Source organism: Monodelphis domestica, chromosome 1 (assembly GCF_027887165.1).
Source record: "Monodelphis domestica isolate mMonDom1 chromosome 1, mMonDom1.pri, whole genome shotgun sequence".
In the NCBI taxonomy this organism is placed as follows: Eukaryota; Metazoa; Chordata; class Mammalia; order Didelphimorphia; family Didelphidae; genus Monodelphis; species Monodelphis domestica.
Genome location: NC_077227.1, coordinates 303,392,750 through 303,659,787, shown reverse-complemented (window position 1 = coordinate 303,659,787; position 267,038 = coordinate 303,392,750). Strand labels below are relative to the sequence as shown.

The 267,038-nt window shown below is 37.1% G+C and overlaps 2 protein-coding genes and 1 long non-coding RNA gene across 13 annotated transcripts; 1 reads left to right on the top strand and 2 right to left on the bottom strand.

The window, feature by feature from the left end:
- Positions 1 to 9,752: 9,752 nt before the first annotated feature.
- CRIP2 (cysteine rich protein 2) lies at positions 9,753 to 22,445 on the bottom strand. Of its 3 annotated transcripts, none has more exons than XM_001364055.5 (8): positions 22,164 to 22,445; positions 13,574 to 13,668; positions 13,090 to 13,147; positions 12,046 to 12,183; positions 11,888 to 11,956; positions 11,506 to 11,600; positions 10,696 to 10,753; positions 9,753 to 10,496 (listed from the first exon to the last, which is right to left on the bottom strand). In XM_001364055.5, the coding sequence occupies exons 1-8, from the start codon at positions 22,204 to 22,206 to the stop codon at positions 10,429 to 10,431; spliced, it is 624 nt and encodes a 207-aa protein (XP_001364092.1). In that variant the 5' UTR covers positions 22,207 to 22,445; the 3' UTR covers positions 9,753 to 10,428. The 3 variants fall into 3 exon arrangements, with proteins under 3 accessions (XP_001364092.1, XP_056677284.1, XP_007473395.1); XM_056821306.1 differs by lacking the exon at positions 22,164 to 22,445 and adding an exon at positions 19,865 to 19,998; XM_007473333.3 differs by lacking the exons at positions 13,090 to 13,147; positions 22,164 to 22,445 and adding an exon at positions 19,865 to 19,998.
- On the top strand, positions 22,399 to 56,209 carry LOC103101570 (uncharacterized). 4 transcript variants are annotated; one of them, XR_008917259.1, is made up of 4 exons: positions 22,399 to 23,451; positions 53,907 to 54,251; positions 55,449 to 55,574; positions 56,025 to 56,209. It is a non-coding gene; the product is annotated as an uncharacterized LOC103101570 (long non-coding RNA). The 4 variants fall into 4 exon arrangements; XR_457522.2 differs by lacking the exon at positions 53,907 to 54,251 and adding an exon at positions 29,219 to 29,284; XR_008917258.1 differs by having other exon boundaries at positions 53,907 to 55,574.
- A 5,052-nt stretch (positions 56,210 to 61,261) lies between these two features.
- MTA1 (metastasis associated 1) lies at positions 61,262 to 253,706 on the bottom strand. 6 transcript variants are annotated; one of them, XM_007473327.3, is made up of 21 exons: positions 253,327 to 253,704; positions 204,806 to 204,873; positions 197,137 to 197,230; positions 165,377 to 165,427; positions 163,613 to 163,739; positions 163,424 to 163,487; positions 160,562 to 160,679; positions 154,744 to 154,846; positions 132,541 to 132,640; positions 117,091 to 117,279; positions 114,409 to 114,483; positions 112,621 to 112,679; positions 109,254 to 109,369; positions 108,475 to 108,626; positions 107,922 to 108,111; positions 104,702 to 104,791; positions 88,822 to 88,974; positions 87,285 to 87,320; positions 66,260 to 66,291; positions 64,277 to 64,428; positions 61,262 to 63,139 (listed from the first exon to the last, which is right to left on the bottom strand). In XM_007473327.3, the coding sequence occupies exons 1-21, from the start codon at positions 253,352 to 253,354 to the stop codon at positions 62,992 to 62,994; spliced, it is 2,145 nt and encodes a 714-aa protein (XP_007473389.1). In that variant the 5' UTR covers positions 253,355 to 253,704; the 3' UTR covers positions 61,262 to 62,991. The 6 variants fall into 6 exon arrangements, with proteins under 6 accessions (XP_007473389.1, XP_007473393.1, XP_007473391.1 ...); XM_007473331.3 differs by lacking the exon at positions 165,377 to 165,427; XM_007473329.3 differs by lacking the exon at positions 87,285 to 87,320 and having other exon boundaries at positions 253,327 to 253,703.
- Positions 253,707 to 267,038: the final 13,332 nt, after the last annotated feature.

Here is a 267,038-nt window from a genome sequence, read left to right as displayed (position 1 = left end):
CCTGTATTGTGCCTTAATGTTTCACTGCATTAATATACAATTAGGTGGTCTACCCTCCTATCAAAGAGTATTTCCAATATATTCCTATTTTTTTAAAGCAATTATAAATATTTTGGTATTGTTAGGCCCTATTTCCCCCCCCCCCCCTTTTCATTACCTCTAGGATAAAATTTTAGCAATGGAATGGCTTAATCAAAAGTGTTGTTTTTCCCAGCTAGAAGACTGGAGAGAAGCATTATGAGAGATGGGCTCTCCATGGGCCTGGGGAGTTCAAGTAAGTTTAAGTAAGAGAGAGAGCAAAAATGGCACTCTGGCTTATTTTTACCCAAGGGAAAGGAAAAGAAAACTTTGAATCCAATTTAGTTTTGCCTTTTGGGAATCCTTAAACATTTTTAAAATTACTAATAAGTCAAAGCCATTAGATTATTTGTTTCATTTCCCACTCCACCCAATCAGGAGAAAGCCTGGAATTTTTGAACCAGAGACCAGTTCTTTTTGTGTCTCTGGATACCAACCCAAACACTGTTCCTCCCTTCTGATGTTCTCTCTTTGCAAATAAAGCAACACACAAGCCAACAGCAGTTAGTTTGATTGGATTTAGCTGGTAGACAAAAGAAATTCAAGTTATTGAAAAAGAAATTAGAAGAATTAACTCTGCAGGAAAAAAAAAAATAAGCTTTGTTATCCATTTGCCCTACTCTGACCAGAAAGGAGAAGGAAAGAAGTGGAGACCATGCTTCAAATTCTAGTGCCTATTGTCCCAAGAGAAAATCAGCACCACTGTCCCTGGCCACAGGATGAGAAGAAAGTCATATAACTGCACATCCAAGGATGAGGAAGCACCCATTCCCTAATCCCAAATTTCCTGCTCGAGGGGCCATTTCTATTTCTTTGTTAAGACAAAATATGAACATCACCACTAACTCTGCTGTCATAGCCAATCTCTCCTTCTGTTGTTTCAGTTTTTGGTTAAAAAAACCAAACCAAACCAAAAACAAAAACAAAAACAACCCTCAGTCTGGAATAAGTTCATTCCACAACACTCTTGCAGTTTGTACCCACGTCAGAGCTAATAAGAATCTGATGGGCTGGGGGTGGGGGGTGGGGGGTAGGAGTGGGTGGGGTGGGGGTGCATGAGTTAAACAGGGTAAGGAGATTACACTGCCTCTCCCAGAAACCCACACATCCGGGCTCATTGCCCAACTCTCCCTGCCCACAGGAGTCTGTCTCAAAATCCACTTACATAAACAGTCATCAAAAAAAACACAAATATTCGACTCATAAACAAGAAGTATAAGATTATTTGCAAAACCATAAACTGCTATTTACAGTTTGCTTTTTTAAAATGTGTATGTCAACTTTAACAAAGTGACTCTGACCTTTACTTGCCATTTTTACATAGTTTTCTAGATTTTTCTGCATATTATTATGAATGTAGTAAAGACCATAACATTTCTTCCTCCCAGTGAAGTAAGCAGAGAGGAATGCTACATTTTCCCTGCCCATAACACTCCACCCCACGTTATTTCCCGAACCCAGATATCCAGCAATGGTAGGGGAAGGAATGATTTTTTTTTTGCTTTTTTTTCTTGCCAGGTTTATAATCCTGGGAGGTTGCTTGGAGCAGGAGGAGAAGGAGGAGGAGAGAAGAGGAAGAAAAAGCGAAGTGAATAGGTCCAAAAGGGGGAGCATTAGAGAATAAAAGTGGGATGTCCCACATGGCCAGGGTGAAGTGAGAGGTTTGCAAGAGTCATGTTGGACACTTGGATTGCACACAAATCAGTTCCAGGGTGAGCATCTGGGAATGCTGGAGCTAGGAATGGTAGCAAAGGGCAGGGAAGGGGCTCCCCATCAGCTTTTCTTTTCTACATAGAGAATTTGGGAGCTTACTTCAGGGAAAATTATGCAGAGCCTAAGAGAGACTATAGAGCCTCCTTGGCAAACTCCAGTGGCTCCCTATTGCCTCCAGGATCAAACACAAAACTTCCGTTTGCCATTCAAGCTTCACAACTAACCTCCTGTTATCTTTCCAATGCTATTCCATTAACAAGACACTATATTTCAGCATAGGCATTTTCTCTAGCTGTCCCCCATGCCGGGAATACTCTCACTCCTCAGATCCATCTGGCTTCCTTTAAGCCAGCCCTGACTAAAAACTCAGAAAACCTTTCTTTACCCTTCTTAATTCTAGTGCCTTCCCTCTGTTATCATTTCCTGTTCATCTTGCATATAATTTGATTTGTTTATATTTATATATTGTCTTCCCTATTAGATTATAAACTCCTTCAGGAAGAGACTGTCTTTTGCCTCGTTTTCTATCCTCAGTTCTTAGCAGAGTATGTGGCACATAGCGGGCACACAATAAATGTTTATTGATACCTTGATTGATCAACTGGTGCCCAGAGTTGAACATAGTATATAGTATAGTAGCACTATAACCTCAAAATTTCTGCAAATTGCATTCGTTTTTTGGCTGCCACAGCACAATGCTAATTCATACTGAGCTTGCAATCCACTGAAATCCCAAATCTTTTTCAAAATAACTGCTATATAACCATAGCTTCCCCATCTTATACTTGTAAATTAGGTTTAATTTTGATTTTACTACTTCACATTTCTTGCTACTGTATTTTTTCTTGTTAGATTCAATTAATGCTTTAACTTCCTGAAATCATTTTAGATCCTGCTTCTTCTGTCACAGTGTTTGCTATCCCTCTCAAGTTTGTGACATCTATAAATTTGATGAGTGTACCATTTATGCACTTATCAAAGCCATTGATAAAAGCATTGTATTTTATGTGCATTACCTCTTGGGCAGGTGATAGATGACAGGTTTCACCTTCACTCTTTTGGACTCATGGTTTATCATTGAGTTGATGAGAATTCTAGAGCCTTTCAAAGCTATTTTTTTCTATAATGTTAATATCATTTGTATAAGTAGTTCTCTTAGTTCTTTTCACTTTGCTCTGCATTAGTTCATAGAGTTTTCTCCAGTTTCCTGTTTCATCATTTTATGGCAAAATAAAAATCTATTATTACATTCATTATATCATAATTTATTTCATTAACTGAATGGTCCTTGACTCCCTTGATACAGCTTCCTGGTCACTTAATGGCATAAAAAATTCCACTCAGATGAAATAGGATCCTCTCCAACTTGGTGGATGTCTAAAGATCACTAGCATCCATATACCAGACATATTTCAATGAGGCATTTATGGGAGGAAGGAGGGGAACATGTCTATAGAAGCGAAATGTTATTTCCTTGTTGTACATTTTCTATATGTTATGACAAGATAACCTTCTTTTGTTAACTCTTCAATGACTTACAAATGTCTCATTTCATTTCAAAACAGACCTGAACTAACAAGATGCTCCTATTAGGCCCATCCCTAACATACTGGCATAATCAGTAATTGGGATGCAATGAGATGGCCTTATGGCTCACACACTGGTTGAATTGAGGGGAATAGAAAAACAAAAGGAGGGTGGGGTAACAGGTTACAAGGCACCAGGTCATAAGGACCCTTTTGATTATGTATAGGGAGCCTTCAGTGAGTCAGGGAGTAGGATCCTCTTCCAGCAGAAAATAAACTCAACTTAAGCTGGAGGAGACTACCCAGGAAAGTTAAGAAAATTCCAGGTCACCATTTCACGTTTGTTGCTGACCATCCTGCAGAAGTTGGTCTGCTAACATAAAAATGAAAGTTAATGAAGTCAACACATTTAAACACCAGAAAGATTTCAGTCTTTCAGAGGCTCTGCAATGAAAGCTTGTGATTTAGCAAGTGAAGGAATCTCTCCTGGATTCTGCATCTGAATTTAGGGAATATTTGGCTTGGAAAACTCTGAGAATTTGCTGTTATAGAGTCAGCTAAATTTATCAGAATCTCTAGACAGGAACCATTCTTTATTCCTTTTTAGGTGACTGACATGGGGAGTTATTTGCATCTGAAGGAGTCACAGAGCCCACCTCTCTGATAGATGGGTAATGGCTAGGGCTAGTATTATTTTTTTTTTTTAAGAAATAAACCTTTACTTTCTTTCCTAGTGATAACTCTAGGACAAAAGGGCAAGAAGAGGGAATTAAGTGACTTGCCAGGGTTACACATCTAGAAAGTGTCTGAGGCCAGATTTGAACCCAGGTCCTTGCAACTCCAGACCTGGCACTCTCTCCACTGTGCTTCTAAGTTGCCCCTATACCCAGTAGTTAGTTGGGGTACTAGTAAAACTGTAGCATGCCAGTTATACTACCGCAAACTGTTTTTCAAGACATGGGTTAACTTAGTTTGATTATGTTTTCTGAATGTCCCTGCCACTATCAATTTGGTTAGGATTATTAGGCCCTACCCTCAGTCCTAGGCTTCATTGTCAGTGTACTAGTGGTTCACTGCCATCCACTCTCTCTTCTTCTCTTTGCATAATAGTGGAAGTTTGTTCCATTGCATGGTGTGTTCCATCACTTGGCAGACTCTCAGTGGGACACTGGAGATCATACCAGCCCCAGGATGTCTTGCAAATACTGATCTGGTGCTGGTCGATTAGTTCCACTTCCTACTATGGTTTTCAGCAGGCTAAGAAATGCATAGTTTCCCAGCATATCTCATCTATGAAGGTCAATTCTGTTGCTACTTATGTTGGGAGAAATCAAGCTCAGGATTTGGCTTCAAGGCTCTGGTTACTAGATCTCATAATAGTTTGAAACCTTCACTGTTCAAATCACTGACTGGCTTCGGGTTCATTTGTGGAAGCTCATGTTGGCTTCTCTCCTCAGCACCACTTATTTACAGTCTATTTACCTGTATTCTCTCTGCTTCCCTGGTATGGCTCCTACCACCAATTCTCCCAGATTTCAGCTGGTTTACCAGTTTTCACTAGCTTCCATTAGGGAACCCTTACCTCACCCAAATTATCTTCCAGCTTTCCTTCGGACACCCCACCATCTGCCTCAGCCAGCTTCTGGGTGTATTTTTGTTTAGTTCGGAATTGAAAACATCCTGCATACAATTCCCAATTTTCATCTCAAATTCCATTTGCATGTTTCCAGGGATGTGCTGGATCCAACAAGAGCCAATTGTTAAATTTTCCGGGTCAGCATTAAATGCTATAAATCAGAGTTTGATTTATGTTTTATTGATTGTCTAGACTTAAGAAAGTGATGAAGAAACTATTAGTAATGCAGACGGGGAGCAAGGAATAATGAGTGAAGATGCAACTAGTGCTGAAAAGGATAGCCAGAGAAGGAGGGAACCAGGTCTCAGTGAATATAAGATGGAAAAACAAAGACAAGAAAAAGGTTATATATGTTATAAGTGGGACAGGAATTCTAGAGAGCTTTAGAGTAGGAGGGATTGGTTTGAGAATGCAATAAGGAAATGGACAATGGGGGATGGAAAAAATGGGGGTTGAATAATGACAACCAAAGAAAGGTCAGAATCCCTGGGATGAGAGGGTATGATGGAGCAGGAATATGTTAATCATTGACAAACGATCTCATTGTCATTATTATTGTTCTTGGGTGTTCTGCCAGAAGTAGAGTGTTCCCAGGGGATCTGGGATCTGGAAAGCCGAGTGTGGGGTTAGGTAGGGGAGGAAAGGAGGTTCAGAGAAGTTAATTACTCTCTGCCCAAGGATAGAAGCCATAGATGATTGCTAAAATTGCCACTCCTTCTAACACCCCCTTCTTTTATAACTCTATCCTAGAGCAGCGATGGTGAACCTTTTAGAGACAGAATTCTGGGGTGCCCCCACTCCCCCAGACTAAATGCTGTGCCCCTCTCCCCCAAGTGCTGGGTGCACCCTGACCCCCCTTTACCCCACACAAGGGAGGGAGAAAGCACTCCCATTAGGCTGCTGGGTGGAGGGGCAGGTCACGTGAAAAAATGTCATTAAGGGAACAGCTCCACCAGAGTCCCTCTGCATTTCTAGTAACAAAGGGGGGTGGGCAGCCATGTGCCCTCTGTCACTCTGTGTTTCATCTTTAGCACCTATGTCATAGGTTCGCCATCACTGTCCTTGTACCTATAAGGAAGTGGCGAAAGTTTTCTAAAAACCAAAATGACAGGGTGACACCTACACATTAAAAAGATGCTTCAGACAATAAGTGAGGAGGGATGAAGACAGAGAAACTGGAGATAGGGAGATAATAATCTAGGCTGGAGGAACTGAGGGCATAGATGTCAAAAATACACAATAGTAGCTCTCTCTCTGGTTTCCATGACAACTCCTTGGTAACAAACATTTATCTGAGGGCAGCCTTCAAAGCAGGAAATGAAGGAGGGTGGAAATTAAAGGAGGGGCAGACCTCAGCCAAGTCTTTAGCCTAGTTTAGGGAGGTTGGAGACAGGAGAATGTAAAATCCTACTCCTCCCAAGGTTCAGACCTCCGGAGAGGGAGATTCTCCCTATAAGGAGATTCTCCCCTTCAAGGAAAGTAGCTTCTCTCTAACACTGAAAACTTAGGGACGATATAAACTGAGCCATTAGACACCCTCTCTTTGTGTACTAATCCCTGCCCTAACACCCCCACACATGTCCTTCTCCCAGGGCTTCCTTACCATAGTCTCATATGATCCCCTCCCATCCAGTCCCTTCCAAGTCTCCTCAAACCCACCCTTAGTCCCTTAGAGCTCTCCTTCACAAGAGATATTTCCAAATCCCTCTTAATGCTAGTGACTTCCCTCAGCTGATTATCTCCAATTTAGCTTGTAAATATATTTTGCAAATCCTCTTTTCCACTTAATATGTAAGCTCCTTGACCAACTGGACTGTCTTTTACTTTTCCTTGTATCCCCAGTGGCTGGCATATAGCAGGTATATTAATCAATATTAATCAGTGCTTACTTTTGACTGGCTCCTCCAATCTACTCCATGTCCAACCCCATTGTTGTCCCAGACCCTGCTCCCCTACTTCTCTCATCAGCAGAGCCCCCTTATGTTGCCCTTTCCCTTCACTCCAGAAGCAGTCCCCAGGCTAGCTTTTCAGGAAGGGTCTACCTGCCATCCTACCTCATCCCTCTGCACACATTTTTCACTGGTAGCTGCCCAGAGAAAGAGAAGATGGCCTCTGATTCTTGCTCAAAAGCAGCAATCCCACCTCCTAACCCCACACAGGCCCAAAGAAAGATTTCTGGAGTTTTCAGATAGACTGATTCAGAATAGGGCAAGAAGGCAGATGAGAAGAATGGAGGAAGGGATCTTCCTAAACTCTAAAACCAGTGTGTGTCCAAAGGGAACTTTTTGCCCCAGAGCAGATTATCACCAAGAGAATGAGCCCAAGCCCTGGTCTGGTCTGTTTTAACAGACCACTTAGAACTGGACAGAATCCTTTGGACAGTCAAAATGTGAGACGAAATGTAAATGTCCTACTATGCAGTCCTACTAGCAAAGGCTTCCCGTTTTGGTGGCTTCTGAGAATATGTAATAGCAGCTTATTATGCTTGTTATTAAATCTGCTAACTTGAGTTTGTGAAAGCCTTGTGTTACGATTTCTTTTCTGTATAGAAAATCGCTATGTCATCATTTCTAATAAGATTTTCACTCGACTTTTACTCCCTTTCTTAAGGTTTCTCTTAGACATGAGATGAATCTAAACTATAAATGCTTTTTCCCTGGAGAGGTAGGAGATTGTAGCAAAACAGTGTGAGAAAAGGAGCTTAACTCTTCTCATTAGAAGCCAAGCTTCTCCAGGATTGAACCTGAAAACCAACTGCAGGCATCCTTCACAGAGGGGTCCCTTAGTAGAGGAGAGATCAGTTATTGTCAAATAAGGAAAGTTGAAAAATTAGAGATGTTGAAAGTGGAATTACTGTCTTAATAGAGCGTGAGTTCCCTTTCACTAGACATGTTCAAGAAGAGACTGAATGGGGGTAGGTAGGTGGCTCAATGAATAGAGAGCCAGACCTGGAGATAGGAAGTCCTGGGTTCAAATCTAATCTCAAACACTTCCTGTATGACCCTGGGCAAGTCACAACCCCTCATTGTCTAGCTCTTACTCCTCTTCTGCCTTGAGACCAATACATAGTATTGACTCCAAGACAGAAGGAAAGAGGGTAAAAAAAGGGGGGGGGGAGACTGAATTATTAATTGCCAGGACTTTTTTTGTAAAAGTGATTTCTGTTCAGTCATGGATTGAATTAGGGGTCCTCTAAACTCTGGGAGAGCCCTTGCAGTTCTGGGATTCTAGGATTCTGTTATCATTGGTGAGTAAAACCTGCTTCTAGCAGAAAGTCTCAACAGGGATGACAGCCCAAGAAAGCCTGTAAAAAAAAAATTAAAAAAAAAAAAAGGTTCCTTGATCCCTGGTAGTTCCAAAAGTGACAGGGGATAATGTAAAGCAAGAAAACCATAGGCTACTTTAATTGCCAATTCAGCTGGATTTAGGTCTCAGTTATCAACTATGACACCATGGAAGTCCATGAACCACCCTTCTAAGACCTCCCTCGTCCTAATTCACACTGCTGCTTCCTCCAGTACCAATGTGACTAAAAGAAATACTCAAGCTTCTCATTCCCCTTTTCCACAAAGATGCTACTGCATATATTCAAACTCTCCTCCTAGCAGCACCTTCCACTGTGTTCCAAATTTGCCTTCTTAAACCCTCCTAACTTCCTATCACTAGCTGAAACCTGGCTTTCTTTTGCCTTTCCAATGCAGGCCACTCCTTGCATGTTTCTGGCTAGCTCTGCACTCTCACTTCCAGACTTTCCCCTTGCCACTCAACAATCTTTCTTTCCTTTGAGGTTTATCCCATGAGATTATAGTCAATCTTTATAGTTGTCATCTATCCTCAATAACCAGGGGCTTTCCCCAGCTCTATTCCCTGCCATCATCTATGGTAACGTCAATATCCATGTGCTTTACCTTATAGATATGCCAGTCTCCTCAGCTATTTATACATACCTCATCCTACTCTGCATTATCATGAAAAATTATTCCATGTTCACCATGCTAAACTCGTGAAATTTCTCCCCATTAAGGAGTCCTTGCCTTTCCAACTTTTCTACTATCTTACTTTTAAACCTTCTTTTCATTCTCATAGAAACCTCCCGTCATTAGCTTGTCTTCCACTCCATCACCTAGGATCTGGCCTCACTCCACCTCAGTCTCAATCCTAGAATGAAAACAATTCAATAGGGCTCCCTTATGTCCTTTGTCCTCCCATTGTTATTACCTAGCCAATCCAAACCCCCAGATCATTCATTCCCCTCTGCCTCCCCAAGTCTTATTCCTCAGTTTAGGAAGGTCATTTCCAAACAGAATATTAGCATATAGGAGTTTAAGAAGGGTAGTCTAAACTGTCCATTGATCTCCCCACTCCAGTTCATTTGTGAAAATCCTCATGCCTGTTATCTCTGCCTGCTAAAATACTTTTTGTCAAATCACGGCCAGAGTAAGCTGCCTTCTCTTACATGAAGCCTTCCAAGATGCCAATAGCTATAAAGAATTCATTCCATTATTTATCTCTGATGCATGTATCAGAATTTCCCTTACATTGTATTTGTATATATGTTGTATCCTCCCTACTAAACTGCGAAGTCCCTGAGGTCTAGAACTGGCTTTGCATCTCTAGTGCTAAGCACAATACCCTACATCTGAAGAATTGTTTACTGGATGGATGGATAGGTGAATGAATTTGCTATCTTCCTTTCATAGAAAGTTGACCTAGTTTGTACATAAAAGGCATCATCTCACTCCTAAAGCCAACGTCAAGCATGCATAGCCTACAGATGAACACAGAAAACCAGACAGATCTTTGATTCTCAAAACCTTTATTGACAGCAAAAATCAAAGCAGCCTTAGTGTCTTTGTTTGGTTAAATGTGACAGTTTAAGTGGCCAGGGCATAGGGTCAGTGGTGCGTTAAGGGGGAATTAGGGCAGAAGGGCTCCTTACTAGAGGAGACACTGCCCCAGGCTGCTCAGTGACATTGTGGGACACAGGGTTTGTTGTAAGCAAAGCAGGACCCATATCCTTTCATAAATAAACATGGGGTACAGGGTACTGGAGGTTGGGGGTGAGAGGAGAGATAAGACAGTAGGACTCAGACTCTTAGAGACGAAAGGAAAGGAAGTCAGTGAGAGAGCAGAGGAAAAAGAAGGGGCTCAGAAAGATACCTAGGGAAAGATGGTCAGGGTAAGGAGGAAGTAAATTGAAAAAAGACTGAAAAGGAGAGAGACACAGTAAGAGGAGGAGGAGGAGGAGACACAGTAGGAAGGGATTCAGGGGATATCCAGGCAGATCTCAACAATTCTGGTGGATTCTCACACTCACTCTCACCCTCACCCTCATATTCAAAGTTGAGCCAATTATTCCCACCCCCTCAGAACTAAGCTTCTTGTGCAAGCAATACTGGAGAGTAGAGAGCGCTTACTCTCCTAGAGGAACCGGAAATAGCAGGTGAGGCATTAATGCGGAAGACTCAGGACCTCCTAGGGCTGGTCCTTAACTTCAGGGTCTTTGTCATAGATGTAGCTCCCCACTGCCCCAGTGTTCACTCCTATTAAAGCAGAAGAAAATGGGGTCAGGAGATAAGGGCAGGCCAGAGTCCAAAGAGGAAATATAGTTGGGGATGTCTCCATCCCTTCTGAGGGACAATCCAACTGCCCCCCAGAACCACTTAAAAGTTACTAGGGACTCCCCCCCACCTCCCCACTTCCCCCTCCTATTCAACCAAGAAGGTTCTATGCCCAGCTCACCTTTAGGTCCAAAGAGAATTCCATAGCAAGGTTTATGGCAATATGGTTGCCCATCATGCTAGGGAGGGATGAAGGGGACAATGTCACTTCACAGGCTGGGAATCCCCTCCATGGAGATTCTTCCATATACCCTCCACATAGAAACAACTTCTCTTACACCCAGGAACAACCCAAATTCCCACTGCCCTGAAAGAATGAGGTACAGGTAATCTGAGGTTAAACAGATAGATTCATAATGTTCTTCTCCTGTCCTCTGCTGTGGCAGTATGTACACATGAGCCTGGGGGGGTGGGGGATGTTAGTCCAACGTGGGAATCCTGGGCAAATGAGTCAAGAAATTTGGGTTCTGGTTGGCTCTGCCAGGGACCTACTCTCTGATCTTTGGTCTCAGTTTCCTCTACTGTAGATCAGAGATAATAACTCCTTGCGTGTCTCCATGTCAGGCCTTTTTTGATGGTCAGATGAGACAACGGATAGGGAAGTCCTTCATAAACTATGAAGAGCAGTTGCACATATCAAGTATGATTTAAGCAATGTTTGCTGCGCTATATTTGTCTGAATTCATGCTCAGGCCACCAGAGGGCAGCATATATGAAGAGAAGAACAAGTGTGTGCCAAGGGAAAATTTCCTTCAGATAGGTCCTTGCCTCCATCACCACCACCATGTGGCCCTGGGCTGTACAAGTCCCCCTGCCCCTCACTTAGCTCTCCTGGTCTCCTTAGACCCTGGCGTGCCTCTCACAACAGGCGTATCCCCCCTCCTCCTGCACCTTGACCTTTCTCTTCCCTAGTCCCTTTGCCTCTACTCACCTCCGCATGTCCACCAGGTGTCAGTGTCTTTCCACAACGCTCACAGCGCAGGCAAGGCCGGTGCCAATCCTTCCCCAGGGATGTCACCTTCTCCGCTGGATGAGAGTGGGGAGGATCAGACATTCCCTCCCCAGACACAAACACCCGGGGCCCTAAGCCACATGACACTTGCACATATATGACCTCGGGATCCTCGGCACACACACACACATCCAGTACCTGGACCCTGGAGACACAAAGTGCTTGGAGACAGCCTCCTACACATGTCCACAAGGGCTTTGAGAAACACTTACTATATACACACATATGACCTCAAGACAGAACACACTTTCCTGAGCTAAGGTGGGAGGGGACAATGTGCAGCTGGGTGGAAAACACTTACCAAAATAGACCCTCTTGTTACATCGAGGACACATGTTGGGCTCCCCAGTGAAGGTGGTGACACTGGAAGCTAAAACAAGATAGAAGGGAAATGGGGCTAAGCTGCGGGAACCCCATGCCTGGGAACCCTACATCCGTCCTTCCTCAACGAGGACTCACCTTTGCTGGGCCCCCGGGGAGGGCCGCTGGCTTTCCGATCCTCTACCCGCACAGGGTGCTCGATAGGGCCGGTGACAGGAGTCTCCTCTGCCTGTGGTTTCTCATAGATGTAAGAGCCTGCGCCCCCAATGTTTACACCTGCACAAAAGCTCGGGTCACACATAAACATAGGATCATAGCATCAAAGATGTAGAGCTAGAAGGGACTTCAAGTCCATCTAGTCCTACTGTCTCAGTTTAGAGATGAGGAAACTGAGATGCAGAAGAGTTAAGTGACTTACTCCAGGTCACACAAAAGAGGCAGGATGTGCAGGTCACATACACACAAAGACATAGCTCTCTCTCATACATGTACAAACATAAAGATTGTGGCAGGTCCTGGTGTATAGCAGGTACTTAATAAATGCTTATTGATTTGATGGACGTGACATGACAGTTTACATGGTTTTCCCCACTATCCATCTCCTCTGTACAACTTGTACCTAAGTGAAACATCACCAATGAAGTGATTGAGCGTCCAAATAGGATGACCCAAAACCTCCTCTCTCCAAGCAGAGCATCAGTAAGATAGGAAGCTAGTCCAAACCTTGTACCCAAACATTGGGTAAAAAAAAGGGTAAACCTCTCCCCTCCCAATTGTGGCCAAAGATCATGGGTTAGCCAAAGGAGATAAGCATTCATGCTACGACTATGGGGTTTTCTAGGGTCAAGGATTACAGTTTGAGTCATAAGAGGTAACTGCAAATAAGAGGTTACAGTTTGGGGGTTATTAGGTGTGGAGTCAAAGGTTATGGTTCACGTTATAGGGTAGAGGAATCCCTGGATAGGCCATGGGGTCGGGGTCAGGAAATCATAGTTTTGAGCTTTAAGGTTTGTGGGTCATACTTTAGGTCATGGGTTTGAGGGCTAAATTACATTTTAGGTGATGGGGTTTGGGAGTAGAACTCTTTCACACAGAATTGGAGGGTTCAGGGGTAGTAGGATGGGTGTGCATGTTAGGGGTTGGGGGTCACAGAGTAGGCCACAGAAAGTTGGTGGTTCCTACCTTTAGGCCCAAACAACGTGGCGTAGCAGGGCTTGTGGCAAAACGGCTTCCCATCGTGCTGGGGGAAGGGAGTCTGTCAGTGCACCCTGAGGGACCAGAACCCCTTCACTCCCAAGGGGAACCTGGGTCCAGCTTGCTCATTCAACTTCTTTCCCTTCAGTTTCCTGTTCCCCAAAACTCTCCCCCAATCAAATAATTGGTTTCTCACACTTCTGTGACATATGTGTTGCAGCCTCCTCCAAAATCTATACCCATCAGAGAGGGCAGTCAGAGGAGGAAATATGGGAATGATGGGGATCAGAGTCTTTGTCAGAAGTCACTAGGGAAATAGTCAGTAATTATCAGGAATATATGAAGTCATTAGGGGCTCAGGGTCACATTACTTAAAAGGAAGGGGTCAAGGCTTTGGGGAATTGGGAAGTTCCTGAAAGCTAGAGTTAGGGGTGACCCCAGGAGAATGAGTTTGGAAGTGGACAGGGCTCACCTCTGCATGCCCTCCAGGTGTCAGTGTCTTGCTGCAACGTTCACACTTGAGACAAAATTTATGCCAGTCCTTGCCCAGGGAGCTCACCTTCTCGGCTGTTTAGACATGCAAGTAGAGACAAGGAAAATGAGAGTTCATCCTGTGCTCGGCTGCTTCCCCTTTCTTTGCTTTTCCCCTTCCAGGTCTTAACCCTGAATAATTATGGGTTTGGGGTCAGAGAGCTCCCACTCCCACAGCTAACCATAGAAGTACAGAACCAGAGACTCCTGCTTTCACCAAACATTCCATATCCCATCTGAAAAAGAATACCTCTACAGCTAAAATCATCAAGTCTTTTTCATACAAGTGTTAAGTAGCCACACCTTGAACATACCATGATTTTGGATTGTTTTTCTAAACCCAAGTGGAGGTTTTACATTTATTTTCATCTCATTAAAATTGGCCCTTTGCTATTTTAGGCAATATGGCAGAATAAAGGTACAGTCTTTAAACCAGAAAAATATGTGTTTAAATCCCATCTATGGCATATACTATATGACTCTAGGTAAGTCATGTAGTCTTCCATTGTCCTAAGCAACTATCTAAGACTGTAAATTGTAGGAAAAGTGTTGCCATACCATACATTGGTAAAAGGAATCTCTTCATCTAGGAGTTCCCTATACGAGTGAAATAACAGCTTATTTGCCCCATCATTTTGCCCTGTTAAAATCTTGTTAGATGATCAAATAAAGGCTCTAAAAGGAAGGCCATTCCTTTTAACTTGGTGTCATCTGCAAACCTAATAAGCATGACTAAGTTATTAGTAAAAATGTTAAATAGCACAGGCCTGAGGGAGAAATACCTGGGCCACTTACTCTACTAGAGATCTTCTCCCAGGTTGACCATTTTATGATCTTTTAACCATTTGGGGTTAAGGGGATGGAGAACAGACAGTTTCCTAGTAATTCAATCATTTCTAGTTTCATCAAACTGTACTGTTCTCAGCCTAGATTTCTATACTGTTCATAAGATTATTTTGAGAGCTTTGTCGAATACTTTTTCAGGACAGCTAGGTGGTTCAGCAGATAGAGAGAGAGCCAGGTCAAGAGACCAGGAGGACCTACGTTCACATGTGGCCTCACTTCCTAGATGTGTTACCCTGGACAAGTCACTTAACTCTAATTGCCTATCCATTACTATACTTCTGCCTTGGAATATCAAATGGTCTCTTAATGATCACCACTTTTCTTTCTAAATGACAAATCATCAACTTAACAACATTTAAAATTTTTCTATACATTATTTCAAAGTCATAAGTCAAGTGAATTTGAAACTGTGAGAAAAGTCAATAAAGTATTCATAATATGACTCAGCAATTTTATGTTTTAATATATTTACCCCAAGGTGACCAACACAAAGGACCATAGAATAACATCAGGTGATAGCAAAACAAAGCACAACAAAAGAAGATATGCATCATTTGGGAACAAATTATAGTAGATAAATAAGACATATTACTTTATTATAAGAAAAAATAAATTTGAAAAATTCAATAATTTGAGAAGACTATGAACTGATACAAAGTAAACAGAACCAAGAGAAATACATAATGATCTAATCATGTGAAAGAAAAACACTGTATCCCAACAGATCAATACAATGATTAATTTTGACTCCAGAGAACTGGGGATGAAAAACAACATCTTGTTGATAGAAAAGGAGATGGTTTTACCATGTCTGATAAGCCGATCTTTATCAGTAAAAATGCTAAGTAGTACAGGGAGATGGCTCATGGAATAGAAAGCTGGGCCTAGAGATGGGAGGTCCTGGGTTTAAATCTGGTCACAGGCACTTCCTAGCTATATGACCCCGAGCAAGACACTAACCCAAATTACCTCTCCCTTAACACTCTTCTGCCTTGGAACCAATATTAGGTATCAATTCTAAGAAGGAAGGTAAGGGTATTTTTTTTTAAAATAGCACAGGGCCAAGGAGAGATACCTAAGCTACTCTACTAGAGATCTTCCTCCAGGTTGACAGCTATCCTTTAAAGCCCTTTTTTTTTGGGGGGGGGGGAAGGGAGGAGTTTCTAGTAATTCAACCATCTCTGGTTTCATTGAACTGTGCTATTCCCCAGTCTATAAGGTATACTGTCCATAAGACTATTTTGTTCACTTCTCAGACATGGTAAATTTTTTTTCTTGTTTACCTAAACTTTTTTTTTTTAAAGAGGATTTTCTTGTAGGGCTAATATTGGGAAATAATAGCACTATTTTTAAAAAGTATTTTAAGTACTTTTTTAAAGTATTAGTATTTTTTAAAGAACAAGAAGTTAATGTGAAAAAGATTTGGATGTTATAGTAGATTGCAAACACAACAAGAGTCAATGACAGGACATAGCATTCCAAAAAAGTCTAAGGCAAGAGATAAGATGGTTCCTATTCATCTGGTATAGTGTTCAATTCTGGATATATCTCAAAGAAGCAGAATGAATGAAAAACATGTCAAAAGTCATAAATAGGTCTAGGGAATGGCAAGAGACTATTCTATAAGACATGTTGATGTAACTAGGAATGATTAGTCTGAAAAGGAAAAGTCCTAGAGGGTACCCTCATTGCAGAACTTTAAATAAAAGCTAGATGGCCACTGGTTGGGTATATTGTTGCAAGATATTCTTATTCAGGTATGGGTTGGACTGAATAGTCTCTTAGTTCTCAGATTCTATGTATAAGCCATGTCTAAGGAACAAAGAATCGGAGTATCCTAGTCTGGTTGGACTGAAGAACCACATGGATAAATTGAGAAAGGCAGAATGATATTCAATTGTGAGGGGATGGTAGGCAAAAGGAGGAGGGAACAGTGAGCCAGGGGAGAAATTTAAACAGAGGAATAATGTAACCATATTTATACATTACAGAAATAATTCTGATAGTGACATGAAGGGCAATTTAAAGGAGGGTAGCAATAGAAAGAGGAAAATATATTTATTACTGCAATGATTCATTGCTCTCTGCTCTTGCTTCCTCTAGAGAATTTTTCTTGCCTTCTCTAATTTACCAGTGATCACAGATCTCTTACAGTTCTCTGGTTCCTTTAGCACTTATAGCCACCAGGGCCCTTCCTCTGGCCATCATCCCAGCCTATCTTGTGTTCTCTAGAGCCCAAGTGAACCCAGTCTTCCAAATCAGAAAAAAAAAAAGTCTGAAGGATTCCCTCCAGGGATGGGGACCGAGTTGATTCCACCCACATGCTAACTCCCCAGACACTATAAAGGTTGTAATAAATCTCTAGAGCTGACCTAGGTAAACTGAAACAGAGTGAAATAAGCAGAACCAGGAAAACATTGTACAGAGTAACATCAATATTGTGGAACAATCAAGTGTGACAGACTTAGCTACTCTCAGCAATACAATCTAGGTCAATTCTGAGTGACATGATAAAAATGCTGTACACCTCCAGAGAAAGAACTACTGGTGTAGGAATGCAGATGAAAGAAAGCATATGATTTTTCACTTCTTTATTTGTGTTTGGGGGTTTTGGTTTTACAAGATTAGTAACTCACAAAAATGAACAAAATAGAAATATATTTTGTATGATAATACGTGTATAATCCAGAATGAATCGCTTGCCAGTCCTGGGAGGTGGGGAGGAAAGAAGGGAGAGACAATCTGGATCATATAACTTCTGAAAACTGATGTGGAAATGTACATGTAATTGGTAAAAAACAAAAATAAAATAAAAGAGAGCTAAAGAAAACACAAGGCTATCCTGGAGAGGAGACAGAGAATGTGAGTAGTGGCTTTGGGAGGATGGAGGGCAACAAAGGCATGTGGCTATTGGACAAATTAGCTGCAAACATCTGGACCATCAGGCCATTGATGCCCCTAGGCCAGCAGCCAGTGATGGCAAGCAGACTGGGAGTCAGTGGCTCTTTCCTTGGAGTTTCCGCAAATTTTGGATAAAGAAGAAATACAGATGAATGTCCCCTTCTCTCCAAACTCCCCCTACACATTTTTTGCCATATGAACAACTGTCTGGGAGAGGAATTCCAACCTCCCTTCCTTCCAGTTGGGCTGGACTGAAGATTGCCATTCCTGTCCTTAGTGGCTTGTGGATGAGGAGAGAAAGAAGAGTCCATGCCCAGCAGGGTCTATATTTAGTCCCGGATTTCCTGTTGGACAATAGACACTGCTCCCTCGGCCAGGGAGGAAGGGAAGGAAGAAGGGAGGGGCTCCTTCCCTCTCCTATTCTCTGGTTCAGGTGGTGAGAGAGGCCAGGGGTGGAGCAGGACAGCAGCACTCTTCCAGCCCAGTAGGCAGGGAGCTGCCACATTCTTCCTCCTACCCCCACCCCAGGAATAACTCCAGGATAGGGGCTGAAGCTAGGCACCTCCCCCAGGCAGAGCCAGTAACAGTGAATCAGGGCTTTGTTTGAGGGCTGGCAGAGAAGGGAGGGAAGGCGGGGAGATTGATGAGTGGACTAGGGAGCAGTCTGGGACCAGTTCCTTATCCAGTGATATTTGGCCAATTCTAGGGGTGATAAGAGAAGTTTCTGGATTCTCTCTTTTAAAGGGATTCATGCCACCATTGTTCAGTCTCTTAGCCAAGTTTCTTTCCCCCTTCTCACAGGTTCCTAATATTTATGACTTCTGTTGTCCTAAAATTCCAAGGTCTTCATTGAATACAGGGAGGGAATGAGGTATCTCAGGGACGGTCCATAAAGGGGACCCTTCAGAGATAGTATGCAAGAGAGAGAGAGGGAAGTCTGACATCCAGAAAGAGTCCAAGGCTTCTGATACAATGGGTCAATTCCCAAAAATGCTGATTGGCTGACTGTTCATCTTCCTTCCTCCTCCCACCAGGGAACAGCTGTTCGGATTTCTCCTCCCCCCAAAAAGAGTCCCTTAAAGGTTCCTTTGTGTAGGGGCTGGGGGAGAGGGAGTATATTTCGGTAAGGAAACAAGGAAACTGAGTGAATGTTGGAGAGTGAAAGAACAAGATCAGGTTCAAGAAGGAAGAGGGCAGGAATTCAGACGGGAAGCAGGGGAAGAACATTCCATAATTGGTGTTAGAAAAGGATTGTTTTGTACTGCTGACCCAGAATGGGTAAAAGGTAAGGAAGGGTGGTGGCCAGTAAAACACAATCCTCATTTATGTGTATTCAAAAAGACTCAAGCCCTTAGAATTGTCCTTCACATTTCCATAGTTATTTAAAGTTGACTATAGCTCCAAGGAGGTTGATAATGCAGGTATTATCCCCTTGGGCTAAAATCCAAGTATACGGGTCTCCTTATCCCTGTTCTTTCCACTCCCGAGGTAAGAGGCAGCAGCCTGGCCTCACTTCTGTCCAGTGAAGTCTGTGGGCAATATGCCATGTGCCAGTCTGTCTGCATTGGAATAGAAGATGGGGAGAGAGAAGGGCTCCAGTCCAGAGAAAGGGTCCAAGGTGAGCTCAGCTTTAGCTAATGGCAGCTTCCTAAGGAACAAGAAACTGGTATCTGGGGTGAATATTCCAACCCTTGATATCACCCTTTGGAGATAGATAATGAGACAAGAACCTCAGTTTCATTGTGCCAATTAACTAGAGATCTGACTAACTTCCAAGTAATAGGGAAAGGCCCTCTGTGTTCATCTAGTACCATGATGTGAAAGGAACCTATGCACAGGCAGAAGTAAGTTCAGGAGGAATTACTGGAAAAGGGAACCAGCAAAGGGAATCCTAAATGAATCTAGAACAGAGGGAGAAAGACTCCTTAGTCAGCAGGGGTAGAGAATGGAATGAAACTCAGTCTAGGAAGGGAAAAAGGGGTTGAGAGAACTCAATCTGTTTGGTTGGGTGATCAAGAGAATCCAGACTTCACATAAGATGTCTGGTGTAGAAGCTAGACAGGGAGAGGACATAGGTGGGGAGGGACGTCACTTCACATACAGTCAAGCAGAATAGGAGATAACAAGTAAGCAGCTTAGGCTGAGGTATTTTTATGTGAAGGAATCAGAGTCATTTGGGTCTAGCTCCATAAGGTCCAGACAGCAGAGATATATGGAATGGAGCTAAGAATCTAGTATCAGAATAGGTAGCTGTATGGCTTGACAAAACAGTGCAGGTAACATGTGAGTGAACGCTTTATAAGCCACATTTCATGAAGAGGCCTAAGCATAACTTGGGTATGAACATATGTGAACAGGTATGAGCTAGTCAGTCAGTGGGAGCGTGGGACTCCAGAGTGCAGAGATTTGGCCATCTTCAGGGAGGGAAGGAAACCTCCCTCAAAGTGCAGAGGACAAAACTAAGGCATAGGTGAATCATCCACACCTGATTTTGAAAAACTCCCTAGCAATCTGAAGTGGAGGTGGTTGTGAAGGGTGAAGAGTGCAAATCCTCAGACTGAAGTGGAGGTGGTTGTGAAGGGTGAAGAGTGCAAATCCTCAGACTGAGTGGGGCCCCAGACTAAGCAGGGGACAGAAACTCCAGGGAAGCCGAGCCTGCAAAAGAAAAGGGTCTTGGTCCCACTAGTCTGATAGAGGCAAAGACTTTTCAATCTTGGGACAGAACAGTATGGGAATGAAGACAAAAGTACACTACACTTGTCTGGGCCGTGTCTGTACATTGAGAGATCCAGCCTATAAACTGAGGAAATCTTTTAATGTGGGTCTGGGGATAGGATCAGTTTCTCAGATTCAGGCAAAGGCTAGTGAACTAAGAACATGAATAAGCTTTCTTTCCTTCACCTCTTTTGTTTCTGGCTAGGCTCCTAAGGTCTAGGCTGATGATCCAGGCAGTGTTTGGATGAGACCCAGAAAGGATGGAACCAGTCACAAAGGAAAGAACCAAAAGCCTGGAGGCAGACACTGAATAGCACATAAATCTACACCAATCCTCCCCCCCACCCGCTTTCTGCCCCCCATGGTGTGGTTGTCACTATCACCATTAGCCCATTAACCCTTCCCCACAAACACACACACTCCACTACCACCTGGAACCATTCTCTTTCTCTCTCAGCAGACATACAGGGTCAGGCCTTAATTTTGTCAGGAATCTAGAAGATGCAACTTTTGGCAGTTGCTGCCCTCTCTCCTCAGGTGCAGCCCTCTTCACTCTCTGGCTTCTACCCACTCCCATGCTCACATAAAGGATCATCTCTCACCAAAGGGATAGGTTTGCCCTCTTCATCACTCCACTTGTGGCATGACCCACAGTCTTGATGACTACCAACTCTTCCTCAAGGTCCTCTTGCTTCAGAGCCAGAGTCCCTTAGCCCAGAACAAACAATGTTTCAGAGTCCTCTGAAGGCCTCTTCTCCCACCCCCTCTCCTGCCCAAGCAACCCTGCCACCCAGGTGGTGTGCCTTTAAACAGAGAAGGCTGAAAACCTGACCCAACTGGTTGGAGGAGGGAGGAGAGAGCCCAGTCAAGTACCCTCTCCAAGCTTTCCAGGGGATGGGGGAGGGAAAGATGAAACGTTCCTATTAATCAGGTATGCCTCTCTGGAGCATATTCTTGCCATGGCTAAGAGTATGTGTCTGTATCCACTGAGGAGGAGTGTTATACTCCCTTTGTCTAGTAGGAATTTGATTATATTTGTGGGAGTGAATACTAGTGCTGAATAGGAGTATATGAACCATTATGTGTACAAGTACAGATATCAGGAAAGAAGTAAATGGCTTCCAATGAAGATTCCCATGTATAGTTTCAGGTGTGTTCCACTGATACCTGTGGGACATGCTGACTGACCCACATCTCTCTCCATGAGTAGTTTCCTTCTCCACTCTCAACTGAGTGAAATTCTGGGGAAGTAGAAGGGAAAAAGAAAGTGCTGGGCTGTGGCTGTTGTGCTAAGGTGAACAACAAGGTCGGAGACTAGACTCTGGCAGGACCTGGACTGAGAGGAAAGCCCTAAGGGAGGGGGTTTGGATAATCGAAGAGCTGTTAGGAGCTACAGGAATCTAGCAAAATCGATGGGTGGGGCTAGGTCTGGGATTAAAGGCCTCCCCCAGGTTCTCAAAAACAGGTCCCCACCCTCAGGCTCTGGAACTAAAGAAGCAGACAGCGATTCGGTGGAAAAGAAAGCCATCCAGTCGGAGGCTGTACAGATCTGGACCATCACTCCTTAGTTTCCAACTGCTGCGGGGGTGAGGATGGGAGAGGTCAAGACCCAGGAATGCCGGCCCTCACAAACACCCAGTTGACCCTGACCCCGATTTCCTGAGACAAATCTACAGAGATCTCACAACTCGGCTAGCGATAGGGGTTACGGAGGTTGGAGGTCTAGGAGAGAAGAATTCCGTTAAATGTGCTGCCGCGGAGGTGGAGGCCCCCCCTCACGAGAAATTTATCCTGGGAAACCACACCTGGACTGGACAAGTGTGTGATGGGTAGGGGTAAGCAACGACCCTTCTAGACCCTCCGCAAAGAAGCAAAGGCGATGCTTACACCTATCAAGAATGGGGACGCAGGGACCCCTGCCCGGAATGGGATACACTGCCCCCAGTCCCCGCCTGCAGGGCTGTGTCCCCGCCCGCGGGGCTTGGGAACCGTGAAGTAGGGACGCGAGCGCGTGGGTTCCCAGGGCCTTTCAGCGGCTGCCCTAGGGGAAGGGGGCGGGATGAACTTACCGAAGTACACGGTCTTGTCACACTTGGGGCACTTGGAAGCCATGGTCCCGGCTTGAGCCCGTCTGTTCGCCGGCTGCCCAAGCTCCCCACGTTCCCACCCCAGGCTGGTCCCGCCCCGCGCGCCGGCCCGCCCCTTCCCTAGACGACTGGAGGCGGGCGGGTCTTTTTCTCAGCTCCCCCATCCTGGTCCACGGTGGGGGGCTCCGAGTGAAATGGCCGGGGTGGGATGACGCAGAGACACGTTTGGATTCTACTCCCAACCCCCCCCCCCCCCTCCAGCCCAGCCCTAGACCACACGAATCGAGAATGACGCGATATGGAATACTAGGGAGGGGCAGAGCCTCACCCAACCTGAGGCTGATGGAAACTCAGCAGCCTCCGCCAAAGGAAGCAGAAGGCGGGGGAGCAGCCGGATTCCTATCCCTGCGAATGGGAGGGCGGGCGGGGGACTCTCTCCCTCCTCGCCCCAAGGGTACGTGGAGTGTAAATGGTAGAACTGTTGGGGTCTGAGCCCATCGAATCTCTGCGCAGAACAGGTGAACAGAGACAAGCACACAGAAACTCAATTGTACACACGCGGACCTGGGAAGGAATCGATCTTAGCCACTCTTCTTTTGGCTCGACTCTGAAGTCGCCCCAGGCCCCCACACCCTGGCTCCGTTTTCTTTTGTTGCTCAGGGTTTCCATGGAGACGGAGCTGTGAAGTCGAGCCGCCCCAGACGCGTTTGGGCGGCGTCTCTCCCTCTCTCCTTCCCCCTCCTCTCTCTCTCTCCCTCTACCTCCTCTCTCCTCTCCTCTCCTCTCTCCCTCTCTCTCCCTTTCTCCCCTCTGTCCCTCCCCTTCTCTCTCCCTCCCCTCCCTCTCCCTCTCTCCGTTTCTCTCCCGCTCTCTCTATTTCCACCTTCCCCTCCCTTTTCGGTCTCTGGGGCTCAACCAACCCCACCCTCCTGGCTAGTCTGGACTGTAGTGCGATAGGAATGAGAGGAAGAGCTTGTAAAGGTTAGGGGACAAAGAATGGGCAGGGAGCGCCTAGCAGAATCTAAGCACTAAGCAAGGGTGGGAAGAGGAAAACTGAGACAACTGGATCCAGGATAAGGTGCCTCAAATTCTAAATAGAATTTGGTTTGAGTGTCAATCAGAGGCATCTGAACTTATAATTCGGCAACAATAAGACAATGAAACGGCTACAGTTTATCACTGGAATGATGTCCGGCACCGGAGTAGGGGCTCCAGAGTAGGAGTTTGGCCAGGGTCAGGTGGCAGGAAACAGGAAACACTGGCAAGAAAGGTTAGAGTGGAATATTTTTAAGATTGTGAGTACTGTGTGTAAAAAGTCAAGTAAGATCTTGGCAAGACAACAGGATAGACCAGGCTTTGATATGGAGGGGGAGGAGGCCTTCCTTAGAACTAAAGCCAAGCGGGCAGTGGGGTGGCTCAGTGGATTGAGAGACAGTCCTAGAGAGGGGCGGTCCTACTTTTAAATGACCCTGGGCAAGTCGCTTAACCCCCATTGCCTGGCCCTTGCCACTCTTCTGCCTTGGAACCAATACACAGTATTGATTCTAAGCCAGAAAGTAAGGGTTTAAAAAACAAACAAACAAAAAGAACTAAAGTCAAGAACTTGCTAGGGACTCACTCCTGAGGCCGTTTTAGCCATAGCCGATTGACATTCTTTGGGATATATAACCTGTATTAGAGTAATACATATTTGTCCTTCACAGATAAGATCATCTTAAAATTTAGAGATCATCTCATCGATACCTTACATTTTGTATGAGGGGAGGCACAAAGAGTTCAAGTGATTTACCCATGGTCAAATATTAAGTGGCAAGAGAGATTTAAACTTAGTTCTTTGGATTCTATATCTTTTCCTACAGTCAGGTTTTCCTATTCTTTGATGTTTCTCTTGGTACACAGGGTGAGAGGGTGTTATAACAGATGGGACAGGTTCATAGAAATAAGTAACTAGAATTCTGTTTTCTATCCCCAGTTCTCCCAGAGATTTGGTGATGGCTCTAGAATAGACAGTACAGAATTCCTAGGAGGAGGGCCTGGGAAGACTGGGATCAAGTCTCACCCCACAAACATACCCAACAGGAAGGTGGAGAGTGGCATGCTTTACTTTTATCCCTCCTAGTGAATAAGAAAAAAAGCTTCTGGGTGTTCATTTTTGTTTGTGACTCAAGGACCTTCCCCTTACTCCATAAGTCATCTACTAAGAGAGGATCCACAGTTTAGATAGCCCTTCATATCATAGAAAACAAAAACTGAGGGATGTTCAACAGGCCCTGAGAAAAGATATGAATAACTGAGCTTTTTGGTTTTGAGACAGCTTCAAGCTCTGCCTTTGGATCTCACTGGGATCTATATTTTTGTCTCAGACAAGGGCAAGGTATATTTACCCTCCTTGATCAGAGGTCTCTTGAGGCCAGAGGCAAATCTTCTTCTTAGTCTAGGATTCCCTGATAGCAGAGCAACCAACACTTGTTCCCTGCAAACAGGCTCCTGGGTAGCAGGTCTGTGTCTCCTTTCCTCTTTTACTTAGTTCTCTCTCTGCAGTCCCTGGTCTCCTATAAAGATGCTGCCCTCCCCTTTGACCATGGTCTCTTAAGAAACTTGCTTTGGCCACATTTTCATTCATGTGTTGCCCCTTCCTTGGTGTCATGATCACAGAGGAGCAATACTCCTCTCCCTATCACTATCACTCAGGAACTTCTTTTTTGGGGGTTCATTCAAGTCCTCTTTATAGTGCTATTAAGATTATGGTAGGTGCTATCTCTTTTTTTTACTTTTTAAAATTCAAAGATATTTTATTTTCCCAATTATATGTAATCATAATTTTCACCATACTCTTTCCAAAATTATAAGATCCAACCCATCTCCATCCCTTCTTTGTCTCCCCTGACTTGGAGATGATAAGCAATTTGATCATGTGTTGTCATACAAAGCATACTTCCATATTGATCCAAACTCAAAACCCAAAATAAAACCATAAATACCCTGATGTGAAAGATAGTATGCTTTGACCCATATCATATGACTCAACAGTTTTCTCTAGAGGCTTTCCTTTCATAAGTCTTTCAAAATAGACCCAGATCATTGCATTGCTGAGAGTAGCCAAGTTTTCACAGATAATCATCGTATAATAATGTTGTTATTGTGTACAATGCTCTCCCAGTTCTGCTTATTTTGCTGTGCATCATTTCCTACAGGTCTTTCGGGTAGCTGTTATCTCTTGATCTCTAGGAAACTTTCTTCTTTTCATTGAGTTCAATGCCTCACTCAGTCTTTCTCCCTTTTCCAATTCCATCCTCATACCAGGGGACTTCAAAATACATATTAATGTTCCCTCAAATTCTTAAATTCCCAAACTGAATTCTCACTAACTCACTTCCCGTGACTTACTTCTTCCCTCATCTAGACTACACTCTAAGATGGTGATACCTTTGATCTTGTATTCTACTTCCATGCACATAAATTCTGAAATTCCTTTATCTGATTACCATCTGTTGTCATTCAACCTGACACCTCTAACTCTGTTTTTTCCTTCTCATCCTGACCTTCAATTCTTCTACCCTGAATTTCTATTCCAGGCTATCTCCCTTTCACTAATTTTACTCTTCTCTTTCCCCCATCTTGATCCTTGGTGAACCAGCTCAACTCTACACTATCCTCTTCTCAAGTCCCTTACTTCTTTATTCTATTATCAATCTTGCCCTACCAAGCCCCAGTCTTAGATTACTCCTATCACCTCCTGAAATGGGAATCTCCTATTACCTTGCTGTTGAATGAAGTAGAAAATCACAAAATCATGCTGACTTGGTTCACTACAAATTTGTTACATAATTTCCATTGAGTCCTTACAGCAGCAAACCAATTCAAGATCTCTCAGTGGATGTCTAAAACTATGGACAGTTCTCACTTTTAACTTTGTTTTTAAACCTTTACTATGTATTGGTTCCAAAGCAGTGGTAAGGGCTAGGTAATTGGAGTTCAGTGACTTGCTCTAAGTCACACAGCTAGGAAGTATCTGAGAGCACATTTGAATCTAAGATTTCCCATCTCTAGGCCTGGCTCTAAATCCACTGAGCCTCTTCACTTTAACTTTTAACATGTATGTTAACTTTGCTGTATAGTACTACACTCTCTTTCTCTGTGTTCCTGTATTCTGAAGCTTCCCCTCTCCCTGTTCCCCCTCCCCCCCAAAACCCTTTCCAAATGAAACCAGAAGAACCACTGCCAGGCAGAGGACTATGGGTAACTGAAATGGAGAGTAAACTGAAAGCACAGAAAGTGAAACTTTGGATAGGGGGTTTCTGTATTTTCACTGTACGATTCTATTCAAGTTAACCTATCAATTATCATTTGTATATCGTCATTATGACTTCATGAGTTCCTGGAGGGCAGAGGATGTTTTTATCCTTTTTTTTCATTCTCAAAATCTAGTACAGGTTCTGGCAAATAGTAAATACTTAATAAATACCTGTGGGCCTGACTTCTCATTATCTTGGTCAGTATTTAGGTATTTCTAATTCTGATATTTAATTTTGGTCCCTATGCTATCAGGAAGGTAAAAACTACTTTGCCTCTGGCTCCAGGACCAGATTCTTCATAAAGACCATTAGTGTTGCATCAGTTTTCCTATGGCGGACTCAGTTTGCTGGCTCCCAAAACAAACTCACTCCCTCACACACGTATACATAGCCACACAATTATCTATACTTTCACACAAAGTGCACACATACATTTATATACACAAATATAAGTATTTTTTCTCCCTTCAGGATTATTCAGATCAGAACAAATAGTCACCTTTTCCTTTCCTGGAAGGTCATGGATTTCTCTGGCAGAGCAGGGAGTCAGTCAACAAAGTAGAACAGCAGGAAAAAGAAATTTTGCTAGAATGCTTTAAAATATTTTTTCTATTAAATTTTTTTCAGTTATATGTAGAAACAATTTTTGACAATTTCTTTTTACATTTTAAAATTAAAAATTTTCTCCCACCTTCCCTCCCTAAGGCAGTGAAAAGTCTAATACAGATTATACCCATACTTTCATTGAATACATATTAACATTTTGCTCATGTCATGATAGAAGATACATATCACACATACACACACTAGAAATAAAGGAAATATAGTGGAAGATGCCATGCTTTGATCTGCAATCATTGTCCAAGTTTCCTTTTTGGGAACATTTTCATCATGAGTCCCTTGTGATTAAATTATAGACTTGCCTTGTTGGTAATGGTTTAGTTTTCCACAGTTGATCATCATATGATATTTCTGTTATTATATACATTGTTCTCCTGGTTCTTACTCACTTCATTTTGCATCAGTTCATATGTCTTGCCAGGTTTTTCAGAATTCATCCTGTTTATCATTATTTATGGCATAGTAGTATTCCATTACAACCACATACCAATAACATGTTCATCCATTCCCCAAGTGATGGACAAACATTGTTTCCAGTTTTTTGCCACTACAAAAAGAACTTCTAAAAATATTTTGGTACAGTAAGTCCTTTTCTTTTATCTCTGATCTTTTTGGAAAACAGATGCAGGAGCAATACTGTTGGGTCAAAGGGTATGCATATTTTTGTGGTCCTTTCGGCTTGGTTCTAGGTTGTATCAGTTCACAGTTCCACAATAGTGTAGTAGTATCCCAATTTTTCCACATCTCCTCCAACATTTACTATTTTCCTTTTTGGACATGTTAATCAATCTGGTAGTGTGAAGTGGTAGCTCAGAGTTGTATTAGTTTGCATTTCTCTAGTCAATAGTGATTTGAAGCATTTTTTCATGTAACTATGGATAATTTAAATTTCTTCTTCTGAGAACTGCCTTTTGACCATTTTTCAATTGCAAAATGCTTTATATTTTTTATAAATTTGACTTAGTTCTCTATATATTTGAGATATAAGCCTTTTGTTGGAGATACTTGCTATAAGATTTTTTCCAAATTTGGTATTTCCTTTCTAATCTTGGTTGCATTGGTTTTATTTGTATAAACCCTTTTTAACTTGATGTAATCAAAATTATCCATTTCATTTTTAACAACATTAATTTCTCTATGTTTTGTTTGGTCATAAATTCTTCCCTTATTCAGAAGTTTAACAGGTCAGTTTTTCCATGTTCCCTTATTTTGCTTATGGTGTCATTTCTAGATCAAGTATCCATTTTGACTTTATCCTGGTTATGGTATGAAATGTTGGTCCCTGCCTAGTCACTGGAAACTGCTTTCTAGTTTACCCAGCAATTTTCTTCAAATAATGAATTCTTTCTCCCAAAGCTTAGATCTTTGGATTTATAGAATACTAAGTTGTTATAAACATTAACTGCCACATGTTGAGTGCCTAATCTATTCCATTGATCCACCATTTTATTTCTTAGCCAGTACAAGATTGTTTTGAAGATTATTATTTTATAGTATAGTCTGAGATTTATTACAGTCAGGTCTCCTTCCTTCATATTTTTTTCCTATTAATTTGCTTAATATTCTTGGCCTTTTGTTCTTCCAGATGAAATTTGTTGTTATTTTTCTAGTTCCATGAAATAATTTTTCAATAATTTGGTTGGTATGGCACTGAATTAATTTAGTTAAGATTGTGATTTTTCACTCTAATGGCTCACTCTATTCCTGAGGAATGAATGTTTTCCAGTTGTTTAGGTCTGACTTTATTTGTTTGGAATGTTTTACAGTTGGATTCATTCATATACTTTCTGGGTTTGTTTTAGTAAGTACATCCCCAGGAATTTTATATTATCTAGAGTTATTTTGAATGGAATTTCCAGTTCTATCTTTTGCTTGTTGATGGTAAATAGAATTGCATTTGATTTATGTGACTTTGATGAAGTTGTTAAATATTTCTATTAGTTTTTTGGTTCTTTAGGATTCTTTAGATATATATCCAATGCTTTTTTTAATATAAAACAGGAATTTGTTGGAATGTGACTGATATATTAGGGAATATTTTGAACATAATATGAACTACAAGTTATGTATGTGCTATTTATTACACACAAAATAATGAGAATGTAGTCTGCTCTATTTCAGAATAACTCACAAGCTACACCCTTCTCATGCTCACTTCTACAAGTAAACTTCAGGACTTTGTGAAAGGTAAATTGCCATATATGTTATGTGTCTTCTGATACAGAAGTTGTGAGTGGAGGAGGGCTGGTCCATATTGCACCCGTTTGTACCAAGGACTGTTAAGGGTAAAAATTAGGGTTATTGACTGAACATATATTAGTGGTCCCCAAGAATTAAAATTCAATCCCAACAAAAAACTCAAGTCAGTTTGGGATTTTTAAGGTGGTTTAATTACAATAGTAAGAAGAAATTAAGAAGAAGAGAGAGGAAAGGGTATAAGATTTTCTCTGGTCTGGATTAAGTCAAAGGGAGTTCAGAGGCCTCAGTCAAGGGGCCTTCTCAGAAGATTAAATCTAGCTTGGCTTTCAGCCACAAGGTCTCCTCTGAGATGAGGGGCTTCCTCAGAGGAGAGTGCCTTTTCAGGAGGTCAAGGAGGAATCAGCCTAACCATTTACCATGGTCGCTCAGGGAAGACGCCTCACCAAAACCATGCTACAGAACCCAAAACCCACAAGTACCCCAAAATGCCTCCCAGAGATCCCAATGTCACCGAGCGAGCCCAATGTTGCCAAGAGAGAGCCCAACATCATCCAGAGAGAGAGAGAGAGCCAGAGAGAGGAAGTAACGCGAAATAAATATGTACCAATGGTAGCTTAAGCTTGGCTTAGGGCAGCCTGGGGGGTCTGTCAGTTGCTTCTGATTTGTCACTTGCTAGCACATGTTGGTCATAGGCCATCCTCCTCACAGTTAATCCTTAAGTGGGGGTGTATACATTCCTGGTTGCTAGAATTCTAAAGACTAAGCAGAATGGAGTAAATTTAAAATTCACAGGCCTCTGGCCTACAATTGCTGCTTACTCAGTAGCCAAGCAGTACAAGGCCATGGACATGGTTACTATTTATTGGATATATTGATAATCTATATACTATGTATTGGATATATTCTTAGCCATTTAGCAAGTCTAACATTGTGCTACTGTTTTAAAAATACATTCTTATCTTTGTTTAATGTATTATTGACAGTTTTTGAGTGTTGGGATCCTAACCTAATTTTCCCTATAAGCTTTGTGGTTTTATTGCTAGTTTTGCATAGTGCTTTGGGGGAATGGACATTTTTCTAGCTGAAGAAAACTTAGGAGGTTGGCAAGAGAAGTTTATGATACTGGGGTGGAGTCTACTGGGACATTGTCTGGAGCCTACACATATGGTGGCAGCAACAGCTGTGATAACAGGAGAAGCAGCAGCAGCAGATTCAGGAACTCTTAGCCCTGAGACAGTAAGGGGGCTTGTGAATCTTAAAATTTCTCAGACTCTACTTCAGAAGATTTGATTAAGTTATTCTTTATTTTAAACAATGGAGGTACTTGATTGTAGGAATGTATTGGGAACTTTAAAATTACTCCACCCATACTTAGGCATACCTTAAGGGAAGATAAAGTTGTAAAACTCCTTACTGAACAATGAGAAAGTACTTAAGCCATACTTATAGTGACGCAAAAGCCCTTAAGCTAGGTCTATTTTTAGATCTAAAACAAAAGGGTGCTAAGTACCTATGAAGGTCAAATTAATCACTGAAAGGTCAAGCAAACAAAAGGCAAGTTTAACAAAAGAGGTGTGAAGTTTTAGTCTACCCAGAGAAGGTGATTAACAAAAGAAGATGTTAATTAAGAATGGTGAGTCTTGTTAAAAATGTCTACTGTGATTGGTAGATGTGAAAATTTAGGGGAGGTGACATAAGAGAAAATTCTCTTTAAAAGGAGGTCAGAAACTGAGAGCTGGGCTCTCTCGGTGAGGTCTCTTGGTGGCTGAACTTAGTTGAACTGAACTGGAGGGTCTCTCTGAACACTAAAGTTTTGCTTGGGACAATCTTGTGGTGAGTGATTAAAGACTGACTTAGTTTCTCTCTTAAATGGCCTAGGCCCTAGCCTTTTTCTATTTCCTCTAACTCTGTCTCTTTCCCTTTCCTTAATTCCTTCATTTATATTAATTAAAATCTCCATGAAACCCAGCTGACTTGGGTATTTCATATTTGGGAATTTTTTCCCATGGCGACCACTTATTTTTTATTTAACTCAAGACACTATCTTGAAACCATATTTTCGCGGTCACAGTTTATGGCAACCACTCTTTTGTCTGTAACAGGCTGGACAACTGGTCAGAAAGAGATTACAGGAAATACTTTGCTGGCACTGCATACAGCTAGCACTGATTGGCAACTCTATTGTGCATACATAGTCCTTGTTCAAAGTTCCATCGCAAAGAGGAGGGACAGTTTTTGTAGCCACAGAGGACCTGGGGTCGTTCCTGGGTAAAGTTCCAGAGTGAACATTGCTCTCCAAGGATCACATCACATTGGAAGCACCAAAAACTTGCAGGCTGAAAACAGCAGCACAAAAAAGCCTAAAGCTTAGGACAGTGCCTCCCTGAAAGGTGAGCAGATCCCAACATTAAAATAAAGTTCAAAGTAAAGAAATAAGTTGGGAAAATGAGCAAATGACAACAAAAAGAATATGACCACAAAAAACTATTGCAATGGCAGAGAAGACAAAGAGATAAACTTAGAAGGATGCAGCAACTGAAAACAGATACAAACAAAACCTCAAAGAAAAATCCTAATTATACCCAAACCAAACAAGAATTCCTAGAATAATTAAAGAAAGATATAAGAATGGTAGAGAAAAAATTGAGATAAGAAATGAGAGTGATGCAAGAAAATTATGAAAAGATAAATAACAGTTTGGTAAAAGAGACATAAAGAATGCTGAAGAAAATTAACAACTTAAAAAACAGAATTGGCTTAATGATAAAAGAGGAAAAAAAATTCACCAAAGAAAGGAACCTCTTAAAAAGTATAATGGGCCAAATGGAAAAGGAAGAACAAAAAAAATCACCAAAGGAAACATTTTCCTAAAAAACAGAATTGGCAAAATTAAAAGAGATGTAAAAATCACTGAAAAATTGTTCTTGAAAATTAGAATTGGGCAGGTAGAAGCTAATAACTCTATGAGCCATCATAAAAGAATAAAACAAAGTCAAAAGAATGAAAAATAGAAGAAAATGTGAACTATTTCATTGGATAAACAACTGACATGGAAAATAGATTGAGAAGAGATAGTTTAAGAGCTATGGGGCTAGGAGCAACTATGTAGAACAGTGGATAGAGCACCAGACCTCAGACACTTCCTAGTTGAGTGATCCTAGGCAAGGCACTTAACCCTGATTGCCTTTCCACTCTTCTGTTTTAAAACTGATACTAAGACAGAAAGTAAGGTTTTTAAAAACGAATTATTGTACTATCTGAAAGCCATGATAAAAGAAAGCTCCTAGACATACTATTTTAAGAAATTGTCAAGGGAAACTGCTCTAATAACTTAGATCCAGACGATAAAATAGAAATCAAAAGAATCTACCAACCACCTCCTAAAACACAAAATAAAAACTCCTTTAGATATTATAGCCAAATCCCAGAGCTCCCAGGTCAAAGAGAAAATCCTTGCAACAGACAGGAACAATCCAAATATTGTAACAGAGCCACAGTCAAAATCACATAAGATTTATCAGCTATGTTAAAGGATCAGAGGACTTGGAATATGATATTCTGGAAGGCAGAGGATCTAGGATTACAATCAAGAACCCAGCAAAACTGAGTATTATCCTTCAGAGGGAAAAATGGATATTTAATGAAATAAAGGACTTTGTAGCATTCCTGATGGAAAACACTAGACAATTTGACATTCAAACAGAAAACTCAAGAAAAATATAAAAGGATAAATTTGAAAGAGTATTAATAAGATAAGAGAAAGTATTATGAATATAATATCATAAGTAAATATAATGAAGTTAAACTTTATATGTCTGTTTGGGAAGATGATACTTGTAACTCCATAGAACTTTATCATTATTAGAGCATTTAAAAGTAGTTTACATTCACAGAGGGCAAGTCAATTATTTGGAATGATTTCCCCCAAAAAATGAAGAGGTAAGAAAGAAGGGTGCACTAGTAATTAGAATAGGGCAATTTTCTCACACAGAAGAGGCATACAAGGAAGAGTGGAGGGGAAAATAGGGGAGTACTTATACCTTACTCTCTTTGGAAGTGATTCAAAGACTGGAGAATATATATATATATATATATATATATATATATATATATATATATACATACATATGTGTGTGTGTGTATACACCCAGTTATGTGTAAAAATATTACTTACCCAATACAGAAAAAGCTTCCTCATAAAATAAGAGAAAGGGGTGTAATAAAAACTGGGATATACTCTGGCTGTTGCTAGAGAGATACTAGGGGAACCTTCAGGAAGCCTAATTATAATGGAGATAGATATATTTCTGAGAGATAGAGAGATGATGCTAGAGGGAGATACTCTGGGGTTGCCTATTGATCATTATTGATGGCTAATAGATCAAGATATTTCCTACCCTCCTCCTCCCTTCACCTCCCAGTTTCCACTGATGCCCTTCTGCCTCCCTTTCCCCTCCCTCAGTCTTAGTCAGCCACCTTCTAAGTATCTCAGGGGAACTATGAGATTTCAGAGAAATATTCTTTACTCTTCTTTTCTCAGGTAAGGGGGTTTATTGGGAACAACAGGATGGAGAACTGAGGTAAGATGAGGTGAGAGGGATGAGGGTTTCCCTTATCTATAATGAGGGATAGGAGGATTTTGGGAAATGTCAGTCCTGTCACAACTGTGACACAAAAGTCTGTCAGGGAGATGGAGGACAACTGTTATATCTTCTTTCTTCTTCCAATTACACAAAACCACCATCAAAAGTTCATTTCTTCTCAGCCTAACTTCAGAAGCCCTTCAATGGTCCTTCAGCCTGGGACAGAAGCTAACAGGGATCAGTTCTCAGCTTCTTTCCCCTTCAGCCAGAAGCCAAGGAAATCTCTCTCCAAAACCAAGAGAAATAGTTCAAAGCTAGAAGTCCCAGCTTCTTCTCCACCACTCTGTCAGAGCCACCCCAGTCTCTCAGTTCATCATCTCCTGACCAGGCTCCAACTGTCTTTCCTGGGAACATTCTATTTGGAATTTTCACCTTGATTGACAGATGAGGTCCCTCACTTTGTTTTGCAAGCATGAAGTTCGTTCTCTCTTTCTTCATGCCTCTTCCACATTCCCCCCTTATCTTCTTCAAAAAAATGCATCTTGCATTTTTAATGAAACTTACCTTTATTATAATTCTATCTATCTATTCTTAACTCTGTACCATCTTAAATATTCCCTTCCCCCCCCCAATAACAAAATCCTAACTTATATCAGCTATTCTGTCTACCTAGTGCTAAGTTAAGAACGGATTATAGGGAAATGGTAAGGGAGTTACATGGACATAGTTTTTACATAACAAATTCTGTAACAATTTTTCAAATCATTCCAACAATTACACTCATTCAGAATATGCAATCGTCCTATTTCCTAATATCTATAAATTCACTAAGTAAATTTCCTATCACTAACAAATGCTAACCTACAATTATGATGCAATCTACTTCTATACTTCAGTCTCTACTTTCCTAAGACTTGAACAAATTCACTAGGCTGTCACTATTGTTATTCATTAGAATATATTAATGAACTATTTTAATAAAGTTAGATTGTTAGTCAATTAGTAATTTACATGTGTACTGAATTCTAGATTTCTGTGCAAACTCATGCAGAAAAGAAATATCTTATTCTGTTTGAATTTTCCATAAAAATTTTTATCAGTGTGTCTTTTTGTCATGCAACTGTGCATGTGGTCTACTTACCCATTCCATGAGATATCTTCCTAAAGTATAATTCTATGTAGCATGTACATGCATATATGTGATGTTAACATGTAAGATGCATTCTTACATATCTTCATGATCAAAAGTTCCACAATTTCAAAGTCCTTTCATGTCCTTTTATGTTGCTTGTCATCTGGTCAACATGCCAGTCGTCTTCTTCCAGTCTTGATTGAAGACGTGTTCTTCGAAGCAGAGTCCACTAGAATAATCAGGAACCAGGAACACATGAACATGTGTGCATGTAAGATCTTTACATGTGCATGCATGTGAGGGTGAAATTTGCATGTGCATGGAAGTTGAAATCTTCATGAATGTTAGTTAGAATGTATCAATCTTCATATCTGAAAGTAAATCTTACATGTGTTCTCTTCATGCATGGGGGTAAGATTTGTATGTGTTTATCTTCATGCATAGGAGTAAGATTTGCATATATACATCTTCATGACTGCAAGTAAGCTGTACATGTGTCTTTCATGAGTGGGTATGAGCATTATGCATAGGTTCTCAAGATTTTGTTGAGAATAGTGATTTGAAGTTGTTTCTAATCTTTTGCTATGTGGATTATTACAAGGAGATTTATTATATGGTTACTGTACTTATTTCTTGGAGATAGAATTTAAAGAATTATGTATTCATTTGAAAGTGGAAACAAGACTGTTTAGGACTGTTTGTTTTTTTCTTCTTGGGCTATTCATGTTGCAGTTCATGACTAGAACTTTTTTTTTCTTTTTCAGATGTCATCTGTATGTATGTTCACTGCTGACATGATCACATTGTTGTGTCTAGTGAGGTTACTGAAACTCTGAAGTAATATTTTTATGGTATACCCTCTCTCTCTTCCTTCCCCCAGTAGATACTGTTTTAAGGGTGAAGGTTGAAAGATATGTATAACAGACGTCCAGCAACTGTTATAAAAAGAATTTTCCTTAGTGGGTTTGGGCTCGAGAAGGAGCAAGGAGTCTGAGAAAATGTGTGACAAATAAGAGACACAGACAAGTCAATTTTTAGTAAAGGATGGCGTGAATCCCTGATGACATTCTCCTTAGAAAGATAATTAAAGAAATATGTGAGAAATATGCTGACATGTGGAAGTAAAAATTCTGAGATAGAAAGCAGGTGGCCAAGAGTAGCGTTAGGAAAGATAAAGAGAGACACAGCAGGGAGAACTTCAAGGTTGCAGGAAACAAGTGGAAGAACCACGAGCTCACCCCAGGCTTTGTTGTAGATAATGAGGATGAATGAATACTTAACAAAGCATAGTTGATTCTCATTGGTAGCATAGATAATGACAAGATCAGAGTAGATGGGGATTCACCTGACATGCCTTTTCAGAGGAATGAGGTTTGACAAGGTGAGGGCTAAGTCTTTGCAGCTTAGGTCCAGGAATTCTCTTGCCCTTAGAACTGCCTATACATTGATCATTAACTGCTCTAATCAAGCATTTAATACATCAACCATACTTCCATGCCTAGTATGCTAAAATATGGATAACCTTTTCTTTCAGTTCTCAACTACAACTTGATGTTAAAGTCGAATATAACAAATCCAATGTGGATCTATGCATCTCTGGCATTCTAGATATTTGTATCTGTCCTAGTTATGAAGATGGAGTTTTATGCTACAAGTTTAGGAGTATTCTTGTTGTTGAATTACTTGTTCTTTTTTTTGCTGGAATAATTTATTTTCTATGCTACCTAAGACTAGTCTTCATTCTCATAAGGTTTTGTGTAGTATGTTACCCTATGGAACTCCAACTAATCTTGGTTTCACTGTCACAGCATGAATGGTAATTGTCATGTTTTTGAATTTAGCGAATAGAAGTGAAATTGTGTATCTATCTCTCCTTCTCCAGTTCTTAATGTTTCTTGATAGTCTCCTTCCCATTAAAAATCTGTATCTGCATAAGCCATGTAATTCAACTTCTCTATAAAATCATCTTCATTATCAACCCCTAAGCTTGCATAAATTTCTTTTAATGGTGTACAACTTCTTCTGTGTCCAAAGAACAACTCCTCGTCATAGTCTTGGTAAGATTTTGTTTGCACTGGTTCCAGGTATTCTATCTTCTCACTTGCGTCCCACACATCCCCTATAAAATTAGTAAGGCATTTGTTCTAAATCATCTTCATCCACTATTATTACACCTTCTGGTATCGATTCTGATTCAGAATCACTGAATCCAATCATTATGTTCTTCAGATTTTGCTCAATGTCCTATAAACCTTTGTCAGACTTAGCTAATAACTCTGGTTTTGTGTTTTGATCTAAGCCTATGTCACCAGCTTTTGTCTTTCCCAAATCACTTTCTGGATGTGTCACTAAGCTTAAGATTTTCATTTAGAATTGGTAAACTTGATGCAGATTTGCTATCTATTAATAATCATAGATCCTACTCTACCACTAGTTTGAGGTTTATATTTATCTTCATTCTCATTTGACTGTGTAGAGATAGGAATCTTTCCCTCTATTCTATTATTTTCTTTTGGGAATAAGTTGGCATGTCCCCCTGCACCATCAGTAGGATGTGTGCTTTCTGTCTGCCCCACAGCACAACATATATCTGTTTCTGGCTTTGTAGCTAAGGTGTTCATAATCACTGAATCAGTGTCCATGTCTTTGCATATGTATACAGCTCAGCTAATTATTTTTGATTTAATTCATTTCCTATGAGGAAATACAATTTGAGGTTGTATTCTCTACTACATTGGACATGAACTAAATCACAGCTGTAGCTTTGGCCAGATTCCCCTCTGCCATTTAGAATAGTGGTACCAACTGAATCATCGGTTGTTACTAAGACTGCCATTCCATCCTGCTTTTCAAATTTAGCTGTTATGTCACCTCCATTACTTAGAATAGGATTATTGTGTCTCTTACTTTATTGCAATGGCTATCACTCACAGATTCACGTTCTTGCACAGAATTTTCACCATTTCCCAACTTTTTTCTATTATTTTTAACTTCAGCCTCATTCTCACTATTTCTTCTATCTCCATTTGTCACACTATATATCATATGGGCCTGGCTTCATAACTCTTTCCTAACCATATCAGAGTACTTGGGCTTGACTCCAGAGTTAATTGCATTTTGCATCTCATGCAAGTCCGGAACTTGCTATGAGGACTTCAATTTGCAATGTGAACAACAAGTGGACTTCTTGTACCTAGTTTGTGCATTTTGTGTGTTCTTGTTATTACTAATCTCATGTTTCTTCTTTAAAAAACAATTTCTAATCAAGTGGCCTTTTTTGTGGCAAAAGAAACATTCCCTAGTCTCTCTCTGCACTGGTTTTTCCTTGTAACTAGGTTTCTTGTAGCTAGATGTTGTGAAAGTCCTAACTGTGTTCAGTCTCTTGATTTCTTCAAACTCCTTTTTGTTTAAGATTATTCTCTGTCACTTCTAACTTTTCTTTCAGATTCTGGACTTGTTTACTTTGTTCTGAATTACTATCATGTAAGTAAGTTGCAGTCTCACGCGGTTCAATCAGAGTGACCGAATCATACATGGGGAAATAGTGTTTGAAAAAAGTTTTCAAATTAGGTATGCAAACTCTCAAAAATTGCCTATGGACATGGCTAGCAGACTCTTCACTATCAACTTCCAGACCTAAGATTGAGTCTGCCATCTCTGACTGTTTGTGGCAGGATATTCCCCTTTATTCTGCAAGATCTTGTCAAACCTAGCCCATGCATTAGGTTTTGAATCGCATTATTTTATGGCCTGAAGCAAATACTCCCTGCATTTTCTAAGGTAGGACATGCAAGTAGGGTTAGCGAAGTTCATATCTATCCTTTGTTCCACAGTTGGTCAGCTAGTTAAATTGCTATCAGATCTTGTCTTCTCCTAGAATTTTCTCTGTTCATGGGGGCTGAACAGTTCTGATAGTAGGAACTCGACATCTTCAAAATCAGGATCAAAGATCCTGAAAGCTCGTTTCAACTCCTTTTGAGATTTGAAAGGATTTTCTATAAATTTTGGGAAACAGCTCCTTATGGATTCAAGTTCCTGTGGGGAGAATTGTCTATGGGCTTTGGAGTGTAATACACCGGCCTTACAGGATATCTTACTGACCTCTTTTAGTGGACAGATTTTCTCAAGTTTACCAGCAGACTTGTTCTCATTGTCACCTTCATTTTCATGAGGCACACTCTCTGTTTGCCCATTGTCCTTGCCCACAACCTGATCTAGCCCTTTTCCCTTAATCAATTGCTCAAACACAGCCTTAATCATACTTTCCAGGTTGTTATCAATAGCCAATATCTTTTCTGCCTTAAGGGGAATCACAAATCTAAAGATCTTCTTAAGTTGGGTTAGAGTCTGCAAGACAGCTATAAAGATCACGTACACTTGAACCAGGACCTGTCAGAGTATTGGGTCTGTTTGGAATGGCAACTGAAAAACAGACATTGTAATATTGCCTATATAATCAATAGTTTCCACAATCATATGGGTTATTCTGCTATACAATATATAGTAAACCCAGAAGCAAGCAATGATAGCAATTACTACAGCTCCACAAGTAACTTGTTTAAACATTGTTTCTTCTCATTCTACTCTGCCTTTCACAGGATTGTGGGGTTTAGTCAGACTTTGAGATGCCAATTGTAATAGAAATAATAATCTGTGGAACTATTTCTAGGTGCTATAAAGGGATACTCTGATTTGTGTCTAGAGAGATATTAGGGAAACCTGTGGGTGCCTAGTAATAATGGAGATAGAAATACTTTTGAGAGATAGATACTACTAGAGGGAGATATTCTGGGGTTGCCTATTGATTACTATTGATGGCTAATAGATCAAGATATTTCCTACCTTCCTCCTCCCTTCACCTCCCAGTTTCCACTGATGCCCTTCTGCCTCCCTTTCCCCTCCCTCAGTCTTAGTCAGCCACCTTCTAAGTATTTCAAGGGAACTATGAGATTTCAGAGAAATACTCTTTACTCTTCTTTTCTCAGGTAAGGGGGTTTATTGGGAACAACAGGATGGAGAACTGAGGTAAGATGAGGTGAGAGGGATGAGGGTTACCCTAATCTATAATGAGGGACAGGAGGATTATGGAAAATGTCAGTCCTGTCACAGCTGTGACTCAGGGACAGTCAGAGAGTTTGGAGGACAAGTATTTTTCTTCTTTTGTTCTTTTAACCAGCCATATAATTTCTGCTTGAGTAATTCAAGTCCAGACTCTGTCAGCAACCACAAAGGTCTCTCTCTGCCTAGGTCAGGAAAAAGCCAGTCTCTCAGTTCCTCTCCTGGCCAGGCTCCAACTGCCTTTCCTGGGAACATTCTATTTGGAATCTTCACCTTGATTGGCAGATCAGGTCCCTCACTTTCTGTCTTGCATGCATAAAATTCTCTCTTCCTTCATGCCTCTTCCACATTTTGGGAAGGTGAAGGTATATTTCAGATAGTACAGAGTTGAGAATAGATAGATAGAATTATATTAAAGGTAAGTATCATTAAGTATTATTACAGGGGGCAGCTGGTGGCTCAGTGGATTGAGAAGGGTGGCCCTAGGTTCATATCTGGCCTCAGATACTTCCTAGTTGTATCACCCTGGGCAAGTCACTTAACCCTTATTGCCTAGCCCTTGTCATTCTTCTGCCTTGTAACCAATACACAGTATTGATTCTAAGACAGAAGGTAAAGGTTCAAAAAATAATAAAATAAATAAGAGAAAGGGCAGCATGGGGAGGACAGATTAAGGGAGGCAGTGGTAGAGAGCAAAATAGACTTAAGGAGAGATAGGATAAAAAGAGAAGAAATAGAGGAAAACAGGATGAAAACAGTAATCATAACTGTGAATGTAATGAACTGGCCAAAAAATATAAGGAGAACAGAAAGGATTAGAAACTGGAGTCCAACACTTGAAACAGAATTACACATACAGAATTAAAATAAAGGGGAGGAGCAGAATCTAATAAGCTTCAGCTAAGCTTTAAAAAGGCAGGGGTTACAATGATCTCAGACAAAGCAAAAGCAAAAATATGCCTAACCAAAAGGGATTATAAGGGAAACTATAATTTGCTAAAAGGTACCATAGGCAGCAAGTTTCTCTAGTAAAAGCCTCATTTCTCAAATATACATTGAGTATAGAATTGAGTCAAATTTATAAAAATAAGCCATTCCTCAATTGAAAAATGGTCAAAGGAGGCATTTCTGGAAGAAATCAAAGCTATTTATAGTCATATTAAAAAAATCCCTAAATCATTATTGATTAAAGAAAAGCAAATTAAAACAATGCTAAGGTATAAATGATTTTACACCTATCAGAAATGACAGATATTGATTAGGAGGAGAGAAAAATAGGCACAGTAATGAACTTCTAGTGGAATAGTGACCTTTTCCAACTAACTATTCTGGAGAACAATTTGGAACTAAACCCAAAACACTATAAAACTGTATGTGTCCTTTGACCCAATAATACCATTACTAGGATTGTATCCCAAAGAAATCAAAGGAAAAGGATCTATTATATACAGAAATATGGCGGCTCTTTTTTGCAGTGGCAAAGAATTGGAAATCAAGGAAATCTTCATCAATTTGAAAATGGTTGAACAAGTTTGATATGATTACGATGGCATACTATTATGCCATAAGAAATGATGAGGGAAGTAGTTTTAGAAAAACATGGTAAGACCTTTATGAAATGCTGTAAAGTGAAGGGAGAAGAACCAGGACATCATTGTACACAGTAACAGCAATGTTGTAGTGAGGATCAATTGTATAAGACTTGTATACTCTGATCAATATATTGATCCAAGACAGTTCCAAAGGACTCCTGATAAAAAAAAAAATTCTCGCTATCTAGACAGAGAACTGATGAACTCTGAATACAAATTGAAGTATAATTTTCTCATTTATTTTTCTTGCTTCTGAAAAAGACATAGAAATTTGTTTCCCATGATTTCACATGTATAATTCTTTTGCTTGCCTTCTCAGTAAGTATTGGAAAATGTGGGAGGGAGGGAGAGAATTTGGAGTTTGAAATTTAAAAAAGAGAAGGATGCTAAAAATAGATTAGTAATACATTAGGGGGAAAAAAAGAAAAAACAAGTTAACAAAGTTTTTATTGGGAAATCCAAGGGGAAAATCATAATGAGTTATTTTTTTTCCAGGCCTGGTCATGTTAGGCAGACAGAAAAGTCTGCAAACATTGGGCATAGGGTCTAGCCAGGAACAACTAAATAAGGACCTACCAATTTTGGCACAAGAAGACCTTGCACAAGAAGCAGGTCCAGGTGACAGCTATGACACAACAGATTCAATATAGATCGAGGAGGGAATTTTTAAATAGAGATGGAAGTGCAGGACAAGAAGTTTTTGCAGGTTTAAAACTTTGCACTGAGTTAAGACCAAGAGCAGAAGCTAGCAGCAGCTGTGACTCTGACTACAGGAGTTGTCTAAAGTCTGGACCCTAGCCCAGACTAAAATCCCTAATGAAATAAATATCTAGGGCAGGAAGTTCAAATTAGAGAGTACGGGCAGTTTGACCACCCAGAATGTTTAATGTTTTCCTACTGTCTGACAGTGGCTGAATCTAGCAGTGGTTTACTAGGGTTCCTACCAGGGACAAGCCCCAAATTGTGTTGATCAGACACAAATCCAAGTCAGGAACTTGCAGACGTTAAAGGAAGGGGACAATGCTCATCAGTCTGAACACTAGATCAGAACACTTCGTGTATACTGAATGAGCTATCAGTAGGATAAAACGGAACTCAATATCTGGACAAAGTAGAAGCAGAACTTAAGAGAATGACATCAGCTCATCCCAGACATTCCTCCAAGAAGTATGCAGATCCTAGACCTCTTAGAAAGTCCAAAGTTAGGAAGCAGGCAGGGAAAATGAGCAAACAAAAAAAGAATTCCACCATAAAAAGCTATAATGGTGACAGAAATGATCAGGACACAAAACCAGAAGAAAATTACTCCAAAACATTTATAAACAAAGCCTTGAAAATAGAACTTATGCTAATAAGTTCAACTAGAAGAGTTTTAAAAGCTTTGAAAGTTATTTTACAAATGAAATAAAATTGGAAAGTAAGTGAAAGCATGAGGAAATCAAAACTATCAATAAGCACATGAAAAAATGCTCTAAATTCCTCCCGATTAGAGAAATGCAAATTAAAACAACTCTGAAGTACCACCTTACACTTAGCAGACTGGCCAATATGGTAGCAAAGGAAAGTGATAAATGTTGGAGAGGATGTGGCAAAATTGGGACACTAATACACTACTGGTGGAATTGTGAATTGGTCCAACAATTCTGGAGGGCAATTTGGAACTATGTGCAAAAAAGGCTTTAAAAGAATGCCTGTCCTTTGATCCAGCCATAGCACTGTTGGATTTGTACCCAAAAGAGACAATAAGGGAAAAAGATTTGTACAAAAATATTTATAGCCATGCTCTTTGTGGTAGCAAAAAAATGGAAAATGGGGGGGGGTGTCCATCAATCAGAGAATGGCTCAATAAATTGTGGTATGTGTTGGTGATGGAATATTATTGATCTGAAAGAAATAAAGAACTGGAAGCATTCCATGTGAACTGGAATGACCTCTAGGAATTGATGCACAGCGAAAGGAGCAGAACCAGAACACTGTACAGAGACTGATACCTTGTGGCATAATCAAACCTAATAGACTTTTCTACTAGCAGGAATGCAATGACCCAGAACAATCTAGAGGAACTTGGGAGAAAGAATGCTGTCCACAGATCCATACTCTCTTCAGCCTATCACTCTTCCCAGAGTATAGACCCTCTCTCACAGGATATGATTGGGGTTTTGATGTTAAAGGATCTTTCTACTACAGATATGAATAACATGGAAATAGGTTTTGAACAATGATACATGTATAACCCAGTGGAACTGCTTGTTGGATTCAGGATTGGGGATCATGAATCATGTAACTATAGAAAAATATTCTAAATTTAAAAAGGAAAAAAAAAGTAAGTGAAAGGTTTAGAAGAAAGATTTGGAAAGAGAATTAACATCTTGGCAAAAGAGACATCTTGGCAAAGCAAAATCAAAGTTAATAACTATAAAACAATAACAAATATTAAGTTAAAGGACAAAAAAAATCTCACATAGCTAAAACAACTGACTTGGAAAACAGATTGAAAAGAGATGAGATGAATATCTCAATGATTATTGGACTGTCTGAAATCCCTGAATAAAAAGGGAGGACAGGATGGTAGGGAACAGACATTTAGCACCTACTATGTGCCAGCCACTGAGCTAAGTATTTTACAGATATTATCTCATTTGATCCTCACAACAACCATTGGGAGGTAGGTACTATTGTTATCTCCATTTTATGGATAAAGAAACTGAGGCAAGGTCATGCAAGTAGTAGTATGTCTTGGAGGCCAAAATTGTACTCGTGTCTTTCTAACTCCAGGCTAAGAACTCTATCCACAGCACCATTTAGCTGCCTGAACCCAGTATATAGCTGCTGAGAATCCAGGAATCCCAGGGCAGGAATCCAGGAATCCAAGAACCACGGTAGGAATCCCAGATCAAAGTGTAGTCTTCAGTTCTATCACTCTGAAGTAGCAAAGATTTCCATTTGGCTGATAGTACTATTGCTCAAACTCAAATCCAAATCAGGAACTTGTGGAGTCTAGGCCAAGGGAGCAGCAGTCATTCTTTGCACATCAATTTGGGAGGACTAAAATCTGGTAGGACCCTAACCCGAGCAGAACTTCAGAGAATAGCACAATACTCAATACCCCCCAAGAAATCAGCATCAGAATCAGCCCAGATCTTTCCTCCAGAAATGCATGGAACCCAGCCCTAAAATTCAAGTTCCAAGTCAGGAAGTAGACTGGAAGAATGAACAAACAAAAAAATCCAACCATAAAAGCTATTATGGTGAAAGGGATGCTCAAGACATAAACACTGAAGAGAATGATGAGCAAAGTCTCAGAGTAAAAACATAGTTTGGGCACAAATTTGCCTAGAATTCCTAGAAAACATTGGAAAAGAAATAAGAATTATAGAAAAAAATTGGAAAGGAATTTTACAGCTTGGCATAAGAGGTACAAAGCAAGCAACAAATTCTATGAAAATTAGGCTGAACCAAACAGAAACCAGTGATTTTAGTAGATGACAAAAAATATTAGAAGAGTTAAAAGACTGAAAAAAATAGAACACCACATGCAAATGGGTACAAAAATACATTCCATTCAGGAGGGAAATAAGGGTGAAAGGGGAAAAGTAAGAATTAGAGGTAGGGTTAAATTAAAGGAAGGATTAGCAAACCCACCCCCAAATTTACAAAAATGCTTATAACTAAATGCCTCAATAAGTTATGGTATATAAATGTAATGGAATTCTATTGGACTCTAAGAAATAATTAAAGGTTTCAGAGGAAATTGGGAAATTTTACTTAGCCCAATGCTTGGCACATAGTAGGCACTTAGAGTGACAGAATTACTCCTCTTTTCCTAATTATCCTGCTGGTGAAAATGTCCTCCATCCCTGACTTTTGTCATGATCTACCCTTGGAATGGGTATTGCCTTCTACCCCAACCCAATGAAATATTTGAGGTTGCTATAGAATGCATAGAGGTGATTGGGAAATGATTTTGAAACATGGTTTTTGAAAAGAGATGAAAAGAAGAGAACCAGACGAGAAGGAAAAAATGGTAACAGGCCTGGAGCTTCTCCAGGGCTGTCTCACTCCTATTAAAGCTCCCCTTCCTTCCCTCCTATGGTCTCCCTTTGTATAGTTATAACACTTACAGGTTTTGCATGGCAACACTTTGTATGTCTTTGGTTACTGGATACTTTAGTTGCAGCCCATTGGGTGGTACAGAAAAACTCTGTGAAGTTTCTAATTCCCTTCTAACAGAAAAGAGGAACAGTTTCTAGGTTTGTGCTAAGGCTGGAGGAGCTGCTGCAGAAGGCCATGAATTGATGCCTGTAGAGCTCATTGACCACACTAGCTTGACTCAAGTGTTCAGTACATGATGTCTTAATATTAACATACTTAGTGAGTGAAAAGAACACTCTTACCCCCTCTCCCCACCCCAGCTGCTCAGATGAATTCCTAGGTAGAAGAGGAATGTACAGGTAAGGGACAATATGTTGAAGCAACAAAAAGTAAACTCTCAGGTTTTCAAGATGGTTCCTCCAGGGCATAGTTCCTGGAAACCAAAAGAGACCAAGACAGTAGGCTGGAAATTGGAACCATGCACAGACCCAGTCTTTCCAGTGGGCCCAGAGGTCAAGACAACCTGCTATAGAAGCAGCATCAAAGCAGCAAAATCTGAGTTGCCTTCTGCTACAAATATGAACTAGACAGTCACACTCATGCTGAAGGGACTAAGAGAAAAGAGTCCAGCTTTGGTTTGTCAGAAGTTGAACTTTACTGAATTGGCATTTGGAAACAGAGTTAGTGAGCTAGGTGGCACAGTGAATAGAGTCCAAGGCCTGGATTTGGAAGGATCAGGGTTCAAATTTGACCTTAGGTTCTTTCTAGCTATGTGACCCTAGGCAAGTCACTTCACCACTCAGTTTGCCTAAGTCCTTGTCTTTCTGCCTTAAAATTGTTACTGAGACAGAAAGTAAAGCTTTGGGAAAAAATAAAAGGAAACAGAGATGGGATCTAGGATAGTAGGCATCACAAGATTCAGAAAGCTTGATCCAAGCCCCAATAATAATGACTGATTTCTTTTCACCTGCACTCAAAGGATCCTAAGCTGTGCTGTCTAGGACTGAATAGAATAATCCAGATACAGGATGCCCTCTCATCCCTAGAAGAGTACAAATGAACTCTCACCACTTTTTTTCTGGAATAAGATTCTCTTTACACGGACAAGATAAATTTGCTATTTACAATGATCACACCACACTGCTCATTTATATGTGTATGTGTATTTGGTTTATATTTAAATCATATTTAATTTGTATTGGACTAGACATGGATTTCAATGATCTCAAATGAAATAATATTTGTAATGCTTATTCCATTCCTTTCCCAAGGGAAGAAATAGGAATCACCAAAAGGTTAGATACAGTATCTCTGATATATAGAGACCCAGCAAACATCTCCTGAATATTAGTATTGATTGGAACTAACTTTACTCAACTTAACCAAAGTATTAACAGAGTACTTAAAGATTCATTTCCTGGATACTCTCATGATCCAAGTCCCCTTAGAAGATTAGCCACTTATGGCTTCGTCATAGAAGCATAGCACCTACCATCCCCAGGAGAGTGGTTCCAGAGAATGTAATTTCTGAGGAAGCTGTTAGGGTCTAAGGAATGAGAAGTCTGTGTGTGGGAAAGATTCACTTTATCCCAGCTGATGTGGCCTTACCACATGAGTGGGTTATAAGGTCTGTCCACCACAGAGAAGTGCTCATAAGAGCATTTAGAATACCAGAGGAGTTTAGGGAGATTTCCTTTTCCAAGACTGAGGACCTTCAAAACTGTCTGAAAGAACTGCAGCCATCATTGGAAGTCCACTGCCCTCCCTAATCTGCCTTTGATAAAGTTGACAAAGTTATATTTCTTAAAGCACATGACTGACCATACCACTTCAATAGTTTCCAGTGGTATGTTTTTACCTCTAGGATTAAACATGAACTCCTCTGTTTGGGAAAGAAAGAGAGAAAAAGAAAGAGAAAGAGAAACCTTCTCATCAAAAAAGTATAATCAGGCAAAAAATGTATTATTTTGTATATCTGTTAGGAAGTAGGAAGAAGTCTTTTGGAATCAAGGTTGATCCTTTGATAAATGTTTCTAAGTCTTTCAAAGTTTTTGCAATATTAACATAATAATATAAATTGTTCTTCAGGTTTTGCTTATCCATTCTGCATTAATTCATGTCTTTTTTTGTCTCTTTGAAACTCTTCCCCCTCATTTTTTATATCACAACAGAATTTTATATATGACAGTTTATTCAACTCATTCTTCAAAATAATCAAACTGTCCATGTCACTCCCAATTCTCTATTTCTGGAATGCACTCTGTTCTTTTAGTACACCCAACTTTCTTCAAAACTCAGTTCAAGTGCCATATAAATGAAACTTTTTCTGATCCCCCCAGCTGCTAATGTCCCCACTCCCATTATCTTATATTTATTTTGTATTTTAGAACTCCCATTCACATCTGAGATCTTCAGAATGATTAGCACAAGAGGAAGGTTCTTTTTGATCTCACAGCCATTCAGTATGATAGTTCATAAGCCCACATCGATGTGTACTTTTACCCTAAAAGCAAGAGGAAGCAATTAGTTTAAAGCAGAAGTATTTAATGAATTAGCACCAGTAACAAAGGCAACACCCCACAAATTATGTACCATTAGGGGTAAGAATAAGGTATAGGGATCGTGTATGAACATGTTGGGTTTACATGGGGAAGGGCAACTCATCACTCCAGATGATATAATGCTCTGAGTTTCAGTTGGCCTGCTCCTACTCAGTAGGCATGGCAGCATCTCTTCATAGCTTATTATTTTCTGAGTGTATGGAGGTTCTGACTTGCTGCATCTAGAGTGGTTATGCTTTTTTTTTTTTAACTTTTCCTACTATCTTAGTATCAGTTCTAAGACAGAAGGCAATCAGTGTTAAATGACTTGCAGTGAGAAAGTGTTTGAGACCAGATATGAACACAAGTTCTCTCATCTCCAGGCCTGGCACTCTATCTCATCAGTTTTTCAATCATCTTTACTACACCATAGTTACCCTTATGTTAAAATTAAGTCTCTTTCTTTTTTTTCCCATTTGAATTAATTTATTTAGTCAATTTAGAACATTATTCTTTGGTTACAATAATCACATTATTTCCCTCCCTCCCCTCTACCCACTCTTCCCGCAGCCAATGCGCAATTTCATTGGATATTACTTGTGTCCTTGATCAGAACCTATTTCCATGTTGTTGTTTGCACTAGGATGTTCATTTAGAGTCTACATCCCCAACCATATCCCTTCGACCCATGTATTCAAGCAGTTGTTTTTCTTTGGGGTTTTTACTCCCACTGTGTTTCCTCTGGATATGGATAGTGGTTTTCCTTGTAGGTTCTTCCAAGTTGTTCAGGGCATTGCCACTAATGGAGAAGTCCATTACATTCGATTGTACTACAGTGTGTCAGTCTCTATGTACAGTGTTTTCCTGGTTCTGCTCCTCTCACTCTGCATCAGTTCCTGGAGGTTGTTCCAGTCCCCATGGAATTTGTCCACTTTATTATTCCTTTGAGCACAATAGTATTCCATCACCAACATATACCACAATTTGTTCAGCCATTCCCCAATTGAAGGACATTCCCTCATTTTCCAATTTATGGCCACCACAAAGAGCGCAGCTATGAATATTCTTGTACAAGTCTTTTCCCTTATTATCTCTTTGGGGTACAAACCCAGCAGTGCTATGGCTGGATCAAAGGGCAGACAGTCTTTTAGTGCCCTTTGGGCATAGTTCCAAATTGCCCTCCAGAATAGTTGGATCAATTCACAACTCCACCAGCAATGAATTAATGTCCCAACTTTGCCACATCCCCTCAAGCATTCATTACTTTCCTTTGCTGTCATGTTAGCCAATCTGCTAGGTGTGAGGTGATACCTCAGTTGTTTTGATTTGCATCTCTGTGATTATAAGAGATTTAGAACACTTTTTCATGTGCTTATTAAGAGTTTTGATTTCTTTATCTGAAAATTACCTATTCATGTCCCTTGCCCATTTATCAGTTGGAGAATGGCTTGATTTTTTGTACAATTGACTAAGCTCTTTATAAATCTGAGTAATTAGACCTTTGTCAGAGATTTTTGTTATGAAGATTGTTTCCCAATTTGTTGCTTTCCTTCTAATTTTGGTTGCATTGGTTTTGTTTGCACAAAACCTTCTTAATTTGATGTATTCAAAATTATTTACTTTACATTTTGTGATTTTTTTTCTAACTCTTGCTTGGTCTTAAAATCTTTCCTTTCCCAAAGATCTGACATGTATACTATTCTGTGTTCACCTAATTTACTTATAGTATCCTTCTTTATATTCAAGTCATTAACCTATTCCAAGTTTTTCTTGGTGTAGGGTGTGAGACGTTGATGCAAACCTAATCCCATACTGTCTTCTAATTTGAAGAGGAAAAATTATGATGAGCTTTGAGTGCCAAACAGAAGATTTCATATTTGATCCAGGAGGTTTTGGGAAGTCACTAAATTTCATTGAGTAGGGTGTGAGGTACCTTAGGAAGATCATTTGACAGCTGAGTAGAGAATGGACTAGAATAAGTGATGACTTTTGGCAGGAGTCCATTATTACAAACAGTCCAGATGAGAGGTAATGAAAGCCTGTACCAGGGCGGTGGCAGAGTTAGAAAAGAAAAGAGGGATATGAGAGATTGTAAAGTTAAAATCAACAGGTCTTGGAAACATATTGGATGGTGAGAGTGAGGAGTTGAAATTTCATCTAGGTTTCAAGTCTGGGTGACTGTGAGGTTGCTTGCTGTACCTTAGACTGTAATAAAACATGGGAATGGAGGGTTTTTGTCCAATAAGTAGTTAGAGTTAGGAGATTGGAGATCTGGTAAGAGATTAGGATTGGATAAATGGATCTGAGAATCAGTGATATAAAATGATAGTTAAATTCACAGGAACTGATGAATCACCAAAGGAATATATTCCTCTATACAAATAGAGGATCTAATAGATAGGAGAGGAAAGCAGTGTCATGAAAACCTAGAGAGAAGAGATTTTTAAAGAAAATGATCAAGAGGCAAAGCCTGCAGGAGAATGATCGAGAAAAAGCTATTAGATTTGGCAATTAAGAGGTCATTGATAGGGGCAGGTAGGTAGTAGATTGGATTGAGTGCCAGGCCTGGACTTAGAAGGATCTGGGTTCAAATGTGGCCTCAGTGAGTACCTGGCCAATTAACCCCAGTTCCCTAGCTCCTTTTTTTAGGATTTTTAGGATCTAGTGAAGTTTTTTTGAGGGGAGAAAGGCATATTTGTAGACGATAAGGAAGTAGCCATTTAGATGAGAGACTGCAGAATAAATGAGTAGAAATGAAGAGATAATCTGCTGGAGAAGATGGGATGGAATGGAAAAATACTTTTCCCTTAAATGTAGATAATTTCTGTTCTGAGATGGGTAAGCTTGTGAGCAACTGTCACAACGAATATATGACTCATATTTTTACTATCTCCTTCCAGAGATAGAGCACCACAGAGCCAAGTTCCGAAAACTTGCTCATATTCTCTAAGTAAGCAGCATGAGTTGGTAATGTTTTCTTCATAGATATGTGGCATGTTCTCCTTTGTAACATCTAAAGTCATCTTTAGTAAAGGCTAGTAAAGTCTTCCTCTTACCAGGTTTAAGAGTCCTTTCTTGACCATATATTCAAAGTTATCATGGAAGACATTCATGCCTATTGGATGCTTTCAGTAGTCAACAAAAAGTCAGTCAATTTTGTTAAACATGTACTATGCATGAGACACTGTATTATCACATACTGGGAATGTAAATCCAAACAGAAAGACAGTCCTTGACTTGAGAGAACACATAAAAAGAATCTGAATAGGGGATGGGTATAGGGCTGGGGATGATGGTGAATTCCACAGCTGGAGTGAAGTTTCAGGATGAAGAGGTTCCAGGGCATAACATATAATGTCTGGAGTATAGCCTGGAGAGGAATGAACAGACAGCTGGGTAGCACCAGCTGCTTCTTGGTTCCGTGTGGGGGATCAGTCACTGTCCAATACAGTAGTCCATTGCACAGCTTCAATTTCTGCCACTGCTCCAACAGTAAGATGCTTTCAGCTGTCAGTAACTTAAGATGTGATGGATCATTATCATGCCTTTTGGCTTCTATTGCCTTTATTATTGTATCATTACATCTATCATCTGTTCTTGCTGCCAGTCATCCAAAAACTACTGTGTTAAGGAAGATTGATTCAGTCAAGGTTCACAAGCATGTTGTCTGGTGAAAGTCTCAAGCTTTTAGCTATGATTTTACTCTGACATAGCTGCGATCTCGCCTTCTGGTCTCCTCACAGCCCTACTGTTTTGTGACATTCTGAACAAAGCATCTGCATCCACAATAGTCTTACCAGTTCTATATTGTGTGCTGAAATAATTGATCAATGCTGCTATCCATCTCTGGTGAGCAGCTTCCAATCTGTCACTCATCAAGATATGTTGATGGGTTATTATGATCCTTGGAGTTTTGCGCCTTCTGGATAATCTTAGAACTTTTCAGTATGGTCCAATTCAAAGCCCAAAACTCAAGCTTATGGACAGGGCTAGCAAAACTCATGATCAGAACAGAAATTGTTCTCTAGAACAAAAGCTGACACACTTAACAGTTTGTCACCCAGAGAAAGTTCAGGAATTATTGTCATTGCCTTCATAGTCCCATTCCCACCCAGCAACCCTTAAAGCTGGAAGAGGCCTCCCAAGGGGATTATAAGAGTTGCACATTCCAGCTCAGGTGCATCCTGTACCCTTTTCTAGGACCAAGCCTGCTAAGAAGCACACAATCCACTTGCACAAAGGTTTATGGTGGCCCCCTTGGAGCCAGAGTTGGCTCTGGTTGAAGGCTCCTGAAAGATAAGATAGGTGGAGATTATAGAATGCTCTGGGCCTGTTTCTATTCTAAATCAAGAATGCATTCCAGAGTCAGCTGTGATCAAACAGAAAATTCAGAGCTTGGTGAGAAAGCAAAGCCAAAGCGTCAGTATGAGCATGGCCAGATCCTTTAACTGCTCAGAATCTTAGATTTATCTGTACAATGAGGATGATAATACTTGTACTACTTACCTCAGAGGATTATCGAAATCTTGTATAAATATGAGTTATTACTGTCATTGAGTTATTACTGTTATTGTCCTGGCCAAGGTTGGACTCTGAGAGAAGTCAGGCCTCAGAGTGGGACACCTTGAAGGGACCCTGTGCACCACCTTGCAAACAAGGGCACCCATTTTGTTGGAAACTTGTGCGATACAATAGAGCCAGAAAGCCAAGAAACTCCACATTTTGTTCAAGAAAGAAAAAAATAGGCTGTACCCTGCTTCACCCCACCAAGAATCACATCTCAAGTTGGAAAGCTCAGAGGGCATATAGTCTGACTCCTAAATAAGTAGGAATACCAACAACAGTGTGCCCCAAACTGTAAAATTTTCCTCCAAAAGTAGCTACCTTTCTTTACTTGAAAGAACTTTTCCTCCAAGTCCTCTCTCCCTCCTTTTCCTTCCCCCTTCCTTATCAGTTTGGAATAAAAGTGGAAAAACCCATTTATTGAGAGGCCTTTCATGTCAGGAGGTGACCTTTTTAGGGAGTTTAGGAGTGGTTTGAATCCTGACAGGATATGCTTTGCTTTTTCTTTCATGATTCTCCATTGCCTCATCAGCACATTTTTTTTAAAGGAATTATCAAGAGTTTTCTGTTTTTCAGTATTTGTATACTTGGTGAGGGTGGGTGGAGATGAGGCAAGTTTAGCTCTTTTTTTTTTTTTTAAACCCTTACCTTCCGTCTTGGAATCAATACTGTGTATCCGTTCCAAGGCAGAAGAGTGGTAAGGGTGAGGCAATTGGGGTCAAGTGACTTGCCCAGGGTCACACAGATGGGAAATGTCTGAGGCCAGATTTGAACCTAGGACCTCCCATCTCTAGGCCTGACTCTCAATCCACTGAGCTACCCAGCTGCCCCCGCAAGTTTAGTTCTTAAAGACAATGTTAGAAGTTCTTCAAATTGTTTGAATTTGATATTCAGAAAACCGATTACAGAAAAACAGATTACAAATAAACTGGTCAAAAGTGAAAAAAAAAATCTGTAAAGTAGCCCTTTCTATTTTTGAATTTTCTTCATTGTTCAGTAATTTTTCTTTGTAGAAAATTTGAAATCTACTTCTCTTTATTTCCTTTCTAGTGCTCCTGGTTCTGTCCTCTGGCTAAGCAAAACAAAAATTAATCTCTCCTTCAGATGACAGCCCTACAAATATTGGAAGATGAATTTTATATACTCTCCAGTATTTTATGTTCTTCAAGTTACACATCTAAAGTTCCTTCATGTGATTATTGTATGATTCATTTCCATTTCCTTCACAACCTTGGTAAATTCTACTCTTCAATTTTTTCACTGTCCTTCCTAAAAGATGGCTCTTAGAATTGCACACAGTGATTGGACAAGAACAGAATACAGTGGAATTATTGTTTCCTCAGCACAGATATTACACTTCTATCAATGGAGTTGAAGATATCTTCAGTTTTTACAGTAATAATGATTTTGGTATATTGTAGCTTTTTTTTTTTTGGATGCGATTTCATTGGTGTAGGGAACTTCTGGTATGGAAACTCCCTGTCTCAATGTAGATTGATCCCTTCTTTGTAACTTGGGACAGCAAGAGGCTAAATTATTTGAGCAAGGTCATATAACTGTCATTTGCCAGAAGTGGGACTTGAACTCAGGTTTTCCTGACTCAGAGGCTACCTCTCATATTTATATACAATACATAGTTATAAACAGAAAGAAGTTAAATCACAGTACAGTTTTGGACTTGGGAAAACTTGAGTTCAAATCTTGCCTCAGACACAGCATTTATGTTACTGAGCAAGTCATTTATCTTCTCTTTGTCTCAGTTGTCTTTTTTGTAAAATGGGTATAATGGCCCCTTACCTTAAGAGAATTTTTATGAGGATCAAATGAGAACATATTTTGCAAAGTTTAGAGGCAGAATTAAAACCCATGTTTTCTGATTTCAATCTAGTGTTTTCTCTTATATAAATGTTATTTATTTTGATTATTTAAACTATAGTTCAAAGTCCATTTGCATAAGAATCTCCTTATTGTTGGAGATTGTTAATTCAGTGTCCCATACTTGTATGAAGGGTGGAGTTGGTAAGAAGACATATCTTTCTGCTCTCCCTTTAGATCCTTGATGGGAAAGCCTGGGAGGGAGAATGTAGAGGCACTGGAACCAAGTCCTTATCTTTGACTTATGAGACTTGGGGAATTTCCCTTTGGATGAGATCTAGTACTTTTATGGTTGAGTGTCAAGTGGGAGAGCTCATATGGCTGGCTCCATTTACTTTCTATTTTTTGGTATATTCTCATCTGCATACCTTCTGTTTTCTATTTGCCATCTGTTTATATAAATGAGTTTATTTGCCATCTGTGTTTATTGTAGAACTGACATTTGTTGGGAATTTGTCAAGCCTTGGTGGGAAGATTGGATTTAGCAATTTCCTAATTGTAACAATGAAGTTATTTAGTTTGACAAAATCAGGAATGTCTATACCCATACTTAAGGATTAAGTATTCAGGAGGATGGCCTTTGATAGACATGTGCAGAAAACAGCTGACAGACCCCTGGGCTGTCCTAAATCAAGCTGAAGCTACCATTGGTACAGATGAGACGTAGGAGAGTGATATAAAACCGTCTATATAGGGTGTGTCACTTCCTTTCTTCAGTGTCTTTCCCTGGAGAGGTGGCTCTGGCTGATCATTTCCCGTGAGCAGGCCTGGGCGCGCCAGTTCGATCCTGGAACTCAAGCCTGGAGGAGCTCCCTCAGACAGCTTCCTTGAGATGGTCACGTGGTGAGTTTTAAGACTGATTCCCTTTTTCCCTTGGCTCTAAGGGGAGGCTCCTTGGCCAAGGCCTTGAACTCCTGCCTGGCTCATCCTGAGCAGAAGCAGTTGAAATGAACTCTTCTCTCTCTCTCTCTCTTAAATTCTTTCCTCTATATTAATTAAAATCACCATAAATTTCGAGCTGACTTGGGTATTTTATTTGGGATATCCCATGGCGACCAATAACTAAATTTAGTTTAGGTCACAATGCTAAAATTATCCTTACATTGGGTAGATAGGTGGTGGGAGTGGAGGCATTTCTCCATTACAGGATTGAAATGAGGAATTCAGCTTGAACCTAAAAATTATTTCCCCATGCTAAAAATACTTAATGAAGGGCAAGATATAATTCTAGCCCTTTCTCTAAAATATGAGTAGCCAGCTTTTGTCCTCAACTTCCTGCTTCCCCTCCTGTAGGCATCAATCTCCCTTGGAGAAAGGTGATTGGAGAAGACTTTAAGAGATATTTATTCCTGCCTCCCTGTGGGCCACATTCTAGGCACACCCACGTGGACACACATATCTACATGAGCAACAGAAAACAAGGGGGTACCCTTGGCCCCTTACTATTACTGTAGTTGAATCATTAAACTTATAATGCACTAAAATCTTAAGTTGTTTTTTTTTCTCTCCATGGGCTCTATTATAGTCCATTTTCTCAATGGGCTGTATGTAGTTTATTCACATCTCCATCAGAAATGGTGATGGAAAGGGGAGGATTGGGAGTGGAAGAGTTATATTTCTAGACCAAGACTGACCAAAAAAAGCCCAGTATGTTTGACATACTTTCCTTAAGACAATCTTTCTTTCCTGTTGGGCCTGAAAATTGCTAGACCTGTGTGCCCCTCATTTTCTAAGGCATTTGCAACTATTTTGAGTGAGGATAGCTGCAGAACACTTCTCAAAGCATTGAAATCTGAGTAATTTAACTTCTGCTAAGGAAACAGCATACCTGCTGAGGAGTAAACAAAGGAGTTAAAACAGGCAAGACACAAAGTAGGCTGATTTCAGGTTGAAAGCTTAAGGAGGAAGTATTTAGACTGCTGGGAATAATGAACAATTTCACCACTATTCAAGTATGGGAGAAAACATGCCTTACAACCATAGTCTGGGAAGGCTGTAAACTCCAAGAAGGGAAGGGTGTAAGCTGAAGATTAATTCAAAGGAGAAGGTAGCTACTGAATCCTCCCAAAACCCATCTGTCCAATTAAAGTGTGTGAGGACCCATTTCCACTCATCTCCCTCTCCTGGGAAAGCAAAAGACACAGCCTGGCTAAGACCTCACCTGTAGGAAGTTGATGTTATTCCTTTCCTTGAAGGACAGAACCCAGAGCTGCCTCTTCAATATTCTTCCTTAGTCTCAAAGACTCTTGTCAGAAAGCTTCCTCTGGAGGTCCTAGAGCTGCTGGGAAAACTGTTAGCCTCTGTTACTCTCTATCCCCAAACCCATTCCTGAGTCATTCAATAGATGGGAAAACAGGCAGCAGAGGAACTGCTTTCTAGCCTAACTGGAATCTGTTGGTATGGAGAGAGGGAGAGAGGGATGCTCAAACACATCCCAGAGTTCAGGGTCACTGAGGAAGATGGTGCACAAGAGGGAGAAGAGTTGTCTATGCTGTTGTTTTATTCCAAATGAAATGGTATTGACATTATGTTCTTCAGGCATCATTTAGCTCCAGGGACAGGGACCATATACTACTTCTTTATTAAGTGGCTCAAGTAGACAAGTCTAAGGAAGACAAGATTGGCACATGGGATACTAGAAGAAATTGAAGATATAAAGATAGGTCCCTCTGTACACATCATAACAATTTAGTAATTGCTAAACAACAAAGGAACATAGTTTTTCCTCTTTTTAGTGTTTCTTGATCAGAGTTCCTGAACTATCAGAACCAGATTCTTCCTGGATTTTGGGGTATTTCTATCCCACACCAACCTGTGTGTCACAGCATCATAAAATGGGAGCATAGACAGTTGGAGGGGGGACTTCAAGGGAAGTACTCCCTAAATCCACATGAGCCTGGCCAAGACTTGAGCAAGTCCACTGGAGGTTTATGATCTTTTATTATCAAAGATTCAAAGTAGAACAGGGCCTTTGCCCATTACAATACCTTTTCTGTAATAGAAAAACAACAGTTAAAACTGTAGGCATGTGATTGATAACCATTATTTCTAGTACTTTATGGTTTACAAAGCATTTTGTTCATGATAGTCCTTAGCCACATGTAGAACAATTACTGTTAACCTAATTTTATAGATAGGGATCTGAGCCTTAAGAGATGAAACTTGTCCACTTGTATAATAAAATGTTGGAACTGAGACTCCATACACCCATATTTCCTGACTTTGAGTCTTGAATTCTTTCTTACTATTATGACAGGATCCAGCAGTCTTGGACCTCAATGAACCATACCAACTTCCTTGAGCTCCCTCTCAAAATTGCCTTTTGCCCAAGAACTTATTACTCATTTTTAAAGTTCATTAATCTCTGAACCTTAACTGGTCCCAAGATCACAACAGCCTTTCTAGAACAGAGGTCTCCCTTGATGATGTGCAACTGATGGCACCTCTAGCCCAGTAAAATTTATGATCCAAAGACAGCACCAGTTTCCCCTATCTTGGAGTCTGTGGTGGTTCTTCAAGCACCACAAATAGTTCCTCTATCAGGGAGTTTGAAGTTTTTGAGAGGGAAGTGCAGGGAGAGAGGAAGAGTGAGGGAGTGAGCCTTCTGCCATCTATGATATTAAGAATCTAGGAACCTTCAGGAGGCTGAGGTTGGACCATTGGTCTCTTTTCCATCTTGCTCAGCCATCTGCTTCAGCTCAGCTCTGGGTTCTGAACACAAGGCCAATTTTCTAATCCTGGCAGAACCTCACTTAGGGACACTACCAAGGTTCACTAGGATTAGACTTTGTATTCATATTTAAAGGCCAGAGTTCTTTCTGGGCCAACCTGTAGGTCCTCTGCATTGCTCAATTTCTTTCGCTTGTTTCACAAGCATGGTGTGCATATTGCTTGACTTTCCCTGGGTTTCCAGGGCTGCTTTCTCATAGAATTTCAGAGATGGGATTTTTAAGATCCATTTCAAACACCTTAATAAATAAGGATAGGCTTAGAGAAGGGAAGGACTTTGCTAGTCAGACATTTTAGTCTTAGCTTAGACTAGACTCAAGCTCTCCTATAAGTACCATGTCATCCTACAGAAGGATTCTATTCTAAGCTGTCAACTGAATCTCTCCAATGACGAAAAAGCCCATTCATTTTTATAGCTATTCAGAATTTTATTCTCTGTAACTCACTATTCTCTCCCCAAATGGCTCCCTTTGGTATAAGAGTTCTAGAATATTGGAAAGCCAGCATAACATATACCCAAGACTTCTCTTCTCTTCTCTAAAAACCTTCATGTCCTAATATAGCTAGACTTCTGGACTTGCTCTAACTCAGCAGTTCTCAACCTGTGGGTCCCGACCCTGGTGGGGGTCCAATGACCAAAACACAGGGGTTGCCTAAAGCCATCGGAAAATACATATTTCCGCTGAGAAATCGCGCTACTTTACAGCAAGATCTCAGAAAGAACAGGGATCCTGTTGCCCGCACATTGTACTAATATTAGTTACCTATCAGCAGCCCTCCCCCTATGAGGGGCGATGGATTTACCCTGTTGCCTGGAGACCGGACTCAAACAGAGACTCTGAGAGAGCACCTGGGCGCTGGCTCCGGAGGGGGTTAAGAATGAGTCCTGGAGCGGATAACCTCCTGGAGTAGATAATGGAGCCGAGTAACCCCAGAAAAGTGAAGCCTCAGCTTGAGCCAGAGGGAGATGACAGAAGAAGGCAGCATCTGCGGACCCCCTCCCCAGGCAGGACTTACCTCCCACCCCAGCGCTCAGGCTGCCTCCTGCTGGATTAATATTTCTCAACATATAATTAAATATTGTTTTTGTGATTAATCACTATGTTTAAATTATGTTTGATTTATAGCAATGAGAATACATAATGCATATCAGGTATTTACATTCCAAATCATAACTGTAGCAAAATTACAGTTTTGAAGTAGCCACCAAAATAATTTTTTGGTTTGGGGTCAATGCCACATGAGGAATTGTATTGCAGTCACGGCATTAGAAAGATTGAGAACCACTGCTCTAACTTGTCAAAGGTGAAGTTGTTGCCACCTAGTGGTCACTGGGCAAAGCTGTGAGTACAGATGCAGCTGTTCCAAGTTGGTAACCAGAAGCCATCTAATGCCAGGACAGCGTCACAGCAAAGGTAGCCAGGAGGAACTGACTGTATTTCTGATCTGGCAAGGGGTCTGAATCCAACAGTCCACTATGACAGGTGAGGGCATCCTCGAATGTAGGCAGAGTAGAGTACAAAGGATGGGTGAGTAAGTCAGCAAAAGTAGTTCCAAAGACTTGATGGGTCTGCCTTAGAAAAATGCTAATTTCCTTATGGATCTTACTCATAAGGCAAACAGGGAGAGAAGTGGGGAATCAACTGGGAGTGCCTTTAGTCTGGGACATGGCCAGATGGTGTGTATCCCTCACTCCAAAGGCCTATGGATAGAATGTCACTGTCAAAGCAAAGGATTACAATTACATTTCTTGTTTTTCTTTATTTTCCTCTAACTCATTCTCTACCCAAGAGGCACAGTCTCCTTAGTTACTCCCTTGGGGCTAGAAGATAAGTGGTTTCCCAGATGCATCCAAACAGATGGTAACCTCTCTGAGAGGATGCATCCCCAATGGTGGGGGGGGCACCTTACATTTAGGTATTTAGGAAGTTTGTTGAATTGAATTGAAAAGCTGGACTAGGTCATGATCTCTTCTAGCTCTAAGGTTCTATAAGGTCAAGCTGTAACATCATTCATGCCCTTTTTCCAAACACCTTTCCACTGTTATCATCTGTAGAACTTCTCTGTGTGGGCAATTTCCTTTTTTCCTTTCCCATCCCATTCTTTCTTTATGATTCTAGTCTTATCTTTTGGAGGCTGTGTTGTGTGCTCCTAAATATGTCTTGTAGTACATATAGATGGGAAGGCCTTAATCCTTAACTCTGGCCCTATCAATGACATCACCTAATCAGACAAACTTGCTTGTATCATTTGACTTTCTGTACTGGATTTATGGGGTGGGTAAATTACTTTCTCTCTCTATCTGGCCAGGAACTCCAAATTCCAACTTATTTTCTATTTTTTGCCAAGTTGGTAACAATTTATATTTATAAAGCACTCTAAAGATACTTTTCTTATAACCATCCTGTGAAGTAGATATTATCTGCCACACAAGTGGCCGAGTTGGGGACTTGAATTAGGTTATCAACTCCAGAGCCAATGTTCATGCTGCCTTCATTTAATACACATTTTATACATTATGGAAATGTCTATGTTTCATTCCTTTGTTCCCATTCTCTAGTGAACACTGTTTACTTGGATGATCCATTTTACTTGGATGATCTCTCCTAGGTCTATGCTATTGTGGGCTTGATCTGGAACTTTACCCAAATTTGAACTCAGTCAGACCCTGGCACCCCACTCCATGACCTCCTCCCCTCCCGCACCCTCCCATGACTCTCATCAGTACCAAAGGGAAGGCAGGAGATTTAATTTCTTCTTTTTCTTTGTATCTTAACATTGTCAAAGAGAGACAACAAGAGTTTCACAAAAGCTCCATTAGTGGATTTATTTGCACTGTAAGGAAGGGAACGGAAATGTCTTGTCTTTAGCCGCAGGGTTTCCACGTGCCTGACGCAGCCAGCGGACAACAAACCTTATCACCTGGAGTGGGTCCAACACAGCGATGCCCTGGCCTGTCACATGGCCACACAGTAGGCAGGAATGATTAAGGGCTTTATTCCATGCGTTGTCTGTCAGAGGCAGGGGCATGTACAAGTCAACACACGTTGCAAATGAGAGTTTACATCTGATCAAACACAGTAGAGATTTCTTTTGTTCAGAAATGCCCCACATGGAGGAGACATAAGAGAAAAACCAGGCAGGCCTTCAAATACAGAACAAGGCCAGAAGATATGAAAACCTGAAACACAAACAGGTCTGGTGAAAAGATACTTGACTTTGGGAGACAAGCTGTGTTCAAATTAAAATCCAATTGAACATTAAATTCCCTCCAAATTGGAAGTGTTCAGTAATGTAGCTTAACAAGCCAAGGTCCTCTAATCTAAGGACATTGTATCCAAAACACTGATGCTGAGAGTCAAGTCCAAAGTCCTGTAATGTTTGGGCTTGGGTGGTAGTGGTGGTGACGGGGAGCTGGGAAAAGGGGCTAAGTAATCTGACCTTTTCTGCTGTTCCTTTGCCCTTGGCTTCTGCTAGGTGATCTCAGTGGTGACTGTAGGTAAGAGACAACAGCATCTATTCCTGGCATTGTCAGAGAGACCTAGGGCCTAGTTTCCAGGCCCTATCTGTAGGAGAAGTAAACAATTAAACATTGCTTTTTGGAGTTCTCCACTACCAACCCACAAAGGCCAAGAACATGCACTACTGCCAAGATTTTTGAGTTTGCAACAGGTGTTCTGGGGGCCAAGGAGAGGGGATAGTTTTGGTGCTAAAGAGATGAGAGAGGATTTTGACTTTTTTTGTTTTGTTTTGAATATAAAAATTATTGTAAAGACAAGGGACAGACCCAAGACAACTAGCTGAACTTGCTGCTGGCTTTTCTGATTCTAATATTCCAAATATAAGAGTTACAGGTCTCAAGTTCATCTACAAAAAAGGTAATAAAAATAAAACAAAATGGCACCTTCAACAGAATAGAACAAAATCTTACAACACAGCCTCGTGGAAGCAGAGGCCCAACAGTGCTAGCTCCAAGAGAGACACAAAAGAAGATTCCAAGTCTTCACTCCACCCAAAAAGTAAACAAAAAGCTAAACATGACTGTTCTGCATTCTCTGAATAAGTTAAACTTCAATTCTTCTCCAATGTGTCCACACAAGGAACGGGGTCCTCTGCCAGTGGAAGGGAAAGGGAGGGAGGGGAGGCTACCCAAACTAAAAATAGAAGGAAAGAAAAATAAAGGAAGAGAATGAGAGTGCACAAGCTAAAAAGGAAGAGGAAGGAGGGAATGAGAGGACGGAGAAGAGGGAGAGGAAAAGGGGAAAAGAGAAGGGAAGGGTAGAGAGCAGAGAGGTAAAGGAGGGAGAGGGATAGAAGAGATAAAAGAATGAGAGTGCACAGGCAAAAGCAGTTTATGGTCACAGAAGTCATCAAGTTCCTTAAAGGGGTTAAAATATGCAAATCAGTGCTTTGCTAATTCTCCCCTCTTCAGTGCCTCAGCAGGGCAGTGGAAAAAAAGTCTTTTGGACAAATCCAGAAGTTCCAGAGGGTCAGTCAGGGTGGGAAGCTGGTCTGAAGGGCCCAAGGGCTGCTAGTCCTCAATGATGATGGGCTCCTCATTCACTGGCAGGGGCTGCTGCCTGAGCTGTAGTGACTGGCTTGGTCGAAGTATGATAGGCTTGTAAGGGCGACGGGCAGCTCGCTTTGTTTCAGAAGATGAAAGCAACTTTCGGATTTTCCTACAAATGCAGAAGAAAAATCAGTCAAAACATTTATCAAATAGATTCTCCCACAAAAGAAAGGTTGGTTTTTGTGGTGGGCCCTTAACCTACACTGGTCCTTCCTGATCCAAACTATTTTTTGAACCTGTAAAATGTTTTAATCTTCTACCACAGTGTTCAACCATCTTAGCTTCAGTGCTCCAGATCAAAGGTTAAACTTGGACCTGAAGAAGTAAGAGGGAATTTAAGGAGTAGGAGGAATAGGATGAAGAAAAGAAGAAAATTGAGTCAGTCTTTTAAAGACAGTAACTTTAAAAATAATGGCAGTCACTCCCACTTGTATAATGTTTCAAGGCTTACAAAGAATTTTCCTAACAACTATTCTGTGTGTGTGTGTGTGTGTGTGTGTGTGTGTGTGTGTGTGTGTGTGTGTGTGAGAGAGAGAGAGAGAGAGAGAGAGAGAGAGAGAGAGAGAGAGAGAGAGAGAGAGAGAGAGAGTGAGAGGGAGAGGGAGAGGGAGAGAGAGAGAGAGAGAAAGACAGAGACAGAGACAGAGACAGGGATAGACAGAGAGTGTGATATAATTCATATAGATGAAGCATTGAAGGTTTAGAACGGTAAAGGGTAATAGTATGTATGAGAGAACAGAATTCTTCTAACTCTAAGTGTTTTTTCCATTACACATGGCTTCCTCTTCGAATAAAAAAATCTTTGGTGGTCAAATTGATCAGAGTAGATCAATAACAATCTGTTTTACACAGACCAGCAGCAGGTTAGGAAATGCTAGTCTCAAACTCCAATTGAAATCTTGGAGACCAAGTCTATTGTCCAATCTTTATTTTCAGCTAATTTTATTTATCTCTATAGGGCACTCATACATTCCTCCTACTTAGGGTCCCAGAGGAAAGGCCCAGGGTAAGGGAGTGGAGAAGGATGAGGAATTTCACAAGGTTTTTCCTTGGTCTATAAATTGGAGCCTTTTGTATCTAAGGACTTCATTCAGCAGACATGCAGAAAGGATCATTTCTCCCATAAATACTATTTTCAATGATGGTCTACAGTCTAAGCTACCAGAGAATCACCCACTCCAATCATGAATTCTAAATAACGGGGATGGAGGGCCCCATTTAGAGCTGAGGGAAACCCCTGTCCTACCTGGTTTCCTCTGTGGCCATGTAAAACACATCATCTGGAGCATCAATCCAATTCATCCTCCTCCTTTTCACTGGAGGCAGGGATCCACCACGAATTAATCTGACTTTTGTTGGATAGGATTTCCCATTGAGCAGCAAGTTTCGGCTTGGTCCCTAACACAATACATAAGAGGTAATAACTACATGGTCAATGACCAGTCCAAACTTGGAGATGACATATATAAGGAAGGGTTGAAAAAGAGTGACTATTCTTGATAAAATTTTACCCATGGCTAAATGAAATTAGAAGGGCCTCAGAGAATAAGGCTAGAGTAGGAAAAGAATCATCTCAGAAGTTGAGGGAGGAAATAAAGCATTTGTAAGCCTTACTTCTTCACCCCATCTTTATGGGAAAAGCTTCTCCCCCTTTCCTCACACATGAAAGATTTTATGTGGTTTCCAGGATCTCTGTATAACAAATAATTCTTCTTCAAACTCTCCTAGTTAGGCCTGACCCAAGGAAATCAGAAACTGATCCGTATAATTTCAGGGAGGACTGGAGTTCTCTGGGAATAGGTATTTCTCTTGCTATAATGTAGTCACTGAGGAAAGGGAATGCACACTGAAGGCAGGGGAAATAGATGTACTTTCAAAGAACTAACTTCAAGTCCTGTTGCCTCACAGCATCTTACTGTGCATTATATGAATGCTGTTGGCAACTAACTCTGAGCTACACTACCTTTTCCCAGGACATTTTCTTAGCAAATAGTTACCAAATTGCCACATTCTGATTCTCTAAGGAGATCGCATGAGATTTTTTTTTATACCATCTCAGCAGCACAACTCATTTTCCCTTTAATCAAGCAAATAAAAGCACTTTCCCCAAACCCAACAGATTTTCAGACTCTTGGAGAACAATGTTTAACTGGGAAACACAGATGTGGTGAGGAGAAAATTTTTAGGCTGTATCAGGGAAGAATAGCTTTTATTTCCCGATTCCTGATTAAATTCCCGAGGAAGACTGGGTTGAATGGTCAGTCCTACCCAGTCCTATTTGGCTTGGCTTACCCATGTTTGCTGTTCCCATGGCATGCCCTACTCTGAGTTTTGGTTGGCATCTCAAGAATGTTCCCCAAACCAAAGAAGCAGGAAAACTATTTCTAACCCTGCCAAGAGTAAGGGTGTGGCTCCCTTTCACCCAAAAGACTTGAGTTGCTTTAGTCATCAAATACAAAAAAAGTAGCCAGTCTCTTCTAGAAGAAGAGGTGGTAAAACGGTCTTCAATGAAGGTTTCATGTCATCATTTCCCTTTCCATCATCCCACAGTGGTTTCATGTCTAGCACCTTATCAATTAATGCCTGGCATCTAGCACACTTGGCTCTTTGGCTCTGAAATAATATACCCAATAGGAAGAGGTAGGGAGAGAATGTAGTCCACTAGATGATTATTCTAAGCCATTAGTCACAGATCATGGAAAATCAGACCATGACATGGGTTGTTGGGGGTCTGGGCATCTAATTTCAGAGTCCCCAAGACCAAACCAACAAGTACCAAAGCACAATGGTAACAGACAGAGTCAAGGTCAGACCAGCATCCCTAGGATTACTTCAAAGTGCCTCAGACTGGTTATTTAATTCTGTTCTCTGCTTATACTCTTGGTTTAATGAAGATCTATTCTCAGCAGACACCTTCCCACATCAATTACTTTCAAGCCTGCTTTGTATCCTAGCCCTCTCCGAATTATACTTCACTATCCACAGGCTCACTATTAATAGCTCCTTGTCTTATCATCCTCTTTCTATCCATGGAAACACAAACTGTTCCAGCCAAAGCAAAATGCCCTGAATAAACTTTAGAGAGTGATATCTATGTGCCTGTGACAGGCAGATAAACAGTAAAGTTCTCCAGGCCTCTCTGAAAAGGAGACAATAAGGAGGTATGTGTGATGAAGAAGGCTTTCACAGAAGCTCTATCTAGACACAGGTAGAGTTTACTCTCTCTTACCATTTGTCTGGTTGGTCCATGGTTAGCCAGTCCTAACAAACAGGAAAGAGAATAGAACTTGTAAGACACCAAATTTCTTCCATGACAGAAATCATAAAGAATAAAAAACAAAAAGCAATGTTTTAAATTTCTGTTTCCTCCTCAACTAGTATTTTTGGCTTAGCAAACCCCTTCCTTGGGGCACCATGAATTAAGGAAGTCAGACATTATTTTCATTCTATAGCCAAATATTTAAAACAAACTGGTTTGGTTTAGGTCTTAGATGGAGGAGAAAGCAGTGATCCTATCCAGTTAGAGGCAAAATGGACTTTGATTTTTTATTTATTTATTTTTTAAAAATCAAGCCAGCCTCCCTCCTTCAGGCTGACACAACTTCTCTCCATTATCAGGTAGAAGAGTTACCTGAGGGCCTGGCTTTTGAATCACTCAGAAAAAAATAAAAAGTCTGACAGTCACAGTTCTTTGCTTCCTAAAAGTAATAGCTGCCTTTCAATTCCTTTCTTTCCAGAGTGCACTGAACTTTACTGAGCAAAGTGAGGAGTTTACAAAGTAACCAAGCAACTATAAGCAAAGAAATAAATAGTAGAGAATGAGTAGATGAGACTTTTTGAATTGGTTTACAATGACTTAGATACCTCCCAAAGGTCCAGGCAAAATAGCCCATAATAAAACTTTACTAATCATCTTTTGAAATGTAAAATTCTTGAAGGCAGAGGAGTCCCAATTCATAGATGGGGAATTCTGAACTGTACCCATACACTTTTTGCTATGTGTACTTTGTTACTCAAGTACTGGCAAGACATCCTATGGAACTGCTAATTCCATTATTTTTAATTAGAGGCAGACCCTTGAGTAAGCAGTAAGTCCAGGGTGATCCCCACAGCTGCTGCCCAAAGATGCATCTTTCTTCCTTTGCTATGAAATGAAGAGGGGGGACGGGAATGAGGAATGGTCAGGGTAAGCTATTATCTATGGTTTTGGTTCAGAATACCCTTTCCCCTACTAACTTCCCAGGATTATATAGGCTTGAGCATTGGAAGCCAAGACCAAACAAGACCAAACAAGAAGAAATTGGTTTCCTTATCACTACTCATGATTGCTCCAAATGGTACCCAGATCTCTTTCTTCTCTACCTGCTGGACAGAAAACAAGAGCACCTAAGGAAATGATGCCTAATATTTTCCAGGCTGCCTACAGTTATGGAAGAACAAAAGGGCATCAAGAAATAGGAAGAAAATTTCCAAATAATATGTAATTGCTATCTACATATCTAGATGAACTCAAGCATTGGAAGTCTACCTTCTAGGAAGTCTAGAAGCTTCCCTACAAGGGATTTTCACTGATCCTAAGCTAATTTGGAACAAAATTCTAGCAATTAATAATCTCTTGCTGCATATAAACAAGGCATCCCTCTTTCTCCCTTGCATTTTTGAATGACTATTGACCAATTCTACCTACTTCTTAAAAGAAACTCATCTGTAGTTCAACAGCTTAAATCTCATGAAAACAGATAACTTCCTGGTCCATTAGGTTGAGAAACTCTGTTCTGTTGTTCCCACTATTGATAATTCAAAACTCTATCCTTCAGTGCCAGAGGGCCACTTTCTACTCCAGGCCCTATATCTACTGTTCCCATTATAAGACTACTTCTGGGATTTGGCAACCTATAGTTATGACCGATATCTACACATATACTGATGCATACACTGAATATTAGTAATCTACTTCATCAAATCAAATCTGTTTCCTTTACCGAACAGTCTCACCCCATCATTTGTGCATTATCACATTAAGGACCCACCTACCTTTGGGTCCAGTCTCCAAAAACAAATGTTACTGCTGAGTTGTAAAAGAGCAAATACACATACACATATCTGTGGGCCAAACTAAGAGATAATTTGTCATTCTAAGTATCTCTATTTCCTGTTCTGGTTGGTCTCCAAAAAGTATCCTGCCCATAATAACATGAGTTTCATTTATGACAGTTTTAGACAGCTAAGCAAGAAAAAGAAGGGAAAAATGATTGAGAAATAACCAAATGATAGTGATAGACTCAATGGTCAGTACTGTCCAAATACATTTTTTTCAGGTTGTTTTTTGCCTTTTCCTGGAAGGTATTCCCTTTAATAACTTTGGGAAAAGGTCACTGAAATACTGGAACCCATCTTTCATCATTATCTAATGAGAACAACCACAGTTACATGCTGAAAAATATATGTGGTAGCTAGTGAAAACACTACAGCATACGGGACTCTGGGGGTGGGTGGAATAAGTGGTGAAGTAATAGTCAAAATCTCTTTTCTTTTAATAACTCTTTATGGGAAATGTCTTTATTTTAGAACCATGATTTGAGAACTCTTTTTACACTGTTCTGCTAGGCTTAGGGCTTAAAACCCATCAAACAAACAACCCTAGATATATGATTTCATTGATATAGAGGAACTCCTAATCAAAGACCACCTTCTATTGATATAGGATGGTAACCTGCTTTGAAAACTCAAAGTATTAGAGAATAGTCAGGGGAGTCAAGTGTTCTTTACAGCAAGGCTAGATCTCTATTTATTATGCAACATGACCTCTCTATTTTCTCTTCAAAATACAATCTATTCTTATTTTACCTTAAAAAAAATCACAGGTCACTGAAACGTTGAATTAAATGAAGAAAAAGTGAAGACTTCAATGTACGATACTAAACTCGCTGAATACCACAGACAATCCCTATGGATTGTCAACAGTTGGATGAGAAAAGAACATAGGGTTCTGTTGATGCTAAGTCTTCCCCAGGGCCTCAGATACCCAAAGTTACACTACAATGAACCTGTGGGGTCATATCCATTGAGATTCAAGCATTCTCTTCCCCTTAGTGATCTGCTGTATTTTGTTTTCCTCCATAAATCTTATAGGCTCATAACATTTAGAGTTGGAAAGGATCATTACAAATCTCTAAATTCATAAGTAAGGAAACCGAAGCCCTAGAACAGGAAAGCACCTTATTTTAAGTCACTTAATAAATAGTGGTGTGGGATTTGAACTCTAAATCTACTCTAACTAGTGTCTAAGTACATGAAGACTTTAGGAAATGAAAATAAGTTCTCTCCTGGGAAAGGATAGGGTCCTATCATGATCAGAGTCACTTTAGACCAGGTCCTTAGAAAAGAACCTGGGCTTTTCCAATGGCTCTTTGGGCAGCTTAATGGAAAAGGCTAAATACAAAACAAACACAATAACATTCCAAGTTACTTACCTAAGTATGTTCCTATCAAATTGGCAGATTGGCAAAGGCAAAGGAAAAAAAAATAGCTCAGTGTTACACAAAGGAGCTGTGACTAGCAGGGAGCATATTCCCACCCTCCAGATAGAGTAAAATGCAGAGAAGCAGATGAGAGGCCACTTGCACTCCATGGGAAGGGAGATGATGATATGTGAATATTACACTAGTAGCTTACCTGAGAAAGAATAGATTTATTTATTGACTTATTTCAGAATAAAATATGTCAATCAGGACAAAACAAAAACTAGGCATGGACAATGATGAAACAGTTGCCAAAGAAGAAAGTTTGCATCAGGCAAGTCAAAAAATTAAATATTTTAAGGGGTGTGAGAAATACTAGCACTCTTGAGAAAAAAAAAATCCATATGACTGACTTCAGTCATATGGATTCTTGTAGTAAGAGAGAATTCATCCATAAAGGATTCCCAGATTTTAACCCTTACAGACACTAGAGAAAATATCTTCCTTAAACCCCCAAATAACAAACATTCAGTTGTTTTAACTAGGGTCAGGTCCCAACCATATGCAAAAGACAATTGGTTCTCTTAGTCTAGCAAGAACCTCAGGCTTTACAACTCTGGCATTTCAAAGAGACCCAGAGATTTGAATACAATGGCAGGGCGCTGAGGAGTGGGAAGAAGAAAGGGTGGGATTTATCTCTTTCATCTTCATTAACTAATCAGTCTGAAGCTCAGAGGACTAGTATGTTTGGTGATGCTCACTTCCATATAGGAAGTTCATCTGGGAGAAGCTATGCAGGGACAAGTTTTAAAAGCAGGTGAGTTAACAACATGTACTGGATTCTTCTTGAACTGAAAGCTAACTTTAATAAGAGAAGGTGAGCAGAACTATATACTAGGTCACATTTCTTATTGAGTTAATATGCTGATCTTCCTAGGTATGTTCACTTCCAAAGTCAGCTATGCAAACCTAACAATATGCAAGGGTCAGGTTAAGGGAAATAAAATCTAGTGAATTTAGAAGTTGGATTGAAAAAATTTTAACTAAGTTCAATTCTTTTGATTCATACATTTTGTAAAATGAAATAATTAACAATCTTTCATAGAGATAATTATAATAAGGCATAAAAGTTCAAAGAGATCATCACAGGAAAGAAAAATAATCACTACCAATCATGAGATAACATATTTACATTACCTTCAAAAAAGTTTTATAAACATATTATTGTAGGCTATCAATTGCATTAGGGATTTAATCCTATACAATCGTATGGCGTATCTGAAAGTACCTCAATAGATTATTTTAAAACATGAGAGAACCACTCTCCACCAATGGGATCAGGCTCAGTCTAACAGAACATTTTAAGACAAGTCATACAAATTAAAATTTCTCAAACTGTGGGTTTGAGTTGCCTATAAACAAATTGGTGTTTCATGGAGAGAGCAAGCCATAAGTTTGTTTAGATCTACTGTCTCTCAGCAAGGCTGTGTTTATAGAATTGGGTCCTTTCTGTTTTTTAAGTGCAGGACAGTTCTCAGGTTAGCAGATTGTTGAAGTTACAGAAACTCCAATCTTGGAGAGAAATGTTGAAAGGGAAAGGGAGTAAAACTAATTCCAGGCCCTAACCGGAACCCATCTGGAATTATAATCCAGGGTCTAGAATCTGAGCCAGGACAGTGTGAAGAAAACAGATTACACTGCTTTATCAAAAATGCCTACAAGAAAGGAAATAGGTTCTGAACAAGGACACATGTAATACCCAGGGGAATTGCCCCGTCGGCTATGGGAGGGGAGGGAGGAATAGAAAATGATTTTTGTAACCAAAGAGTAATGTTTGAAATTGACCAAATAAAAAATAATGTTCAAAAAAATGCCTACAAGAACATTCCCTTGGGACCAGATAGACAAAAGACAAATTCCAGGTCATATGCAGAGCTTCCCCTCTGATGGGAAGAGTTTCCAGTATCCTCTTCTCATATTAAAAGGGAGAGACTAAAGATGACATTCTAGGAATGACCAAGAGGCATCTAGCCCAGTCTCTTTTCTATTATCTACTGGCCACCATGGCTGTTCTCTGCAGAAAGCTCCATGAAGGTCTCTCTTTCCACTATGGTCATTTCACAGCTTTAGTATAAAGCAGCACATGAGTAACTTTTGGGTGATTTCAACTTATGCAGATTCCCTTTGTTTACCAATTTCCAGGCAAGACTCCAGGAGGTTGAATTCTACCCTTGGTTAAATAAACTTTAGACATATCCACTAAGAAAGTTTACTGTGTTGCTTTGTTGGGAAATATCCTATCAAATCCAAACTCTTCTGAGAACTTTAAGAAACCTGAAATTCTACCCCGGAAACCAAGTGCTGGACCTGACTGATTCCACAATGGTTCTTCCTCTCAATGTGGCCATAGTTTCCCCAAGGCTTCCAGGAAGTTCACTATAGCCTCTGTCCTTCTATAGATTGTTCTCAGAGGTTTCCTTCTGCAAACAGGCACAAACGATCAAGAAAAGAACCAGACACATGATTATTCCTGAATCACTAGTAAGGAAGAATTATTAGTATCCTTTAATTGGAAAGATTGTAAAGGAAACTCAGAGTAGATTCGAATTGTGTCAGTGGGGTAAATAATGGGCCAAACACGTGCTCTCTATACCTGTAAGGGACATGGGTTCCATTGGTTCAGTAGCCAGGGAAGCAAGCTTCAATTTTAGTTTAAGACAAGATATTTGTTTTTTTTCCAAATAATTGACTGAGTTTATATGAGATTAGACTCATGTAGGCCTTCCCTCTTCCCCAGAATCATATTCAAGGATAAAATCAAGTTAATGTATAACTTTTTTGGTAGAGGCTGTGTGCAAAATCATTCATGGGGAAAAGCATAGAATATCAGACCTTAGAATCTAGTTCAACTTTCCTTTACAGTTAAAGAAATTTGAGGAGTCTGGATTGGCAGAGTGACATAATGGAGAAAAGACAAAATCTGGAGCCAGAGGACCAAGGTTATAAACCCAGATATGCTACCTGCTATCTGTGACCTTGGGCAAAGTTAAATAACTTCTTTGAGGCTCAGTTTCTTCATCTGTAAAATAAGGAGGTTAGATTATAATATTTTCAGGGTTCTTTCTTAATCAAAATCCACAATCCTATGACTTATTTATTCAATGTCACACAGCTAGCTTCTGGTAGAACCTGAAGCCAAATTTTCAGACTCCTGGTTCAATATGCTACATCATATATAGAGAGCAGTAATGAGGTTGGCCAATGCCACTATACATAATTCTCCCCAGAGAGCTTATTCTTTATAAACTGTCACTCTTCTGGCCTAGGCTGACTGAAATTCATTCTGACTGTCCATGAAGAAATGTTATTTCCTACAGATCCCCAGAAAAAAAAATTGGATGTTTGGTCCTACTACTGCATAAAATGATTAGACACTCAGTTTCCCTTAATGGGGGAAGTCTTCAAGTACAATTATGTGCGTGAAGTCTAGATCTGAAGATCTTAGATCACACTTTCTGAGCTCTGTAATTTGACAATATTCTGCTTTATTTGACTTTATTTACATTAAATAAATAACAACCTAACTCAAATACCCAACCTTTCTCTCTAGGTAGGTTAATTGGAAGGAAAAGAGTCTGGGTGAAACAAGGCCTAGTAGCAGGGGTAAAGGTGATAAGAGAGAAACTGAAGTACTTAATAGGTGAGGGACAGAGTAAAGTATTTTAGAATGACAGAATATAGAAGAGGTAATAACTTCCTACCTAGAAACCTAGGCAGTGACTCCTGGAATTTCCTGGGGCTAACTTACCACCTCTAATATCAGTATATTGCCAATGTGGAAACAGTTGCTATCTTACCTAGGAAAGCCCATCTCACAGGTCTGTCTTTCTATTCAAAGCTGAAACTGCTGCTTGTAGATGCTAATAACTTTTGATATCATTATTTTTAGGCCTATTAGTCTACCACATTTACAAGGCTTCACCCACGTTATTGCACTGGAACCTCTGTGGGTGATAGGGAGATGCTAGGTGTGAATATCCTTTTGTGTGGCTGAGGCAGAGTGAAAGAGTAGATCATGAAATAGCAAGAGCCAGGATTTTAGGAAGCAAGGGATATGTGTTGGGGAGATGAGAAGAAAACAAAAGAGTTGGGCACTAAAGCACTAAACTCTTCAAGAAAGGGGGGAGAATGATCTGGGGACTAGCAGACAGTAGTCACCATATTCTGAACTGGGTAATAAACCTTACTAGAACTTTGAAAGGAGGGGGGTGGAGAAAGGAAGGGAGAGAAGAAAAAGAAAGGTAGGAAAAAGACAGAGGAAGATATACATCTGTCTGACAGGAATTAAAGGAAAAATCTGATTATTTCAGCTTGGATGGAGTAAAAGGAGAATTAGAAAATTAATTTGATTTTATTACTTATACTACTTTATAAACCCACAAGAGACTGTAACTTCAAGCATATAATACCATCAGCTAGGACAGGATTTCTATCTAAACCAAGGAGTTTTTAATCTTTTTGTGTCATGGAGTCCCCGGCCGATGAATAAGCCTATAATTTTTTTATTCTACATAAAGAAAAGATTACAGAGGAACATAATTATATTGAAGTAGTTATCTAAATATTAAGAAAACAAGTTCAGGGATGCTAGGTTAGAAACTCCTAGACTAGATACAAAAGAATAGAGATCTACATTGTCCAATTGTAAAGAGACAAGAGGGAAGTCTATGTCTACTGCTCTGGAGAAATTCTCACTCTTTAGGATCAAGACTGTTTTAAGGGTAAATTTGGCATAGTAAATTAGCATCCTTTGAAGCCATAATATACATAAAACATTACCATATTTACATATGTAAAATACAAGTATATGTAAAACATGGTTGTGGCAGAATGGAATATGTAATGAAAATTTTAATAATGAAATCTTTTCATGGAATTCATTAGTCATGGTGATTGTGAACTATCCATAGTTAAAATTTTAGTAGTTTGGGAGGGAGAGCACTAACATTAAGGGTGGTGGTGGTAAATTGGAAAAGTTTTAATCTATTCATTCCAAGGCAGAAGGGCAATAAGAGTTAGATAACTGAGGTTAAATGACTTGTCCAGAGGAAGTATCTGAGGCCACATTTGACCTAGGACCTCTCACTTCCAGGCTTAGATCTTTATCTACTGAGCTACCGAGTTGCATCTTAACAGATTCTGAAGGATTTGTAAGGAGGGAATGTATTCTAGAAACGGGTTGCAAAGGTAGAACATGGAATGTCATGTGTAAAAAAAAACAAAGAGAAGGCCAGTTTGCAGGATTGTACTCAAGAGCAGAAACAATGTCCACAAAGGCTGGGAAGACAGGTTAGGGCCAGACCATATAGGGCTTTAAAAGAAAAAAAAAAAAGGAATATTAACACAGTGGCATTAAAGTCATTCGATTTGATTGAGTAAGGAATCATATTGTCAGATCTGTGCTAAATGAAAATTTCTTAGGCAGCAGGGGATAAAGATAGAGTGGAGTACTGAGAGACTGGAGCCAGTAAGAAAAATTAGAAGTCTGCTGCATTAATATAACTTGGCCTAAAGTAAAGTGAAAGCTATATCAGTTGAGAGAAAGGGCCAGGTATATCAGTTGGGAGAAGGTAGACATGCCAAATTTGATGCATCTGAAGGACAGTGAAGAGTACAGAAAAATGCCAAAGTTAAAAACCTAAAAGACTTAGGTGGATGGTAGTGGCTCTCATGGAAATAGGGAAGATTGGAAGGAAGGGGAAGGTTTTGAGGGAAAGATAAAAGAACTTAGTTTAAAGACATATTGAATTTGAGATTTCTCCAGGATATTCAGTCAGAAATGTCTAAAAGCATGAAACTCAGGGTGAGAATTTCAGGTTGGATATACAAATTTGGGAGTCATTTGCATGAGGTGAGAATTAAACTCATCGGAGCTGATGAAATTATTACATCTTTCTCTATGCCTCATCCCATCTACACTTATTTTTTGCCCTCATCAAAATCACTGATTTTTCTCTTTCTAGTATTGATCCTTACTCTAAACTCTCAAATCTCATTCATATTTTCCTGTGCTCCCCAACACCTTATTAAACCCTTGTGGATTATTTCTACCATCCAACCCTCTACTCCTACTCATATGTTACTTCATAATGCTGAGGGGGAAATCATGAAATCATGATGACTGGATCCAGTTCATATTTATGATATCTAATCTCAATTGCATCCATGGTGCAGTAAGACATAACTTTAAATCTATATTAACAATGATCTCTTTAACAGCAACAACTGCTAAATTTTACAGCCATTCCTCAATTCTCATCATTTTTTTACTTCATGATGGCCTTTGACATTTTATCAAGTCTTTTCTCTCTCATGCCTTCTTCAACTCTCATCTATCTACTGTAATAACTTCCTAAATGGTTTTCCTACTTTGAATCTCTCCCTGTTCCAAACCACTCTACCTCAGCTGTCAATATGATTTCCTAAAGCATAAAATCTGACTATGACACACTCTTAATAAATGTCTGTGGCTCCCTATTGCCTCTTGGATCAAATATAAACTCCTGTTTGGCATTTATAACCCTTCAGAGCTTGGGCCCAAACTTGGCTTTTTTCTTTATTACTCTTCTCTGATCATTCTATGGTCTTCTATCTCTGTGCCTTTGCATTAGTGGCTCCTCTTGTTTTCTTTTCCCTTTCAAGTTTCAGCTCAAGACTCACATTCTACATCTTCATCATAAACCTCTTTGGCAATCTAATAAAACCTATGGACTTCTCAGAATAAGGTTATTCTTTAAATGCATAGACTAAAATACAGAGAACTATAAAAGAAATGAATTATACGGAAATAATTTTTTAAAAATTATCTAAAGTTCAGAGAACCTTCAGTGAACTTCTTTATCTCCTTTTTCATTTGACCAGTTCTATTTTTAAGGAGTTGTTTTTTTCAGTGAAATTTTGCTTAGCTTTCCCCATTTTTTGTGCTTCCTTTACCAAGCTGTTGAGTCTTATTCCATTATTTTCTTGCATTACTCTCATTTCTTTTCCCAATTTTTCTTTTAACTCTCTTATTTGGTTTTTAAGATCCTTTTAAAACTCCCAAAAGTTCTTTTTGGGCTTGACTCCAATTCTCTGAAGTTTCACTTGTAGTCTTTTGATGTTTTTCTCTTCTAGGTTTGTGTCATATGCCTTTCAGCATAATAACTTTCTATAATTAATCTTTGCCTTCCCTTATTATTTTTGATTTATTGTATGAATAATCTATATATACTTATGTGTGTACATACTGTTTCCCTCAATAAAAAATTAGCTACTTGAGAGTAGGGACTGTTAACTTCTATCTTTATACCCTTAGAACCTAGCACAATGACTGGCATATAGTAGGAGTATAATAAATGAAAGGTGACTGACTGAAGTATAAGCCTAGAAAGGAGGTTAGAGCCAGACTGTCATTTATGAATCTTCTGGTTATAAGAAAGCATCAAGACTGGACAGATGTTTTTGAATAAGCATAGAATGGAGATACACTAGTCTAGTTACAGACTTAATAGATTGCTTAAATAGTAATGATAAGTGCTAACATTTATATAGCATTTTAATGTTCGTGAAACATTGACATATATTATCTCTATGAGAAAGTACTATTATTTCTCCATCCTGCAGATGGGGAAAACTGAGGCTGAGATGAAAAGACTTGCCCCAAATCACATAGCTAAGAATTTTTTGAGGTAGGATGTCTTGAGGTAATGATTTTCCTGTGAACTGATGGAATGACCTTTCTTTTCTTTCCTAGAAGGAAAGACCCTGGTGCTCAATGGAATAGTCTTTTTCCTCTTCCAGAAGAAGGCAGGAGACCTGGCTCAAAGACATTTTTCTCACCTTAGTCTGAAGGCTGGAGACTTGGAGCAATGCCATTTTTCCTCTTTCTTTGGGACACTGGAGACCAGAAAGGAGATTTGACCAAATGAAAAGGCATTTTTCTTCTTCCCAAGAAAGGCAGAAGACTAGATAGAAGACTTGATGTGGTAGAATGACATTTTTTCCTCTTGCTCTTCTCCGGACATCCCAGTGAAAGGGGAAAAAAATTCCCTAAATTGTCTTCATATTTGGGCCAAGGGTGATGACCATCTTTAATTTATCATAAGCATTGTCACTTGCCCAACATGATACAGTTCCTCCAGCCAGCAGCAAGAACTAAAGTTCTCAAAGCAAAGGGTCTAAATTGATAGGACTGGAGTGAATAAAAGCTTTTTAGCTCTTGCTACTAGTGGGAATCCTTCCTGGGATATCTTGGAGAATGACACCATTAATGCCTTGGGAATTTTCTCCTATGTCTTTGTTTTGGACCTTCTTGGAAGTTCCTATGTTAGTATACTTTTATCCCTGGTGTGTGTGCGTGCGCATGTGCGCGCAATCTAAATCACACATACAAGTATACGTCTCTTTCTGAAGAACTACTAGAAGGAGACTCAGTGGTTTACACTTCAGCTGATAAGGGGTTGGAATTATCTCATTTGTCAGATTCTGTTTTTTTCTCCTCTCGCTCCCAGGAAAGTAAGAAAAAATAAATAGACAACTAAATAGAATAAAGCATACTCTTCATATTAACAGAACAACTCTGACAATGCTTATATGCATCCTTACCTAGCAAAGCCATGATTCAAAGGCACATGAAGTGTGAAGATACATTTGAAAAAGGTTCTGGCTTCCTCTGACTTGTTAATATTACTGGGAGAAGGTAGGTAGCTCAGTGGATAGAGAGCTAGACCCAGAAATGGGAGGTCCTGGGTTCAAATCTAACCTCAGACATTTGTTAGTTGTGTGACCCTGGGGAAGTCATTTAACTCTCACTGCCTAGTTTTTACCTCGTTTCTGCCTTATAGTATTGATTCTAAGATAGAAGGCAAGGATTTAAAAAAATACTACTAAGCGATGCTGCCGCTACTGCTGCTGCTCAGATCTAGACTATAATTGAAAATTGCTGAAATGATTACATGAACTTCATGGGCTCTCAGGAACTAGAAAAAATCACTGAGAAATTAGGAGCCAGAAAAGTTTATTGCATGTTTCCTTGTTATTTTTGGTTTAAAACATTGCTAATTTGTCTATTGCTAATAAACTTTGTAGCACTAACTTTAAGTACTCCTTGGATGTACTATTCCAGTTCTAAATCACAAAAGCTAATTTAGTATTGATGTTTCCTCCAATATCCCAGACTGTCATTCTCATATCCTATGATCTATTTATCAGAGGTTTCCAAGTGTTTTTGAATGCACACTCCTACAAGTAAACTTTTTTTTTGAGGATAGACATTCAAATATGCATATTTACTTACTTACATATTATATACATGAACTATTGGACTAAAAATAGGAATTTAAAAATAGAAGAGTTAAAGCTGAAACAATATTTGATCCTAGAGTCAACAAAGAATCACTGGAATTTATCCAATAGGGGTGTGACCTAATCAGACCTGAATTTTAATTCTATTTCTAGAAATCAATCTGAGAGGGAAGAGACTTATGGCAGGAAAACCAAGTAAGAGATTGCTAATTATTATATAATTATATAATAATTATTATATATTATATGTAATATATAATAATTATTATATAAGAGAGTCCTAATTATTGGTGGTTAAGACCTGAAATTACATTGGTGGCTATGTAAGTAGAGAAAACAACAAAGATGAGAGTTACTGTGGAGGCAGAAAGTACAAGTTTGGCAACTGATGGATATATAGTGTGAGTCAAATATATCACTGAGGTCATGACCCTATGTGACTAGAAGGATTTTAGTGCTCTTTATAGTAAAAGGGAAGTGTGGAAGAAGGGTGGTTTTAAGGAAAGGTAAAGGAAATTGTGATATATGATCACAAACCATACATGTCTATTCATTCTGTGTGATTATCTTACCCAAAAAGAAAAAGAATGCCAAGTTCTTACTCACCATTCACTTCCCAAGAGCACAGTGTTTGTATTGTGAGAAGGGCCTGTTTCTGCTAAGGCGTGATTTGGAGGCCTTGGTGTAGATATGTTAGGGATGCAGTATTCTCTTTATGGTATCCATGTAGCTGCTGCTTTGGGTGCCTAAGTAGCTTTTAGGTTATGACAGCCTTGATAAGCCCATGCCTGGCTTTGAAAGGGGAAGTTTAGGATCTTGCACCATGGAGATAGGGGTTGAATGGGACCAGTTGTAAGAGAGGGTTAGCTGGGAATTAAGTGCCATGTATGAATGAGATGTGACCCATCTTCCTATTTCCTATTGTCTGATCACAGATACCTTGGGCAGACAAGCCAAAGATTCCAATTTAGAGATCAGAGATTAGAGAACATTTTTACTTTATCTCATCAACTCCCAGGAATGAATTCATTTCAGATCATAATCACTTATCCCTAGAGCAGCTATTCTAATCTTCTCTCCTCAAGCTCCTTTGACCCCAACCCTCATCAGAAGAACTAAACTATTTTATAGAGAAAATTCAGTGACATTGCAGTGAGTTGCCTCACCTTCTCTATCCTTCAATCCCCACTGCCCCCTTTTCTCTTCCTTCACTATGTCAAAAGAAAAAGTGGCCCTTTTTTCTTGCTATTATAGCCAAACCTTTTATTTGGGGTCATGAACTCAGGAGTTCTCCTCCCTTTCACATTCAAGTTCCTAAAAAATTTAGAATATTCATTAGTTTCATTTCCTTACTCCTCAATCTTGTCTGACCCCTTGTACTATAACTGCTTGATTTTTGTAACTTTGGCTATCACTCTTATTGTACTTCCATGCCTTTCTTGAAAAAAAAAAAAAGGTTTCAATACATGGCAGCACAGTTCAGTAAATTCTTGTATTAGTCATGCCTTGAAAAATTTCTTCACTGTAAGTTCATCAACTTTCTGTCAGGATGTGAATGGCTTGTTTCATCTTCATTTCTTTGGCCTTCTGGCTTGTCATTTTGTGGATCAGAGTTCTAAAGTCCTTCACAGTTACTTTTCTTCATGTTATATTTTTCTAGTTTTGCTCACATCAATCGGCATTATTTCATAAAAATGTTTTCTCTGAAACTGCATTTCTTCTCTTCTTATGGCACAATATCTCAAATATTTAGCTCTTCCTTAATAAGAGAACATTGCCATAGGTTCCAATTTTTGGCTAGCACAAAAAGAACTGCTATGAATATTTTTATATATAAAGATTCTTTCCCTCCCTCTTTGAGAGTCTAGGACTAATACTGTTATCACTGAGTTTCAAAGGGTAGGCAAAGTTTGACAGTACTCATGGGTTAATTTCAAATTTCTTTCTAGAGTAGCTAGACCAATTCACAGCTCCACCAAAGTATACTAGTATACCAACTTTCCCACAATTCTTCCAATTAGTCTGATAGGTAGGACTTCAAATCTGCTTTAATTTGCATTTCTCTATCCATAATGTAGAATATTTTTTAATATGGTTACTGATAACCTGGATTTCTTCCTCTGAAAATTGTTGGTTCATATCTTTTGACAATTGGTCCATTGGCTTGGACCATCAGTCTGAATTAGCTTTTTATCTATCTTGGAAAAAGAGACCTTTGTCAGAGAAACATTGCAAAACTGTTCTCTCTAGTTTCTTCTGGGGAACTTCTAGAAACATTCCCTAGTTTCCCTCTAATAATTTCTTCATCAGGTTTGTTTGTGCCAAAACATTTAAATTTTATATTCAAAAGAGTTCATTTTATCTTGAGTGATCTCTGTCCTAGGTTTAGTCATGAACTATCTCCTCTTATCTATAGATTTAAAAGGTAGCTTTTCTGATTTGCAAATTAAATGATTCCCTCTTCTACGTCATATGATCATTTGTAGCTTACCATGATTTATGGTGCTAGTTATTAGTCTAAATCTAATTTCTTTCAGACTGTTGTCTAATTTTTCCAGTAGCTTCTGTCAACTATTGAGTCTTTCCTTTATTAACTGGTTTTGGGGCTTTTGAAACATTAAGTTACTATGTCTGTGTATTGTACACATACACTGTTCCATTGACAGAATGCTCTATTTCTTAAGCCAGTAGCAAATAATTTTAACAATTACTGCTTGAGATTTGGCACTGATAGACCAGATCCCCTTCCTTTTCCATTTTTTTTCATTATTACCCTTGATATTTTTTATCTTTTCTTTCTCCATAGGAAATTCCTTATCATTTTGGCTATCTCTATGAAATATTGCTGTGAGGATTCTTCTGGTGCAGCACTGGATAATTGAATTAATTTAGAAAGTTTTGTCATTTTTATTATATTGGCTCAACCTACTCATAAATGTTTCTCCATTTAGGAATGTCTTTACTTCTGCAAAAAATGTTTTACAGTTAAATGTATATTGTGCCTGACTGCATATTAGCAGATGAACTCAAATATATTATAGCTTTTGTAGTTATTATAAATGGAATTTCTCTTTTTAACACTTCTTGAGTTTGTGTGTGTGTGCATGCATGAGAAGAGATTTTTGTTTTCTGGACATTTTATAACTTAGCTTAAATTATTGTTTATTTATTTATTTTACATTAAAAATTATTTTTGTTTAAGTTTTGAACTTTTATTCTAGTATCAATTACAAGACAGAACAGTAGCAAGGGCTAGGCAATCAGGGTTAAGTGACTTGACACAGATAGGAAATGTTTGAGGTCATATTTGAATCCAGGTCCTCCTGAATCCAGGCCTAGCACTCCATCTCCGGTGCTATCTAGCTGCCCTGAAATTACTGTCTTTTTTTGGTTAACTCTTAAGGGTTGTTCATTTCATTTACAAAATGCATTAAATTTGTTTACTATGCCTATGCTTGTTCCTTCAATTTCTTTTTCTTATCTCATTGAATGGTTCGAATCATTAGTACTATGTTAAACAGCAGTGCTGATGCTGGGTAACATTGCTTTATTCCTATTCTTATTGGAAAAGTCTTTTAACTTTCCTCTACTAAATAATGTATATTCTTGTGTTGAAATAAGACTTTTTGTTTCTAAAACAATACTAAGGTGAGGTCTACTTATCACTATGATTTCTAAAATCTTAAAAAAAAGAGAAATAATGATTAGATTTTGTCAAGTCTTTTAGTTTTGATGGAAATAATCACATCATTTTCATTATTTATATTATTAATATGGCTTTTTATATTTATAATCTGATTGCTTATGTTAACTCAATCTTGAATTTTTGTTATAAATCTAATTTGGTCATACTTGTATAATCTTTCCAATATGTTATTAGCTTACTTCCTAACATTTTATTTAAGAATTTTGTGCCAATGTTCATTTAGAATATTAGCCAGTAGTTTTCTTTTCCTGCTTTATTTCTGGATTAGGAATCAAGACCATATTGGTATTTTAGAAAGAGTTTAGAAAGATGCCTTCTTTTGTTAGTGATGTAGTACTGGAATTATTCTTTGAACATGTGATGTAATTCACTTGTGAATCCAACTTTTTTCATTGGGAGTTAATGGTTCATCTAATTTCTTTTCTAATATCTGATCACTTAAATAATCTAATTTTCTTTTGTTATGTTAATTTTATTATTTTATATTTTCCTAAACATTCATCTATTTCCAGTTTTTTTTAGCATTATATTTGGGCAAAAGTTTCTGATAATTTCACAAGTTTCCTCTTCAACTCTTGTAAATTCTCATTTTTGATATGAGCAAATGGGCTTTTCTGTTTTTTATTTAAACTAGGTTGGCTGTTTACTTTCTTAGGTTATTTGAAAACCCCGCCTCTGGATTTATCTATTAATTAAAAGGCCTTTTTTGCTTTCAATTTTATTAATTTCTTCTTTTTTGTTGTTGGATCATAACTGACTCTTGTTCACCCTGTGGACCATACACACCAGTACTATATATACATGGGGTTTTCTTGGCAAAGATAGTAGAGTGGTTTGCCATTTCCTTCTCCTGTGGATTAAGGCAGAAAGAGGTTAAATGACTTGCTCAGGGTCATATCTACCTAGCAAGTGTCTTGAGATGAATCTGAACTCAAGTCTCTGAGTCTAGGCCCATCACTCTATAATAATGAGCCAATTAGCTGCTTCTAATCTCTTGATTTATCAGAATTTCTATTTTTTTTAATTAGTTGGGAATTCTTGACTTCTTATTCTGGCTTTTAAATTTCAAGGCCAATTCACTAATTTGTTGTATTTTTTGTTCATGATGTACACAATTGCTTATTTTAGATATATTCCCCCTTCAAAATAGCACTGTATATGTTTTAGAATATTATCTCATTGTTGTAATTTTCTTTGATGAAATTTTCCATTGATTAGCAAATAATGTGCTTTGTATTTAGAATCTTCATCCTCATCAGTACCTCCTGGCTTCCTTAAAATCCCAGCTTCCACAGGAAGTCTTTCCCAATTCCTCTTAATTATTGGTGCCTTCTTTTTTTTTTAATTATGATTTCCTATTTATCTGGTATATAGCTTGTTTATGTATAGTTCTTTGTATGTGGTCTCCCCTCATTAGACTATGAGTTTCTTAAGGACACAGGATTTGTCTTTTGCCTTTCTTTGAATTTCTAGTACTTAGCACAGTGTCTAAAAATGCTTAATGATGGTCTGTATTTTTTATTTTCTGCATTTTTTTTTTGGTGAGGTTGTTATGCCTCATGGTCAACATAGGTAAAGATTCTGTGTGCAATAGAGAATTATTTTAAGTCCTTTCTATTACCAATTCAGTAACTGCCAAAGAGCTCTAATTTTCCTTAGTTGTATTTTTGTTTTTAATATTTTTATTTTTTATCCATTAGACATATTTAGGTCTGAAAGGGATACATTAAGGTCCCTCCAAATTATTATTTTAATATCTATTTCTTTGTCCAATTTGATGAATGGTTCCTTTAAGTATTTAGATTCTATGTCATTTGGTGCACATATATTAAGTGCTAACAATAACTTTGATCAAGTTAACTATCCTGAACCTGAGCTTCAACAAAGCCTTTTTCCAAGTAGGAGCAAGTTATAAACTCAACTTTTCTTAATCTTGGTTAAAAGCCCTAATTCTTTTAATATGTTCCTATCACTTATGCAAATATCTAGGTGCTTCTATTTCCAGTTCCAGTTGGGTATGATCTCTCTCCTAGAATGCTTCTACTTTGAAAACTCAGCCAAACTTTTTTTTTTTTTTAAAGCAATGGGGGTCAAGTGATTTGCCCAGGGTCACACAGCTGGGAAGTGTCTGAGGCCAGATTTGAACCTAAGACGTTCCATCTCTAGGCCTGGCTCTCAATCCACTGAGCTACCCAGCTGCCCCTTCAGCCAAACTTTTAATTCCACCCTTAGAATTGCAATCTCTGAGGTGGAAGGGACCTCATAGTTCCCTAAGTGGTATCTGACACAAGGGTCATTCAGCCTCTCCTTGAATACATCTGGTTACAGTGAACCTACTACTTCCTTGAGCAGCCCATTACACTAATTCTTTGACAATTTTTCTTTACATCTGGATGAAGTCTGCCTCTGCAAATTTTTGCTTTGACCAGCTGTACCTACTTCCTCCTGATTCTTCCTATCATGGCCAAAGAGAATAAGTCTAATATCCTAGTCATATGATAGCCCCTTGAACACCAGGAGACAGTAATATCCTCAAGTCTTCTCTTTAAAAAAAACAAAACAAAAAAACAAACAAACAAACAAACATCCTATTTCTGCAGCCTTGATCTGTAGAATACTTGTAATCCTGGTTAGACTGCCATGGATAGAATCCTCATTTCTACCCCACCTTTTGAAAGCATTCCCTTGTATTAGATGCAAAAATTATATGAGCCATTTGAGTTTGGGTTTAATGTTTCTATAGTTAGTTCTCTCATTGTGTCCATACATAGCTGAATTATTTGATTATGAGCTCTCAGAGGATATAAAGTGTTCTTGCACACTAACATCAAGAATGAAGTCTATGGAATATGCTAAACCCAGGATACATTGCATATGAAAAACTACAAAACGGCAAGGGAGCAAGGGATGAAGCTTCCCATGTGAGCAGACTTCCAAAGTTTGGTTAATTTGATTTCTCTCAATAGGTTCTGTTTATATTAAGCTAACTATAAAAGGAAATAGTTCAAATAACTTTTGGAAGAAGCCCCCACCCTTTCCCATCCCTCAAAAATCATGGCAATTCGTCTTAATTCTCAAGTCTTTTGGATCACAACCACTGCCTTATTTTTGTGGGTAGATAAGTAGGTGGCAGAAGTCAAAAGATCCTAACAACTTTGAAAGGGGAAAGATTTCTGAGTTTAAGATGATTAGTTGAAGATAGACGAATTCTTTAGGTAGAGGGCTGACCAAATGCCAGAAAATGAAGTATCAGATAACACAAATGGAAACTTACAAAGCAAATCTAAAGTCTTTAAAATAATTTGAACCTGAATTCTGCCAATTTTAAGCCTAATTCTGCACCACTCTATTCATCCTTCTCTGAATTGTACTATGGGAGTCTGGATGGTTTGCTGCAACACTGTATAAAAAGTCTACCATCATAACTACAACCTCTAACTATGTTCCTATAATAGTGTAAAGTGTACTCCTATTGAAGGACATGCCAACACAAAGCCTCTAGAAATGGTCAGGGTATCCCAGGAAGTTGTCTGATATTAAAAATCTAATCCAATTACTTCCTGACTGAATAACCTAATTATTAACTTAATTAATTAGTTGATAAAAAATGAAGATACCCCACCTGGCATCTCACATTAGAAGGATTGAAGAAAAGATGTTTAGAGTCACAGTGTGAGACGACCTTAGGAGTTGGCATGCAGGAGTGAAGAACATGCCAATCATTCATATCACAATGGTGATGTGGGTACATACACAACAGAAAGGCAGGTGGGTAGGCAGGCAGCTATGCATACTGGCACCCCCTCCAGCACAGCACGCTGCAAACAGCACACAGACAATATCCTTTTTGAAATGGTCCACATGAGCATATGATTTGGGTTTTTTTTTTTTATTTCTAGAGTTCATCTGGAGAAACTATTCCTCAAAAGTGCTTATCTACTTCCCACTTATTGATATATACTTGCAAAGAGGCCCCACATGAAAATAAAGGGCTATGTCTGTGTGACCAAGGTCAGTGTGCTTGAAGACGATAAGTATGCAGAAGGCTTAGTTGGCCTTCCCAAGGAGAGGAGGACCTTTTTGATCTAAGTCCCTGAAGCCCAACTATGGCAGATGCTGAAGTCTCCAACAGCCCCAAAAGCTAGCCAGAGTTGTGTCAGCTGGGATGAAGGGAAGCTCCCAATACAGCAGATAAGGTAAAAATGTGGTCCAGACCCAGGACTTAGATGCACTTGACTTATTTGGTGGTCTCAGCATTCTACCTACCAGGCAAATGAAAATGGCTATAAGAGTGACAAACTAGCCTCAAAAAAAGAGAGCATAAAGCAGGTTACTCACTCCCTTGTCTTAGAGTGAGGGGATCCCTTGTATTGATTATTTAGTCTCCTAGCAGTTCTTTTGGCTTCAGAGAAGTAGTTACCTTCTTCCTTTCCAAATGTCACTCTGGGTTAGGCAATACCCTAGAATGTATTAAATTATTTCATGGGATGCTACACAATTCATTAAAGTTAATTTTAAGAGATTTAAAACTAAGATTGTCATTTTAAATAAAATAAATAAAATTCAGTGTCCCATCTGTGTGGACCATCAATGCAGATATTGTCCAAAGGACATTTAGCTACCAAGACAAGATTTACACATAGCATTAGTAGCCACAAAGCACAGACAAGCCAGCTAGAGAAGCCACAAATGAGATTGAGACCACACTGTCCTAGCACCAGCTGAGCACAGCTGCGAGGTCTTACCCCTGCTAGGCATCAAAAGGCGTTTCTTCATGTTGCCTGACAAAGCACAGGTGAACAGAAAAAGAGAAAAAAATACCACATCAACAAACCCAACAATGACACTGCATTTAACAAGTGTAATTCACAGGGACAGCAAGGATACAGTGGGAATTAGAGCCAGGGTCCCTAAAACTGAGCATGTTGGCTTATAGTCAATATACCCAAGACAACATGAAAAGGGTCTTGGCCATAGTCAGGGTTGATCACTTTGAATGTACCGCAGGCATTCCAAGGAAACAATGATTTTTCTGCCTGTCTCTAGCAGTTAGATCTTGTTTTACACTTACAAAGAGAGGTTAAGGACTTTCCTCTCCTGCATGTCACATATAACACTCCCCCAAATTGAGAATTCACATGGTCCAAAGGTGGCATTTAGTCCACTGAGTATAATTCCCCAGGGTTTCTCCTCCAGAGATTAGCCTTGTTTATCTTTTACTGACACTTCAAAAGATAGTGACAGTCATAATGATAACCAATTTCATACTGAGATTCTCATTTAATCGTCACGGAAATTTTGTAAGGTTGGCTAAAATTCTGATGATTTGATCTTCACAGAAATTCTTGGAGGTATAGTAGTTAATTCTGGTAGTATAAAGCCAAGAGTGCTGGACCTGGAGTCAGGAAGACCTGAGTTCAAATCTAGCATCAGCTAATAGCTATGTGACCTGAGTAAACAATCTCTGCTTACTTCAGTTTCTTGAACTGTAAGATGGAAATAATAATAGTAATAATAGAAATAATAATAAAAGTAGAAATAATTATAGGGTTGTTGTGAGGATTAAATGAGATAATATTTGTAAAAAGTGCTTAGCACAATACATGACTCATAGTAGACAGAATATAAATGCCTACTCTCTCCTTTGCTTTCTTGACAGAATAGGTATTATCATCACTATTTGACAGATAAGGAAATGAGTCAATTCATCAAGCAGTGAACTGGCTTGCCAAACATTAAAGAGGAGTTAAAGATCAATTGAAAAATACTCCACGGCAAAGGTTTTAAATCTTTTGATATTATACACTTGGCACTCTGGTGAATAATGTTTTAAAATGCATAAAGTAAAATATAAAGATTTATAAAGAAAGCCAATTTGAAACAGTTGTAAAAAAATGTGTGTATATTTACACACACACACACACACACACACGCGCACACACACACACACACACACACACACACACACACACACACACACACACACAAATTTATTTAATGCTCATGGACCCCAGGATAAGTACTCCTGTTTTAGGCCAACTGACATGAGAATATCTGCATGATACTTTCAGGCCCCAGGAAGTTGGCAGGGATGTCTCCTCATCAACAACTGCTATGAAAAAAGAGAAGTGAAGCTCCTTAGCTCAATGATTAAAAGTCATTAATGAAAATGAAACCAAGCTAAGAAAGGAAAGCAAACCCTACATGAATAACCTCAAGGCCCAAATGACAATGAGGCTCATACCAGTTCCAAACCCTTTAAAATCATACAGATATACTTACCATCCATGCCATTGTGCTGTTCATAACTCCTCTTGCCTAGGATGGTTGGGGACCCATTATTAATGACTGGAGTTGACTTGGCAGGAGTAAGATTATTGAGAGAACTAGACACACTCTTTATGGGATCTGGTTTTGGAGGGCGGGGATGAGTCTCTGTGGGGAAAAAAAGAAACAACAAAGCAGTTTACTAAATAACTCTGAGAAACAAATTACAAATTCATCCATCCAGAGGGACAGTATGAATTTTATACTGAAAAGGGAGAAGAGAGCTTATTTATTGAAATTTCAGATATTATGAGTTATATATTTGTAATGTGGGGGTTTGTCATTGGTTTTGATAGAAGAGGCTTGTGCGTTATGTCAACCCATCTGGAGTTACCTGTACAACACTGTCACGCTCATGGAGGCCAACCTCAAAGGTGGTTTCTTGGGCATCTACCTACAAAATTACAGGCCTGCAGCCCTGGGCAAATGCTAAGCTCCATTGTTTTGACCAGCTTCCCAATGCCAAACAGATCTTCTTTGGACAATGACCAACATATGGGACTCTAGGTACTATACTTGTACAGGCTGAGGAGAGGAGAGAATATTCCAAGAAGCCCCAAGAAAAATCAGGAGAAGAGGAAAGGAGAAGGCTGAGAGTAAGTCAAAGATAGCCACATTTGTCATAGTTTTTCAAGATAATGAACTTATGATGTCTAGTTATAGTCAACAAATCATGACTTGCATGAAGGTATTTAGAAAGTGCTAAATTTTTATACCTTGCCTCAGTTGTTGCATAGTCCTTCCTTCCCTGTTTCCTTCTATTTCCTTGTAAAATGTTTCTAAGGATCTGAGATCCTTTGCTATTAGTTATATTAATATGGCATCATGGGTCCTGAAATAACATCAGAAATCCTCCATTTCCATAAACAAAAATGGCAAGATTCAGGCATTCTTTTGATGCTTCTTTGTTGACATATTGTTAGATGAGTACATATAGATATGATCCAGAAGAGTCTTTTGATTTCACTCATGGATTGCAGCTTCCATATTGGGGCAAAACAATTTTAGTTACATTTAATAAATTCAAAGGTGAGTACATATTTAGCAGCCTTTACTTTGGCTATGTGAAATGTTGTCTGCTTATTCCTAAAGTATTTTGTAGTAAGTAGGTGTTTGACACATTTATCATGTGTTCTAAGAATGCCTAACAATTCTCTTTCTCCTTTTTGGTAAGAAAATATGTCTTTCTAAAACTGCCTTAAAGAGGGTGGAGTCAAGATAGTAGAGAAGGTACACAGACTGGCCTGATTTCTACGAAATTAAACTCTAAACAACTTTGGTATAAAACCTCAAAAAGAATTCTGGAATGGTAGACTCCACAAATAGACAGGGTGAAATATTTTTTCAGGTTGAGATAATTTAGAAGGTCAGCAAGAAGAGTCTATGGCACTAGAGTGGGAGTGGAGCATTGACTAGCCAACCAAGGTAGGCTCCATCATGATAGGCAAGCTCAGGCCTTATGGGGGACTTAATCAAAAGCAAAGGCTTGCATAGGTCTCAGTCCACTGAGGGTAAAAAGGGTTGGCCAATTGTTCAGAAGGAGATTACAGGAATTCCTTTACTGGCTCTGGGTGCAGAACTCTGTTGCAATGAACATACATAGATCCAGGTCACAGTTCTGGGTGTCTCAGGGTAAGGAGGAATACTAGTACACATCAATGCTTATAACCATAGGGGGAGTGACTCTGTGGTCCTAGTTCCAAGGCAGAAACAAGTGCTTGTGGTCACTCACAGACCAGAAAGCAAGCAGAATACTTCAATTTGTAAAGGAGGAACAAAAATCCACTGACAGGAAGAACCCCTTAAATAGCAGAATTGCCATGTGAAAAAAGATATTACAAAAATTCAATGAGGAAGAGAACTTCCTAAAAAGTAGAATTGGCTAAATGGAAAAGGAAGTACAAAAACTCAGTTAAGAAAATCATGTCTTAAGAATTAGAATTGGGTAAGTGGAAATTAATGACATCAAAAAACAAAGTCAAAAGAATGAAAAAAAATTGAAGAAAATGTGAATAGGCCTATTAGAAAAAAAAATTGACCTGGAAAACAGATCCAGGAGATACCATTTAAGAATTATTGGACTATCTGAAAGCCATGATTAAAAAAAGAGCCTAGACACCATCTTTTAAGGAATTATCAAGGAAATATCAAGGAAAACTACCTTGATATTCTAGAATCAGAGATGAAAATGAAATTAAAAGAATTCACCAGTCCTCCTGAAAGAGCTCTACAAATGAAAACTCAGAGAAATATTATACCTAAATTCCAGAGTTCCCAAGTTAAGGAGAAAATATTACAAACAATGAGGAAGAAATAGTTGAAATCACACAAGATTTAATGGCTTCCATATTAAAGGATCAGAGAACTTGGAACATAATATTCTGGAAAGCAAAGGATCTAGGATTATAAGTAGGAAATCATCTATCCAATATAACTAAAATGGATTTTTAATGAAGTAGACTTTCAAGCATGCCTGATGAAAAGACAAAAGTTGAAAGAGAACTCATAAGAAACTTAGTAAGGTCAAACTGTTTACATTCCTATAGGGGAAGGTGATACACATACTAAGAAATTTATCATTATTAGGGTAGTTAGAAGTAGTCAGAGGACAGTGGTGTGAATTGATTATGATGGGATGATTCAAAAAAATAAAGGGGTCAGGAAAAGGGATGTAATAGTAGAAGAGAGAGGGAGAAGAATGGGGGAAATTATTTCACATAAGAGGTATGAAAGAAAAGAGCTTTCACAGTGGAGATGATCAGGGGGTGACAAGTAATGCTTAAATCATACACTCATTGGAAATGGCTCAAAGAAAAAATAAAATGCACATTTAGTTTAGTATAAAAATCTAACTCTACAGGGAAGTAGGAGGGGAAAGGGGGTTTATAGAAGGGAGGGCAGTGGTCAGAAGCAAACCAGACTTTGGAGGAGAGGGAAAGAGAGAGAGAGAGAGAGAGAGAGAGAGAGAGAGACAGAGAGACAGAGAGAGAGAGAGAGACAGAGACAGAGAGAGAGAGAGACAGAGACAGAGACAGAGACAGAGACAGAGAAAAGGATAAATAGGATAAAAATAATATGGAGGGAAATATAAAATTAATAAACATAATTGAATATTAATGAGATAAGCTTATGCACAAAATGGAAGCAGGTAGCATAAAGGATTAAAAGCCAGAATCTAACAAATTCTTATTTACAAGAAACATACTTGAAACAAGTGATATTTACAGAGTAAAAATAAGGGGCTGGAATAGAATCTATTAGGCTTTCACTGAAATAAAAAAAAGGCAGAGGTAGCAATCATGATCTTGGAAAAAAGCAAAATAAAAATAGCTCTAATTAAAACAAGACAAGCTAGCAAACTACATTTTGTTAAAAGGTACCATAGATAATGAAGCTAATATCAAAACTAAATATACATGCTAAAGGAGGAAATACAGAAATACAGAACATTTCTTATACTAAATACTATAATAGTGGGGAAATCTAGTTTCCTCTCTTAATAGCTAACTATAAAACCAATAAGAAAGAAGTTAAATTGAAAAGAATCTTAGAAAAGTTAGATATAACTTCTGGAGAAAAATGAAATGGGAATAGAAAAAGTATGTCTTTTTCTAAGCTGTACATTGCGCCTAAACAAAAAATGATCATGTACTAGGACATAAAAACCTCACAAACAAATATAGAAAATCAGAAATATTAAATGCAGCATTTTTAAAACATAAATTCAATAAAGATTATATTCAAGGGGGCAGCTAGGTGGCTCAATGGATTGAGAGCCAGGCCTAGAGTTGGGAAGCTCTAGGTTCAAATCTGGCCTCAGACACTTCCTAGCTGTGTGGTTTAGGTCACTTAACCCCCATTTCCTAGCCCTTACCACTCTTCTGCCTTGGAGCCAAACCAAGACAGAAGGTAAGAGCTTAAAAAAATCACATTCAACAAAGGGCTGTAGAAGCATTGATTACATATCAATGGGAAACTATAATTATCTAGTCCTAAGGAATCAGTGAGTCAAAGAACAAATAATAGGAAAAAAAATTATAATTTCATTAAAGAGAATGCCAACAATGAGATAAACCCAAAATCTATGGAATGAAGTCAAATCAGTACTTACGGGAAATTTATATCTCCAAACACTTCATATCAATAAAATAGAAAAAAAAGTAGATTGATGAATTGGGTATCAAATTAAAAAACTAGAAAAAGAACAAATTAAAAATCCCATTTAAAGACCAAATTAGTAATCTTGAAAATCAAAGGAAGAATTAGTAAATCAAAACCATTAAACTAATAAATAAAACTAGGACCTGGTTTTATGAAAACTAAAAAAAGAAAAATGATAGGTTAATTTGATTTTTTAAAAAAGAAAACCAAATCATCAGTGTCAAATAGAAAAAGGGTGAATACATCACCAATGAAAAGGAAATTAAAGGATTGTTAGGAGCTATTTTACCCAATTATATTTCAATAAATCTGACAATTCAAGTGAAATGGATGAATATTTACAAAAATATAAATTAACAGAAGAAATAGAATACATAAACAATATTAGGAAAACAATCAGTGTGTTAGAGTGAAAATTAATATATCTACCACTTATTATTTTTCATGAAATTAATAGGAAAGGTAGATAAGCATAAAGTTAAATCTCACTGCCTTACTCTAAGATCTCAAACCACATGTGCCTAGCCTCCAAGTATTTTCCTCTCCCTCATTATCTGTCTCTCTCCAGCTTTTTGTCTGCACAAAAAGCCCTCAGGTGAGCTCTGCCCCTTTCTTTTTATGAGGTACAGCATGTTCACAGACTAACTCTAGTATTTGAAAAATGTTGACAGACCAGTTTAGTAACCCAGGAGGGGGAGGGGATAAGATCACCTCGGCACAACTATAATGGATTATCAATAACAAAAAACAAAACAAAACACTAAAGGATTATTTCAATAGATACGGAAAAAGTTTTTGACCAAATATAACACTCATTCCTATTAAAAACACTAGAAAGGAAGGGAAATACTTCAAAACCAAGCAAGAATTAGAAAGAGTTACAAAATGCAAAATAAATAATCTGGATTACATCAAATTAAAAAGTTTTTGTACAAACAAAACCAATGTAACCAAAATCAGAAGGGTAGCAACAAATTGGGAAACAATCTTCATAAAAACCTCTGACAAAGGTTTAATTACTCAAATTTATAAAGAACTAAATCAATTGTACAAAAAATCAAGCCATTCTCCAATTGACAAATGGGCAAGGGACATGAACAGGCAGTTCTCAGCCAAAGAAATCAAAACTATCAATAAGCACATGAAAAAGTGTTCTAAATCTCTTATAATCACAGAGATGCAAATCAAAACAACTCTGAGGTATCACCTCACACCCAGCAGATTGGCTAACATGACAGCTATGGAAAGTAATGAATGCTGGAGGGGATGTGGCAAAGTGGGGACATTAATTCATTGTAGGTGGAGTTGTGAATTGATCCAACCATTCTGGAGGGCAATTTGGAACTATGCCCAAAGGGCGATAAAAGAATGTCTGCCCTTTGATCCAGCCATAGCACTGCTGGGCTTGTACCCCAAAGAGATAATGGGGAAAAAGACTTGTACAAAAATATTCATAGCTGCGTTCTTTGTGGTGGCCAAAAATTGGAAAACGAGGGGATGCCCATCAATTGGGGAATGGCTGAACAAATTGTGGTATATGTTGGTGATGGAATACTATTGTGCTAAAAGGAATAATAAAGTGGAGGAATTCCATGGAGACTGGAACAACCTCCAGGAAGTGATGCAGAGCGAAAGGAGCAGAACCAGGAAAACATTATACACAGAGACTGATACACTGTGGTACAATCGAAGGTGATGGACTTCTCCATTAGTATCAATGCAATTTCCCTGAACAATCTGCAGGGATCTAGGAGAAAGAACGCTATCCATAAGCAGAGGACAAACTGAGGGAGTAGAAACACCGAGGAAAAGCAACTGCCTGACTACAATGGCTGAGGGGACAAGACAGAGGAGAGACTCTAAATGAACACTATAATGCAAATTCCAACAACAGGGAAATGGGTTTGAGTCAAGAACACATGTGATAACCAGTGGAATCATGCGTCGGCTATGGGAAAGGGAAAGGCGGGGGTGGGGGGTGGGTGGGGAGGAAAAGAAAATGAAAATGATCTTTGTTTCCAGTGAATAATGTATGAAAACGACCAAATAAAATAATGTTTAAAAAAAAATAAATGCTATTGGACTAAAAAAAAAAACACTAGAAAGATCAGAAGTTTATGGAGTTTTCTTTAAAATGAAAAGCAGTATTTATCTAAAACCATCAGCAAGTATTATCTTTAATGAGAATAACAAAAAACCTTTCCAGTAATATTAGCAATAAGGATGCCCATAATCATCACTGTTATTACATGTTGTTCTAGGAATGCTAGCTATAGCAACTAGAGGAGAAAAAGAAATTGAATAAGAATAGTTAATGAGGAAACAAAACGATCACTCTTTATAGATATGATGGTATATTTAGAAAATCCTAGAGAATCAACTAAAAAACTAATTGATATAATTAAAAACTTCAGTAAAGTCGCAGGATGTAAAATAAACCAATAAATTATTAGCATTGCTATATGTTACTAACAAAGTCCAGCAAGAAGAGTTAGAAAGAGAAATTTCATGTAAAATAACTATAGATAATATATGAACACAATTACAAAACAATTTTTACACAAATAAGGTCAGATCTAAACTGGAGAAATATCATTTGCTCAAAGGTAGGTCAAGCCAATATTAAAAAAATCACCACACTACTATTGATTTATTCAGGGACATACAAATTAAGAAAAAATTAGTTTATAGTCTGAAAAAAAGTTAAATTTACCTGGAAGAATAAAAAGTCAAGTATATCAAGGGGATCAATGAAAAAAATGTGAAGGTGGTTTTGCAGTACCAATCATGTACCATTACAAAGTAGTAATTATCAAAATAATCTGGTACTGGTGAACAGGGTAGTGTATCAGTGGAATAGATTTGATACGTAAAACACAGTAGTGAATGACCATAGTAATCTAGTATTTGATCAATCCAAAGATTCAAGATTTGGGGGTAAGAATTCACCATTGCACAAACATTGCTGGGAAAACTAGAAAGTAGTTTGGCAAAAAACAGGTATAGATCAATATCTCATATCATGTATCAAGATAAAGTCAAAATGGTTACATGATTTAGACAAAAGGGTGATTATCATAAACTAATTAGAAGGGCATGGGATCTGACAGAAAAGGAGAGAATATGGAAAAATTGGGACACTAATACACTGTTGGTGGAGTTCTGAACTGATCCAACTATTCTGGGGAGCTTTGTGAACTATAAACAAAGGGCTATAAAACTGTGCATACTCTTTGATCCAGAAAGACTACTACTAAGACTGTGTCTTAACGAGATTAAAGAAAATAGAAAAGGACCTACTGCATATGTACAAAAATATTTATAGCAGCCCTTTTTATGGTGGCAAAGAATTGGAAACAGAAGGGTGTCTATCAAATGGGGAATGGCTGAACATTGTGCTGTAAGAAATGATGAACAGGAAATTTTCAGAAAAACCTGGCAAGATGAACTTATGCAAAGTGAAATGAGTAGAACTAGGAGAACATTGTACTCAGTAAAAGCAATAAGGTAAGATGATATGTGGATGATTTAGCTATTCTCAGCAATACAATGATCCAAGAAAAATTTGAAGGACTTGTGACAAAAAAATCCTCCAAAAAAAGAACTTGATGGACTCTGAATGCAGACTGAAGAAAACTTTTAAACTTTAATATTCATGGAGTTTTTAGTCTGTTTTCTTTTTTCTCTTGCCACATGGGTAATACAGAAATATTTGCGTGACTGAATATGTGTAACCTATATCAAATTGCTTATCTTCTCAAAGAGAAGGAAAAGGAAGGAGGATGTGAGATAACGAATGGAGCAGGGGTCACATTTTTGTAGTGGTAAAAAATTTGGAAACTATGGGGTTGTCCATCATTTGAGGAATGGATGAGCAAGTTGTGGGATATGGTTGTAATGGTATTCCATTGCACCACAAGAAATGAAGAACAGGATGAATTCAGAAAAACCTATAAACACTTATGTGAACTGATGTAAATTAAAGTGAGCAGAACCAAGAGAAGAATGGATATGGTAACAGAACTATATTGCATGATGATCAACTATGAAGGACTAAATGATTAACAGCATAGCAAGTTCCCAAGATAACCATAAGGGACCCCTGATTAAAAATGCTATTCACAGTCAAAGAATTGGAGTCTGATTGCAAATGAAAGCAAGTCATCTTCCACTTTATTTGCTTTATAAGTTTTTTATTGTATATGTGATATGCTTCTTCTTTCATGGAATAAACAATATGGAAATATATACATTAAAGCACTTGAAATAGAAATGTAAACTGAGGAAACTTTCTTTTGCAATGTCTGCTGTCTTGACAGCTTATGAGTAGAGAGATCTGCTAGAGGGGAAACCTGAAACTACTTATTTGTAATGGAAGTAGCAATGAGAAATGCTGAGGGATCCTGGTATAGGGGACTGCTGCCACACAGAGATGCTGATACACAGGTGGACTGATCTGGGGAATGCTCTGGGTTTTGCCTACTGATGGCTGATGGATCAGTATATCTTTCTAACCTCCTCCCCTCTTCACTCCCTACCTTTCCCAAACCTCTCCTTCTGGCCTCCCTCACCTCCCAGTTCTTCCTCAAGCCTTTGGCTTCTTCCCTCCCCCCTTGAGTAAACTGTAAAGATACTCTTTTCCTTTCCTCTGTTCAAGTCAAGGGGTTTATTAGGATAACAGGATAGGAAACTGAGGTGAGAGGGATGAGGATGTCCCTAATCTAAAATGAGGGAGAATTGAGGGTTTGAGAAAATAGTCCAATAAAAATTGGGACAGAGTCAGTTAGAGAGATAGATGGACAACAGCTGTTTAAACTCTTCTTTCTTCTTCTTCACAAAATCAGCAAGGTCTCTCAGCTTAACCCCAGAGAAAAACAAAGTTCAAAATCTCTCCTTCAGCCTGGCTTTCCTCCAACTCTTGGTCAGTCAAGTCTTAAGAGAGAACAGAGGTTTCCCCTTGATCAGAGAACCCCAAAACCAAGTCAGCCCCCCAAGGGTCTTTCAGCCAGGTTCAACCTCCAGAGAAAGTGACTCCAAGTCCCCTCCCCCTGGTCAACTCAACTGCCAACTCCTGGGAACATTGTGTGAAACCTTCTTCTTGATTGACAGGCAGGTCCCCAGCCTTGGTTCTTGCATCTTGGCTTACAAGTCCTCTCTCTCTCTCCCCATGCCTCTACCACAATCCCCCTTTTATTAGATGAAAACTGCAACTTGCATTTTTCCATGATACTTACACCTTATAACAATCTCATCTATCTATCTTAATTCTGCTCTGCTATAAATATACCCTATCTCCCCACCCCACCCCACCCCCGCCAAAAACAAAAATAGCATCTTGGCTTGCAAGTCCTCTCTCTCCATGCCTCTACCACACTCTGGTATAAACTATATCATATTATTTACCAACTTAATGAATTGGAAGATAGAATGGAGGGAGAAAAATCTGACTCTTAAAATGTCAGAAAAAAAAATTGTAAAAATTGTTTCTGCATATAACTGAAAAAAATTAAGAAAAAGACAAAAATAAATGTTAATATTTTTTGTTTACATGAGAAAAAATTAAATAAAAATTAAACGTGAAAAAGAAAAAAAAACAAAGGGAACAATACAAGGGAGGTGACAGTCCCACCATATTTTAATATGATTAAGATACCATTTGGAACAGTGTTTCTGAGTATATTGGCAAAATGGAACACATACACAGGAGAGATGGTGAAATGCAAATTAATATCTGACAGATTAACAAGTAGAAGAGTGATGGAGACAGAATGTTCTGTACATTTACCTTGGAAAAGTTCTATAGATGGATGATGAGCTGGTTTGACAACTAAAAATGAAGAGATCAGGACAGATTGCATGTAGGAAGTTACTTAGTGATTTTAGTGATCATAAGTTGCTCAGTACTGCAGAAGTCCATCTTTTTCTTGAATTACTTGAAGAATCCTAGTGCTAATGTATAGCTACAGTTCAGGTAACAGTGTGATGTGCTATCAAAATTACAATATCCACTGAGTAACAAAAAAATGAACACTGTAAGTGGTCTGCAACATGTAACCAAGAGATAACGGATACATCGAAAATATCCTAAGATAGCAATAACATATATGAAGAAAGTTTTAGGCTAAGTGCTATTATCACCTCCATTTTAGTTACCTAATTTTATGGTTGAAAATAATTTGATTAAAAAAGACATTTTCTTTCTTATCTAGGATTTGAAATTTTGAATAACCATGTCAGATTAATTGCAGCACACATGATATTTTTTAAGGTTTCTTTTGATTATTGTATTTTTAAAGTTCCTAATCATCGCTGTACTTAAAATTTTTTTTTCATCAGAAATACATTAAATTCCTCAATTCCATTAAAGATCCATTTGCCCCCTATAGTACTATATTGAACTTTGCAGGGTAAGTTATTCTTGGTTGCAAGTCTCTGTATCATTTATTTTTTGGAATATTGTATTCCAAAGACCTTTCATTTTTAGTAGAAGCTTTCGTGCCTTGTTTTTTTGATACACAAAGTGCTTTTTTTTCTGGATGTTTGTGCCATTTTTTTCTCCCATTTCAAAGTTCTGGATTGTGGCTATAATATTTTTGGGACTTTTCTTTAGGGGTTCCTTTCAGAAGATAAATTGCAATCTTTCTGTTAAAAAAAAACATGTTTTTCAAGAGTCCAATTAAGCTTATGTAATCTCTTCTTAACCTCTTTTCTAGGATAGTTATTTTTGAAAGCAAATATTTTTTTTCTCTTATTTTTGATGTTCTGTTATTAGAAAATTGCTGATTTCTGTTTGGTCTTTCTAGTTTCCAAGGAGTCCAATATTTGGGTAACATTTACCACTTTTTCTTCTAAACTATTAATTCTCCTAATTCTTTTCCTCTATAACTTTCATCTCATTTTTAATCTTGTTTCATTTCTTCTAGGAGTTGTTCTATGGAATTACTCTCTACTACTAGAGTTGTAATAATTTTGTTGGTGGATTATCCCTCTCTCCAGCTTTAATTCCTCAATCAGGGATCTGTGCCAGGACCAGACCCCATCCCCCATTGAGCTTTTAGGTGGGGTACTGGGTCCTACTCTTTTTCACCTTGGGTCCCCATGGGGCCTAGGAAGATCTTGGTTCTACTGGGGTTAAGTTCACTTGGGTCTTTGAGGTATATATAGTATGGTGAATTTTCAAGGTCCTCTTAAGCAACTTAGTTGTGAATGTTAGGAACATCACAGATTTAAGGTCTGGAGAGTCTTGGTGTGAGCTATAACTCTGCTCAGATCCTTATCTGCTGCCTGCTAGAGTTGTCAGGGCTTCATTATGTAAGTTTTGAATTGTAATTGCTATTACCTCCATACACAAAACGGGGCATGTTACATGTATCTCTGGCTGCTCTTCAGTAGCGCTATGCTCTGTACTCATGCTGCCTTTCTAATTGTCTTTGGGTTTTTGATTGACATTCTTGTGCAGTTCTGGGGTAGAAAAATTAGTTAGTGGATTTATTGATCCCAACTGAGGTGTACAAGGCCTTAAATGGAAAGGCGTTCCAGGCATTCCACATAGTGCTGACCAGCATATGGGAAGAGGAAGACATGCCCCCAGAACTCAGAGATGCCTCCATCATAGCCCTATACAAGAACAAAGGCGCATGAGCAGCCTGTGACAACTACAGAGGCATCTCACTACTCTCCACTGCTGGAAAGATCCTTGCCCGTGTTATACTCAACAGTCTCCTGTCATCTGTTTCAGAGCAGAACCTGCCTGAATCACAATGTGGCTTCCGACCAGATCGTAGCACCATCGACATGGTCTTCACGGTGAGGCAAATGCAGAAAAAATGCCTTGAGCAGAACCTGAGTCTCTACATTGTCTTCATAGACCTCAAAGGCGTTCGACACAGTGAACAGGGACGCATTGTGGGTGATCCTTAGCAAGCTCAGTTGCCCAGCAAAATTCGTCAAACTGATCCAGCTCTTTCATGTCGACATGACAGGGGAAGTCCTATCTGGTGGAGAGACTTCCAATCGCTTCAACATCTCCAATGGCATGAAACAAGGCTGTATCCTCACTCTGGTACTATTCAACCTATACTTCACCCAAGTATTACGACATGCTATGATGGATCTAGACCTGGGCATCTACATCAAATACCGACTGGATGGCTCACTATTCGACCTTCGCCGCCTGACTGCAAAAACAAAGACAACAGAGAGACTCATCCTGGAAACTCTCTTCACAGATGACTGTGCTCTAATGGCCCACCAAGAAAATCATCTCCAAACCATTGTGGACAGGTTCTCTACAGCAACAAAACTGTTTGGCCTGACTATCAGCCTCAGCAAAACGGAGGTGCTGTTCCAACCTGTACCAGGGAGGCCAACTAACCAGCCGTTCATTACGATTGACGGCACGCAGCTTTCTAACGTCAACACTTTCAAGTACCTGGGCAGCACCATCGCCAATGATGGATCCCTAGACCACGAGATTAATGCCAGGATCCAAAAGGCCAGCCAGGCACTCGGGCGGCTGCGCTCCAAAGTCCTTCAACACAGAGGTATAAGCACTGCGATGAAGCTCAAAGTGTACAACGCAGTGGTCCTCAGCTCACTCCTGTATGGTTGTGAGACATGGACACTGTACCGGAAGCACATGAAACAGCTGGAGCAATTCCACCAATGCTCTCTCCGGTCAATCATGAGGATCCGACGGCAGGACTGTATCACCAACCAGGCAGTCCTCGACAGAGCCAACTCCACCAGCATCAAAGTAATGGTCCTCAAAACCCAGCTACGATGGTCTGGATATGTCATCCGCATGGACCCACAGCGAATACCAAGACAGGTATTCTATGGTGAACTGTCAGCTGGACTCAGGAAACAAGGTCGACCAAAGAAAAGATTCAAGGATCAGCTAAAGTCAAACTTGAAGTGGGCTGGCATTACACCAAAGCAATTAGAACTCGCTGCCTCTGTCAGAAGCAACTGGTGAACCCACATTAACAATGCCGCCGCCACCTTTGAAGATGAGCGATGTCGACGTCTTGCCGCTGCGCGTGAACGCCGACACCAGGCCACAACCGCACCTCCCGTAACAACTGGCGTCCCATGCCCCATGTGCCACAAACTTTGTGCCTCAGTCTTTGGACTTCAAAGCCACATGAGGGTACATCAATAGATGATAATGCACAAAGACAATTGTCATTCTCGGTCACCGAGAGACTACCACTAAATGGTCTGGTGTGAACATTGGGGTCTTGCTGGATAAAGCCTGTGAAAAATGGGTAGTGTATCTCCCATTGAAGTAGTCTAGATGAGTGACTTGCCTAACATCACACCACTGAATGTCTGAGACAAGACTGAAATTTAGGTCTTCTTAACTCCAAATCTGACATTCTACCCACAATTAGATAGTAAAAGTGCTATCTTTTATAACCTCAAACTGTTAAGAAATTAAGCAAATTTTCCTACAATCTTTTTAATCCTTTATTGTGGAATTATGAAAAAAAAAGCTGGTAAGAAGTATAGAATATAGGATAAAAAGGCAGGAAGAAGTTGTAATCAATGAGAACAAGTTACTCCAAATCAGAGAAGGGAAACTCTTTTTACTAGCAGCATATACAATCTGGGAAATAAAACTCACATAGATTCAAAAGTAAAAAAAAAAATTTAAAGTTATTTTCAGGTCCAAATGAGTACCTTCATCATATATACACAATTAAACCAGACCCTTTTCTACTATTGTAGGAAAGGGCTTTCATGACATCCCATAACCAAAAAATATCATTGCCTTAGTAATCAATATTATAACAATAAGTTCCTCTAAATATTGGTATACTGATCTACAAGTGTTAAATGGATTACACATCTGGTCTTGTAACTTTACTTAAAGTTGTAACAGCTAATGTGTTAGGAAATACCAGACACTGTGCTCAACTGGAATAACCATTAAAAACCCAGTGTCACATCCACAATATGAAGCAGCATCAGAGAACTTGTAGGAGGGATTTCATACTGGCAAAATATATTAAGTATCTGCCCAATATTTTTATCTCTAACCTGGATACATAAGCCTCTTAAATCCCGATGGAAATGCTATATAAGGTAGTGATTAGCACATAACATGTTCTTCATGTAATTTAGTATTAATCTGATTTCTGTTACCATTCCCTTTTTTCCCAAAGTCCAAATTTACTACATTCAAACTTTTTCTGATTCTCTATTCTTTATTAAGGAGTTAGAAAGGGGAAAGGACCTACTTGTACAAAAATATTTATGGCTGCTCTTTTTTGGAGGCAAAGAATTGGAAGTTAAAGAGTTGTCTCTGAATTGGGGAATGGCTGAACAAATTAGAGCATATGATGGTGATGAAATACTATTTTGCTGTAAGGAATGATGAACAGGATGATTTCAGAAAGAGCTGGAAAGACTTTCATGGACTGATGCAGAATGAAATACGCAGAACCAGGAAAACATTGTACACAGTAACAGCAATACTGTGAAATGATCAACTGTGATAAACTTAGCTATTATTTTATTTATTTGTTTTTTTAAAAACCCTTATCTTCCATCTTTGAATCAATACTATGTATTGGTTCCAAGGCAGAAGAGTGGTAAGGGCTAGGCAATGGGGGTTAAATGATTTGCCCAGGGTCACAGAGCTAGGTAGTGTCTGAGGTAAGATTTGAACCTAGGACCTCCCATCTCTTGGCCTGGCTCTCAATCCACTGAGCTACTCAGCTGCCTCCAAACTTAGCTTTTATTGGCAATACAATAATCCAGGACAATTCTGAGGGACTTATGACAAAATGGATCCGTGAAATGGAAATGATGCTACTTCATCAGCTGGGGGTTCAGAGAGACTGACTGCTCTATTTTACAATCTGTGAAAGAAGAGAGGAAAAGAAATAATCTGATATACCTCCAGAGAAAGAACTGCTGGGATGAATGCAGATGAAAGCATATAATTTTTTAATTATTTGGGTTTATGCTTTGGAGTTTTGGTTTTATAAGATTATTTACTTATAAAAACAAACAATATGGAAGATGTTTTCCATGATAACACATGTATACAGAATCACTTACCAGCATCAGGAGGGGGAAGGGAAAGGAGGGAGAAAGATGAGTTCAATCATATAACTTGGGAAAATTTGTGTGGAAATTTGTTATGACATATAATTGATAGATAAATGTGTGTGTGTTTGTGTAATAATAAATAAAGATGAAGGAATTGGCCCCTCTGCTTTTCTATCTCTATGGAAATCAGCCCTTTTGGTGATATATCAGAGAAAGTGATAGGCATAGTAGCAAGTGCAAATATGTTAACTAATTTTCAGCAAATCCAGGGCAATTAACTAAATCATTTGACTTACTGTTTGGATGGGAATCCAACTAATAACAATGAAACTTGGAGAAAGTTTCTGCTAAGTTCTGACTCCGATCTTTTCTTGAATATATGTCGGGTTAAGAACAATATGAAGAGTTTGTGAAAAACTGTAGGTCTTTCTATGGTCTGCTTTGGGGAAGAAAAAGTTACCCCTATATTCTTTCTGAGAATTTTAGAAAGGGAAGACCCTTATGTAAAATGAAGCCTTGGGAAGTGGAAGAGAAGGTAGTTATTTTTCCAACCTTTTACTTTCTTCAGCTCTAAGTGTTAACGAAATACTAAGATTCCCAGCAGCACTTTTACCTAGATACCGGAGCACAGCTTCCAAAGGCTTTCGTACCACTTGTTTTAATACCAGAGGATTCTGGGAGGCTTCTGGTAATCGGGCAGTACCTGTCAAGACAATATTGGGCAGTTAGATATATTGATGTCCTGTATGTTTATTCTACTACTATTCAATTATATCAACTATGATATTAAATAATTCAAATCAGGATCAACTTACAACTATATATTAAGAAAATATATGTATTTGGACATTAAAGAATTGGAATGAGAAAGAATGGTAGTCAGTTAGACAATAAGCATTTATCAAGCACCTACTATGTGCCAGGCATTGAACAAAAGGGCTGGGGACACAAAGAAGGGAAAAGGTAGTCACTACCTTCAATGAGCTCATAATCTAAATGGAGAAACAACAAGCCAACAACTATACATAAGATTCATAGGAAATAATTAAAAGAGGGAAGACATTAGAATTAAGAGGTATTGGGAAAGGATTCCTATAGAAGGTAAAATTTTGGTTGGGACTTGAAGGCAGCCAGGGAAGCGAGGAGGATGAGAATAGGAAAGAGACCATTCAAGGCACGAGGAGCAAGAAGAAAAATTGCCTAGAGCCCAAAGACGGAGGAATATATTGTTTTTGGAATAGTTAGGGGGTCAGTGTCACTGGATCAAAATGTATATAGAAGGCGGTGGGGAGAAAGTGTAAGGTATAGGAGGATAAGAAATGATATAGAGCATTTAAGTAAAGATCAATACACATGTGATATTTTATGTGAGTATATTGTATGGACCTACTGAAATAGAGCAAGAAAACAAATGAGGTGCTTGGGAATAAGATCACAAGCCTGCCACAGTTATCTTGACAATTTCTGGAGTTCCTACTGTGCTAAAAGCATAGTAGCTAATAAACTCTAGCTGGCTTCAACTGCTGTTTTGGACCTAATTCTGAAAGAAGAAAAAAATGATCAGTGAAGTGGAAATGATGCCACTTCATCAGCCAGGAGGTTCAGAGAGATTGACTGCTCTCTTTTATAATCCGTGAAAGAAGAGAGGAAAAGAAGAAATAATCTGATATGCACCCTATATTTGAGAGAATATGTTTGAAAAGGCTAAGAGAAAGGTTAAGTAAGATTTTATAGTACAAAATTCTGCTAGTACAGTCATCCCAGAGAATGGAAAACCCAAGAATATAATTTTAAACAAAAGAGAAAAAATTATGAAGAAAAAAGAAAGTAAACTAAAGAAACTAACTTTCATGAAAGACCATATACCAACTTAGATGTGAAAAAATATATGAAGAAATGATGAAAACAAAGGTAAATTAAAAGAGGATTAATATAAAAAAGCTAGTAAGATCTTTTAAGAAGAGTTTCTGAATGGTAAATACTTAAAATAAGCTGAGGCTGGTCAGGGATATAAGGACAACAAAAGCAACAGGAAGACCAAAACATTAATAGTATTGCTTAGGGTGGATGGAATAACAACCACCAATGAAAATAACAGTTGCTACAAACAGAGAAGAAGAATTCAAATCTTTTTATTTCTGTTCCCTTTTCCAAGAAAAATTAGTTACCTAAGATAAATCAGAAAATAAGACTAGTTACCCTTAATAAGTCTGAGTGACCAAGTCCAAAAGAAGTATCTTAAAGAACACTGAAAGATTAGTGCATATGATTACTATTCTGTCAGTCTTTTTAAGACAACCAAGAAAGTTTTACAAAAGAGCAAATGTGGTTTTATTTTTTAAAAAAGGTAGGAGGAAGTGTTTATTACTGAAAAGATTAACTTTAACTCCTGGAAAGAATCTAGAAAGGTATTAAATATTTAGAAATAGAACATGTCACCCTGGAATAATTTTGTTTTTTCCTGGGAGGGTTAATAGGTAAATAAGGGGAAAGCTATGGACACAGCTTTTTAGAAAAGTAATGGATAAAATATAATGCTGCCTTTATACACAAAATAGAAAGAAGGGCCTAGAGTTATTTTAATTTGGAACTGGTTGGATGACCAGACTTAAATATCAACTGGTAGGAATTTTGCCTTTACCTCTAATGGAGAACTTCAGGGATCTGTCTCCTTTGCTTGTGTGCTGTTTAACATTTTTATCAATGACCTGGATGAATGAGACATGAAGATGGGAGGAATAGACATTGCATTGTATGATCGTCTTAATAAGCTATAATAATGGATCATTTAATAAGATCAAATTTCAAACAGATTAATGTAAAATTGAACATGATTTCAGAAAAATCAGTTTTTCAGGTAGAAGATGAACAAGGTACGGCAAGATTATCTAGCTCTTTGGATAAAGATTTGAAGATTTTAGGTTCAATGACAGAATACTGTGATGTGGCCTTAGGCTGCATTAAGAAACTTAAGCACAACAATGGAGGTAACTGAATCTACTCTGTACTAATTAGGATCATATTAGAACTCTACATGTCCAGAGAAGGGAAATAAGAATGGCAAGGGAATGGAGATCTTGCTATACTGGAATTAGCAAAGCAAATAGAATATTTAGTTTGGAAAAAAGAAAACTTAGGAAATGATAGGTCTGTTTAGGTTTCTGAAAGTCTATCATGGAAAAGAAGGAGTCTTGTTCTATTTGACTTAAGACAATGGATAAAAATTATAAAGAAATAGATTTGGCTAAAAGCAAGGAAAATTAACAATTAGATTCCCAAATGGCTACTTTTGTGGGTAGTGGTCCCCCTCAATAGTCTTTTAAAGCTAAGATTTGTTTATAAATCCTTAGGGATTTTCGATAAATAAGAGGCCATTCCCAATACGAATGTGGAAAGGACTAAATAGCCTCTGAAGTCCTTTTTAACTGAAAATGTATATGATCCTTTCCTCCACATGGCTTCATCATCTTCAAGAATTATCAAGTTACATCAAATGAAAAGTCCCATTAACTATTCTTGTTGTGTAATTTAAAGTAAACAATAGCTAGACAATTTTTATATGACTTGTAAATAATGTTAAAAAATATTTAGGGAGCAGCTATGTGCCTCAGTGGATGGAGAGCCAGGCCTTAAGACAAGAGGTCAAGGGCTCAGATCTGTCACAAGACACTTTCTAGCTGTGTGACCCTGGGCAAGTCACAACTCCCATTGCCTTGCCCTTACTGCTCTTCTGCCTCAGAACCAATACACAGTATTGATTCTAAGATGGAAGGTAAAGATTTGAAAAAAATTTTTTTGAAGAGATATTTAACTTGTGCCCAAGGAAATCTTACATTCCGCTTTGATAGCAGCACTGTTGATAGGCATATAAGGGTGTCTTGCTGCATGCCAAGGACGCAATATATCTCGACAGAGGCGTCTGGCAATCCTTGTCAGTTTGGTTGTATGTAGGTAAAAGGCTTGTCTTGTCTTCATAGCAAACTTTGGACTCCCACTATTCCGCACAGGGATACCATGAGGACTCTATAATAATGAGGAACATACACAATATGTTATATGGGGTTTAAACTTACTCTGGAGATGATTTGCAAATATTAACATCTTCACTAGAAAAGAACAACACTTTTTGCAAAATTTGGGTCATTCTGGTTATGTAGACACTGGGAATTCAAACCATAAATATACAAGATAATAGATTAGGCTAAAAGCTCTCTAAGGTTCCTTACAACATTCAGCACTTCTATGATTGTATGAGAATTTCTAAGTTCTAAAGTTTCTTCAAGAATAACAAATCATTGCATAGAAACGAACTGCTGCCATGCACACCAACTGAGTATCCTTGCCAATGACCATTTGCTTTTATGCATTTATTTACTCTCCACATACCATGTTGTTGCGATTTGGTCCTGGTCTCTCACCATCTAATCGGGTTGGCATTTTCAAGCCACCATATTTTTTCCAGTATGTCCAACAAGATGCACAGAGACGACACTGCATGTTAGGGGGACCCCAAGAATACCACTGGTAAGACTGTGTGGCTATGGATAACAAAGTTGAAAATATATATATTCTTAAGTGGAACTATTTCAGTAACCATTTATAGATTACCCACAAAAAAAGAAACATTTAGTTGCCCTGAGGAAAATGAAACACTTAAAAACAAAAGGAAATAATTAACTGTTAAGAACTGAGAATTAACATCATTTCTGCTACCAAACAGATTAGAAGCCTAAAGAAAAATAAAATAAAAAATATATGATAAATGATATTCTAGTAATAGTTTCCTTGATGTCTGAGCCTTGGCATTAGGTTAATCCCTAGTAAGACTTAACACATTTGCAACCTATCATCCAGGAGGTTATTTGCAATATGTTTTTAGTTACCAATATCCCTTATAAAGAATCTAATGTTTCTAAAAAGTTTATTCCTTTAGCCTTGTAAGAGACTCAGATGCTCATATTCTCATTTCCATTCTTCTTTTCCCCACCCCCTTCCAATATATGATGTTATGTCCTAATGATCTTTCACTTGAACAAAAACAGAAACTAAACCAAACAAGATACCTTTAGGAAGTTTATTCTGCAAAGGAAAAAAAGGTAACTATACTGTCAGTTTATCATAAATAGGTATGGTATCAACTAAGGCTATGTCCTTGAGGCACTTACCATAGCAGCTTTCACAGGCCCGGCCAGCTCCTGGGCTCTGACCCTGTACTCCGGTGCCATTTACAACACCAGCCTTGGCATTATTTACATTAATCTGATTTGGATTTGGCTTGTTACTTTAAAAAACAAAAACAAAAAACATAGGAAATCACTGGAAATGACATTTGATTTTCCATTTTAAACCCAGATAAAACAGTCCTCGAATCTAACATTCTTTTTTTTGGCATATGTGACAATTGTTAAAGGCCCCCAAAATAATACATGAAGGTAATTGACCAAAAATGCACACATGCCAAGATTGTTAAAGAAATTAAAAAAAAAAAAAAGAAACTTCATATATACAATTGGGAAGATAAAGAGGGAAAATCTACTTAAACCAACTGGAAAAAAAAAAGGGACTCATTTCTAATAAACTTGTGTCACTTGTGCACATGACTTAAAAATCAAATTTCATTTCCATCATTTCTTAAATTAGATGAACTATGTGCCAGATCCAGGGAATAAGAAACAAAACAAGACAGTACGCCCTCAAGAAATTTATATTCTATTGGGGAAAATATCAGATATTGATTATTTATTTTTGTACAAAATAAATTCAGGCATTCCTACTGCTCTATTCCTTAACTAACTTTTCAAATTTCATGGTAATCATTTCAAATGGCCACATATATAAGATTCCTATAAATTCTAACCTCCATTCTTTGGTTTATAGTCTTGCTCAAATCCTGTGTGCCAATTCAGAGATATTACCTCTCTTACACTTGGATTAAAATTGATCTTCTACAGAAGATTCTTTCTGATACTGCAATCCTTGTGTAAGGTTTCAAAGATCACCAAGCCTGAAGTCACAAAGCCTTGAGTTTAAATTTGGTCTCTAATGCTTTTTACTGTGTGACCCTGGGCAAGTAACTTAACCTATTTTTGCCTCAGTTTCCTCATCTGTAAAATGGGGATAATTATAGCACCTACTTCCCCAGGTGGTTGTGAAGATCAAATAAGATAATAAATATAAAGTTCTTAGCATACTGTCTGGTGAAGTGCTATGTAAGCATTAGCCTTTATTATTATTGTTACCAACATAATAAATTCCAAATGAACACCAAACCTTACTATTTAGGAAAATATAGAAAAATTAACAGATCACACATAACTTTCACAGCTATGTAATAGGTAATTTTGATTATGTAATATTGAAAATCTTAGGAGTGAATAAAAATCACTGCAAATATGATAATAAATGTGGTTGAGTGAGGAAATATATTAAATATCTCTAAGAAGAGTTTGATATTCAAGACATAGAGAAAATAGAAATATAACAAACCAGAAGGTATTTCCCAATAGAGAACTAACAAAAGATAGGAATAAATGTCTCTAAAATGAACTGCAAACTAATAACCATACTTTTAAAATGTTTCAAATCATTAAAATTAAAGAGACATGCAAATTAAAGCAATTTAAAGATTTCATCTTTGACCCAGCAAATTGATAAAGATATCAAAAGTCAATGTTGGAGGGATAGTGGAAAGACAGGCACATCATTGTTGGTGGAGCTCTAAATTAGTCCAATCATTAAGGAAAATAATATGGAATTATGTGATGAAAGCTACTAAAATGTCCTGATATACTCTCTGACCCTGAAATTCCAGCATAACACATTCACCCCCAAGGAAACCAAGGACAAAAAGAAAAAAACCCACCAAAATAATTATAGGAAGGAGCATTTTTTGCCCTCCCATATTGTGAGACAGATGCAAATTGGCCTCTTTTCTTCAACTGGCTGTTTTCCTTGCTAGAATGCACTCCCTTTTAAACCAACTCTTTAGAACCCTTCATTTCTTTATTCAGATCAGGCACAATCTTCTGCATAAAGCATTTCTTGAGCCCAAGTGCTAGTGCCTTCTCTCCCAAATTACCTTGTACTTAACCTACTTTGTTTCTCTATGTATTAATTCACTTTATACTATAAATTTGTATTTGTCATTTCCTTTAGTATGTATGCTTACTGTCAGTATGGCCTGTTTTATTCTCTGTACTCTGACACCTAGCATAGTGCCTAGCACATAGTGGGAGTTTAATAAATACTTACTGAAGAATATCAAGGCAATTAATTTTACAAAGTGGAAAGGAAGGGGGTGTAACAGTACCAGATCTTGAACAGTAATCATAAAAAAACGACACACACCTGGTGCTGGTTAAGAAATAGAAAGGTTGATCAGGAGAACAAATTAGGCACACAATAAAATGCTGGAGGAAATGAGCATATTAGCCGAGTGTTTAAAAAATCCAAAGGGTCTAACCTGGTAAAGAACTCACTATTCGAAAAAAAATGATGTAGAGGAAATCGGAAAGCAGTTTAGCAAAACCTGGATCCAGAGCAACACCTTATATCATATGCCTAAATTGGAACTTAAGGGTGAGTTCTTAAACAAATTAGAAGAACAATGTAGAAATTACCTGTCATTTGTATGAAAGAAGAAAGAAGCTCATGACCAAACAAAAAAATAGAGAAGTTTATAGAAGGTAAAATAAAACCAATGCAGTTAAAATGAGAAGAGATGAGAATAAAAGCTTTGCATCAAGTTTCTCTGATATGTCTCATTTGTAATATATACAAGGAACTAATTAAAATTCATAAAAATAAAAGCCATTCTCCACTTGATAAATAAATGGTCATAGGACACGAACAGGCAATTTTCAAGGAACTCTCAATAAACATATGAAAAATGCCCTATATCACTATTATTTATAGAAAAGCAAATGAAAACATGTATCCTCACTCTGATAAAGAAGAGGAACATAGCTATCAAACACTTAAGACTTTTCTGATATCTTGGTTATAGTTTTGTTAAAAATTGGTTTCTTTTCCTCTTTTTTTATTATTCATTATAGGGTATGGCTCTCTAAGAGGGATGAAGGGAAATAAGCTGATGCTGAATTGTCATTATGGAAGAGAACTAAATTTAACTATCTTTCATTCTTCATGACAGCTAAAGTGAAGACATTATGAGAAGGAATTTTAAGAGAAAAAGAAAAAACCCGAAATGCCACTTTGAGGTGGACTCAAATGAAGAAAGATAAAAAATGAACAGACATTTATGAGAATTGAGCTAAATGTCATTCTGGAAGGAAATTTGGATTGTGGTTTAAATGTTTTGGAAAAATTAGACATAACCACTGGTAAGAGAAGTTCATTCAGTAAAGAAATAATGCCCTTTTTAATACGAAAAGCAGAAAATAACATTTAGCATAAACAAGTGTGGCAACTTAATATTGTCAACAAGCACACTGTGTTGCCCACTAAATAGTCTTCCATCTGCCCTTTCCTCGGGATTTTGACAATAATACACTGTATAAAACTGCCACTTACTAGTTAGGTATATACACTTGCTTTAACTTGCTTTCTGCTTCAGCTGCCTTCAACCGCTTCTGCAAAGAGACATAGAGACAATGGATTAATAGTATAGAATGAAAGGACAGTGTAACATGTCTAAGCTGAATCTTCCTGACTCTTAGCACTCAATAAGCGATGGCAACTAACTCACTCAATGTGAAGGACAAGGAGGAGGGAAGAACTGAGAAATCCCCAGTTACCTACACCATTACAAGATAAATGGAAATATAATTATGACTTAGAATGAGAAGGAAAATTAGATTTTTTTGTCCTGATGAAAGAAATGGATGAGTATGTTGTTAAAATGCTCTCAGAGAATAATAATCAGTTCTCCCTAAAGATTAAAGCTAAGCTTTAACTATAGTCTGGTTATTCAGGCCCCTGGACTAAAAAAAGATCAATTGTTTGATATGAATAAAGGAAAATCAGAAGGAGGCAAGAGTCCATATACCTGGACTAGTGGAACCATAAACACTTTTTGATTTAGCAAATTCTTAAATTTTTAAGTCAAATCACACCCCAATTCTCATGCAATTGATGTTCATTATGAGAAAAAAATGAGAGAAGAAATAACTTTAGATAAAAATCATAGCAAGTCAGTATCATTCTCAATCATCTAAGAAGAATGATAATGAAACTGACAAAAGTTACCTAACTCAAAGCTTCAAAATAAGGACCAAAAGTTAATTCTTAATAGTTTCTCTGTATTGGTTCCAACATAATTCCTCCCTTTTTCTGAAGTCAAATGTCTTTCCTCAGTGGGCAGCCTGATGGAGATGTGAATCAGTATACACCATTCCCATAAAGGGACAAGAATGAGAGTTGATCTAAATGGCTCTGACTCCTAGTAACATAAGAACAGCTCTCTTAAGTAAAAGCAACCAGTTATAATTCTTTCACATCTCAGTGTCAGTATATATAGCATTGTATATATTTTCAGATTTCTTTTCTAAAATGTATTTAAAAGAAAAATGAAAGGCAAAATAAAGTATTTAACACTCTGTTTCCTCTTAAAGTTTTTTTTTCTCTTAGACATATATCAATTTAGCACAAACTCTGGAGAAATATTCCAAGTGACAAACATTGCCAAACATCTACATTTATCTGTGCACAACTAAAGATGGTGTTCTTTAATGGTTTAATGGTTTCTAACTATTGAAGTAAGTTTTTGCTTTAAACAGGGTATGGAAAAGATAAATAATACCACAGAAAGTGTGTATAAGAGCATATAAATCAAATATATTGAAGATTTAAAGCCTAATTTAATCCCAATAAGGGTTTTTCTCATCCCTCACATTCAGAAAAGGTTAATGGGGAATCTTTTCTTGTGAAAGAGAAAGGGAGAAAGAAAAGGAGAGTGAGTATATATGGGAAATAAAAGTACTGAAGATCAGAGAAATAAAAAGTCCTGGAGCACACACCCAATATATTTTAAAAGCACCTTAATGAGGTGGACAACTGGGTGGCTCAGTGGGTTGAGAACCAGGCCTAGAGACAGGACCTGGTCCTAGGTTCAAATCTTCCTAGCTGTGTGATCCTGGGCAAGTCACTTGACCCCAGGCCTTAGCACTCTTCTCTTCTGCCTTGGAACCAATTTATTACAATATGGAAGGTAAGGATTAAAAAAAAAAATCCTAATGAGTTTTCTCAGATGTGGAAAGAACAGGAAAAATCCCTCCAGTGAAGTAGTACTCATTTTTTACTTAAAAGAGCACAGCTCTTGTTAATCCAACAAATTATATCTGAATACCAAAGCATTCTTACCTGCTGAACATATCTGTCTGTTGTTTTCCACATGTAATAGTATTCAATGATGCTGGTTAAGGACTTCCATGGAAGCTAGAAACAGAAAGAAAGCTCCTGTTATATAATCAAGGTGGCAATTGAAAAAAATTATCAATTGGTGTATATATTAAGGAGGTAGCATAATTTATGCCATGTGCCCATGGTACCAAGGTACAAAAGGAGAATTCCAGTTATTGTCTTGGAAGTTAGTCCAGTTATTGTTCACTTGGAAAAAGACACTCATAGAATCTTAACTCATTCAAAAAGGAAAATGCACTGTCATATAACAGAAAGGACCCTTCAGAGGGAGAATCTGTTACCTCCCAATATAGCCCACTATTTTTTTTTTTTTAAACCCTTACCTTCCGTTTGGTAAGGGCTAGGCAATGGGGGTTAAGTGACTTGCCCAGGGTCACACAGCTGGGAAGTGTCTGAGGGCAGATTTGAACCTAGGACCTCCCATCTCTAGGCCTGACACTCAATACACTGAGCTACCCAGCTGCCCCCTTATAGCCCACTATTCTACTCTGGGATATAGCTCCATTTTGTTGGAAAGTTTTTCCTGAAATTAAACTCAAATTTTGTTGCAACTTTTACTTTTTGCTTATGGTTCTGACCTCTGATACTTGAGAAATAAAGTCTATAACTTTTACTTGACAGCCCTTCAAATGCTCAAAAAAGCTATGATGTCCATGTTAGGTTTTTCCTTTTCCAGGATAAACATTCTCCATTTCCTTCAATCACTCTTCATATGACTTATCTAGTAAATGCCTTTTACCATACAGACTACCCCTCCTCTTGATATTCTCCAGCTTCTACTTTTAGCAGTTGGAGAAAGAGCTGAAGAAGAAAGACTTGAGGTGAAAAAGAGTGAAAAGTGTCTGAATTCTACTTAAAGCTTGTGAGAAACAAAAGGACAGGAAGCTGGATTGAGGTGGATCAAAAGGGATCAAAAAATCAGAACCAGAAGAGAAAGATTCAAGAAGAAGACAAGATAAGATAAAAAACAGTAAGTGGAAGACATTAGAATGCAAAGCAAATTCTATATGCAAGTAATGCCTAAAGGCTCTAAGGCAACACAAGAAAAACTATAGCAAGTACCTGGCAATAGTTAGGTGGGGGAGGGGGGGAGGGTGGCTATTCTGGAGAAGCTTAATGCTTTTAATGTAGTTCTAACACTTGAAAGAAAATTAGGCTGAGCTATAAGACTTGAGGTTTGAGTAATACGATTCATATTACTCTTTTTTGGATATACTGACTTTTTCTTCCAGGTATACAATAGCCTGGGATTAGGTAAAGAACAAAAACATGCAACTGTTGCCCTATAAGATGGGCAATTATAGATACAACTAAGTTTATGGAAGTTAGGGAAATAGATGTAAAGGAATGGCCTCAGGGATCATCTGTGTTCTATAGAGAAGTCTATCTGGAAGGGCATAGAGTTTATCAGCTACATCAGTTTTCTATTTGATTAGGATGAATGCCTTTCCCAGTCACGAAGATATTATACAGCAAACCTGGGATCTGAACTCAAGGCCTCTGAGTTGGTCTTTCTACTTACTACACCCTACTTCTAATCCAACTTTAGCATCCTGATTCCTACTGAATATAAAAGGCAGATTAAAAGGTTTATATCATATAGCAGGTAAGAAACTTCCCAGATTTTCTCCTAATGAAGTGCAAGTATTACCTGGAGCCACTAACCATTTTCAAATGCTGTTACTGTAACACTATGGTCAAAAAGACAAACAAGGACAGAGGAAATACCTAAGAGTGCCAAATAATATTCACTTATCAAAAAGATTGCAACAGAATGTGAATAGGCCATGTTGAAAGCTTCATCCTTGTTATGTCATTATAATTTATCATTCAGTTAACAGCTTACTTTTAATTTGAAAATATTATTGATCTGAATTCCAAACCATTTTATGACCTTTTTGCCTGGGTCAAATGTACAAATTTTTACATGAAGGAAATGAGGGGAAAATAAATCTCCAAGTTTTTATATTAACATTTGGCTTTGGTTCAATAGGGCAAGAAATCTATGCCTTAGAAAAGTCCATGCTATAATGAAAAAGGAGTAGTGCTTTTAGAAAATAACAGGACCACTAACCTAACCTCAGGGAATGTGTCTGAGGGAAAAGGATAAAAGGGGAGGAAAGAGAAGGAAAAGGAGAGAGAGAAGCAATAAGAGGGACAGAAAGAGAAAGTGGGAGTGGAGGAGAGATAGATAGGCAGAGGCAGATTGAGGGAGACAGTATGTGTCAAAGAATTTTCAAGAAACCCTCAAAAATATCTTTCAAAAATGATGAGCTGGAAAAATCTTGAGAGGTAGAGTAATGTAACAGAAACTAGACTTGAAGTTATAAGAACTAGATCCAAATTTTGCTTTATAGTTTATAATCATGGACAAGTAAAAAATTTTCAGTGTCAGATATTTCATCTGTAAAAATACGTATAGTGCTTTGCAAATCTGATAGTCTTCCACATTCCTTTTTCAACATCTTAATGTTGATTAAGCTAAAACAACTGGTTTCCTTTTGACTGTATTTGATTATAAATTCCTTTCCCCTAAGTTTTGGCCAAATACTAAAAATTCCTTAGTCACACATTCACTTAATCTAAAGATAAACGGTAACCATCACTGTGAAAAGTACTTACAAAATCTTGCTGAATGTCAGTGAAATCTTTTCCATATTTTTCTAGGGCTTCCTCAAAGAGATTGGCCTCTGAAGCTGACCACTCTTCCATTTCATCTCGGCAGAGAACTGGACCGCCCTGAGGCACCAGAGCAGAAATGGCCTTGGAAATATCGTAGATGTTTTTGTGCAAAGTATCCATTGCATGAAACTATAGGAACAAAGGAGTTTGTTCATTAGTTTAGAGGATCATGTTCAAATTGAAATCTAATTTATAAAAAGGTAGAGGCAACTCTCCAATTTCTATTATTGGGGATCCAGCCCCTAAAAAGACACAATGTTAATACATAGGACCATAGAACTGTGGAGCTAAAATTGACAGTGGAGAGTAACTACTCAATGACTCTCATTTTACAAATAATAAAACTGAGACTCAGGGATAGGAAACAGCTGGCTCAAAGTATAGCGAAAAAGCAAAGCACCCCAAGGTTGGCCTGGAAAAGGGGGAAATGTGAGCACAAGCCAGAGACATGCGGAAGGATGTTGGTAGTTAGGAGACTCTTAAAAAACTGATTAATGGAAATGATGTGAACTGGAAAGAACTCAGGTTCATTCAGGAAAGGGGTAGATCTATTTATACTCATTTAATAAGTAGAGAGAAAGATTTAAGCTGGATATAAAGAAAAATCCATACTAATCTGAGCTATCCAAAAGTGTAATGGACAACTCTTAAAAAGTATTGCAGGAGGCAGCTGGGTAGCTCAGTGGATTGAGAGCCACCAGACCTAGAGATGGGAGGACCTAGGTTCCAATCTGGTCTCAGACACTTCCCAGCTGTGTCACCCTGGGCAAGTCATTTAACCCCCATTGCCTAGTCCTTACCACTCTTCTGCCTTGGAACCAATACACACTATTGGTTCCAAGAAGGAAGGTAAGGGTTCTAAAATTTAAAAAAAAAAAGTATTGCATTACTATGGAAAGACCTCCAGGAATTGATGCAGAATGAAATGAGCAGAACCAGGAGATCACTGAACACAGAAACAAACACTGTGGCACAATCAAATGTAACAGACTCTTCAATTAGTAGCAATGCAATGACCCAGGACAATACCAAGGAATTTTTTGAGAAAGAACACTATCCACATCCAGAGAAAGAACTGTGGGAGTAGAAAGACAGAAGAAAAACATGATTGATTATGTGGTTGAATGCGGATATGATTGGGGTTTTGGCATTAAAAGATTGTAAATATGAATAATATGGAAATTGGCTTTGAACAATGATACTTATATAACCCAGTGGAATTGCTTGTCAGCTCCTGGAGGGGAGAGGGGTGGGAAAAATCATGAATCATGCAACTATGGAAAATATTCTAAATAAATAAATACTTTTAAAAAAAGTATTGAGTTTATAACAAGGTTTTTAGAAGTCACTTTACCATCCTAGGTCTCAGTTTACATATCTATAAAATGAGGAGTTAAACTGAGTAACTTCTACCTCTAAAGCTATAAGTTATAAAACTTGACTAGACAACTGAGGCTCAAAGCTCTGAGACTCTAAGATTGTTATTACTTTTAGTATATTATAATTTTTATTCTATTATGAATCATGATGTTAAAAGTCATTGCTGGCATTTCTATTTTAGGCCAACTCAGTGATTCAGGTTAAATAAGAAGAAAAAAATCTAACAAAGGATTGAAAAATACAACCTCAAAACTAAAAGGTTGCAAAAGGCTATTCCACTCCCTCTCTCCAATCACCTAGTCAGAAATTCAAGAAAGTGACCTACAAACAGCTAGAGATCAGGAATAAATCCACAAGATAAGGGTGAAAAAAGAAAGGAAAGGAAGGGCCCAAAACATCCCTCCCAAGATGAAACAGGTTTCAGTGGTAACTTCCTACAAGCAGTAAAACTCACATAAAACCAGCACAATTCCCCTAAAATACATGCAGAAACATGCTTATTGTTTATTTTCAAGGGAAGCTAGGACCAAAAGAAATTCTCTATCACATAGAACTTCAAACCAAGAAGGTAACATTTTTATCTTATCTGCCACCAACTGCAGAAGTAGAAAGCCAAGTCAATTAATGAGGATAGGCAAGGATGTTGAATGTAGGCCATCAGAAACTTGGTTGCTGTTTAGTTTATGGGTAAGTTATTGTTTCCCTCATTTTATTAGTAAAGAATGAGGCCCATGAAAGAAATTAATTGGCTTCCATGAGGACAAATGGCACCAGTAGGTGTAAAATTTATTAGAATTTAACCTCCCTTACTGGAAGGTTACGGTATTATGCATTCAGCCAAGGCAAGAACAAAAATACTGCTGTGGGAGAGACTTCAAGAGGAGATTCATCTAAGTAACGCATTACATTATTGTCCTCCTTCTACCTGCCCCCTTCCCCACCAAAAAATCCCTGAGTAAGAAGAACTGGGAATTTGGCAGGAATATGTCCTGTCATCAATAGACTGGGAAAATCCTAGCTCTGCGAGTTACTGGGGGGCAAATGCTTTAACTCTTCTCAATCCAGTTTTATTATATGTAAAATAAGGGAGTTATACTAAGTGACCTCCAAGTTCCATGCTAGTTCTTTTTTTTTTTTAAACCCTTACTTTCCATCTTGGAGCCAAGGCAGAAGAGTGGTAAGGGATAGGCAATGGGGGTCAAGCGACTTGCCCATGGTCACACAGCTGGGAAGTGTCTGAGGTCAGATCTGAGGTAAGATTTGAACCCAGGACCTCCCATCTCTAGGCCTGACTCTCAATCCACTGAGCTACCCAGATGCCCCCTCCCATGCTAGTTCTAAATCACACTAATCTATAACCTCTACCTTCAACTTTAATAATTTATTTGTGTATTTCTTATTTTGTTGTGTTTATAAGCAAACACAATGATTTTGTAGTCTTGCTGGGGTTCCAGGGCTGACTTAGCATTTTCCTATGTGGTCACCTGAAATAGTGTATTTTCAAAGATAATTTCTCTCATGTTAGGGATAATATTTGCACTACCTACCTCTTTTTGTGAGGAAAGTGATTTGCCCTGAAGAGCTAAAATATCTTTCCTCACAACAATCCTAAAAGATAGGCAGTGCAAATATGGTCCCCAATTTAACACATAAGGTAAACAAACTCTGAAGACACAAGTAAATACCTGAGATGGGATTATAAATGAAGGTCTCCTGACTTTAAATACAATATATAGTCAGAACTGACATGTGTGTTCCTAGAAATCACCAATACTATGTAAATTATATAATAGAAACTAGGGCTTATTCCCATTATTGGTGTTTAGGGCACAACACTAAAAATGTATTAAGAATTATAACATAACATATTTAGTATAATAATAAATAAATAATAAAAGTAATAAATATATACTACAATAAATAGTGGCTGTACCTGCAGCCTTGGGCTACTGCTTGTCCTGCATCCTGGATCCCATAGGGCCCAAGGAGGCAAACGTATCTGCAGGTGAGAGGACATAATAGGTGGGTCCAACTCTGGGGCCAAGTGCCTCAATTATGGTGAAATGTGGAAGAGAGGGTTGGGGCAGAACAACCCTATTCAGCCCATAGTTTCTACTACACTATAAGTTATTCAATAAATAAGGCACTTTACCTTGAAATATACCTATAGTTTGGTTGTAGAAGTGGGCATCAAAAGGGTTACAGCTTGTGAGTTACTATGAAGTAGTGAAATTATCTATGCTTTCTCCCTATATCTAGCATTAGAAATGGCACATAAACAAACAAAATTCACATTATGCTCAAATCATTCCCTAATATATTAATCATGTTGGAACAAATTCATGTTTTTCAACATAAGCATTGTAGCAAAATGACTTCACCAACTCACTGTACCTCTCAGCAACCATAATGACTATTTTATAATAGATAGGATCATAGTTAAGGAAATGTCCTATATATAATCTCTTCAGTAGAACTTAATCACACTGTCTTATATTGGAATTCTGAGCTCATGTTTTATACATGGTACTTCAGGGTATCAGCTCCCTGAGGGTGCATAAGTTTGTCTGTTTATTTATTCTCTCTCTTGCTGTCTTTCTGCTGGGGGCAGTGATATTGGTATTTTTCCTTCTCATTTTATTTCATTCTTATGGTAGTATCCATTTATTTTGTACTGAAGATAACTTCCTTTATTTAGTTTGTGTGTATATATATAAATCCTAGTTTCAGATGTAGTAAACCTTACCCAGAAACTCCAGGATTTTTAAGGCAACTTACTTAAATAGATGGAAACAGCACCATTCATTCATACAACAAGCATTTTAAATACCAAACTTCCAAGGAGATGTTTTACAGAACTAGACAAAACAATCACAAGTGTTTAAAAATTGGTAATATTAAGGGAAACAATAAAAAAGTGGGCATGAAGAAAGAACACTTCCAAACCAACAACATGACAAAGTAATAATGATGAAAATTAATTGGTAGTAGCTTAAAAAAAGTGAAGTCTAATAATGGAACAGAGTAGATAAAGAATTTTTTAAAAATTTAATCAGTGTGTATGATAAACACCAAGAATGTTTAGGAGAAACTACTCTTTTAAAGCTAAAAAGTAATCTGGCAGATATTAGGTTTAGAACAACAGCTTAAACTGTTTATCAAAAGACATTTAAAATCCATACTGAATGTTAAAAGTCATGCCATTAAAAATTACAAGGGGAAAATATTTTAAAATATCTTTTATAATTATGACTAGGGGATAAATCTTAAAGAAAAGATAGAGATGATTCTCACACACACAAATTTTGGAATATGAAATAGAAAAGGTCTGTCACAAAACAAAATTCAACTAAGAAGGAAAGTGATAAATAGAAAAAAGCTCTCTATGAAATATTTCCAATATCAAAGACAGAAAACTAAGAAAAACATGAAATCAAAAGTCATCCTCACAATAAGCAAACAATATGAACAAACAGATCTCAAATTTACAACCTACGCAAAAGAATGTTTCAAATAACTAAAAAAGAATTTCAAATAAAATTGAGGCTTTCACTTCACACCTAGCAACTTATCAAAGATGATAAAGAGAGATTCAGTTGCTATTGGCATGATTGTTGAAAGACAGGCACACTAATGCATTTTTGGTGGAACTGCAAACTGGTTCAACCATTTAAGAAAGCAATTTGGAAATAGGCAAATAGAGTGATTAAAATGTCCATACTAGGTCACTGGGCAGCAAGGTGGCACTGTGAAAAAAGTTCTGGGCCTGGAGTCATAAAGATTCATCTGAGTTAAAATCTGACCTCAGACAATTACTAGCTTTATGACTCTGGACAAGTCATTTAACCTAGATTGCCTCAGTTTCTTCATCTATATGATGGACTTGGACTTATATGATGAAAAATGCCATTCTCCAGAGAAAGAACTTATGAAGTCTAAATAAATACAGACCAAAACATATTATATTTCATTTTCTTTTGTTTTGCTAGAGTCCTTGCCACAAAATGTCTAATCTATATCAGTCTACTTCCTGTCACATGGAGAGGGGAAGGGGGAGAGAATTTGGTTCCAAAATTAAAAACAAGCAAAAAATAAAGGTTAAAAATGCCCCCCCCCAATGTAATTGGGAGAGGAGGAAGAGAGGCATACACTGGGCAATATAGGTGACATAAAAACAAAAGGTATAGATAAATGAGTAGAAATTTTAAGAAAGCTAGCTAAAGGTAGAAAGTACAACACTCCAGGTATACTGGACAGTCTGTGCAAAGGCAAAGGGTTTTCTGGTAGACAATAGCATGGAGAGAAGCAGATCATCCAGCCTGTACTTATCTATTCCATCAAAAGCCTGAAATGTTCACTAAATAATTGCCAAGAAATCCCCAAAGAACTATAGTAAATGAATTTTGCCTCCCTGTAACTGCATACAAGTTATAGAAGCCTATGGGGAATCAATACCTTAAACAAGCCTCGTGTTCTAGTAGGTCCAAAGACACATGTGGTTGACAATGTTCAGAAAAATCCTTTTTTATTTTTTAAAAAACAATTACCTTCCGTTTTGGAGTCAATAATGTGTATTGGCTCCACAGCAGAAGAGTGGTAAGGGCTAGGCAATGGGGGTTAAGTGACTTGCCCAGGGTCATACAGCTGGGAAGTATCTGAGGCCAGATTTGAACCTAGGACCTCCTGTCTCTAGGCCTGGCTCTCAACACACTAAGCCATCCAGTTGTCCCCTTAGAAAAATCCTTTACCCAGAAACATAGGAAGGTTAAAAAAAGAAAACCCTACAAGTCAACTGTGAACAGAATGGTACAGTAATGGTAAGAACAGGGCATCTCAGCCACATATAGGCTCTACGGTCCTTAGTATTATCTCCTCAGTCATCTTATAAGGTCCTAAAAAAAAAACACAAGAACCTAAAGATTCGAAGAAGCTTAATGCCAGAAAGACAACATGGACATTAGGAGGACTCAAGGTGAGAACAGGCAGCAACCAGAATACCACTTAAAGTCTAGCAGGAGTTTGCAAGGATAGGGTGGGGTGGGTGTAGGTTGTCATGTCCTAGCACAAAGCCTAAAGCTAAAGAGAAATCAAAGAAAATATCAACAAAATTATTACAACACTAGAAATGCCCTGAAAGAAGGAAAGAATAACTACACGCAAAAACCTAAAGGAAAAATGAACTTTCCACAAGGACTATGAATACCTAGAAGAAATGAATCAAGTGATTAAAAATAAGGCAAAAGCTCTTGAGGAAAGAACTAGAAGAATAAACAGTTTAGAAGAGAAAGTGATAAACCTCACCTAAATAAAAATTTCCTGAAAACCAGAAAGACTACACAGAAAATGAGTTCATTATCCAGGAAGAAATATCAAAACAAAATCTAAAGATTGAAAAAACTGAAGAAAATATGTTACTTACTATTAAAAAAAAAAACTCTTTTGGAAAAAATATTAAGAGATAATTTAAGCATAACTGGACCCGTGAAAACCGTCAATTTTTTTAAAGCTGGAACACTATATTTCGGGAAATTATAAATTAAAACTTTCCAGGCATATTAGAACCAGCAAAAACTTATGTCCATATAATTCATCTCCTGAAAGGAACCCCAAAAGGAAAAGTCCTAGGAATACTCTAGCCAAATTTCAGAGTTTTCATATCAAAGAAAAAATAGTGCAAGAATCCAGAAAGAAGTAGTTCAAGTACCTAGTACTACTGTCAGATTACATAAGCTTCTACTAAAAATGAGAGGATATCTTGGAATATAGGATAAGGAAGCTTGCAATCAAAAATAACATAATCTGTGAACATGGTACTACATGTAGTACTAGTTCTACAAGAGAAAAAAACAGACCTTTAACTAAACATGAGATTTTCAAATATTTCAAATGACAAGAAATTATTATTAACATTGAAATATAAATGTGGGCAGTAAGAGAAACTTTCAAAGGTTAAATTCTTTAAGTAATCAGAAGGTGCTTAGACATGGTGCTAACACTTTAAAGGGGAGAATAAACAATTGTACTTTCAGAAAATGTCTTCAAAGAGAATTGAGAAAGTTAAATAAGAAAAACTAAACTTCTAGGTGATAGACTGTTTCTGTTCTAAGTGTTTTAAGAAGGAAGAAAGAAGGGGTGACAAATGAAATTTATCAATAAAGAAAGAAGAAATAAGGAGGTAGAAGTGGCTATTTCTCAAAGTTGGTAGGTGAGGAGAGCACACAAATATGGAAGAAGGGGTGATATGAAGAGAGAAAAGGATAAAATTCTCTTACACACAATCTTATAGAGTTTGATGTAAAAATATATCAACCTCATTTGCAAGTTGAAAAAGAAGAGAAATAATAGGCACACTAAGAAAGGCTCTAGAAACTTTCAACCCAACCAACATACTAAATATATTTTGTGAATTCCCAAGTACAAGACCATCAAGAAGTCTGTGGAAATCAGAGTCATCAGAGACATATCAAAACCGGCATCCTATTTACTACCCCAAATAAAGGTCAAATTAAATACTATTTGAGCTGCTTTCATTCAAGGCTATGAGAAACTTATCCTCTGAGGCATGATAAGTTTGGATATCCCTAACCTGCTTCAGAATGATGGGCAACCTGACCCCCCGCCCCCATCTCTCTAAAACCCATATAAAAAACTATCTGCACATCTAAGATTCTCAAAGTATTCAGAAGATAATAAAATTGCTAATGTACCTTAAAATAACATCAAACAATTTGGAAATGGGGAGGAAAAGAAGGAGAATAATCCTGGAAAGGGAACAGCCACAACTAAAACAAGCTTCCTAATTCTGAAAAAGAGAGATTTTTTTAAAAATATAAATTTCAGGGGGAAAGGGGCACAATTTAAAGACAAAACCTAATACACAAAAGATAGCAAGTATGCCAATTTGGTTGAAATGTAGAAAGCACAAAGGAAAAGAATGCATAATAAGCCTGGAAATAGAGGCAAAGGAACTAGATTGCAAAGGAAATTAAAAACCAAGCAGGGGAAAATAGGTAGTTTAAAAAAAAAAAAAGAGGGAGGGGGCAGCCAGACAACTCAGTGGATAAAGAGCCAGGCCTACAGATAGCAGGTTCTGGGTTCAACTCTGGCTGCAGACACTTCCTAGATGTGTGACCCTGGCCAAGTCACTTAACCCTAACTGACTAGCCCTTCCCATTCTTTTGCCTTGAGACCAATACTTAATATTAATTTTAAAAACAAAAATAAGCCAAACAAAACAGTTTGTATTTTATTCTATCAGTATGAGAAGTCTACCAGAAGTCCTTGAGCAGGGAAATATGCTTCAGAAATTAATCTTGCAGCTGTGGAAGATAGATGAAAGAAAGAAAGTGGGAAACAAATCAGACAGCTGCTGTAAGTGCAGGTGAAACAAGCTTTTGATACAAGGTTGGGAGCACAATGACTATAGAGCAGGAATGGAAAGATGATGTGGAGAAAAAAATCAATAGCAACTAGTGTGAATGTGTATTATGAGGAATTTGAAGAATATAAATTGTAAGAAGAGTCAAGGATAACTTCTAGGTGCAGAAAAAGCAACAAATCATTTGCAAAGAACTGAAAGAATCCATGGGAGCTGATGAGATCATCAGGAGAATATAAACCAAGAGAAAATGATATAAGAATAGTAATTAGACAAGAGAAGAAACAAATCAGCTCAAGTGCTTGACCAGTCCACATCTGCAGCCCAAACAGTGTGTGTACAAATATACCACTGCTAGCCTTATTCACCTTAGAGAGATCAAAGAAAGAGGAAAGGTTCCTTAATGTTCAAAAATATTTAGCACAAATCTCCTTGTGGTAACAAAAAAATGTAAATAAAAGGAATGAACCTCAATTGAAGAATAACTGAATAAGTTGTGGTACATGAATATAATGGGAATATTATTATGCTAAAAGAAATAGAGAATTCAAAAAGATATAAAAAGACTTATATGAACTGATGCAGAGTGAAGTGAGTAAAACAAGAATGATTTATACTGTAATATCTATATTTATGTTATAAAATGATTTTGAGAACTTTTATAACTAGAAGAAAAATGAAATACCAGAACCAAGAGAATAATTTAAACAACTGTCAATACTGTAAAAACAACATTTTAAAAGCTGCAAGAAAGGTAAATGGAACTAACATGGCAGAGTAGCAGACAGAAGTACAATAAGCTCCCTCCCAAAACTCTACCAATAGATCTAAAAAATAAAGGAAAATCCAAGAGACTCATGGTAAGTCATTTTCCCAAAATGGCCTAGTGAGATATGAATGGGTCTGTGGACACTTTGTCTTATCTGGAATGCCCACGTAAAACACTTCAGCACTTTGAAGGTGCTATGTAACAGGGCAGGAAGAGATCCCAGACTCATACCAAAGTGGGAAAAGGTGAAAGTTGGCATCTTTGTTACCTACTACTTAGCTCTAGGTCACAGATTCAGAGAAGACATATGTTTGGGGTGGAATCCCAGGACTGAACAGTCAGAAGCCCTATGATGTAGGGGGAAGCTGGGTGGCTCAGTGGATTGAGAGCCAGGCCTAGAGGTCCTAGGTTCAAATCTGGCCTCAGACACTCCCCAGCTGTGTGACCCTGGGCAAGTCACTTGACCCCCATTGCCTAGCCCTTACCACTCTTCTGCCTTGGAGCCAATACACAGTATTGATTCCAAGACAGAAGGTAAGGGTTTAAAAAATAAAAATAAAAGAAGCCCTATGATGAAGGAAGAGGCAAGTTCAAAAGTAAGCAGCATTAGTGTGGCTCACACTCCAAGAGCAGAGCACAGCAGTCTTAACTTCAGTTTCCAGTCCAGTTTGAAGCCTAGAGAGGAATAACAAGGTCAAATCAAAGGGAAGTCCCTTTCTAAAAGTTAAGTTTAACTGAGTTTTTAAAAAAAGTGTTAAAAGCACTTTTATAAATAAAATGAGAACACTAGAGGACAAAAATTGGAAAAAAAAAGTAAAGTTATAAAAGAATTAGAAAAAGAATTAATAGCTTGGCTCAAGAAATACAAAATCTTGGCAACCAACAAATTCCCTAAAAATCAAAATGAACCAAATGAGGCAACAAGAAATATTTAATTAGGTCAGAAGAATTTTTTGTTAAAAATAAGAAAACATAGGGTATTTCATTGCAAAAATGAATGACCCAGAAGTCAGAATGAGGAAAACAAATTAAAGAATCATTGGATTATCTGAATACCATGCCAAAAAAAAAAATAGGCTGGACATTTTATAAAAAGAAATCTTAAAACTGCCCTTACAACCACAAAGTGGCACTGAAAAAAATTCAAAGTTAACTCCCTGAAAGAAACCCCAAAATGAAAACTCCTAGGAATATGACGGCCAAAATCCAACCAAAAAGCTTCTAGGTCAAAGAAAAATTAACTGCAAACAACCAGAAAGAAAGAATTTAAGGGTCAAAGAACCAAAGTCAGGATTACAGACAATTTAGCAGTCACAACATAGAGTAGCATATGATATTCCAGAAGGTAAAGGATATAGAGGTTTATAGCCAAAAATAACTTATTCACAAAAGTTAAGAATAATCTTACAGGGGAAACAATTGTCCTTTACTGAAATCGAAGAGTCCCAAACATTGCTGATGAAAAGATAAGAGCTGCATAGAAATTTGAAGTCCAAACAATGGAGTTAAGAGAAACACAAAGGTAACTACAAACAGATAATAAGGGTCTAAATGAGGATGAATTGCTTATGCTACAATATGAGATGATACATATGTCCCCTTTTAATTCAATCATCATGGATCAGAGAAGGAATTTAATTAGACAAGGGCTGGGGATGATTCTTTTATATCTTAATGATCTTAACAGAATAATGAAAAGAGGGGAGAGAAGGAATGGGGTAGGATGGTGGAAAAGGAAGGCAAAAGAAAGTTAGAGGAAAGATCTTAATCAGGAAGTAGATATACTACTTATAAGTAGATGTCTACAAACATGGTGGGGTAAGAGATTGACATTTATACCTCATTCTCATCTTAACTGAACACATACACATAATACACACATGTACATGCACAAATGAGTGCATAAAGACATTTTACTCAACAGGGAAATAGAAGGAAAGGGGAAAAGGGGTAGATTAGAGGTAAGGTAGATTAAGGGAAGGATTAGTTCTAACAAAACAAACTAAGGATTATAAAAACATTTATAGCTCTTTTTTAGGTGGCAAGGAATGAGAATCTAGGGGATGACAATCAACCGAGGAATTCCTGATGAAGTTATGGCATATAAATGTGATAGAATATTATGCTATGAGAAATAATGAAAGAGCTCAATGATCTCAGAGAAACCTGTGAAGACCTATATGAAATAATGCAGAATACAATGGATAGAACCAGAAGGTCAATTTATTCAATAACAACAATACTGTAAAGACAGTTCTGAAAGATTTAAGAACTCTTCCATGATTCATTAGGAATAATGATGCTACATACCTACAATAAGATTGTCTTTTGGATATGGCCAATAAGGAAATATGTTTTAACTGATGATACATGTTTTTAATAAGGGTTTTGTTTTCCTTCAGTCTCAACTAGGGAGCGGGAGGGTTGGGCATGGGGTGAGATGGAGAGACTCTGGGCAAGTCACAATACCAACTGCCTAACTTTTGCTGCTCTTCTGTCTTAGAATTGATATTAAAGAGAGAAGGTAAATGAAAAAGAAAGATTAATTAAAATGAAGGAAAACTGAAAAATGTGAGAAATTGGCAAATTCTCAAAAATAATAACAAAAGATGGGTAAAGAAAGGATTTCCTTGAACTCACTAGGTAATTGGTGAATGTTTCATAGTGTAAAAAGTGATGGGAGAAACTTCTCTGGTCTCAATTCTAATGAGATTGAACTAGCTGTTGAAGTAAAGCTGATGGCCTTGAGAGGAACTAAACAAAAACCATCACAGTGTTCATAGACTATAAAGTTGAAAATGAAACATATTCTCATCCTATGCTTCATCCTAGTGCTTCAAAGATTCCATAGAAAAGATAGTAGGATCTATGCTATTTAAGAAAAGGAAAAGAACTCAAAAAGGATGAGTCTCAAGAAGAAAATTCCAACTTTGGAAACAAATGCCTGTGAATAAGAAGAAAAAAGGAAGGAATATAAAGATCCTGAGCTAGTAGCTTGGTCACAAGCTCAAAATATTAAAAGATTTTCAAAAGATGAAAACAAAAGCAGATAATAAGGGTTAAGTAGAAAAGAAACACATAGAAATAAAGAATAGAAGGAAGCAGCTAGGTGGCTCAGTGGACTGAGAACCAGGCCCATGACTTTGGGCAAGTCACTTAAACACCACTGACCAACCCTTACTGTTCTTTTGCCTTGGAACCAATACACAGTATTTATTTTAAGGCAGAAGGTAAAGGTTTAAAAAAAAGAATAGAAGAAAAGGCAAAAGCTTATGGATGAGAAAATGTAAAAGTGAATGAAAAGGGCCGTTTGGCAACTAAACAAAGACCAACAAATATAACCTCTGCTTGCTTCAGTTTCTTCACCTATAAAATGAGGATAATAATAGCACCTATCTCAGAGTTGTTATGAGGATCACATGAGATAATAATTGTAAAGTACAGGGCTTGGCACATAGTAAGTTCTATCTAAATGATTTTTTAAATTTCTGTTTTATTGTGAATTCACCTGTCTCAACAGTACCATTAAGCATTTATTAAGTACTTCTTATGTGATGATAAATGAGGACAGTGAATGAAAGAAATGTTAAGTGATTTGCCAAAGGTCAGAAAGCTATATTAAGTGACTGTGGCAGCATCTGAACTTGGATCTTCTTGATACCAAGTATAGTGCATCCTCCCCCAAGTGATGCTGCCTCTCTTCTTGTTGATTTTCTAATTTCTTCATTGTCATGCCAAATCTATTTGTCTGCCTCCAATGTTTATATAAGATTTCAAAGGATTTATAGGAAATGGATGATCATCTATAAAAATACAAATGACTCAAATTAACAAAACAAGAAACAAATTTTAGAAAGAAATCAGAAGGGAGGAAACACTCCAGGAAAGATGGACAACCAAATTCATCAAAATATAGAAGGTCCTATAAGAAACTGAAATACTAATAATATTCAATAAACAACAAGTCACCAACTACTAGAGTAAGGACAATATATTATTCAGCAATAACTGCTAGGAAAAGTAAAAAGTTGATTGATCCCAAATGTATAAATAACCTAAATGTAAAAAGTCAAATCATAAAAAAATTAGAAGGAAAGGAGATCTATTATAATAAAAGATAGGAAAAGATTGGTCAATGCAAGAGAAACAGATGATTTTGATTACATAACACTAAAAAGTTTTTGCACGAACAAAATCCACATGGTTAAATTAAAGAACAATAAATTAAGCAAAAAATTCAACAAATTTCTCTGAAAAAGGATTAATTTCTACAATACATAGGGATAAAGATATATAAAAGTTAAAGGATATAAACTGGAAGTTTTCAAAAGAAGGGCAATCAATCAACAATCACATAAAAAAAAGACTCATATTATAGATAATGAAAAATGCTAATTAAAACTTAATCCTTAGGTTCCAACTAACTCCTAACAAATTGGCAAAGATGAAAGAAAGGGAAAATGAAAAATTTTACAAGGTCTATGGAAGGATAGGATGCTGAAGCACTGGAGCTTTAAAGGGGTCCAAATACATCATACTGGTACATAATTATTATCCCTACACCTGAGGAGGCTAAGGATGGTAGATTGCTTGAGTTTAGGAGTTCTAAGTTACAGATGGTTAAAGTTGACTAGATGTCTGCACCATGTTCAATACTAACAAGGTGAGTCTCCAGAAGCAAGAAAGCTAACAGGCTGCCTAAAGAGGGGTGAAAGAGCTTAAGCTGAAAACAGAGCAGGGCAGGGCAGCTAAGTAGCACAGTGGACTGAGTGCCAGGCTTGGATTCAGAAGGATCTGTATTCAAATTTTATCTCAGACACTTCCTAGCTGTGTGAAGCAAGTTGCTTAACACTGGTTTGTTAGTAAGACAAAGTAAGGGTTTAAAAGAAAGGAAAGGACAAAAACTGAGCAAGTTAAAGTTGGAATACCAATAAGGACTGGGATTAGGCCAATGAATGGTTGTTAAACTTCCAGCCTGAAGAGCATATGGAGACTCAGTCTCAAAAAAATATAGTTCAGCCATTCTTAGAGTTTTAAATCAATAACAATTTGAATCATATGAAGAATATCACTGAACTATGAACATTTGATCTAGTGAAACCACTACTACATATTAACTTGAAAAAGAGCAAAACCAAAGGGAAAAGATCTGCATGCAAAAATATTAAATATTCATAATAACACATTTTGTTTTAGCAATGACAGGGAGAACAACTCAGACTTGTGAATTCACTGGTAGAAGGTACTCTCAGGTGAAGAAATTCCCTCTACTTTAATGATTCTAACTATTGTAATTTGTAAATTTACACTGGTGGGAAACTAAGAAATTAAATTAATCCCAGAATTACAAAGTCAGTAGATATCTTTCTTACTTTGAATCTAGTTTTCTATACATTATACCAGTTAAGTTCTTTGTTGCTATTGCTCATGTTCTCACTCCACCTTCTTTGACAATCTAGTGAAGCCCTATGAACTCCTCAGAACACAAATCAATTATACTGAAATACAATTTTCAGAGTATTTAGGGGGAAAAAAGTTCACAGACCTATGTTAGGAACCTCAGTACCATTTTATAAAAAAGTAAGAAAAATAAATGATAACTTACTCAGAACAAGCCAATCCCTTGAGAAGGGGATCTCTGTATCTCTTTGCTCTCAGGCCTACTCAGAAGTTACCAATACCCCTTGGGCAAGAGGGGACAACACAGAAGTACAGAGGATTTAGTAGTGACTTCTCATTTGGCAGGTGAAAGACTGAACAAGAAGTAACATAGAAAGAATCTTTTGCAAGCTAATAAGATATTAAAAGTTCATTTGAACCTATTGTTGCCATCTGTCAAACACCAGATTTCATCCTCACTTACCAGTGTAATATCTCTGGAGGCTGCTGCAGCACTCATATGTAAGCTTGGCTGTCTGACTGAACTACTGCAGTCTAGGGCACGGGCAAATGTACCAACAGATCTGAAAAAGATGAGGGGGGGGAAAGCATGAATTTTCTGTGAAAGTAAGAATAAGCCCAAGAAGGCATTCTAACTGGAATGCCATACAATTCCCAATAACCATACCTACACAGAACCTATATCTAAAACCTTTTAGGATGACCACTAATGGCACCAAAGTGGAAAACATGGCTCTACTACTTACTTTATGCCTTTAAAAAGACCTTTTATACTCTGGGTTTCAATTTGCTCATCTATAAAATTAAAAGGTTAGTCTAGATTATATGTCATGAAGCTCATGGTGAAGTTTATAATACATTATTTTAAAAATGTACTCTCCTTGCCTAAGAGTACTGACAACATTATATTATAGTTTCAGTAACTAAACTTCATACTTTTGTCCCTAAAAGAGTGATACCCCCCCCCCAAATATTTATAATAATTAGGTTGGAAAGGCCTATGGTATAGTAAAAAACACTGGACAAGAAAGTAAAACCCCTGACTCACTGACAAGCTGTGTGATTTTGTCTGACTTGTTTTATTACATAGAACCTCATGTTCCTCATGTGTAAAGCTTTTATTTTACCATAAGCTCTAATTCCTACAATTATCTTTATACTACATCTCTTACAGCATTGTTAAAAAGAAAGGGCTTTGTAAAATGAATGGCTCTCTCTATAAAAACTATAATTGGGGACAGCTGGGTGGCTCAGTGGATTGAGAGTCAAGTCTAGAGAAGAGAGATCCTAGGTTCAAATCTGGCCTCAGACACTTTCCAGCTGTGTGACCCTGGGCGAGTCACTTAACTCCCATTGCCTAGTCCTTACCACTCTTCTGCCTTGGAGCCAACACAGTATTAACTCTAATACAGAAGGTAAGGGTTTAAAAAAAAAACCCACTATAATGATGAGCCAAGAACATTATTATTTTTATTATGAAAGAAGATGAAAATGGGGACAAGAAGGCTTAATTACCCATGCTCTGAGGATTCAAGTGATGGAATACAAGGATTATACAATTTGCATAATCTAAATTATTAAGAGATTTCCTGTAGAAATAGCTAACAACAAAATTAAATTAAAAATTAATTTAAATTTAAGAAAAATTCTCTGGTGCTCAGAAATGCTGTTCCCAGAGTCAAGAAAACACACTGCTTCCTCTGAAAATTTCAAGTGCTGTGAATTTTAAAACTATTCCACCCTAATCAGACCATTCTTTAGAAGATCTGATTTAGCTATTTCCTGATCAGTAACAATGGAGATACTTGGAATAACAGAATCAGGTCTTGGAAACTCTACATTTCTTCTTCCTTCTTAGTTTAACAAGATTTGGAAGGTCTGCATCAAACTCAAGATTTAATTATCTAAAGAAATGGCCTTCAACAGACATGTGCAGAAAAAAGGACAGACCTCTGGGCTGTCCTAAGTCAAGCTAAGTCATCATTGGTACAGATGAGATGCAGGAAAGTGATGTAAAACTGTCTAAATAAGGCACATCACTTCCTCTTTCCTCCTCTTTTTCCCCGGAGAGACAACTCTGGCTGGCAGCGTGACATCTTGGCGTGGTGGCTGCTATTGTCTGGTTTTGGTGGTGAGTTCGCCCTTGAACTGATTCAAGTTCAGGCATCTTGGCTTAGCCTTTTCCCTTTTGGAGTTCAAGCCTGACTCCTTCCTCCTTCATACTCCAAACCCTTATCTCCTAATCTCCCCCCTCACACGGGGGTGGGTGGGGGGGGTGGGGGTTGGGGAATACCTACTCCTTTCCTTCTTCCTCCTCCTTAATCTCCTCCACTATCAATTAAACTCAACATAAAATTTCCAGCTGACTTGGTTTTTTTAATTAGGATTTTTATAAGTAAAATCCTTGGCAACAAAAAAATAATTGTACATTCAGTCTTAGCCATAATTTCACCCTTTACAGTGCTATGGAGATGTATGTAGGCAAAAAAATTGGTGCTTGAATACATAAAAGTGTAATAATTTTTGTACTATAAGTTATACTATCAACGTGAAATTTCTGTTTAAAAAAAAAGGAGAAAAGGTTTACTAGGCATTATGTTCCAGTTTGCAAATAGAGTTATGGCTTCTTAGTTAAAATTAAAAACCAATCCAATAGGAAAGGAAAAGACATCAACATCAACATCGCTTCAACACAAGTGTACTGGCTGCTTATAAAGGAAAGTGCTAGCTATATTAAGTGTGAGAAAGATGGCTGTCACCAAACCAGAGTAGGCATACAATCAAAAGAATCATGAATTTAGAGCTGAAAGATATTTAAGAGATTAACTAACCCAATTCCCTTGTTTTACAAATGAGGAAACTTAAATCCAGAGGTCAAAGGACTTGCCCAAATTTATAGAGGTTGCATCAAAGTCTATATGCAAACTCAGGTCTTTGGACTTCAAAACTATAGCTCTTTCCAATGTACCATATTACCCCTAAAGGTCAGGGTATTTGATTCCATCTGCATAGATCAGTGATGGTGAACCTTTTAGAGAGGTGGGTGATGTGAGAAATGTCCTCAGGGGTACATGGAGAAGGGCGGGGGAGGGGGGGGGGGAAAGAAAGCAACCTGGCCCTGCATCCCTCTGGTGAAGGCACAAGTCCACAGAGAGGACCATTAGTGCCCCCTTTGGTACATGTGCCATAGGTTTGACACCACAGGCACCAAGGCTAGGAAAGAATTTAAGAAATGAAAAAGTAGGGAAAGAGAGGGAAAGAGAAAGCCATGTTGTTGAAGTAAAAGGAAGTATAGGGTTCAAGTCTACTCAAAATTCCTCCAAAAAGAACTATAAAACCCACCAAACAAAATCCTTAATGGACAATCTCAGAGCATGTCAGGGAGAAGCTATGCACCAAAACAAAAGGAAGCCCATACTAAGTCACCTGAACATCATGCAGGGTGCAGGAAAAGGTGACATTTAGCACCTTTGTTGTCTGTTACCCAATTCAGAATCCTAGATCCAAGGTGAAATGAGGAGACCTTGTGCCACAGGACGGCATTCAGGGTAAAGAGAAGTTGTAGGCCCTATGAGAGGATCAATTCAGAAGCAGTATATGGCTCAGACTCAAGAAAGAGACTAGCAACTCATTTTTACCTTCTAATTCAGTCTGAAGTCTGTGGAGGAATAACCAGGGCAGGGATACGACAGGGGAGTCTATAGTTCTATTATTCTGAAATCAGTAGATTTTCCCAGCTAACTGAAAGCAGATGTAGTCAAGCAGCATTCCAGGTCAGGAAGTTATAGAGTGCAGGGCAGAGGCATATAAACCAGACCTTTCTCTGGATCAGATCACTGTGAGGGTATTGGAAGCTTGCAGGTCCTCAGGCTGAGCTAGCTCTGCAATCTAAGAATTACACAATACTCAGTAGCCCCAAGAAAGCAGCAGTAGGACCAGGCTAGCCTTTCCCTACAGAAATATATAAAATCCAGTCTGAATTGCATGTTCAAAGTCAGGAGGTAGGGAGATAAATGAACAAATGAAAAAATCCCACTATAAAGACAATGATGTTCAAGACACAAAAAGAGTAGAAGAGAATGACTCAAAACATTTATAAAGTCACAGAAAAAAACACAGCTTAGGCAAAAACTCAACTAGAATTATTGTAAGAGATGAAGCAAGAGTTTAAAAAACTTTTTTAATGTTTCTAATCAATGAAATGAGAAAGAGGAAAAAATTGGAAATGAAGTAATGGAATAAAGAATTGGAAAAGAGAATTAACATCTTGGCTTAAGAGATATCAAATGTTGTCCAACAAACACATTCCTGAAAATCGGAATGAATCAAATGACTCCATTGATTAAATAAAAAAATATAAAAACAAAGTTGAAAGGCTAAAATATAATAGACAAAAATACAAAAACAACCAACCTGGGGGGGGGGGGGGGGAAGAACCAGGAGAAAAACTTAAGTATCACTGGACTACTTGAATGCCATGACCAAAAGAAGTTATTCTATTTTTCAAGAACTCTTAAAAGAAAACTGTTCAGAAACTATTGGGCACAGTGGAAATGAAAAGAAGCCATTGATAATCTCTTGAAAGAAACCCCAAAATGAAAACTGCCAGGAACACTGACAAAATTAAAAATTTCTAAACCAAAGAAAAAATATTGTAAGCAGTCAAAAATAAAGAATTCAAATACTAAAGGAAATTATTTATATTGATGTTGGGTGAAATTTGTTGAAAGGTGGTCAGTCAGTCAATAAACATTAAGTGACCACTGTGTACCAGTGATAAGTGCGTGTTGTTCTGTTGTGTCCAACTCTTCCTGACTCCTGTGTACTATGGCATGTCAATACTGCCCATGGAGTTTTCTTGGCAAAGAGGTTGGAGTGGTTTGTAATTTCACGCTCAAATGGATTAAGGCAAACAGAGGTAAAGTGACTTTTCCAAGGTCAGAGCTAGTAAGTGTCTGAGGCCACATTTATTTGAACTCAGGTCTTCATGATTCCAGGCCCAGTACTCTATCCACTAAGACATTCAGTTGCCATAAGTGCTAAGTGCTAGGGATACAAAAAGAGGCAGGATGAATTCCTGATTTGAAGGAGCTCACAATCTAAAAGGGGAAGATGGCAAGCAAACAAATATTACAAATAAGTCATATACAGGATAATTAGTCACTCATGAGACAGAAATGAAGAAGAGTTAAGAGCTAACTTTGTGAAAGAAATTTGAATTTTCTCATCTAAACATGGTAAAGCTGAGCTATAAGATAATATCCCAACAAGCTCTAAACTATGCTCTTCTATTACACAAATAAGATTAATTAAACAAGGTGAAGACTATTTCACCTTCATGTTTGTGGAGTCAAATAGTCCTATCTGGAAAAAAAATCAAATAAATGGTAAGAAAGTGAAGGTCTAAATCACAAAGAGACCATCTGAATTCACAAAGGTAAAGATTTAATATTAGAATTTATGAGACATTAATGGCTAGTGAAATAGATGATATAATTTTCTTTTTTGCAACAGTTGATTAGAAATCCATCCATATGTTTCTAACAATGGAGGGATGGCATCTTCTAGAAAAGTGGCAAGGACTCTTTGGGCAGGCAGGAGAATTGTGACTATGATCAAGGGAGCTTCAAAATAAAGGCTGGAGTGAAAAACCTTTAAAACTAGGTAGTATTCAATAGAATTTGGTAAGTATTTCTTGAATACCACATACAAGGCATTAAGTTATATGCTTGGGATATAAAGACAAAAATTAAACAGTTCCTGTCTCTATTCAACGGGGAGAATAAGAGATATATGAACACATGAAATACAAAATACATCAATTGGGACAGTCAAGATGGCAAAAAAAAATATCATTTATCTATCTATCCCCATACCTTCTCAACAAATATTTGGAGAATAACCAAGATTGAATTCTGATGAGAAAAGTGAAAAAGTCAAAATGAATTAATCTTCCTTAACAGAGCATCTAAGGAAGATTAGAGAAGTCTACAAATACTTGGAAGAGAAACTGAATTGGGACAAAATGGCTGTGGTAGTAGAGAACATTAAGAAAGGTTATCAGAAAGATTCCATACGATTCTTGAGGAAAGGCAGGGTACGAGAACAGGTTTTATCCTTCAACCAGTGTTAGGGAACAGATTCAGAGGGGAGAGAAGGGGTTGTGAGCCATGGTAATTGCTCTGCCTAAGAACTGTTATGAGAAGCAAATGATAACTATGTGGTTCTATTCCAAGAGAAGAATACTGATTGACAGAACAAAGGGGAATAAGCAGTTCAGAGCTCCTGAATCTTTAAAGCCTTTTAACTGGTCAACAGTGGCAAAGTGCAGTCTCTTAGAACTCCTAACCAGGTATAAATCAAAAGAGCGAGAATTGGTCAGGAACTTGCAGAATTCAGAGCATAAGGGTTTTAAAGAAACTCTCCCAATACTGCACCACTTCAAAGGCACTGAAAGATTGCAGGCACTCAGCTATAGCTATAAAACCAATAGAAGTATATAAGTTGGCAGATACTTAGACCAAAATTCCCCCTGAGAAGTGTGATCAAAGTCCAGTATTAAAGTAAAATCCAAAGTTAAAGAGGATGCTGGAAAAATAAGCAAACAAAAATGAAGCCAAATATAAAGTTATGGCAACAGGATTGAAAGAAAACAATTACTTGACTAATAAAGCAAAAGTTAAAGGAGATAAAGGAACCAAAAAATTTTATTTATTTATTTTTTAGAATATTTCCCTCCACTCTTCCCAACCAGCTCTCAGAGCTGACAAACAATTCCACTGGGTTGTATAAATGTTGTCATTTGATACCTATTTCCATATCATTCCTTTTTACTATTGAGCAATCTTTTAAAGACTAAATCCCAAACCATATACTGATATATATATATGTGTGTGTGTGTGTGTGTGTGTATATATGTGATAAGTGATGTCATCTGTTTTGCTTTTTTCTACTGCCATAGTTCTTTTTCTCAATGTAGATAGCAAGAAATATTACAATGAAAATACTGAAATAGAAGAAAATTAAATTAAAACGCTTTTGAGGGCAGTCAGGGTTAAGGACAGAGCGTGCACAGGATAATCAGGGCAGGAGGAAATAGGGAGGCACATTTTTCTGGTAAAGGCCTCATTTCTCAAATATATAGGGTCAAATTTAAAAGAATACAAGTCACTCAATTGTTGATGTAATTCTGTGATGTTTGGGCGATATCAAAAGAAGAACAGGATTGGAAGGGGAAGAGGAATACAGACAGAAGAGGGGAAAATAAATGTAGTGAGCAATAAAAGATTTATTCAATGGAGGAAAATGAGTTAAGAAGAACAAAAGATACCTAAACTGATACCTGAGAACTCTCATCTGCACTGATTAAAGGAAGGAAAAATAAAAATAAAATACCCCCCCACAGACACACACATTAAACAGGAATGATAAGAAATAAAAGGGCAAACTAGAAAGAGGGAAGGTAGATTAAAGGAAATTTTCATCAGAAACAAAACAAAAACAAAACACTTTAAGAGGGTATGGCGGAAGGGGAAAGATTATGTATATATGAGAATAGGATTGAAGAAGAAAAAAAAGACAATAATCATAACTCCTTAAAAAGTAGAGCTGGCCAAATGCAAAAGGAAGTACAAAGGCTCACTCAAGAAAATAAGTCCTGAAAAATTGGACTTGGGCAAGTAGAGACTATTCCACGAGACATCAAGAAACAATCAAAGTCATAAGAATGAGAAAACAGAAGTGTGAAAAAAACTCATGTAATTATTAGAAGCTATTTTGCCCAGCTGTCAATAAAAATGATACTCTAAATGAAAGAGATAGACATTTACAAAAATATAAATGGACCAGAACAGCAGAAGAGGAAATAAGAATATTTAAATAATAAATAATTAAACAGAGAAAAAGAAACTATATAAGCCACAAGTGGATTTACAAAGAACAATCTCAGGAATAGATAAATTTGCAAGTGGATTCTAGAAAACAGTTAAAAATAATTCCAATACTACAAAAAGTATTTGAAAAAATTGACAAATAAAAGGATACTATCAAATTTTCTTTATGATATAAATGTTGTCTTGACACCTAAGCCACGGTGAGTCAAAACAGAAATAAAATAATAGACAAACATTTCCCTAATGAATATCATTAAAATTTTTAAAATAAATTTTAATTAAGAAATTACAGCAATAAATCACAAAGATTCTACACTGTGACAAGGATGAATTAATAATAGAAATGAAGGGCCAATTCAATATTAGGAAAATTGTAAACATAACTGACCATATTAAGAAAAATTATATAACTTTCAATAGATACAGAAAGGGCTTTAAAAAAAATTAAACTCATTCCAGTTTTTAATAAAGTGCTATAGGAATAAGTGTATTCTTTTTTTCATGAGATTTTTTATGGATATTTTCTATTTCTTAAATCACCATGCTATCCTATGTATCCTTTAATCTACTCTTTTGAGAAAGTCATCACATATGACAAATGGTATCCTTTAAAAGGGGGAAGAAATGAACACACCTGATTGATAAGTTAAAAAGATTGTAAACATGTAAAATGTGTAACACTGCCATCTCAACAATGGGAACAACTTCTCATATCTCTTTGAGTCCCAAATGATTTTTTATAATTTTTATTTAGAGAGTTCTCTAGTTTAAGGAATATTTGTAATTGAATCTATTTAAATCTTTTGTATGCTTTGGGAGACTGATCCTAGATATTTTATGTACTATTTTGTTATAGTGGCTTCTTAGGTTTTGTTATTATTATAAAATGCTATTAATTTTTGAGGATTTATTTGTAGTCTGAAACTTTACTGAAGCTTATTAACTCTCTCAATTAGAATTTTTTACTGATTGCCTGAGGTTTTCCAAATATATCATCCTATCATCAATAAACAGGGACAGTTTTATTCTCCTCTTTAACCTTTTACAAAAAAAAATTTTTTTTTCTCATCTTATTGAAATTGCTTGCATTTCCTGAACTATATTAACAAATACTGGGAGGCTTTAAAAGAATGCCTGCCCTTTGATCCAGTCATACCACTGTTGGGTTTGAACCCCAAAGAAATAATAAGGAAAAATACTTGTACAAAAATAGCTGTACTTTTTGTGGTGGCAAAAAATTGAAATATGAGGTGGTGTCCCTCGATTGGGGAATGGCTGAACAAATTGTGCTATCTGATGGTGATGGAATACTATTGTGCTCAAAGGAATAATAAAGTGGAGGAATTCCATGGGAACTAGAATGACCTCCAGGAATTGATGCAGACTGAAAGGAGAATAACCAGGAGAATGTTGTACACAGAGACTGCTACACTGTGGCACAACTGAACAAAGTGGACTTCTCTACTAGAAGCAATGCAATGATCCAGGACAATCCAGAGGAACTTATGAGAAAGAACATTATCCACATCCAGAGAAAGAACTGTGGGAGCAGAAATAGAAGAAAAACATATGACCCATCACATGGTTTGATGGGGATATGATTGGGTTTTGCATTAAAAGATCACTCTAATGCAGATAAGAATAGCATGGAAAAAGGTTTTGAACAATGATACATGACCCAGTGGAATTGCTTGTCAGCTACAGGAGTAGGGAAAAAATGTTAAAAATACTAGGAAGACTAGACAAGGAATATGATCTAGTAATCAAACTGTATATAAAGTCTGCTTTTGGTTTTAGAGAGATGCTTTTTGTGATACATTTTTAAAAATCCTTCAATGCCCATATTTTATAGGATTTTTAGTCAAAGGCTTTTCTTGTAACAACTCAGATGATCTGGTGGTTTCAGATGTTTTATTTTAAAATTTGTATTTAAAATTTACTTTAAAATTATTTTAAACTGATTGTCTTCTTAATGGTAAATCTTCCTTGTATCTCTGGCAAAAATCCCACTTGATCATAATGAATGAAAAATCTTGTCAATGTGTATTAACCATACTGGCCCATAATTTTCTTTCTTTTGTTTATATGTCCCTGGTTTAACTATTAAGACTATATATATCTCATTAAAGATTCCTGGTAAACTGCTTTCATTCTCAATATTTATGAATAATTTGGTAAATATTGCTAATAATTGTTCCTTAAAAGTTTGATTGGGGGGCTGCTAGGTGGCTCAGAGGATTTAGAGCCAGGTCTAAAATGAAAGGTCCTAGATTCAAATCTAGCCTCAGATACTTCCTAGGTACCGTGGGCAAGTCACTTAACATTGCCTAGCTCTTACCACTCTTCTGGCTTGGAAAAAAGGCATTTACACAGTAATAATTCTAAGACAGAAAGTAATGATCAAAAAAATTTTTTTGATAGAATTCTTTCATCAGGAGCAGCAGTTTTTTCTTTTCTTTAATAGTCCCTTCATATTTATATCTACTTCCTCTTCTCCTATCAAATTATTAAAGATTCCTATCATCTTGTCATAGATTGAGTATTTCATATTGGTTCCAAGGCAGAAGAATGGCAAGGGCTAGCCAATGGGGGTTAAGTGACTTGCCCAGGGACACACAACTGGTTAGTGTCTGTGGCCAGATTTGAACCTAGAACCTCCTGTCTCTAGGCCTGGCTCTCAATCTACTGAACTACCCAGCTGCCCCCACTATTTTATATTTTTGAAGGTTTTTTTCCTTATGAATTTGGATGCTAAAGCTTTAGGAGTAGATAAGGTTATTAACTGAAACTGATTTCTTATCTGTGGTTCATTTTAAACAAAATATAAATTACTTCCCTTTTGCTCAATAGCAACTTCTGATGTTTTAGATACACTTGATAATTAATTATTTATTTTAATCAATTATTTCAAGTTAATTTTTCCCCATTCCCATAGTTTTGCTTTGCATACGACTTTGCTTTCTAAACCTGTTTCTTATAAGCAAAACATTGTGTTTTTGTTTTCTTATCCAATACCATCATTTTACATTTATTGGATTGTTTAATCCATTTACATTTAAAGTTATATAAGTTAGTTTTATAGCCTGTCTCTAAAGTTGGGTCTATCCCTCAAGTTATGACTTTCCCTTTTCTTCTACTGCAAACACCCAGTATTATGCTCCTTCAGTTCCTCTCATCTTTTTTTTAATATTTCCCTGTTCCCAATGACTCTCTACCTCCATCCCTAATCCTCATCCATTTTTATTTATTAGTAATTCTCTTGCTTATCTAGTTGTATATCTCTTTCAGCTCTTTTCCCCTAAGATTTCCCTTTCTTCTGGCCCTTTCAATTAGTCCTTTCATTAGTTTTAAAAAATTTAATTATTTTGCATTTCTTTCCAAAAAAGGATTTCTCTCACTCTTTTGTTATCCATTTTTCTTTCTATTTACCCCAAATCCACTCTTTCTTATTTATGACCCCTAAAATCACTTGGTTTCTCTTTTTTCTTTGTATGTTTCATATAATCAAAGCATCCAAGGAATTCATTATAGATTCTTCCTATATACATGTTCTGACTCTGCCTTGTAGAGCTCTTTTCTGTTGTTCCTCATTTTCAGAAAAATGGCCATTATTAATAGTATTAAAGAGGAAAGCTCTCCAACATGCCCTATTATGGGATCCTTCCCCCATCAATAATCTATACTTCTCTTATTGGCCTTTTTTCTTTCTACATTTTCCTATAAATCTCTATAAGGGCATTTATCAATGGAACTCTCTTTTACCTCCAAAGTAAGGTCTCCTTATTTGTCCTGCCCTTTTTCAATGGTTCTCCCTCCCTCCCTCCACTGCCTAATAGGCTCTTCTCTTTTTTGAGACTACAGAGATCACCTTCCCTTCACTAGGAGTCCTGGATTTGACACTGGTACATAACTTATTCCCTTCTATCTCCCAGTTCCCCTTCCAACCTTTAATGTATCCATCTCCCATGTTGTAATGCAGTCCCACAAAAGAAAACATTCACCTAGAAGCAAGATATCTCCAGGTTCTGTCAATTAAAACCTCAGCCTCCCTCTTCACTGTTACCTCTACCAGATTTCTACCACAATAAGTCTCCTTGTACACCTTTAGAAAAAAGTCTCTTATTGTTATTCTATAGTTGTTGCTATGTGCATATATTCACCCCTATAATATTTCTGTTTGGAGTTTTTGAAAAGCAAATAATCTCTTCAGTTCTTTTCTCCTAAAAATGTTCTTTGTTATTGAGTGTCCAGTTTTTATCTTGTATGGTCAGATTTGTAAGATAAAGTCATCCTACAATCCATCTTTAGTTCCAGTTCTGTTTGGAATGCATTTTCTATTCCCTGATCTTTTTCTCTAGTGGGTATTTGAATGTCTTTTGTTTTGTAGTAGATATTTCTCTAGGTGGCTTGCAGAATTTGTTGTTACTCAATTGATTTGCTAAATCTAACCACAATGTGTCCAGGTGTTTACAACTTTGTTTTTTTGGTTTGCTTTTTTTGTTTTTTAAATGGAGGTCATCTGTGAATTCTTTCAATTGGGATTTCATTTTTATGTAGATAAAGTTCTAGGCAGTTTTCTTCTATTATTTACTTCTCTTCTTCTAAATCCTCTTTCAATTCTGGGTGTTTGAATTCCCAAACTAGCATCCTTTTGTTTCTTTGGTGAGGTTTGTGAAATTTTTCTATAAATCTCATTTGTTTAGTGTTTTGGTTCCATGTTCTCAAATTCCACAGGAATTTGTCATCAAGTGTCAAGTGTTGTATTAATTTTTTTGTAGTATTTATTCAAAGATCCCTGAAATTGTTTATTAGATCTGGAGGCCATATTTCCTTCTATTGCTACTGTTTTTCCTCTCAAATTATCTATTTATGTGGAAGGTCTTTGATATTTCTTCTTCCTGAAATCTTTGCTACTTTCAGTCAACTCTCACCCTCAATTGCTCATTTTCTGACTCTTGCTTCTCTGATTGTGGTTTCCTTGGGTATTGGATCTCAAAGTGTCTCAGCCTCCTCCCACAATGAGCATTTAAAGATCGCCAGACTAAGTCTCTGACTAACTGATTTTTGAGTGTTCAAAATTAGTCCCATCTGGAAATCACATTCTTCAAGCGTGGTGAAGCACTGCACAGCACCATTCTCTTTCCCTTCCCCCTCTACAGTGTCCTGTGAAACTATCCCATATTTTTTTGACTTGGCACAGGAAATTCAGCTTAATTCCACTGGCAAAACTTTCATCTGGCAGGCTTTTGTTCTTTAATAACTATGGCTAAGCTCAATGTCAAGCCCCAATCAAATTATATATGGCAAAATAAAGGAGAAGAATGAGAAGGATTGGGGTTTAGGAGTGATGTAATCCTTTAAATATAAGTCTCTGTTGAGTCATTGTGTGAACTAGTGAGAGTGTGGAGAGTGGCAGTTCCTGGGCTAAGGGGGACTTTAAAAAACCTTTTAGATTCTTGATCAGCTAGAGTTGCTTTATCTTTGGTGTATAATGTCTGTTTTGGAAAGATTTGAGGTCATGGATTTAGTTCACCATCTTATTGCTGAGGCTGCCTGGAAGTCAATGGATTTTTTTTTAAAGGATAATTCATATATATTTAAAACCAAAAATAAGTATCTGTAAAGAAGATAAGCAATAAGCTTATTAGAAAAGCAAGGATGTCCTGTATCACCAATTCTCTTTAATATTGTACCAGAACTACAAACTATAGCAATGAGACAAGAAAAAGAAATAGAAGAAATAAGAAGTAAAGAAGAAATGAAACTATCATTTTTTAAAAGATAATGTTTAAAGAACCCTAAAGAATGAAAGACTAATCTGAAAAACAACTTCAACAAACCTGCAAGATAAAAAAAAATTCATACAAACCATCCACTTTTCGGTATATTACTAACAAATTCTAGGAAGAAAAAATAGAAGAAGAAATTTCACTTAAAAATAACTTTGGATAGTAGAAAATACTTGAGGATGTATCTACCATCATACCTGTCTACACACAGGAACTTTATTAATTACTCATGGGTAGAACAAGATAATATAATAAAGTAACAATAATACATAAATTAATTTACTTTTTTTTAGTGCTAAATTATCACAGAATTACTTTATGGTGCTAATAAAAATAATTTTTTTTGGAAGCACAAAAGGTCAAGAATATCAAGGGAATTAATGAAAAAAAAAGGAAGGAAGCTTTGGCACTACTAGATCTCAAAACTATACTACAAAGTTGTAACCATCAAAATAATCTGGTACTAGATAGGAAATAGAGAGCATGATCAGTAGACCAGATTAGATGCTCAAAATGTGTACATGATTTAAATATAAAGGGTGATTAGCAAATTAGTGGAACAGGAAAGGAATTACCTATCATATCTAATGGGAGGGAAAGAGTTCATGACCAAATAAGAAAGAGGTTCTCAGGAGACAAACTGAATAATTTTGGTTACAAAAAATTAAAATGTTTTTGCACAAACAAAACCATAGTCAATAGGAAAGCAAGAAGCTGGAAAAAAAAATTGTAGCTACCTTCTCTGGTGAAGGTTTCCTTTCTAAATTATATAGGGAGTTGAATCAAATTTTTTTAAAAAGTGCTATTTCTCACCCAATTGGTAAGTGGTCAAAGGAATAGGCATTTTTTATGAGGGGGGAAAACAATGCTATTAATAACCATATGGAAAAATGCTCTAAATAATTAATAATTAGAGAAATACAAATAAAACAACTCTGAAGTGCCACTTCACACCTATTAGATTGGCTATAATGACAAAAAGAAAAACCACAAAAGCTGTTAACTGAGCCATCCAATCTGGAAAGCAAATTTGAATTATGTCAAAGTAGTATTAAACTGTGACCCAATATAACTATTAGCTCCACACTCCAGTGAGATCAATAAAATAGGAAAAAGACACACACAGACATAAAATATTCAAAGCAGTTTTTTGTATGGTGGCAAAGATACAGAAACTGAGGGTATTGTCTGCTAATTGGGAAATGGCTGAATGAGTTTTGTTATATGAATGGGATGGAATATACCATTGTGCTAAAATGATGAAAGGGAGAATTTCAGAAAGGCTCATAAAGACTGATATGACTGATTCAAACTGAAGTGAACAGAACTAGGAAAACTATTTATAAAACTGCAGTAATACTGTGAAGATAATGGAGAGTCCAATGGATTCAGAATGAAGCTACTGAAGTATGTTTCTTCTCTTAGGACAAAGATAATGCAGGAATTCATTGTGCATGATTATACAAATTTGTAATGGATTTTGGGTTTCTTGCTTTCTCAATGGATAATCTTTTGTTTTAGTTATTATTAATAAAACTTTATAAAATACTAGTTATAGATTATTAATTTTAAAACCCACAGTTTGGCTTACCACAAAGGGATTTTTTGAGCAGATAGCCTTACAGTAAAGATAGTAAATTTACCTGCCTGGTCACTGCTCACCACGAGGATATATGGCAGGGGTGCCTGTGCACCAGTCCCACTCTGCTGCTGCCTGCTGTTTCTCCTGTTCATCTGCTTGGCCAGCATTCTTTAACACTCTCCACCCAGCTTGGAGCCTCCTCTTGCTGAGACAAGAGCCTGCCAATCCCAGTCATTATTTTTCCACAGAGGGTGACATACAATAATCTTTCGGCCCCAATCCCTTTCCATACTCCATGTCTATGTTTCTAGTCTGCCATATCCATTTTTCAGTGTGGAGAAAAGAACCCCACACTTTCTAATTTTCAAGCAGATTTTTAAGCTGATCCTAGATTCCTAGTTTAGAAGGCTGTTTACTAAAGGTTTTTCACAAGGAAGTAGGGCAGTTAATTCCAAATCTGTAGATTTAAAGTCAGTTTGGGGGAATAAGCCTGATTTTTTCCCTTCTTTCTCTTTACCCAAATTACCAAGGAAAAAATAATTTTTCTTCATATGCAAATTGTTTTCCCTCAAAGTTTTGCCTCTTTATGTTTACTCATGAAACAAACCCCATTCAGTGTCTTTCAGGTAAAATACTATTGCAAAGCTTGCTTGAAACTCTGAAACAATAGTTTGAGTTGGTAGACCTAAAAAGTGCAGTTTGGATCTGCTTAATTCTTATCCTGGGACCTTTTATTTTCATAGGAGATTTCCCACTTTATTTTCTTCTCCTCAAGAATATGCCACAAGCTAAGCTGCTTATACTATAGACCAACCTGAAATATTTTGACAAAGTTCTAGAAGTCTTAAATGCTCTAAATGCAGAGTGGAGATTCTGCCCTGTACTTCTTTGAGGAAATTCAGACTTCTGACAAACGAAATCTAAATGGATAATAAATACTGGGGGAGGGGAAGGAAACTTTAAAAGAGATCTGGAAGCTTATTGCTAACTATTTTAAGTTTATTCTCCTCTTATAATAGCAAACAAGTATTGGGATTGGTGAAAAGGATTTTGACTGCACTGCCTGTCTACACCTCCTCATTGGTTTATATTATTGTTTTTATCGATTGCTTTAAGGTTTAAATTTTTAAAATTATATCTGTTTTAATTTAATAAATATCTTTCTGTATTACTGAATCATTTTAAGCTACTATATTTTTCCTATATTGATCTTTAATTTGTACCTTTACCTCTGTTGGAGAACAAAATGGTGTATAAGCCCATGAACATCTTGCCCAAACCCTTGTCACTAGATCTATTGAAGATCACATGTTGCCTTTGTTAATTGTCACAAAGATGATGATGGATGGATTTCAACAAAACTGGTTAAATTATATACATACAACCTTTAGAGAACTTAATAAGCTAAGAATTTAATTGTAATTTTAAGTGGTCTTCAGAAATAATTTTACATAACTAGTGGTTTCTGAATGGATGACAATTTAATATTTATATATGTATATGTATACACACACACACTCTCTCTCTCTCTCTCTCTCTCTCTAAAGAATGTTGTATTAAAGGTAGAGAAACAAAGAAATGTTCCTACCAGGGTATTTATATGTAATCAGGAAGCAAGAAAAAGAGCTCCTGCAAAACTCTTCATTTTAATTTACTTCCAGCAGAACAATCTAGATTTCTTGATGATGTTCTAGACCCAAATGAGTTTTACTTTTTTTAAAAATATGTTTGCCAAGGTTGAAAGATTTGCTACATCTGTAAAAATTGTGACAAATATCCATCAGTTCACAGGGTTTTTATGTCATACAGCAACTTATGTGAAATATGATAGTGGGTTTCTTTGCTATTGTAATAAACTGGGCTATGGTGAATTTTGGGAACTTTGGTTCTTCTTTGAATGTACATTATGTACTGTGTTACTGTTGTTTCATTCTGAAAATCATTTTGTACTCACACATGGCTGACACAGTGTCACTGATTTTAAGCTATACATTTTTGATTTTTAAAACTTTAAAAAATATAACCATTGATTTTTTTTCCTTGCATGTGCATTATAATATTTGAATTTTATTTTTTCTCTCCTTTTTATATTTGGAGCATATGTCACCAGTATTGAGAAGATTTTCTTTAACTTTTTTGATTTTGCAGTAAGTTTAAAATACATTTGCTATAATGTCAATGCATACCCAAAAAGCATTAGACTATAAAAATGATGCCCTTGATTGTTTAAAAAACTTTTTTATGGGACTTTGCTTAATGATTCTGTCTGATTCCAGGACAAGAGAACACAAAAAGAGCCATTGCATAGTGCCAAAGAAGTACAAAACTAAACTACATAGTGCTAATCGAGCACAAGGTCAAAGAGACCAACCAATCCTGGTGGGATTGATGTAATTTTGAGCCAAGACAAGAGGACTTGAACTTGTTTGGGGTTCGAGGTTGCGGCTATTTAACCTGTGTTAAAGGCAGGTCTTCCTTGTCCCACATTCTACCAAGTATCTCAAATTTGGCTCCTACCTGGCTCCTATAATCTAGTCCCTTTTCTGTCTTTCATGGTGTGACACATTTCTGTAGTCCTGGCTACTGATTGGGTAAATTGCTTAAATCATTTTAATTAGGCCCTGATTCAAGGACCTGTTATAGGTCTGTTTTTCCTTTACTTAGATTGTTTTAGACATAAGGCTTTTACATTTTGTATTTCATCCATAAGTTATTTTTCTCTTTTATTTGAAATTTTTCATGTTTTTTGTTTTCTTTTGCAAATTGATTAATATACCTCATAACACAGCCATTCATCCCTGAGTGATCCCTGTGTTTGTTATTATTCACCTCAGGGGGGCTAAGTTATTGTTGTGAAATTTGATTTAAATTTTAGCAATTTTAGGATAAGAAACTTGCTACCTCGCAGAATCTAGAATATGCCATGAAGACAGATGCCTGCAGAGACCACATGCTGCACCAGAAGATCCAGAGTGAACTTTGGGATATGAATTGAAATATGGGGGGGTTGAAATGCCTTTGTTTTGAATGTATACTCTTATGCCAAAGGGGACTGCCCCCAAATTGGCTTTTTGTCAACCCAGTAATCATTGGTTTTGTTATTTTTTCCTTTTATCCACAAATTATTGCAATTTTTAAGTTGATTATGTTTCCATGATCCTTTTGGGGAGACTGGTTTCCCAATAAGATGGGAGGGGGGAAATATGTATAAATGGAAATTTTGAGCCTTTGGACTTCATCCCCCAGAAGTCCCTTAGTTTTTTCCCAAAATTCCATTTTCCTGCATCTCCCCACATTTTGTGTGATTGTATTTAAGTGGCTGTAACCCCTCCTTCATCCTCTTTTGAATCTGCAAGCAGGCTGAAGTCAGGCAGTTCTTTTGTTTTAGTTATTAGGAAAATCCTCATGCTAGTAGAGCAATCTGAGTTGAACACTAAAGAAAGGTAGGAACTCTAAGAATTGGAAAAGAGGAAAGAATACATTCCAGGCTTTGAAGCAGGAGACAGAATGTCAAGGATGTGGAAGAGCAAGAAGATCAGCTTAATTGGATCATAGAGTATATAAAGATGAATAATGACAACTACTTCTAGAAAGATTGGCTGATGCCAGATTATGGAGAATTTTTAATGTCATGAAGCTTGTTTTTTAATTCCAAGGGCAATAGGGAGCAATTGAAGATAGCTGAAGAAGACAGAAGTTATCTTAGTGGTTGTATGAAAGGTTGGAGGAGGAGAAACTACATTTTTCTTATTGTGAGAGACTTAGAATACTTTTTCATGTGCTTATTGATAGTTTTGCAAAAAGTGAAGAGCTTCAACTTCATAGATCCTGTTAATGGGTAAGAGTAGATATATATTAGAAACAGATACTGTGGGGGCAGAATATATAAAATCTGACAACTCATTGTATATAAGGATGAGGGAAAAGAAAAACTCATGGTTGACTATAAGGTTATGAATCTACATAACAAAAAAGACAGTGATCCTGTTAACAGAAATAGGAAAGTCTGCTTTGCTGTCCTTTCATTTCAGTTGCAGTCTATTCTTTTTAGCCCCATTTGGAGTTTTCTTGGCAAAGATGCTTTGTCATTTCATTCTCCAGCTCACTTTAAAGATGAAGAAACTGAGGCAAACAAAGTTACTTGCCAAGGGTCACGTAGCTGGTGTCTAAGTCCAGATTTGAACCCAGGAACACATAGCTAGTGTCTAAGATCAGATTTGAACACAGGAAGATGAATCTTCCTTACTCTAGGCCTGACACTTTATCTACTGTGCCACCCTGCTGCCTCAAAAACCTGTGTCTACCTGCTGAGGAACTAAACTCCAGTCTCCCTTGAGATAAGCAGGGCTACCCATCACTACCCTAACATGAGAAGTTTATAGGACACTAATTAGGGGAAAAGAGAAAGAGTTTCATTTTAGGAATACTGAATTTAAGATGCCATTGGGACATCTAAGAAAAAGATTAAAGGCATCATAGAACATTGATTTAAAGTTTAAATGGGTCCTAAAGGTCATTAAAGACATATCAAATCTGTTGCCATATCTTACTGTTTCTATCTCTACATGTCTTCCTGACTCTTCCTTCTACTTTCAGAGCCAACAACTTTGCTCAGGTTCTCATCATGTCTCAATTAGATCACTGCGACATTCTCTGCAATATTGATAAAATGACTGTTTCCCCACGTTATTCTTCAACTCAATAAACTCCATTGGCTGCCTAGTGTCTTTAAGATCAAATACATTACTAAAGCCTTTCTCAATCTTACCCCAAACTATCTCACTGGTCTCCCCTTCCTTCAGTCTGTAATCCAGCCAGATTGGCTTTCTTTGGCAAACACATGCTTGTACACAAGTATACACATTGTGTGTACATACATGTACAAGCATGCAATGTGTATACTTGTATACATATGTGTACATACACACTCCCTTTGATAGTTCCACTAGAATGCAGGGACCATGAAATTAATTTTATTTGTATTCCTAGGACCTAGGGCAGTGTCTACCAAAGAGTAGGTAGTTAACAGGTCAACTAGGAAAATAACCAAAAAGGGATGGAAAGGGACAGGAAAAGAAGAGACTCTCTCTATGAAGTAAAGAAGAGGAGAGAAAAGATTTCATAGATTTTAAATTATGTATAAAGGGATATAAGATTAAAATTAATATCCAATGACTCCAAGTACATTTTATAAGATTTATTAATTTTATAAGATTTATTACTTGAAGTAGAGGAAATAAAAAGACAAAAATAAAAGCCTGAATAAAGAGAAGTTTTCCTGACTGCATAAGTAGGACTTTATCTCCAAAACGTAAGGACTTAACATGAGAACCAAATTGGGATGCTGGAATTTGGAGTTCTCAGAGCAGATTCTAATTACATAGGGAAGCTCAAATGGATGGTCTCAATTTTGTCATTAAAGCAGCAAATAATCTTTGATGAGCAACAGGAGTAAAAATGGCATTTGAGCCTTGAGGAGAAAAGACACTGGAGTTTCCTTAGTGGCCTCTAGTTCTTCTTTTATCAACCTAGGTATTTCACACAGGCTTAAGAGGAAATTTCAGAGTCCCACCTCATGGAGGTTGTACAATTTTAGATGAGGGTGGCTAAAAAAGATTGAAGGTCATGGGAAGATTTTGAAACCTAGGCATACACCAAGGAGCTAGTGATATAATGAAGAACTAGGAAACTATGATATATACTCAAGTCTTAGTATGGAATAAAGATTTTTTAAAAAAGGTGTTTAGGACTTCACAAAACCTATTAATCATCTCAATTTGTTTCTGTGCTAATTATAGAAAGGTTAAAGGGCTAGCAGTAAGGGAGACCTAAGATCAAATCCTGTTTGATAGTTACAATGTGTGTCCATGCCCAAGTCACTTAACCCCACTGAAACTCAGCCTTCTCATCTATAACATGAAAAGATGGCCTGGATAGTCTTTAAGAACCTTTCTAGCTCTAGCTCTATGATCTTCTGATGTGAAATATAATGAACTTGGAAAAGAGCAATCATTCCCCCCCCACCGCCCCCCGCTTATATCTATGCCTCTAATTTTTCTTTCATCTTATTGACATAGTTAACATTTCTAGAATTACATCAAATAATAGTGGGGAAAGTAAACAACCCTGTACTTATTGAGAAAAGTTCCAGGTTTCCATGGCAAATAATGCTAATTCTTGGTTTTAAATATATTCTTTTGTTCATATTAAAGAAATATCTATGCCTTTTGGAGTCATTAACATATTTTGGTGGAAATATTTTCTGCAGCTATTGATAAGATAGGGTTTTGTTATATAAAAGTAATAGAATATTACCATGGCTTAAGAAGTAATGAATGAGGGGGCAGCTGGGGTAGCTCCGTGGATTGAGAGCTAGGCCTAGAGATGGGAGGTCCTAGGTTCAAATCTAGCCTCAGACACTTTCCAGCTGTGTGACCCTAGGCAAGTCACTTGACCCCCATTGCCCAGCCCTTACCACTCTTCTGTCTTGGAGCCAGTACACAGTATTGACTCCAAGACGGAAGGTAAGGGTTAAAAAAAAAAAGTAATGAATGAGAAACTCTAAGAAGCAGAGGAAGATCTGTATGAACTGATTCCAAATTTCTAAGGAAAGCAATATTCACTATGTATACAAAACAATGAAATATTAAATAACAAAGAAAAATATCTAAACTCTAATTAGCTAGGATGAGCAATTCTGACCCTAGAGAATAGATGATATAAATCAAGCTTTTCCCTGCTTTTCTCAGTCAAGAATAACTACAGATGATGAATACTGCAAAAAAACTGTCAGATGTATTCATTATGATGGGATGGCTTTGCCTAATTGGGTTTCAATGAGGGTGAAGAGGAGAAAATTTTAAAAAGAATGTATATAAAACCAACAAACAAAAGGAACGTTTTTAAATGACATTCAGGGTCCTCTACTAACTATATTCATACCGTTAAAATCAAAGAAAGAGACTAGAGAGAAAAAAAGTATACACAAGAACGCTTTATTGACAATTCCATAGTGTCTTATAGGGAGGCTGCTATCTCTAGAAGCAGGGTTCAAGACACAAGTCAATTCTGGTTTTGGGGTACAGTCTAATTGCAGTTTAATATTAAAGTACCAAGTCCTTCTTAACCCATCCTAAAAACAGGAGGCAACATAAAAATGCCAAGATGTCCCTGAGGAACAGCAATGATTTGGAGAAGATAAGGGGGAAGACTTGCAAATTACCCTTAACCTGGGCACATGATTACACAAAGTTTAGCCAAGTCTGTATCATTCTACCTATCATTTATAAAATAAAAAAATTGAGCTAAATCATGTAAGATCCTTTCCAACTTATAAATCATTTATGATTTCCCAAAGTATCTTAAAGCCCTATTAGTTGAAATGTGTCAAGAAGTCTACATACCGTGCCACCACCAGGAACTGGTCGATTTGCTTATCAATTAATGGATTATATGCTTCCCAAACTTTTGTTTCAAGTTTTGATTGGTCTCTTCCATCTTCCTCACCTAGAAAAGTGAATACACACAATCTTTTGGAAATGTTTAGAATCAAAACTAGATCTAAAAGAAGTATTTATCATTTATCTCAAAGTACTTGCTGGGGACATCACACAACAGGGTTCCCATTCAATAAGAGTAAGTTCTTAACCTGGAATCCATGAACTTAAAAACATTATTTTGAGAAGGGGTACACAGGCTTCACTAGAATGTTAAAAGTGTCCATGACATTAAAAAAAGGTAAAGAATCCCTGAGGAAGAGGTTGGAGGAGAAAACTGTTAATGCTATTTACACATCTGGAATTCTGTGAAATTATATCGAGATCTTTTTAAGATTAAAGGATGCAGCTAATGAAACCAGTTTTTAGGACAAACTTTGAATATAAAGATGTTAGGTTTCTGGGCAAGATGACTAGAGAAGTTCTTTATATCACTCAAACTGAACAGGACCAAAATAAACAAATATCCTCATTACCCCTCCCCTCACATACACAGAGAAAAGAAAACTCCTTAGAAATATAAGCCTAGCTTAAAAAAGTTTTGTATGACTTCACATGTTTAATGGGTATCATATTGCTTGTTTTCTCAATAGGCAGAGTTATGGAAAACAAAATTTAAAAATGAATGTTTACAAAGGATAAAAAATTAAAATTAAGTGAGAAATAACATTTAAAAAATAGATTACCCTAACAACTTAGCTGAATTCTTATCTAGGAAGAAGCAACTGAGAATTTTGTTGAAAGTTAATGCTATTTTCGAATAAAGACTTGAATTCAGAATATTCCCTTTCCTTTCCTGAAATGAATAAGCCCAAGACACATGAATCTCAATCCAATGAAGAGAATTAGTAGAAAGTGGAATTAAAACATAGACCATTTTTATAGCACTTTAGTTTATAACGCACTTTCCTTGGTGTAATACCACAGGTAGGTAGATAGTGTAAAAATTATTATCCTTATTTTACAAGTAAAAGAATCAAGATTTCCCAAGTCAAATCCTAAATATTATATCATGCTGCCAGGAACTGCTGGTTTGACTCTGTCCATTCCTGCAACTACATAGATGTATTAGAAAGCCTTGCTTTGATCTTGGTCTAGAAAATGGCATGTGACATAAGCTGGAAGGTATGGAGAGGAAGAAAACAATGCAGAACAACATGCTAGAATAGAAAAATGCTGGACTTGGATTCAGGAAGATCTATATGAGGATGAGACTTGGCATCCTGCCCCAAGCAATGAACCTGGTGATTTTAGGGTAATCATTTTAGGCAAATCACTGAAGTATTTCCTTGTCATCTTACCAGGCACCTGACTGCTCAGAAGTGCCTACTTACTGTTATTAGCCTTGGTCACCCACTACATCTAAGATGTGCTCCAGCCACAAATCATTTTATTCTTCTGGTTATATCACCATGCTCCATAATGCTTCATATTTATCTCTGCCCCACACTCCTGTCCCAGGCATTCTTCTTTTTCTATTTTGGAACAATGCACTTTCTCATTTTCTCATTTTGGATAGGATTGTCATTTTTATTATGTTACCTCATCCTACCCATGAGCAATTAATGTTTTTCCAACTATTTAGATCTAGTTTTAATTGTGTGGAAAGTGTTTTGTAGTTGTGTTCATATAGTTCCTGTTTGTCTTGGTGAACAGATGCCTAAATATTTTATATTATCTAGACTATTCTCATTTTGGAACTATAATCAAATCAAATTTGCTATTTTTTCCTAGACAAAATGTGTCCGTGTACTCTCTTTTGCCTCCCATTACTACCCTGTAAGTTTCCAAAGCAAAATAATTCTCTTGGACTACCACTCCTATTACTCAAGGGAATGAGATTTTTAAAAAATTTTTGTTTATATGGGCCTAATCCAGTATCTCACACACATACTTAATGTTTATTAAATGAAAAAGGAGTAATGAGGGAAGTGTTTAAAAAAAAAAGATTTCAAGGCAATAGAACTTTTTCAACAATTAGAATTCTTCAAAGGTTGGATTATCATTTGACAAATATTTTAGAGAAAACGCATTCTTGCTCAATTATAGCTGCCCTACAAGATCATTTCTAACTCTAGGAATTCTTTTTTTTTTTCATTATGGCTGTATTATATACTTTGATCAACTATCCACCATTGGTTCTAAAAGCCTTTTTTTTTTAAATAGTATTTTATTTGATCATTTCCATGTATTATTCATTAAAGACAAAGATCATTTTCTTTTCCTCCCTCCCACCCCCCCCCCCGTAGCCAACGTGTGATTCCACTGAGTATCACATGTGTTCTTGATTCGAACCCATTGCCATGTTGTTAGTATTTGCATTAGAGTGTTCGTTTAGAGTCTCTCCTCTGTCTTGTCCCCTCAGCCATTGTAGTCAGGCAGTTGCTTTTCCTCGGTGTTTCTACTCCCTCAGTTTGTCCTCTGCTTATGGATAGCGTTCTTTCTCCTAGATCCCTGCAGATTGTTCAGGGACATTACACTGCCACTAATGGAGAAGTCCATTACGTTCGATTATACCACAGTGTATTAGTTTCTGTGTACAATGTTCTCCTGGTTCTGCTCCTCTCGCTCTGCATCACTTCCTGGAGGTCGTTCCAGTCTCCATGGAATTCCTCCACTTTATTATTCCTTTTTGCACAATAATATTCCATCACCAACATATGCCACAATTTGTTCAGCCATTCCCCAATTGATGGGCATCCCCTCGTTTTCCAATTTTTGGCCACCACAAAGAACGCAGCTATGAATATTTTTGTACAAGTCTTTTTGTCCATTATCTCTTTGGGGTACAGACCCAGCAGTGCTATGGCTGGATCAAAGGGCAGACATTCTTTTATCGCCCTTTGTGCATAGTTCCACATTGCCCTCCAGAATGGCTGGATCAGTTCACAACTCCACCAGCAATGAATTAATGTCCCTACTTTGCCACATCCCCTCCAGCATTCATTACTTTCCATAACTGTCATGTTAGCCAATCTGCTAGGTGTGAGGTGATACCTCAGAGTTGTTTTGATTTGCATCTCTCTGATTATGAGAGATTTAGAACACTTCTTCATGTGCTTATTAATAGTTTTGATTTCTTTTTCTGAAAACTGCCTATCCATGTCCCTTGCCCATTTATCAATTGGGGAATGGCTTGATTTTTTGTACAATTGATTTAGCTCTTTATAAATTTGAGTAATTAAACCTTTGTCAGAGGTTTTTATGAAGATTTTTTCCCAATTTGTTATTTTCCTTCTGATTTTAGTTACATTGGTTTTGTTTGTACAAAAGCCTTTTAATTTGATGTATTCAAAATTATTTATTTTACATTTTGTGATTCTTTCTATGTCTTGCTTGGTTTTAAAGTCTTTCCCCTCGCAAAGGTCTGACATGTATACTATTCTGTGTTTACCCAATTTACTTATGGTTTCCTTCTTTATGTTTAAGTCTTTCACCCATTTTGAATTTATCTTGGTGTAGGGTGTAAGATTTTGATCCTAACTTAATCTCTCCCACACTGTCTTCCAATTTTCCCAGCAGTTCTTATCGAATAGTGGATTTTTGTTCCAAGACCTGGGATCTTTGGGTTTATCGTATACTGTCTTGCTGAGGTCACTTGTCCCCAGTCTATTCCACTGATCCTCCTTTCTGTCTCTTAGCCAGTACCAAATTGTTTTGATGACTGCTGCTTTGTAGTATAGTTTGAGGTCTGGGACTGCTAGGCCCCCCTCATTTGTGTTTTTTTTTCATTATTTCCCTGGATATCCTTGACCTTTTGTTATTCCAAATGAATTTTGTTATGGTTTTTTCCAAATCAGTAAAGAAATTTTTTGGGAGTTCCATGGGTATGGCACTAAATAGATAAATAAGTTTGGGTAGGATGGTCATTTTTATTATATTGGCTCATCCTACCCATGAGCAGTTAATATTTTTCCAATTGCTCAGGTCTAGTTTTAGTTGTGTGGCGAGTGTTTTGTAGTTATGTTCATAACTAACTCTAGGAATTCTAAGAAATTCAATAGGCATGATGATTATTTAGGGAAAGCAGAGAAATTTAGGGACTAAGTACTCTTTAGTTAGAATGCTTTATTTTTCAACCCCTGCTTGCAAGTTAAAACTTAATCAGCAAAGGTATATCTCATTTCATATAATATATTCTAGAAATGTAAACTAAACAAACTGAAATAAAATTATTTTTTAAACCCATACCTTCCATCTTAGAATCAATACTGTGTATTGGTTCCAAGGCAGAAAATCGATAAGGGCTAGGTAATGGGGGTTAAGTGACTTGCCCAAGATCACACAGCTAGGAAGTATCTGAGGCCAGATTTGAACCTAGGACCTCTCATTTCTAGGCCTGGCTCTTAATCCACTGAGCTGCCCCCAAAATGGTATTTCCTAAGTGAAATTTGACCATTTCATTCTCCTACTCAAACAATTCCAGGGACCTCTAGGATCAAATACAAACTCCCTACTGTTTAAACCCCTTTTCAACCTCACCATAACCTGTCTTTTTAGTCTTATTGTACATTCCTCTTCCTTTGCACTCTGAAATCCAGCAAACCTGGTCACCTTCCTACTGATAAAATGGAATGCACTTTTTTGCTCATATCAACTTCATAGAAACCCTCCCTTTCTCTTAAAAGGCAACTCAAACAGCATCTTTTCAATGAAGCTTTCATGATTTCCCCCCCAACCCTCATCTAACTGTTAGTGCCCTCCTCCAAATTACTCTGTATTTCTTTATATTTAGTTGTTTTATTTTTATTTTGTGCATGTTCTTTACATATTTATTATCATCCCTATTAAAATATAAGAAGCAAGAAAAATTTAATTCTTTGTATTTATATCTCCAGAATCTAGCACAACTGGAATAGAGTAGTTAATTACAAATATCTGTTGACTGTTGATTATCTTAAAAAAAATTGTTGCACAGGCCATCCTTCTGGCATTTCTTCTGTCTCTAAGAATCCCTGGACTTCTTTAAAGCTCAGCTTAATCACTGACTCCTAGCTATCAGATACTTCTTGATCACCTAGCTGCTAAAGTTTTATCCCTCCCTCACAAAAAAATTTAAATTTAAAATAAAATTTAAAAAACAGAGAGAATATATTTAGTTTATATTCATATCAGTATATATTGTCTGCCTGACAATTAATCACCTCAATGTTAACTAAGGACTATTATATTTCTTGTCTTTGTATTTGTAGTACCTAGTCTAGAACCTGAGAAATAGCAGGAATAATAAAAACTTGCTGATTAAACAATCATAAGTCTCTCTTTTCCTAATTCAGTTGTTTTGTAAATTGGATTTTTTTTCCTAAAAGGGATTGCTTATGGGAAGGTTTACATAGAATTGGGCCACAAAATCTTGGAAAACCAGCTGGTGGGAAATGAAAACAAACAGACAGATGCTAGACAGGCTCCTGTTGAAAGCTATATCCACAAGTCTCTTATGGCTTCTTACAACCAGTCTGTATTTGCATAGTCAGGGCAGCCTGCAGGCCTAAAGGGATTCAATTTCTTATAGACAACATCTTAGCAGGTTAGGTCTACACACGGCTGAGGGAAGGAATGTTCTCTGGTAATTGTAAAGTTCATATAGACTATGAAAAAGAAGATCTCTTTGGGGAAAGGACTTGTTCCTTCCTTAACGGAATTTACTGGCTAATGATCCCACATACATGGCTCACATTAGACTAGCAACATGTCTAAGCAGGCAATATAATATGTAGAAGCTTACCCTCCTTTAGCAAGTCTGTTATATCTGCTTGGTATCTGTTACCCACTCTAATTTCTCCTTTATCAGCTAGAAGAGTCTTCTGCTGTGGATCATAAACTAGAGAATAGAAGAAGAAATCCTAGAACACAAAGACATGTAAAAAAACCAAAAAAACGGTTATCAAGAGGTTTTTATTTATAAAATTAATTAATTTTTAAAAATTAAAAGAAAGACACTGTGGTGTGGTGAAGAGATCTACCTGCAGAGCCAGGAAGACCTCAAGTCAAGTCCTGCCTCTGCCACATACTGACTGCATGACCCTATACAACTTATCCTCTTACTACCCTATACAACTTCTCTAAAATTATGTTGTAGAATTGTCACTGAAAACCACAGATCCATACCAAGTAAAAAAGACAAGCCCCAAAAGCTAGTTACCTAGCCTAGAAAAACTGAGTATTTATTATTGCTATTATAACAAATAATTTAATGCAATTTTAGTTACAAGGAGAAATGAATTATATAGACCATCTACAGCATAATATGAAAGACCATATGATGTTTCCTAAGGTCTGTTCTCATTCTAAATTTTGTTATTATCTGATTCAGTTCAATAAAGACAAAGGAACTTCATGTCTGCCTAACCATGTTATCACCTGACATAAATTTCCTTCTTAAAAACTACATCCAATCTTCTCTTTCTATATAAACTTTCTTTATCACCAAAAGCTTTTCACAGACTTTTAGACTCCTTACTTCATAAACTCAAAACAATGCAGACCTGTTTCCACATGAAGAAAATGTGGAACAAAAGCTGAGGTACTTCTTCCTCAGTACCCTGTTAAAGCAGTATCAATTAGTCACTCTCTAGGAAACAAGGAGAATGAATAAGAGTTAGTTACTCCCAACTCCAAATCATACTTATTATCTTGAGATGCTAACATTTAGTGAATCACTGAGAAGCCAGATCAGAAACAAAAGTTAGTATAATGGAGAAAAATTAGATTAGATATTAGAGAACCTAGTTTGTTATAACAAATATGCCACTAACTAGTGGTTTATCTGGGATAGGTCAGTTAAAGCATGTCAATGCGATTAGCTGGTGTTTTAGCACCTTTCCAGCTCTGATGCTATATGCCTCTAAAGGAGTGACCACCGTATCAGTGAAGTATATACCAAGTAAGATATATATACCAAGTAAGCAGCCTCTCCTAGGAGAATTAAATAGTAACCCTTAATACTGCTCCCAAATTCTTGCTGACAGTTGCCCTCTGTTTGGTAAAAAGTCAAATTCTCAGTGCAATACAAATTCTGAACTAATTTCCAATTAGGTATCATTTGTCAACTATGCTAAGTACCATTTTAAGCTTTGTATGCCTACTCATTCCTCTACATAGTGGAAAGAAAAACCAACACCTTAATTTGGCAAGGTTTCCGATTCTAGACTCTACAACCACTAGTATACCTCACAAAGCTCTTCCCAAAGTTTCCATATTACAGTGTTAAAAATGTTAACCAAGGTTAGCTAAAAGAACAATGAACATTTTGATTCCCTGGTGCTACAACCTTCTCTAGTCTCTGAAGAGAGGCTGAGTCAGCATAGATGGAGGAATTGGTTGCAGATGTGAGGAAGGAGGCCATAGGTGAAGAAATGAACTGGCAGGTTACCTCAGAAGCTAGATATGAAGTAAAAAGATTTTGTCATTTTACTAACATGTACTTGTGGATTTTTCGAAGCAATTTTACAACCTTGGATATGCATTTTTGATCCCTCTCTTGCACACATCTCTACTTCCTTCTTCATTCTTTTATTTTTACCAGGACATTTAATAAACAATGTAATCATATATGTCAGAAAATAGTGACTCCTCCCCTATTTCTCCTTTAAAGTCCTAAAGTGGCTCTAAATTAAAGGGACATGGCATCCACAAAGATTAAAAGAACTTCCACCAAAGGTTTATTTGAACCCAGCAGTCCACCCAAAAAGAGAAGCACTATTTTTCTTTTGTTCCTTTCAAGAGGCTTACAGACCCCCTGTTATAAGCCATATGTTATTAGGTTTCCAATCAAAAAAAGTTCAGATCAAAGCAAGTAAGAAATCATTACTTTCCAGACTCAGAAAATCGCCAACACAAATTTACGGCTTGAACATAAGCAGGTCCTTGCTAAGAAAAAAGCAACTATTGCTCTAAAGAGACACAAAACAGAGTTAATTGAGGGGCTCTGGTCCACTTGCTAACCTAGAGATCCAAGGTCAGAAACATTTCAAGCTGGGAGACGAAGAACTTCAACAGTTTCCTTCTGGGAACAAGTATGACAGTCCTTTATAGCCTCAGACATAAGGAAAACAAGAACTGTTGAAAATTCACTAAAATGAAAATTCATAGATTCATGTAGAAGCCTGGACTTCAGGGAATTAAGATTATATTTAAGTTTATTTTTTCAAACTAAGATTCTAAATGTTGAATACTGACGTATTTCTGAGGATAACTTTACCTGGATCAGCATGAGTTAAGGGATAGTTCTAGGAAAATAACAAAATAAGTCTTCAAATTAAATAGAAGACTTTCCTGTCAACCAAAAGCTTCCTTTGCATATGTGGAATCCAGAGCAATAGCAACTCTCGATACCTGATAACCTTCACATAAGATATCTTTATTTTTAGATTGTTCATGAGGCTGAGGCTAATGGTGACTCTGTAGGACTTTCTCAAGAGTTTAAGACAACCAAGAACAGAAAAGACAGTGCCCTGTATCACCTCATGCTCAGTTATGAGCTGTTCCCTTTGCTATTTTCTAGCAAACTTGAAGTTCTACATAACAGAGCATTTAAGTCTTTTACAAGGTCCTATGGGGGGAAGGGGAACAAAAATAAGACTCATACCTCCCGCTCCAGGTATGATTTCAGGGACTCCGTCTCATTGAGCAGAGTGACACTACATTTGCCTCTAAAAAATAAAAAAGAAACAATATTTGAGAAAAAGAAATATGACCGTACAGTGACAATGGTGAATGTAACTGATTTTGATAAAGAAAGGATATTAGCTCTATTCTGAATTCCTATAGTCATTACCTGATGTGTGTGGCAGGTAGAGACTCCAGCTGCCGGGAAAGAAATAGTTCTCGATGTCTTAGTTGATGCTTAAGTTTCTCTGGTAAATCAACCATTTCTGGATTTTCCATTTCTTCTTCCATTTCCCCTGAAGGAAAAAAGTTAAGATCACTAAAATATCACTGCTAGGTCCTTCCTGACCAATCAGAAGCCACAAAACGATCCATCTAAACAAACACCACAGAACTGAATCATAGCCACCCACATTTGTTATCACCTAGCCCCACGTATAACTCCCTGAGCAGGAGGAAAAGCCCACAATTTCTGTATTCCAGGGTTAAAAATTACAAGCAGAAAACATGACATATTAGCTGAAGACACATGAAAATGGTGCTCACGGAAAAAGCAAATTGTTAAAAAGCAAGCAGAACTACCATGATGACCATAGCGAAAGCAGAACGCAATAAGTATCTTCTGCTAACTTGCCATTCTTTTTACCTACAGAGGCTATTAGAGCCTTCCTCACATTCTTCTTTCCCCTTCTTTCCAGGCGTATTTATAGAATTCTTGTCCTCACATGGTAATTACACATCTCCACAAATATACTGCGAGAACAGATCTGGGTATATTACATAAAAGCACTGACAGACTTGTCAGCACAGATGGAGGTCAGGAGTCAGGCAAGATTGTGCCAAAGGAAAACAACATAGGTCTCTGGAGCTCCTGAATGGGTTAATCCTAATATCAAAGATACCACCAGGCCCACAAATGAGAGATATCAAGAGTGAACTGTGGTCCCGAAACTAGAATGTGAGAAAGAAGGTAACAGAAATCAAATTGCCAAACAAGCCCTAACAGGAAAATCTTAGAGGTTAGAGTCAAAACAACCAGGGAAATCACAAACTTCCCCACAACATGTCTAATCCTAATAGCGAGTTGGATTAACTGTTTGACACATCAGATGATGCCCAGAGACAGAGCAGCCAAGGGCACCAAGACTTGGGGGGTTGGGGGGGGGGAGAGAAAGAAACTAGCATGGAGATGAACCATAATGAGGAGGGCCCAAAACACACAGACAAGCAGCCAACAAACAAATCCATTACAACGTGAGATGCTATAATGGATCAAATGTACCAAAGGGGAAAACAAAGGAATCTTGGGCAAGTAGAGAATAGAAAAACTTTCTGATTCCATTTTAATTTACTTGAACCTGAAGAACAAACATCCCAGCTGTATAAGCACGGCTCTAAACTTGAGGCAGAATATTGACAACTAGCCTCAAGTGGTTTCAAAAGAGTAGCAAATCAGAAACTAACCAAAGGCTTTCCATAATTCATGCTTTCCAGCTACTCTGCAGACAAGAAGGATAACCAGTGGTGAAGAAAATTTTTCAAAAGAAAATCCAGCAAAACCATCTCTAGTTCATCTTCTTTACTGAAATGCATGGGTGTCCCTTTACTGTTCATTTAAGGCTGTAAAATATTAGGCTTCAGGTAGCAAAAGGAAAAGGTCCTGTTTTCTTTATAGCTAATCCCTTTACTCCATCTATACCTGCAGTCAAAGGTGAAACAGGAAGCAGCATGCAGGCAGGCTGTTTTATTGTTGTTGTTTTAAGCAATCTCTTATTCTCAGCAAGAAATAATTCTGCCTCTTTTGATGTATTTTACTCTATATACTCTTCTCCTCACCCCCAACCCTTCCCAGGGACAGATATTAATAACATCCAAGCTAAGTGAAAATAAACAGGAAAAAAATTTCCTCACAAAGAAAAATCTCTTTTCTTACCTTCCTCGTCGTTTTCTCCCCCTGGTCCGGTTTTATAGTAGACTGACAATGCTATATAACAAACAAACACCACCCATTATGGCAGAAGTTAAAGAGAAAGCTTGTTATGTACATTTGATTTTGGTTGTGTGCATCCAATAACACTGTCTACCTTTCTGAAATATATCCCAAAGAAACCTACACTTAGCCATTAACAATGGTAGCTAGAAATCTAAGCTGAGCCTCAATAACCCTCAAGAAAAGATATCTGTGACTTTGGTTTGACAAAGGTACTATGTATAACTAAGGGCACAGTATCAACATAATCAAGAAAAAAGTAATACTTGAAAGGGTAAGAGTTATGACCTGCTATTTATAGTTATGAAAAGCACAAAATGTGTATGGTATTCCTATTTAATCACAGAATGTATTAGATGACCTCCAAGGCCCTTTACAATTCTGAGATTCTGTTATTCATTTAAGTGGTCCATTAAATAAAATGTTGGACTTAGACTCAGAGAAGACCTGAGTTCAAACCCTGCCACAGACACTTATTGGCTGTGACACCTTGGACAAGTCACTTAACTTGTCTCCCTTAGTTTTCTTATCTGTAAAATGGAGATACTAACAACACCTACCCTCGCAGGGTTCTTGTGAGGATCAAATGAAATCCTGTTTGTAAAGCACTTTATATATAAATGCTAGCTATTATAATTATTATTGTTATTATTATAGAAACCCAAATAAGAAACATAAGCAAGAAACTGAACTGTCTCATAGTTCCCTCGCCCCAAAAGGAGAGATCCTAACCAAAAGACTGATAAAGGAAATAAATCATAGGGCAAGGATCAGACAGTGATATAGAGGATGCATGGGACATAGGTTATGATTAGGAATAAGCCTAAAACCATAGCACATATGCCTAAAGAAGCTAAATCCAGTCAAATTTAGGTAAATGCAAATAAGGATTATGCTGGCAAAACCCTTGCAAACTAGAAGAGGGTGCCAATCATTAGACCGTGTGAACCAAATATATTTCAGTAGAGGGTGGGAATTAATACTTTGCTGAGACTGACTTCACTGTTGACAGTCAACCTTCAGAAAGGGCTTGTTAAAGAGCAGAGTATAGACTGCTCATTTCAGAGGAGAGAAATGATTTTATTAAAGAAATCAAATAAACTTCATTAAATAATTTTTTAAAGAAGCAGCAAATCAGACTTTATTTCTGACAACACAGGCAGAGCAAGTGCTAGTCACTCCTTAGTTGTCTCTCACCAGATTATCACCTTTGATTTCCAATGGTTGCAAGTATTACCTCATGGTTGCCAAAGTAAAAAAGGCAGCACCTGGGCTTACCCTCTCTACCCCAAAGACAGTTTTATAGCTTCAAGGCATCAATCACAACTGTGTGATAAAGGATTTTTGCCTTTTTGTTTCTTCAATTATAGCACAAAGTCTCGGCCCTGCAATGAGTTACAAAAGTTCACCAACTGCACACAGATGCCTTCAAATCTGTCCCTTTGAGTCATTACCACATTTTCTCTTTATTAACAGTACTCTAAATTAAATCTAAAGGTGCAATTATCCCAGCTTTAAGATAAGTAAATGAAAGCTCATCTGATTTAAGTGACTTGCAAAGTTAAGCTGCTACAGTCTCGGTTCTCTTTTTGAAATAGCATGCTTAACCATGGTATATACTATTTTTTGGCCAAGGGCAAGTCATGTAACCTTCCTGTACTTCAGTTTCTATCTGTAAAATGCAGGACTTATGAGAAAGCAACTAGAGTTCCCTTTGACTATAATCATAAGATATCATCTCCTTTTATGGAAATTACCTAGGTCCCAAACACCTAAAATTCCCTGTTTCATTACCCTTTTTCCTCTGTGCTCTTCCTATTAGACTTCAATCCAATTCAATTCAGAATTAAGCAAAAATCTTAATTTTTTTTGACAAGTAGATTCTTTGGGGCACAAGTACTATAATGTAAGTACTATAATATATGTCTTAAAATGCTTTCAATTCATATCTTCCATCTCATCCTCATTAACTCCACCCCATCTCCTTCAAAACAACCTTTCTGGCTTCAATGGATTTAAATATACTTGGAACAGCATGCTACTTCCCAGCCAACTTAAGGCAAATACCAAGGTTATGCTAAAGTATTGCTCTGCTGACTTCTTGCAGAAAGCTTAGTGAACTACTTATCTGCTTAACTGTCTTGAAATACTGCCTTGAGCTACATATACCTGCAGAGAAAAGATAAACTTCTACTTCTCCTTCAACTCAGATATGCAAAAAGCAACAGTCAGAAAATTCTGAAAGATCATAGTCTAAAAGGGGAGCTAATATGGCAAGATCATCTTAAAAGACATCTTCAAATCAGTCCTTGGACCTTCCTTGCCTGATCCCTACCCTTAAAAAATAGCAAAAAGAGAATAGACAGAATTAATTCCACTGCAGTCATGCAGCAGTTGATAAAATGAAGTTTATACCTCAGGTTTATCTCAAAGAGGATAGAGAATGTGAGAGAATATCAGCCAGCCTTATGGCAGAGTCCTAGATTTGAAGGCAGGGAGACCTGAATTCAATTCCTGCCTCAGACAGTATCTATGTAGCAATGGGCAAGTCACTTACCCTCTCTTCCAAAGTTTCTCATCTGTAAAACGTGAATAATAATAGTGCCTATCTCAGAAGTAAGATAAAAAACATGTATGTATTTTGTAAATATTAAAGTACTGTAAAAATACTAGCCATTACTAATCTTATTGTGGGATATGGGGTACATGTAACTGGAAAGGATATTGAGTCAAAAGTGTTTCCTAGGAAAAGGAATTTAAAAAGTAAATATACAAACTCTCTGGACTAGAAAACCTTGAAGCATAAATGTGGACACTGAATAATTGTCTGGATTATCAAGATGCAAAGTAACATCTGCTTCAAGTTTATGGTAGTTTTATTTACACACAAAATAATTAAATCTTCTAATTAATAATAAATGCAACAAATTCAGTAGGTAACAAGCACCAAGTCCTGGGAATACATATATAAGGAACATATATTTCCCACCTGGCTACACCTCTTTGGTCTTTTCCATTATGTTCCCAGGAACCTCACCAATAGGTACACCTTTTTTTTTTTTTAAACCCTTACCTTCCGTCTTGGAATTAATTCTGTGTATTGGTTGCAAGGCAGAAGAGTGGTAAGGGCTAGGCAATGGGGGTTAAGTGACTTGCCCAGGGTCACACAGCTGAGAAGTGTCTGAGGTCAGATTTGAACCTCCCATCTCTAGGCCTGCCTCTCAATCCACTGAGCTACCAAGCTGCCCCAATAGGTACACCTTTTATACCTCTGATTGGAAGGTAGGGCCACCAAAACTTCTATTTAAGGAAGAGGGCACAGGCCAACTCTTCCCCTTAGAACTTCATGGGTCTTGGTCAGTTACCCCACATCACATACATTTAAAGATTTTCTTTGGCAAGTTGTCTTTTATTTATTACAAGCTCTTGAGGGCAGAGTATCTTTCTTTTTCATATTTGCATTCCTAACGCTTAGTACAGTGCCTGGCACAAAGTAGATGCATAACTTAAAAAATGTTTGACTGGCTGAGTGATTCATTAGAATGACAAAATGTGGACATTTAGGTCCATAAGGTTAAAAGGAAGCTGACTTGGGTTATAAGGGAGTAAAGTGACCCAACCCTTAGAGGAAAAAAATGACAGTATTGATTCAATCAAGGTTCCAGAACTAGAGGGCAGGTTATGGATGGGGATTTGGGAATAAAGACAAGCATGGCTAGGAGAGATCAAAAAATAGGGGGCCAGAAGAGTTGGTCAAAATCAAATCAGCAAATGCCAGGACAAAAATGCTAGAAATGAAAAGGTTAAAGCTCTAGTGTATGTCCTCTTGTCCCCAAGACTGGCAAGGCTATCAAGAAGATACCTGGGGAGAAGTGGGCAGAGTAGCAGGAATAATAACTGCATATATAATTCCTCCAAACAGAAATAGACAATACACCAGACCGAGTCCAAATTGGGAAATCCATTAGGAAGAAAAAAAATTTTTAAGGCACAGGTTGACCCAAGGGGAAATAGCTTTGGCTGGAAGCATGCTCCCTGGAGTCATTCAGTACAAAGAGAGGCTATATACTCGGGAAAGAAGAGGTCCCATATCTAGCAAAGATAGGTCTAAACTTGTACAGAGAAGGGGAAGGGAGAGAAGAAGAGGGACTAAAAAAAGGGAGTAAGAAACAGAATCTTCATTAATTGTACAAAGTGGGTACCATTGATCAATGCCCCTGTGAGAGATGATAAGATATTCTATAAAGTAAGATAGGAGTCTTATGAAAATGAAAAGATTTTAGTGTTTAGAGGAATCACTTATCCTTACTCAGGAGAAGAGGAATATGCTCTGGACCCAGGGAGGAGAGTCCAAGGCAAATGAGGAAAAGATTACCCAGAGGACAAAGGTTAATGATAAATTCTAGAATTAAAGATAGAGAAAAATTCTTAATATGGGGAAACATTTTCTCTATCATCTAGAGCTATGTTGGCAAACCTGTGGCATGTGTACCAGAGGGAGCTTCTCCCTTTCCCATGCACCTGAAGACAAATCTCACATCACCAACTCCTCTACCTAACAGCCCAATGGGAGCGCTTCCTCCCTCTTCTGTCTGAGGTAAGGCAGAGGTGGACATGTGGCATTTTGGGCACTAAATCTCTATAAAAAGTTTGCCATCTGATCCAGAGGAAATGGTACCTTTAAAAGTGAAGCACAACAGGGACAGGAAACAAAATCCACAAAGCAATAACACAGAAATTGTTTAGAAAAGAGGAATCCCCAAACAGTACCTTATAAGCTTTAATTCTATGAATATTTCAGAGAATAAAGGACTAGAAGGAATAAAGCCTAGAATACACAGAAAGGGAAGATAATGAAGAGAATGAGGGAATAAAATCCTTTTTTTATAAAAATGTCCAGAAAATGAATTTTTTAATTTGAAAAATTACTAAAATAAAGGAGGAGATGGGGACATTTCACTTGACTACTTGACTAGGTGGGGTGTGTGTTTGTGAAAAATTAAATAAATATATTTATATAAAAGCAAGGAAGAATACAGAATAAGGTTTTTCTTTTCTTAATTAATGGAATTTATTTACAAACATCTCAGTCCTCTCTTCTGCCCACACCATAAAAGTAATCATTCAGGAGACAAATATGTATATATAAATTATGTCTTTCATGTTGTCATTTTTCAGATGATTCTCTGGAGATAATATTCAAAGTTATTCTTCAAGTATCAAATCTGTAGCTGTATATAATGTTCTTTTGTTTCTCCTCATTTTACTGTTCATTATCTCATGTAGTTCTTTCCAAGATTTTAAAAAATTAACCTGCTCATCATTTCTTATGGTGCAGTAGTATTCAATCACAATCATGTCATAATTTGTTTTGCCATTCCCCAATTGATGAATATCGCCTCAATTACCAGTTCTTTGCCTCCACAAAGAGAGCTACTATAAGTATTTTGGAACATATATGTTCTTTTCCTTTTCCCCTGATCTTGGAAAACAAACCCAACTGGGTCTAAGGGTATACACAGTTCTAGAACTCTGGGTATAATTCCAAATTGCTCTCTAAAATGGCTGGATCAGTTCACAGTTCCCCATCTTCCCACATCCTTTCCAACATTCATCATTTTGTCTTTTTGTCATTTTAGCCAATGTGTGATGGATGTTATCTGAGAATTGTTTCGGTTTGTATTTTTCTAATCAGTAGCAATTTAGAGCATAAGGGACTACTAAGTTAAGCAAAATTAGGGAAGGGGTAAATAAATGTAAGGTGGCTAAGGATAGTGATTTGAGGGTGAGGGGAAGATAATCAATGGGAATAGGGCTGCCTAAATACTGATTTAAGTGCTAAAACAACTGAAGAGAACTAGTACTGTGCTTTCAGAGAAAGAGAAAAGAAAATCTTAATTTGGGTAATTTGGGGAGAGTGGCAGTGATATTAGGGACAAACAGAGAAAAATATAAACTTAACTCCTAACTTTAAATGGATTAAACAACCAATAAAATGAAAAAAAAAAGGTAAGAAAATAAAATCCTATTGTTACTTAAAGAAACATTTTCTTTAAAGACATATACAGAATAAAAACAAGAAAGGAATCTAGATAGGATAGTAGATAAGAGTACAAGGCCTGGACATGGAAGGTCCTGGGTTCATATCTGACCTCAGATACTTCCAAGTTGTTTGACCTGGGTGAGTCACTTAGCCCCAATTCTCTAGAGCTTACTGCTCTTCTGCCTTAGTTATTAGACAAAACAGAAATAATCTTCAAATTATTATAGGAATAAAGAAATTACACTAAGTTGAAAGAAATCAGACAATCAAGGTCAATAGTAAATTAATGTTGTAAATGCCTAATATAAATTTATAAAGAAAAAATTAACTGTACTACAAGAAGGTATAAGCAAATAGCAAATATATTCTCTATAGACCATAACAAAAAAGCAATCAATTCAGGGAACAAAAACATGCAAACTGAAATGGATGCCTAAAATGAAATCCTAAGTAATAAGAAAGTTAAGGAAAATCATATAAACTATAATGGTATATAAGAAAATTATTGGATTGCCTGAGACATGTGGACAAAAATAAGGCCCAGATATCATATTTTTAAAAGAACTCTTAGAAGCAGAGAATAAAGTAGAAAAATAAACAATCTACCAGTCATCCAAATTACCCAAACTCCCAGGAGCATTGCTGTTAAAATCTAGAGTTTCTGGATCCAAGGAAAAAAATATTGTAAGCTACACTGCATGATAAATATATAAATAATTTATGTATCATATTTTACATAATTTAAAACAAATATTTATATAAATATGTAAAATACTACAAAATTCTATATAAAAAAGTACATAGATATTTAAAACTATACTACATATAGTATCTATATAAAAAATACTGTAAGAAAGAGTACCAAGTCAGGACCATACTTGATTTGCGGTAGTTTTCCTGTCTACAAAAATGAGGAAAATAATAGCATCTCATTCCAGAACTGCTGTGAAAATCAAATGAGATCATAATTGTAAAATATATAGTAAAGCACCCTAGCACATAGTAGGTGCCATATAAATGGTATTATTAGTAGTAGTACTACCATTATTAATACATTATTATTTTTATTTAGTAACCACCTGAATATAGAAATGGAGAGCTTGAAATATAAATATCTAAAAGGCAGAGGATATATAGTCATGAATCTCTTGGGAAAAAAATAGCATAATCCTGGAGGGAAAAATAGATGAAATTGAGCGTTTTTGATGGAAAGATCAGAACTACAAAGAAACTTTGAAATTCAAAAATGTATGTAAACATGAGTGAACAATTATAATGGCTAAAACAAGGTAAAACTGTATACATTCCAATATAGGGAAATGATATGTGTTTCTTTTCAGAACACTATTATCCAGGAAAATAGAGATCCTAACTAAAAAAGTGTGATAATGGTTCTGTTAGGTCTTGATGATCTTACAAAAGGGAAGAGAGGAGATGAGTGAAAGGGATGGTGCATAGAAGGAAAAGGTATGGGGAATTATATCACATAATTGGCATGTGCAAGTAAAAGTCTATGCCAGAGGAAGGGGATGGGGGAACAGCTGGTACATGAATCTCATACTCAAGTGAACTTTTCATAGAAATACATTTCACTCCAAAAGGAAAACAGGAGGAAAAGAATAGGAAGGAGTGGGGAATAACAGGGAAAGCAGATTAGACCTAAGCAAAATCAATTTTAAGACTACACAAAAATATTTCTATCAGTTATTTCTACTGTAGCATAGAACTAGAAACCACGGCATACTCATCAACTGGAGAATGGTGAAGAAGTTATAGTATATAAATATGCTGGAATAACTACTATACTGTAAGAAATTATGATGGGGACAGTTTCAGAGAAATCTGCAAAGATTTGCATGAACTAATGAAGAGTAAAATGAACAGAACTAGGAGAAAAATTTATACCCTGACAAGATATAAATATAAGATATTTATATATCTTTATATATGTCTATAAAAGATATATAAAATAAGTAACTTCAAATCATAGTTCCAGAGAATTAATGATAAAACACAATATCCAATTCCTGGCAAAGGTGAAGAATTCAGATAACAGAATGAGATATTTTTGTTTGCAGATGACCAATGTAGAAATCTATTTTGTAATGGTGGTTTTGTTTTTCTTTCTCTCTCAATTGGGAGGTAGAAAGGAGAATAAAGAGGATTTTTGCTGACTGAAAAATAAAATTTAATTTTTTGAATTAGACAATTGAGAGTAGGAAGTAAAATGCATCAAGAACTTTAGCCAAGAACCTCTCTTTCCATGACATCAAAAACTAATAGGTACTGAAGGGCAGACAAAGAGGGCCCTGTAGAACGGCTGGTATATAAAATCCCCAGTTCTCTAGCAATAATGAGTTTTATCTATTGATGCTAAGGTCTCTCTAGTTCACTGGAGTTAGTAATAAGATCACATTCAGCATTAGATGGTCAAAGAGCATGGGGCTTTTTTAAGATGTGAAGGAAGAACTGAGAAAGGTGTTTGTTTTTAGGGAATCAGGCTCCAGTGTAAACTGAGAACAGAGAGCTTTGTAAGAGAAGATTAAGCAGGTGCAGTGTGGAATGGAGCTTCTGGTTTCTCTTTCTATCATATAATTAATGAGCTAAACATTCCTGGACTTTTCTTCACTCTCACTTCCTCCTTTCCCCTCTTTCCTAACCTACACAAACTACCTGATTTGCACTGTGCATCAATAGTATTTTGCTTATTATCTCTTTGGGGTAAAAACCCAGCAGTGCTGTGGCTGGATCAAAGGACAGACAGTCTTTTATCGCCCTTTAGGCATAGTTCCAAATTGCCCTCCAGAATGGTTGGATCATTTTACAACTCCACCATCAGTGCATTAATGTCCCAATTTTTCCACATCCCCTCCAACATTCATTACTTTCCTTTGCTGTCATATTAGTCAATCTGCTAGGTGTGAGGTGGTAACTCAGAGTTGTTTTGATTTACATTTTTCTGATTACAAGAGATTTAGAACTTTTTCATGTGCTTATTAATAGTTTTTATTTCTTTACCTGAAAATTGCCTATTCATGTCCCTTGCCCATTTATCAATTGGGGAATGGCTTGATTTTTTAAATTGATTTAGTTCTTGATAAATTTGAGTAATTAGACCTTTGTCAGAGGTTTTTGTTATGAAGATTTTTCCCAATTTGTGGCTTCCCTTCTAATTTTGGTTGCATTGTTTTCTTTGTACAAAAACTTTTAAAATTTAATGTAATCAAAATTATTTATTTTACATTTTGTAATTTGTTTCTAACTTGCTCATCAAGAGTATTTTGAAAGGTAAGAGAAGGGACAGATAGGTTTTTCACAAATTATATTCTACAGTAGGTCACATCTTTGCAGTCACAAAATCAACTGAAATATGGGAAATACAAGATTTTGATTCAGTAGAGTAAAATGTCCTCAAATTTTGCCTCATAGGTATCCTAGGGGCTTGTAAAAAATATATAAGAAACCACGAAAGATTTAACAGAGATAACTTGATAACTCTGATTATTATCTCACTTTAAATTAAAAGATAAATTACATTTATATAGTGCATTATGCATTATTACACTTCTTCACAACAATTCTATGAGGCAAGTGCTATTATTAAACTTATTTTGTAAATAAGGAAACTAAGGCTCAAAGAGATAAGTGACTTGTCCAGGATCACATAGCTAGTAACTAAGAATTATTCAATCGAGATCACTTTGACTCCAAATCTAGCATTCTACCCACTGTAAACGCCAAAACTGTAAGGATAATTTTAGTGTTTTGACTTAAAATCTAAAATAAGTGGACACCGGGAAATTCCCAAATATGAAAATACCCGTCAGCTCGGATTTATGGAGATTTTAATTAATAAAGAAAGAAGGAATTAAGGGAAGGAGAGAATTAATTTAAACTGCTCTGGCTCAGGCTGAGCCAAGCAGAAGTGAAAGGCCTAGGCCAAAGTGGCCTCCCTGAGCCTAAGGGAGAGCGAATCAGTCTTATTACTTACCAGAAGACCGTCTCCAAGCAAGCTCCACTCCTCCACTGAATCTCCTGAACTCCAATTCAGAATCTCCCTCCACTCCTAACTGAATTGCTCTCCAAACTGAATTACCCTCAACTGATTTTCTACCCTTCCTTTTAAAGAAAATTTTCTCTTATGTCACCTCCCCTAAATTTTCAGGTCTACCAATCATAGTAGATGCTTTTTTCAAGGACTGCCCATTCTTATTTCTCATCTTCTTTGGTTCCTTCTCTGGATTAGATTATATCTTCTGAGTACTTCACACCTCTTTGTTAAGCTTGCCTTTGGTAAATTGACCTTTTTGTAATTAACCTTTACAGGTACTTAACACCTTTTTGTATTAGATCTAAAAATAGACTTAGCTTAAGGTTCTAGCTTTACTATGAGGTATGAATTAGGGACTTTCATTCTTCAATCAGGAGTTTACAACTTTATCTTTCCCTAAGATACTGTCTGAGTAGGGTGGAGTAATTTTAAAAGTTCCCAATACATTCTTGATTCTTGTTAGACCAAGTATCTCCATTGTTACAATAAGGGAATCGCTAAATCAAATCTTCTAAAGTAGAGTCTGAGTAGTTTTTAAGATTCACACCACCAAACCAGATAAATGATCTCCAAAAACTTTATGCTACAGTTATGAAGGACTTATCTTTATTTAGCACAAAGCAAAATGGAAGTACCATTTTTGAGGTCACCATATATGAGAACATCATTACACAGATCTTTTCAAAACCCGAGAACATGCCAGGGTCTCCAAAGTGAAATCCATAATCACTCAAAAAAATTTCAGCTGAACTATTCATACAGGAATAATCTACCTGGACTATAATAATGCAAGTAGATGTTTGCCATTTCTTTCTCCCATTCATTTTGCAGATAAGGAAACTGAAGCAAAAAGTAGTGACTTGCTCAGGTCAATTAGTATAAAAACAGTCTCTCCGCAACAAAAAGGTAGAAACAATTTATAATCTGAGTCACTTATTTTTCAATCTCCCTCAACCCTTCTAATCCCATCAGTTCCCAGATCTTATCTGTTCTATCCCTACAATACCTCTATTTCTTATATTCATCTCCTTATCCTAAGAGTGTGAGACTTGGAGTAGGAAAGGCCTGAATTCAAATTCAGTCTCAGACAGAATAGCTATGGACAAGTCAAACCTTTGCCTAAGAGATTTCTGCCTAAATTTCCTCATCCCAAGCTCTTTGGGGCTGTTGTGAAAATCAATTGAGATTATATCTGTAAAACACTTTGAAAACCTTAAAATTATTTTAAAATATTACCTATTATTATTATTATCATCATTATCTGGATTATATTGCAAGGGCTTCCTACCACAGTCCATACAATAACTATGTTTAGAAAATTCAAGATTTTAAAACATAAAAATAATACTGTGAATTTCTGGTTGGCTGCTTTAGCACCACGAATCCTACCATGAGTATTCAACTATCTAATCTATAGTCTCTCAAAGGACAGAATTATCTGGACATCTAATTTCACAACATCACATACTCTCCAACCTATTATATAAACATTTTCATATTTAAATTATGCAGGAAGATTTGGAAGTCTGAAAACTTAATGCTTATTAAAAAGAACCAGCAGGGACTCTATAAATTATATGGAAAGAGTCACACCTCTGTGGAGTTAACTTAACCATTCAAAGATTTCTAAGAAAAGAGAATACACAATTTTGTTGAATAAGAGATGGTAGGGATCCTCTTCCCAGAACCCCTTTTCAAACTACCTGGCTTTAGTCCCAGAAACTCATGTTTGGGCCCTGCCAGGATTCTGAATACTGATTAGCTCTTCTAGTTTTAGCAAAGCTACCCCCCAAAAGTCTCCATCTAGTTTAAAGGACATCTGCTCCAAATATAGTCCTTGTTGTCCAACTCTGTGTGACCCCATTAAGGGTTTCTAGGCAATGATATTGGAGTGATTTATCAATTTACTTCTCCACGTTATTTTACAGATAAGGAAACCAAAGCAAACAGGGTTAAGTGACTTGCCATAAATCATATAGCTAGTAAATGTCTGAGGCCAGATTTGAACTCAGGGAGGGGCATCTTCCTGACTCCAGCCTGTGTCACCTAGCTGCCCCAAAAAGTTATTCAGTCTCTTTGGGACCCTATTTGGGATTTTCTTGGCAAAGATACTAGAGGTTTGTCATTTCCTTCTCCTGTCCACTTTACAGATGAGGAAACTGAAGCAAAAAGTAGTAACTTGCTCAGGGTCACACAATGAGTAAGCATCTGAGTCTGGATTTAAACTCAGGTCTTCCTGATCCAGTCTGGGTGCTCTATCCACTGCACTACCTATTTGTCTATAAAGACAGCCCAGTCTTCCAAAAAGAGGTTTTCAAACTGCAGGACACTACCAGACAGAATCAATATTCATGGAAAACAGAAAACAAAATACTTTAAAAGTTACCTTGTAAAATTTAAAAGTCTGGTAGATCAACGTATCATTAGGCATAAAAGATTACTACAAACCTAGAAAGAGACCTCTAGAGACATTGTATAGATTCAATTTAATACTCACAGAAGTATTGTTAAATATCTTTAACAATGACATCCATAAAGGCAAGGAAGATAGGTATTAGATTTACAAATTATCTGATAAAATTCAATTGAGACTCAAAACAATCTGTGCTTATGGAAAAAGCAATACACTTAGAATCAAAAGGCATGAATTTGCATTCTGTCATAGCCACTTACTGTATAATCTTAGGTGGATAAGTTTCCTCATCTGCAAAATGAAGGAGTTGACACATGCTCTCTAACATTCAACTTCTGTCACTGCAATTCTGTGATTAGGGTTAGGCTAGAATACCAAGTTGAAACCAGCAAGATGAAATCTAATAAGGATAAAAACTCTATAATTTGTTTTCAAAAGTATCTAGGACAGGCCAGGAAAGAGTTGGTTGGAAAGCAGGTAACACGAAAAAACTGACTAAAAATTTTGTACCAAAAAAAATATTGCCAAATTCTCAAAACTTCCAAGTCAACAAATAAGAAGTTAGAGGATAATAGAAATGACTATGTAAAAATAAGCTTTTGCACAAAAGATCCCAGTATAAAAAATATTGCCAAAATATTTTTTTAAATCTAATATCTAAAAAACTATAAAGAACTGACACAGACTTAACAGAATGAGATTCATTCCCCAATAAATAAGTGGTCAAAGCATATAAACAAGAAGTTCTATAAAGAAAAGTAGATTAGGAATACCTACAAAACTATGTTCTCAAAAAATTAAAATAAAAACATCTCAGACTCCCATTTACACACATTAAGTTGGCAAAGAAGTTAAAATTCATTGTTGGAAGGACTATAGAGAAAAATATATTATATTATACTAATGGGGAAGCTATGAATGAATCAGTGTCATCTTTCTGGAAAAACTGTTAACATATAAGCAACAAAACTTCATACTTGCTAAAACTGTAATTCTACTTACTAGAACTATATCCCATAGTTATCAGTGAAAGGGAAAATAAAACTCTACCTAGAACAATAAATTCTTAGCAATTTTATTTCTAATACTCTCACAAACTGTAAATAAGCCACATGCCCAAAGACTTGACAGAAGAATGAATAAACTGGAGCATATGTATATAATTCAATGGGATTGGACCATAAAGAATGAAAAACATGAGTAAAAGCATTTAGTAGAGATAGAGCAGAAAGGGACCTAACATATCATCTAGTAAAATCTCAAAATCAATCACAGTGATTGAGGTGCCAAGAAAGTTAAGTGATCTGCAAACAGCAATGATGTTGGTTAAGTGGCAGAACTGAAATCTAAACTCCGAATAATGAAATGAGGTAATCAGAGGTATAGAAAATGATTTTAAATGTATACTGTCCACAACTATGATTTAAAAAATAGCACCAGCAAGCATCAAGAAAATACACACAAGCTCTGGAAACAAACAAGAATCACAATGAGTTGATAATAGTGCCATGAGGATAGTACAAATACTGTCCTGCTTTTAAATTAGGAAATTGAGACTCAGAAACTTACGTAGCCTAAAGATGCTATCATTCAACAGGAGATTTAATAAATGCTTTTTATTTCATTCTCATAACATAGCTAATGTCAGAGGTGGAATCTAAATTCAGATTTCAACAAATTCTAAGTCCTGTCCACTTCCCACTCTCTTCCCTACAAATAACAAAGTTGGTGGTTTATATATAAACATTTTTCCTTCTTGATTATGCAACAGTTACTCACAATCCTAAGGCATTTTAAAGTTTGTAAATCACTTTTCTCACAAAAACCCTGTAAGGTAGGCAAGCACAATTATCATCACTACTGTTCTAAATTTGAAAAAACCAAGGCTCTGAGCAGGGAAAATGCTTACCCATAAATATGGCAGAATTAAAACCTGGATCTTCTCAACACAAGTATTGAGTACCATCCTTAAGGCCATTCATTCCCTCCATCCCACCTCTCCTCTCCAAAACCCTTACCTTCCATCTTGGAATCAATACTGTGTATTGGGTCCAAGGCAGAAGAGTGGTAAGGGCTAGGCAATGGGGGTTAAGTGACTTGCCCAGGATCACACAGCTGGGAAGTGTCTGAGGCCACATTTGAACCTAGGACCTCCTGTCTCTAGGCCTGGCTCTCAATCCAATGAGCTATCCAGCTATCCCCACCTTTTTTTCTTGAATGGTTAGATTTGTTGGTGGTTACTAAGTTTAGAATAAACATTTGAAAATGCCAGCATTTTTGATCCTTAAGTCCTCTTTCTCCAACATAAATATACTCATTTTTTAAAAACAATCCCTACATAGAATGATCATCTGTGATTCTTATGTTGACTACCCTCCTCTCAACATGCTTAACTTGGTAAAAGTTCCTCCCAAAAATCTTAGGATCAAACATAATAGAACAGAGAAAGTTTCATCAAGGCAGGTAAGCCCTTTTAAGTTCTTTTTGCTCATTTTTATTTTTCAGGAGACAAATATTTGCTTTATTATAATACTGTCCCTTTCAAATTAGCCTCCTCTCCCACTGAATATATTGAAAAAAAAATGAAAACATATCTTTCAGTACATATTTATATAGTCTGGCCAAATAATTCCCATATTAGTCATTTTTGAAACTGCATTTTAAGTTCATTTAGTTAAAGGAAAGCAAGTATCCTTTCAGTACTCTTAGTAGAGCGGGGAATCTTTATTTATAAGACAGTTGAGCAGAGTTCTCAAATCTTTCAATTATTTTTCTCTAGAATATCATCATTGTATAAAACTGTTCTCACTTCTCTGTATGAGTTCATGTTAACTCTGAAATTTTGATTTCTACATTTCTTATGGCACAGTAATATTCCATTGTATCCATATACTACAATCTGTTTCTGAAATTCCCTATAATAGAACATCCACTGAGTTTTAATTTTTGGTACCACAAAAAGTTGCTATAAATATTTTTGTACATGTCCATTCTTTGATTACTTTATGGCATAAGAGTTGTTATAGTTCAAAGGATATGAACATTTGAATAACTTTCTGGAAAGAGACCAAAATAGTTTTTCAGAAAACTGAACTATTAATAACTCCACCAACCATATTCTAGTGTACATGTTTTCCCACACTGAGGAAGAAAAGTGGTGCAATAGATTGATCACTGGGCTAGGTCAGGAAGATCCGAGTTCAAATTTGGTCCCAGACACTTATTAGTTTTGTAACACTAGGAAAATCACTTAACCTCTGTTTGGCTTAGTTTCCTCAGCTGGAAAATGGGGATAATGACAGCACCAACAACACAGAGTTGGTCTGAGGAGTAAATGAAAGAATTTTTATAAATAGCTTAACACAAGTGCCTGACACTTAGCAGGTACTATACAAATCTGTATACCCTTCCCCTATTCATTCTCCTCTTCTGTCACCCATGCCAATCTAAAAAAAAGGTAAAATAGAACATTAAAGTTGCTTTATTTACCTTTCTCTAATTATTAGTGATACAGAACATTTTTTGCATGATTACTAAAAGCTTGAATTTATTCCTTTAAAAACTGCTCATATTTTTTCACAATTTATCTACTAGAGACTGTACTTAGTCTTCTAAATTTGAATCAGTTCTTCATTCTGGAAATGAGAACTTTATCAAAGAAACTGGTTATAAAATTTTTTTTCCCCGATTAACTTGAATCCATCCTAATTTTTGCTTTATAAAAACTGTGCGAAAAATTTTCTAGTTTTATATATGCAAAATAGTCGATTTTATTTAGTTAAGAACCCTGCAGAGTGATTTTTTTTCCTTTGCTCCTCTCTCTTGCGATGTGACATTTTATATATACGACATATATACATGTAGCTTGTTTTTTGTGCAAGGTTAACTACTGGCCCATATCTAATTTCTGCCAGACCATTGTATGGTTTTGCCAGTACATTATGTCAAACAGAGTTCTTTCTGCATTAATTGGGGTATGGGTATACCAAACATTATCCTGCCATGTCTTTATTTATTTACTTATCTATCCATTCATTAATTTATTTATTTTTAGGGTGTTCTTCCATGGTTACAGGATTCATCATTTTTCCCAACATCCCTCCTGGAGCCAACAAGCAATTCCACTGGGTTATACATGTATTATTGTTCAAAACTTATTTCCATGTTATTCATATTTGCAATAGTGATATTTTAACATCAAAACCCTAATCATATCCCCATCAAACTATGTGATCAATCATATATTTTTCTTCTGTGTTTCTATTCCCACAGTCCTAAATGTCTGGATGTGGATAGTATTTTTTCCTCATAAATTCCTCTGGATTGTCCTGGATCATTGCATTGCTGCTAGTAGAAGTCTATTACATTTTACTGTGTTACAATGTTCTCCTGGTTCTGCTCCTTTTGCTCTGCATCAATTCCTGGAGGTCTTTCCAGGTCACATAGAAATCCTCCAGATCATCATTCCTTTGGGGGTTTGTCTTGTGTCTCGTGTTTGGACTTCAAAATTTTTGTTTAGGTCTGGCTTATTCCTCAGGAATGCTTGGAAATCTTCTATCTTATTGAATACCCCACCCCCATCCCCCAAAGAATATACCCATTTTTTTCTGGATAGGTGACTCTGGGTTGTAAATCCAAATCTTTTGCCTTCGTGAATATCATATTCCATGCCTTTCAATCCTTTAATGTAAAAGCCGCTTGGTCCTGTGTGATCCTGACTGTAGCTCCATGGTATCTGAATGGTTTCTTTCTGGCTGTTTCAAATATTTTTTAGTTGGCTTGGTGGCTCTTGAATTTAGCTATTATATTCCTGGAAGTTGTCATTTGAGGATTTATTTCTGGAGGTAACCTGTGATTTCCTTCAATTTCAATTCTATTTTCCTGTTCAAGGATCTCTGGGAAGTTATCTTTGATAATTTCTTTTTAAGATGATATCCAAGGTTTTTTCTTGATCAAAGCTTTCATGTAGTCCAATAATTCTCAAATTGTGTCTCCTAGATCTATTTTCTAGGCAGTTGTTTTTTCAATAAGATATTCCATGTTTTCCTCTGTTTTTTCCTTCCTTTGATTCTGCTTTATTATTTCTTTATTTTTCATGAAATTATAAGTTTCTAAATGGTCATTTCTGATTTTTAAGACCTGTTTTTCCTCTGTCATTTATTGGTTCTCCTTTTTTAATTGGTTGATTTCTTCATTTCTCTCTCCCACTTTTCTTCTGCCTCTCTTAACTATTTTTTTTAAAAGTCCTTTTTGAGTTCTTTCAGAATCTGTGTCCAATCTACATTTTTCTTTTGGACTTTGTGTGTATTGGCTTTCGCTTTCCCCTTCTATGTCTGTACCTTGTTTTTTGTCTCTATAAAAATTCTTTATAGTTAGGTGCTTTTATTGGTTGCTCATTTTTCAATTATAGATAGGCTTTGGGAGATGATGTGATGGTCTGAGGGCCATGAGCTCTGAAAGCCCCCTTCCTCTTGTTGATTCAATTGACTCTTGAGATGCTGATAGCTTAAAGAATTGCCTCAGGTTTAGGTGTAAGCTTTTGATCTCACTCGGATCTTGATCAGGTCAGGGGGCTGATCAAATTCTAGCCCTAGACTTAGGCTCAAGTTTTTGGTCTGACTGTGTACTTGAGCCAATCAGGCATGCCCTTGATTGTCCTGTCTTGGAGCTCTGCCCTGAACTTTATGCAAAAAGATCAGTACTTAGTACTGTCAGCCACCCCAAAGTGTGAACTCCCTGTGCTCGGGCCCTAGACTTCTTTACAGGTTCGAAATTTCAAGGGGGTATGGGTTGACTTGTACCACTACTTGCTCAAGCAGGATCTCAGGATCTGGATGTTGGTTTGGGCATAGGCTCCTGAACTTCAGACAGCAGATGTGGGGTGAGGGGTGTGGCTTGCTCTTCTCTCCTTGCTACAGCTTCTGGCTGACTCTGTTCTTCTCTCACCCCAGTGCCCCAAATGTTCTCTGCCTACTTTTTGTGGTTTTCTTTTCTTGAAAGTTGTTTTCACTCTGTCTCCTTGTTGGTTCTTTCACTACTATATTCGTTTTGTGGCAATATTTTAATCTTGGTTGGAGAGGATTCTTACGGTGGCATAGAGCCGCTCTGGATTATCTTCTATGGTAATTTTGAAGGAAATTTCTGTATTTACCTCTTCCTGCTAGGTTTTCTTATTTATATACAGGAATGCTGATGATTTATTTTATTTCCTACAACTTGGCCAAATTTTAATTGTTTTAATGAGTTAAGGCTGACTTTCTAGGAACCCCCCCCCCCCCCACCATGAGCACTATGGTCTGCAAAAGAAGGTAACTGTGGATTTCTAAGTCATGTGATCAACAAAAACCTCTCCAAAACATATAAAGCATCTTCATGTGTCTCCAGGGGCTAAGACACCCAGAAATAAAAAGTTTTAAAATCCACAAAATTGTATTCATTTACCCTAAACTGAAACAACATCCTTTTCCTACCTCCTATACTACCAATAATAAAGCTGCACTACAAATTTGACACACAAGTCAACACTTACCAAAAAAAACCCAACCCTATATTCCTTGCCTAACTCTTTTTCAGAGAGAGAGAGAGAGAGAGAGAGAGAGAGAGAGAGAGAGAGAGAGAGAGAGAGAGAGAGAGACAGAGACAGAGAGACAGAGAGACAGAGAGACAGAGAGAGAGGGGTTCAATCTAGGGAGATGGGTACCTTGCCCTGGCAATGGTCCAATAGATTGGAGCTTGAAAAGATCACTTGAAATATATCAGGAGAGGGAGAAACAGAATTCGGGGGGGGGGCACCTGATACCTAGAAGTAAGAGCAAAGATTCAGGGAGAAAATGGGGGAAAGCAAAGAAGGATAAAAAAGAAAAACCAGTATCAAAGAGAAGGTATTAGAAGGGGGAGGGGGGGGAGATGCACAATAATAAGGGGCATGTTGGGAGAGAGACCCTACCTTGGAATAATTTCTCTCAGAAATCTGATATAAATGGCATAGTCCTAGGATTAAGACTCAACAGAATAGGGGAATTCATGAGATAAACTTTATAAGGCAGTGGAAAAAAAAAAACAACTAGGGAGGAGAGCCTAGAAATGAATACTTAGAAATGGAAGTTTTTTGGTTTTTTTTTTTTAACCCCCACCTTCCATCCATTGGGATTAAGTGATTTGCCCAGGGCCACATACTAGGAAGTTTCTGAGGCCAAATTGGAACCTGGGACCTCTGGTCTTTAGGCCCGACTCTCAATTTACTGAGCCACCCAGCTACCACCTGGACATGTTGACTATATGAGTAATACAAAGAAATGAGAGAAACTAGATAATTACAGGGGCCATGAATCAGAACACAGCAGTCTAGAAAAGGCAAAATGACAGAGGAGTAAAAAATCTGTTTTGAAAAAGAATGCAAAAATGAAAATTTAAAAATAGGAAACTGAAGGAAAGGTATAGAAGGGGGAATCTACTTGACTCAGAGAAAAAAGGGGGGAAAGAACAATTATATAATCTGATAAAAGCAGGAAGGAAAAGGAACTAGCAAGCAAAACCCCAAAGGGAAAGAGGGGTAACTAAAGGGAACATAATACGTTTACAGCAGAAGAGGAGAAAAATCATGGGAAAAATACTAAGATATTAAAGACTAATGGAGGAAAATCTAAATCTTTAATATGAATGTATTAAATAATCTAATTTTTTAAAAGTGATAGTTTGCATAAGAAAACAAAATCCTACTCACAGCAAAACCAGAATACAAATAACTACATGATGCACATTTATGTACTAACAAAACTGAATATCTTCACAAATATAAAGAACACTGTAAGAACACTAATTAAGAGAGTTTAATCCAATTTCAGAAAAGGAAAGAAATGAAGCTTTAAAGGTATAATCAAAGAAAAATAGCTCCTGGTCCCAATGTAAATACCTGAGAATTTTATCAAAGCATAGATATAAGGAAAAAATAGTTCTATTACTTCTACCAGGAAAATATAAAACACAGGGAAAAAAGGACAATATCAATAGCAATCAGTAACTCAAAAATAATTTAAAATTACAGTGATAATTTTATCCAAGAAATCATTCATTATGACCAAGTGAGATCTATACCAGGGATACAAGAAAGGTTCAACATAGTGGGAAAGAGGCCCTAACATGGAGCAGTGTTCTCTCTACAGAGTGTCATTGTTCTAGGAATGAGGCTAAACGGAAAAGGGGAATCCAAGAGGCAAGCTCTAAAAGGAAGTGGAAAAAGCCACCTAGAAGAGGAAACAATCAAAATAAAAGCATAGGAAAACAATCAATACAATCATCTTAAAAACCCAAACATTATCATCATCTCAAAAGACAGTGAAAAGACCTATGACAAAGAAAACACTCTTTGTGCTAAAAATCCTTAAACAGCACAGGACTTTAAAAAATATCATAAAAAGCATCTCCAGAGCAAAATGCAAACATCCTATGCAGTGGGCTACCCTAGAATCTTTTCTAATAAATATGAGCAAAAGATTAAAAGTAATAAAATTATAAAGTTTAAAGACTCAGTTGAAGATATGAGAGAATACAAGCTCTTAACTGACTCACCCCTTTGTTGAGAGGGGAGGGCCACAGATGTTACACAATGTACATATTTTCATATTTTTCAATATATTACTAAGCAATCAATTGTGCTGATTTCTTACATAAGATGGCTGAGAGGGAGAAAATATTTTGCAACATGATGTAAGAAAGAGAAGATATAACAACTTTTGTGTTATCTCATGGCCTATGCTCATTTGCTCATTTTTTTTTGTCTTATTGCTATACTAAGAATTTCTAATCTTATGTTAAATATCACTGGTGATAAGAGATTGTGTTGTTTTACTCCTAATCTTAGCAGAAAGCCCGGTAATTTTTCTCTATTACATATAATATTTGGTCTTGGATTTAGAGATTGATTTACCATATTAAGGAAACATCCATTCATTTCTAGGATTTCTTTTTAATAGAAACTTTTAAAAACAAAAATCCTCTTAAGATCTATGTACAAAATCATATGATTCTTTATTACATAGAATTAAGCATGGCTTTATGTATAGTCAACCAACCAACCACAAGGTTTAACCACTAGTATGAACCCAATGTGGTCAGAGTGTGAAATCTTTCTAATTTGTTGTAATAGTCTACTCACTTTTTTTTACTCATATTTAAAACTTTTGCATCAACATTCACTAATAATATATTGGTCTATAGTTTCCTTTTGAAAATCTTTTTCTCTTCCTGGTTTAGATATCAATTACCACATTATCATCACAGAAAAAGATTGAAAGAATGTCTTCTTTTGTTATTAATGCAAACAACTTGTGTAGTATTGGAATTTTTTTTTTAAAGTTTGATAGAATTCAAACATGAACACAACCAATTCTAAAAGATTTTTCATTGGGAATTCATTTCTATTTTCTTTTTCTGATGCTGGGATACTATTTCTTCTTTTGTTAATAAGAATATTCTATATTTAAGTGTCCATTATTTTCTTCTAAGTTATCAGTTGTGAGCAATGATATGATTATATTATAAGGATATATATAATTAAGCAAAATAGTTTCTGATAATTTCCTTCATTTCTTGGTCATTGTACATTCTCCTTTATTTTTGATACAACTTTGATTATTCTCTTTTTCAAAATCAGTTTAACTGTTTATTTTTAATTTTTTTTAAGAAAAGAAAAAAGTGGGGGTAGCAAGGATTCAGTGCATTGAGAGGTAGGCCTTGAGATGGGAGGTCTTAGGTTCAAACCTGGCCTCAGTCACTTCTTAGTTGTGTGACTCTGGGCATTGTTCAGACTTTACTGGTCTTCTGACCTGAAACCAACATATAGTATTGATTACAAGACAGAAGGTAAAGAGGTTAAAAAAAAAAAGCTCCTAGTTTGGCACAGGCTCAAGTGATAAAGGGAGATGAGACAAGAGGTACCTTACCCTAGATTCTATGACAGTAGTGGGGCAGAGTTAAGATAGTGGCCTAGAAACAGCAAAAATTGAATGCTCTGTGACTACCCTTCCATACCAATCAAAACAAAGACCTTCAAAAAAGACAAAAATCCAAATCCAACAACAAGACAGAGTCACAGAACTCTCCTGCTCCATTCAACTTAAAAGGTACATAGAGAAGGTTGAATTCTTGGGTATACAGGAAAGAAGGAAAGTACCAACATCCCTCTTCCACCAACTGTGAATTGACCTGCAGTGGGACTCAGACTGGCTGATGGTAGGATCTCAGGGCAAGGGCTGCAACCACAAGAGTGCCTTGGTTCCACCATGTAAGGCTTGGGCTCTGACCACAACTGGCAGGGAGGCAGCTGGCAGAGAAGAGGACCAGTTGGTTGCTGCCTTTAGCTGCCACACCTTCACTTTGGGCCTTTGTGCAGCTGGGGGGAATTTAGCCTTATTAGCTCTGCAGGTCAGCTCAACTGGCCTAATCCCATATACCAGCAGAGCAGAGAAGAAGCCTCCAGAGGGTATAAGAGCTCAAACTCACAAAACCAGCAAATAACCAGAGGAGCAAGTGTACAGCCCATAAGGAGGGGAGGGCAATAGTAGTAGTCTCTTGGTAACTGAGGATGACGATTGTGTGCTTTCATCTGTGATGTAGATGAGTGTGCACAAAAAACACTTGTGCGTGAAGGAGATTTAAGTGGAAAAGTCGATGCACAGACAGTCCCACTCTCTCGGAGTTGGAAGCCTGGGGAAAATATGAGTAAACAACAGAAGAAGAAAAAAGAAATTCCCACTGAAAGCTTCTATTCAGAAAAAGAACAAAGAACAGATGGAACAGAGGAGGACCAAGGAACATTAAGCAAAACATCAAAAACTCCAGGGAACTGGATGCAGGCTCTGGAAGAGCTCAAAAACCAAAAGACGGGTTGAAGAAAATTGGGGAAAGAACATAAAAAGCAATAAGTAGGTCATCTGATAACATAGGCACATGAACTTAAAACAAGAAAATAATGCCTGGAAAGTCAGAATTGACCAGCTCAAAAACAAGGCAGAAGAATTAAAAGACAAAGAAAATCATTTACAAAGAAAAATAATAGATCAAAAGGAATAGATTCTCTGACAGAAGGTAAGGATTTTAAGAAGGAAAATATACTTTTAAAAAATCAATTCAATAGTCTTTTTGTTTTTTAGTTTAACAATCTCCACTTTATCAGAATTTCTACTGTTATTTACTTGAAGATTTCTTAACTGTTAATTTTTTAAAAAAATTTTTCAGTGATTTGTTCCATCAAGTCAATAAACATTTATTAAGTGTCTATGTTCAAGGCACTAGCCAAGTGTTGGATAAACAAAGGCAAAAGACAGTTGCTACCTTCAAGGAGCTCACAATCTAATGGGGAAAGACAATACATAAAAATTAGTTGAAAAACAGCAGGGAGGGGGTGCACAACAAAGTCCTGAAGGCAAGTGGGAAAAGATGAAATGGCTGCCCTGGGAGTTCTCCAATGTCCAATTCTCAAATTTTTTCATTAAAAGGGAGAGAAGGATCCCAAGCAAGGAAATACTATGGAAAAATAAGTTTCAAAGTTGATGTGAGTTTCTGGAGAACAGATTATAAAATAAAGTCTGGGAGATCAGTTGTGTTTTGTTCTATCTTTTGCCGATTAAATAATTTAGATATAAAACTTTCTCCTCAGAATTATTTTCATTGCATCTATAAGTTGGTATACTTTCACATGATTACCACTTTGACAGTTTTTTTTTCTGCTTTGCTTTTTTGACCCATTAATTCTTTAAAATTATTTTGTCTCTACTTTTTAATTCTTGAAGGGTCTTTCTTTCATATTACAACATGATAACTGATGTGCTTAATATGTCTGCTTTTCTAATTTGGAACTATGCCCAAAGGGCGACAAAAGAATATCTACCCTTTGACCCAGCCATAGCACTGCTGGGTCTGTACCCCAAAGAGATAATGGACACAAAGACTTGTACAAAAATATTCATAGCTGCGCTCTTTGTGGTGGCCCAAAACTGGAAAACGAGGGGATGCCCATCAATTGGGGAATGGCTGAACAAACTGTGGTATATGTTGGTGATGGAATACTATTGTGCTAAAAGGAATAATAAAGTGGAGGAGTTCCATGGAGACTGGAACAACCTCCAGGAAGTGATGCAGAGCGAGAGGAGCAGAACCAGGAGAACATTGTACACAGAGACTAATACACTGTGGTATAATCGAACGTAATGGACTTCTCCATTAATGGCGGTGTAATGTCCCTGAACAACTTGCAGGGATCCAGGAGAAATAAACACCATTCATAAGCAAAGGATAAACTATGGGAGTGGAAACACTGAGAAAAAGCAACTGCCTGAATACAGAGGTTGAGGGGACATGACAGAGGAGAGACTCTAAATGAACACTCTAATGCAAATACTATCAACAAAGCAATGGGTTCAAATCAAGAAAACATGTAATGCCCAGTGGACTTATGCATCGGCTATGGGGGGTGGGGGGAAGGAAAAGAAAATGATCTATGTCTTTAACTAATAATGCTTGGAAATGATCAAATAAAATATATTTAAAAATATATGTCTGCTTTTCTGTATTTTTGATGAGATGTAAGTCAATTTTTGTAAAAATGTCATGTGCAACTAAGAATATGTAAAGCCCTTTCTATTCCCATTCTCTTTTTTGCTAGGAATTGCTGGGAATCTGTCATCTCTAAGTTTTCTAATGTTCTATCTATGTCCTTAACTTCCTTATTGTTTAGTTATCATCCCTTGTTTAAATTTGTTAGTTCTGAAAGGTATATATTAAACTTTCCTAATCATGTCTGACTCTTGTGACTCATTTCGGGTTTTTTTGGCAAAAATGTTGAAGTGGTTGGTCATTCCATTCCTCATGTGAAATCATGGCTGTTACCCCTGCTTTTTTTAGTTTAACTGAGGCAAAGTAGGTCTTAGCTCTTCATTATGACCATATTTGAATTTTGATGTTTGAAAATGTTTCTTTTAAACATATTGTCAAATTTTGCTTTCTAATTTATTCTGTTATCCATTTCCATTTTATGAGTGAGTTCATCATATTAACAGTTATGATTGGTGGAGTTGTGAATTGATCCAACCATTCTGGAGAGCAATTTGGAACTATGCCCAAAGAGTGATAAAAGACTGTCTGCCCTTTGATCCAGCTATAGCACTGCTGGGTTTGTACCCCAAAGAGACAATAAGTAAAAAGACTTGTTCAAGAATATTCATAGCTGCGCTCTTTGTGGTGGCCAAAAGGAAAATGAGGGGATGCCCTTCAATTGGGGAATGGCTGAACAAACTATGGTATATGTTGGTGATGGAATACTATTGTGCTAAAAGAAATAATAAAGTAGAGGAATTCCATGGAGACTGGAACGACCTCCAAGAAGTGATGCAGAGCGAAAGAAGCAGAACCAAGAAAACATTATACACAGAGACTGATACACTGTGGTACAATCGAAGGTAATGGACTTCTCCATTAGTGTCAATGCAATGTCACTGAACAATCTGCAGGGATCTAAAAAACACTACCCACAAGCAGAGGATAAACTATGGGAGTAAAAACACCGAGAAAAAGTAACTGCTTGACTACAGGGGGGAACGGGATACGACTGAGGAGAGACTCTAAATGAACACTCTAATGCAAATACCAACAACATGGAAATGGGTTCGAACCAAGAACACATGTGATACCCAGTAGAATCGTGCGTCGGCTATGTGAGAGGTGGTGGGAAGGAGGTGGGGGGGAGGAAAAGAAAATGATCTTTGTTTCCAATGAATAATGTTTGGGAATGACCAAATAAAATGATGTTTAAAGTGGGGAAAAAAAAACAGTTATGATTAACTGTTTTCTTATATCTTATCATACTTTTTCCTCAACTCCCTCTTTACAAACGAGAACATGATAGTTGAGTGTCTGACAATTATAATCTTCTAAAGGAAAGTGTTTCCTCCTTGTGGTAGCTCTTCTCCTTACCCTGCTTTTGATCCCAGATTTTAATCTTTCTTACTATCCCTTTAAGATTCTCTTTTTCACATTCCTCCCTTTATCAATGGAGCTAATTTTACTTATGACTATTCCCTTCTCCACCTTAGACCCTTTCCTTTATACCCCTTCCTTGTCCTTGTGCCTGTCCCTGTTCTTTAGGATTACATATATCTTCAAGTAACTCCAAGATAGGAACAATGGTCCAAAATGCACCAAAATATTCACAACAATATTCTTTACAGTAGCAAGAAGATGGAAATAAAACAGATAATGAACCAACTGGCAATTGATATGATGTTATGAAAAAATTACCGTGCACTTAGAAATAAGGAATGAGGAATCAGGAAGAACCTTATGTAGAGCAAAATAAGCAAAATCAAGAGAATAATGTTTGATGACTATGACAGCAGAAATGAAAAGATCAATGAAAAGAAGTCAAATGCTGAGTGCTTGAAAAACCAGTAACACTCCTGGGAACCAGATAAAGAAATAGACTCCACATAAGAGAAACAAGGAGGCAAACATAATTCTATTCATAAGAAGTTTCAATGAAGGTAGGAGAGTTGAAATGACAATGTAAAGAAAAAGGTCAGTGCCAATAACACTTAAAAAATTTAGTCTTGATGTAAAAAACATTTCCTTATAATTAAAGCTATCTAAAAGTGAAATATTATGATTAGCAATCAGTTCTGTCTCATCAAAGGTCTTTTGGTAAAAGCTAGATGCATATTTATAGGCATATTGTAAAGAAGATTCTTGTTAAACTATTAGTTCAATGCAATTAAAAATGTATTCAGTACAAATATATGCCAGTCAAGTCTCTTCCATCAAGTAACTTACCTTCTAATTATTTAGGCTAGACTGACTCTTAGATCCCAACTATGTGATTCTGTGATTTTTATAAAGGAAGTCCTCATTAAGAAAATGCTGCAAGATTCCAGAGAAGAAGGTTGTTTAACAATAGGATGATGCAATTAGGGAGCTAGTTCTTTAACAATAGTTGTTTCTAAGTCTGGGATGGTTTAGATGTAAGGATTAAAGAAGACTATAACAATAAAGGATTGCTAACTCAGAAAAAGAAATAGCTTCAAACCCACCTCAAGACTCAGTTACCAATGGGTCTATTTTTTGTTTTCACCTCAGGTTGATTCATTATTATTTTCAAAACCAAGAAGCAAGGTTAAGTGCGGGGAAGGCCAAGAGTCACTCATCCCAAAAGCAAGAAGAACCTTTCATCTTCTCTCATTCTCATGGAAGCAGACTATGTACAAGATGAAACCTAACCACCTCTGATTTAAAACATATATTTGACTTGTTTCAACTTGTAGTGATACATCTGAACTGATTAATCTATATACTTACCCAGCTCTAATCTAGTAAACGGGAAATTCTGTAACCAAAAGGTGGCATTTAACACATGATAATTATGAAGTTAAACTGCCTATATATGACTTTAAAAGATCAGTTAGTTTTAAAAAGCAACTAAGCAGTCCTGATTCAATGTTGCCACCTGGTGGGCAGCTTAGGGTACTATCTTATTGAAGTGCTAATTCCTACTATAGTTCTAGTTATCCCAGGGACTAATTGGAGTTCAGTGGTGGAGTTCTATCAGGGACTTGTCTGCTCCTAGGGAAGATCTCTTCTTTCATTTTCACTTTCTTGGGGGGAGGGAGGGAGACACACACACATCTATATTTAGAGTTATCAGGTTTTCCCTTATATCTGTGGTTCCAGCATCCTGGAATATATCTCAGAATGTATTCCCCATCAATATGGGTGTCATGTGGTACACTATGTGGTACACACATTCTTTAACCTTGTCCCCTACTTCTGAATGTTAACTAGGTACCTGGAAAATTCTCTTTCCCTGTCTTCTAATCACAATTCACCTAATTTCTAAAACCAGAAACAACAAACAACTCTAATAATGATTGAAAAATATAAAAGGAATACCAGTGATACATATGAATTTAGGCAAAGGAAAGTAAATGGTGGAGTGAAAGGAGATAAAATAATCAGAAACATTGAATGCTACAAAAAAACATAAGTACCCATAACCAATGATGATACACAAGAGAAGAGAAAATGAATACAATTATTTTCTAATGAAAAAGAGGTGAGGCATAACTAGGTTGGGATACTTTATACATTGTAAGAAACAGTCTATACTGGCTGTTTTTACTTAATCATTTTCCTTTGTTGAAAGGGAAGGTTCCAATTTGGAGGGTAGGTAAGAAATAATCACGATGAAAAGACAAAAGGCATAAATAAAATATATTTAAAACTTCTTTAAGTACTTTGGCTATATCTTCCAATTCTGACTCAGAAAAAATTAGAACAAGAGTCTCCATTGCTTTTGTTGGAGGTAGGGGACTAAGGATGTAAAATGCTGCATGTAATGTTTATTTTGCTTAACTATTTTTTCTTCCTTTGGTATAAGGGAAGGCTCAAAGCTTGGGCTAAGAAAAGTTCAGCAAAAATGACTGAGATATGAAAACAAAAGTTCTTGTCAATAGATTTAAATGTGATTTCCCTTCAACACCAGTAGTTAGAAGAAATAAAACTTATTCAAATTATATAACATATATAAAATCATTTTCTATGGGTTAATTACTAACATTGGAATAATGTATTTTTAAACTATTCTTCCTTCAAAATACACCATATTTCATCCATTTAATTCAACAAACATTTAGTCAGTAATTACTATGTGCAAGTCTTTGCCCTGAAGACAATTACATTGTGGATAAAATGGGCTCTTGTGGAATAATCCAGGGTACATAAGAATGGATAACACAGTTCCTGTTTATTAAAACATTCTTAACTAGTGATTCTATAGCTTCTTCTCAATTCTTCTTGACATCTCTATGTCATGACACAATTGAAACCCCTATCCTCATGGGTTTTTATTACATTACATTACTAGTTCTTCTGTTTAACTGTTCCATCTCAAGTTCTGCTGCTAATTTTTTATCATCATATCATGTCCCCTAACTATATATTCATCAAGGCTGTCCTAAGATCTTCTCTTTTCTTCCTAAATTTTTACTTGATGATCTCATCAGTTTCCCTCTAAATCAATTTTTATCTGTAAGCAAATGACTTCAAGATGAATATTCTAGTCTCCCACAGCTCATATCACAAATTATGTATGGAACCAAATGGTCTCTAAGGTTCTTTTCACCCTCATTTTTATAATTTTAATGTCAGGGGATGATCTGTACACAACTGAAACTACACACATCCCAAATGGAAATTTCTTTCTCGAAAAACTCTCTCTTCTGAATTTTCCTGTTACTACCAAATGTTTGCTGATTGACTAAATGATTAATCAATGAGTTCTAAGAAAAAAAATAACATGTAAATAAACTTTTGAATACAGCCCATTCTCAAGTTAGAATCTGTTTTTTTCTGGGGACCAGGATCTTAGCTATGGAAGAGATAACTGATAGATACAAGGCAGTCTTTAACATAAAAACTAATACATTTCAGGACCATTAAAAAATTGATGAGGTTTGGTACAAAAACCCCCAACAATCAACAAGAGGAAATAAAACAACTACCTAGATTCAGGTACTAATTTTCTGAAAGCAGCAGATTCTTATATAGGCATGGAAAGCAGGTTGCCTTCCTTTGAAAGACATACTCATTTTTAATCATGAAACATTTAGAGAAATTTTAAAACAAAGCTTGACTTTGTCACTAGAAGGAAGAAGATAAAGACTGGGTTGGCACTTTATTTTTCTGACACTGCCCTAAAAAAATTCAGTCTAAATCATGTTGATGAGTTATATACATATACAATCACATCATCTAAAACTATGTAAAATAATCAATAAAAGAAGTTTATTTTCATGTAAGATTATACAGGTGTCTCTTAGTTTTAGCGATAATGGCCACCTTCTTACTCTCTGCTTTTTTTAGTTCTCAGTTGCAAATTGGGATAATAATATCTCATATGGTTGTTGTAAGGTTCAAATTAAATGATTTTAAACTTTAGAGCATTATTTAATTGCCAACTATTGATGCTTCTGTTCTTCTTCCTACTAAAAGGAAAAAAAAACATTGAAGATGGTTTAGCCCTCAACAACCTCCAATCATAAATGTACTCAAGCTGACTTAGATAAATCAACCATCACTTAGTGTGAGGATGTTGCCTACAAACTGACCTGGAAACACTTAAACTTAATCACTGAATTAAAATGTGTGGTGCTTCTCTATTGTTTAGCAATGAGACCTACGGTTACTGTTAAGTTATGAAAAATATAATGTTAACAGAAAGTTAATCACATTGTTTTGAATATAAGTAAAGTTTCTATAAACAAGAAAAAACTTAAACCAGTCTTTCTAATGACTTAAATTGAAGTTCAATAAATGTTTCCCAAATGCTTTATTATATATATTACATATATAGTTTATATTTATTTATATTATATATAGTTTTTTAACTGCTAATATTTCCATCTATGATTATATAAAGCTCATAAAAGTAAGTACTTAGGTTAAAGGGGAAGAGAGCTTGCCTCTAAACATGCAATGTAAAAGGGTAGAGCAATGTGAGAGATGAGTTAATTTTTCAATTCAAAGACATCTGGAAATCTTTTGGGAAGTATAAGGAAGGAAGAAAAAAAGAATGCTTGAATAGTTTCATAGAAACTAGAAGGTCTCAACAGTCTGTAATTGAAGATATGTCTAAAGGGTTTCAGGAAAGGCAGACAAATTTTTTTAAGTTAGTTTTACATTACTTCATTCAGCAGGTCTCACAAACATTTCACTGATATAATATTTCAAAATAAGAAAACAAATGAAGGCTGAAAATGTACTTTTACCATGTGCCAATGGAATACCTCAATAATCAATGCTCAGAAAATTAAATACCCTTCCCAGAACCCAGAGAATTAGCTTTTAGAATGCTGACCCTTTTCATCAAGATGCTCAGATATAGTCAAGATAGAGCCAAAAGCAGAATCCATCCTTAACACCAACCTGATAAAACTGTAGTCATTACAATGCCTGGCACCACACCAAGAACTGTGATCTGTACTTGAGCTCTTAATCTTCAGTCCACCCTGCCAGTGGCAAGCACCCTCCCAGATCCAGCTGCATTCCCAGCCCCACTGAGAAGAGCATGAAGCAAATGATTCCTCCCTCCCTCTCCTCACTTCCACTAGTCCCAGAGACCCAAAGGGAGGTGCAAGTCCCAAAGGAGCACTCACTTGCATGTTTGTCCGCCAGGGCAATCAGGGTGCTTGAGATGTCTCTCCTTCTGTAGAAACACACCACCTTGGCCTCCACATTCCCATTGGCTGTCTGTAATGGTGAAGGCACATGTGGGTTTGAGAAGCACAAAACAGAAAATGCCAACTAAGTCATTAACTCTCTCCAGGAAATTGTGCTATATACTGGTGTGAGACAATCCTGAGATTAGCAAGTCCAAAGTACATCCAATGTGTCCAAGGACACAACCTTTCTCATTAAGGGAGACCAAAGAGAGTTGGCTGCCAGTTCTGTGTGGCCTTTCCTATCATGATTATACAGAATGAGTCTGTGGCATCCAGTGGTGGTATCAAACTCATATAAAAACTGATCTCTCTAGGCTTCATAATGACTCAGAAAACCACAAATTAACATTATCTGTATTGTACTGTATTTTTATTTCATGAAAACTTTTTTCAATTATATTTTAATATGATTCATTACATTTTAATCTGGGAGTTCTGGTGTTGCATGAGGTTGAGGGCAAATGACATCTCTGGCACAATGTCTCCAGTAGATAATTATAAGCATTATATGGGGGGAAAAAATTCAGCCTTTCCTTATTTTACAACAAGGTATTTGACAAAAGAAATGAGTCTTAATTGCTATATGAAGTTCAAATATCTTGAAAGATAGCTTGTGTTGTTAACCTGAAAGAGTCAGCTGTCTTCTCTCCTTGAAAAGTGGTGCTTCCTAGAATATTAGAAACCATTGAATTCTTTCAATCTCAAAAATTATCCTCCATAACAAAAGAGAATGGAAATATTCACATGAGCATTTTCACATGAGCTGAGTCAGGGTTTAAAAAACAGAGGCGGTGTTAGGACTGCTAATTGTCAAGTAAGAAAGACATGCTGAATGTAGTTTGAAGCTACATCTTAATGTTAGTCTAAAGTTAGTATCAGAAGTTAAGAGTATAGGAATGGAAAGAAAAGGACTAGGGAAAAGAATATGAAAGGATACAAAGTTAGAAAATGGCAAAAGGAAAAAGGAAAACAGCATCTGAAAATAAAATTTATACATCAGAGAAAAGATAATCCAATGTTTAGCAGAAAACAACTGTAGATAAGGGATGGCCTGAGAAACATTATGGGGCAATGAAGAAATTCCATAAGGAAAAATCTTAGCTGAGAATGACTCCAACTACAGATTTCCACTAAAAATACTAAGATGCAAAGGAATGGCAAAAGTCAAAGGGAAAACTACTCTTACAATGAGGAAAATGAACAAAGGCAAACAAAATGCAACTGAGATCACTAAAATATCTGAGAAATGGGTAACAAGAGTTTTCCATCTAGACTGTCTTGAGGATCAACATCAGGTCTGGAAAAACTGAATGAAAATATAAGTTTAACTTCCTAAAACACATATCTTCCTAGAATAATTCCTTTATTTTAAAAAAAATGTTCTAATTATTGTAGATATTATTCCCAAAGATCTTTTATTGATTTTTCTGTCCAAGAAACCTGATTCCCTTTAGGAATTATAAAGAGAAATCAAGGGCCAAAGAAAATTTGTGCTCTATTGAGTTTGAGACAACTTAGCCTACCACCACATAGACTCCTAGAATTTCAAATATTTTGTTGGATTCAAGGGCTTGGCAGAGGGAACAGAGGTCCTAGTCATTCTCATTTTGTGTTGCTGATTGCCAAGGGGGAAAGAGGGAGAGGAAAAGATAACATTGCAGAGTAGCTCTTTATCTGAATTGGTATTCTTTTTAATATTTAAAATTATATCCCTTTTAAATCTTATTCTAAGTAGTGTGGTTGTTTTTTTTTTTAATTGCATTTTAAGGTCCTTAGGTGTTACATTACATTCAAATCCTGAACCTAAATCACTAACTGACCTAATCTAGTTCCTACCTAGAATATTATCTAGCTACACAAGACAAGTGGAGCTGATGCTAGGCCAATCGTTACTTAGGTATTATATATCGGGGGAAAAGAGCTTTATAATCAGTGAAATGCAGCATAATAGCTCTAACAACATCATTAAGGGTTAAATTCAATCAAAAGGATCCAGGAAATATTAATAAAATTATTTAGCTAATGGAATAAACCTCCCAAACAGCTTAGAAGAGGGAATTTCTTTCAAGGGAGAGATTATTTAGTTTGTTAAATTATAGTAGAACCCCACAAAATGAGGAAAAAGTTAGGTGGTCCTAAGATTGGGCTTCTCCAAGATACCATAATACTCATTTCAAGTTTTACAAGATGCTGAGCCCGGTCACTGGGGTAACCTCCTTCTGCACAAAGATTTGAAGAAGCAAAGAAGGATGTAAAGGGCTACTATTCCACACGCTCAAGTAACACAGCTGTAGAATGAGCATATATTCTGTCTTCACATGTATATGTGTATATTGGAAAAAGGGGATCAGTGGACTGACTGAAAAACAAGGGGAAAAAGCTGTTAGAAGACCAAAAGGAAGCTAAACAACTTGTAAAGTAAAAAAATATAAAGACCAGATGATCAAAAAGCCTAAAGATCAAAGCTTTGCTAACCTGTAGCATTAATACCTAAGATAGCAAAGTAAGAAGGGAAAAGAAAAAGAAAAGCAATAAAAACTAGTCTTCAGACCTTGCTTAAAGATTTTTAACAAAAGATAGTTTAGGCCTCTAGTCACTGTGTCAGGGCAGTGAGCATCCAATACCATTTCTCAGTGGCTGAATAGGAAGACTAAGGTGAAAGAAAGAAGAAAATATTCCATGTAGGACTCCCCTGATTTACAAAGAGTACTGCTTAGAGCATTCATGAGAGATGCTAACATGATTAATACTAGTTCAAAATAGGCAGATTAGAAAACCTCTGCAAGTAGTTAGGAAAACAGTTCATATAGCAACAGCCAGGAGGAAATATGGCCCTCTCAAACTAGGAAGCCACTAAAGAAGTCTCATGGAAATTGGCAGGAAGGACTCATACAACATTTGTGCTTGGCACTTACAGAAATGGGAAAGAGGTTTGCAATGATGGACACAAAGCTTAAATAGTCCGCCTCCTCACAGACATTTGCTAAATCCATTCCTGACTACCATCTAGGATTCTAATTTGTGATCATTCATTATTTACCATCCCTTTCAGAAATAACCTCATTTTTTCTCACTTTTTTATTTCTCTTCAAACGAACAAGAGGATAATGAATCACTCTCTGATATGTGTTTATTCATGGAAAAAGATGCATCTGATTTCAAATGGAGTTCTGAGTTGAGTACTCATAAACAGGAGACCTGAATTCTAACTCCACTTCTACCTAATCCTTAATGCCCACAAGATGTCTTGCCAATGGTTCAAATTCTGGACATACTAAAATCAACTCTCCATCTCCCCAATAACTTACTGTTTGTCAGGGGTAATCCATTGTTGGTAATCCTGATGTTGGTGAAGAATTGAGTCTATAAACTCCCCCCCTCCCCATCTCCCTATTTAATAACCAAATATATTATTATTTTTTCAAAATGTTTTTCATACAGAAATGGCCTTTTTCAATATTCCAATGCCCCAATCCAACTCTATTGCATTATCATCCTAACCAGTCCCCTAATCTTTAAGCTTTTTTCATTTAAACTCTCCAAACACAATCAAACTAATGTTCTAAAAGTATAACTTTGATCACCTCTACTCAAAAACCATCAAAGACTCAGGATGTAACAAAAACTCTTACAAAGAAAGCAATTATTTGGTGAACTGAGAATTGAATGAATTTTAAAAGTAAGTATTAATATGTTCAAAGCATTTATGGTTTTAAAGGAGCTCACATTTTAATGAGGGTAAACTGAAGGACCAGCTACAAATACAATGAAAAAGAACAACTGTTATTAAGGTACAACTGAAAAGCAGACACAGGAGAGGGGAGAGAACATTCATTTATTAAATATCAGGCACTGAACGAAGAACTTTATAAATATCTTGTCTAATCTTCATACATCTTTAAAGTCATTACCATTGATGTTGATAAAAACCATATTCATTTCTAATGTGGAATCATATGATAGTGCCAAAGACTTCAGTGTTGAGAATTTTATTTTCTGATATTCAGTAACTGTAGCTGCTGATAAGTAGGAATCTGCAGTTGACCAGTGTTTTATATATTGTTTCCCTCGATGATAGCTGTGAGGTCTTGGGAGAAAGAAAGACCATAGGTCTAGGAGATACTGCTACTAGCAGGGCTCTTGCTTATCACTTTCTGTTAGAGGCAAATATGTACAGGGACTAGGGTTGGTGGCCAGGACAGCAGGCTCATTCTTCACCAGGGTTGCTCCTCTCTATGATGGCTTCACGGGGCAGCTGTACCTAGTTTGAAATACGGTCAAGAGTAGAGTGCTACTATTTTGCTAATTTGTTATTATTCACATCCAATTTAACTCTTCTGACTGACAGCCTCCACTAACTGCCTTTAACTTTCTAATTTTATCTCCCCTTAATCTTGAACAGGAATCCTCCAATTTAGCCCCAAATCTGTCTACTATGCCTTGTTCCATCTGGTCTTTCTTCCTATAAGACCCTCTCCTCCTCTCTCTTTTCCCTTCAGATCTTGCCCACCTGTCAATATCCCAGTCAATTCGGATCTCCCCTTAATGCTACATACTTTATGATCTGCTTTGAAATTTAAGTATTTTGACATAAAATCAAATATGGCCTCATTGGCATTCAGTTGCGTCCAATAGACCCATTGTCTATAGACCATACTGTCCCATAGACCATTCTGTCTATAGAGTATTCTAGACAAAGATACTGGAATGGTTTGTCATTTACTTCTCCAGAGGATTAAGGCAAAAACAGAGGTTAAGTGACTTACCCCTAAACACAGCTAGTAAGCATTTGAGAATGGATTTGAACTCAAATCTTCCTGACTTCAGGCCCAGTGCTCTAACCACTTAGCCATCTAGCTGCCTTATGGCCTCATACTGTGTGGTATTTAGAATAGAAATAGAGCAGGAATAATGACAAAAATAAATATTTTTACACTTAAAGAAGTGTTGAGGTTTACATAGTATTTTCTTCACAATAACCTATAGCCAGAGTCAACCTTTAATCCCAACATCTCATCTTATAGACCTCAAACTATATAAGGGGGAGTAGCTTTCTTGCTCAAAAATCACATAATGATTAAGTAGCAAATCTGAGATTAGAACCTAAATTTTCCACTATTTCTTGTGAATTCTACAATCTCCAATTATCTATGACGCTTAAAGGCAGTGACCATTACTTGTATCCTCAACTTTAAATATGCATGTGCTCAATATTTACTGACAAATATATTAATTGATATCAAAACCATCAGCCTTAGAAATTAAAGGAAAAAGGAAAGAGAATTTGCTTAAGTGAAGTAACTGAAGCTATCAATTAACTAGTCCTTAGTATTTATAAAATGTTTGTGTTGGTTTTGAGATTGGTATCTAGAAAGATATCTGAATAAACAATTCAGGTCTTCAAGGAGTTACACTTTAGTTGAGAAACTAAGATATATACCTATAAGCATAACTACAAAATAAGTATGCTTATAAAAAGACTAAACTAAAAATATAGGGCAGTATAGGTTACATACAGTGAACCATATAAAAAGTAGGGCAGGTTTCAGAGGAAATAGAAATTATATTATTTTAAGTAACAATGATAGTAAAGAACATCCTGGGTCAAAAAAAGCCAAGATAGAAGAGATATTGGAGAGATGCCATATATTTTTTAAAAAGATCATTAATTTTATTACTGTCATATATATTATGTATGTGTGTAAAAATATATATATATATATATATACATGTATATATATTATAGTTTATATACCAAGGGACTGAATCAAATCAGAAAATGTTAAAGCTCAAAAAGAACAAAAAACTAACAAGTAATGTTGAAAAGAACAGGGTTGCTCAAAGCAAATGGGACAACAAAACAAATAATAGTACCTCCCTAGAAGGGAGAACTATAGTTAGATTAAGAAAGATTGGAGGTAAAAGCACTATTTAAGAAAGTGAAATATAACTGAAAAGATGATCAAGTTATCATGACTAAATGAACTGGAAAAAAAAAAGGCACCAAAGAACTCTTGGATATAACTGAAAAGCTACATCAGGTGATTTTTGATAAATGATGAAAAAAGAAAAAAGGCAACTCAACACTGAAAAAAAATGTCCTGATTTTCAAAAAAGGAAAGAATACAGTCTACAAATAGGCTGAGTTGATTTCATTTTCTTAAAATATTCTAAAACACAATTAGATGAATGGTCTGCAAGCATTTAAAATGGAAGTCTTGATAAGAAAGAGCATGGTTTCATCAAAAACAGGACATACCAGATTAATAGTACTTCACATTTTGATAAGGTTATTAGCTTGCTAAGTAAGAAAAATGCTGTAGACACAGCTAACACTAATTTCAGAAGACATGACAAAGTCTCTCATAGAATACACTTGAGAACAAAATGGAGAAATGTGGGTTAGAATAATAATACAGGTTAGATAGATTTGGAAGTGGATGAATGACCAAACTCAAAGAATTATTAATGGTTTGATTTGTGTCCAAATGATACAAAGCTAGATGGAAAAACTAACATGAATCCTTAAAAAAAATCTGACAGATTAGAAGGACAAGTTGAATCTAACTAAAAAGATACATTTAGAAGGAATAAGCATAAAGTCTTGATTAAAAAAAAACAAATACAAAAAGAAGAAATGTGGCTGAGTAACATTCATATGGAAAAGATCTAAGCACCTTAGAGGAACATAAGCTTGATATTTAATTGCAAAACAAGGAAAAATTAACTTATCTTAGATGACATTCTAACTTGGAAACTTACTATCAATGGGACTTGGGAAAGTCCCTTATCCTTTCAGTTTTCTCAACTGTAAAATAAGTGTATCAGATTAAATAACTTCCAAAGACTCTTCTCTTCTAGCTCAAAATCTATGATTTTATCACTAAGCAATCTCTCTAAAGTTCCTATCAATCCTGTTATTTTATGATTCTAAGCTTTAGTTGCTATAAGATTTTTTTGGGGGGGGAGTTGTTTTCTGGCACTAAACTTCAGTCAATTCAGTTTCTACCTCTGTTCAAGGAAAAGGCAGGGCCTGGAGGACTTTGACAGAACTCCAAACTCCGACATTCTTGGAGTCTATGAATATTTTACTGTTTTCCTCTCTTCATAGAGAAAAGGAAGTTTGAAGCCTAATAGTTCTACTTCATTGCTTCTGTTAGTATCCCATGCAAATAGGGTATGATTTCAATGATGAAAGCAAGCATAGCCAGAGCAGACAAATTATAGATTTGTTCTAATGATTAGCATTATCATTAGCATTATAAGCAAAGCTGATGCAGGTTTTAGTTACTATAAGAGCTTAAGGGAATTGTCAATCTAAATCATGATATATTGTATCATTAATTTGTCTTTACTCCAAAATCTCAAAGCTAATTTGCAAGCAGCATAGTAGAGTGGGCATAGTCCTAGACTTAAAAGAGTCAAGCAGAACAAGGTTTAAAACCTTCTACTGATATTCAACTTTGGGTAGTTAGTTTCCTTATCTATAAAATGAGGATATTAATGCATTTAAGTATTCACAAACTGGAATGACCCATATGGTATAAATTATTATCACAATAAGCCTTAAATCCCTGAACAAAATAAAGTAATAACACATTACCTTATTGAGCTCCTCTATTCTTCTTATCAAGTATGGGTTACTTGAAGAATTTTCAAAGTAGACATAATCTGAAAATGTTTACAAAAGAAAATGTCAAACACAAAAAAACTCATACACTCAGTAAAACCTCCCTCCCTTACTTTTAGGACTTCCTTGAGATTACAGGTCTTGCTTAATTTAGCTATTCCAAACCAAAGGTCAAAATTCCCCCAGAGGCTCCTCCCATCCCCTTGAATCTAGTAGTCACTATCTTTCCTAGATTCCTATAATAACAAGTGAATTATAGAAGTTTTTATTTAAATCAGTAATTATTTTCCTGGACCTAACAATTCAATATAAAGAACAGGGTATGACAGTATTGGGAAGTCAGGTAGAACTGTAACATAAAAGGAATATTACCTATAGGACTCCTGGTCCTAAGGATAAGATAAAGTAAATGGAAATAAATGGTTCCACTACTTCCATGGCATTATATAGAGGCATCAAAAAGTAGAAAGATGGTAAAAAGTATGTGAGGGCCTCACCTACACTGGATAGTAGCGTGTAAGCAAAGAAGTAGTAGGATTAAATTACAGGGGTAAGTATAATTGGAAGCCAAGTGGCAATAACCACAGCCCTTTAAGTCTGATTATCCTCCAATTCTGTGAACACTGTGAAAAGGTGAAAAGGACCATATGTTATGTTAGTCTTCTGTTGGGGCTTCTTTTGCTCTAGAGCCCATGTATAGATAGGACTAAAATTAGGTAAGGTATCAATGATGAAGATTGGGCTAGACAAATGGTATTTGTCTGAACTGAAACAGCTGAACTTACTACCAATAATATCCCTTCCTTATGAAAGGGGGCAAATCTACTACTGAATTCTCTGAAAAAATCTTGATGTTAAAACTTCCAAGTCAATGTCAATACCAACCTACCCTGCTCCCAGGCCAAAGGAGGAGGAAACCAAGCCCAGCAGATATCACCACCACCCCACAACCTCATCATCACATTGGGTGATTTTCCCCTTTACCTTGACCCACAACACCCCATTGACAATGCTGCTAAAACTGTTGGCAGTCTAATTTACTTTGATACCTACTCTTCCTCTCAGCATCTCTATAGCTAGCAAACTCATACTTCTTGTTAGTCTCTTTATACTAGTATTAAATAGTGTTAGATTTAGAATAGTTTTGAGTGTTAAATAGTTGTAGATAAGAGAGTGGGAGCCATAAGCTGTGATAATTAAAATGTTTGGGAGCAAGGGAAATATATATATCAATTATGACCGCTGAAATATGTTTTCTACTGTGTCTTGGTTTTATATAAATATAAGATGGTCGCCAGGGAATATATTCCCAATTTATGAATATGCCCAAGCCAACTGGGTTTTAGAGAGAAATTTAATTTATAATACACTGATTAATCAATAGAAAAAGAGAGAAAGAAAGGAATAAGAATGAATAAATCAGTCAGTTGGTTTTATCACTCACCCTAGATCTCTCTAGGTAAGGCTTCTCATGCCAACCTCGGGCTCCACCTTCAAGAGAGCCTCCTTTCAAGAAATGTTTCCAGAGAATTCTCCTCCTTCAGAGCCAGCCTTCTCTCCTGGTCCTCCAACAGAGCAACCTCCTCAGTCCTCCTTCAGAGTCACCTCGCTCAGAGCAAAACCTCCTCTTCTCAGAGCAAAAAACTCTCCTCGAGCAAAACCTCCTCAGAGTAAAACCTCCTCCCTCTCTCCTCAGACCCTGCTATCTTTAAGGAAACCATCTAAGTTCCCTCCCCTCAGTTCTCACATCTACCAATCACTGTTGATGTCTCCCCTGTGCCAATGGTGGTTCTAGTTTAACCCTGGACCGCCCAGAGGTCTGTGGCTTTGCACATGTCTGTTGAAGGTCATATTCTCAAATAATTAAATCTTGATCCTTTGCTGCAGCCCTTCCTAAATCCTGTTACTCTGAGTAGGGTGGAGATTGGAAGTTCCAAGACCTGGTTCTGTCATTCCAAGTATCTCTATTGTATCAATTCTAAAATCAATCATGACTCAAAGAACTTCTTGTTCTATGCTGAAGCATAGGTCAAAGCCCTTTCCATTGTTCAGCAAAAGGTTTCTGTCCTAAAGTAGTCTTAAGTAGGGAGGAGAAGGATCCTCCCATGCCAAGGGGGTTCACATTCCAATAGAGTTCTTACTATCAGTAGGAAATTTTTTCCAAGTATGAAATTTCCCAATGGTGAAATTTCCAACATTCATAAGTCTAAGAAATTTTAAGGTTTACAATAGCTAGGCAACTAAAAGTAAATTACTCCCATCCTCCATCTCCTGTTTCTTCATTCACTCCAATTATCCTCAAACCTATCTCCTCTCTAACATCTTATTATAACCCTGTCCAAATTTTCTACTGTATCTCAAGAATTCCTATTCAAGGAGTACCAAATTTCTCTTAATTTTGGAATTCTCTTCTTGTGCTACATACATCCTCCTACTTGTACACACAGAGACTTGGCTTCCTCAAGAAATACTTCCTATGACCATCAGCAAACATCATCTGCAATGGGGACAAACTAGAAGCCTTCCCAATAAGATCAGGAGTAAAACAAGGATGCCCATTATCACCTCTATTATTTAACATTGTACTAGAAACACTAGCAGTAGCCATTAGCGAAGAAAAAGAAATTGAAGGTATTAAAATTGGCAATGAGGAGACCAAGCTATCACTCTTTGCGGATGATATGATGGTTTACTTAAAGAATCCTAGAGAATCAACCAAAAAGTTACTTGAAATAATCAACAACTTTAGCAAAGTTGCAGGATACAAAATAAACCCGCATAAGTCATCAGCATTTCTATATATCTCTAACCCATTTCAGCAGCAAGAATTAGAAAGAGAAATACCATTTAATGTAGCAGTCCACACCTATCTAGGGACAAGGGAAACAGAATGTAAAGACTGTCTTAGAAGAGAGCATGCTCAGTCTTGCGAATGGCTGGGAAAGCCTCTGACCCTTGACCCCAGCTTCCCCCAGGTTAGGCGGGAAAACAGGTTTCTTTGTGTTCACCTGGCTAAGAGAAATCACACCTATACCTTGTCATTAACCAATGATAATCATCCCTATGTATTGTGTATATTTGCATATCAAAGAGATTAAATACAGGGCCACAGCAAGCTCCGCTATTTCTTGGATCTTAGCTCTCACTGATGTCTGTCCTTGCTTAATTCCTTTCCTTATCTACCTCTCCCACCTGGGACCTGGCTTTTGGCCAGGCACTCTCTTCTCTCTATCATGTCTCCGACTTGCGTGGTATTAATTGTAGATCTCAGGATGGATCATGCCTCTGTGACATCCTAAGATCGGGGTTCTGCTGTGGCCCCATTATAATCATTAAGGCCTGGTTTCTGACTCATTTCTGCCACCTCATATCTATAACTTGGCTCCACCACGCCCCTTGGGGTATCCGAAACTTCTATCCTTTTTCTATCTTTCTACCTGGTGGCTTCTCGCTGGCTGAGAAAGCCACATTTAAAATCACCCTAGACAATATAAAATACTTAGGAATCTATCTGCCGAGACAAACACAGGAACTATATGAACACAACTACAAAACACTCTCCACACAGTTAAAACTAGATCTAAACAACTGGAAAAACATCGATTGCTCATGGGTAGGATGATCTAACATAATAAAAATGACAATCCTACCCAAATTAATTTACTTATTGAGTGCCATACCCATTGAACTACCAAAAAACTTCTTTACTGAATTAGAAAAAACCATAACTAAATTCATTTGGAAGAACAAAAGATCAAGGACATCCAGGGAAATTATGAAAAAAAAATGCAAAGGAAGGAGGACTTATAGTCCGAGATCTCAAACTATACTATCAAGCAGTGGCCATCAAACCAATTTGGTACTGGCTAAGAGACAGAAAGGAGGATCAGTGGAATAGACTTGGAGTAAATGACCTCATGCAAGACAGTCTATGACAAACCCAAAGACCCCTTCTTTTGGGAGAAAAATCCACTATTTGATAAAAACTGCTGGGAAAATTGGAAGACAGTTTGGGAGAGATTAGTTTTGGATCAACACCTCACACTCTACACCAAGATAAATTCAGAATGGGTGAATGACTTGAACATAAAGAAGGAAACTATAAGTAAATTAGGTGAACACAGAATAGTATACATGTCAGACCTTTGGAAAGGGAGAGGCTTTAAAACCAAGCAAGACTTAGAAAGAGTCACAAAATGTAAAATAAATAATTTTGACTACATCAAATTAAAAAGCTTTTGTACAAACAAAACCAATGTAACTAAAATCAGAAGGGAAGCAACAAATTGGGAAACAATCTTCATAAAAACCTCTGACAAAGGTTTAATTACTCAAATTTACAAAGAGCCAAATCAATTGTACAAAAAAATCAAGCCATTCTCCAATTGATAAATGGGCAAGGGATGTGAATAGGCAGTTTTCAGATAAAGAAATCAAAACTATTATTGAACACATGAAAAAGTATTCTAAATCTCTTATAATCAGAGAGATTCAAATCAAAACAACTCTGAGGTATCACCTCACACCCAGCAGATTGGCTAACATGACAAGCTATGGAAAGTAATGAATGCTGGAGGGGATGTGGCAAAGTTGAGACAATAAATCATTGCTGGTGGAATTGTGAATTGATCCATCCATTCTGGAGGGCAATTTGGAACTATGCCCAAAGGGCAATTAAAGACTGTCTGCCCTTTGATCCAGCCATAGCACTGCTAGGTTTGTACCCCAAAGAGATAAGGAAAAAGACTTGTACTAGAATATTCATAGCCACGCTCTTTGTGGTGGCCAAAAATTGGAAAATGAGGGGATGCCCTTCAATTGGGGAATGGCTGAACAAATTGTGGTATATGTTGGTGATGGAATACTCTTGTGCTAAAAGGAATAATAAAGTGGAGGAATTCCATGGAGACTGGAACAACCTCCAGGAAGTGATACAGAGCGAAAGGAGCAGAACCAGGAGGACATTGTCCACAGAGACTGATATACTGTGGTATAATCGAACATAATGGACTTCTCCATTAGTGTCAATGCAATGTCCCTGAACAATCTGCAGGGATCTAGGAGAAAAAACCACTATCCACAAGCAGAGGACAAACTGTGGGAGTAAAAACACCAAGGAAAAGCAAAGGCTTGACTACAGGGGTGGAGGGGATATGATTGAGGAGAGACTCTAAATGAATACCCTAATGCAAATACCAACAACATGGAAATGGGTTCGAATCAAGGACACATGTGATACCCAGTGGAATCACGCATCAGCAATGGGAGGGAAGGGGGGGAGGAGGAAAAGAAAATGATCTTTGTTTCCAATGAATAATGTTTGAAAATGACCAAATAAAATGATGTTTAAAAGGGGAAAAAAATAAAATAAAAAAATAAATACTTCCTATAATGTCAGACTTGAACATCTCTAGGCCTAGCTCTCAATCCAGAGCTATGAGCTGCCCCTAGGCATATTTTTTAATAATTTTATTTTTTATTTTATTTATTATTAATTACTAATTAATAATATTTTAAATAAAAAATAAAGGGAAGACAAAAAGGTAAACACTAGGGAATGAGGATAAAGAGTATGAATCTTATGATATCTAATTATCACAATCCATGAGAATAAAAATATTCAATTATATAAGAATCTTATAGGAAGAAATGAGATAAATGTGTCTCAGATTAATGGTATCTAAAAAAAGGGGAGGACTAAAAAAAAGCAAACAGGATCAGGGGATATACAAGCACATCATATATACACACACACAAATGGTATTAAGAAAAAGGAGCAACTTTTTCTGAAGGCTCTTGAAATGGAAGGGATATCCATTAATAGGGGAACAGCTGAACAAGTTGTGGAATATGAGGAACATTATGTGATGGAACATATCATGCTATAAGAAATGATGGTTTCAGAAAAACTCAGGAAGACATAAACTGATGCAAAATTAAGTGAATAGAACCAGAAAATATTGTATACAGTAAAAGCAACATTGTAACAATAATCAATTGTGAAAGATTTAGTTACTCTTATCAACATAATCATCCAAGACAATTCCAAAAGACTCATGATAAAAACGTTATTGCTATTGACCTCCAAAGAGAGAACTAATAAACTCTAAGTACAGACTGAAGTAAAATTTTTCACTTTATTTCTTCCCTTTTTCTTATAATATTACTAATATGAAAATATATTTTGTATGACTTCACAAGTATAATTAATATCATATTGCTTAAATTCTCAATGGGTGTGAAAAATTCATAACTTGAAATTTTTAAATGAATGTTAATAATAATAATAAATTAATTTGAAAAGAAAAAGTAGCAAAAAAGGAATATACTAGGGAAGTAATGAAGAAAAGGGAGGGGAATTTACTATTTCTTTTAATGTGGGTATATACAAAAACTTAATGTAATACCAAGAGTAATAAACTTAGTGTAAAAGAAGACCTGAATTCGAATCTCACTTCAACATTCACCAGTTATGACTGGACAAATCACCTAACCTCAAAGGGCCTAAATTTCCTAATTGGTGAAGTTAGGGTGTTGGATTTGATGATCCCTAGTTTCATTTCTACTTCAAAATCCAGGATCCTATGAGCCTAAAATGAATATATAAACATTTAGAAAGGGTTAAGGGGAGCTGCCCTAACATGAACCTCCCTCTACACACAAACACACATACTTTGATATAGTAAAACTGAAAAGGTAAACCAAGGGAAGGGGAAAAGACCTTAAGTGGCAAAGTAAGTGAGAGAACAGACACAAGCAAAATGAACTTCAATGGAGGGATTATATAAAGAATGAACTATTAAAAAATAAAGAATAGAACTGGTGTTGAGGGACCAGCCACAGAGAAGAGAAGCAAAGTATTGATAATAAATTTTTTTCACTACCTTTCTTTGGAAGATGGAAAATTAAGATGTGATGGAAGGAATCACATAATAAACAGTCACAGTTATGAACTTTATGTATAAAAAAGAAAATTGCTGAATGGATGAGAAATCAGCAATTTGACAAAGATGACTAAAATTTGGAATATTAAATGATGGAAGTCTTACAGATTGATTGGCAAAATAATCCAATTTAGGTCCTGTCAATATGGAATCTAGAAACCTCAAACTTGTAGCCTAATAGATCTGATGAACCCCAAGTTTTAAGACTAGCTTGTAAATTGGAGAGCTTATACTTATTCCCATAAGCTAAGTGATTCTTTAGCAGAGTAGGCATTGTATCAGTCCCATAAACTGAAAGTCCTGAGTTCAAAACCTGAAAGGGGGAGGTGGTACAATGGGGAAGCTTCTAAGGGGAAAAGAAATGCAAACAAAAGTAGATACAAATCAAGTGGAAATGACTAAGCAAATTGTAGTACATTAACATAAAAGAATATTATTGAGCTTTAAGAAACAAAAAAAGATTATATACATGAAAGAAATTAGAAACTTACATAGACTAAATCTATAATGAAGTAAACAGAACTGTGAAAGCAAGAAAACCAACACCTACAAAAGCAATAAAACAATATGGCTGCATATTGCTGCAAGCTAAACTAGCTGAGGAAGAAGAGGACTCTGAGGGAAAGATGGGAGGCAGCATGTACCAAGCAAGTCATGCCATCACTACTACCTTAACTACCATCTCCCTCGAATCCTGATTAAGAAAAAAACAGAATTCTAAGCCCCACCCCCCCCCCCAAAATCATTCTAATAACAATGCTTCTACCACAACTACTAAAGTTATCATTCTAGGAAAAGATGCAACTGGCACACAATATGGCAGAAAAGAAGTAGGGAACACCTGAACCACTCTGAGAATCCTCTCTAACCAACCTTAAAATAATGCTTCAAAACAAATAATAGTAAGAAAGAACCAATAAGAGGATGGAGTGAAGCAAATCTACAGAAAACAACTTGAAAGGTAGGCAGAGGGGGTCAGGTTCACTGGAGTGAGAGGGGAGCAGCACAGTCCATAGCAAAATTGCTTATTCCACAGGAAGTCTTCACCAAGGAATACTAGCACAAGCCAACAGTGAACACTCCCATACCACATATATTGTTCCATGTTCTCAACCTGAGCCCAAGCCAACTTCGAGATGCAGAGACCCTGCCTAAGCCAACAATAATGCAAACCCCTTAAAGTTGTAAGCCCTAGCACAAACCTGAAATGAGGCCCTAAGCCTCCATGCAAGACACTCAACAGGGAAGCACCCAGTTATTTGGTGCAAGACAAAGAGAGGCTAAGAATCCCAGTCCAGGACTTCAGTAAGGACCTGAACCCCAGCATAAGGCAGTCCACAGCACTCCTGGTCTGTATAAGGCCTTGAGTCCCAGCACAAAATAGTGCTCTTAGATTTGAAACAGCAGTGTGAGGTTGCTGTCAAAAGTACAGAAACTCTGAAATACAGCAAGGAAATACTGAAATTTAAGAGTGTGCCCCCTCTAACCTGAGAACAGAGGCCACTTTTAAAATAAAAGTAGAAGTCAGGGGAAATGCTGGGGAAATGAAACATTAAAAAGAAAAAAAAATCTACTAGCCATAGAAAATTTCTATAAAGACCATGAGCAAGGTTCAGAGTCAGGAGGGTGACAGTGAGAGCAAAGCAACTACATAAAAAACTGCAAAAGAAAAATTGGTCTCAGGCTCTGGAAGAGCTCAAAGAGTATTTCAAAACTCAATTAAGACAGGCAGATGAAAAATTGTGAAAAGAAACAAAAGCAATGCAAAGCAAAATTAACCAAAAAGGAAAAAAGAGACAAAAATCGAATGAAATGAACTTTGTTATGGTTTTTTTCTAATTCAGTAGAAACGTTTTTTGGTAGTTCAATGGGTATGGCACTAAATAAGTAAATTAATTTGGCAGGACTGTCATTTTTATTATATTAGATCATCCTACCCATGAGCAATTAATGTTTTTCCAATTCTTTAGATCTAGTTTTAATTATGTGGAGAGTATTTTGCCATTATGTTCGTATAGTTCCAGTGTTTGTCTTGATGGATAGATTCCTAAGTATTTTATATGGTCTACGGTGATTTTTAATGGAATTTCTCTTTCTAATTTTTGCTGCTGAGATGTGTTGGAGATATATAGAAATGCTGATGACTTCTGTGGGTTTGTTTTGTATCCTGCAACTTTGCTAAAGTTGTAACTTTAGTACCTTTTTGGTTGATTCTCTAGGATTCTTTAAGTAAACCATCATATCATCCGCAAAGAGTGATAGCTTGGTCTCCTCATTGCCAATTTTAATACCTTCAATTTCTTTTTCTTCGCTAATGGCTACTGCTAGTGTTTCTAGTACAATGTTAAATAATAGAGGTGATAATGGGCAATCCTTGTTTCATTCCTGATCTTATTGGGAAGGCTTCTAGTTTGTCCCTATTGCAGATGATGTTGGCTGATGGTTTTAGATTTATATTGTTTATTATGTTTAGGAAAGGCCCTTCTATTCCAATGCTTTCTAGTGTTTTCAATACAAATGAGTGTTGTATTTTGTCAAAGGCTTTTTCTGCATCTATTGAGATAATCATGTGATTTTTGTCGGCTTGCTTGTTAATATGGTTAATTATGTGGACGGTTTTCCTCATATGAAACCATCCTTGAATTACTGGTATGACTCCTACCTGGTCATAGTGAATAACCCTTGTGATCACTTGCTGATCCTATTTAAGATTTTTGCATCTATATTCATTAGGGAGATTGGTCAATTATTTTCTTTCTCTGTTTTTGACCTGCCTGGCTTTACAATCAGTACCATATTTGTGTCATAAAAGGAATTTGGTAGAACTACTTCTTTGCTTATTCTGTCAAAAAGTTTTTATAATATTGGGATTAGTTGAACGTTGTAAAAATGGACTTGAATCCAGGACTTCAATCCCCAGAAGTCCTTGCTCCACTTCCCCAGAATGCCCTCTAATCTCACTGAAACTTCACCTGGGCTGAGAGCGAGTTGGAGTATTTTAACCTGGTTGTGAATAGTCTCTGCCCTTTTTTTAATTCCTCTCCGGAGCATATGCGGCTTTCCACCTGGCAGGCAAGATGTGAGTGGTCATGAATAGGCTCTCTGGGCCTAGACATGTGCTTTTATTACTTGTGTTTTCTTTATATTTTAATCTTCAATAAACCTCTAAAAATATAATACTTCTTGCAGAAAGAAACAAATTTCTACTTGCCTCAGTTTCCCCCAAATTTTAATCTTTACAATGTTTGATAGAATTCATTTGTGAATTCATCTGGACCTGGGGATTTTTTCTTAGGGAGTTCTTTGATGGCTTGTTCAATTTCTTTTTCTGATATGGGGTTGTTTAAGTAGCTTATTTGTTCCTCTGTTAGTCTAGGCAATTTATATTTTTGTAAATATTCATCCATATCACCTAGATTGCCATATTTATTGCCATATAATTGGGCATAATAATTTTTAATGATTGCCTTAATTTCCTCTTCATTAGAGGTGAGGTCTCCCTTTTCATCTTGGATACTGTCAATTTGGTTTTCTTCTTTCCTTTTTTTAATTAGATTGACCAATATTTTGTCTATTTTATTTTATTTTTTAAGTACTAGCTTCTAGTCTTATTAAATCAATAGCTCTTTGACTTTTAATTTTATTAATTTCTCCTTTGATTTTTAGGATCTCTAGTCTTCATCTGAGGGTATTTAATTTGCTCACTTTCAAGTTTTTTTAATTTGCATGCTCAATTTATTGACCTCTGACCTCTCTAATTTGTTAACATATAAACTCAAGGATATGAATTTCCCCGAGTAATTCTTTGACTGCATCCCATAGGTTTTGAAAAGATGTCTCATTATTGTCATTTTCTTCAATGAAGTTATTGTTTCTATGATTTGTTCTTTAACCAATTTTGGAGAATCGCACTGTTTAATTTCCAATTAATTTTTTTATTTGCCTCTCCATGTACCCATACTAATTATTATTTTCATTGCATTGTGATCTGAGAAGATTGCATTTATTATTTCTGCTCTTTTGCACTTGTTTGCAATGTTTTTATGCCCTAACACATGGTCAATCTCTGTAAATGTACCATGTGCTTCTGAAAAGGTGTATTCCTTTTTGTCTCTATTTATTTTTCTCCACATTATCTACTACCTCTAATTTCTCTAAGATTTCATTCACTTTTCTTACCTCTTTCTTATTTATTTTTTGGTTTGATTTATCTAGTTTGGATAGAGGAAGGTTCAGGTCTCCCACTAGTATGGTTTTTCTATCTATTTCCTCCTTAAGTTCCACTATTTTCTCCTTTAGAAATCTGGATGTCATGCCATTTGGTGCATACATGTTGAGTACAGATATTTCCTCATTGTCTATACTGCCTTTTATCAAGATATAATTACCTTCCCTATTTCTTTTAACTAGATTTATTTTTACTTCTGCTTTGTCAGTTATCATGATTGCAACTCCTGACTTCTTTTTATCAGTTGATGCCCAATAGATTTAGCTCCATTCTCTTACTTTCATCCTATGCGTATCTACCTTCCTCATGTGTGTTTCTTGTAGACAGCATATGGTAGGGTTCTGGATTCTAATCCACTCTGCTATTCGCTTGTGTTTTATGGGTGAGTTTATTCCATTCACATTCAGAGTTATGATTACTAGCTGTGTATTTCCCAGCATTTTGATTTCCACTGCTAGTCCTGTCTTTTCTTCTTTCATTATTTCCTTCTACCCCAATGTTTTGTTTTTAATCAGTCCTCCTAATCCCCACCCTTATTTTACTTCCCTTTCTACCCCCTCACTTCTTATTCCGCCTTTATTTTCTTTACAGTCTTTTTAAACTACCCCTCACCCTCTCCCTCCCTTGTACTGCTTCCCTCCCCAATAATGTTTGTTACCCTTCTTCTTCCCTACAGGGCGCCAATAAATTCCCTGCCCCAATGGATTGGATTGTTCTTCCCTCTTTGAGTCAATTTCAATGCACGCAAAAGTTGAGTATTTCCTATCTCCAACCTCTTTACCCTTCCGGTGTATTGATGTTCTCCCCTCTCCAACCATGAATTTTTTTGTGACATATAAACTTATCCCCTTTTGTTTCTTTTCCCATTTCTTTTAGTATTAACCTCTTTTTTTAGCTCTAGTTGTGTATATACATATATACACACATAAGTATTTATGCATACATATATCTATATACATATTTATGTCTTGGCATTTCATTCTATACAGTTTGTCACTGTTCCCTCTAAGTATAATTCTTCTAGCTACCCAGGTGATAATAATTTTTAAGAGTTACCAATGACCTCTTTTCTTATAGGGATACATATCATGTTAACTTATTGGGTCTCTTAAAAGATTTTTTTTTGTTTTTCTTTTTTAATTACCTTTCGATGATTCTCTTGAGTTCTGTGCTTGGGCATCAAATTTTCTGTTCAGGTCTGGTCTTTTCTTTACAAATGCTTGGAATTCATCTATTTTGTTGAATGACCATATAAAAATATGACTATAAAAATATAGTCAGTTTTGCTGGGTAGTTGATTCTTGGTTATAGACCTAGTTCCCTTGCTTTCAGGAATATCATATTCCATGCCTTTCGGTCCTTCAGCGTGGATGCAGCCAGATCCTGCGTTCTTCTCACTATGGTTCCGTGGTATCTGAATGACTTCTTCTTGGCAGCTTGTAATATCTTTTCTTTGGTCTGATAGTTCTTGAATTTGGCTATAACATTCCTGGGTGTTGTCAGTTGGGGATTAAGTACAGGAGGTGATCTGTGGTTTCTTCCAATCTCCACTTTTCCCTCTTGTTCTAGGATATCAGTGCAGTTTTCTTGAATAATTTTCCCGTAGTATGATGTCCAGGCTTATTCTTTTGTCATGGTCTTTTGGTAGGCCAATGATTCTTAAATTATCTCTCCTTGAATGATTTTCTAAATCCTCTGTTTTGTGAATGAGATGATTCATATTTTCCTCAAATTTTTTCATTCTTTTGATTTTGTTTTATAGTGTCCTGCTGCCTTGTGAGGTCATTTAATTCTAGTTGCTGTATTCTGGTTCTTAAAGCCTGGATTTCATCCCTGGCTTTTTGGTCATCCTTTTCCTTCTGGACTGATTTTCTTTGGAGATCAGCTTTCATCCTCTTTACCTCGTCTTTCATCTCCTTTTTCTCATCTTTCATCTTGAGCTTCTCTGCCTTCTGGAAGCTTTCATGGGATTAAGTCCAGCAGTCTGTGAGGGAGGGGCATTGGAGCTTGAGCTTCCCTGTCCTCTGGAGGCTTTGATGGGGGGAGGAGGGGAAATATGGATTGCCTTCGCTGCTGCAACTGCTGCCTGCTCTGGACTCTGTGTTTCTTCTCTAACTGCTTCCCCGCTGCCTGTGTTGGATGCTCCGAGTCTGGCACAGCTTTGCAGACAAGGTACTCCCTCCAGATCAATGCCTTTGCTCGCCCAGAGGTTCTAGCTGTTGCTGGAGGCTTAGTGCTCTAGGTGGGGGAGGGGGTCCCAGGACCTTCCTTCTTCCTTCCCCTGAAACCAAAGTGTTCTCAAATTCTGGCTTTGGGGGGCATACCTTTTAATTTGAGTCCATCAAGAGGGTTCCTTGGCTCTGTCTTGTTAGGTTTGATGTCCAGTCCCCTAGGAGCATTTAGTTTGCAATCAGTAAGGAAGGGTTTTCAGAGGTCTGAACTTTTGCTACCTCTACACCGCCTTCTTGACTCGACCTCTCCTCCAACGCAATTTTTAAATCCCAGTGGGATGAATATTGTAAAAATGGATATTTGAACCCCAGACTTCAATCCCCAGAAGTCCTTGGTACTTCCCAGAATTTCCTATAATCTCACCTGAGTGTAAGAACACAATTTTTATTTAAAGGGCTCTCTGCCTCCCAAAGCGTCCTTCTTTAGCTTCTAAGCACATGCATCTCTCCACGTGGCATGTAAGATGTAGAGTAAGTGGCTGTGAATGGGCTATTCAGCCCTAGGCACGTACTTATCTTATTTTCTTGATTTCTAATAATCTTAATAAACCTCATAAAATTATAATACTTTTATTACAAGAAACCAATTTAAATGTTAAAATATATTCTAGCCATACTCTGGACCATTAATTTTTCCCTCCTAAAGTGATCATTCTAAGGTTCTCTTTACAACTAGTTTCTTTTCCTACTATGATATTTTTTTTTTAGTTTGTAATGTAACCAATTTCAACAGTTGATTAGTTTATATAGGTGAAGGCATATTTCAATTCTTTCCAGATTTTGATGGTTGCTCTAGGTTTAGGCACTATCAGGCTATATAGAAAGTTCATGATTTTTAGAATCTTGAGCAAAGTGACAAGATGAAACTTAACATTAGTGGGAAGCAAAGCATGTGATGAGAAAAATTACACATCAATGAGATTTTAAAGCTTTGTGTTTTGTAAACTAGGGTTTTAGTGAAATATCATGGTTAGAGTAGGTTAAAGCTAGTTGTTTCTCTGTTTCTTAACCTTAATACACTTTTAATAGAAATAGAAAGAAATCCATACTAGTGGTGTCTCTCTAAGATTATTTCCCAATTTGAATGTATGGGATGTTTAGGGAAAACTAACATTTCTGATGTCAGGGCTTGCCTCTTTTTAGGGTTGTTCATCCCTCTTTGGCTTGTCACCCAACTCTCACCTATGGCTTCTTTAGCACACACAGCAATAGAATAACCTTTTATGGAAAAAAAAAGTACACTCTAATCCAGAGGTCCTATTGCTACATAGATTTCCAAAAGTTTAAAGATAGAAAGGACTTATGTATACTATAAAAATATATATTTTATGGTAGCAAAGAACTAGAAATAACAGATATCCAGTGACTAGTAACAGCTAAATTAACTGTTGCACACTTGACGTTAAGTAGAGTAGGAAGAATTCAGCAAAGCATGACAAAACAAGCAAAACCAGGAAAACAATAGTGCTAATGTAAATGCAAAGAATACCTTCACTTTTTTTGTATTTGAATAATTTTAATTCACATTTGGGTACAATTTTTCCTTATATAGAAGTTGAACATGTGAGACTGCATAAGATTGTACAATACTGACTGTGTCTCTTTTCTTTCTTATATTGGAGAAACAAGTGAAATGACAATACCCATGACCTGAAAGGACTGTGCCAAGATGGAGATAAGGACAACATGTTCAAAATATATTCCTGCTGATTTACCAAGGAAGGCAAATTTTTCAAATGGGGAGGAAGGAAGCATAAACAGTAATAAGGACAAGTGGGTGCATCAGTATGTTTGGTTGATTCAAATTTCTCACAAAGGAGAGGCTGGAGAATCTATTTCTGGGATATTTGTGATGGATGGCATATGATGGAAATGACTTTGGAAAAAGCATAGACAGCTTGTAACTGGCTATGATTTGCTAACTCTGTGATAAATGATAACTTCTTTGATTGACTGCATAGTTGGAATTGGGACTAGTTTGAAAAAGTCACTAGAGACCAAAGTGTTAGCCATTTTCTTTTTTCAGCATCAATCTTTGATTGACTCTTTTGCTCATGGTTTCCAGAAAGAGACAGACAATGTTATAATGGGAGAGAGTTCCCCACTAAACCTAAAATGTGGTCTGTGTGTATAGTCCTGGGTTCTTTCATTGCATCTGATTTTTCATTTCAGGTGAAAGGAGTGGAAACTACATCCATTTAAGTGTTAAAAGGTAGGGAGTGACTACTCAAATCTGGGAGTTATTTCATCCCAGGTTTTGCAGCCAACACAGAATTGATACCAAGAGGAATGAGAAGTCACCATCAGGAAAGAGATTTGGAACCCAGGCCACAATAACTGGGATCAAAACTCATCAGGAAATCTTGTAGCATCTAGACATGAGTTTGGTGGACTAATGCTTTGTGAGGACTGAACTAAATTTGATCCAATCTCCCTGGAGATTATTGTAGTATGATGGAAAGTGTGCCCGTGAGGTGTTGTGGAGGGAGAATTTTTTGTACTTTTACTTTTGTTATAACTTTGGAGTAAATAGAACATTTGTAAAAACTGATCAATGTTACATGGTTAACTAACACTGACACCTAATAGTAAGAACAAAACTGGTTGGGACTTGAGCTCATGGCATCAGAGAAGAGATATCTCAAAACATTTAGAGTACCCCTACAGCCCTGAGGCTGTATATAGCTATCAGGTTCTGGTCAGAAGGTATTCTATACATATGGTTTCCTTTCTTTGTCCCAATTCATAAAGCTATAGCTGGGAATTTGGGGAGAAAGGTTTCCTCTTAAAGGGATAGAAGGCATAGTTTTCCCTCAAAACCAAGCTGGAGGAGTCAGGGTAGCAGAAGTAAGGGTGGAAACCAAGAGAATGAATAATACCTTCACCTTTTAAAAAAGTCTGTATAATTACAATGATCATGCCTGCCTTAAAAAAAAAAAACAGGCAAAAATGTATTTATCTTCCTTGTAGATAGGTAGGAAGGACTTATAAGTGCTACATATATATGATGTAGTTTTCACATTAGTCAATTTTACTAAACTTTTTTTTTCCCAATGAAATTTTTTTGTATTATATTAGGTAACTTTGATGGGGAAAGGAATAAATTCAGAAATAAAGGTGATGAGTACACAAAAGTTAAGAAGATACTTAATCTGTTAAAATTAATACAGGGATTCCTTCCACACTGTGGGGGTAAAAAAGCATGGTACCCCTATGGTCTGGAAAATCCACATAAAATTTTTTGGCTTTCCCTTCATACCAGAGAAGTCTGAGAGTTCTTTTTCCTTTATGGAGTATTTATAGTACTTTATTATAAAATTTGGTTAAAGGTTTTAGTCATAAGTTACATAGTTTCTAAATTTTTTCTTTGTCATGTTAGCCTTTACAAGTTGTCAGGCTTCTACAGAAGTTCTCAAAAATTCCCATTTAGGAACTGGAATGTCCTCCAGGAATTGATGCAGAGTGAAAGGAGCAGAACAAGGAGAACATTGTACACAGAGACTGATACACTGTGGTACAATTGAATGTAATGGACTTCTCCATTAGTGGCAATGCAGTGATCCTAAACAACTTGGAGGGATCTACAAGAAACAACACTATCCACATTCAGAGGAAAAACTTTGGGAGTAAAAACACAGAAGAAAACAACTGCTTAATTACATGGGTCGAGGGGATATGATTGGGGATGTAGACTCTAAATGAACATCCTAATGCAAACACCAACAACATGGAAATAGGTTTTGATCAAGGACACATGTAATACCCAGTGGAATTGTGAGTCAGCTACGGAAAGGGGGGTGGGGGGAGGAAGGGAAAGAATATGATTCTTGTAACCAAGGAATAATGTTCTAAATTGACTAAATATATAAATATTTTTTTAATTCCCACTTAATTTCTTATGCCAACCCATGATGCAATAGGGAAAGTTGCAATGTAGAGGGGATACCTGTATTTACATTCAGTTCAATATTTAATAAGCACCTACTACATATGGGGCATATTATAAAAACAAAATTAAATAACTATTTTTATTACATTTATAATCATTTTTACTTTGCCTATTATTTAGTTTTGCGGATGATTACAAAGTTTAGAACTTTTAAAATTAAAAATTTTTTAAGTTTATACTCCCTTTCTACTTAACCCAATACACTCAATTACTCAGCATCTTAATATCTGACTTCTGTCCTACCATTCTTCTGAAAAAATACTCTCACCAGTGACTTTCAACCCAACAATTACAATGCTTAGCTGAATCATTATGTTTGGAGTCTTTATGGCTTTAGGCACTAAATAGATCACCACTTCCCATTAGTTTATCTCATTTTTCCTTGGCTTCTATGACACTCCAATTTCGTTATTCTCCCAGTGCTTGGAATGACCTATCCCCTTGTCATCTGAAGTCCCACCCTCTCTTCAAGGCTCAGTTTTCAATAAGTCTTCTCTAAGAGTGCCATAAATAATCAACAAGTACTTTTATTTAGTGCTCCATGTCAGGCACTGGGATACAAATACAGTCTCTCCCCACAAAGAAATTATCTTCTAACAAGAGAAAACAAGTTCATATATAAGTATATACAGAATAAAAATAATAAATACAAAATAGTTAAATATAAGGTTGGGCACGTGTGGAGAGCCATCATATCCCCGCTGTCTAACAGAGTTGCAATTTGGGAAATGAAGGCTGTAGAGCAGCCTTCAGAAAAGATGAGGCACCCACTGAATCCACTCTGTGTGACTTCTCCCTCTAACTTCCCTTACTAATGGAATTGTTCTCTTTCCAGTACAGGAGAAATAATATTTAAGAGCAAATACTTAGATGGTTAACACATTATGTCCCACTTTAATGCCCCCAGATTATTACCCTAAAAAGATGACATTCATAAAATTAAAACCTAAAGATTATTACCCATTATCCCTCCCTTTTCTCTCTCAGCAGAGGTATACTGCTAGTCAAACACATAAGCACCACAATCAATCACTCCTCTGAAGCATAAGCTACAGACACTCTTCACTGGTTCATTATGTTTATGATAGCCAGGCAACATTGCTAAGGTGTTCTGATGCAACACAAGAAAAATGTAACTTGGAAATTGAGGAAATTCCTGATTTCAGTCTGTCTTAATTACCCTCTAACCCGGTACATAGCTACGAAATGTTTTGTTACCCATCTCCTACGTAATTGTGATTGATTGTGAAAGCTGATCAAAAGCAAAAATGATTCTCCTAGCTGGTCATCCCACAGATCCGGGGGAACTAACCTCCAGATAACCCTATCTATGTCATTCATCTCCATCATGAATATTTCTGTTGTGGCAACATGGTAAATGATCACAGAATGTTGATTAAGTGATATGTTAATGTGACACATTCAATTATCTGTAGAAGATCATTTATGTTGAAAAATGATTGTGTGCCAGAAAAGCAAGTACTCACTGAAGCTATATAATAAATGTAAACCCCATGCAATGGCAGAACAACTACATGATTCCTAAGCACAGGTTTGAACATTCAGTTGTCCCTCACCTCTTCATTATTCGTCTGACCACACTCCACCTAGACAGAAGGACCCTCGGCTTTGAGAGACTATACAGGCTCTCAAAAGGCACCAGAAAAGGCTACATGTTGAAGGTGGTACTAGAGTTGTACCATGTAGAAAGATTCTAAGAAAGAATGCATTAAGAAATGAGTGCATTACAGACATGGGGGAGAAATTCAGGGCCAACACATGAGGACATGAGAATGTATGTATGATGAACAAAAATAAGGTCACTTATGGCTGGATCTTACATGGGAATTATGTACAATGGTGACCATAAACACCTTTAAATGATCTCGTCCTCCTCAAATTTCTCATAGTCTTTGGCTTAATCTCTTCTTGGAATTTTTATTTCACTCTCTTATAACAGTTCTTGTCCCTCTGTATAAGGTAGATATTGCAAATGGGTTTGTAATGCTCAAAACTTACCATATACATTCTGCAGCTAGGCCGACCTAATCTGTTCAAAATTGTGTTTTTAAATTCAAATGTTTAATTTTTCCATTGTGGGAATTCCACTGTTATACTTTTCCCACTTTATTTTCCAGAACCTAAAATCAATAGCTCAGAAAGCTGACTATAAAATAAGGGGATTAAACTAAGTAAGTTCTAAAGTGCCTTCTTGCTCTAAACTTATGATCTTATGTTGTTGTTTTTCAGGCATATCTGACTCTTCATGACCTTACTTGAGATTTTCTTGGCAAAACTTCTGGAGTAGTTTGTCATTTGCTTCTCTAGCTCACTTTAAAGATAAAGAAACGTAGGCAAGTAGGGTTAAGTAATTTGCCCAGGGCCGTATAGCTATTAAGTGTCAGGTCAGATTTCAACTCAGAAAGATACTTCTTGACTCGGGGCCCAGTACTCGATTCACTGAGCCACCTAGTTCACATCTCACTCCTCTCCTATGATTGGCCCCTATTGCCCCGAAGGATATTCCACAAACACAACATTAATACAGTCCATAAAAGGTAACATCCCAAATAATATCATGCAACAACTTCCAGGAGCACCATGAGTACTTAACAAATACAGTTAGTCAAATATGGTATATGGTTTTGAAACCCAAAGATTTTGAGAATAACTGCACCTACAGAGAAAATATGGGCTGGTTATGCAGAAATTTCAGCTGAAGAACAACTCAGATAAAAGAGAATATAAATGAATTGGTCCAGCCATTCTGGAGGGCAATTTGGAACTAAGCTGATACACTGTGGCACAATCAAATGTAATAGACTTTTCTACTAGCAGCAATGCAATGACCCAGAACAATGCAGAGGAACTTATGAGAAAGAGCATTATCCAATCCAGAGAAAGAACTGTGGGAGCAGAAACACAGAAGAAAAACATGAATGCAAGGATGGTTTAATGTGAGGAAAACTATCCATATAACTGACCACATCAACAACCAAAACAATAGAAATCACATGATTATATCAATAGATGCAGAAAAAGCCTTTGACAAAATACAACACCCATTCCTATTGAAAACACTATAAAGTATAGAAACAGATGAACCTTTCCTAAAAATAACTAACAGTATATATTTAAAATCATCAGCAAGCATCATCTGCAAGGGGGATAAGTTAGAAGCCTTCCCAATAAGATCATGAGCAAAGTAAGGATGCCCAATATCATCGCTATTATTTAATATTGTACTAGAAACACTAGCAGTAGCAATTGGAGAAGAAAAAGAAATTGAAGGGATTAAAGTAGGCAATGAGGAGAGTAAAAGTATCACTCTTCGCAGATGATATGAGGGTCTATTTAAAGAATCCTAGACAATCAATTAAAAAGCTAGTGGAAATAATCAACTTAAGCATATTTGCAAGATACAAAATAAGCCCACAGAAATTAACAGCATTTCTATATATTTCCAACACAACTCAGTAGAAAGAGTTAGAGAAACTCCATTTAAATAATATTTTAGATATTTAAATAATATAAAATTTAGGAATCTATTTGCCAAGACAAACACAGGAATTATATGAACACAACTACAAAACACTTTCTATACAATTAAAACTAGATCAAAATAATTAGAAAAACATTAATTGCTCATGGGTAGGACATAATAAAAATTACAATCCTACCCAAATCAATTTACTTATTCAGTGTCTTACCTATCAAACTACCAAGAAACTTTTTGTTATAGAATTAGAAAAAATTAAAACAAAGTTCATTTGGAAGAACAAAAGATCAAGACTATCAAGGGAACTAATAAAAAAAATGTGAAGGATGGGGGTGTAGCAGTACCAGATCTTAAATTGTACTATAAAGCAGTATGGTACTGGCTAACAGAAGAAGGAAGGTTCAGTGGAATAGACTTGGGGTAAATTACTTCAGCAGAATAGTGTAAAATAAACCCAAAGATCCTGGCTTTTGGGACAAGAACCAACTATTTGACAAAAATTGCTGGGAAAATTGGAAAAGAGTATTGGAGAAATTAGGTCTAGATCAAAACTTCACATCATATACCAAGATAAATTAAGAATGGGTAAATGACTTAAACATAAAGAAGGAAATTATAAGCAAATTAGGTGAACATAGAATAGTATACGTGTCAGATCTATGGGGAATGAAGGCATTTAAGACCAAGTAAGAGATAGAGCATATTAGAAAATATAAAATAATTTTGATTATATTACATTAAAAAGTTTTTACACAAACAAAACCAATGCAACCACAATTAGAAGAGAAGGAACACATTGAGGAAAAAAATCTTTATAACAAAAACCTCTGAAGAAGCTAAGTCAATTGTACAAAAAAATCAAGCTATTCTCAATTGATAAATGAGCAAAGGGATATAAATAAGCAGTTTTCAGATAAAGAAATCAAAACTATCAATAAGCAGATGAAAAAGTATTCTAAGTCTCTCACAATAAGAAAAATGCAAATCAAAATTGGCCAACATGGCAACAAAATGATAAATGTTGGAATGGATGTGGCAAAATTGGGGTACTAATACACTACTGGCAGAGTAATGAATTGGTCCAACCATTCTGGAAGGCAGTTTGGAATTATGCCCAAAGGGCTTTAAAAGAATGCCTGCCTTTTGATGCATCCATAGCACTGCTGGAATCTGAATCCCCAAGAGATAATCAGAAAAAATACTTGTAAAAAATATATATAGCCCCCTTTTTTGGATGGCAAAAAATTGGAAAATGAGGGGGTTTCCATCGATTGGGGAAATGACTGAACATGTGGTATCTGATGGTGATGGAATACTATTGTGCTGAAAGGAATGATGAACTGGAGGATTTCTATCTGAACTGGAAAGACTTCCAGGAATTGAGGCAGAGCTAAAGAAACAGAACACAGACTAATACATTGTGGTACAATCAAATGTAACAGACTTTTCTCCTAGCAGCAATACAATGATCCAGGACAATCCAGAGGCACTTATGAGAAAGAACACTATCCACATCCAGAGAAAGAACTGTGGGAGCAGAAGCAGAGAAGAAAAATTTATGATCAATCATGTGGTCCAATGGGGATATGATTGGAATCTGGGCTTTAAAAAAGATCAATCTATTGTAAATATGAATAATATAGAAATGGGTTTTGAACAATGATACACATATAACCCAGTGAAATTGCTTGTCAGTTCCTGGAGGGGGGGATAGAACAGGGGTAGGAAAAATCATGAATCATATAATCATTAAAAATATTCTAAATAAATATATTTTTTTAAATTAACATGGCAAAATACAACCAAAGAAGAAAAAATTAAAGCAAGTTACTTAGGAAGAGCTAAAATAAAGGAAGAAAACTATAAGCAAATCTCCCTAATGAACAGTGATGAAAAAATTTTAAATAAAACACCAGAAAGGAGATAAAATATATACATATATTTATAACAGCTTTCTATGCAATAAAGAACTAGAAATTAAAAGGATGCCTATCAATTGGGCAATGCCTGATGTAAAAATAAAGGGAGACTTCAAAAACTAATATGATCTTATCTGTTTCTTCTGTTGTCTTCTTGTCTCCATCTTGATGTGTCCATTTTATTCTTCTTAAATAATTTCTTCTTCTGACATCTTTTTTACTACAGCCATGTTGTCTGATATCTTCTGGTGTTGTCGCTTTTTCCACATGTGAACAATGCAGCCACAATTCTTTCTCTAATTCATGTATAGCTGAAAGTATTGTCAAAATAACATGGAAAGGCCCTACCCATGGGTTCCAATTTTTAGGATATGAGGTTCTATGCTATTTTCTGGAGAATACATAGGTATTACAGGAGCTAAAACACTAGGATCAGGAAAATCCAACACTTGTTCCTGTTCCTCTTTCTCTAATTCTTCACTGATTTCTCCTGTACTAATTTGCCATGTTTTTAAAATCTCTTTGTCATTTTCATTATTTTTATTTCATTGGCCATACTTCCTAGTCCATTTTCTCCATATACTATATCTTTAACTACCGACCTTGTCACACCTTCATAATGAAGTTACACCTTTTGGCATATCAAGTTTTTGGGGATTCCCACCAGCTACCTGGGTATATTTTGGATGAGCACCTGCTTTGATATAATCTTGCATGGAATTCAGGTCTGGGGCTTGTTGTGAATTATGGTATCATCCAGTATCAAAATAATTTGGGTAGTTTGGTCTCCCATACTGGAATGCATCTGTTGTTAAACCCATAATTTCCATAGCCACTGTGCCTGAATCCATTAAAGCGATTAAACCTATTTCTTTGGTTTCCCCTGAAATTTTGTCCAAAGCATTGTCCCCTATACCTGCACTCTCTCATGAGACAACCAGGTCTGTCACAAAGATAACATCTTGGGGATTTGTTTGTATTGTCTTGGGTTGTAGCTATTTCTGGGTTGTCTATAAGTTCTTAGTGAAGCTACTGCTTTTTTCCTGCACTTCATTGGATTTAGGTTTTTGTTTAAACTCTCTGATTTCTTTTGTTAAGTTAGTAATTATATCGTTTTTTTTTCCTCTTCAGATTGCCTATCTTTCTCATCTTGGAAAACATAATTAGCAATTCTCCGAATTTCAACAAGACCCATATCAAACCAATTTGGACAGTTACTCCGAAAATAATTTCAGACCACAGGGCATGCATTTTTCACAAACTGCCTGCGAACGTGATTTATGTTTTCCTCTGTTAAAATATCCAACCCAATCCATTTTTCAGCACAGTCAATAATTCTATTTAGGAAAGTGGAAGGAGTCTCTCCCAATTCCTGCTTTAGGTGCTCAAATATAGAACAGGTTCCTGGGCATCTGGAATTTTGCCTCAAAGTTTCAATTACTGCCTTGCTGGCTGTTGTCAAGTCTCTCCACCCCGCCACAAAGTTAACTTCCCAACCAGGATCCTCAGTTGGCCAATCAGCAATTTGGGGGTTATTATTAAGGTCCTCTATAATATGCTGTTTCTCCCTCTTTGTAATAATTCATCCATAAGAATGTCAAAGTCCAAATACAAAGGATTGTAAAGCTTACTTAGCAGTTGAACTGCTTTACAACTCCCATTGGTTCTTCCTCATATTTGGGGGTATTTTTCTTAAAACTGTCTTTATCAGCTTGTATAAACCTTTTATGGTACATGAGATTCACTATACCATGCTCTGGGGACACCATGAGTATCTCCCTTAAAGGAAACAAATGAGCTGGAGTGCTTTCTAATACTTCAGTTTCCATTTCTAACTTATTTGGTTTATCTGATTTAGTTGCTTCATATTCTTTAGTTTCTGTCATTGACCCTTTAGTAATTTAGTAATTTCTCATAGAGTTTCCATTCTATCTAGTTTAGTCTATAGATAGTTCACTATTAACATTGGATCATTCTTTGTAGTAGCTTGCTTGATATTTGCTTTTAAATGTTTAAACATTGACTGTCAAAGATTTGATCATCATGTTAAAGCACAAGAAAAACAATACTAGCATGGGGACATAAGAAATTAGTTGTAGGGTGTCAATGACAGTAATGGCATTAAAAAGTCATAGGCAAGTGAATTTTGTATATATTTCAGTACACTAGTGAAAACGAGAAAAGCCATATCTAACAGAAAAAATCCCATGGTGATTTTATGTAGCTAAATCATCAGCTTTTCTGAGACGACAGTCTTTGAGTCAAGTTAACTAGGAGATGGGTTTTGGAGCCACTTGGAATTCAGCTCACTGTTACTATAATTCACAGTGAAACTGTCAGCTCTAGAGACCCCCTTGCTGGGATAATAGCTTCAACTGCCCAAGCTGACAGTTGGACCTTTAATTTTCTGGTTCTTTGTTCTATGTAACTCACCAAAACTGTAAAAATAAAAGGTCGAGTGCAAAAACTAATACAGGTAATGGATTCAATTACTGATTTATAAACTGATTTTGATACTAGGCTTGCTGTGCTCACAAAGTATCTTCAGTTTATATCAGTGAAGTGAATCTCATAAGTGAACTTCTCTTCAGAGCCAGGCACAAGGATGCTAAAGAGATTGTTTTTATAAAAAATAAAATATTTATTGAAATATAAGGATAAAAAGGATTTCTAACTCTAAGGGATTCTAGCTCCACCCAAATTAACCTCTTTGGTTCCACAAGGAACCGCTTCTCCTGTGTCCACAGGCTACACTAATCCTTCCTAAACTGACTAACCCAAATTTTCCCTATTCAACAATAAAACAATACTCTTACCCTTATAATTCTTAACTTTGCCTCGAAGTTATAAAAATAACAAAGGCTAGCTGGTAGGGTCTCAACAAGAATCAAGTTAGGAGTCTGAGAGAGAGAGAGAGAGGGAGAGAGAAACTCCTTACTACCTCCCAGAGAGTAACTTCCAACTCACTCTGAGTAACAGCCACACCCAGAGAGAGTAACTGTCACAGAAAACTGTCAAAATTTGAAACTGACACTCTCTCATAGCTGCTTCAAACTCCAATTCTTTCTCAAGCCAGTTTCTCTACTTCTTATCTCTAAACTAATATAAAAAGATCTAATTTCTAATATCATCCTTATACCGAACAAGTTACAGCTTATGATTGTGATGAAATACTACTGTGCCATAATGAAAATTATGGAAAGTAAAGTGAGTAGAACATATACAGCTATAGAAATAGTGTTTGGGAAATAACTTTTGAATCTTCACCTCCAGAGAAACAACTGATAAATATAGATATAAAAGGTATATTATGCACACACACACACACACACACACACACACACAAACTCAAATGATAACTTCTTCCAGATTCCTGGGAATTTCAACATAAACAACAAACAAATATTTAAAAAGAGAAACTAATAAAAAGAAGGGAAATGTTAAAGAGGTAGGAACTTAATACTATTTATCATAATTGGAGAACATCAAAAGAAATTACAACAAACATGGAAGTAGAAGTTAGGAAAGTATGCACATCTTATACATTATACTTTTCTCTGAAACAGGCAAAAGAAGACAACATACTCACAGGAAAAAAAAGAAGCAGGAATGGGAGTAATTTAAAAAGAAAGTAGATTAAAAGAGACAGGAGAACTGGAGAGGGAAAATTTCAAAGGAAAACTTCAACTACAAAGAATTACTACTGATCAAGCACTGGTGACAAAGGAAGGATTAAAAGAAAAAGGGTTAAAACACAGTAGTCTAGAGTATGGGTAAGGCAAAGGTAAAAAAAAAAAGATCAGAAGACCAGAATTATGCCATTTAAAATTATTGGTTCTAAGTATATACCCTATATTTCCTTTGTTTCCCACCTTTTATTCCTTGAAAAGGGCCAAGAGGGAAAACCACATGGAAGAAGTCCCAGAGCCCATCTCTTGGTTTTACTCTAGCCTAGGAGCTTCTTTTTTTCTTTTTTCTTTTTTTTTACATTCTTGTTAATACTTTCTTTGTGCTAAGATCTGAGAATATACAGCAAAAATAAGTAAAGATAAGCAAAAAGAAAGATCACCCCAATTCTCAAGGGACTTACATTCTTTTTTTTAAATTTTATAATATTTTATTTGATCATTTCCAAGCATTATTCGTTAAAGACAAAGATCATTTTCTTTTCCTCCCCCCCACCTCCCATAGCGTGATTCCACTGGGTATCACATGTGTTCTTGATTCGAACCCATTGCCATGTTGTTAATATTTGCATTCGAGTTTCGTTTAGAGTTTCTCCTCTGTCATGTCCCCTCAACCGCTGTAGTCATAGCCTAGGAGTTTCTTGCTCTTTTTTGTGTCATACACTCCCTTTAGCAGTCTGGTAAAACCCAGGAACTCCTTCTAAGAAAAAATGTTATTGAATACATAAAATGAAATTCTACAATTGCCAAGGAAAACAATTATAATGAATTGTGTTTTTCAAAAACAGACTCCAGTTAAGAATCTTTACTCTGTGTAACACTAAGGAAATCACTTAATCTGATTTGCCTAGCCCTGGCCCTTCTGTCTTAAGAGTTGTTACTAGGGCATAAAGTAAAAGTGATATTTTTAAAAAAGAAAAAAAGGTAGGAAGAAAAAAAAAGAATACTTACTCTAACCTAACCTTGTAAAAGAAATATATTTTCAATGTCACATGGCACTTTTCTCTTTGTTTAATGAATGCCTTTGGAGTTTCTAGGTCACATGACTATAGGCATTTTCTCCAGTCCTCACCATCTCTCAAAAATTCCCATAAAAGAATTATGCCCCATAAACAAAGCAATTACACCTACCTAGTTGTAATTAAAGGCAATTAGGCAGCAGAGCAGCAGATAAAGAGTGCTGGCCCTAGAGTCGGGAAGGATGACCTGAGGTTCAAATCCAGTTTCAGGCACTTACTAGATGGATGACCCAGAATAAATAATTTAATCTGTCTGCCTCAGTTTCTTCAACTGTAAATTCGAGATAATAACACTAACTCACAAGGTTAATGTGAGGATCAAATGAGATAATATTTGTAAAGAATTTAGCATACTTCTTGGCATGTAGGTACTTATTAATAAATGTTTCCTTTCTCCTCGTCTCCATGGGTCAAGAAAGCAGCCACATGAATTTAAAGAACATTAATTTCTGTCACATTCACATAGCACCCCACTACTACCATCAATTCCCACACAAAGTAGGATGCACAAGCTCATCCATACACTGCTTAGGAATTTCCCTGTTAACAGAGTCCACTGGCACATCTTATCTCTCCCTCCATTCTATAGCAACAAGTAGCAAACCTCAATTCTATAGCAACAAGTAGCAAACCTCAATTCTGCCCACCTACTTTACAAGAGGGAGATATAGAGAAAAGTTGATAGCACTTGGCAAAAGAACTAAAGAACAAAGCAAAGTGAAACTGGGTTAGGCTGGTGGGCTTTGAGAAGGTACTGCATTAGGCCTTAAGTAGACTGGCACCCAACTGATGCCAATCCTGTTCCCCCCAAAGTCACACTGGACAGATGGAAGCTAATGAAAAGTAAATTCCCAAATGCAGGAGGAGGATTGGACAATACTAAAATCTAGATACTGAGAGTATGCTATACAAGGAGGAGAAATAAGAAATAAATGATAGAAGAATATAAGGTGGGGGGGGGGGGGTGTTGATGGGTAACTCAGTGGATTAAGAGCCAGGCCTAGAGATGGGAGGTCCTAAATTCAACTATGACCTCAGACACTTCCCAGCTGTGTGACCCTGGGCAAGTCACTTGACCCCTATTGCCTAGTATGAATCTTAAAATTTCTCACTCTACTTCAGAAGATTTGGTTAAGTTATTCCCCATTTTAAACAATGGAGGTACTAAGTCAGGAATGTATTGAGAACTTTAAAATTACTCCACCCTGCTCAGACAGTGCCTTAGGGGAAGATAAAGTTGTAAAATTCCTTACTGAACAATGAAAAGTCCCCAACTCATACTTATAGTGAAGCAAAAACCCTAAACTAGGTCTATTTTTAGATCTAATACAAAAGGGTGCTAAGTACCTATAAAGGTTAAATTAATCACTAAAAGGTCAAGCAACTTACAAAGGGCAAGCTTAGCAAAGAGATGTGAAATACTCAGAAGATATAATCTAATCAGAGAAGGTGATGACAAAAGAAGATGTGAACTAAGATTGGAAAGTCCTGGGGAAAATGTCTACTGTGATTGGTAAATGTGAACATTTAGGGGAGGTGACATAAGAGAAATTTCTCTTTAAAAGGAGTTGGCTCTCTGAACTTGGTTGGAGTTTGGAGTTAGTTTGGAAGAGCTGGGTCTCTGAACTCAGTTCAGGAGTTGAGGATTTCAGTGAAGGACTGGAGTTTTTGCTTGGGACAAATCTTGTGGTGAGTGATTAAAGACTGACTAGTCTCTCTTAAGGCTCAGGCCTGAAGGTCCTTCATACTCTACTCTCTCTCTCCCTTTCCTTAATTCCTTCATTTTATATTAATTAAAATCTCCACAAAGCCCAGCAGACTTGGGTATTTTCATATTTGGGAATTTTCCCCATGGCAACCACTTATTTTTGATTTAAATCAAGACACTAAAAAATATCTTTACAGTTTTGGCAATTCAGTCTTGAAACCCACATTTTCACGGTTACTCTAGCCCTTACCACTCTTCTGCCTTGGAGCCAATACACAGTATTGACTCCAACAGGGAAGGTAATGGTTTAAAAAAAAAAAAGAAGAATAAAAGGGGGGAAAGGACTAAAACTACCAAATATGTCAGAAAGATGAAAACTAAGTTAAAAATCTAAGAGACCAATAGCAAAATCACCAGTGAAGTTACTAAAATTAAGATGCCAACTGAATACCAAGAAATGTAAAATGTTGCAAACACCTATAAACAAATATTACAAGATAAAGAAAATTAAATTCATATTGAAACAGAGGACCTTTTGGATTCCAAAGAGAACATAGAACCACAGAAGAATGTTCAAAATGGTCCAAAAGACAAATCAAAAACCTGCAAGAAGGGAGAAGGGAATAAATGGCAGTTTACACCTCCACAGCAAAAATAATTAGCAAAACAAAAACCTGAATCCAAACTGATTCAAACTATCCAAAGAAACAAAAGAAAACTGAGTGGGAAAACAAATATACTACAGTGAAGGAAAAAATGGAAGTATAAGGACAACACACTAATCTTAAACAAGATGTATAGTACAACTACTGAACATGGAAAAATTAGCACCAATCAAAAGTTTCCACATTTTTTACTTAAAGAAAAAACTGATACTGCAAAGCCAAAATCACTTAAATTTAACAAATCTCAAATACAAATGCATTCTTCAAGCAAATAGAAAAAATTTTCAAAAATAAAGAAAATTTGAATAATATAAGACCATTTGCCTCTACCTCAAAAAGAAGGGAATAGATTAATATATTCTGAAAAGCAAAGGTTCTCAAGATGTAAACTTAAGCCTAATTGTCAATGAAATAAAAAGAAGCATTTCAAATACTTGGGGTAGAGGAAGGCCCAAGTGGACTAACAGAAGAGAACAATGCACTAGAGAAATTAGATGTCAAAGATTTGCATCTTTTGAATGGGACTGTGGACTAAAATTTCTCAGCACCACATGAAACTTAATAAGTATTAAGGAACAAAGATGGGTAAATAACTTTATAAAAAGACAGAACAAAACAATTTAAAACAGTAGGCAGTTCAAGAAGCACAAAGGACAAATAACCACAGAAACAATTATGTAAAAGAAAATCATAATGATAGAGTAATCTATCAATATTTTAGCAATTCAAGCTAAGGCAGTCTTCAGAGAAAAAAAACCCACACTCCTAAAAACATGCATTAACAAAACAGAACTGAATGTCTATATTAGAAACCCAAAATAAATACAAGAAGAGTTATTGAAAATTACAGGAAACCAAAAAGGTTAAAGAAATAATAAAACTAAAAGTTAGTTGTTTAAAAAAACTAATATTAGCCAATGTGTTTAAAAAGCAAGGCAGAAAACCAAAACAAAATAGGAAATGAACAAGATAAAATCACACCAAACTACAATAAAAAGAATTATCAGAACCTACTATGCAATCATATTCAAACAAAATTAAAAACACAAAAGAAAAAAATAACCTTCAAAAATTGGAAACAAGATATCAAAGAATTCAATCTCTGAAAAGAAGATACAAGTATTTGTAAAGAACAAAGGGGAAAAAACCTCTTGGTCCTAATGGATTTAAAGAATAATTCTAGCAAACTTTTGAAGAAAATTAGTATCAATACTAGGTAAATTATTTTCAAAAACCGAGAAAAAAAGCACTATACCAGACTCCTTATGAAGCTAGGGTACCTACTCTCTCTACTATGTATTTTTAAATTTACATTTTTCATGCTATACTAATCAAATGATCAAAGAGATAACAAACTTGATTTTAAAAATTCATTAAAAAAAAAAGATTTACAACATAAAGGGAAATCATTTAAAGAGTTAGGGACAAAGATAACCGCACTTTATTTCTAGGCCTGAAACCATATTATAAAGCAATATTCATCAAAACCATTAATTTGTTGTTAAAAACTAGAGATAGTGATTAATGGAACAGACTAGACCCCTTGTTGGTGAACCTATGGCACACCTGCTGGAGGGGGCTGCTCCCTTCCCATTCTCCACGTGCCTGAGGGCATTTCTCACTCCTGCTCCTCTGCCCAGCAGCCCAATGGAAGTGGCTTCCTCCTTCCCCATCTGAGGATGGGGCTCACATGGGGCATAAAGGTTATAGTTTGGGCAGTCAGTCTCTAAAAGATTCGCCATCATTGGTCTAGACAATAAAGAAAAAGAAACAATGAAACAAAAACCTGTAGTCCTGCAAATCAGAAAAAATAAATTACTTAGGGAAGAACTCTATCTGATAATTGTTGGAAAAGACCCTACCATTATAGAGGGCAATTTGGAATTATGCCCACAAGGCTATAAAAGAATGCATACCCTTTGATCTAGTAATACCACTTCTGGGTCTCTACTCTTTTAAAGAGATTTAAAAAATGGAGAACGACCTGTTTGTACAAAAATATTTACAGCTGCTCTTTGCAAAGAATTAGAAACTAAAGGGATGTCCCTCAGTTGAGGACTGGCTGAACAAATTGTGGTATATGATGGTGATGGAATATGCTATAAGGAATGAGGAACAGAATAATTTCAGAAAGAGCTGGAAAGACCTACATGAACTGATGCAGAGTGAAATAATCTGAACCAGGAGATCATCATACATAGTAACTGCAATATTGTGGAACAATCAAATGTGACAGATTTTGTTACTAAAAGCAATGCAATGATCCAAGACAATTCTGAAGACTTATGAAAAAGAATGCTATCCACCTCTGGAGAAAGAAACGTTGGAGTAGAAATGCAGATGAAAACATAATTTATCAATTCTTTATTTGGGTATATGTTTTGGTTCTATGAGATTATTTGTTTATAAAAATGAATAATATGGAAACATGTTTTATGTGATAATACTTGCTTGTCAGATTGACTTGCTTGTCAACTCCTGGAAGGTGGGAGGAGGGAAAGGAGGGAGACATTATGAATCATATAACTTTGGACAACTTATGGAAATTTGTTATTAAAATAAAAAAAAAGAATTGCTGGGAAAAGTAAATGGCAATCTGGTAGAAATTAAGTTTACACCAACATCTTTTTACCACCTGACTCAAACTAAAAAAGAAATACACTAATACATATGTAAGCATCTCTATGGGCTGCATAGTGACAATTTTAAAATATAATATTATCTCTATGCTTTATTGTATTTTCATTTAATGTTTGTTGACAATTTCCCAATTACATTTTAATCTGGCTCAGGTATACTCAGGAGTCCTATAGGCCACAGGTCACTTGAGCTATGTATTTGATACCCCTGTTTTATACCATATTACACAATATATTTCCATGGATACATGATCATTATATTAAGGCCAATGGTATAAGAAAAATCATAAGAGAGATAGATTATATATATTTACCAGTTATTGATAGAAAACCAATTAAAAATTTTTAATCAGCAAAAATTCTGATCATCATCATCCTCCCACTAATACCCAGTCCTCCACAGAGAATCCCCCCCCCCAAAAAAAGGAAAATTCCTCTTTCAAACATGCATAGTCACTATGGAGATTAGCTATACTCTATCAATATTTATTGACATATGTAATTACTAGATCAATTTCCAACATAACAATAGTATATATCAATCTTTAGTTATTAGGAATTGTGGCTGGACATGAGATTGATTAGAATTCCTAAGTTTTTGAAAGTTGTTCACCTTTACCCAGTTTTTGAAATACTTGTTCTATTCACTTTTCCACAACAATTTACACAAGTTTCTCCAAATTTTTCTGAAACTATTCTCTTCATCCAAAATACCATAACTTGTTCACCTAAATTATGGGCAACCCCTCCTCCTCAGATTTCCACTCTCTGCCACCTCAAAAAAATATTTTTTTGTCTTCAATTTTGTTTTGCTTAGAAATAATCCTTCCCTTGTAAATACCCTCACTCTTATTTTCCTTTCTCCCTTCTCCCTCCTGATTTCCTTGGTGAATAAAACCAACTGTGTATACACATTTCTTTGACTAGAAGATCTGATGGCATGACTGAGGTTCCAGATCCCCCCCTACTGTCTCCTCATTCACAGAAAATTTTCCCTAACCTTCCCTAACCCTTCCCTTTCCTTCTTAAGATCAAGGCATAATAGAACTAAGAACAGAGTGAAAGAGGTAAAAGCTGGGTTCTTCTATATTATTATTATTATCTTCTGCATGATCTCCTTCAGTAATCCATCTAACCTCCAGCTTTAAGGGAAAGAAGAAAAGTGCCATTCTATCATGCCCATCTCGCCCCTGGAGAGATGATTAGAGAGAGTTATTCCGTCAAATTTCCAACTTGACACAACTTGATACACTGTAGTACAATCGAATGTAACGGACTTCTCCATTAGTGGCAATGCAGTGATCCTGAACAACTAGGAGGAATCTATAAGAAAAACCACTATCCACATCCAGAGGAAACACTGGGGGAATAAAAACACCACCGAAGAAAGACAACTGCTTGAATACATGGGTCAAAGGGATATGGTTGAGGATGTAGACTCTAAATGAATATCCTAGTAAAAACAACAACATGGAAATAGGTTCTGATCAAGGACACAAGTAATGCCCAATGAAATTGAAGAGTGGGTGGAGGGAAGGGAGGGAAACAATGTGATTACTGTAACCAAGGAATAATGTTCTAAATTGACTAAATAAACTTATTCAAATGAAAAAAAAATAATAAAGTTGGGAAAGAACATTTCTAGTCTCAAGTACACACATACATTAAAATATTACTCATACATGATCAATGTTTATCCTAAATAACCACACAATTGTCAATTTCAGCAAAGTCTAGAAATTTAAAATAATAGGTATTCAATTATTTATTGATTTATTAATTAAGACTTTGATTCTAGGAGACAATATATACAAATTTCCATAAATTCATTAAAATTTCACATTCTTAGTTTTGGAATGGAAACAATATATTCTGTCAATGCTAAGAATAAATGTTTAGTTCATATTTTCATTTACTGATACATTTACTCATCCAAATCCAATAGGAAAATAATAATAGATAGCATTTATTTAGCACTGTAAGGTTTACAAAACACTTCACAAATATCCCATTTTATCATCACAGCAACCCTGGAAGGTAGGTGCTGTTATTATTCTCATTTTCTAAATGAAGAAACTGAGGTTAAGTCACTTGTCTAGGGTTGCAAAGCTAGCAAATATCTGAGGTAGGATTTGAACTTACATTTTCCCCACTCAGGGTCTATCCCTAGGGACAAAAAAATAATAATTTCCAACTTTGCCACCACCCTAGTACAAAGTCTTCATCTCCTCATGCCTATACTACAACAAAATGCTGGTTGCTATGTCTCTCCCTATTTCAGTCCTGAAGTGCAGGTCCGACTATGTCATCCCACTTCTCAATAAACTCTAGTAGCTCCCTGTTATCTCCAAAATGAAATATAAAATACTATTTGGCATGTAAAGCCTTTCATAATCCCTACCTTTCCCAGTCTTCTTACCTTAAACTATGCCACATACTCTTCCATATAGTGGCAGTAGTCTCCTTGGTTCTTTGCATAAGATACTGTCTCCAAATTCCAAAAAATTTCCCTGGCCTGAAATACTCTCTCTCCTCATCTTTACCTTCTGGGTTCCCTGGTTTACCTCAAATTACAGCTTAAATCTCTTTCTTTAGGAAGGCTTTTCAAATCTTTCCTAATTCTCGTGCATTCTCTCTAGAGATTATCTCTAATTTATCTTGTTTATATACATTGTTTGCATTTGTTTTCCCCATTAATTTTCAAGTTTCTGGAGGGCAATGACTATTCTTTTGCCTTAGCATAGAACATGGTTAATATACACTCTTAAATATTTTTTGTCTGACCTTCCCAGGCCATATCTAATTAGACACCCTCTGTAATCTTTGATGATGATAATGTTCAACAGGGATATGTTATTATCTCATATTTTAATGTAAGCAGTCTATCAAAGTTTAGTTCATTATATAGTCTTTTGGTTTATTAGTCTTTAGCTTTTTATGTTTCTCTTATCTCCATTGTTTGTACTTCAAAGTTTCTGATCTTTTCATAGGGAATGCTTGAAATGTTTCACTTCATTAAAAAGTCACTTCCCTGTATCCTCTGTATACTAGGCTTTGCTAGTTGTGTTATTCTTAGGTGCAAGTCTTTATCTTTTACCTTCAGTAATATCATATTCCGAATTCTCTGCTCCTTTATAAGTTGTGGCTGATAAACTGTTTGTGATTCTAATTGTGGCTCTTCAGGAACTGAATTCTTTCTTTCTGCTTGCTTGCAGGATTTTTTTTCTTTGACCTGGAAGTTCTAATTTTGACTATCATGTTCCCAGGAGTTTTTATTTGTGAGTTTCCTTCAGGAAGTGACCAGCAGACTCTATTTCCAACTAGTTCTCTGATTCTTAAGAGATCTGGGTGCCTTTCTTTTAAAATTTCTTGAATATAATGTATAGAGTTTTTTAGTTTTGGCCAATAGGCCAATACTTAATTTTTCTTGATTTAATCTTTGTCCTTGATGTGTTTTCTAGGTAAATTTTTTTATAAGACACTTTCCATTTTCTTCTGTTTTTCAGCCTTTTCACTTTTATATTTCTTATTTTATCCAGTCACTGGCTTATTCATTATTAGAGTTTGTTGCTTAGGCAAGGTTTTTATACCTATTGGGCCAAGTTGTTAATTCTCTTTCCAATTCTTTCTTCCAAAACTCTCATTTCTTTTCCAATGTTTTCCTCTACCACTCTCATTCATTTTTGAAAGCATTTTAAACTCTTTCTAAAATTCTTACTTTATCTCCTCCAGGAACTTTATTTGAATTTGTTCCCAAGTTATATTTTTCTCTGTGGCTTGCTTTATGGCTGTTTGAAAGTTCTTTTAGGTTTGTGTTCTGAGTATCTTTGATGCCATAATAATTCTTTACAATGGGATGGGGGAGGGGGGGATTATTCTTCCAGATTTTTTCCTGCCTACCTACTGACTTCAGACTTGCTATTAGGGCTAGGCTCTACACACTTCTGGAGAGAAGGTCTGAACTGGCCCTATTTTAGGGATATTGAATGTTTTCTTATTCCAGGATCTCAAGAACATGGTGACAATATCGAGGCTTTCAGAGCTCCCAAAGTATCCTGAAATTTGCAAGTTTCTGAATGGGGTTTGGGTATGAACAACAGTAGAATGATACTGGCTCAGCCAGCTGGAAAGCTCTGCTGCTTGAGAGTTAAAAGAATTGTAGCCTCTCCTCTGGATTGAAATCCTTACCCTAGTTATCCTTCTGTAGTCTATGGACAGGGCTAAAAGCTGGAACTAAGAATGGCTCTTCTCTTGGGATCTATACTACATTGTTGCTGCTTACTTTTAAACTTGTCACTTTCTTAGTACAAAGTTCAGAGTCTCTCTATTTAAGAATTCTGCCCCACAGGAGCCACTTTTTAGTCAGCCCTACCTAGATCTATATGACCTGGAAATGGGGAATGAACATTAAAGCTGCCAACTGGCACCTGTTCCCACATCTTCCACATGGTGTTCCACATAGCTTTGGGACCTCTTCTCTTGCTGAAGTGCTCCATGTCGGCACCTTATGTTCCCGGTCAGACCCTGTCTCTTGTTGGGTCTGCAGACTGCCCAGTCAGTTTCCCAATGCCAACGTGGGCTGGAAAAAAATGGCTCACGCTGACTTTTTCTGTATTTCCTCATCTGAATTTGGTCTGATGTGTTTTTTAGATCTGCTTAGAGAAGATTTAGGGAGGAGGGGGAGTTCACAGTATAACTTCCTGATATATTTACTTCACCATCCTGTCTTCATCTCCCAATTATATTAGTTATAGTTTTAGAAATTTTAGGAAAGCAATAAGGAAAATAAGTTAAAGATGTAAATATTGGTTATCCCTATTTGCTGATGACATAGTGATTTACTTATAAAATCCTAGGGAACAGCAGAAATAATAATTGAGGTGATTAACTGCTTTAAGACAATAGCTTCAGCAAAGTTGCAACTTAAAAATTAACTCACAAAAAGCAACAGCATTTCTGTATACTCAAGTCAAATCTAAAAGGCAATAACACAAAGGAAAATTCTATTCAAAATAACTACAAAATACATAAAGGGGTATGTGACATAAATGTCTTCCTTAAAACTCAAAAACCTTAAAAGCTGGAAGAATTTCCAGCTGGACTGGGCTGATAAAAGTTGTGGGGGACCAAGGGGTTAAATCCCCCCCAAATGCTTTTCCTTCTTCTCCTGACATTCCTATATAAGGTCAGAAAGAGGGTGCAGCTACAGAGAAAGAACATAACCTTGAGAATAATGATGTGAAGGCAGAGAGAAATCTCCCTGGCTCCAGAGGCTAGGCTGTAGTCAAAATTATTTTTGTTGACCATTTGATTCCCTTAATGAGCTACCTTGGTAGAAAGTAGATAAATATGCATTTTGCTTCGGGCAGAAACAGCAACAACAGAAGCAGAAGCCTGACAGAAAAGCATGGAGAAATAATTCTAGATTGTGAGAAGCATGCTGGTTACTCTTCATTAACTCCCATCCCTCATCTCGGGTCCAGATCCCTAACGACACTCCAGTCCATGTAATATCGCAATAAGCCGCAATAAAAAGTGATAACATTACCAAAATCAATATACAGTTTTAATACTATGCCAAACAATCAAAGAAAAACTTTATATAACTAGATAAAATAATAACAAAATTTATTTGGAGGAACAAAACAAGGAAGAATCAGAAATAATGGAATTCAGTAACCCATTGTTCAGTAACCCTGAAAACATGAACTACTTTAGGAAAGAACTCTCTCACAGCTACTAGGAAAACTAGAAATCAATCTGGCAAAAATTAGTCTCAATCCAATATCTCATACTATATTCTGCTATCTACTAAAAATGGATATATGGCCTCAATATTAATAATCATACCACAAAAAAATTAGAAGCAAATCATGTACTTTCTATAGCTATGGGTAAGTGATTTATTCTGAACTAAATTTAAAAAATGGCAAAAGATAAACCAGATAACTTTCATTGCATTTCATGCATCAAGGATAAGAAGCAGATGAATGGGAAAAATATTTCTCAAATTTTCTTAAGTGGGTTTTATATTTAAGATATATATATATATGAGATAAATAATAAATATAAACACAAAAGTCATTCTCCAAGATGAGGGGCCAAAGAGTAACAACAAACATTTCTCAAAAGAACTGCAAACTATTAAAAACTAGATGAAAACATACTCCAAAACAATAAAAGTACCTATAAAAACCATTCTTGAGTTTAGCTTTACGTTCTATAAACCGTCAGAGGGAAATAGTAATGTTGGAGAGGGAAGATAGACATACTAATACATTACTGATGGAATTCTGAATCTATGTAATCATTTCATAAAGTAATTTGAAATCAAGGAAATAAATGGCCCAAAGGGTATGGACCCTTCCCTTTTTACCCAAAGATTTCAATACTAGACTTACTTTAGAGAGGTGGCAACTAAGAAGAAAGTGTCCATATACCCCCCAAATTTACAAAGAACTGGAAACAAAATAGACGCCTATCAAATGTGGAATATCTAAATAAATTGTGCTGCATAAATATAATGGAATATTAAAAGTACTATAGAAACATAGAAAGATTCACATGACAACTGATGCAGAATAAAATAAACAGAGCCCAGAAAACCATATATACAATGGAAAGAAATGGAAGCAGAAAGAAAAAAATAAAAAACAATAAAAAATGAATGCTGTAAAATGACAAAGAAATATAAGAAGACTTCCTGACCTCTCTCCTTTGTAAATGTTCATAGGTTTAGTACATTGCAAAGATTTTCATATTTTTTTCAATGTATTGATCCAGTTTTGCTTGGGGGAGGGTCTCTTCTTCCTCTTTCTTCTTAAAAATTTATTCTTTTTAAAAGCTTAAATATTTTAGAGATTTAAAGGCAAGTATGCTTATTTTCAACAAAATTTATTTATCTTAAACCAAATAAATTAAGAACTTAAAATACCCACCTACCTCAATAACTAAATCAATTAGATTGTAAGTTCCTTAAAGGTAAATACTGTCAAACCCACTTTTATGGCTCAAATGAGGAACACAAAACACATACAGTAGACTCTTAAAAATTTGTTGAATTATTTAATTTTGTTGACCAAGTCTGCAATTTTTTTTGAGGGAAAAAGGGAGAGGTGAGTCTCTTTTTTACTTTCTAAACAGACATTAATTACAAAACTAATAAAGAGAGTATGGAATTCTCTCTTCTTTTTCAAAAAAATTTGGTCCCTTCAAAGATGGGCTTCTTTAGAATTAAGATCAATATGAATAATTTTAAAGTTTCCCATGCTATACTTTTATGCCAGAGTCTCACTAGAATTCCCACCTCCCTCCCCATCACTTTTACCTTCCATAGCCATAATAAGGTAGGTTTATTCACCTCATCCCTGCTCAATTTATATGATAAACATTAAGTGCCTATTATAAGTCACTGGGGATAAAAAGAGTTTACTTTCTACTAGAAAGTAAAAAAATAAACACAGTATATTGGGAGGAGGTAAAGAACAATAATAACTAACTACAAGTATTAGGGAAAGATTTCTCCTAGAACATGGCCCCTGAACTGACTGGCAACTTTATAAGGGGAATCTAATGATGGAAGAGAGAGCAAGAAGGTAGAAGATAGGATATAGGGAGCAGAGCTAAATGAGTGAGAAGTAAAAAGATCATCTCCTGTAAAATTCAATCATCACAATTTTCTTACAATGGACTTTTGGTCAGAAGATCTGGTTTCATATATGAGTTCTTCCCAAAAACTATCTGCACAAATTAGACAAGTTTACTTCAATATTCTGAGCCCATTTCTATATTTTTTAAATGAGAGAAAGAATCTGACCATTTCAAAAGGAGAGAAGTGGAAGGTATTTAATCACATGTGGAGCAGCAGGCACAATAATCAAAGGAAGTATTTTTCAGGGTGTCTCATCACCTTGCCCTCATCAGGGCAGTAACAGTCAGTTCACTTATGCTCATAGGGACGTCAAACTCCATCCACTGATCTCCAGTGTTTGCAGGGAAATAAAGTTGATGTCACCATTGGTCTATTTATTTACATAGTATTTTATTAGGCACATCAAAGACAAAAAAGAAATACTCCCTGCTTTCACAGAGCTTACATTACTAGAGGGATTCACAAGTGCACAAGTAAACAGAAATTATGAGTAAGGAGGCAATATGGTGGGGAGGAGAGTGGATCTGTCAGGCTTTGGGGGAAAATAATAGCACTTACAGGTAAGCCCTGGAGAACAGTGCAAATTCTGAGGGGCTATAAACAGGATGAATTCAGAATAACTTGGAAAGATTTATATGAAGTGATGCAGAATAAAGTGAACAAATCCAGAATATACAGTAGCAGAAATATTATACAATGATCAATTGTGAAGAACTAAACTATTTATTAGCAAAGCAAGTCTCCAAGATAAACACAAAAGACTCATGATGGCAATGCTATCATAACCAAAGAAGAAAGAACCCCTGGAGACTAAGTGCAGATCGAAGCATGTCATCTTCCACTATATTTCATTCATGAAATTTCTATAGTATGAAGGATAGGTATCTTCTATTATGACATGAACAATATGGAAATATATATTACAGAACATTCAAACACTAAAGTGTTGAAAAACAATGGTCAAAAATTGTTTCTACATACAACTGAAAAAAAAATTGGAAAAAAGTTCTGGGGGTCAGGATTGAAAAGGGAATAGTATACCAGGATCTAGGAGATAATCTACATAAGAAGATAGAGGCAAGAAATATAATGTTAAATTCAGGGAATTACTATTCCTAGATTGGCTAGAATATATAAGTATGCAGGAAAGTAAGGTAAAATAAGGCAGAGAAGTTTAAAGCAGACCGTGGAGAGTCTCAAATGCCAGACTGAAAAGACATATACTTTATCCTTCAGGAAATAGCGAGCTTCTGAAGATTTTTGAGCAGATTACCACAATCAAACCTGTACTTAGGATCATTATTTTGGTAACTATGTGGAGGATGGATTACAATGAGGAAATATTTCTGAATAATCGCTATCCACCTCCAGAGGGAGAACTGATAAACTCTAAGTGCAAATTAAAGTATAATTTTCTCACTTTATTATTATTGCTGTTTTTGGAAATATGGCTAATATGGAAATATGTTTTGCATGACTTCACATGTATAATTGATATAATATTACTTGCCTTCTCAGAGGATAGGAAAGGTGGGGGGAGGGGAGGAAGGGAGATATTTTGGAATTCAAAATTTAGAAACCAAAGAATGCTAAAATAAGTAAATACAATTTTAAAAATAAAGTGAATAGCACTTTTCATGTTATCTCATCTATTACTAACAATATTTATCTGTATAAATGGTTTCTTTTGTAGTCCTATGCATTTTATTTTATTCATCTAAAAATATTATACTAAGGAATCTAGAAGGTTGATTGTTAAAGGAGTCTATCTCTCTCTCACACACACACAAACTCTCTCTCTCTCTCTCTCTCTCTCTCTCTCTCTCTCTCTCTCTCTCTCTCTCTCTCTCTCATTAAGAAAACCTGAAGTAGGGCAAGGAAAGTTAAAATAAAGTTCCAAAGTTTCCAATATCCAATGTAGAAAATGGTGATAAACAGTCAAAAAGGAGTTAATAAGTTGACTTCTGTATAGCAGTAAAGTAGATCTATAAGGAACACTGTCATTGTTACATTATTTCCTCCTGAGCAGCATTTGACTACAAGGGAACAAAAATGGAAATGGGTAAGAGTTACCTATGCTAAAAGTAAGCAGGGTATAAAAAGGGGGGAGGGTTATTTAATGATAGGAAGAAGTCATTAAGCAGGGCAGGAAAACTAGAAGAACCAAGGCAAAAGTTAACAGTAGAAAAGTAGGGGCAATATGTGAGATGAAGGTTCACAAAGAAGCCAACCAGGGAATATTGGCTCCTAAGAAGCTGGGAAGCAAACAATATGCTGGGCATCCTTAGTCACTTGGTCAAAGGCTCCAAAGTTCTAACACAAGACAAGCTCCCTGGCCTCAAACTAAAAAACAAATCTTATCCCAAGTATGTCTTAGTGGCCCATGTTTCTGAGTTGGACACTACTGTCCCAAGAAAAGTCATTTTCCTTAATTCTTAAATGAGCCAGAGGCTATGACTTCTTCAAGCTGCCAGAGACAATGTCAAATTACCACAGAGAACCTAGCTTAGGTAGGGCACTCTGACATTGAAGGCACCAACCTGAGGCCAGTGAGATTTGTAATCTCACCTTAGACCAATGATGGCAAACTTTTTAGAGATAAGAGTGCTGGGCCCAGGCCCTGCCCCTTCCCCTATCTCCCCAGACTGAGTGCTATGCTGCTCCCCCACTAGGTGCTGTGCCTCTGCCCCCCAACTAGTGCTTGTCAGGCCCCACATGGAGGAGGGAGAAAGCACTCCCATTGGTCTGCTGAGTAAGGAGTAGGTGAAGTGAGGAATGTCCTTAGCAAGTTAAGAGGGGATGGTGAGTGGCATGAGTGCTCTGCTCCCCTCCAGCTCTGCTGCCTGTGAGTCACCCCTTACCCTCTCTGTGTGCGCTCCCATTGGGCTTCTAGGCAGATGATATAAAAAAATATCATCAGGCACAGTGAGAAGGGAACAGCTCCACCCAAGACCCTCTGCCTTTCTAGTAACAAACTCTGGGGGTTTGGGAAGGGTGGCCACATGCCCAAAGCAAGTGCTCTGTGTGCCATCTTTGGCACCTGTGTCACAGGTTCACCATCCCTGCCTTAGACACTTAATAGCTCTCAATGACCATAGTTAAATCAATTAAGCTCCCTGGGCCTCAGTTCCCCCCATTTGAAAAATGTGGAAAATATCTGTAGTACCTCCCTCACAAGATTTCATAAATATCAAATAAGAATAATAAAGCAAACTTTAAAGTGTACTACATAAATGGTTATTGTCATAACATCAGTCTGAAAGAGATGGAAACAAAAACAGCAGAAATAGCCAGATTATTATTATACTAAGTATTATCATATCTATAACTAATCCAAAATTATGTTTCTTCAATGCAATTAAAATTAGAAAAAAAGCAGGAAACGGAAAAAAACCCACCTTTGCAGCAAGTTCTCCAATGAAAGTCTCATTTCTAAAATATAGAGAGAACTGAGTCGAATATACAAGAAAAAAAGAGACATTCCTTTTCAGAGGAAAAAAAATCTAAGCCATCAATAGCCATATTAAAAAAATGCTCTCAATCACTAATAATTAGAAAAACATGAATTCAAACACCTCTGAGATACTATCTAACATCCATCAAACTGGCTAAGATGCCAAAAAAAGAAAAAAATTACAAATGCTGGAAAGGCTATGACAAAACAGGTATAATGATGACCTGTGTGGGTTGGGCTATAAGCATTTCCAAGCATTCTGTAATGTAATTTGGAGTTACATCCAAAAAGATACTAAAGTATTATATATATTCTTTGATCTACCAATATCACTTCTTAGGTCTATATCCCAAAAAAGATCAAAGAAAGAAGAAAAGGACCAACATGTACAAAAAATATTAATAACAACTCTTTGAACTAGGGAGTGAAGATGTGTGTATCAATTGGGGAACGATTGATCAAGTTATGTTATACGAACAAGATTAAATCCTATTATATTGTAATAAATAAAGGGATAGTCTTAGAAAAAATCCTGAGAAAACCTGTAAAAATTGATACAAAGTAAAATGAACAGTACCAGGTGAATAATTAATACAAATAACAGTAATATTGTAAATATAATAAATTTTGAAAGACTAGTAGTAACTAAGCAACAAAAATAATCAACCACAATTCTCACTACGAAACATGCTATCCACCTTCTTTTGAATCACTATATATATTTGTAATGGGTTTTGTTTTTTCTTGCCTTCTCAGTGGTTGGGGGGAAAGGCAGAGGGAGAAAATTAGAAACCAAAAAAAATTTTAATTTAAAAAACAAAGTGTCCCATAGCTCTACTCAGCATCGCAAATATGATTTGAGTCTTAAGAAGACAAAGGAGTGCCATGCACAGCTTAAGAAAATCAACTTTGGAAAGCCATCAATACAAACTTTAGATTTACTGGTCAGAATAACTCTGAAGTAAAAAGAATCACACTTGGGTCACTTATACCCTCTCCAAAGACAAAGTTCTCACTATTACTATGTTTAGTAGCATGGACTACTGAGCTAAAGAGTCAATATCTCATCTCACTTCACTTCTTTACCTATTAGCTTCATAACCAGACAGCTGTTTAACCTCTGTTTTCTCATATTCATTATGCTGAGATTTCTTTATCCCCACAAGAATCTTCTGAGAATAAATGTAATACTTATCAACCAATCAGTCAGTATTCATTAAGTGCCTAGTATAGTATAGTGCCAGGCACTATACTAGGCACTGAGGATACAAAAACAATGAATCAATCTCTACCTGCAGGGAATTTACATTCTTTTTTCTAATTTTTTTTCTCAATTATACAAGCATTTATTTTCTTTCCCACCATCTCTCTCCTACAGAAGAAAACACAAAAATAAAATCCTTATAACAAAAATATAGGGTCAAACAAAACAAATTCCAACACTGGCCACTTTCAAAAACATATTTCTCATTCTTCTTAAGTCTATCACCTCTCTCTCTCAGGAGGAGAGTAATATTCTTCATCATCAATACTATGGAACCATGACTGGTCCTTTCATTGCTCAGAGTTCTTGACTCTTTCAAAGCAAATTAGGAAAACTGACAATGGAGGGGGTTGCAGAGAAATAGGCAAATTCATGCCCAGTTGTAGAGTACACTGATCTAGCCATTCTGAAAAGTAATTTCGAACTATACTCCACTAGGGCATGATACATCAAAGAGATCAAATAAATTAAAGAAACTCATGTATAAAAATACTGATAGCATTTCTTTTTGTGGTGATCAAAACAAAAGGCCTAAAGGAGTATACATCAATTGGAATCAATTGTAATAGTAAAGTTGACTATTATTACATGGTCAGATTTGTACTTAAGGAAAATTACTATGGGGAAAAGTGTGAGACTTGATTTAAGAAGACTAATTAGGAAGTTGTGCCAACAGTCTAGGCAAGAGATAATGATGTCCTAAAGTAGTAAATGTGTTGATAAAGAGGAATCAGATATAAGAGATAAAAGGAAGATATGACAACCAGTTTATGGTATATGAGAAAGTAAGGAATCCAGAACAATTTCAATGTTATGAACCTGGATATTGGAAGAATAGTGGTGCCTTAGACACATAAGGAAGTATGGAAGAAAATAAATTTAGTTTTTGACATGTGGAAATTAAGATGTCTTCAAGGCATTCAGTTTGAAATTTCCAAAAGGCAACTGGTGATATGAGGCTGAAGCTCAGAGGAGAGACTTGGGCTGGATATATAGAACTGGGAGTAATTTGCACAAAAATGTTAACTGATAAAGAATGATTTGGAAGTGTCTAGAGAGCTGATTAGGTTTCCAAGAGAAGCTATAGAAATAGATGAGAAAGAGCTTAAGGCAGAAGAACCTTGAAGACACCCAGTTATGAGATGTAATATGATAGAACAGTCAGAAAAGGAGGGGCAAACCAAAAATGAGTAATGTCACAAAAGCTGAGTAAGAATATCCAAGAGAAATGGGTGATAAACTGTGTCAAATGCAAGGAATAGGTTGAAAAGAATTAAGATAGAAAATACCACCAAACTGAACAATCAAGAAGTCATTGGTAACTCTGGAGAGAGCTGTTTCACTGAGGAGGTTGGAAGCCAAACTGCTAAAAACTGAAAAGTGAGAGGGAAGAAACACAATGGAAGTATCAAGTGTAGAAAGTTTTTTTTTTTTAATAAAGTTTTTTTGAAGAATCTTTAGTTCGAGTTTCTACCCATGTCAAAACTTGGTAAAGGAACATAGATGTGCAACATAACAACAAGCCTGCCAGCATATCCAGGTATAAGCACCCTCTACTTCCCCCCAAAGTGTAAGTAGATGGAAGAGTTAAAAGGGCAGCCAAACTTTGATGCTCAACCAGGAGTTCTATGGCTGATACTTTCTGAAGCTCCTTTTTGCTTCCTATGATCAGTAAGGACCACAAGAATCATAGTCAGAGGACTGGCACTGAATTAGTGAATATCTTTCCCTATTCCAACTTTCAAGATTTGCTTATGCCTTTCCCTTCATAGCCCATCTGCTACTAAATTCATTAAAGAAGGCATCAGTGCATCATGGCACTATCATTTCATAACATTGTCAGCAATTCTGACCCAACATCTGAGGTTCCAAAGGGACACAACTCTAAATAATTACTGCCAAAGGAGGACTAAAGGTAGAGGGAAAAGGCCAAGTCATTTTATAAAAAGGTGCTAAATAAGAGAGAATGTACATATTAGCATAATCATTCTCTGAAACACAAGTACAAAGAGGTGGAATCCCAAACTAGCTGGAAGAAGAAAGTATGAATTTTAGATAAAAATATATTTTAGGTTACATTTTAAACACTATATTTAGAAATGACACTAACACACTGCTATTGGAACTAACTAGAAATCAGCAGAGGACTCTTCTTCATCTTTGAGAAGATAAACTCTTCGAGGGGTATCACATCATCATTTCCATCCCTCCTCAACAAACTTCTTCCCAAGTCATCAAGCACCACTCACCCCATCAATTCAACAGAATGTGCCTTTGGATCCTCATTCAAGAAGTAATTCATTTTATACTTAGAAATCACTATTAAGGAAAATAAATCTCCAAGCTTCTAAGTTAGTCTAAATAAGTGGTTCAAAAACAGCTGAAATATTCCTAACTTTAGCAATCCTAAAGTTCCCCATTAACCCAAAGAAATACTGTCCCGTAGCCTCTCTACCACAAGAAGGGTAAGTACCTCCTTGCTACTTAGCACACCTTCCCAGACAAATCTTCCCATCCTTCTCAGCTTCACACTAACAAAAGTATTCTAATAGAAACTGTTCCTGGGGGATAACACACACACACACACACACACACACACACACACACACACACACACACACACACACACCAACACATCCCCCCCCCCCATTCCAAAATCACCTGATCCTACCATAAAAACTAAAGGATCCACACCCTCATGCATTTATTTGCTTCCACCAAAAAGTCATGGGCCAAGACCCAAAAAAGAAGTACTGTAGTAGTACCAGTAGTACCCTCCCCATACCAGATCCGATTCTCTTTGCTCTCTAGGTCTCCCTATACCTCCCTTCCATCAAAACTGCTCACAAAGCAACCCAGTATGTGTTCAAGATATCTAAAAAAGCACATACTCTGAAGCACTTCCCCACCACCACCACCCCCAACTCCCACCCCAAGCCATGCCGGCCACTTTCTTACCTTTTTGAAGCCAACAACTCTAACCCTACCTTAATCTCCGAACTTTGGGAGGTTTCAAATATCTCCCTGCCCACCCACCCCCCAATTAATATCCATAAGGCTGTGAGGCATACAAGCTCAGATGCGGCTGACCAGGTGGCATCCACAGCTTCACTCCGACCACCCCGAGTCATTCACGGACTACCCTAACCCTCCCTCAGCCCCAACATTCTCAACAGCCAGGCCGGATGCTTGCCCCCCGGGGAGGGGAGAGAGATCGAGGGGCCCAAGGAAGGGGACCGAGACCCTCGGGATTGGGGGAGGGCTAAGATGGGCGCGGAATGGCCCGGGAAGGGGTGCGGGGATCACACGGGGCACTGGAGGAGGGATGAGGTAGCGATGGCTGGGGCCCTGGGCTGGGGAGAGGAGGAGCTGGGCTCTGGGCGCGGAGGCCCGGCAGAGCCACAGAGAGAGGGGACGAATGGAATCCAGGCCAGGCAAGCGGCCGGGGAGTGGGGGGCGGGAAGCAGGGCCAGAGGTGCAGCAAAACGCGGGGCTGGGGCGAGTGGAGGGCGGGGGAGGCCCAGGGCAGGTCGGGGCTGGCATGGCGAGAGAACGTGTGGGGTTGGGGCCGATTCAGGCTTTGCCCAGCGCTGGGCGGGAGGCCGTGGGCCAGCCGGGGCGGCGGGGATGGGGCTCACCTCCGACCCTGTACATGTTGGCGGCCATCTCGGGCTCCGGCTCCGGGGGCTCAGCGCGGCACGGGGGGGCTCAGAGGCCTGGCCTGGCCTGGCCTGGCCTGGCCCGGGCCCGGCGCTCGGGGCTCGCGGGGCGGCGCGGCGGCTCCTCCAGGTGGGGGAAATGTGCTGGAAAATGGAGGATCGATCGGCTGGGGTGGGGGCGGGGGCGGACGCTTTAAAGGGGCCGCGCTCGGTCCGCCACCGCCGCCGTGCCGCCGTCGCCCGAGGCCGAGGGGAGGGGGGAGGCCCTAGAGACCTATGGGACGGGGATAGTAGGCTCCGAGCAGCTCCTGACCCTTTTGCTTTTTCTTCTCTTGTCCACTCCCCACAAACTGTCCCCTTCCCCCTTCCTCCCTCCTCGATCTTCTTCCTGCCCCTCCCTCCTCGCCTCCCCTACCCTCTTCCCGGCCTCCCCTGGCCTCTCTTCTCTACCTCCTATTTCTGCCGCTCACTCTCGCTCTCTCTCTCCCCCTCCACCCCCCAACCCCGCCCCCCCTCCGCCTTCTCCCCTCATTTCCCCTTCCCCTCTCTTCTCTCCCTCCTTTTTTCCCTAACCATGCAGGCACAAAGAAAAGCATCCACAGCTCCACCTGGCCAAAGGCTGGAGAGTCTTCTTTGCCCCAGCCTGTGCCAAGTCTCTGGCTGGGGTCTCTCGTGCAGGCCTTGAGCTCTCTACTCTCCATACTGAAAGGACCGGACCGGACCGACCGAGGCAAAGTGTATATCACCTCTCAAAATTCATTCATTCATTGAACAAAGTTCCTTATGCCACCTACTGGGTGCAAAGCCCTGTGCTTGGTCCTGGGGTAGACAAAAAAATGGGGGATGGGGGGGGGGAGAAAGGATCCCTGACCTCACTGAGTTCAGCTTAATGAAGTATGAAAAAGATAAAAAATAATGCTGTACAAGACAGAATGCAGAGAGGAACAAAATTCTCCTCAAAGCCTAAAGCAAGATTAATTATCACATTAGCAACCAATGTCAGAAAAAATATATATATAGAATTCCTTTAACCAGCCGGACTCATGCCAGAGTTGTAGGGAGGCTTAGATTTCACCTTAAGCTTAGATTACTGACCACCCATTTTCTCTTTCCTCTGAGGATGATTTAGGAGGGAACTTTTGGTTAAGAGGGAAATTATCATTGGAATTCAAAACTTATGAATCATATGATCTTTGAGGTGGAAAGGACAACAGAAGACATGATTCTATCTGGGACAGAAGCAGAAATCCCTTCTGAAATGCCCTATGATAGGTGATCATCAAGCCTCTCTAAGAACTCTACTTAATAAGCATTTATTAAGTTCTGGGGTCAAGTACTGTGGTAAGCAATGTAAATACAAAAAATCAAAATAGTAGTCCCAGCCACCTGGAACTCACAATTTAATAGGAAAAACGAAAAGCAAACAACTATGTACAAAGAAGCTATATACAAAATAAATAGAAAATAAGTCACAAAGGGAAGACACTAGAGCTAAGAAGAATTGGGAAAGACTTCCTGTAGGAGATGGGATCTTTAATGGAACTTAGAGAAAGCTAGGAAAATCATTAGGTAAAGATGTGGAGGGAGAGAATTCCAGGCATGAAGAACAGCCAAAGAAAATGTTTAGAGCTGAGAGATGAAATACTTCCTAGAAAATCAAGAAAGAAAACTGGAAAGGTTGAGAAGAGGGAGATAGATAGTAAAAGACTTGGGACACCAAATAGTTTTACATTTGATCCTAGAAGTGACAGGGAGGGAGTAGAGTTTATTGAATGAGAGAGTGGGGAGGAATAACATGGTTGGACCTGTAGTTTAAGAAAATCACTTTGATTACTTTTCACAGGCAGACACACCAGAAGTTTGTTGGAATAGTCCAAAAGTGAGATGATGAGAGCCTACCCCAGGATGGTGATAGTATCAGAGAAGAGAAGGGAATATATATAAGAGATGTTGCAAAAGTAAAATCAACAGGTCTTGGCAACAGAATGGATATGAATTATGAGAGATAAAAGCATAACTTCTAGGTTGTTAGGAGACTGAGGCACTGGAAAGATATTGGAAATAGGGAAGAACTGAAGAAATAGTAATAGAGATATGTAGGGGTAGGGGAGCATTTAGGGAGAAAACTATGAGTTCCATTTTGGACATGCTGAGTTTAAGATGTCTGTTGGACATTCAAGTTTGAGATGTCTGAAAGGCATTTGGAGATTCAAAATAAGAGGCCAGCAGATAGGTTAGACTTAGATAGGTGAGAAAATCACCAGCATATAGATGATAGAAAACTAAGTCCATAAGAGTTGATGAGATCACCAAATGAAATAGTGAGAGAACCAGAAAAGGTCCTAGGACAGAACTCTGTGGGACACCTCAGTTAGAAGGAATGATTCGGATGAGGCTCCAGCAAAGACTGTAGTCAGATAGGTAGAAGAAAAACCAGGAAAGAGTTGTGTCCAAAAATCCTAGAGTTATATGAAGCAAAACAGAGCAATGTCTAAGAACACCTGCCTTTCTTAATTAGCTCAGAACATCCTGACTAGCTATTCACAAATCTTGAGCCCCATCTCTGAGACAGTGGCCTTTGTGAAAATCAGTCATGCCTTAGTGCTTTTTATACTCTTTATGTTTATGATAGCCGACCAAAGAGGTCTTTGAAGATTACTATTAATGAAAGTATGAAAGTAATGAAAGTCCTTTATGTGGCAGACACTTGTGTACTCTAACTGGCATTGAAGAATGTATGTTTCTGACATGCTACCTTCTTCTTGATACATCATTTTCCTTTGATCATTGTGTATAGAGACTGTATAAATATTGCACCTATGTCCTCAATAAAATGGAATCTGTGATTGCATCGACAGCCCCCTAGGTTTCTATATTATTGACTCAAGCCTGATAGACTCTGTCTCTCTCTGCTCTCTAAGCTCTCATTTTGCCACACAACTTCACTGCAGATTTTAGGTTCAGCCATCTCTGTTGGTCAGGATGGGCTGTAACTTGACTCCCAACAGATCATACCACTGTGATCAGCTGAGGGTGGGGCTCTTTCCAAATCCCCACTGCAGTTTCCCTGAGAACCCACAAATGAGCATTTTTCCAGGACCATTACAACCTCAGATAGAATAGTTGGTAATCAATTTGCCAAGACATACAAAGGAACTATATGAATACAATTACAAAACACTCAAAACAAGGACAGATCTAAATAATTTGAGAAATATTAATTGCTCATGGATAGGTTAAGTCATACTAAAAAGCAGAGATATTATGTTGATTACAGAGGTTGGTACAGTCAAGCTATGATTTTCCATCAACAATACATGGCTATGAGAGTTGAACTATAAGAAAAGTTGAATGCCCACAGGATTGTGGTGCTGGATAAGACTTTTGAGAGTTTCTTAGATATCTAGAAGATCAGATCAATCAATCCTTAAAGAAATTAACTCTGACTACTCATTTGAAGAAAAATTACTTAAGCTAAAGTTTAAATACTGTGGCCACATAATGAGAAAACAGGACTCATTGGAAAAGACTCTAATGCTGCGAAAGACTGAAGGAGGAGAAGATGGCAAAGAATGAGATCGATCTCTATTGTCATTGAAACAATAAACATAAGCTTAAACAGACTTTGGGAAATATTGGAGGACAGAAGGACCTGACATGATACGGTCTACAAGATCACAAAAAGTCTGACATAATTGAAAAACAGCCACAAAGTCAAGTCAAAATAATAAAAATAACAATACTGCTTAATTTATTTATTCAATGCCATAATAACCAAGCTTTCAAAGAATTACTTTATAGAGCTAGAAAAAAATAAAAACAATTCATCTGAAGGAACAAAATGTCAAAAAGATCAAGGAAATCAATGGGGAGAAATGGGGAGAAGGAAAGGGTAGGCCCCTTTCCTTCAAAATTTCTAACTATATTACAAAGCTATTAGTAAGAAATAGGTTGATCAATGGAGCAGATTAAGATTAGGTACACAATTTACAGAAGCAAATGAGCACAGTAACATAATGCTTGATAAACACAAAGGTCACAACTATTAGGGCAAGAACTCTCTATTTCAATAAAAACTGTAGGGAAAACAGGAAGGTAGTCTGCCAGAAACTAGGTAGATCAACATCTCATATTATTTATCAAAATAAACTAAAAATGGTACGTGATTTAAACATAAAGGGTGATATCATAAGAAAATTAGTGGAACATAGAAGAAATTACCCTTCAGACCTATGGATAGGGGTAGAGTTCACGATAAAATAAGAGATAATAGTTTCAACAGGAGGTAAAATGGATAATTTTGATTACATAAAAATTAAAAAATTTTTACAGAAACAAAACCAACATAGCTAAAATGAAAAGAAAATCAGGAAAGTTGGGAAAATCTTGGCATCAAGTACTAACATCTTTACTCATTTCTCTAGGCTCATTATTTGAAGTGGTGGAGTTGGAATACTCCTTGCTCCCTATTGCACTTCCAAGTTCTCCTCCTACTTCTACCATTTCAGTAATCTCTTCTCCTTAGAGGTTCATGCCACCCAGATCTACTTCTTAATCAAAATCCTGATACCTATTTTCTACATGCCTTTATGACTGCCCTTTTTTTCCTCAAAGAGGAAACCAACACCTGGCACATAATTTTTCTCTTCAACACATGTATTAATCTCTCTCAAATACCCTAACTGTTTAGTTCCTTCACCTATTCACTTCCTATAAACTTACTCCTTTACCCCATCTCAGTCACACATAAATATGGCCATACTCATACTCATACTCATACACTTTTGCCATCACCCACAAATGTACTGCTGAATAATACCAAAATTCACTTTGACCATAATCTATTGACTTTCCACCTCTCCCTCTGCCTTCTCGTATCAAATCCAACTCTGTCTGAACCTTGGTTCCTCAGTTCTGTCAGAGGCCATCATCTGCACTAGCTACTCTCCTCTTTCCCCTGCCTTGACCCTCTGGCAATTCAACACTACACTGTCCTTTTTTCTTGAGCTTTGGTCCCCTTTCTTGGTCCCCTTATCATATTGTTTGTACACTGACAAGCCTCACTTTTGAACCACCTGTATCATCATCTCCCTTTGATCCTTATTCATTGTGCTATTGAAGGAAAGTGGAGAAAATAATGCAACCATTCTGACTGGATCTACTACAAATTGATGTGAAATCTGGTTTTGAACATACTCAGTTTGCCTCACATGGACTCATTGTATCCCCTATTGCATGGGTAAGGGTAACTTCAATGATTGCCTAACTGTGTCTTTAAACGCAGTAGAATCAAGTTCTTCATGTTCTTCCCACTATCTTTTTGGCTATGATCCTAGCAGCAGTGCCCAGCTTAGACATCATGAACTGACCAGGTAAGAGAGGCAAGGAACTCGTCCTTCCCTAGCTCTTCTTCTTTTAACTCCAGTGCCAAGAAATGGGCCTCTAGCTATTTGTTTCTGTTCACTGCTCTTTGTCCTCAGATTCAGGTGCCTAAGGTGATTTGGCGACCTTCGAGCTAGGATTTCAGGTGGAGCTAGCCTGACAGCACAGAAACCCTGAGAAGAGAAAGTGCCTGAGACCAGAGCCCCATGGGGGTTTTGGATTTGGATCTGGGACTGTGCTCTATGGGAACGAAGCTAAGCTATAAACCTAATCTTTTCCCCTTTCCCAGGGCCTGAGGTAATGCAAAGAAGGAGAAGAATTATGCCTCCCACATGTTGGTAGGAGTATGTTTGGATATTTGTGAGGATACCTTTGTATTTCTTTGTAAAAGCTCCACTATGTTACTTGTAGGGCCTTGTCTGTGATAAAAACTGAGCCCTTAGCTTTTGTTAAAACCTCTGAAGAAAGACTGTGTGACTGGGGTTTTTGATTTTTTACATACCTTAAACTGTAAGATTCTAGAAAAAAAAGTTTTAATTTTTTCAGTTGATTCTTTTGGGTGTGTGTTCCTTACAAGTTTGTTTCATTAATATAATTTTGTGAGCTTTTCCTGTTGCTTCTTGACTGCTTAAATAATTTTGTATTTTTGAATTCCCCTTTAAAGATTGTTATACTGCTATATTCTGTATTATTGAGACCTATATAAATACTGCTATAAGTCTATGAGAAATATGGAATCATTAAATTACAACTGTCTAACAGAAAGGTTCATATTGTTCTTTTGCATTGTAGGGGACCTATACTGCTTCTCTTTTGTGAAAGCAAAATCCCCTGCAACTTTTTAGGGTGAAATGCCTAAAATATACTTTGATACTTCTCAAACTGAGCTTCCTTGTTTTCTTTTCCAGAAGGATGAATTGGCAATTCCATTTAGTTTGCCCTGATAGTTGAAAGGATCCATGGGGGAATTTCAGGTGCCCTTTATGATAGGAGACTCAATAATCTGAACTTCTATGGGTATCAAGAGGGACCCCTCTTGACATGTTCTGAGTTAAAAAAAAGACAATTTTGTTTTGCTGTGCCTTGTGTTGAAAGTTTGTTTGTTTGTTTGTTTGTTCTTTGCAGACTCCAATTGGATGGCTGTATATATGAAAGGAATCATTGGAAGAATTCTACCTAAGACAGCTTTCTCATTTGAGAGAGAGGCAACACCAAGTTAACCCATGGTCCTAGATTCCTCTTGGGGTAATTCTATGTGACTTAGAAAGCTTTGAAGGATCTGCAGTGGGGATAAACTAGAAGCCTTCCCAGTAAGATCAGGAGTGAAACAAGGATGCCCATTATCAACTCTATTATTTAACATTGTACTAGAAACATTAGCAGTAGCAATTAGAGAAGAAAAAGAAATGGAAGGTATTAAAATAGGCGATGAGGAGAACAAACTATCACTCTTTGCAGATGATATGATGGTCTACTTAAAGAATCGTATAGAATCAACTAAAAAGCTAGTGGAAATAATCAACAACTTTAGCAAAATTGCAGGATACAAAATAAACCCACAGAAGTCATCAGCATTTTTATATATCTCCAACACATCTCAGTAGCAAAAATTAGAAAGAGAAATTCCATTCAAAATCACCCTAGACAATATAAAATACTTAGGAATCTATCTGCCGAGACAAACACAGGAACTATATGAACACAAATACAAAAAAACTCTCCACACAATTAAAACAAGATCTAAACAATTGGAAAAACATCCATTGCTCATGAGTAGGATGAGCTAACATAATAAAAATGACAATCCTAACCAAATTAATTTACTTATTTAGGGCCATACCCATTAAACTACCAAAAAACTTTTTTACTGAATTAGAAAAAACCATAACAAAGTTCATTTGGAAGAACAAAAGATCAAGGCTATCCAGGGAAATAATGAAAAAAATGTGAAGGAAGATGGTCTTGCAGTCCCAGATCTCAAACTATACTATAAAGCAGTGGTCATCAAAACAATATGGTACTGGCTAAGAGACAGAAGGAAGGATCAGTGGAATAGACTTGGGGTAAGTGACCTTAGCAAAACATTCTATGATAAGTACAAAGATCCTACCTTTGGGACCAAAACCCACTTTATCAAATAATAAAAATAATTTTTAAAAAAACCTTCTGGGAAAATTGGAAGACAGTGTGGGAGAGATTAGGTTTGGATCAACATCTCACAACCTACACCAAGATAAACTCATGACTTTAATGACTTGAATATAAAGAAGGAAACTATAAGTAAATTAGGTGAACACAGAATAGTATACATGTCAGATCTTTGGGAAAGGAAAGATTTTAAGACCAAGCAAGAGTTAGAAAAAAACCCACAAAATGTAAAAGAAATAATTTTTATTTCATCAAATTAAAAAGGTATTGTACAAACAAAACCAATACAACCAAAATTAGAAGGGAAGCAACAAACTGGGAAACAATCTTCATGACAAAAACCTCTGACAAACGTCTAATTACTCAAATCTACAAAGAGCTAAATCAATTGTACAAAAAAATCAAGCCATTCTCCAATTGATAAATGGGCAAGGGACATGAATAGGCAGTTTTCAGATAAAGAAATCAAAACTATTAATAAGCACATGAAAAGTGCTGTAAGTCCTTATAATTAGAGAGATGCAAATCAAAACAACTCTGAGGTATCACCTCACACCTAGCAGATTTACTAACATGGCAGCAAAGGAAATCAATGAATGCTGTAGGTGATGTGGCAAAGTTGGGACATTAATGCACTGCTGGTGGAGTTGTGAATTGATCCAACAGTTCTGGAGGGCAATTTGGAACTATACCCAAAAGGCGCTAAAAGACTGTCTGCCCTTTGATCCAGCCATAGCACTGCTGGGTTTATTCAAAGAGATAATAAGGGAAAAGACCTGTACAAAAATATTCATAGCTGTGCACTTTGTGGTGGCAAAGAAATTGGAAATGAGGGGATGCCCTTCAATTGGGGAATGGCTGAACAAATTGTGATATATGTTGGTGATGGAATACTATTGTGTTCAAAGAAATAATAAACTGGAGGAATTCCATGTGAACTGGAATGACCTCCAGGAATTGATGCAAAGTGAAAGGAGCAGAACCAAGAAAACATTATACACAGAGATTGATACACTATGGTACAATCGAATGTAATGGACTTCTCCATTAGTGGCAATGCAGTGATCATGAACAACTTGGAGGGATTTATGAGAAAGAACACTATCCACATCCAGAGGAAAAACTGTGGGAGCAGAAATACCAAAGAAAAACAACTGCTTGATTACATGGGTCGAGGGGATATGATTGGGGATAAAGACTCTAAGTGATCATTCTAGTGCAAGCATCAACAACATAGAAATATGTTCTGATCAAGGACACAAGTAAAACCCAGTGTAATTGCAAGTTGGCTGTGGGAAGGGGTGGGGGAAAGGGAGGGAGGGAAAGACATGATTCTTGTAACTACGGAATAATGTTCTAAATTGACTAAATAAAATTTTCAAAAAATAAAATAAAATGTAGTACAATTTAAAAAAAAGAAAATAAAAAAAGAAAGCTCTGGAGAGCCAGTTTCGGTTCAAAATGGAAGCCAGTTTCCTTTGTCTTTGATTTTTCTTTTGTTTATGGGTTGAGAAAGACTCTATAAGGCTAATTAGGCTAAAGAAGCAAAACTATTTGGTAAAATGCTTCTTATTTTGATGACTAATTTGGAAAACTTTGTGAAAACTTTTTTTTTTCCTTGTTCTGGGAATCTGTGAAACTTTGTATTTGGCGATAATTGATTTTCATCTGTATGAGATTTCATGTGATGATGTCACATTGGGTATTTTGAGATTTTTTTAATATGGCAATGGGAAAGCAAATGAAAAGACTTTGCTTGTACCCCCTCAGAAAGCATGGAAAACTGTTCTGAATTCAGAACTAGGGCTGAAAACAACAACAACAAAAACAACATCCCCTCTGACTATTTGCTAGAGACCACAGATTCCAAATGAAAAATGTGTAAACTCACTTTGAGCATACTTGGTTTACCTAACATTAAACTCACTGAGTCTCTACCACTCGAGTGGGGGTTAACTCCTTGATTAGTGGTCTACATCTTTAAAAGAAGAGTGTCCAAGCTTTGGGGGATCTTTCTGCCATATTTTTGGCTGTGTGTCTAGCCATTATGCCTAAAACACTATGAACTAAACTGGAGAGGGTGGGAAGAGGCTTGCCCTTCCCCTGCTCTCCCCTTTTTACCCCAGATCCAATAAATGGGTCTGGAGCTATTTGTTTCTGCTTCCTGTTGTTTTTCCTCAGTTTTGCCCTCATATCTCACAGAAAAAAATTGAAACTATTCACAATTAACTCCTTCTTCTTTCCTTTTACTCATCTCCTGTTCTTCAGATGCCTTCTGCTATTATTTCCTTCACTAATGTATCAAACAGAGTTGGGTCCAAGACAAACCCCTCCACCTTCAGAGTAATCCCATTCCAATCCTTCTCTTCCAACAGATTGTCTGTCATCCTCACTCTGTTACTTACCTTTAATCTCTCCCTGCCTACAAACATACTTATACTGAAAAAAATCCTCACTTGATTCTTCCATCCCTGCTAATATATCTCTTCTTCCCTTCCTCTCCTCTCACTATTTCCTTATCCCTTTACAATCTAGCTTCTTTGACCTCATTACCCCACCAAAACTTCATTCTCCAAATTCACCAGTGATCTTCTCATTGCCAGATGTGATGGCCTTATCTCCATTAACATTCTTCTTGACCTCTCTGCAGCTTTGGACACTATTGTGATTACTTAACCCACTTCTTAAGAACTCCTAGGTTGTGTGTTGGAAAAACACTATGAAGGCTCACAACCTCTATAGGGAGGTCTGGTCACAGGCTGTCAGAAGCTGCATGCTGGACAGGGATACTAGCAGTAAGTAGCAGCAGTGGCTCCATGGGACAGGCAGATGGGCATGAGATATCTCTTTTGGTCAAGAGCTCCCAGAAAAGCTACTCAAATGAAAGTGCGCAGGCAGGGTGCATGAGAAGTGGCAGGAGAGAAAAACATGGCCTGCAAAAATTTATGTAGGCTCTCTTGAAAAATTTTGAGAATTCTATCTCTTTATGGTTGCCAAAAATGTGAGAATTAAATTTAATATACAACTCAAGTATTATATTTATAAGATGTATTAATAACAACTTGAAATAAAAAGCTAGAGTAAAACCTGCCTAACTCGACCACAGGAGAAGAAGAGCAAGAAGGAGGAGTTCCAGAAACTTATAAATAATAACGTAAAGATGCACATAAACAAAGGGAAAAGGATGCTGGGAAATACAAAAGGAATTCTGTGGAACATAGTCTTTAGGTTCAAAATTTCCACACATATATATATATATAAATATATATATGTATATACTTCTTCTAAATACTATAATAATGATAACAATTGTTAAGAATTACAGATATCATCTTTCTGTATAAGAATATAAGTCATTGGACCTTATTGAAACCCTTAAATTTTTTCTCTTTCTTATTTACTTTTTTATGCTTCCCTTGAATTTTGTATTTGGGCATCAAATTTTCTGTGTAAGTCTAGTCTTTTCTTCAGTAATGCTTAGAAATTTTCCATTTTATTAAATGACCATACTTTCCCTTGAAAGAATATAGTCAGTTTTTCTGGGTAATTGATTCTTGGTTGTAAATCCAGTTCCCTAGCCTTCCAGAATATTAGAGTCCAAGCTTTCCAGTCCTTCAATGTGGAGGCTGCTAGAAATCATGTAATCCTCACTGGGACTCCATGACATCTGAATTGTTTCTTTCTAACTGTTTGTAATATTATCTCCTTGTGCTGGGAGCTCTTGAATTGAGCTATAACATTCTTGGGAGTTATCATTTGGGGATTTAATGCAGGAGGTGATCTGTGGATTCTTTTAATCTCTATTTTACTCTCTTGTTCAATAATGTCAGGGCAGTTTTCTTAGATAATTTCTTGTAGTATGATGTCTAGAACTTTTTTCTTTTTGTTTTTTGGTTATGACTTTTGGGTAGTTTGATAATTCTGAAATTGTCTCTCCTGGATCTATTTTCCAAGTCAATTATTTTTTCAATCAGGTATTTCATATTTTCTTCTATTTTTTCATTCTTTTGAGTTTGTTCCTTGATGTCTCATGTAGTCATTAGCTTATATTTGCCCAGTTCTAATTTTTAAAAACTGAATTTCTTCCATGACCTTTTGATCCTCCTTTTCCATTTAGTACATTCTTCTTTTCAAATCATTTTTTTCTGCCTTTGACTTTTTTTGCCTCATTATCCAGTTGGTCAATTCTGGCTTTTAAAATACTTTTTTAAATTGTTTTGATTCATGTGCCTCTGTTTCTAGATGACCTATTTTGCTTTTTAAGTTCTTATTTACCTTTTTCCATTTTTCTTCAGTTGGTTTTTTAATTCCTTTTTGAGCTTCTCCAGACCCTGAGTCCAATTTCCTGTTTTGTTTTGTTTTTTAGGTTTTGCTGGAAGTTCCTTGGATTCCATCATTTTCTGTTGTTTCTGTTCCTTGGTTTTTAATCTTTGTAGAAGCTTTCAATCATTATCTTCTTTTTTTCCTCTTATTTATTCTTTTTTTCCCTGTGGACTGTAAACTATCCCCTCTGTTGGTTTGCTGGACCATGGCATTTGAGGTACTCTGTCCTGAAGCGGAATCTTCAATCTTTTCTGTCCTCTGCTGGGATACTAGATTAGATCATTTGAGCTAACTTGCTGAGCTAATCTTCATGATAGCCAGCCCTCGTGGAGGTCAAGAGTGCCCAGCCTGAAGGTTCCGCCCAAGTCCTCCCTGCCAGCCACTGTCAGAGCCTTAGACCTCACATGATGAATCTGAGGTTCTCCTTTGCAGTTGCAGTTCCCACCCCAGGATCCCACAGTCAGCCTAGTCTAATCACTAATCATGCTTTCAGTGTGGTAGTGTATAATTGAAAATCTATTACCCTAAAAAAGACTACATTTCCCGGGAGTCCACCTACTTACTGTAGAAAGAAGATATTAGTGAGTGGGTGGTCCTCTTGGGCCTTTTTGGCATCTTGGCTCAATGGTGGTGAGTGGTATTTTCAACAGGCTGATCAGCTATGGGCACATAGTCTTTATTTTGTCTCCTCTTTATTCCTTTATGTTAAATGATCATTAATAAATCTCTTAAAATAGAATATTTTTATTATTAAGACTAATTTAATTTTTACATTTTTTGGCAACCACTAGTTGGAGAACCTCTCAATTTTTTAAGATAGCCTAGATAAAAATTTTTAAGCCACTTTTCTCCTGCCAAGGCTTTTTGCCTCCACTCACCCTCACAAACTCTGAGAGAATTCCAAACTCTCTTCAGAGATGCTGCTTTACTTCTTCTGTTCCCACCTTTTGCCTGGTCACCATACCTACTGGCCAGGCTATTTTTAGCAGAGGAATTCTTGGGGAAGAAGAGATAAGTCACTTCTCTTGCCCATCTGCTTGATCCCATATTCCTCAGTTCCTCACTGCTGTCTCTGGCATTGCTGATACTGTTTGCTCCTGCTCCTGCCCCAGCCTCAGCCCCAGCCCCAGCCCCAGCCCCAACCCCAGCCCCAACTGCTGTTGATTCTGCTGAGCTGCTGATTGCTGCCACCAAGAAGCTAGGAGTCCTTGGAGCAGCTCTCAAGGCAGCTGGTAAAAAACAGGGTGTCCCTGTCCATGTAGCAGAGGAATCAAACTGCTCTCTAGTGTCTTACCTCAGGGGGTAGGAAAAGGAAGTTTACTCTTACAAAAAGGAAGTAAAAAACTTGTAAGAATGGCATATTATATGAAAGAGTAGTACCTTCGCTATTTCAAACATCTTCCAATTTTAAGATGTTTTTTTTCTTTCTATCACTGTTCCTTTCAATTATCTTGCTTGAGATTCAGTGGAGAAATTCATCTCCCTATAAGTCTTTGCCATTTGGACCTGCCCAGTCTCTAAGATTCATCCAATTTGAAATTCCTCAAACCCATGTTCTCCCTTGCTATGGGAAATCCCAGAGGCCTGACCAAAGGAATCTGAATGGATAGAGAAAGGAACTTCAAAGAGACTAGAGGTGAAGATTTTTTTTTAAACCCTTACCTTCTGTCTTTGAGTCAATACAATACTGTGTATTGGCTCCAAGGCAGAAGAGTGGTAAGGGCTAGGCAATGGGGGTTAAGTGACTTGCCTAGGGTCATACAGCTGGGAAGTGTCTGAGGCCAGATTTGAACTTAGGATCTCTTGTCTCTAGGCCTGGCTCTCAATCTACTGAGACA

Coding starts and splice junctions, on each gene's coding strand:
- CRIP2 (XM_001364055.5), bottom strand. CDS start 22,206: ATGGCTTCCAAGTGCCCCAAGTGTGACAAGACCGTGTACTTCG. Junction 13,669..22,163: donor TGACAAGACCGTGTACTTCG/GTAAGTTCATCC, acceptor ATGTCTAAACAG/CCGAGAAGGTGAGCTCCCTG. Junction 12,184..13,089: donor CACGTTGTTTGGGCCTAAAG/GTAGGAACCACC, acceptor GCTTTTGTGCAG/GTGTAAACATTGGGGGCGCA.
- MTA1 (XM_007473327.3), bottom strand. CDS start 253,354: ATGGCCGCCAACATGTACAGGGTCGGAG. Junction 204,874..253,326: donor CAACATGTACAGGGTCGGAG/GTGAGCCCCATC, acceptor AAACATTTTCAG/ATTATGTCTACTTTGAAAAT. Junction 160,680..163,423: donor AATCATACCTGGAGCGGGAG/GTATGAGTCTTA, acceptor TTTGTGTTCTAG/GATTTCTTCTTCTATTCTCT.